This window comes from Schistocerca gregaria, chromosome 1 (genome assembly GCF_023897955.1).
Source record: "Schistocerca gregaria isolate iqSchGreg1 chromosome 1, iqSchGreg1.2, whole genome shotgun sequence".
Lineage (NCBI taxonomy): Eukaryota > Metazoa > Arthropoda > Insecta > Orthoptera > Acrididae > Schistocerca > Schistocerca gregaria.
Window position 1 is genome coordinate 621,931,096 of NC_064920.1, and position 253,708 is coordinate 622,184,803.

The following is a 253,708-nucleotide window of genomic DNA, read 5'->3' on the forward strand; positions in this document are numbered from 1 at the left end:
TGACAACACAAATACTCGGTCTTCGATCGAAGAAAATCTCTATCCCTTCCGGGAATTGAAACCGGAAACTTACAATCTGCAAGCAATGCTTCAAGTAATAATACGTTTGAGGGTGTAGACCGCTTTCCTCCGATACATATCCTCTGACAACGATATTGAAAACTATCAAGTTGCTAGAGACAGCGGCCAGAGATCACAAAATCACCGATGTTATTACATTAATTTCCAATGATTGTAAACTGGGAAAGTGACAATCGCTAGTTTATGTCAATAGCATCTTTGCTTGTAGTGTCAGTGCTGTGTGATTCTAGTCGGGAAATAGGATGTGGTTTGGTGTGTTTTTACAGTTAGTAAACGATTTAGTGAAGGATTGTTGTGCACAGTGAAAGTAAAAGGAATAGGGACGTTTGGCATCGTTATTCTTCGTCTGCTGCCAACGTCACGTAATTAAATTTTTACAGTGTGAGTAATCCAAAAAGTTACATTGTCACGCAAGATTGCTATACGAATGATTGGCGCGACCATCAGCTGTACATAAAGGTTTGACAGCGTTACTGACAACTGTTTTGGATCAGTATCCAGTTCACTCTCACTGTGACAGTCTAGACTTGCTGTGTTATCATTTTGATGTGAAGGTCCAGAAGTTGTAGCTCAGTGTCGCAGGTTCAACAAACGATAACGTCTAAATAATTATTTGTCTTGTTTAGTCACGTTTATATACATGAGGAAGAGATGTTAGCGGTGTTTTATATTTCATGCTGTATTACACTGTCATTGTACAGATATATATCACTCTTTTCCATCTTTTAAATTCTACAGATCTTTAGTACCACCAGTCCAATAATGTATAGTTTTGAAGGCGAATTTCGACGAAGACCACAACAGAATCTCTCCGGTGCCAGCAGGAAACATGAGAGAAATGAACTGCTGCAGAAAGCGCAGATTGAACGAAGTAAACGTGAGGTAGAGAGTAGGCCTGTACTACATAAAAAAGTAGTAATGTAATGGTATACTTAATTTTATTTCCATATCTTCCAATATTTTTTTTTTTTTTTTGTTCAGGAGCTACGACGCCGGCAGAATAGTGCAATAATGATCCAAGCATCTGTACGGAGTTACTTGACCAGACTGAGACACAAAAAACTGCAGCGTGACGAATTTGATAAGATGTTGGAAGCTTATAAAGCTAAAATAACACCAGAAAAAACACTAGCATTACTTCTTCAGAAATTATTGTTTTTTTATAATGAAGCTGTGGATGTACAAAGACTGGTAAGTGATAAGCAGGACTGTTAACTGCTTTACTTCTTTGGTAGGTATGAAGCACAGTTCCATTCAAAAATCACATTTTGTTTGCACCTTCAGTTGCTCTTTCAAGTGTTGGTTGATAGTATATAGTATAAGTATACATGATAACTTAGAGGATATATGTAGCTATTAATAAATGTTCTTTGTGTATGGAAGGTGGTGAGGGAAAGTAGTTTCTTTCACTTTATTATCACACTGAACAAGGAAACACATTATACATCAGCTGTTGATAGACATGTAGCACTGCTTTCTCGTAATGAATTGCATCTATATTGTACATGCTGTACACAATGATTTGGTAATTCAACGAAAAATTACTGATGTATCTTGAGATGTTGTGTGTTGGTATTAAGAAACTGAAACAAAGTGCAAGTCCCATAATAGTGTACAAACAAGATTATAGTACTGTCTTAGGTAAGTAATTTAAATTTACAAAATGGACATGTCAGTCCCACAAGTACCTAGTTCTTGAATTCAGAAGTGTGATTACTATCGCTATCAGTTTGACAATAGGAAAGGAATGCCATTCTTTTTATAAGTCTGTCAGTATGGCAAGGCTTTCAAGAGGAGGAGAATAATGCTTAAAAACATTAGTAGCATACCTCGCAAAATAATCTCGTGCACTCTGTATTATTTATGTTTCAGGATTAAATTGGCCAGACCACTCTGTTATTTGTCATGTGCTAAATATATTTGAGTAGGAAATTTCTTCTTTTCATTCTCTGAAATGAAGTAATTGCACATTACATCATCATATGAATGCCTCTAAGCTTTAAAGCCATAAGTGTCTGTAAAACACCACAATCGCAGTTTACTTTTTGAAGACATGGAGGTGTTGCAGTATATATCCAGATACTGCTTTTTTCTGATGATTTTATTAATAATGGGCCCCAGTTTAAAGTTACATATCACCCCCTCCTCCTCCCCCATCCCCACTCTGTCACACCGGCCCACCTTTTCAATATGGTGCAAACATAAACATTATACTTCACCACTGGTCAGTTTCTTACCACAACCAGATTTTCCTCACAGCCAAATTGTCACATTTGAACCTAACTCAGGCATTGGGTTGTACTACAGATCACTCTTGTCACCACAACCAAGATTAAGCAGCAGGGGGTGATCCAATACCACCCTTAGCCAACTCCTCACTCAACCAAATCATACTTATTGGTATTTTGAAAGGTATGTCAATACTCGCTGATCGTCCATTGGTCAGATGAATTTATGTGTGTGATACTACTTTGCTAAATCACAAAAATACTATCATCTTTCAACCTAGCAGAGACTTTGGTTTATTCTATCAATCATTGTCACAAGATCGAAGCTTTCATTTTCACATTTGTGCCTTTGCCAACTCACAGACCAACATTTTAGCTTTCTACCTAACCTAGATGTTAGGTGACCCTATAGATCAGTGTGTTACCAAATACTGCATTTCACAAACAAATTGGATCCAAAAGAAATATCATAAGTGCATTGTTCTCTTTCTATTTACACAGATATGGCGTCACACACCCTGTCGTCATTATGCCACAGGACAAAGCAGACATCTTGTATCAGTGGGTTTAGTTGCACCCTTGATTGGCAGTGGAGTTTACATTACCACAGAAAATGCATACTCTTGAGGCAAGTGGTACAAATGTGGCTGTGTGTCTTGCACACACGACCATATTGAAGTCTTTTGTACACAGTACTTGAATAAATCAGTCTCCTGATCGTTGACCTTGATTTGAATGTTGTTGCTGGTGTCTTCATTCTGATGTATTATAGCAGATACTCATTACATGTACATCTCATAGCTCTTCACCTCTCGCTGACCTTCATGGATGCCAGACTTGCGGTTGGAAATTCACAGTCTGTGAATGAATGCTTAATCATATGGACACCAGTATAGGAATTTCATTGCCCTGGTAGCCACTCTCTTCTTGCTCTGAATAGACCTCGGAAGGCCCAGGAGTACCAACTGATAATTGAGTCATCCTCTGTTAATATGCATCACTGAATGCAGATATCATCTTTCAACCTAGCAGAGACTTTGGTTTGCTCTATCAATCATTGTCACAACATCGAAGCTTTCATATTCATATTTGTGCCTTTGCCAACTCAGAGACCAACCTTTTAGCATTCAACCTAACCTAGATGAGTGGCCACTCTAACAGTTCTTTTATTAAATGGTGCCTTCATATCATTCAACCAAGTCAGCTGCTGTAAAACACATGCACGCTCTCTCTCTCTCTCTCTCTCTCTCTCTCTCTCTCTCTCTCTCTCTCTAAGAACAGATGCGCCGGGCCAGACAGCCAATCAGCCAATGATGATGAATACAAATATAATATTAAAACCATGACAAAAGAACAAAGAAATTGATGTTGAGGACTTCACTTCATCTGTAAAACGCAATATAATTGTCCAATATCAGCACAGCATACAGAAATTATAATAAATGAAATATGGTATTGAAAACTTTGGTTAATCTGCCAATCTCAGTTGAACTCGTGGATACCATTACATCAACTGCATAAACTTTCTGAAAAGAAAAGAGTTATACTGACAAATAATGTACAGAATGACTTTTAAGGTTAATTGCCAAAAACTAAAATACCGAGCGAGGTGGTGCAGTGGTTAGACACTGGACTCGCATTTGGGATGACGACGGTTCAATCCCGCGTCCGGCCATACTGATTTAGGTTTTCCGTGATTTCCCTAAATCGCTCCAGGCAAACGCCGGGATGGTTCCTTTGAAAGGGCACGACTGACTTCTTTCCCTGTCCTTCCCAAATCCAATGAGACTGATGACCTCGCTGTCTGGTCTTCTTCTCCAAAACAAACCAACCTAACTCCAAAAACGAAATATCAACAGAAGACGGGATTTTATTGTTGAAACTGTGCGGATTCAATGGGAGAAGTTGAGGCTGGGGGAGAAAAAACAACAGTAATAAGGAACTTTTGGGTAAGAGCATGCTGATAAGAAATAAATGAGCATTTCTACTTACAGTCAACTTTTATGGTAATCTATTTATTTATATATCAAATTGTCATTTTGGATCCTACATATTGATAATAGCAAAAATGAATGTATTTTTCCTCTTAAGGGAGACCCAGTAAGAGCGAGAGGACAGAAGTGTGAACTGTGTAGCCTACTCTTACTTGCACAGATGCATAAGAGTATTCAGTTGGGCAAGAGTTTGCACATGAGATTTTTCAGCAGTAGTCACAGTGACGACTTACATCTTTGTAACCCAGTCAGTCATCATCACAGTATTATTTATATTTACAACATTGTGTTGAGTCTTCACCAAAACTACATCTACATACTGCGCAATTTTTTTACTGACTCAGTTCTCAGACAAGCTATGAATAATTTATTTTTGGCACAATAAGATTTTTCCATTCTGAAAAGTCCTGTTTTCGGTTTCTCCCTTCTCTGGTTTTCCTTCTCCTAATCCTGATTTTTCTGTTTGAGAGCATTCTTCATCCCTGACCAGGACAGGATTTCCAATTTTTAGGCTTCTGTTAACTGGCAGCAATTTTGGCAGAGATCAGGTGTCAGAAAAGTGCATATATACTTGTAACCTTGTGGCAATGGCTGCTAGCACTCCCATAGAGGCAGAATAATCCATAGCGGTAGACTATCCTGTAGAGATACAATACTCGGATATGGCTGACATACTGGGCTGCAAAAGGCTAGTATGGCAGTCATATTCAACACACCTGTCATGTACTGTGTGAATGGTCTGATCAATGTAGGCTTTGCCACACTAGTGTGGTACTCTGTAGACTCCAGACTTCTGCAGTGTTTCCCTAGGATTAAGCCTAATTTCAATTAAATATTGCTGACTTATGGGAGAAACGCCCAGGACTTTAACAGCCCCTCTTGCTCTTGCGAGTGGTTATGTTTCTTCTTTCATAGAGCTGTGCTTATCTCATTTGGAGAATATCTGTAATCTTTGGACACGAACTGTAGGTGTTCCATTTCCTTAGAAAGGCTGTTTCTGTCAGCAATCCCAGAAATTCGTGGAACTCATTAACCCAGGAAAACTTAAAGAATCACATTCAGTATATCTTTGGGAAGGAGATACCACCCAACCAAATTGTGGACAATTTATGTTATAAATGTGTGACATTATTGAGTTCTTTGTGGTTTTTACTGAAGTGCCAGGAAAATGGCACTTATCCTGAAGTTTGCCTAAGTGATAACGTTTTATCATGATTGGCATTGAAAAGTGCATTACAAGTAAGGGAAGCCTAACACCCATGAAGGAAAGGATTCATTTTATTCACTGTGAACTGACACCACATCAGAACTGCTGTTTTATCTGCACATAAAGATTGCATCCAGTCTCCCACCCCTGTCTTGAGAATGGGTTAATGATGTGACCTGGACAAAGTTGGACTTGGTCCATAAGGAGTCTGCTTCAAGATAATTCTAGAAGTTAGCCAGCCTTTCACTACAAGATGCCATTTGACACTTCATGGTCAATTTCATGGGTAAGGTTGTTGATGCTGTCAGTGCTCTGGAAAGGTTTGAACTTTGTGCCCACATTAAAATGTTGCCTTTAACTGATTTTATTAGTATTATTGAAGAAGCTGTTAGACCTCTTCTGAGTGATGTGTAAGAAGTAAGGAATGAAACATGTTGCCTGCTTATGAGAGTTCTGCATTACAAAAACAATATTTCCTCTACAGAAAGGACCACACTACACAAGCTTTGGAAAGGTCCTCATGTTATTGTTCTTGCAGTGCATAAGAGAAATTACAATGTTTGCCACATGAGATCTATGGGTAGAAGATTTACAGCTTGTTTACTGAACCAACATACTGGAAGATTGATAAATACCTCCCAGGTAAAGTGGAAAGAAAAAGTCAACATTGTTGAATTCTTCTTCTCTTCTGCAAGAAGTTTCAAAAAGCTTAAGGCCTCACAGCTCTATTCGACCAAGCTTATATGGTCTCAGAATTCACAAAGAAGGGATGCCTTTATATGCTGTTATGAATAATATCGGTGCTCCAACATATGACTTAGCTAGATATCATCCTTTGTTACTGAAACCTGTCATGGGAAAGTGCTTACATTTTACTCACATCTCTAGTGACTTCATTAATGTACTGAGTTTGCCATGACTCAATGTATCAAATTTATTAGTAAGTTTAGATGTTGTCTCACTCCTCACTATGAGTCCTTCTCATGGATCTGTTCTCTCTCATTGGCAGTAGGTTCAAAGCCAGTATAGCAGCACTCTTTCGTTGTCATTTGTCAACCTACTTTTTATTCTACAGTGTATATTTCGAGCCATTGACAATGTTGCCACGAGTCTCTCCTCCCTTCTGGTAACAAAAGTTTTTATGGAAGGCTTTGAGGGGGGGGGGGGGGGGGGCATTCAATTACAGAGAACTTAAACCAAAGGAGTTGGTGATATGTAAATGATACTGTTGTAGTGCTCCCCTCCCCCTTTTTTTCACTGTTTCTGCAATATCTGAATTCAATCCAAAAGAATATCGAATTCAAGCTAGAAGTGGAGAAGTGTGGCTGTTTCTGGATGTCTTAGTCAGTTGGAAAGAGAATGAGTCATTGGGGCATTCTGTTTCCATAAGCCCACAAACATGGATCTGTGTTTGCATGTGTCTAGCTGGCACCACCCTTCACAAACTGTGGGCTTATGTAGAACATTGGTGCCCCAGGCACATGCCATGTCTGACTGAGATGGCCTTGCTAAGGAGCTGGAACCACCTACAGTCTGGGTTCAGATACAATAGATGTTCTCCACACCTCTTCAATTTGGCCCATTTATCCGAACTCGGTAACTGGGTCTATAGTCACGACCAAGTTCGCAAATATAGCCAAGGACTCGTGTCACTGCCACTACATACAGGACTGTTGGGCTTGATGATTGTTATTTACCGGTAAATTGACTGATCAGTTAGCAATGAGTATTATTCCATTTATTTGTGTATGTAAAAGTTATTGTGTATATGCACATATCTAAGTATGTAATATACTTATGTAGGTATATTGTGTGTGTGTGTGTGTGTGTGTGTGTGTGTGTGTGTGTGTGTGTGTGTGTGTGTGTGTGTGTGTAAAACGCATATGTATATGAATGAAAGATTTTTGAAGACTGCTGTAAATTTATAAAACAGTAATACATCATTTTGTGTGTTCTGTAATGGATAATTTGGGATAGCAGATGTCGGGAGTCTACAGAACTCTATGCCCATGTGGAAACCCTACATTGGTCACACATGCACAGTATGTGACTGGTGCATTGAACACACAGTTAACAGACTTGCCATTTGCAGACCATAAGTCAATCATAGCATTGCATCCCCACAGGATATTTTGTGAACTATTCTGCTGCAGAAATCTTGCCCTAACAACATCTTTCTGGGATTACATCTTTAAGGAATATGTAAAACTAACGTTTGGTGATATATTTTATTAATCAGTTGGGGGTTTTCAACTGTATTAAGGCATGGGACTTGAGAATTTATTTAGAGTCTTCAGAAAGAAACCATTTTACATCTAATGACTTGATTTTTCTAGTTCCCGTTCCACATCCAGACTTTCACCCTTTTATTGATTATTCAGCTTTTTTTCTCATGCTGATCTTGCCCCTGGCAGTACCATCCAGAATATACGTATTTGAAACTAATCCAGAACCTTTGCCAATGAAATTTTTTCAACTAAAAGCTACATTTTCACAGAGGAGTTAAATGAGAGGAAATAAACTTGAAGACAGTATTATATACAGAGAAGAGGAAGTAAATGAAGATGAGATGGAAAGTATTTTACTGCTTGTCCATTACGGATGCTTAAGAACCCGTGACTGTATATTCAATATAAATACAGAAAACTGAAACGAGTCATTTTTTTTAAATGTCATTTATTCCACAAACTGTTTTTAGAACCATATCATGCTCATCTTCAGATGGTGAACAGGAGGCTACACAACTATTTTACAGTGTAATCTTGAGTGCTGGCACTGTGAAAAGATGGAACTAGCTTTAGTGTATCACCATGAGTATCGTTTATACATTGACTTGGATCAGAAAATTAATTCCTTACTTACTGTGAGTGTGGATCCAAATTGCCATATAAAAATACTCATAGTGATACATTAAAGCAAATTCCATATTGTCACAGAGACCACACCCAGCATTATGCTATGAAATAGTTGTTACCTCCTGCGCACCTCATGAAGATGAGCTTGAAAAGGTTCAAGGATTGGTTTATGGAATAAACAGCATTTAAAAAAAGTGACTGAGTGCAATTTTCTGTATTTATATTGAAATTGACAGAGCTCTGAAATACCTAAGTCGGTACCTGTATCCTGGATTAGATGACATTCCCTCAGGATTGTAGCGACAGCCAATACTAAACTGTTTCACCATTTATGCAGAACATATCAGACAGACAAAATATCCTCAGACTTCAAGAAAAATTTAATAATTTCTATTCCAAATAAGGCTGCTGCAAACAGGTGTGAATGTTACTAAAGCACGAGTCCAAAATACTGTACAGTTAGCTTTTAATAATGCTAATGGGGACAAATACAGTGAAATTTTGAAGGTAGTAGTGGTAAAATACAGGGAGCAAAGGTTATCTACAACTTATACACAAATCAGACTGCAGTTAGAAAATTCAATGGACACGAAAGTGAAGCAGTAGTGAAGGGAGTCAGACATGGTTTAACCTCTCTCTGAAGTTGTTCAATTAGTACACTGAGCAAACAGGAAAGGAAACCAAGAAGATATTTGCGAAGAGAATTAAAGTTCAGAGAGAAGAAATAAAAAATTTTAATGTTTCCAATTGACACTGCAATTCTCTCAGTGACAGCAAAAGACTTGAGTGGAATCAATGGCGTCTTGAAAAGATGTTATATGTTAAATATCAAAATAAGAAAAATATAGGTAATGAAATGTAGTCGAATTAAATCAGGTGACCTTTACAGAATTCAGTTGGGAAATGAGATACTATAGCTAGTAGATGAGTTTTGCTCCTTTGGCAGAAAAATAATTGCCAAAGGTCAAAACAGAGAGGACATAAAAAGCAGATTTGTAATTTTGAGAAAAGCATTTCTGACAAAGAGAAATTCATAAGATTAAATTTAAATGTAAGTATTTATAATTTATTATGATTTCCTTGTCATTGGAATTATATTACAATCAAATCACATTTGTTATAATGTTGCAATGTATGCACAAAATCTTTCAAATGTTCAAATGAAATTGTGTAAATCTAACATCAGAGATGCAGGCAATAGTTTGGAAATGAATGCAAGTGTTCAAAACTAGTACCACTGAAAACAATTATATGCAACTGTGGCAAAAACCTTAGTAAATTATAAATAAACGGAGTCACTACTCTTTATACCAATGGAATGTTGGAATTGCTTAAATTTAGGTGTCTGGACATCTTTTCCGAAGATATTTATCTGGAATGTATCCTTGTATGGAAGTGAAACATGGATGATAAACGTTAACTAGTGGGGTCAGTGAAGTGAAATGGAAAGAAGATAAGGATTTCCGTCAGATGAGTAATTTCAACAGCAGCAAATAACAATACAACTGGAGTAGGAATTGTCATGATTAGGAAGACAGGGCAGAGTGTTACTGTGGTCAGTTCAGTGATAAGATTATTCTCACCAAGCTGAAAGCAAATGGACACCAGTAATAGTAGTTAAAATATGCATGCTGATGTCACAAGCAGAAGATGAATATATACAGAAAATAAATGAGGATATTGAATATGAAATTCAGTGTGAGAATGTGGTAAAAATCAGATAATTGTGGATGACTGGAATGCTGCTCTAGGGGAAGGAATGGAAGAAAGGGTTACAGGAGAACACAGGTCCACTAATAGGAATGAGAGAGAGAAAGACTAATATTGAGTTCTGCAGTAAATTTCAGCTATTAATAGCAAATACACTGTTCCAAAATCATAAACAAGCAGGTATACTTGGGAAAGGCTTCGAGACATGAGAAGATACCAGCCAGATAACGTCATGTCCAGAAAGAGATTCCAAAATCAGATATTGGAATGTAAAGTGTACCCAGAAGCAGATGAAGACTTCGAGCAGAATTTAGCAATGCTGAAGAGTGGACTAAAGTTCAGGCAAATCTTCTGAGAGAACCCATGTGGAAAGACATGGGGTGTGAAGTATTGAGGAAAGATGAAGTGCCTTTGATGTTCTCTAATGTTGTAGATATTGTGATAATGAATTTCTTTGTAGGCAGGTCAGTTGAAGAGGAATGAACATCTCTGAAAAGACGATCACGGCAGTTGGATGGACAAATATAGATACAAGGAAAGTAACTGTGAAGATATCCTGGGCAACAGAAGTAATACAAGATGAGTCAAAAAGGACTTTACAATTTTGGAATATATATAGAAATTTAGTGAGGTAGCGTACAGAATCTGTAGATGTCTTTTTGTAGCAAATTACCTCAAGTTTGAGTCACATAGTGCATCAGTACCCTACTCTGCCAGCATAGTGTGCAGTTAAAATGGCTAATTTCACTGTTGCAGTGCATGCTTGCTGTGTGTTTTGGCTTTTTCATGAAACAAATTCTGTAACAACTGCTCAGCATAAATTTCGACCAAATACACCAAAGAACCTCCAAGCAGGCTTACAATTTACTCTTCGCACAAGAAGTTTGTTGTGATGGGTTGTTCCCTGTGACATGATAAATCACCAAGTCACCTGTATGTTGATGATTATGTCAAACAGATTAGGGAGAGCTTTGCCCACATTCCACAAAAATCAATGCAATGTACATCTCACGAAACTGGCATTCCACAGAAGACTGTTTGGTGAGTGCTGCAGAGATGTTTACACTTGAAACCACACAGATGCACAGTGACACAGCGTATTAGCGATGCAGATAACGTTGCTTGAGGGTAATTCTCTGTGGAAATATTGCTTCAGTAGAGGATGGTGAGACATACGTGAACACAGTAATCTTCAGTCATGAGTCAACATTTCATGTCAGTGGACCCACAGCTGCAAAATACTGGGCAGCAAAAATCCACATGCAACCTGGAACAAATTTCCGACAGCCCCATAGTTAAAGTGTGCCATTTTTTCTTCACGTAAAACCATCACTGGTATTTTGTATCTGAATGTGCTTGAAATTGTTTTAATTCCACAGATTGATTTAGAAGAAAGAGTTGAGATGGTTCACTACCAGCAAGACAGTGCACCATTTTATTTCCTCGCGGAAGCTCAAGGTTTCCTTGATAACTGCTTCCCAGGTTGGTGGATTGGCCATGAAGGGCCAAATGCCCACTGTCCAGGCTTGACACCGCTGGATTTCATTTTATGGGGTTTCATTAACGGCCACGTGTATTTTCCTCCCATACCAAACAATTTAGCTGATCTGAAAAATCAAATCTACACTGCTGTTGCACAAGTTACGCCCAATTTGTTGCAACAAGTGTGTGAAGAAATTGATTACCAGTGAGATGTTTGATGCATCACAAATAGCAGTCACATCAAACCAAAATGACACCTTCATGTGAAACTTGTGATTGTTTGCTACAAAATGCAACATCTACCGATTGTGTAAGTTATCTCAATAAATTTCTATATCATTCCAAAGTTGTAAAGTCCTTTTTACATAATCCTGTACTTCCAATTGAACGTTGAAAAGGAAAGAACAAAAAGTTCATAAAAAGACAGGAATAAAACCATATGAAATAGAAATTGCAGTGAAACAGAAGCTAATAAATGCAAGGAAATATTTTTCAAGTGAACTGACTCGGAATATAGAAAAGACAAAACAGCCTTCAACGTTAAGAACTTAATGGGAAGTCCACTGTTAATCGCAGAGGAGAGAGTGGATACGTGAAAGGAGCACATTTAATGCCTCTACACAGGGGAAGACCTAACTGGTGGTGTGATAGTACAAGAAATGGCAGTCAATATGGGAGATATAGGAATACAATAGTAGAGTCAGAATTTAATGGAACTGTGGAAGACGCGTGATCAAATAAGATTCAAGGCATAGATACATTAACTTCAGAATTTCTGAAATCTCTGGGGAAGTGACAACCAAATGACTATTCAAGTTTGTGTGTACAATCTATGAGACTGGAAACATATCATCAGACTTTCAGAAAAATATCATTAACACAATCCTGCAGGTAGCAAACGCAGATACGTGTGAGAACTACAACACGAGCAGTGTCAGGCTCATGCATTGAAGTTGCTGACAATAATAATATACAGAAGGATGGCAAAGAAGATGGGAATCTGTGCACTTGATAATGGAAGGAAGACTGAAGAAACATCAGAAGAGGTTCATTGGACTTGTCCATAAGGAAAAGCGTTGGATACTGTAAAGTTATGCAAGATATAAGAAAAATAGGAATGGGCTATGGGGAAAGATGGTTTATGTACAAGATCTACCAGAACCAAGAGGAAAAAAATACGAAGAATTTGGATTAGAAAAAGTATAACATGAGAGTATAATCTTTTGCACCTATTGTTCAGTCTATAGGTTGCAGAAGCAATAATGGAAATGAAAGAAATTTTCAGCAGTGATGTTCAAGTTCAGTGTGCAAAGATATCAATGACCAGATTTGCAGATGAAATTCTTTGTTATCTTTAGTGAAAGTATGGAAGAATTGTAGGACTTGCTACATGGGATAAACAGTCTAATGAGCACACTCTGACTGAGAGTAAACCGAAAGAAGACAAAAGTAATGAGGAATGGCGAATTAGTGATAAGCTTAAAATTGAGAACTGGGAGGTAGATGGAGTGTAAGAATTCTGCTACCTTGAAAGCAAAATAGCATGCTGGATGAAGCAGGGAAGGTGTAAAAAGTAGACTAGTCCATGTGAAGAGATCATTCCTGACCAAAAGAAGCTATCAAACATGGGCCTTAATTTGAGGAGGAATTTTCTGAGAAAGTGCATTTGAAGCAAAGCATTTTAAGGAGGTTAAATTTTGCAACTTGTATAAAGAAGTGAACTGAAGCGTATGAGATGCCGTGCTACAGAAGGCTTTTGAAAATTAGGTGGACTGATGAGAACTGAGGAGAATCTTTGCAGAATTGAGGAGAGGAGAGAAACAAATGGAAAACATTGATAAGAAGGGAGAGAATGATAGTGCATGTTTTAAAACATCAGGGAGTAACTTCTGTGGTACTTGTGGGAATTGAGAATATTGGATGCAAGTGCTACTCCTGAAATTGATCTCTCTGCGGTTCCAGGGGGAGTCTCTCACTTTTGGCCCTATGAGTTCAGGTCCCATTCTATGGTTTGACCTGCCACTATCAAAATTCTACAGAAGTGCAGGCCATATGGGTAAGGATGCCTTACGTGGTGCATGAGTTATCCACAGAGCCCCTAGATTCGATCTCCTGAATCTGTTGTCATAGCGTTGCATCTCCACTTGCGATTCAACTGTTTGGGCAAGAGTGCTTTCCAGGGTATGTCATCTTCTTCCATTGTCTCGTGTACTCTTATGCCCCATGACAGTATTGGATTTCTCTGCATCCAATATCCAGCATGGTAGCCAGTCCGTTGTGGTGGGGCCATCATATACCCATTTGGTGGTAGCCCCCTGACAACACACCATGGAAGGAACATAGGGCTACAGGACAGACAGAGCCATATTCGCCTCGGACTGATGGGGACTCCTTTCTACTTATGAAGCCTCAGTTTTTCATTGAACCAGTTTGGAGAAGTGACAGCAGTGTCCAAGATGCGAAACGGCCCAGTCTTGATTCAGACAGCATCCTCAGCCCAATCCCCAGCGTTACTCGCCTGTGACAAACTGCATGATATTCCTGTTTCCGTCACTCCCCATAAAAGCCTCAGTATGGTCCAGGGGATCATGTTTCATCGCGATCTCCTCTTGCAGTGTGACTACGAGCTCTGTGCCAGTATAGAACGTCGGGGTGTTCATTTCATCAACCACCTTTACAGGGGATCCAAAGACAACAGGGTTGCTACTGGTGCCTTCATCTTGGCATAAGGGTGATTCATTGCCTGAAAAGGTCAAGGTGATGGTTTACCACTGTGACATTAAACCATACGTCCCTCCCCCTATGCTGTGCTTTAAGTGCTGGAAGTTCAGCTTGCACTTCCAGCGCCACATGTCGAGACTGTAGACGTCCTCGGTTGCCAGATACTCCATGTGCTTCTCCTCCCAGTTGCATCAACTGTGGAGAGCACCACTCCCCCTGCTTGCCAGACTGCCCATTACTCAAAATGGAGCATAAAATCATGGAGTAAAAGATCCTGGACCAGTTGTCTTACACAGAGGCTAAACGTAAATTTGAAAGATTACATCCCATTTGGTTGACGTTGACATATGCTGCAGCTACGTCACCATCGCTGTCCCAAGTGCCAGTGGTTCCTAACCCTGTGCCACGAACAGTGGGCCCTCTGGGGAACCAGAATACAATACATCTGCTCCCTTGGTGGTAGGGGGCAAATCTTCCTCTGTTGCTCCCAAAGCACCTACTTCTGGTGCAAGCCCCCCCCCCCCCCACCTCCAACACAGGGGACATCGGTCCCCCCCCCCCCCCCTGCCGGAGAAGCAACAGTCACCTGCAGCTCATCTCATGCAGAAGGGGTCCCTTGGGGCCCTCTCTCCCAAGGTCTCCACTAATGCCACGGCAGACACTGAAAGTGGCTCATGGAGCCAAAAGTTGCTGGATGAAGAACTTCAGTCTTCCTCCGTGCCTGAAGCTACTTCAGAGAAGTCCTCCCAGCAAGCCCCTAAAGAGAAGTGACAGGGTAAGCAAACAAAGAAATCTGCTAAGAAAATGGGCTCTCTGGTTGCCCCAACACCACCACTTCCTACCAATTCTGCATCTGAGGATGTGGTGGAGATCTTAGCGTTCCCTGTGGACCTGGGTCTCACTGATGCCTCATCCACCATAGAAATGGCTACAAATACTCAATCAGTGGCAGCAGGTGACCCTGAGGCATAACCTGCCTTCATGCCTTCCCAGCCACACAATAACGTCATCCTCCAGTGGAATTACGGCAGTTTTTTTCCACCATCTGGCTGAGCTACGGCAACTCTTAAGCTTTACACCTGCATTCTGCATTGCCCTCCAGGAAACCTGGTTCCCGGCAATGCGGACTCCTGCCCTCCACGGCTATAGGGGATATTACAAGAACTATAATGACTATTATAGAGTGTCAGGTGGAGCTCGTATCTGTGTCCTGAACTCAGTATGCAGTGAACCTGTGCCCCTTCAAACCTCTCTTGAAGTTGTGGCTGTCAGGATAAGGACAACACTGGAAATAACTCTCTGCATAGTATATCTTCCTCCAGATGGTGCAGTACCCCTGAATGCATTGGTTACACTGATTGATCAACTCCCTAAACCTTTGCTACTTATGGGAAATTTTGTGCTCATAACCCCTTGTGGGGTGGCATCATGCTCACTGGCCAAGGCAGAGATGTCGAAAGTTTAGTGTGACAACTTGACCTCTGCCTCTTAAATACAGGTGCTCCTACTCCTTTCTGTGTGGCACATGGCACATATTCGGCCATTGATCTCTCAGTTTGCAACTGGAGAGCACATGACGACCTGTGTGGCAGTGGCCACTTCACCATCTTACTGTCACTGCCCCAGCGTCAGGCCCACAGACACCTGCCCAAATGGGCTTTAAACAAGGTAGATTGGGATGCTTTCACCTCTGCTGTCACCATTGAATCCTCCCCCACGTGGTAACCTTGATGTGGTGGTTGAGCATGTAATTACAACAATCATTTCTGTGGCGGAAAACGCACTTCCTTGTTCTTCAGGGTGCCCCGGCTAAAGACCGTCCCTTGGTGGTCGCCGGAAGTCACTGAGACAATTAATTAGCATCAGCAATCTCTACAGCAGCATAAGGGGCACCATTCCCTGGAGCACCTCATAGCCTTTAAACGGCTCCCTGCCCGTGTTTTTGCCAGCTTATAAAAAGGCGGAAACAGGAGTGTTGAGAGAGGTATGTCTTGACCATCGGGTGCCATACGTCACCTTCCCGAGTCTGGCCAAAGATCAAATGAGTTTTTGGGTACTGGACCCCAACAGGTGCTCCCGGTGTTAACATAGATGGTGTGTTAACTACCAATGCAAATGTGATTGGCAAGAATTTTGCTGAGCACTGTGCTCGCGCCTCTGCGTTGGAGAATTAACCCCCAGCCTTTCACACTCTCATGCGGCAGATGGAAGGGAAACTGAACTGGAGTCCTTGCTTTTATCACCTATACGCGAGGTCCATTAGTGTACATCTCTATGGCAGCCAGCCATGGTAATCTGTTTTGTCATTTTAATCTCTTCTGCCTGTTTCTTGCATTTCTGTGCTTTTCTTGTCCTCTTTTGTCCACTTAAATGTTTCTTGCCCTTCCGTCGTTCTTGTGGCTTTCCTTTCTTTCTGTTTTGTGTTGTCACCCTTGTAACATTGTTTTATTGAGAACAAGGGACCAATGACCTAGTAGTTTGGTCCCTTCCCCTCCTCTTTTAAGCCAACCAACCAACAACCGACCAATCTAAGATCGAGGGGTTGGCACAGGAGAGGAATTGATGGTGAGTCATACCAAGCAAGTCTGAATACTGATGAACTGGTGAGCAGGCAAAAAGATATTCCTTTCAGCCTTCCCTTCTGTGCTTAATACGGGTTTCCCATCTGAACTCTTATATTCATACAGGTCTTTTCTTTTCTCCTAAGGTGTGTCTAATTTTCCATGTTCTGCTGTGATTGCTGCATTCAGATGCAAGCTGAGTCAGTGACTCGCATACAGCTTCAGGAGGTGTCAACTTTGGTCACAAAGCTTGAGGATGTTGCCGGTGGCTGTCACCATGGGGGTCCGCATTATAGGTCCAGGTGATTGATCAGTCCACTACTGAAGCTGCCCCAGGTACTGCCCATACTAAAGTTGATCTGTCATCAATTTGTGGGGTGGAAGTCATTCCAAGGAGAGGCAGGCAGCAAAAGACTTTTGAGGAGGCTGATCAGAGGGTCATGCCAGTTGTCTGATGAACAGTTTTTGGGTGCTGTCTGTGGCTGACGAAGTCCCTCAGCCAAATGATGTCACTTGCCCTGGTCCAGAGGAAGTGTCTCAGGCTGCAAGATCTGGGCGTTCAGAGAGTGTGGGCTCACTGATTGTTGGAAATCCCAAGATTAGATGTGTAATGGAGCGTTTTAGGGATATGGCTGCCACTAAGGGAAAGAGTTCAGTTTGCACTCTGTGTATACAGCATGAGGAGTCATTCCAGATGTGGAAAGGTTGCTTCCGGATTCACTGAAGAGCACAGTATGCAGGTAACTGCTTATGGTGGCTCATGTTGGTACTTGGACTGGAAGAGAGACACTCTGGTTTCAGGCAGCTAGTTTAAGTAGTAAAGATTGCCAGCCCGGCTTGTGAGGTGAAGGCGGAGCTCAGCATCTTAGCATCATTCACAGAACTGACCGTGGTACAGAACCTAGTGGAGGGTCTGAATTAGAGTCTCAGACAGTTTTACAACCATGTAGGGTGCAGATTCCTAGACTTTCACCATAGGATGTTGTGTTTCTGGGTTCTGCATAGTAGGTCAGGTGCCCACTACACGCAGACAGCTGCTACACGGGTAGCAGAGACTGTGTGGAGGGGACTGGGTGTTTTTGGTTAGATGGTCTCAGCAAACTACAGAAATGGTGTCAATCTGAAAGGGTGCAGTACAAACACTAGAAAGTAGGCTTAGAAACAATCGCTAGTGTAATTGTAAATTGTTGTAGCTGTGTTGAAAAAAAACCAGTGTTCCAAGTGCTAATAGAAAGCACTGAAGCTCAAATTGTTATAGGCAAAGAAAGCTGGCCAAAGCTGGAAATGAGTTCATCAGAAATTTTTACAAAGAACCACACACATATAGGATGGATTGAATACAGTAGGTGGTGGAGTGTTTATTGCTGGCAGTAGTAGTGTACCTTCTAGTGAAGTCAAAGTAGATAGTTTTTGTGAGTTGGTATGGGTAGAGGTTATCCTCAACAGCGGGTAGAGGTTATACTTGACAGCTGAAATAAATTAATAATTGGTTCCTTTTACTGACCACCAATTCAGATTATAAAGTTGCTGAACAGTCCAAAGAAAACTTGAGTCTCATTTGAAATAGGTACCCCACTTGCACAGTTATATTTACTGATGACTTCAATCTACTCTCAATATATTAGTGAAAATACACGTTTAAAGTCAGAGAAGGCATAAAATGTTGTCTGAAATTGTCATGAATGTGTTCTCAGAAAATTATTTTGAAGAAGTAGTTCAGGAGCCCACTGAAAGTGTAAATGGTTGTGAGAACCTGCTAGACCTCATATCGACAAATAATCCAGAGCAAATAGCATCTTGACGGGTACAGGGATTAGTGAACACAAGGTTTTTGTAGTGAGACTCAATACTGTTACATTCAATCCCACCAAAAATAAACACAAAACCTGTCTCTTTTAAAAAGCAAATAAAAATTCACTTGAGGCAATCCTAAGAGACAGTCCCCACTCCTTCCAATCTGAATATGTAAGTATAGACCAAATGTTGTTTAAATTCAAAGAAATAGTATCAACAGCTATTAAGAGCCATATACCAAATAAATTAATAAGAGGTGGTATGGTAAAGAGCTCAGAACACTGTTGTGTAAGCATGGAAAAAAGCATGCCATATTTAAAATAGTGCAAGATCATCAAGATTGCTGAAACTTTACAAAAGCTCGAAATGTAGTGTGAACTTCAGTGCAAGATGTTTTTAATACTTTCAGCATCGTAATTCTTGTCTCGAAATCTGGCAGAAAATCCAGAGAGATTCTATTCATATGTAAAGTACACCAGCAGAAATACAATCAATACTTTGTGTGCCATAACAATGGTGATGTTATCTATGATAGTGCCACTAAAGCAGAGTTATTAAGAACAACTACCAACATGAGTAACTTTGAGAAGTAGATATTCTTGGTGTAACAAAGCAGCTTAAATCACTAATAAATGCAAGGCATTCAGTCCTGATTGTGTACCAGTTAGGTTCCTCTCAGATTAAGCTGATATAGTAGCTCCATAGTTAGCAGTCAAATACAATCAATTGCCTGTTGAAAGATCTGTACCTAAAAGTTGGAAAGTTGCACAAGTCACGCCAATAAGCAAGAAAAGAAATAGGAGTAATCCTCTAAATTACAGACACATACTGCTAACTTAGATTTGCAATAGTATTTTGAAACACATACTATGTTTGAACACTGTAAGTCATCTCGAAGAAAATGATTTATTGACAAAGAGCCAATACAGATTGAGAAAGTATTGTTCTTTTGGAACACACTGAGCTTTTGTCACAAAATAATGAGTGCTATTGACAGGGATGTGGAATTGATTACATATTTTTATATTTACAGAAGACTTTTGGCACCTTACATCCCAAGTGATTTCTAATCAAATTTTGTGCCTATGGACTTACCTTCTCAGTTGTGTGACTGGATTTGTGGTTTCTTATCAGAAACATCACAGTTCGCAGTAATTGATAAAAAGTCATTGAGTAAAAGAGAAGTAATATCTGGCATTCCTCAAGGAAGTGTTATAGATCCTCTGTGGTTTCTGATCTATATAAATGGTTTAGGAGAGAATCTGAGTAGCACTTTTAAAGTGTTAGCACATGTTGCTGCCATTTACTGTCTTATAAAGTCATCAGATGACCAAAACGATTTAGACAATATATATGTGTTGTGTGAAAAGTGTCAGTTAACTTTTAAATAATGAAAAGTGTGAAGCCATCCACATGAGTAACAAAAAGAATCCACTAAATTTCGGTTACATGATAAATCATTCAATTCTAAAGGCTGTAAATTCAACTAAGTATTAGTTGGGTTCAAATTAATGATGATGTAAATAAAATAGAAAGAAACTTCCACATGGGAAAAATATATTAAAAACAAAGATTCCAAGACTTACCAAGCGGGAAAGCGCCAGCAGACAGGCACATGAACAAAACACACAAACACACACACAGAATTACTAGCTTTCGCAACCGATGGTTGCTTCTTCAGGAAGAAGAGGGAAAGACGAAAGGATGTGGGTTTTAAGGGAGAGGGTAAGGAGTCATTCCAATCCCGGGAGCGGAAATATGTCTGCTTGTGTCTGTGTATGTGCGGATGGATATGTGTGTGTGTGCGAGTGTACACCTGTCCTTTTTCTCCCCTAAGGGAAGTCTTTCCGCTCCCGGGATTGGAATGACTCCTTACCCTCTCCCTTAAAACCCACATCCTTTCGTCTTTCCCTCTCCTTCCTGAAGAAGCAACCATCGGTTGCGAAAGCTAGTAATTCTGTGTGTGTGTTTGTGTGTTTTGTTCATGTGCCTGTCTGCCGGCGCTTTCCCGCTTGGTAAGTCTTGGAATCTTTGTTTTCAACTAAGTATTAGGGATTACAGTTACTAATAATTTAAGTTGATATGATCACATGGTTAATGTCATGAGTAAAGCAAATCAAAGACTACGATTTATTGAAAGAACACTTAGAAAATGCAACAGATCAACTAGAGATACTGCCTACACTACATATGTGCTTTCTCTTCTGGAGTGTTGGTGTCTGGAGTGGGATCTGCATCATATAGGACTGACAGAGGACATTGAAAAGGTTCAAAGAAGGGCAGATCACTTTGTGCTATCATGAAATAGGGGAGGGAGCTCCATGGATGTGCTACATGAATTGGGGTGGTAATCATTAAAACAAAGGCTTTTTCATTGTGCAGGATCTTCTCATGAAATTTCAGTAACCAGCTTTCTCTTCGGAGCTTGAAAATTTGTTGTTGGCGCCTGCCTACATAGGGGGGAATGATCATCAAAATGAAATAAGAAAACTTAGAGCTCACATGGAAAGACTTGTGTGTTCATTATTCATGCATGCTGTTCAAGAGTGGAGTGATAGAGAAATGGCTTAAAGATGGTTTGGTGAACCGTCTGCCATGAACTTAACTCTGAATTGCAGAATAATTATGTATAACAAGGAAAATAATCACTTTTTGTCAATATAATGTAATTGCATAGAAAAAAAAATACACAAGAAAGGTTTTACAAAAGCAAGCTTTTGGAGCCAGTGGCTTTTTCTTATGGCAGAAGGATTGAGAGGAAGGAAGAGGGGTGAAGGAAAAGGACTGAAGAGGTATAGGAAAAGGGGTAGAGATCAGAATAAATAGACACCCAGAACCCTGGCTCCAAAAGCTGGCATACATAAAACTTTTTTTTGGTTTGTGTTTTCTCCTGCCACCATTTGGTGAGTAGATTTTTAATCTATCCAGTTACAGAATAATCATGTAAATGTACATTTCTCATAATCGTGCATGATTCTGCAGCCTTGCATTTCTCATCAAGCCATTCCTGCTTTAATGCTCATGTTCTATGAGTTTCACTGTTACTAGCACTCATTGCCTGGACTCCTGCCACAATGAACTCTTGCTGGTCTGAGACTGTTATTTGGAGCAGAATTTGATTTCTGGTGACCACTATGCCCTTTGATGTTTTTATTTTAGAGTGCAACTGATATTCCTCAGAAATGCAAATTGTCTCAGCATTTTCCAGCTGTGGAAGATACAGGGTCCAACAAGATCTTAATTAATTCAGCACCTGTCGCCAAACCTTGTTTATATTGATGTCCATATCTGTGTACTATATTATTTGACATCTTTATTTTGATGGACTCCTTAATTATGATGGCCCAGGAACTTGACATTTGCCCTACTATATACTGGTCTCATCAAATTTCATTTCATGATAGTATTCTGCTGACAGCTGATTTGCATATTTTATAAGTTGGGTATGTTGCTGACATTACTTGCAGCCTCTCCTATACTGTTTTGATGGTCTGTCCCATGTAAGACACCCGGACAAGATGACCCAGTAGTTAGTATGCTAGATTCCCATTCAGGACAATGATGGTTCACATCCCTGTCTGTAGATTTAAGTTTTCTGTGGTTTCTCTAAATTGCTCCTGGCAAATTCCAGGATGTTTCCCCTGAAAAAGGCAAGGCCAATTTCCTTCCCCATCTTTCAGTATTGAGAGCATGTGCTCTGTTTCTAATGATTGTGCTGTCAATGGGATGTTAAACTCTAATCCTTTTTTCATCCACGTAAGATGCGCCACATTTGTGTGGAATGTATTATACACCCTGGTTTCTGGAGACAAAGGAGGAGGAGTCTGCTGATCTTTCTGGGTTTTGGGTTACCGAGGTAGGCGAGTGATTTTTAGCTTCTCTGTCTCAGTCTGAGACTCAATCTTTTTTCTCATTTCATCTTGATTTTGAATGTACCATCATTTCAATTTAACACTCTGATTACACATTATTTCAGAATGTTATTTGTAGGTGGTGTAATTCTTTGGTGAATGTTTCCTTGTCTGAAAGTGTTAAAGCTATATGGAACAGAATCCTTAGCACTGAATTTGTTTGTGACAGATGATAATGGCTCAGAGTGTGGAGATGACCAGTTTGCAGAAGTTTTCTATATTCACTGTGACCCATGGATCTGTCCTTTCTTCTCTTAATTAGCATGTCGAGGAAAGGTAGCTGTCCCTCTTTTTCATGTTCCATCATGAATTTTATATTACAGTTGATTGAGTTTCAGTGTTCCAGGAAATCTTCGTTTTTCCTCACTACAAAGATGTCTCCATGTACCAATAGAAAAACATCGGATTCAACTAGGTGGATCCTAGTGCCTCTGCTTCAAGGTGCTCCATGTATAGGTTCACCATGGCAAGCAATAACGGTGTACCCATTGCCATGGCATGGGTTTGTTATATTTTCTGTCAAGCAGGAAATAAGTTGACTTCAGGAAGTGCCTAAAAAGTTATGTGAAACAATCATCTAACTTTTCTGCAATTGTTTCCAAGAAATGAGAAAGTGGAATTCACGTAATGAGGGAGTCTGCATCAAAACTGACTTTAATGTCCTTATTCTAGAGCTGCAATTGACTTAGGTGCTCTATGGAGTCATCGGAGTTGTGAAAGTGATGATCATATTTCCCATATTTCACTATGTATTTACTGAGAATGCTTTCAGGTATTTTGTTATCTGGTATGTAGGTGCAAGACTTTTGTTAACACTGGGCATCAGAGGAATTTCGTTCTTGTGTACCTTAAAGGGCCATATAGTTGTTGTGACACTGGCGCTTGTGTTCAACACCCTCACTGATGTTACATGTCAAACCTTACACACTGAGAAGAGTCACTATCTTCCTCATGATTTTATTTGTGGGATTGACATCCACTTGTCTGTATCAAACTTCACTTGAAAGATCAAAAATCTTCTTGTTACAGTCCATGTGTGACACTGAGATCAGAGGGTTGCCCTTGCTGGCAATCAGTGCACACTGAAGCACACCACTAATCAGTTAGGCCAAGAAAACTGGACAGGTCACATTCCTGCTTTGTCTTTTTGTACGTCCTGTCAATCTCAGTTTTTAGGCTTCTGTATTATTCTCTTTTAATTGCTTCATTTGCTGCATATGTATATTTTTTCTTTTCATGAATTAGATTCATTATCTCATGCGTTATTTCATCTCTCAAGGGTACCTATATGTCTTCTGGTGAATTACTTTCTCCTGTTTAAGTCAATCGATGCCTGAGGCACCCATAATAACTCTCAACAACCTCTGATGCTTTCAATTTATCCAGGTGTCGTTTACCTGTCTGCAGTTCCTTAAGTTTTAATCTGCAGTTAATAACCAGTAATTTATGGCCAGATTACACATTTGCTTCTAGAACTTTTTGCAGTTAAAAATCTGGTTTTGTAATCTATGTCTTACTGTTATATAATCTGTGTGAAATCTTCCATTGCTTCCACGTCTCTTCCACGTGCACAACCTGCTTTCATGATTTTTAAACCAAGTATTAGCAATGATTAATTGTGCTGTGGTCAAAATTCTTCCCGGTGTCTTCCCCTCTTTCATTTCTCATCCCCAGTTCATGTTGTACTATTTTTCCTTCTCAATTCCCTGCTATCAAAGTCCAGACCTCCATGACAATAAAATTTTGATCTCCCTTAACTATTTGAATGATTACTTTTATCTCATCATACATTCTTTCTGTCTCTTTGTCCTTTTCAAAGCTAGTGTGCATATAAGCTACTATGGTTGGTGTTGGCTTTGTGTCTATTTTGCTTACTATAAGGCGTTCACTATGCTATACTTTAACCTCATTAATGGATCAAACATGCCAGGCTGTAAAGCCTACAAATGTTTCTCCTGATGACATCTTCCTGGGTACTACCTCCCCACAGATCTGACTGAACTACTGCTTTACCTCTAAAGTATTTTACCCAGTAGGATGCCATCATCATTAAGCCATACTGTAGAGCCACATGACCTCGGAAAATATAACAGGTGTAGTGTCCCCTTGCTTCGAGCCCTTTACAATGCCGACAGGACGACACCATGTTGGTCAATGTTACAAGACCAGGTATCAGTCAGTCATCCAGACTGGTGCTCTTGCACCTATTGATAAGACTGCTGTCCCTGTTCAGAAACATGTTTGTCTGGTCTCTCTACAGATACCCCTCCCATGGGGTTTCACTTGCCTGCCACAGCTACCTGTATCATAGAGGCATACAGGCTACCCTGCCTCAGCTACGTCCATGGTTTGTGGGGTGCACTCTCCTCTAACTCAAACTAACAGTACAAGAGCCCCCATACAGAAGGAACTAAACTTCCAAATGCAGTGCTTAAGCATGACACCACCCTCACAATACCATTACATAAATCTCTATATGCCAACCAATGATACCAAAGGCCTCCATTGACTCGTTGTCACATGTGTTTGTAAAGGTATTTATTAAGGTTTTCTGTCAACAGTTTTGGAAGTGTTTGCAGAGTAAACAGATGTAACCTAGGAAAAGATAACTGTTATGTTGTATAAGGCACTGGAAATGCATGAAGAAATTATTTAAGCTGAAATAAATAAGGCTCTTCAGCTGTAATGAGTACGAAAACTATAAAAGTGTAGAGAGAAACTGAGTAAGATGAAAAATTACTAAGCTTAAGAATACTCACAGTGAATATATTTCTTTGACTGTAATTTGTAAATGATTCAGCAGCTGTGAAATTGTGTGTGTCACGTCTTTGTTTATTAAATTACCCCACAAATTTTCCAGCTCTTATCAGTCTAACCATATTTATCTCTTTGCACTTACATGTTCCTCAACAAAATTAATGTTCAGTTTTTGTTTTTTCTTTTGCTAACAGGTCTCTGTTTCACAATTGTTACTTAAACAACATGAAAGTGTGTTAAAAACTGCTGATGAAAGTTGGCTGTGGCGAATACAGAGACTGTTGCACCTAAACTTACAACAGATGGAACGAGCTGGTAGCCGTGACTCGCTCGCTGTTGGGTTACGCATAGTAAGTATATTCTAAAGAATTGTTTCAGTCATTACTGTGCTTGTTAACTCTTTATGTGTCTCAGTGTGAACTAGCCATCATTTAAAATTTGTAATTCTCTTTACTAACAATGTGTATGTGATACTTCAGAGCCATTTGTGTTTATTCTTTTAAAATAACTGTGTCTCATGATTTTCCTTCAAAAAGAGTACTGATGGTATTCTAATGATATAAAACAAAATTGTGCAACTATATGCTTCGCAGCAGTAGCAGTACTAGATGACGGCCTTCTCTAGACTGTTGCATATATTAAGATTTTGGTCTGTATCCATACTATTTATTTTTGTGTGTTTACTAAAATAGTCTACCCACATTCTGTTATGTCATCATCTCGCTTTTTTCTTATCTGCAGGAATCAAGCAAAGAACTTCAATCTACTATTCATTCATTTGGGTCCATTTGTTTGTTGCTCCTATTAATTCCCAACATAATAATATTTTTGCATTTATCACTGAGCAACCCTTAGATTTTGAGTGGTTTTCACATTCAAAGTCAATGTCCCAGTGCTGTAAGCAAAACTATTAACACATGCTTGATTGTTAACATCCCTTTACAGACCTATTAGGAAACAGTTTTTAAAACTTCTTAGTCCACCAGAATTACTCGAGGTCGTTTTTACTCTTGAGTTTATTTCATTTTGTTATTGACGAACTGCTTCTTCATCTGCCCAAAATACAAAAACTCAATATGTTCTATACTTTCATTGCTAATTTGTTCTTGTTTCTTTTTGTTTTACCTTGTTATCATTGTTTTTTGGCCTGCTTTAACCTTGTATTAATCTCTTCCATGCGTTGTTGATATTTATTTACACTAGAGGCAAACAGTACAGTGTCATCTGCAGAACCAAGGTGCTTTGCATATAGTGACTGGTTAAGTTATGTTATTCACCTGTATATTGAGCAAGCACTAAAGGAAACAAAAGAAAAATTCGGAGTAGGAATTAAAATCCATGGAGAGGAAATGAAAACTTTGAGGTTCACCGATGACATTGTAATTCTGTCAGAGGCAGCAAAGGACCTGGAAGATTAGCTGAACGGAATGGACAGTGTCTTGAAAGGAGAATTTAAGATGAACATCAACAAAAGCAAAATGAGGATAATGGAATGTAGTTGAATTGAGTCAGATGATCCTGAGTGAGGGAAATAGATTAGGAAATGAGACCCGTAAAGCAGTAAATGAGTTGTGCTATTTGGGAGCAAAATAACTGATGATGGTCAAAGTAGATTGGATATAAAATGTAGACTAGCAATGGTAAGGAAAGAGTTTGTGAAGAAGAGAAATTTCTGAACATCGAGTATAGATTTAAATGCCAGGAAGTCGTTTCTGAAAGTATTTGTATGGAGTGTAGTCATGTATGGAAGTGAAACATGGACAATAAATAGTTTAGACAAGAAGAGAATAGAAGCTTCCGAAATGTGGTGCTACAGAAGAATGCTGAAGATTAGATGGACAGAGCATGTAACTAATGAGGAGGTACTGTATAGAATTGATGAGAAGAGAAATTTGTGGCACAACTTGACTAGGAGGAGGATCGGTTGGTTGAACATATTCTGAGGCATCAAGGGATCACCAATTTTGTACTGGAGGGCAGCGTGGAGGGTAAATATTGTAGACGGAGACCAAGAGATCAATACACTAAACAGATTCAGAAGGATGTAGGTTGCAGTAGGTACTGGGAGATGAAGCAGCTTGCACAGGGTAGAGTAGCATAGAGAGCTGCATCCAACCAGTCTCTAGACTGAAGACCACAACAACAAGAAGTTATGTTTGTTCTTGTTTTTTCCCATTTCAACACTTTGGCTACTACACCCGAGCATAGCTTGGGCCACAAAGCTGTGTTCAGAAGACCGCACCCAAGTACAGATTGGGCCATGATTTTTTTCAGTGTGTGTGTCACTTATTGCTCAAAAACTGGATTAAATTCATATGAGAACAATATACAGATATCTTGCTGTGTGTCCCTTGACAAGCGCTGCCTTCTGTTGCCAATTTCTAGATTATTTCAAAGAAACATTAGCAAGTGTAACAGATGCTATCACATGCTGAGCCAGTGTGTGATTGTGTTTACATAATGTCATGCACGTTCTCATTAGGTTTTGCAGTTCACTGTAATTTGGCTACAGACACATCACATTTGCTGAGTGAGCAAGAAATTTTGGAAGCTCAAGAGGAAGAAATTGCTCAGTAACTCACCTCACACTTTTTATGGAAAGATAATTGTACTTTGTCACCTTTATTTTAAAATTTGTAGTCTGTCAAAGAACTAAGGTAAATATGGAAAATTGGAGCTTGGTACTTTTTTGTGTTGATTACTCTTTAAGATATATCGTTTATATATGTGCCAATAATTCTTTAAAAAATTGCATGCAGGGCTGGTTTTGTAGGCCCAAAATTCTTCTAAGTGTCTGGTTGTCAAAGTGTTGATGGCAAGATGACTTGCTGTATGGCTGCTGAAATATTTTTTGTTTTGCTGTTTGTATCCCGGTGCCTCTTCTTTCAATTCTCAATTAAGTGTTAGTATAAGGAAGTCTTAATAGAAGGTGCAGCATTGAAGTATGTTTCCTTCCGTATATGAAAATAGGAGAAATAAAGAGCAGAGATCTAGCATCACAAGCAACTTAATACTCACAAAAGTCTCTATCAAAGAATTGAAGCAAAAATTAAAAATAGGTTCCTAGTGAATCTGTTTGGTTTTGGGAGACATAGTTGCATTTGAGAAGCAATTACGTCATTATGACTAATACAAGAGGGCAAATTAAGAAAGAAAAAGAAACTTATGGTGCAGTAATATACAGGGTGTACCAAAAGGAATCATCTGATTTGGCACATCTGTATTTCTAAAAATAATAAAATATACAGTGACTTTTGTTTTTTGATGAATGGGAAACTCAAAAAGAGGTTTTTTTTTCCCCCATACCTTTTCATAGTTGCTAAATATGCCCCCCTTGAGGTGCACGCCATATGTCAATGTGGTAATCAAATTGTTCCCCCACTGCAGCGAGCGTGTATTGAGTTACAGCTTCCATAGCTGCTGTTATGGGATGTCTCAGTTCGTTCATTGTTCTTGGTAATGGAGGCACATAAACAGAGCCTTTTATAAACCCTCACAAGAAATAATCACATACAGTCAGGTTCGTTGATCTTGGAGGCCAATAATGTAAGGCTGAATCATTTGGTCCAATGCGACCAATCCATCATTCAGTAATCCTTTCCATTAAAAACTCCAGCACTTCCAGAAGCCAATGTGGCTGTGCCCCATCCTGTTGGTAAATGAAGTCATTTGAATTGGTCTCCAGCTGTGAGAAAAGAAAATTCTAAATCATATTGAGATATGTGCTTCCTGTAACAGTGTTCTCGGCAAAGAAAAACGGACCATACACCTTTTCACATGAAATAAATTTTGGAGGGTCCCTCTCATGTTGTACAGCTTCATGTGGTTATTCCATACCCCAAATACCCCATATTCTCACATTATGATGGTTCACCTTTCTTTAAATGGAGTTTTGCCTCGTCAGTAAACACTAAGCATAGAAGAAAACGGTCATCCTACATCTTGCCAAGAACGAAAGTACAGAACTCCATGTGTTGTTGTTTGTTACCCTCACGAAGAGCTTTCAGTACCTGAATTGTGTATGGTTCCATGTGTAAACATTGATGTAACACATGGAGATGGATGTCAGGGCATGTTGAGCCGTCCAGCTACACAGCAAATGGATTTCTGCGGAGTCCTTATGAAACTATGGTAGAAGCATTTGTGACGGACACTTGGGGATGGCCTGGCAATTTGCCTTCACGCAAACAACTTGTTTCTTGGAATTGTTTATGCTGTCATGTAATGCTCTGTGCTGTAGGAGAATCCACATCATACCTAGCACGAAAGTTACACTGAACAGTTATTACTGATCAACACTATGCAAAGAGTAGAACATAAAATGCTTTCTGTTCTCCCAACACAATTTTTACTAGAACTGAAGTGGGCGCACACTGCTGCTACATAGCAAGAACCATGTAAGAGAGTTTGCTCTTTCCAACAGTAGGTTGTTCATGCACATGTTTCAAATATCATAATAGTTAAGATTTTTTTTAATTGGGTGATTATTTTTGATACCCCCTGTATCTGTAGAAGACTTCTGGTAATGTGGCATAGAATTTTTTCAATTCTTTGACAGTGATCGTAAACTATAGCGATAGAAGGGCAACATTTTCTGGAATGGTACAAAAGCCCAAAATCAGTATAGGTTCTTGGAATAAATAGGTTTGCTCAACATAACTGCTGATATTTAATTTTAAATGAAGACACATCGAGAGAAGTTAAATGCATATCAAAATGTGTAAATTAACCAATGGAAAATCCAGACTGGAGTAATGACAATATTATGAAAGGATAGATTGCTACTCACTGTATAATGGAAATGGTGAGTTATCGACAGACACAACAAAAAGACTGCTCACAAGTTAATATTTCAGCCAAAAGATCTTTTCCTGCACACACACACACACACACACACACACACACACACACACACACACACACACATTCATGCTTATACAACTCACACTGACATGACCACTATCTCTGGCAGCCAAGGCCAGACTGCGAGCAGCAGTGCATCATGGGAGAAGGAATCTGAGCGATGCAGGTGAGGAAAAACCTGCTGTGGGGAGGAAGATGGATAGCAGGGTAGGTGTGGGAGATGGTAAAGTGCTGCTTGTGGGAGTGTACAGGGACTAGATGGGGAGAGGATAGGAGATCTAGGTGCAGTCATAAGCAAGAGGGTGGGAGAGGGGGAGGTTGAGCGGAAAAGGAGAGATGTAAAAAGACTGTAGCTGCATTGGTGGAATAGAAGGTTCTGTAGTGCTGGAGGGGGAACTGGGAAGGGAGGGAGCAGGTGGGCGAAGGACAGTGACTAACGAAAGTTGAGGGCAGGAGGGTTACAGGATATAGGGTATATTACAGGGAGAGGTCCCACCTGCACAATTCAGAAAAGTTGGTGTCAGTAGGAAGCATCCAGATGACACAGGTTGTGAAACAGTCTTTGGAATGAAAAATGTTGTGTTGGGCAGCATGCTCATCAACTGAGTGCTCCTCCTGTTTCTTGGCCACAGTTAATCGGTGGCCATTCATGCTGACAGACTTGTTGGCTGTCAACCCAACATAGAATGCAGCTCATTGGTTGCAGCTTAGCTTGTAGATCATATGACTGGTTTCACAGGTAGGCCTACCTTTGATGGAATAGGTAATACTTGTGACAAGACTGGAGTAGGTGGTGGTGGGAGAATGTATGGGATAGATCTCAAATCTAGCTGTACTACAGGAATACGAGCCATGATGCAAGGGGTTGGGTGCAGGGGTTGAGTTGGGATGGAGGAGGATACTGTGTAGGTTCAATGGGTAGTGGAATACCACTGTGGGCCACTAGTGACGTTGGGAAAGGTAGTTTTCAATAGTGACAGGGCTCCTTGTACACAGGCATCCCTAATGCCCATGGCCTTGCCCCTATTAAACACTACCTATCCCAATCCACGATTGACTCCAAACCTATAACATCCTTCTTGGTCACCATGACCATCTATATGCTCACTCTCCTTCGAAGATATCACCTACAGACAAATCTGGGGTACACAATGCGCACCCACATATTACCATCCTATGCCAACCTATTTGTGTACCGAGCGAGGTGGCACAGTGGCTAGCACACTGGACTCACATTCGGGAGGATGACGGTTCAATCCCACATCTGGCCATCCTGATTTAGGTTTTCTGTGATTTCCCTAAATCGCTCCAGGCAAATGCCAGGATGGTTCCTTTGAAAGGGCATGGGCGACTTCCTTCCCCGTCCCTCCCTAACCCAATGAGACCAATGACCTTACTGTTTGGTCTCTTCCCCCAAACAACCCAACCTATTTGTGGGACATCTAGAGGAATTTTTCCTAACCATACAGAATCCCAAAGCTCTCACCTGGTCCAGATTCACTGATGACATCTTCATGATCTTGGTAGAGGGTGAGGACACCCCATCTGCACTCCTCTAGAACCTCAATACCTTCTTCTTCATTCTCTTCACCAGGTTCTCCCCAACCCAACAAGGAACCTTCCTTGTTGATCTCCACCTCAGAGATGGCTACATGAGTACCTCCATCCATATCATCCTACCAACCAACAATACCTCCTTTTCAACAGCTGCTACCCATTCCATACCAAGAAATCCTTCACATACAGCCTAGTCACATGCGGCTGTCACATCTGTAGTGACGAGTATTCCCTCTCAAAATATACCAAGGGCTCAAGAGAGCCTTCACAGACCATAGTCACCCTATCAGTCTTGTACAGAAACAGATCTCCATGCCTTACTTCTCCCCACCACCTCGAAAAGTCCCACCGTCCAAATGCAGAGAGCATTCAGCTCATAACTCCGTACCACCTAGGACAGGAGCAATTGAATCACATTCTCCACCAGGGTTTTGAATACCTCATGTCGTGCCGTGAAATGAGGAATGTCCTACCCACTGTCCTTCTCATCTCACCTCTCCCTCTCTGCTGCTCACAGAACCCGCACAATATCCTTGTCCATCCCTACTCAACCTCTTCTCTCAACCTCTTCCTTGTGGCTCTTATCCCTGTAATAGGCCTACCTGCAAGACATGTCCCATACGTCCTCCCACCACAACCTACTCCAGTCCTCTCATAAGCATTACTTATCTCATTAAAGCTGATCTATAAGCTAAGCTGCAACTGCTGTGCTGCATTCTGTGTGGGAATGACAACCACCAGGTTGTGTTTCGGCATGAATGGCCACCCATAAACTATGACCAAGGAACAGGTGGACCACCAATTGCTGAGCATGCTGCCCAGCGCAATGTTCTTAATTTCAGTGACTGTTTCACAGCCTGTGCCGTCTTCATTCTTTCTACCAACACCACCTTTTCGGCATTGGCCAGATAGGAACTCTCCTGCAGTATATCCTAAGTCCTGTGACCCTCCTAAGCTCAACTTCTACTAGTCATGTCTTTTGTCCATATATCGCCTTCCTGGTTCCCACTCCAGCACTACATAGCCTTCTATTCCACCAACACAGCCACGGTCTCTTTGACTTCTCTCCTCCTCCTCCTCCTCCTCCTCCTCTTCCCTTGCCCTCTGTCTAACCTCCTGACTGTACCTAGCTGCCCAACCCTCTCCCGACCCCATCCCTCTATGCTCCCACAAGCCACACTGCTATCCGTCCCCCCTCTTCGCACCACCCCCTCCTTACCCCCATTGTCCAGATTGCCTCTCCCATCATGCGCTGCTTCTTGCAGTCTGGCCTCGGCTGTTGGAGACAGTGGTCATGTGAGTGTGAGATGCATTTATGTGAATGTGATTGTGTATGTTGTCTAGTGCAGGAGGAGGCCTTGTGGCCAAAAACATAATTTGTGAGCAGTCTTTTTGTTGTGCCTGTCTGCAACTCAGCATTTCCTCCATACTGTGAATAGCAATCTGTCCTTTTCATAATATTGCTTAATGCGGAAATTGTTCGTCACGAATAGGAAGTCAACATGATATATTTGCTCCACAGCCAAAGAAGCCTGCAGGAGTTAATGGACCTAGACTGCTGTTAGAAGGCACAGTCTTACTATAGAATTGCGTTCGCAGTGTGAGCACACCACTCAGTTCACTATGTGAATACACTGGCCCGTGGTGTTCCTTGTAGCTGGTAAAGACATGCACATCCAGCAGATAGTCAGTCAGTTCTCTGTTCATGTCTGACGTTATTCACTGCCATTGCTGCACTATGGACTACTGAATAACTACCTTATTTGGCCATTGGGCTTGCCTCTGGTTGTCATTCGGGTTGTCCCTCTCTTTGCTCTTGGATTCTTGACACCATTGTGGTGGAGGTTTCTGCTTTGCATTTCATTATTTACACAGGTTGTTGTGATTTTGTCCATGTCTGTTTTCTGTTTCTGTCCACCGTCAGTCAGCTGTGTTAGCTCAGCCGTTCTCTTCTACAGGCAGCCCTTTTGCCCTGCGGCCTCAGGTGTTTTTCATGGGCTCTGGCATTTGTGTTGATATCAGGTTACTCGAGCATATACATTGACAGCAAGAAAAAAGGAAGCCATTCAGTAGCACTGATGCTAAATTGGTTTTTCTGCTGGAGCAACAGCAGCAGCTATTGCAAAGCAGCAGCTTCAGTTCACTTGTTGCAAAAGTGATTTCGGCATCAGATGGAGAAACCCGATGTGCACGAGCCTACATTTCTCCATGCTTTAGTGCCCATGCAGTCAATGCCCCCATTCTTCTTCCTTCGTTTTCATCTTCCAGTAAAGCTACAGAGGGCTGAGACACGTCTGTATGGACTGAAGCAACAATTCACTGAATTTCAAGTAGATTTATTGCAGTGATTGATATTTCTGTCTTTGGCATAGCTGAACACTTTTTTCTGCTCCACAAAATAGTGCCTCTGTCTGACCCATCATGTTCTGCTTCCAGGAGTTCTGCACTTTGTTGAGTAATTATTATTCACAGAAATATTTTGTGATTGCCTACAGGCTCAAGTTTCACCAATGCCATAAACAGTCTTGGAGAAGCATACCATTCCTGGATGTCTGACTTGCGAGGTGCAAAGGTCTCGGCCACAAATGCGATTTCACTTGTGCCAATCAAGGCTGGAAGACCATGTGTACATGCTCCTTCATTTATAATGTGGTGGTTCAGCTCACACCTGATCCTGAGATCCACACAGCAGCATTGAAATTCGCTAACTCATTGTTGGAGGACATATTGCGCATTGCACACTTGTTCAAGAATGAGCAGACTGCTAACGAACGACTTGTGGTGAGGCCACAAGTTGGAGCAGTTATCCCACCACCATATGTGTCACCCCCATGTCGCATGTGTAGGGCGAATCCCCGGTTGCAGTTACGTTGCGATTCATCATCGTCAGACATCTCTGTGGTGACAGAGCCTCCGGTTGCCCCTTGTCAGTGGTCATGGACAACACTCCTTAAATGCACTCAGTGTTTTTCTGCTTACTCCCAAGCAGGCTTTCCAAATAGTTTGTGGTCCTGCCTGTGCTGTGACAAAGAGAGGCATCTCCACGCAGTGTGTTGAAACCGTGCAACACACTCCTTTCCTCCCCACAAGTGCTTCAGGGCTCCGTACATGGAGAAATTGTTTCTTATTATTCACATTTCTCACCAGGACTTATGTTTCAGGTGGACACAGAAGCCACTGTTTCTTTGAACAATCAGGTGGTGTTGACATTACTGGGCTCAACAGAGTTGTTCCTGCTCTTGCTACATTTTGTGACCTATGGGGACAGTTCTATTCCTCTTTGCAAGCAGTTCAAAGTTATTGCAGCCTGCAAAAGTGTTACGTACTCATAAAATTCTTTGTGGTTGAACACCCATCTGCTATCAACATTTCTGGCCTCGGTGCATTTAGATCATTTGGGCTTTCTACTCCTGATAATGAAGTCAGGGTTGTATCAAACTTAGTCCTTTCCAGGAACTAAACAGTCTCTGCACTGCATTTGCATCTCTGTTTCAGCCATATTTAAGGTGTGCTTCACACTTTCAGACACACATCACTCTTCAGCTTGATGCCATGCCTCATTTTTACATCAGGCCAACTTTGGTTACAGTATATGCTGATGTGAAGCAGGAGTGAGGGCATCTCCAGGTTGCGGGGGTTATGGAGCTGGTGAAGTCTAGTGCATGGGCCACACCCCATCTTCATCATAAAGCCCAATAGTTCCTTCAGATTGTGTAGATTTCAAGTCTGTAATCACTGCTTAATTGAAGGTGAAAACTTATCCCCAGCCAGAAAACTATCTCGCCATACTTGTTGGAGGGGAATACTACTCAAAGATAGACTTCACCTATGGTTACCTCCAGCTACCCTTAGATGAGAAATTGCAGAACATCACTGTTATTAATATGCCTTTTGATTTCTACAAGTATAAGCGGCTCCCATTTGACATTGACTTTGCCCCCCCCCCCCCCCCCCCTCCAAATTTTCCTAAACAGCTGACACAGCATGTTCCTGACTTTGCCCCCCCCTTCCCCCCTCCAAATTTTCCTAAACAGCTGACACAGCGTGTTCCTGTTTGCATGAATTACTTGGTTGATCTCCCACCCACCAAGCATTTACTAAAATCTCTGTATCCTTTTAATGACCCTGCAGGACACAGACCTGCACTGACATTTAGAGAAGTGCCAGTTTTTTCGGCCAGAAGTGGAATGTTTGGGACACTGGCTCACTGAAGACCATTTGGTGGAATGTCTCCGTGATATACTCCTTACCTTACCTGACAGACTTACCAGAATTCCACGAGTTTTTGGTCAACCCCCCCCCCCCCCCACCCACCCATCCCACATTGCACAATTCCTTATTCCCTAAAATGGGTGCGTCCTACAACTGGATCCTCACCTAGGACTGAACTTTTACCCAATTGAAAACCATGTTGAACTCCTTCCCATGCCTCTCACCAATCTCTCCTGGTTGTCCATTGTTTGAAGCATCTGTCAACATCTGCATTTCGCATTTGTTCAATCTTGGCGCACAGGCATGGGGTGGCTCCGAACAGCCAATAGCACACTCATCAAAGACATTGGCGCTGGCATGGTGGAACTATTAGCAGACCATAAAGGAGGCATTGGCGACAGTATTTGTCATTGAAAAGTTTCATGTCTATCTTTTTGGGACATAGTTCTCCCCAATTACCTACCACAATCCATTGGTTGGATTATTCAGGCTGCACTACAGCCTCCCAGAGCGAGCAGTCCAATGCCTCCAGAGCTGGGCATAGTCCCTGAGTGCATACAGTTATACCATCCATTGCAAACCCACAGCTCAGCAGTTCAATGCAGACCTGTAGTACATCTACCTGCTGACCTGAATCCTGATTTCAGTCAACAGGAGGTGCTCTGCTTTCACACTGATACTGAACAGCAAGTATGTTGGACTGTTCCCCATTATGGCTATTCATGTATTTCTAGATTTCCGGAATGTTTTGACACCGTTCCTCACAAGTGACTTCTAATCAAGCTGCGGACCTATGGGGTATCGTCTCAGTTGTGCGACTGGATTCGTGATTTCCTGTCAGGAAGGTCGCAGTTCATAGTAATAGGCGGCAAATCATCGAGTAAAACTGAAGTGATATCAGGTGTTCCCCAGGGAAGCGTCCTGGGACCTCTGCTGTTCCTGATCTATATAAATGACCTGGGTGACAATCTGAGCAGTTCTCTTAGATTGTTCGCAGGTGATGCTGTAAGTCTAGTAAGGTCATCCGAAGACCAGTATCAGTTACAAAGCGATTTAGAAAGGATTGCTGTATGGTGTGGCAGGTGGCAGTTGACGCTAAATAACGGAAAGTGTGAGATGATCCACATGAGTTCCAAAAGAAATCCGTTGGAATTCGATTACTCGATAAATAGTACAATTCTCAAGGCTGTCAATTCAACTAAGTACCTGGGTGTTAAAATTACGAACAATTTCAGTTGGAAGGACCACATAGATAATATTGTGGGGAAGGCGAGCCAAAGGTTGCGTTTCATTGGCAGGACACTTAGAAGATGCAACAAGTCCACCAAAGAGACAGCTTACACTACACTCGTTCGTCCTCTGTTAGAATATTGCTGCGCGGTGTGGGATCCTTACCAGGTGGGATTGACGGAGGACATCGAACGGGTGCAAAAAAGGGCAGCTCGTTTTGTATTATCACGCTATAGGGAAGAGAGTGTGGCAGATATGATACGCGAGTTGGGATGGAAGTCATTACAGCAAAGATGTTTTTCGTCGCAGCGAGACCTTTTTACGAAATTTCAGTCACCAACTTTCTCTTCCGAATGCGAAAATATTTTGTTGAGCCCAACCTACATAGGTAGGAATGATCATCAAAATAAAATAAAAGAAATCAGATCTCGAACAGAAAGGTTTAGGTGTTCGTTTTTCCCACGCGCTGTTCGGGAGTGGAATAGTAGAGAGATAGTATGATTGTGGTTCGATGAACCCTCTGCCAAGCACTTAAATGTGAATTGCAGAGTAGTCATGTAGATGTAGATGTAGATGCTGTCAGGTGTCAGTACTCTACCTTGCAGGAGGTCCTATGTGACCCATGGCTGGCCCAGTTCCTACCCCGCTGGTTGACAAATGAGTTCAGCTCCTGAACACCATTTGCCTTCAAAGATTTCTTCAAGACAAATGACATAAAACATATTTGCAGCCCTCTGTTTCGTCTTTCCTCAAATGGTGAAGTGGAAGTTCGGTACTTAAAGCAGCACATGAAAAAAGTTGTTGAAATCTCTGCCATCAAGTCAGGTCTCACCCTGTTTCTGAGCACTTATCAAACCATGACAATTAGTTATCATAGCTCCATTGAGCTCCTCCACGTGGGGCAATTGCGAACCCCCCTCCAGAGCCCCACCCCTGTCCCAGTATTAAACACCTGGCACAGGTGTGTGGGCCCGATCCTATTGGAGTACTGAGGCTTGAACACTGGTGATAGTTGTGAATATGCATGGGCAGTGGGTTAAATTGGTCCAAACACAGAAGGGACTCGAGTGCCGCCATAACGAACTCTGGCTTTGAGTGCAGATGGTGCATCTGCTGCCAGTTCCCTGCTGCCTTCCAGTCACAATGTGGCCCCATGGGTCATTGCATTCTGTGGCAACCTACAATTCCGCCCTGTCGGACTTTCCATCCCTTCTGCATACATATGGATTGGTGGAACCCCTTGATATGCCCTTTGCAGCAATGTTGTGTTGAATGCTGTCAGACACCCACCCTTGGTACAGCTGGTGGTCGAAGGGACAGGACCTTCACTTGTGCCTCTATTCCACATTCCACTGCACTGTCGGGTATGTTTTCATCCATATGCAACAGTTTCAGGGGGAAGGTTCAGGTACTTGGCTCTGTGGATGGCTCTGAGCACTATGCGACGTAACTTCTGAGGTCATCAGTCGCCTAGAACTTAGAACTAATTAAACCTACTAACCTAAGGACAATGCCCGAAGCAGGATTCGAACCTGCAACCGTAGCGGTCGTTCGGCTCCAGACTGTAGCGCCTAGAACCGCACGGCCACTACGGCCGGCGGCTCTTGCGGAAGTTGAATGCCCACTGCACGTAATGAACCTAGATGGCCATTATAGGATACAGCATTCCCCTGGAGTGTGAGTGTGCCATTCTTCTCACTACATTAGTATTGGCCAATAGTATTCCTGGTAGCCAATATAAATACAGCTGCCCAGTGAACAGTCAGTCAGTTCTGTACTCATGTGCAGTATTGTCAGTTGCTATCATCAGTGTACTATGGAACTACTGGGTAACAACCTCCTTTGGCACTTGGTATTTGTCTCTGGTCACAATTAGGATTGTCTTGCAGCATAAGAAAATTGTACCGAAATGCAGGAAGATCTGCAGCGGATAGGCACTTTTTGCAGGGAGTGGCAACTGACCCTTAACATAGACAAATGTAATGTATTGCGAATACATAGAAAGAAGGATCGTTTATCGTATGATTATATGATAGTGGAACAAACACTGGTAGCAGTTACTACTGTAAAATATCTGGGAGTATGCGTGCAGAACGATTTGAAGTGGAACGATCATATAAAATGAATTGTTGGTAAGGTGGTACCAGGTTGAGATTCATTGGGGAGTCCTTAGAAAATGTAGTCCATCAACAAAGGAGGTGGCTTACAAAACACTCGTTCGACCTATACTTGAGTATTGCTCATCAGTGTGGGATCCGTACCAGATCGGGTTGACGGAGGAGATAGAGAAGATCCAAAGAAGAGAGGCGCGTTTCGTCACAGAGTTATTTGGTAAGCTTGATAATGTTACGGAGATGTTTAACAAACTCAAGTGGCAAACTCTGCAAGAGAGGCGCTCTGCATCGCGGTGTAGCTTGCTCTCCAGGTTTCGAGAGGGTGCTTTTCTGGATGAGGTATCAAATGTATTGCTTCCCCCTACTTATACCTCCCGAGGAGATCACGAATGTAAAATTAGAGAGATCAGAGCGCGCACGGAGGCTTTCAGACAGTCGTTCTTCCATACGAGACTGGAACAGGAAAGAGAGGTAATGACAGTGGCACGTAAAGAGCCCTGCGCCACACACCGTTGGGTGGCTTGCGGAGTATAGATGTAGATGTAGATGTAGGTGTAGATGTAGATGTCTCTTTCTTTGCTCTTGGCCTGTTAGCATCTATTTTGCCTTCAGTGTTTATGTAGGTTGCTTAGGTCTTGTGTGTGTGTGTGTGTGTGTGTGTGTGTGTGTGTGTGTGTGTGCGTGCGTGCGTGCTGTCCGTCAGCCTTGTTTAGCTCAGCTTCCACTTGGTGTCATGTTCTCTTCCGCAAACTGCCCTTCCGCCTTGCTGTTTAAGTTGTTTCTTGGGTTCTGATGTGTGTGATGTTGTCCAACTACTTGAGGATATAGCAAGATGATTGACTGATTACATTGTAGTGGTCCCCATAAGTGAAAGGAAGTGCTTAGTAATCCAGAACATGTGATAGCCGCAAGCTGTAATATGGACATAAACAAAAAGAAAACTAATTGTGTGCACTGGTGGCATATGCCACATGGCTACTTCTCACCACCACCCCTTTCTTTTTAAAGGGAAAAAATTGTAGTAGCTGCTAACATAAAAAAATATAAACCTTGAGACCATAAACAGATTCATCAGATGCTGTATTTAGAGCACAGCTTCATACGAATGAAGCCCAGATCTATGTGAAATGAGCTACCACTAAAAACTTATTGAAGGTATGGTGGAAGGAAAGAACTACTGAAGGAAGCCCAGATATGAGTGTATAATGCAAATTGTTGGCAATGTAGAGTACCAGTTTCACACCATTAGTTTACAGGTGACTGGATCTGTAAACAATGTCAGACTAACCTTAGAATTGATGGTCAAAAAAACTAAAGCAAATTGAATCAGTGCCTTGTTTTCCAAGTGTTAGTGGTGATTTAGTTATCATTGCGTCAAAAACTTTCTCAGAATTTATGAATCTCATACAAAACAGTAATTCATATGTTTGCTTCGTCTCATACTTTCATCCATGAATTCCAAGTGGTCCATAGTGCAATATCCATTCGTTTCATGATAATTTTAGTGAATGTCATGTATACTGTAGAAAGGAAATTGTCTTCTTCTTTCGGGAGGATGATATTTTCAACATTGTTCCATTCTTGAGGAATTACTGTCCTCTGCAGTCACTCTGTAATTAATTTTGCAAACTGTCTAAACATTACATATTTACTGAAACATATACATGTATTGAAAATGACACATGAAATAGGTTGGTTGAAATATAACAGCCATTGTGCCATTTAATCAGCTGGAACTGTGTAGCGTCATCCGAAAGCCAGCAACATTTTCAGTCTTGCTTATGTGCCTCTCGAGAACTCGGCAACTAGATTATTTGCTTACATTTACCCTTGAAATTATTTTTAATTTTCAGATGTATATGCATAAACTAAGTTTTGAAGAATTAGTGTGCTGAAAACAGGTGATTGATCTGTTGCTAGTTATTTCTTGTTGTGTTTAGCATTTATCACTTTTTTTTCTTCATTTCTTGTGGCCTGAATTTCAGCTAATGTGCACACTACTAATCTGTTTCAACTTCCAACAACTGCAGTTCAGTCTGTTGTTCATTACATTCATAATACAGAAATACATATGTACGTATAGCATTCAAAGTGGGCTAGCATCATATTCCATCCATTTCGACAATGAAAATCCAGCTGGAGAGTATATCAATGCTACTAATTCGCATGTAAACGTGAAAGCAGGCCCATGAGTACACTATTTTTTTTTTCTTTCTTTTTCTTTTTTGTAACTTTGTTAACTGACGGGATAGTTTCATGGAATTAAAATAATAAAAAATGTTCTTTAACTATCCCAGGGGCTTCTAATTGCTGCACTTAAGGGAAGTAATAAGATGGTAGAAAGCAGAAAAATTTTTTGGGTCCATAATTATAATAAGTGCTTATAATGATGGAGGTCAGAATGCAGATATTTCCGAGCATAGCCTATAACAACAACTACTACTACTACTACTACTACTACTACTACTACTACTTGAGCAACATAACTAAATTTTGAGTGGATGCAGGCAGCTTTGATGTCCTCCAAAAATGTGGCCAATGGGTTTGGCTTACTGCAGGATGGCAGAATCAATCACAAGTAAATTCTGTGGGGTATCAAGTATGGGTGGGCTCGAGCAGAAAATCAGTTGTGTCTCTTCTACCTGTCAAGTGCGCTGGAAACTTCTGATTGGGATAAACTGGAGGGAGAGTTTGCCTGCTTATTCTTGTTTCCATAGAGATGGTCAAAATGTCTAAAGCATGACCAGATAAAGTATCTAGTAAGATTGTTTTCAGAAAACTGGGATCTACCTAGTTTCCCATAGTTTCGATCCATACCAACAGTGATCACCATACATTGACAGCCTCTCCCACTGATCTATTGTTTTCTTCAAGCCATTATGTGCAGTTCAGTCTTCAGCCTTCCATTAAGCTCGTGTTGTACTTCTCTTGACCAGACCTCATCTCTCACAAATTGAAGATAATTTTGCACCCTGTTTTGAAAAGATGCTTATTATAATTTGAGAATATACACTTTTCATTTACTTTTCTCAGAAGTGGAATCACTTCTAGCATTGTGTTGTCTCTGTTCATGCTGAACATTCAAAACTTTCTAAAATGAATCTTTCACTGTGCAGCAGGATGTGTACTGGTATGAACTTTCTGAGAGATTAAAGATAGTTGCTGAATCAGGATTAGAACTTGGAACTTTGCCTTTTGGGAAAAGTGCCCTTTACCAACTAAGCTATCTAGGCATGCCAGATTTGAATTGCCATGTAAACAATATCTTCACCTTCCACAGAGTCCGTTGTAATTACACCACATGATGTTGATCAGTGACACAAATCATGCAAGCACCATACTACTCACAGGTGTTAAATTTCAATCCACCTTTTTCATTATATGTTTCATAGAAACAACTCTGAATACACTATGTGATCAAAAGTATCTGGACACCTTCAAAAATGTAGGTGCATTGTGCTGCCACCTGCTGTCAGGTACTCCATATCAGTGACCTCAGTAGTCATTAGACATCATGAGAGAGCAGAACGGTTGCTCTGTGGAACTCACAGACTTTGAACTTGGTCAGGTTTATTGGATGTCACTTGTCATACATCTGTACGCGACATTTACGTACTCCTAAACATCCCTAAGTCCACTGTTTCTTATGTGATAGTGAAGTGGAAGAGTGAAGGGACACGTACAGCACAAAAGTGTACGGACTGACCTCATCTGTTGACTGACAGAGACCGCCGACAGTTGAAGAGGGTTGTAATGTGTAATATGCACACATCTATCCAGACCATCACATAGGAATTCCAAACTGCATCAGGATCCACTGAAAGTACTATGACACTTAGGTGAGAGGTTAGAGAACTTGGATTTCATGGTTGCGGAGTTGCTCATAAACCACTGCATCACACCGATAAATACCAAATGATGCCTCACTTGGTGTAAAGAGTGTAAATATTGGATGATTGAACAGTGGAAAAACCTGGTGTGGAGTGACGAATCATGATACACAATGTGGCAATCTGATGGAAGGGTGTGAGTATGGCGAATGCCCGGTGAGTCATCTGCCAGCATATGTAGTGCCAATAGTAAAATAAGGAGGTGGTGGTGTTATGGTGTGGTCGTGTTTTTCATGGAGAGGGCTTGCACCCCTTGTTGTTTTGCGTGCCACTAACACAGCACAGGCCTACATTGATGTTTTAAGCACCTTCTTGCTTTCCACTGTTGAAGAGCAAGTCTGGAATGGCGATTGCATTTTTCAACACGATCAAGCATCTGTTCATAATGCACGGCCTGTGGCAGAATAGTTAAATGACAATAAAATCCTTGTAATGGACTGGCCTGCACTTAGTCTTGCCCTGAATACTGTTGAACACCTTTGGAATGTTTGGAAAGCTGACTCCTTGCCAGGCCTCACCAACAGACATCAATACCTCTCCTCAGTGCAGCACTGCGTGAAGAATGGGCTGCCATTCCCCATGAAACCTTCCAGCATCTGACTGAACATATGCCTGCAAGAGTCATCAAGGCTAAGGGTGGGCCAACACTGTATTGAATTCCAACATTACCGATGGAGGGCGCCACAAACTTGTAAGCCATTTTCACCCAGGTGTGCGGATACTTTGATCAAAGTAAGATGGCATCAAAGTAAGATGAAAAATGAGTAATATCCGATTGACTTGACTCATTTTGAAACTGTAGCATCATTTCTTGCAACTGAACTTTGTTTTAGGGCAAATTCAAAATGCTGAAGAGAAATTAAAAGAAAATTACATGTTATTGGTTTATAAGTTTCTCTGATTTTGTTTTCAGCAGCTGACACTTAGTTTTCTCCTTGATCATGTACCTCTTGGTACGTTTATTTGTAGATGAAAGTAATGCACAGCTAAATAATTACCTTTTGCTGGTCCTGGTAAATATTTCATAGAGCTAAATATGTCTTAACATGACTACATAGAACCATTTGTACACTCGTTAAATAATTGCCAAGAAAGTATTCATTTTCATTTGTCACAGAACTAGAAGTTGAATCTGGATTTTTCATGAGCATTTGACAAATCTTTAGGCCTTTTTCCCAACCTATTTTCTGTAGCCACTTGACCTGCCACGGAAGTAACATAACTGAGATTGAAACCTGGACTTCTGACTTTTAAGTCTTGCTGCTGGCAGAAATTTTAAGGAGCAGTTTCAGATGCTTATTGGCATGGATTGTATATAAAGTATATATTAATTGCTTTTACCAGACAGTTGATCATTCAGATTCCGCAGCACAGGAGAGTGCATTTGGATGTCAGTGTGCTTGTGCGTATGAGTGTGCGTACTTCACTAGAAAAAGAGCAAGTTCGCCAAAGCTAGTGTTGTGAATAATGTTTTTGTTGTGTGTTTCCATGTTCCACACATTCCAATATAGGCGAGCAGTTGCCTTTCTCTTATTTTACGTGTTGTTCCATCCAGGAATTTCAATTATTTTTGTCCATTCCTGAGTTTGCTTGATGCAGTTCTATGTGTTGGGTATGCATTGAGCAGCATTGTGTTGCTCATTAATTCCAATGTTGAACAGAAATGGACCACGGACTGAAGCTTGTGACACACCATTCATTCTTTGTAGAGCATCTGTTTTTAAGTGAAACAAACTGACTCCTATTTCTTAAACAGGTCTTGATTATAACTATAGATGTGGTGTATATGTCATAAAATTTCAGTTTTGCAAGTAACTCACTGAAGGGTATATAGTCAAAGGCTTTACTGAAATCACAAAGTGCAGTTTGTGGTACAATTGCCTTTGTTTTACTTACATTGAGGAAACAGGTACTGTCCTCTTCTCGTGCCTTCACCACGAATTGTATGTTGTCCTGTTTGTCATGAGATTCAAGAGTTACGTTTTGAATTCTGTCCCATTATGAATGAGAATTCCTTATTATTTTTAACCTGTTAACACTATATTCTGTTTACAGTTATTAATATTTAATAAGTGCTTAAAAGCTGAAGTTTAACATCTGTTGTCTTTCCTTAGTTTATTGCTCAGCCACTCAGATGATGTGCATTGTGTTTCATTGTGACTTCCCATTCAGGATTCATCTCTGAATTGTCTCAAGAAATTTTAAATTCTCCAAGGAACACTCAGACACACAAGACTTTAGAGTGGCCAACACGAAAGTAGAGTCCTCAAGGTCACGGCCGGTTGCTGGTGCCAGCAGGGGCTGTGGGCTGTGATTCGCCTGCCTCTCGGCTTTGTTGCCATGTAGGTACCATTAGCGGTGCAATAGGTCAGAGCAGCTGAAAGCTCAGTGTTACCGTGCTATATCAAGTGTTCACGTCTGATCTCAGTGCATTACTGTCTTTAGAAAGGTGCTTCGATGTGTGTTCGGTGGTGAACAACAATGCAGGAGCAACGGCTTCCTTGTAGTACTCCTCCGGTCGGTGTGCTAAAGAGTGGAAAGACATCCGTAAACAATTGAAACTTATCATACTGAATGTATTCAAGTCTTTTATTGATGTAGCTGACAATGAAGAAGTGAGGAATAACTTAAATTTTGCGCAGATTCATAAATTTATTACTAAAGCGTGTGGTGTTTCCAAGTTGACTGTAGGCCTTATTAGCAATCTGTGTAATTGACAGAATCTCCAGACACGAATGAGTGTTTCATTTCTCCAAGAAAGGGATACAAACATGAACAGAAATCAACCAACTTTGACGATTTTAACAAAGAGCACATGCATAGAACTGTGCTTGGATATTACGACAGAGGGGAGTATCCAATGCCTAAAAAATACAGGCTGACCTCTGTGAAAAAATTAATTACTTGGGCCCAGAGACCTCTGTTTTTCACCTTCTCCATTCCCTTGGTGTCGGATTCAAGAAGTGTAATGATGGGCGGAAATTCTTAATGGAACACAGCAGCAAGAGCAGAATTTTTGCATACAATGTGCTTCTTGCTTGCTGGAGACACCAGGCCTGTAGTGCACTTGGATGAAACTTGGGTTTCACAGAATGACACCAATAAGTATATATGGCATGACTTCAAAGGAACATGCCAACTGGTAGAGGTGGAAGATTAATCATCGCCCATGTTGGTTCATTAACCACAGGCTTCATACCAGAAGCCAAACTTGTTTTTCGTGGTTGGAAAAGTTCTTGCCAATCTGATTACCTTTCAGAAATGAATGGAGAAGGTTTTAAGAATTGGTTTATTTGACTATTTTCTGCACTGGAAGAAGGGTCAATTATCATGATGGATAACAGCAGCTACCACTCCATTCTGATAGAAAAGCTGCCACGTTCAAATTGGCACAAGTCAGATATTATGGAGTTGTTAAAGAGAAAGAATGTTTAATTTTCAGTCAATCAAATGAAGGCTCTCCTGTGTAAGGAAGAAATCATAGGTACCAAGAAGACTTAAGCATTAGATCAACTGGCAAACAAAATGGGACACCAAGTGGTATGTCTACCATCGCATAACTGCCAGTATAATCCCATTGAATTGATATGGGCCCAAGTAAAGCGAGAAGTAGTGAAAAGAGATACTACTTTCAAACTTGCTGATGTCAAGAAGCTAACACACGAAGCTCTTTACAATGTTACTCAGCAGGACTTGGAGAGCTGCATAAAACTCGCAGAAGCATTGGAAAAAACTGATTTCTTGAACCAGGGTTTAAGAGACACCACAGTGGAATCCGTGATGATACACCTGGCTGAAACAAGTGACAATGAATCTGAAGAAAGGGGCCAGAAGATCCTCGATTTAAATGTTTGTCTATTCATTTCAGTTATAGAGGACGTACAAAATAACTACACTTACTTTTACATAGCATATATTGGTGTTTTGAGTGATGGGTGCTATGATGGATATGTAATAGCAGCCACTAAAATATTTTCGGGAAGTAAGTAATATTCTCGGTCATATTAAAGTAAGCTGTCCAAACAAAATTCTTGGCGACAGCCTACGACGACTTGTGCACTGCTGCGCATGGAATATCATGAAGTAATTTGCCTCTGTACGTGATATGACACAATAATGGTGTCTGAAATGTTACCAAAAATAATTTTGTATTTTTCTTAACAACTTTCTCGTGGGAAGTCCTACAGAATGAAAATTCATCAGCGACTACATTTTCCACTGTGCAGTTGGCATAGTTTCACACCTCTTGTAATATTTAATATTTTGTCTCAGAATATGTTTATGTTTCTGAAATAAAAGATGCAGCATATGCTTCTGTAAACTTTGAGGACTTTTTTCCCCAATTACATTACTAATTCTGATACTGCCACAGGTTGACGTAAAAAAAATATTTTCCTCCAGAATTTCTTGTAATGTTAGTTTTCATTTTTTTTTTCCTTGCAGCTAACGAGAATTTTCTTTTGGAAAGTACTCCATCGTATTCTAGACTAAAAATAGTTGCCCAATGCTTTTTTTCTCGAACATTGGAACCTATCACTATATAATAATAATAATAATAATAATAATAACGCATCCAACACATGGCTAAGAAAAGGCAATATATACAATGAGACGGAAGGATTCATGATTGCAATACAGGATCAAACAATAAACACCAGATATTACAACAAGCATATTATTAAAGATCCCAATACCACAACAGATAAATGCAGACTTTGCAAACAACAAATAGAAACAGTAGATCACATCACAAGCAGATGTACAATACTAGCAAATACAGAATACCCCAGAATATAATAATAATAATAATAATAATAATAATAATAATAATAATAATAATAATAATAATAATAATAATAATTCCCGTGGAGGTCCAGGAAAAGAATAGGCCTCTGGTATGTTCTGCCAGTCGTAAAAGGCGACGAAAAGAACAAACCACTAATAGGGCTAACCCCCCTTTTAGTGTGATTAGTTGGTTCAGGACACAACTAAAGAAGCCTCGGACATGTGCCGTCATGGTCGGGGACGACGCTTGAACCCTATGCCCGCCCACAATGGTAACGACACTGCTAGCCAACTGGAAAATGATTTAAATCCAAATAGAGGCGTTTTGCAGGATATGCTTCCTGCAACCACCCTAGAAGGAAAACAAAGACAGAGGATGAGATCGTCAGATGAAGTTAATCGACACCTCATGTTCTGTTATTACCAAGCAACAAACCTAGGAACCAACACAACTGGATACAGATCACAAGTATACACAACATTTATTACCAGATACCCAGAATTAAAATTTTTTAACAGAACAACGACTAGCTGATCAGATCCGTGTAATAATCAAAAATAACAGGATACCCCAGTCAGAATTAGAAAACATCAAACAACAAGTACAACAAATACTGGAACAAAATAATGTGCAATCAGAAGAAGAAGAAGAAGAAGAAGAAGGAAATACAGTAATGGACTCACACAGCCCAGAGCAAGCAAACAAAGAACAACACACATCAATTAAACAATCAGAGGAAAACGAAATCTTAAGACTGCCACCAGAACAAGTACAAATAGAGCACGAAGTGACACACATGTTAGGTATAGAAGAAAAATTTCAGCTGACATATATAGGATACAAAGACACAAATACGGATCATTTGACCATTCTTGCATAGACCGCCAAATAACCCTCAAGTCGAAACAACAATAAAAACTATCAACACAATCATACACAACAAAATAAATGAAAACACAACTATGGAAGAGTTACAACTACTGGTTTATATAGGAGCACTCACTACACTAAATATACACACTAGGCAGAGATCAGAACCAACCAACACACAGAAGAAACCCACAAAACCAGCATGGCAACACAGGCTACAGATCAGAATAGAAAAACTGAGAAGACATTGGACAGCTAACACAATTTGTAAGACATCAAAAGAAGCAGAAATTACAAGCATTGGACAAACGACTTAGAAGATACAAAAAGAGTGAAAATAGAAGGAAACAAAACCAAACATTCAACACAAACCAAAAGAAATTTTACCAGACAATAGATAACACACACATTAAAATAGACAATCCACCAAACATAACAGACATGGAACACTTCTGGAGCAACATATGGTCAAACCCGGTACAACATAACAGACATGCACGGTGGATAGAAGCAGAAACAGACACATACAAGATGATACCACAAATGCCTGAAGTGATAATTTTGCAACATGAAGTCACCAAAGCAATTAATTCTACTCACAATTGGTAAGCCCCTGGAAAAGATAAAATAGCAAATTTCTGGCTAAAGAAGTTCACCTCAACACATTCACATCTAACTAAATTATTTAACAGTTACATTGCAGACCCATACACATTCCCTGATACACTTACACATGGAATAACTTATATGAAACCTAAAGATCAAGCAGCACAGCAAACCCAGCTAAATACCGCCCCATAACATGCCTACCAACAATATACAAAATATTAACTTCAGTCATCACACAGAAATTAATGACACATACAACACAGAACAAAATTATAAATGAAGAACAAAAAGGCTGTTGCAAAGGAGCATGAGGATGTAAAGAGCAACTGATAATAGATGCAGAGGTGACATATCAAGCTAAAACTAAACGAAGGTCACTACACTATGCATACATCGATTACCGAAAAGGTTTTGATAGTTTACCCCACTCATGGTTACTACAAATATTGGAAATATACAAAGTAGATCCTAAATTGATTGAGTTCCTAAACATAGTAATGACAAATTGGAAAACCACACTTAATATCCAAACAAATTCAAATAATATCACATCACAGCCAATACAGATTAAGCGTGAAATATACCAAGGAGACTCATTAAGTCCTTTCTGGTTCTGCCTTGCTCTGAATCCACTATCCAACATGCTAAATAATACAAATTATGGATACAATATTACTGGAACATACCCACACAAAATCACACATTTGCTATACATGGATGATCTAAAACTACTGGCAGCAACAACTCAACCAATTACTAAAGATAACAGAAGTATTCAGCAATTATATAAATATGGCTTTTGGAACAGACAAATGTAAGAAAAATAGCATAGTCAAGGGAAATAAGAAAAATAGCATAGTCAAGGGAAAACACACTAAACAAGAAGATTACATATTGGATAACCACAGCGACTGCATAGAAGCGATGGAAAAAAACAGATGCCTATAAATATCTAGGATACAGACAAAAAATAAGAATAGGTAATACAAATATTAAAGAAGAACTAAAAGAAAAATATAGACAAAGACTAACAAAAATACTGAAAACAGAATTGACAGCAAGAAACAAAACAAAAGCTATAAATACTTATACTATACCAATATTGACCAATTCATTTGGAGTAGTGAAATGGAGTAACACAGACCTAGAAGCACTCAATACACTTACACAATCACAATGCCACAAATATAGAATACATCACATACATTCAGCAACAGAAAGATTCACATTAAGCAGAAAGGAAGGAGGAAGGGGATTTATAGACATAAAAAACCTACATTATGGACAGGTAGACAATTTAAGAAAATTCTTTCTAGAACGAGCAGAAACTAGCAAAATACACAAAGCAATCACTCATATAAATACATTGGCTACACCACTGCAATTACATAACCACTTCTACAACCCTTTAGATCACATAACATCAACAGATACGAAGAAAGTAAATTGGAAAAAGAAAACACTACATGGCAAGCGCCTGTATCATCTAACACAGCCACACATCGATCAAGACGCATCCAACACATGGCTAAGAAAAGGCAATATATACAGTGAGACGGAAGGATTCACGATTGCAATACAGGATCAAATAATAAACACCAGATATTACTGCAAGCATATTATTAAAGATCCCAACACCACAACAGATAAATGCAGACTTTGCAAACAACAAACAGAAACAGTAGATCACATCACAAGCAGATGTACAATACTAGCAAATACAGAATACCCCAGAAGACATGACAATGTAGCAAAAATAATACATCAACAGCTTGCCTTACAACATAAACTTATAAAACAACACGTTTCCACATACCAGTATGCACCACAAAATGTACTGGAGAATGATGAATACAAATTATACTGAAACAGAACCATTATAACAGATAAAACAACACCACATAACAAATCTGACATCATACTCACCAATAAAAAGAAGAAATTAACACAACTAATCGAAATATCCATACCCAATACAACAAATATACAAAAGAAAACAGGAGAAAAAATTGAAAAATACTTCTAACTGGCTGAGGAAGTCAAGGATATGTGGCATCAGGATAAAGTTGACATTATACCAATTATACTATCAACTACAGGAGTCATCCACCAGTACATCAATGCAATACAGCTACATCCAAACTTATATATACAACTACAGAAATCCGTAATTATTGATACATGTTCAATTACCCGAAAGTTCCTAAATGCAATATAACTTATACTGTACAGTTAAAAGGAAGTCACGCTTGATCAAGGTCCGTGTCACTTTCCACTTTTGACCAGACATAACGTCTGAGATAAGAAAGAAATAATAATAACTGGCAATGCTGTAAGATGGTGAGATGACCTTGAAGCCCTATTTTCGTGCTGGCCACTATAGCAAATTAATTGCTTCATTTGTATACCACAAATGTAAATCTCATTCCTTCCTTGTCATTTTCTCATACTGTAATTGTATAACAATATAATTCTTTAAGCAGTGAAAACATTTTTATTTTCAACACGACAGACATACTAATTTGTTACTCTGAGTGGGTAGTTGTACTAGACACAATGTTAACAATTTTCCTGTTCTGTGCAACGTCTTAATGTCATTTTCGTTTTTGTTATTCAACTAAATTATTTTTTCCGTTCTTTTTTTTGTCAGGTGGAGGTGTTTACATCATGGGAGAACAGTATCCGTATACTTGGAACAAATGGCGCTACATCATATTTGGTAAAACTGTTCTCTCATCTAATAGCACATGGATACTTCAGGCAAGTGCGTCGATTAGTTGACAGCCGTACACCACCGATGATGGGACCCAGTTCTAATCCACCTACTCAGCTGGCAGCCTGCCTTTTCGAACTGATTGCACGGCCACTTAATGTTGTCACAAGAGTTCCAGATAACCGTTTCAGGTAGGAAACTTTGTCATCTTTCATCTGAATCGTTGTGCAAAAATATTGTATTATATGAACCAAAAGTGAAATGTACTTTGGTTTTGAATAGTGGCAGTGAAAAGTAAGCAGAACTTTACATAGCTGAGTTTGTTGTGTTGTTGACTGCTGTATAGGTATTGGCACTGACCTTACAAATCTACTGTATCATTTATGTTCATATGAAATCAGATGTGCATAACTGCTCAATTAGTTCATTTTCTGCCCAGCGAAATAATTGTAAGAAAGACAAACAACCCTGTTGGAAGAACATTCACATCTGAGCATTATACCAGAGGTTGAAAACACCACTTCAGTTGTAAAGTTGTTTTATTATAACAAGATTGGTTCTGGGCTCTTATACACCCATCTTCAGGTGTTGGTTTTAGTCTGACATTAATGTATTTGAACTATTGCCCTTACAGATTTATTCTGGCAGTTGCTTCTTCACATATTGACATCAGTCTCACCATATTTATTGATTGTCTTACAAATTTCTATGAAATACTGGGAAATTTTGATAAGTAACACAACTACTGGTAAACGTAATTCTTATGACAGTTTTGTTCAAGTACTCAGATAACAAATACAGTTCTTTATTGGCTGCTTTGTTAGTTTATACAGAAGTTCATCAGACTCTGCATGAATGTTCAATTACCTGACAGACTGATTTAAATTTGGTCATATTGGCATGTCAAAACCACAATCAAATCCAAATTTGAAGACTGGGTCATCAATGAAGTACAACAATTGGAAGTGAAAGCATGTTTATTATTGACACTAACATACATTCAGAACAGAATTGAACTCTTGGACACAGATTGAATATTCCAGAATGATAGTATATACACAAACATAGAATATTCTAAAATAGACAAACATTACGGAGTTAAGCTGTATCAAGAACTTTCCACAAATGATAAATAACAAATAACTGTTGGTGTTTCGGTTTGAACTGGCAACTTGCAGCATGGCTGCCAATGACGCTGACTACTATGCCACACACTTAAAGGCTCACAGCTCTTGGCAATATAATTTATTGTGTGTCAGATGCCTAATTGAGGTTTCGTCTATAGGATTCTTCCGTAGAAATGAATTGTAAAATTCATGGAATCTTAAGAACATCTCATTTTTGATCTTGTTGACATGTTAGATGTCACACATGTGGTAGTACCTTACAAGGCCCCAGTTGAATGTTTGCTATTGAAGAAGCTATATGTGTGTGGCGAATGCAGTTGTTGGGGAAAAATGCTCAAAAGAGAATGTTTTGAAATCAGATCAGAAAATCCAAAGCATTATACAAAAAAGTTCTGTCATTGCTATAAAACTGTACACAAAACATGGATCGATCATTGCATCCTAGAGACAGAATTAGTCAAAATAGTGGATTGAGGGGGAGGGGGGGGGGGGGGGTAGAGAGAGAGAGAGAGAGAGAGAGAGCGTTTCATTCAATTTCATAAGGCATTATCATCATGAAAGACTATTTGAAACATGATTTTATACTTAGCCCCGGATCCTGTTAAGTAAATTATGCCATTAAATAATTAATATATTTAAATTCTCTCTTTCAAATGCTTCTGCAAATTATTATACAATTTTAATCTTAGTTAGAAAATGCTGTTTAGGTTTCTTTTACGTAGTAAATTTGTGTCCAAACTGGTCCTTGTTCCATGAGAATGTAGGGAAATATTTGTCATATATTAATGTTCTTGTTGAAGTGCACAAAATATTGAAAAGATGAATTCAAGTGACACAGTAAGGATACTCAGTTTTTTAAATTGTTTCTTACAAAAATGACTGCTTACAGTTATGATCCATTACTGCAGTTTGAAAATTTTGTCCATGTTTTGTGCATTTGATCTACAGAAGATAATCCCTTAGCTAAAAAGTGAGTGCACACAGGAAGAGTTTAGTGTAGTGGTCTAAGGGTGACATCTTTGACTAGTAATCATAACACTATGGGTCCCAGGTTCAAACCCAGCTGCTGCTTATGTATTGAGTACAAAGTGTAAGGAGTCACCCTCCTTTCGCCTTCGGTCTTGTAATAGATGGAAGAATCAGCAGTGATAAACAGAATGAGGCTGTACAAGGCAATGGAAATCACAGCATTCAATACACACAATGTGTATTCACAGGGCTTTTGCTAGTAACTGAAAAAGTGTTATAATGATCACTCTGTCTGCAAAAGATTCTGGATTAGTCCCCATTATGATCTCCAAGAGAGGCCAGCCAAGAAGGAGGTAACTGTGAGAAGAAGATTGAATAGCCAATGAAAGAGTGATGTCCTATGGGTTGGAGTATGGAATTTCAAGAATTTGAACTTGGTAGGGATGGCAGAAAATCTACGAAAGGAAGTGCAAAGGTCCAATCTAGACACTTATGCTGAGCAAGTGTTTAAAGAGACCAAACAGCTACGGTCATCGGTTTCTATTCACGCCCCAGGACATAAGCAGTTCATCCAATGTCTGTGTATGGAGTAAATTCTGCGTGCGAGTGTGAGAAAGTGTTCCAAATGTTTATGTAGCATGTATCTGAGGTGGAACTTGGGAACCAGCCTGGCATACACCTACTGGAATGTGGAAAACTGTCTAAAAACCACATCTAGGCTGGCCAACAGACCAACGCCTCACCATTAATCTGCCGGGCAGATTCGATACGGGTCTAGCAAATCTCCTTGTACCAGAAGTGGTAGTGTCAACGCACACAGCTATCCAGATGGGTTTCAGTCTAGGTATAGTGAGGATCAGTGAATAGAAAATGGAAAGAGAATAAACATTTAGAGAATAATGATTTATGACCAGACAGATGTAAGGTAATAAGTAACAGTGCACAGAAAATTGTATAATGGGAGTGGGATTACTTACACAGTGCAAAGTAAGGAGAAAGTGAATCACTGTGCATATTTCAGTTCTAGAGTCAATCTCGTCAGAATTAGCAGCAAACCAATGTCAATAGTACCTTGGATTGCAGTATTCCATCCCAGCCGGGAAGCAACGAAGTTGAACAGAGAAAACAAAATAAGTGCATTTTGGGTATAAATGCTCACCATTCTTGCACTACTTAATTAACACTTTGAAGAAATTATTACAAATTGAATATGTGTTGCTTATATTTCTCTCTTGCTTCCTGCTCATCGTACAAGTCCTAGTTTCTTACCCGATGACTGAAACACATTTTGTAGACATTTTCGTTGTTTATTATTGTCTGATCAACTGTTCAGAATACCATTTCTACACACGATTGAAACAAATGTACAAACTCTTGAAGAAAGGGAATTTATTATGTTTACGGAATGAAGAAAAAACAGACTGAGGCAGAGGTACACAATGCCCATATTCATGAGCTTGTATTGCCCATAAGCACTTTTGAGAAACAAAGTTTTTAATTGTAATAATTTTATAATTAGGACATTAGTTTTGACAAAAGTTCACATTTTTAGAAAGTAGCAGATCAGAGTTATGAGAATATTGCATTGGTTATACAAATCATTTACTGTTTGACTATACAATGGTCCGAATAAGGAATTTTTCATCATCAATAATATTTCAAACAAAATATTTTTGAAAAAGCAATTGTTGTCTCAAAAATGGCAAGATTTTAGATGAGGTCATGTCAATACTAATATAAATAATTTTCATCTGTGTACACATTTTATGCAATACATACTTTATAGACAGTGTAAGTTCATATTTCTTTAAATAAAATATTTTTAATAAAAATAAGTGCTCTGTTACAATCAGGAGACTGATAACTAAATAAAGTTTAGTTTGAAAAATCTTTAATTGAAGTCTGATATTTTCTGGAACATGCTGATTGTTAGGTTCAGCTGGATAGTTATAACACTCGTTCTACAAATGTCAATTCTTATTATATGAGTAGATAAAAATGATACTGGTTACAAAATCCGGTGTTAAGGTAACATTTCTCGTATGATAACTCCTTAAATAGTGGTGTTCTGTGTACAAAAATTCAGATATGTGTCATTAAAGAACTGATTACCAGGTTATTGGTACTCAAAGAAACGTGAAGCAAAATGACCATATTGACTAATTATTAATCACACTTTAAAACTATATATAACATGCAAAATAATCCTGTCAACATTATGAGTGATAGAAAGACTTAAAAATAACTTCACAGCAATCAAGGATTTTTCTTCAAAAGTATGTTACTAACAGAAATATATTCACTAAAGTGTGATCGCTTTGTCTAAATAATAGCAGTAAAATCTTTTGACATTTCTCCAGTAACAATCACCCCCATATACTTTTACTTATAAATCAGTTTCTAACATAGTTCCTGTTATAATGCCCCTCCTCCTTCTGCATTTCCTTTTGTACATGTTTCTATTTTGTTAATTGAATATGTCCAGCATTTGTTTCTGCTGATCAGTATACTATTGTCAGCAACATAACTTTACTAAACATTTTTCACAGTTAACTGTTATTGCTTTATCATCCTGTCAACATGTTATCATTGCAAAGTTATTATATTTGGAGTCCCAAATGATGGTGGCAGAGTTTAGGCTTGTTCTGCACACCTACGTGGCGCATTCACAGGGTGTATATGATCTGGGACAACCGGGAAAAACCCGGGATTTTTTTCATCCAGGAGAAAACTGGGAGAAACCCGGGAATTTTTCATTGTTTCAGTTTTTGGTTAAATTTTTGTAATTTTGACTGGTAAGAAGCGCTACTCTAACAGAGGAAATTACTGTATCCCGCTACTGCAGCATAATACTTCAACAATAAAACATAAACGAGAGGGAAAAAAAACGAAAATAACTCAAATTGCAAAGGAAATGCACCATATACGACGACACACAGTGCTCATGCAGTGGTCTGCCAACAGCAAAAAGTCAAAGGCTTTAGGAAGACTATGCAATGCTTCATAACAACAAATTATCTCCGATGAGTGTGAAGTCACAACTGTTCACATTAGATTCGTTTTAGCAGTTCGGAGCGGGTGCATGTGCATGTGCATGCGCATGCGCAGTTGAGTTGCGTTTGAGCTGTAGATTCTCCTGCTTCTGGCTACCGGAATGTGGCTATTGGCCGTGCAAGAAGATGCAGCAAGAAGCTAGATGCTACAAGGAAAAGGGGGCGCCAAATTCATATTCTGGACGGGAAAAAAAAAAAAAAAGACTTTTCACAAATTGCCTAGCATCCAGCGCACGTTTTTCTATCGATTATTTTGAAACGCTTCCCTGTTGGTTTTTGAACACATTTTAAGTTGGTTTCTGAATGAATCATAAGTTGATTTTTGAATGCATGCATGGTGTGCGACTGTACGTGATGTCTCTGTCAGGAGAATCCTCGTCACATCTAGAAATAAACTTACGAGCTGAGCGAAGTAAAGATGAACATATGAATGCCAATCGCTGTCTGATTGTGTGGTTTGGGTTTGTGAATGATCAGCGTTGTTATAATTACTAGCGAAATCCATAGATTCAGAATACCAGAGTGGAAATAAAAAACTGACAGGAATATCAAGTGAGAAAGATTACGTATTATCTTCTCGGTGTACCCAAGAAAATGAAATTTGGACAGAAAATTTTTGGCCAGGTCGCTACACTAGTAAGGACCAGTTGTAAAGCCCCAGCTAACAGCCGCTTAAGTTCAATTCTAGAAGTAACGCGGAAAACGTGTTGTACGAACACGTAATAACGCCTAACCGGAAAACAATCGCAGGATAACTAAACCTGTGATTCCGGCAGGGTTAGTGAAATTAATCGGTAAACAAATTTTGACAATGGCAGGAATAGCTACAGAATTGGTGATGACAAGATTGTTTGTTAGAACGAGGAAGGGGAAGAAATGGCGACATCACACAAATTGTGGAAGAATAAGACGATTCCAAATTTATATAAAAATTTCGTTATTACTTTTCGATCTAATGCTTAAGAAGCTGGAGTGTATGAATGAAATGTGAAACTATTTCCTAACATAAAGCATTTTGCTTGTAGTAGCCCTAATACGCAGTTGATATTGGCACTTCGCGTATTATATTCTGTTGTGTTATAAAAATGGCCGTTTGTGCCAAAACAGTCATGTTTATTTGATGTGTCTTACAAAATTGCTCCTATATTAGAAAGGCCTCTTTTTATCTAGCAGACAGTGACAAAATAGACGTAATCAGATCGAGAAATCACACTAGTCTTGGGTACCGTAATTGCGTTAACAGCTTTTTCAGTATTAGATAACGACATTTCAATTTTTCATGTAGTGAATCGTTTCAGGAGCTTTGATGAAGTAATAGATTCTTTCCCAGAAAGGAAAGCATGCCGTGTAAAGCTGTAGCAAGAATAGAGAGAGAAAAATGCTAGGGGCTAAGGATTGAAGAAACGTGTTTCTTTTATTTATTGGTTTTATGTATCCTATATTTAATTTTGTCACACATAACAGCAAGTTATTAGCTAATAGGCAATAAAGAGGGCAAATTTTCTGAAGAGTTCTGGTTCTCCCGATTACAAATAATCCCATCCGCTATTAATTGCGAGAATTTTTTCGACTGGGAGCAGGAGAGGCACCACAGATCATTTCAACTTCCACTGTCCTGAATATAGTTTGATGGCATTCAGTAAAAAATATACACGTTTTATTTCCACGGAGCGAAATATGGTGATGTGTGATAGGAGAATGCTTTATGAAGAGGCGTGGCACTGCACTTTGGCACACTTAACACCAAATAACATGTCTTACATTTCCTCGAACATATATATATATATATTATGTTACAGACTTTTTTGAAAGATGTGCGCTACAAGATGAACATATTTATGAAAATTCGATTTTTTAGTATTGACCCGACCCGGTTTGCAAATATCATAGATCCAAGGCTGATGTGCAGAGGAAGCTGAGTTATAGTGGATAGTTTTCACTTGATCTGTGTTCACATTTAGCGAGTTTGCTGTTTCTACTTCTTTTACTCTTACGTCAAATGAAAACAAAACAGATATCTATGGTCGGGAACTATCAAGTGCATTAAAGTACATTCACATAATTATGGAAGACTAAAATATGTCATTAGTTTCAGATTTTATTTTATTTCCTTCTTTCTGACTGTCCAGCATTAATCGCCTTGCAGAACAATGAAGTTATTTTTGTCTGTTTGCTAAAGAAATATGACTTTTATTAACCTTTTCCGCAGAGACAGTCAATGTATTTGAAACGAAATGTTTAATTCTACAGTACTGGCTAGTTTCAACTGTTCACTGCATTTCAAGTGCATGTTTTCATCTTCTAGCACGTATGGCGTTATGCCATAATAAAGAACCAAACATGATATAATACTGTACTGGTGCTCCAAGAAAATTTACATCCAGAAAACCACACTGAAAAGCTTAATATCAGGTCGAGGTCTACTTGATTGGGAATCTGGACATATGAATGTGTGCTTTAAATGTGCACATTTTAGTTATGGTTCACGAAATTCCGATGCTCTTGGAGTATCCTCTGATGTCTTGTTTCTTTAATGACGTAGTGTATAATCTTTCAATGTTTTACACGTATATACACACGGTCTTCCTGCGTCATGGTAGCTGCGCAAGCGCGGTGACGCCTGTTGTCTGCGCTCTCTGGCAACTGCTGAAACGAACCTGTTTCTAACAGGTCGCGGGAAAATATTGTGAATGGTGGTTTGAAAAGCGTTACTTCCAAAGTAAATATCCTTTTACATAAGTTGAACTATGTGCGAGAATTTACCATGAATTTCTTAAATCACTGAGCTTTTGACTCTCATTTAAAAAAATTGGCTCTTTGATGATGAGCCGTTTAAAATAACTTCGAACCCTGAAGGTCAGACATTTGTCATTATTAAAAATTTTACTGGCACATTTGTGTGATATATCTTAAGTGTAACACGCGGAAAAAAGATAAACATTAAATGCGAAATCGTAGCTTCTCTTGCAGCTTATTAACCTAAAGAGACCAATATTATATGTCAAAGCTTTCCTTCTCTTGTAGCAACATTATGTATATTAATTTAAACTATTAACTTCACATGTTTGTGTGATCATGCTACGTAACAGTGATGTTGCTGTTGGCTGACTACATCACGTGTCTATGCTCTGAATATCCACTGTCATCGGCTGCCAAGGTCACATGACATGAGCTATGACTGGCTCACAGAAACGCATCGCAATCTCTATTTCAATGATTCAGAAAGTAACATGCGGTGTTTGGTGGAATTCCAATGGATACTTTCGTAATATGAAAATACGCAACGTAGATGTTGCTGCACACTCTGTCTTTCGTTTTCTGAAGTGCCTGGAAATTCTGCACCCGTGTATAAAAACTTAACCACTCAAAGGATTGATATGCGAAAATATACTGTCACTTAACACGGAAAAGCGTGTTTTCACCCGGGAGAAAATGTGTTTTTAACCGGGAAATCGGGGAATTTTTCTTCCTTGTCCACGTATACACCCTGATTCACCGACAGCCAGTGAGTGATTAGTAGTGTTCGGGGCGCTCTGCTGTGAATGTTTTATGCGATGCAAGCATTAAATGTGATCATAGTGAGTTATTTAATGCATTTTTATTCCATTTGTTGCAAGCTGATAGGGCTGATGGTGGTGGCGAGTGACAAATTTTATACACGCAAGCAAGAGACATAATTTGCGGGATACTCGCTTACTTCAACCATACAGCCTCTCTGTGGGCACACCCCAACTGTTGCTTGTAACTAGCAACGATGCAGTCCCGATCCTTGTTCTGACCTGCACAAACTGCTATCCTTCATGGATCAGGCTATAGCTGTAATCCATATTTGTATTAGAATCATAAGACCCTATGTCGGCACAACATTAAATTATCTATCACTTTGCTGCAAATACATACCACAAGACACAGTGAAAATGAACTTCCACAGTTCAATAATAAAAATCCTTAACACCATTGTCATTATCAGTAGCATCATCAGTGTCCTCATAATAGATTAATACATCACACATCACCTCAACCTTCACTGTATCGTCATAATTTGCAGGGAACCTCTGCTCATCATCGTAATCTACATAAATGTCTACGTCTGAATGGATACTCTGCAAATCACACTTAAGTGCCTGGTGGAGAGTTCATCGAATCACTTTCACAATAATTTTCTATTATTCCATTCTTGAACGGAAAAAACAAACATCTATATCTTTCTGTGTGAGGTCTCATTTCTCTTACAGTGATGATCGTTTCTCCCTGTGTAGGTCACATCAACAAAATATTTTCGCATTTGGAGGAGAAAGTTGATGATCAAAATTTTGTGATATGGTCCCACCGCTACGAGAAACACCTTTGTTTCAGTTATGTCCACCCCAAATCCTGTATCATGTCACTGACACACTCTTCCCTGTTTCTCAATAAATGATCTGCCCTTCTTTGAACTTTCTCAATGTACTCTGTTAATCCTACCTGGTAAGGATCCCACACCATGCAGTAGTACTGCAAAATATGATGGACAGCCATAGTGTATGCAGTCTCTTTAGTAGGTCTCCTAAGTTTATTGCCAATAAAACACAGGCTTTGGTTTACCTTCCCCACAACATATTCTGTCTGTTATTTCCAATTTAAGTTGTCCATAATTGTAATTCCTAGGTATGTACTTCATTTTATGGCCTTTAGATTTGATTGATTTTGTTGTGTAGCCGAATCACGTGTAGTGAATCACAAATCCAGCCACATAAATGAGATGATACTCCATAAGCATGCAATTTGATTACAAGCCATTTTTGAGGTCCAGTGTCCAAAGCTTTCTGGAAATCCAGAAATACAGAATCAATTTGAAATCACTTCTCAGTACCAATCAACTTCACGTGAGTGAAGAGCTAGCTGTATTTCACAAGAATGTTGTTTCCTACATCTGTGTTGAATGTGTCAATAGATCATTCACTTCAACATAATTCATAATGTTCAAACAGAATATATGTTCCAAAATCCTGTTGCATATCAACATTAATTATACGGGCCTTAATTTAGTGGATTACTCCTAGTACCTCTCTGGCATATTGGTGCCATCCATTCAACTTTCCAGTCTTTAAATATGGATCATTCTTTAAGCGAGCAGTTGTATATTATTGTTAAGTATGGGGCCATTGCATCAGCATAATTTGAAAGGAACCTAATTGGTATGCAGCCTTGACCAGAAGACATACTTTTATTAAGTGATTTAAATTGCTTAATTACACTGAGGACATCTAATTCTGAGTTACTCATGTTGGCAGATGTCCTTGATTTGAATTCTGTAATATTTACTCCATCTTCTTTGATGAAGGAATTTTGGAAGGCTGTGTTTAGTAAGTCTGCTTTAGCAGCATTGTTATCAATTGTATTTCCATTGCTATCATGCAGAGAAGGCACTAATTGTGTCTTGCTACAAGGATACTTTACATACGACCAGACTCCCTTTGGATTTTCTGCCAGGTTTCAAGAAACAGTTTTGTTGTGGCAACCATTATAAACATCTCGTGTTGAAGCCTACACTAAACTTCAAGCTTCTGTAAAATATTGCTAATTTTGGAGATTTTGCATTTGTTGAAATTTGGAATGCTCCCCCTCCCCCCACAGCTGACAATTTTCTGACCTGTTTTGTGTGCTGTGGGGTATCATATCTGTCACATGTTATTTATTTGGTTGTAAATCACTCAGTTGGTATCAATACTATTTCTTCGAATTCAAGCCACATCTGGTCTACACTTACATTGTTTGTCTGGAAGGAGTTGAGATTGTCTCCCTTGGAGACGTCAAGCAAATTTTTATCTTCTGTTTTGAATAGATATATCTTTCATTTATTTTTTGAGGATTTGGGAGTTAGGTTTTCAGTCTTGCTACAACAACACTGTGTTCACTAACTCTGTATACATTTTTATTCTCGTTATTAGCACAGGATTATTCATTGCTGAGAGATCAAGTGTCTTCACAGCCATTGCTATTTGAGTGGGCTCATGAACTAATTGATCGAAATAGTTTTCAGGGAGTGCATTTGGGGTAATTTCTGATGCCATTTTATTTGTCCCTCTGGATTTAAACATGTATTGTGCCTACATATTCAGTTGAAACAACCTTAGGTGACATTAAAAGGAAGGGTGGTAACATTGAGTGTAACGGGAATTCCACTGTTAAATTCCGAGGAGAGAGCGGATAGGTGGAAAGAGTACATTGAAAGCCTATGTGAAGGGGTAGGTCTGTTTGATGCGATAGTAGAAGAAACAGGAGTTGATTTAGAAGAGATAGGGGATCCAGCATTAAAATCAGAATTTAGAAGAGTTTTTGAGGACTCAAGATCAAATAAGGCCGAAGGGATAGATAACATTCCATCAGAATTTCTAAAATCATTGGGGGAAGTGGCAACAAAATGATTATTCATGTTGGTATGTAGAATGTATGAGTCTGGCGACATACCATCTGACTTTCGGAAAAGCGTCATGCACACAATTCTGAAGAGTGCAAGAACTGACAAGTGCAAGAACTATCACACAATCGGCTTAACAGCTTATCCATCCAAGTTGCTTACTAGAATAATATACAGAAGAATGGAAAAGAAAATGATCAGTTTGGCTTTAGGAAAGGTAAAGGCACCAGAGAGGCAATTCTGTCGTTGTGGTTAATAATCGAAGCAAGACTAAGAAAAATCAAGACACGTTCATAGGATTTGTTGACCTGGAAAAAGTGTTTGACAATGTAAAATGGTGCAAATGTTCGAAATTCTGAAAAAAGTAGCGCTAAACTATAAGGAGAGACGGGTCACATACAATATGTACAACAGCCAAGAGGGAATAATAACAGTGGATGACCAAGAATGAAATGCTCTTATTAAAAAGGACGTAAGACAAGGATGTAGCCTTTCACCCCTCCTATTCAATCTGTAGATCGAGGCAGCAATGATGGAAATGAAAGAAAGGTTCAGGAGTGGAATTAAAATACAAGGTGAAAGGATTCAATGATATGATTCACTGATGACATTGCTATCCTGAGTGAAAGTAAAGAAGAATTATTTGATGTGCTGAACAGAATGAACAGCCTAATGAGTACCCAGTATGGACTGAGAGTAAATCGAAGAAAGACAAAGGTAATGAGAAGTAGTAGAAATGAGAACAGCAAGAAACTTAACATCAGGATTGATGGTCATGAAATGGATGAAGTTAAGGCATTCTGCTACCTATGCAATAAAATAACTAATTACGAACGGAGCAAGGAGCGCATCAAAAGCAGACTAGCGATGGCAAAAATGGCATTACTGGCCAAGAGAAGTCTACTAATATCAGATATCGGCCTTAATTTGAGGAAGGAATTTCTGAGGATGTATGTCTGGAGTACAGCATTGTATGGTAGTGAAACATGGACTGTGGGAAACCCAGAACAGAAGAGATTCGAAGCGTTTGAGATGTGGTGCTACAGGCGAATGTTGAAAATTAGGTAAACTGATAAGGCAAGGAATGAGGTGGTTCTGTGCAGAATCTGAGAGGAAAGGAACATATGGGAAACACTGATAAGGAGAAAGGATAGGATGGTAGGACATCTGTTAAGACATGAGGTAATGACTTCCAAGGTACTAGTGGGAGCTGTAGAAGGCGAAAACTGTAGAGGAAGACAGAGATTGGAATACATTCAGCAAATAATAGAGGATGTAGGTTGCAAGTGCTACTCTGAGATGAAGAGATCAGCACAGGAGAGGAATTGGCATGGCAGGCTGCATCAAACCAGTCAGGAGACTGATGACAAAAGAAAGAGGGTTAATTGAAGTACCACCAACTATAATTCATGAGTCGGGTATGTGTTTGAAATGAGACTCTAGTTTCTTTGAAACTTTCAGCAGTTGTATCATGTGAGTTGGGAGATCGGTAAAAGGATCCAGTTATTTAATTCCGGTTGCCAAGAATGATCTCTACCCATACTAATTCTCAGGAACTATCTAATTCAATTTCACTACAAGGTAAACTACTACTAACAGCATCAAAAAGGCCACTCCCAACTGCATTTGGTCTGTCTTTTCTGAACATCATTAATTCCTTCACAAAAATTTCAGTGGCCTTACCTCCAGCTTCAGCCAGCTTTCAGTTGCCTATAACAATTTGTGTTTCAGTGCTTTCTGTTAGCAGTTGGAGCTGTGGTGCCTTCCCAACACAGATACAACAATTAACAACTGTAATACTGATGGTAGAGAGAACTACTTCTGATCCAAAGCGACACAAATAATTGGTACCAACATGAGCCACCATCTGGCTGCACCCTGTGCTCTTAAAGGCATCTGAAAGGAACCGTTCTGCATCTGGAATGACTGTACCTGGTATGCAGACAGAGTGCACACTGGCTTTCTTTCCCTCCACAGGCTTTCTTCCCCTCCTTGGTAGCCATGTCCCTAAGGGGCCCCATAATGCTCCCAACATAGGAGCTCCCAACTACCAATAATCCCGCTCCCCGTGACTTTCCGGATCTTGCAGGCTGAGAGGTTTCGTCTTAAACAGACAAGTGACTGCATCCAGCTGAGGGACAGTGTCAGCCACAGAACAGCACTTTGAACCTATTTGTCAGACTATCTGGGGAGGTCTTACATTTGGCCCTCTTGGAAAGTTGTTCATAATCTGTCATGCCCCAGGATGCCCTCTCACTTGACCATGAGTGAAGGGTCAGCCTCAGTGCTAGCATTAAGGGGACTGGCCACTGGTGCAGACTGATCAGTGGACTCAAGGGTCATGCTGGATGTCCATTTGATCCCCATGGCCATCCCATAGATGCAATCTCAGGCTGTGTAACTGAAGCCAACATAGCTGGAGCTGAGAGTAAACAGGCTGTGTAACTGAAGCCATCACAGTGGGAGCTGAGAGTGAAGTGTGGCCAACGTGGTTCTCATCTGCACGCAGCAGCCACAGTTCCTGTCTGTACTAAAGACTATGGAAAATTACACTACTCAGACAAACAAAGGACTATCGACATGTGCGGCGGAACTCTACTGTAGACACTAACGAAAACTCAAAAAGGTTGTCTGATAAATTAGTTTAACATGCAGAGTTTCAAAACCTAAACTACCAAAGCACACCAATCAGACTAAATAATTCGCATACTATTAAGAACTTATAATGTGTCACAAAGTCTGTTTATTTTCTAACACAAACGAAAATGCGAGATGTGTCTATTAAATATTAAATTAACATGAAAAAGTTCAAAAACTAAACTACAAAACCACACAGGTGAAACTATATAATTTGCTCCTGGTTAAGAATTCGTAAAATGTCACAAAATCGATTAGTTCCCTGTTGCTGCTCTGGCTTGGTGAGCTGCTACGGCCTGACTAACATGAAGAAAACCCCCAAATTTCATCACAGTCCTCAAGTCACCAAAAAATTAAAAAAAAAAACCATTCTGCATACAGTATATTCATAATTGCTTCATCACCATGTATTATGTATTCACAGCTACCAACCTCTTAACCAATTTACTATCAGCATTTCTTCAAGTTGACCTCAACAAGTACTTACACAACACAAAGCTGTCATAATTTCAGTAGTTGTGTAGTGTGATAAACAATCTCTATTTTAGTGTTACTGGAATAATAAATAAAATTTATGGAATTCCAGCATAACATGTTCGTGCCAACATGTCACCAGTGACTCATGTTAAGATATTCCCATTGGGCTTGTGGCTCATGCTCAACTCCTCTAATTATAGTATGAGAAACACACTGATGTTTGATGTAATATCAGCCAGGCCCAACGAACAGCAGTGAATGCAATTTTGTGTGACCCTTCAACAATAGAGCTTTCTGAACAAATGAGATCAGGTAATTCATGATTAATTTAGGATAAAATTATCTTATGTGAACCCTCATTGTTTAAAATAATGGACTTTCAAAATAGATCAGTATATCAAAATAGAAGCCTTTGGTGTTTTAATCAACTGGTGAGAAACAGGAAAAGCAGTGCCAACAGATGCAAGAAAGCACGATTACGTGCACCATCACACTAGGAGAAATAAAATTCCCATTGCTGTGTTGTGAAAGTGCTAAAAGATCTTGACTCACCACAAAAATTTTAATAATTTGTGTGCTTTTCCATAATAATTGTATCCAGTTGCTGACTAAAATAATATAATAGTGCAGTAGAAAGTACAACAGGTCTGACTGTGTCTGTTTTTCTACAACAATTATATCCAGTTGCTGATGAAAATAATATATTATTACAAAAACAACAGGTCTAACTTTCTGCATTACATTAAATAATTTAGCACACAAAATTCTTGCAAATAAAGCTTGATAATTTCCCAAATATAGGCAGAATTAATGAACATATATTTCAGTGGGTCCCAACAAAACAGAAACACAAACCACATAAAATGCTATTTCATTCAGAATTATTTTCTATCAGAAACAATGAGAAGTAGAGAAAAATAAATAAAATAAACAAAATTGCTTCTTGGGCATTTCTGCATACCAGAAAGAGGATAGAATGACAGAAAAAGATAACACGATAAACAGAAAAATTGAGGAAATTATGTAGCACAGAAGGAAGAAAAACAGAAAAAACAGTGCTGTGTTTGCCAGACGTACGTGAAGAGGGTTCATGACCCCCTGAGGACACAGATTTTCACTTAAATCACCATTGTTTTCTAAATCGCCTGTTTCTCTTGAAGTTTTCTGTCTGTTTCTTGACACATCCTTGGACAAATTCGTAACAAAAGATAACATTGGCATAAAAATTAGTTTTGTACAGATTTTGTTGTAATTTTACCTGTAAACATATCACTTACAACTTAAGTTTCACACAGTTTTCTCCACACTGAAGTTTCCAACATTATCAGATACTTACCAAAACAATGATTTTTCAATATCATCCAAGTTAGTTACAAGTATGTTATTACGGGTTTGAGTCAACATCTTGAAATTTTCACTATCTTCATTGCAGATACTTTACAGACAAATCTGACAGTTCTTCATATTTGTTTGCAAAGTACTCTTTCTTTGTCACTGTTTTGTGATGTTCCCTTAACATTTTGTTGCTTTGAATGACATTTAAATCTAAACTTTTTTCAACATCGCATTTGATATCAGTATTCTCAACTTTATTTTGAATACTGCCAGGGAATACTGTGCCTTCACAGCAAGAAAATTAATAACCTTCTCATTTGTGTCCTTCCCTTGTACAGAAACATCCTCAATTCCAGTAAAAATGTTGTCTTTCCGAAAAGATTTTCTACATTTATCATGTTTAGATATTAATCTCCCCAGTTTAGTTCCTAAATTATTGAATCCAGTTTTGACCCAAGTTTTAAACACTGAAACCTTTTTTGAAGTAACATTCAGTTTTTGAAAGCCTCTTTGTATTTTATTCTAATTTTTGTCAGTAGTTGTTTACTGTTTGCCTGCATTATTGATATTATTTCAGATTCCTTTGTAACTCTAATTTTAGCTGTTTACTGTGTTCTGCTGTGAACTTCAAAAATTCCTGATTTAATTGAACTGAAAACAGTTTTTGCAATTTCTGTCAAATCTAGTCTTGCTTACCTCCCCTACATCATTAACAGTCTTGTCCAACTTTGGTGTTTCCCGTGCTATTTCACTGATCTCTTTTATCTTTCCCCCAGTGATGTCATTTTAAAAGAGTTCACTGATAGTTATAACAAAAATCCAAAAATTAAGTACAATTTTCCTCAACAGTCCACAGTATTCTTACTTTAGTGTGCCACTTTTTTCATCTGAGTATGTATTTTGTCACCACCATTTATTTGTTTCAGTTTTTGTATGTAGTTCTATTTGCTACATTGCAAAATACAAAATGCCGTAGTGTTTCAATATACTTTCTCAGATACCAAACGAGAAATTTCAATTGTAATGTTCCTTTTTGTCAGTAGGCAGCAATGTTAAACATCAAAGTAAGTGCGTTTTAAGCATAAGTGTCCTCCATTTTACACTATTTAATTAACATTGGGAAGAAATGATTACAACAAAAACATGTTTTGCTTATCTTTCTCTTGTGCTTCCTCCTTGTTGTCTGAGGTCGGGTTTGTTCCTAATGATACATTTCTTTGTCATTTTTGTGATTTATTATCATCAGATCAGTCGTTCATAATACCATTCCTATACATATGTGAAATAAAGTGCAAACATTTTCAGATGAAAGAGAAGTGACAGTGTGTTTAAATGACAAAAACAGAACACAGAGTGAGACTGAGTTGTAATTGGCACACGATGCCCATGTCTATAATCACATTGCCAACAAGAATGTGAGAAACAGGATCTTTTTAAGTACAAGAACTCCACAATCAGGACATTAATATTGACAGAAGTTTAATTTTCATAAACCAGGAAATTAGTATTTCAAGAATACAGCATTGATCATTGAATCTTTCTCAATTTGACAATAAAATATTCTGGAATAAGGAATATTCTGTCATCAGTAATTTTTCGAACAAAATGTTTTTGCAAAAAAAAAAAAAAAAACAAATTCTTCTTCCAAAACAGGAGAATAGGTTTCAGTTGAGATGCACTGATGTAAATAACTTTATGTGTATAGAAATTTTATGCTTTGTAGGCTTTTTAATTTCATCATTTCAACTAGCTGCACTTTTACAATCAGGAGACCGATAACTAAATACTAGATAATGAAGTTCAATTTGAAGTGTCTTTATAATAAAATTTTCACAGTTTCCTGAACATACTGTAACATTTTTAATATACAGTATAAGAGAAAACTAAAGTGCTACTTGAATCATTATTTTGCACTTTTATTGATTTACATTATATGTCTGCATTGTACTAATGTCAACACCGAAAAAAGGCTTGTATTTGTTGCAATCCATACTGCTCAAAATAACTACTTATATATGTTAAAAACAAAGATTCCAAGACTTACCAAGCGGGAAAGCGCCGGCAGACAGGCACATGAACAAAACACACAAACACACACACAGAATTACTAGCTTTCGCAACCGATGGTTGCTTCTTCAGGAAGGAGAGGGAAAGACGAAAGGATGTGGGTTTTAAGGGAGAGGGCAAGGAGTTATTCCAATCCCGGGAGCGGAAAGACTTCCCTTAGGGGAAAAAAAGGACAGGTGTACACACACACACACACACACACACACACACACACGCCCCCCCCCCCCCCCCCCCCCCCCCCACACACACACAAAAGCAGACATATATGGAAATGAGTGTTTAGAGTCATTGGCTGGCAGGCCCCTTATTGGACACTACTTATATATGATCACGTCTATCCCATAACTCATATACAAGTTCATATCAAGCGCTTTAGTAAATTTTGGTATCAACTACTATAAAAACTAAACTACTACTGAACAGGCCATGAAGGCTCAACAGTACTGACCGGCCGCTGTGTCATCCTCAGCTCATAGGTGTCACTGGATGCTGATACGGAGGGGCATGTGGTCAGCACACGCTCTCCCGGCTGTATGTCAGTTTCCGAGACTGGAGCTGCTACTTTTCAATCAAGTAGCTCTTCAGTTTGTCTTATGAGGGCTGAGTGCACCCCACTTGCCAGCAGCACTCAGCAGACTGGATGGTCAACCATCCAAAAGCTAGCCCAGCCCCGACAATGCTTAACTTCAGTCATCTGACGGGAACCGGTGTTATCACTGCAGCAAGGCTGTTGGCATTAACTACTATAGTAATGGAAATTAATCTCTGGAGCCAATACATTCCAAGGTTGTTGTTGTGGTCTTCAGTCATGAGACTGGTTTGATGCAGCTCTCCATGCTACTCCATCGTATGCAAGCCTCTTCATCTCCCAGTACCTACTGCAACCTACATCCTTCTGAATCTGCTTAGTGTATTCATCTCTTGATCTCCATCTACGATTTTTACCCCCCACGCTGCCCTACAATACTAAATCGGTGATCCCTTGATGCCTCAGAACATGTCCTACCAACCGATCCCTTCTTCTCGTCAAGTTGTGCCATAAACTTCTCTTCTCCCCAATCCTATACAATACCTCCTCGTTAGTTATGTGATCTACCCATCTAATCTTCAGCATTCTTCTGTAGCACCACATTTCGAAAGCTTCTATTCTCTTCTTGTCCAAACTATTTATTGTCCATGTTTCACTTCCATACATGGCTACATTCCATACAAATACTTTCAGAAACGACTTCCTGACACTTAAATCTATACTCGATGTTAACAAATTTCTCTTCTTCAGAAACGCTTTCCTTGCCATTGCCAGTCTACATTTTATATCCTCTCTACTTCGACCATCATCAGTTATTTTGGTCCCCAAATAGCAAAACTCATTTACTACTTTAAGTGTCTCATTTCCTAATCTAATTCCCTCAGCATCACCCGTCTTAATTTGACTGCATTCCATTATCCTCGTTTTTGCTTTTGTTGATGTTCATCTTATATCCTCCTTTCAAGACACTGTCTATTCCATTCAACTGCTCTTCCAAGTCCTTTGCTGTCTCTGACAGAATTACAATGTCATCGGCGAACCTCAAAGTTTTTATTTCTTCTCCATGGATTTTAATACCTATTCCGAATTTTTCTTTTGTTTCCTTTACCACTTGCTCAATCTACAGATTGAACAACATCGGAGAGAGGCTACAACCCTCTCTCACTCCCTTCCCAACCATTGCTTCCCTTTCGTGTCCCTCGACTCTTATAACTGGTTTCTGTACAAATTTTAAATAGCCTTTCACTCTCTGTATTTTACCCCTGCCACCTTCAGAATTTGAAAGAGAGTATTCCACTCAACATTGTCAAAAGCTTTCTCTAAGTCTACAAATGCTAGAAATGTAAGTTTGCCTTTCCTTAATCCTTCTTCTAAGATAAGTCGTAGGGTCAGTATTTCCTCACGTGTTCCAACATTTCTACGGAATCCAAACTAATCTTCCCCGAGGTCGGCTTCTACCAGTTTTTTCCATTCGTCTGTAAAGAATTCGTGTTAGTATTTTGCAGCTGTGGCTTATTAGACTGGTTGTTCGGTAATTTTCGCATCTGTCAACACCTGCTTTCTTTGGGATTGGAATTATTATATTCTTCTTGAAGTCTGAGGGTATTTCACCTGTCTCATACACCTTGCTCACCAGACGGTAGAGTTTTGTCAGGACTGGCTCTCCCAAGGCCGTCAGTAGTTTTGATGGAATGTTGTCTACTCCGGGGGCCTTGTTTCAACTCAGGTCTTCCAGTGCTCTGTCAAACTCTTCACGCAGTATGTACATGCCAATATCTCAAGCAAAGATGAAGAGATAGGGAAAAAATATGAGGATACTGACCAGGTAGTTATGGGAGAATATAACAGCAGAAATGAGAAAAGAGAAAGAACAATTAAGCTTCGTTAAGCTAGTGATAGTGAATACGCTGTCCAAAAACCACAAGAGGAATTGGTGTACATAGACTGGTGTGAGTTTATCGTTTGACCCAGGGATGGGAAAATTGAAGTTGGCTTATGTTGTGGGCAGATAAAGATCCTGAAATTAGGATATTGGCTTTTAAGGAGTACCTAGAACATATATAGACCTGGAGCACAGTTTTGTGATGATGAAAAGTACACTGAAGTTTAGGAGAATTTGGAAGAATCAGTATGGAAAGAAGTGGGATATTGAAGTACTGAGGAATGATCAGAAGCATTTGAAATTATTTAATGCTGTAGATATTGTGACAATGAATAATCCAGGTGATAGTTCAGAATTACATGAGTTTGAAATAAATAGGAATTTTAGGGAAGTCAACACGAATTGCTGCAGGAAAAATGGAAGGAAACGAAGAAGAAAGGGTTGCCGGAAGGACTGATTCAGCATATGGAAAAAACAAAACAACCTTCATCACAATTAAAAACTAAAGTATCAATATTAAGAGTGGTTCACTCCACAAGGCACTAACTGTTCCACACTAATGATAGTTCCCTGATGACTTATACTGATGACATTCTGTTTGGGTTGGGCATGGTATGCTTGTGACCTGTGCATTTAGTCTGCTCATATAATTGTGTTGCAAAACATATAAAGATAAAAGTACCTTTGTTGGTCTCTACCTGTGTTATTTTGTTTGAAATTTCATTGATATACATATATGATGAACAGAATTGGTCCCAGTATATTCTCCTGAGGAACACAAATGTTGTTATGTTCGAAGTCTAATAAATTTTTTCAAAAATAGTTTAGCATAATCTGAAGTGTGGTTTGTCTCTACCTTTTTCACCCCCAGTCCCCAAGTTCATTGGGTAGTATTTCATTATCAGCAGTTTCAAAAGCTTTCCACAAGCCTAAAAATATACCTGGAACATAGTCATCCCTATCCAGTCATCAAGAGCTTTCATAAATTTTGTTTTATCATTGAAGCCAAAGTATGCTTCGTTAAAGAGGTTGTAATTACTCAGCTAACTCATTAGTCAATCTTTCGTTATTGATTTATCTATTTTTGCTCATGGTGAGAGTAGGGAAACTGGCTTGTAATTTTCAAAACTTACCACATTATCTTTTTTATTAGAGGTACACCTAGTGCGTGCTTTAGATTCTAAACACGTGAATTGAAAGACTAATTTTTTGTTAAAGGAGGTTTTATGCTATCCATGCATGACTTTAGAACAAAAACTGACACCTCATCTAGACCTGCTGACTCCTTATTTTATAATGTTATGGCTTGTTTTGCTGATTATGTTGTGATCTCTGTGTGCAGGTAGATAATATCTTATTAGTGCATCTGATGTTTTTATATCTTTCCCATTTTCGCATGACGCATTAACTTTTATTCCTTTGTAGACTTATCATTGTTAATTGAATTTGCTCTGTGTTTTGTGTTTGATTTGCCTTTCTTTTACTCAAGTAACAAAACTTACCAGCAGAGAAATGCTCCTGTTGCTGCATAGAAAAGGTGAATATGTTCCTCTTGAAAAGACTCTAACAGAAAAACATGGAACCAGCTGTCTCAATCCTATTTTAGTGTGTGACGATAATCATACAAAAAGCCACACAACATTCTAAATCCTTTTACCTAGTCTCTCTTTGTGGTTAAGCCTGTGTAATAACTATCTCCTTCTTACTGCCACTGTCTGTACATGTTTGTCTCCACTGCCTCCTTCCTCTCCCATTGATTTACAGTATATCCCACTGCCACTGTTGTCTCTCTCACTGTCCCCTTTTGTCTTTTTTTTTCCCTACTGCATTGTCTGCTCAGAAAGTGTGAGGGGTCTGTCTAATTTCCCCCTCCCTATTACCACATGTTCAAAATTTTGATCCGGAATGTGTGTACTCGTATAGCTGGGTGTGTTAAAGTTCACTGATTTGGGAAGATCCAGATGCCTCCCTCACCCCCCCCCCCCCCCCCCCTCCGAAGCCAATGTGTGGTCTCCACTCATTTATATTTTTCATTTTGAATGTCTCTCCTGTCTCTTGCTTCCACTCCTTCTATAACCATCCATCCGTCTTTCTCTTTTACTGTCTATCACTGATCATCAATATCTCCTCTCTCTTTGGCTCCTACTGCTGTACTGCTGTTGTCTTCATCCATCTCACTTTTTCTTCCTGTGCCACTGTTTCCCTCCCTTCATCACCCCCCCCCCCCCTCTCTCTCTCTCTCTCTCTCTCTCTCTCTCTCTCTCTCTCTCTCTCTCTCCCCCCCCTCCCCCCCCTCCCTCCCCCCCTCCCCCCTCCCCCCCCCTCTTTCTTCCTTTGTCACTGTCTCTCTGCTGATATCTTTTGACATAAAAAGGCACAGATATGTTCACACACCAAAATGTTTGATGAGGAAGGTGGGATTTGGATTGAGAAAGCTGGTTCCCCACTTTTCTGTCAGTGTCTGTTAAAGAGGAACATATTCGCCTCTTTTGAACTGCAACAGGAACATTTTGCCACTGACTCTCTTCTTTTTTCTGCTGCAACAGGGTGTGCTGCTTATATAGAACAAACTGTATAGGTCAGTAAGGTTTTGACAGATTATTTTTATTCTTTGATACATTTATATACTTTGACACATACAAACAACAAATAAGTATGCATAATATAAGGTTAACACAAAATTGTTTATATTTTTTTATGGAACTCATCAGTTGCAATTCATCAAAAATGCTGAGCTAATGACTGTCTCTTAAAAGAGAAAAGACTTCCAGACACTTAAATCTATACCCAATGTTAACAAATTTCTCTTCTTCAGAAGAGCCAACTATTTTGCTGTTTTTAAAGATGAAGTTCAACAAACTGTGGAAGATAGAAATGTAGTCATGCAACATCAAGGTCCGTGTGCTGCTGAGAATGTTACTCAGGTGGAATGAATCCTAGAAACTGCAGTGAACTTCGTTTTCAAAATTATGGGAATTGCATAGCAGTCATTGATGAACCACAAACTCTCAGCAAAGTGGTGGCATCCAGAGAGTCTGAGAAATGGTATGAAACAATGAAGGCTGAAATGTCCTCATTGGCAATATATAACACCTCAGACTGTGGCTCTACTGGCAGATTGTCAGTCTACCAGTTATAAATGGGTTTACAAATTTAAACATAAACCAGATGGTACTTCAGTGAAGTATAAGACTGTATTATGTGCAAAAGGATATTCCCAGGATTCTGGACTTGAATATGGAGAAACTTTTTCACTTATTAGGTATGAATTGATTGGCATTCTTTTGGCTTAATTGGACACTACAATATGGACATGAAATAGTTTGATGTGAAAAATGCTTTTCCCAGATGGTTATTTGCGAGAAGATGTTTTCATGTAATAGCCTGTAGGTTTCATTAATGGTAATGCAGCCTTTGTCTGCAAATTAAAGGAAAGCTTTTATGGACTGAAGCAGCCTCCAAGATATGTTTGAATAAAAATTTGTTCATGTTATGAAAATTTTTTTGATTTGAAACAGCTTTATTCTTACATCTGTGTGTTCAGTGCTCAAGTTGATGGGCAAAAAATGCTTTAGCCATTTTTGTTGATGATAGACTAGTTCAGAGTATATCAGCCGCAGCTGTAAACAAAATATTTGAATTCAGGTTTCATTTTGGAATGATGATCCTAGTTATTTTGTAGGTTTGGAAATAAGGTAAGACAGTGAAACCAAAGAAATGTTTGTCTGTCAAGAGGGTTATATTAATTGCCTCGAAGAAAAACACGAATGACTAAGACTCGTGCAATATCCACTGATTACAGTTTACAGTTGTACTTGGGTACATTGGCCAGCTAATGAAGACAGAAAAGTCCATGGAACAGGTTCTCTTTTATGAGGCTGTAGGTGGGTTGATGTGTGCTGCCACAATGATAACACGTGACATAATCTTTTCTGTAAGTCAAGTTAATGCTTTGTCAATAGTGCTGGACGTGAGTATTAAACTGGTGTTAAACGTATCCTAAAAACCTTCAAGGTACGAGAGACAAAGGTATTAAATACAGTGTAGCAGTCTTAGACCTCTTGTATTGTGAGATTCTGATTTTGCTGGAGATACTGATACTTATTATTAAACAGTCCGTTATTTCAGTATATTAGCCAGTGGGCCTATTACTTGGACATGTCACAGGCAAATATGCATTACCAGAACTGTAATGGAAGCATGCATTGCAGCATCCAACACAGCTCCTGAAAACACACTACTTTGCATGTTCTTTCAAAAGCTTGGTGTCAACATGGAGCTACCAACTCAAAACTTTGTGGCCAATGAGAGTGCATTACAGTTATTGAAAAATAATGAACATTACAAAACACACAAACTTAAAGTTTCATTACTTCATGAGAAAATTAATGTTTCCAGTCTTGTGTCTTGTGTCTTATGTTAGGTCAGAAGATAGTTGGCAGACATGTTCACAAAAGCCGTTTCAAAAGAAAAGTTTCAAACTAACAACACTTACAAAATTTTCTGGTTCTGTGGATTTTCTATCAATCTACTTTCATCTTTAATTTGTGCGTTAATGTACTTGTCTGCCACTTCCAGTTTCTTGTTTTATGTCACTTCATTCTATTTTACTTTTATTATTTTGACGCTGTACATCATTTTGTCATTGAATGACTGTTTGCACCAAGCACTTCCCTCCTGTATTTTTGTACATGTGAAAATAATTTGGGACTTTGGACTGGTGCAGTGTTTTTCATAGAGAACTGAGGTATTTGAGTCACAAAGGACCTCCTAATAGCCACAGTTATCCATTCATTTTCCTTAACTGCTGTTGCTGAAGTCGAACTACCCTTTCTTAAATGTTTTCTCAAGTATTAATTTGAATGATGGTTGAATTTACAGAACTTCACATCTACCATTTTTTGAATATACATTAAATCATGTGTTTAGTGTGCCAATATCCTCTAAAAAGTTTGTTTCCAGAGAAGATTCTTTTGTAGGCCCGCAGTTTCGTAAGATTTTCCAAGCCTTCTTTAGCTTTATTATGTGAGTGAAATAATGTGAGATGCTCTGCACGTGAAATGTGCTAAGCTCCATACTTGTGGCCGCATTTGTGGAGCTGTCTCATCAGAAAGGATTTCTGCTCCTATTCTTGCTTCCTCGGCCTACCCCTCCCTGGTCACCTCCTGAGAGGAGGGCTTGGGGTGAAATACTTGCCCCATTACTTGTTTTGTTCCAGGACACATGGGGAGACTTTAGCCGCTACCAAACCACTTTTTTTGTTCAACGCGTAGAAGATAAGATTGATGAAGTAGAATGTCAGTAAGATATGATCTGGTTCTATATTGGTTGAAACCTCTTCTCCCAGTCAGTCAACCTATCTTTGTGTGTGTGAGCACATCCTGGTGATAAGCACTCCCCACCAGTCCTTAAATATGACCCAGGGCATTATCTTCCATTCAGTGTGCCAAGGACGGAGGACTAATCTGGCACAGCCTGACATTTATTTTGTGTGGTATTCACTTCATCTGGCATTGATAACATTGATACCACTCTAGCTTTTGAGGGGGGGGGGATACTCTCCCTGAAAAAATCATGGTTATGGTTTAATGTTGTGAAGTGAAGCCTATATCTGACCTCCCATATAGTTTTTCCATTGGCTCTGTTTTGGTCACACAAGTGTGGCTACCCCCTCCATGTGGTGAGTCCTTGCACCCAACTACCCAAGTACATGAACTGTTCCGGCTCACACACACTCGCTTGTTGGGTTGACCAACCTATTAAAAAGGCAAATAAGATTCAGGAATTTAAAACTCTTGACAGTCTATCCTTCTCTGAGACTCAAAAGAAACTCATCTATCATCAACCTTTGCTTCTGTTGCACTCTTTCTTCCTCTTGCCGCCCCCCCCCCCTTTCCCGGTCTCCTCCTCCTCCTCCTCCTTCTCCATCTCCATCCTATCCCCCTTCCCTTTCTTCCTCCTGGGTGGTTCCTGTTTACTCCCCTCATGGGGCTGTTTCTTCTCCTCGGCCAGAGAGAAAACCTTCTTCTTTGGCACCTGCTGGGGATGAGGCTCCCTTGATAACCCCCCACCTCTGCATCTCGAGGACAAGAAGCATACTAGTTCAAGTAGGACACTGGACCCACACACTGTAGGCCTCTAAGCTGCTTGTTCACTCTCATGTCCACATATTGCTGTGACTTGCTCTCTTCCCCAATCACATCTCCTTTCGCCCTGCAAAGAAGAAGAAGAAGAAGAAGAAGAAGAAGAAGAAGATGTGTAAGTTGCTGGACGAGGTCTCCCCAGCATCCCAGGGGGCATTGCCCACTCCCTTTGAATCAGGACTTGCTGACAGGTTGGCCACATTGGCTGCTGGCAAGCTACATCTTCAGATCAGTATTCTGGCACCGGACCTTCGATCAGTATTATGCTATTAATTTCAAAGTATTTAGAATAAGGAGTGGCATACTCTGACTTCACGAAACAAACTGTGGGCGATGGAGACCACAAATTTGTGGATGTCTTCCATGTGGACCTCTTACAAGGACTCCATCACCCTTTGCCGGCTCCGCATCCCTTGTACTAGACTGATGGTCATCTCCTCAGTGCAAAGATCTGCCCCACTGTCAGTGTATTGCTTGTTTGATGGTTGTCCACCTCGCCATCCTAAGATGGAACATCAATCTTCCCGACTCTCGCATTCAGGAGGATGACGGTTCAATCCCGCGTCCGGCCATCCTGATTTAGGTTTTCCGTAATTTCCCTAAATCGCTACAGGCAAATGCTGTGATGGTTCCTTTGAAAGGGCATAGCCGACTTCCTTCCCCATCCTTCCCTAACCCAATGAGACCAATTACCTCGCTGTTTGGTCTCTTCCACCAAATCAACCCAACTCTTCCTGACTCACTACCCCTGATGTTAGCATACAATGCCTTGGCGACTGACCTGGTGTTAAGGTTATTCATGAAGGGGGCCTTGGCTTATGTAGGGGATGGCAAGATGCACTGTTGCCTCCTCTGCCCCTACCAGGTAATGGCTATCTGGGCTTGGTGGTCTGCCCCAGTCCTCACCTTACCCATTCTTTTGCTCCTCTTCTGATTATTGTGTTTTCTGCCTCACTTATCTTCTTAATCTGTTTTCCTGTGCTGCACCTGCCACGGCCTTGTCACTAGTCTTTACTGTGTGTTGTTGGTTGGGGTGCCTCTAGTAAGTGGTGGGGGAGTGGGGATGGTGGTGAGAGTTCCCATCACAGTTTCTGCCTTTGAGGGCCTCCGGCTGCTTCCTGGATGGGGCACCTTGCCGGAATTTCTTCCTTTTCCCTATTTTTCTTCTTTGTTTCTTTACCTAGGCTTTGTTGACCTTCAGTAGACCTTGAGGTTTTCTTTCCTTGGACTTCACATAGTAGGCTCTTCTTTCGTGTGTAGTTTTGTTGCCTTGCCTAAAGTTGCTACGCACCAAATGGCGGAGATGCAGAGTTGCAAATAGGCACAACAAGAAGACTGTCATGATATAAGCTTTTGGCCAACAACAAAATAGACAACAGACACGCTCACGCAGCTGAAGTGTGGCTAAGTGTGGCTTCAGCTGCCAGAGGCTGCAGTAGTGTGTGTGTGTGTGTGTGTGTGTGTGTGTGTGTCATCTATTTTCAACAAAGGCCTCATCAGTCACATTATATTGTGACAGTCTTTTTGTTGTGCCTATCTGTGACTCAACTTTATCTATTTGGTTGTTTCATTTTGTATTCCCATGTATTTTTAACTCCAGGTATTTGTGCGTCTGAAGCCCCATTGTGAGATTCATCATTTAGTCAAAAAGTGTCACAGTTTTGTACTTTATGAAGTGCACAGTGTTACATTTCTCAAAAAATTAAATGCTTTTCAAAATTAAGTCCCTGATGTGGTACCAGGGGTGAGCAAATGTTAGTGTAAAATGATGGGCAGTACGATCCAGTATTTACAGTAATTATACAATCAAAAACTAGTGTAAAGTATTGACAGTACATTTTTAAGGCTGCTTTTTATCTAATAAATAAATAAATTGGATCCTTATTTTATGAACTTGTTATTTCATTGTACTGGCAAATCTACTACTTTTCTTATTAATCTTGTTTGCAGTTATGATAATCATTTGATGTTTCTGCTGTTTTTCAGTGCACTGGTTCTCCAAGCTTTATGCCAACACATCCTGGCATCTCCCATGACTGAAGCAGTTGAGATGTTCATATTACCAGCCCTGGTTGATTTACCTCTGTTCCCATTCCGTGAGCTTCTTGATGCACTGAGAGATTGTGAAGGATTTGCTGAAGGAGAAGGCAGTGTACAAAGATCTACATGGCTTCTTTTTTCTGTCTTATTACTTGAGAAGAAACATTTCAGTAAGATTTATATTTATAACAAAGCTTAGAAAATATTGCGATCTAAAATGTAATTAACAGACATTATTTATACCAAATAGCAAATCAAATTGTTTAATTTTGATGCTGCCTTTGTTAAGCATTTAGATGATTGACAGCTTAATGTCTCTTTGAGAATATAGATGGACCAAAGTAGTATGCATGATAAAAATTGTAGTGAAATATAGCATTCCAACATCGAGATTGGAAGTAGATTACCTTTAAATGCGAACATTTTTAGGTTAGGCTCTACCGTGACTGTTATTGACATTAAATGAAACAACAAGTTTACTGCTACCAGTCACCATTTTATTTATTTCCACAGCGCGTTTCAAAGGTTTAAACCTCCATTATTGGGTGGATTTACATTAGTTAGTATGAAATTTGTGTGTGTGTTGTGTTATGATTTTGGAGGAACTTGTGGCACTGCCTAGTGGAGAAACAAAACACTATTTCAGATCGTGGTTTAGGATTACTTTTGACAAAAAATTGAACTGATATCTAATGGTAAACATAAAATAAGTAAACTAGATTACCTTCAGTGGTCACAGGTTCTTTTTGCTGTCGTAACACATCACATGTATACTGTCACATATGTAAACAAATATGGCACCTGGAACCTGCTGGGTGCAAGGTATGCATAGCAGAAGGGAAGACATAATCACAAAGTGCAAAGAATATACATTGTAACAACATTATTACAGAATAATTGTTTAAAGCATTTGAAGGTATTTGTTTTGATGTGTCGAATATATACGTGTGTACTTCAGGCGGTATATAAATCCAATTTTGACAAGTTAAAACATCTAAACATTTGTACTCGTTTATCCCTTAACTACTATCGACCGTCTCTCAGACCGCTACAGATTTTTGTGTCGAGATATTTCTCACACCCCTGCAAAGCCAAATGGACTCTTCCGGGTACCTTCCTACTGGCTGTCAAGCTACACGTGCCAGCATTCTTGTATTGTTGGTGCTCTTTGTTTCATAGTTATTAGCCTTGAGAGGTCTCACAGACATATCATAGTGTTTGCGTGCCGCGTTTTTGTGCATGCTACTGTTTCTCCGTGGCGGGGTAATCTGGGCCTTCTATGCAACGTGTGTTATGTGAGGCAGATGTGGACGTTCAAGATCGCCCCATTGAATCTTTGGATGTGAAAACTTGGGACCAGTTGAACAAGGCAAGTAATTCCATGTCGAGTCAATACAGTGATTTCACTCCCCATCTCAGGTTTTGATTAAACTTGGCACAGAGCTAGCCTATGTATAGATTAAGAAAAATACCTAATTGTATTAAAATATGTGAACCCCAGTTTGGAAGCTATCAAAAATCATCAAAAAAATGCCCATCTGCCTTGATTTAAAACTACTTAGCAACTCTCCTAATTAGCTAAATTGATAGGGGAGATGTCATGTAGCATTTTCACAAGCTTTCCTATGATGTACAATACAATATGGGTTTTGAGATGTTTTTCAAATTTATAGGGAGGCGGTGGCAGAAATAATGAAAAATTTATAAATTATTTTTATTTGCTTATTTGATAGTAAATATAATTGAGATTATTATCCCAAATTTTTTCCTTGAAATTCGAACTACAAATGGCATACAAAAATTAAAACCCTAAGCAGTGTAATGCGCCAAGCCCGCTTTTCAGTGTACCAAATGGAGGAAAAATTTTATTGCAGAATTTGGCCTGTGAACCTAGAAAATATAGCTTTAGAAGGATGTGATTTTTTGTATACATAACAGCAGTGTTGGAAAGAAGGCTGTAGAGCCATTCCCTGGTACAATCAGTGTGGTATAGAAGGTTGTGGTGTGTTGTAATCAAGTTTTTTGCTGTTGAGTGGAATTAGAGTGACGCTTGATGTATTGTACCGTTCTTTGTGCAAGGTTGAATCTGTTGATCCCTTTTTACAGTGCCTAGGCACATCATTGACGGTTGCTTGGAAAGCCCACCAGGATGGAGTTCCCACACGTTTCGGAGCCAGTCAAGCATCAAAGTTTCACTCACCCATCCCTTCTCTTGATTCTGAACAATGACATCATCAGGGACTAGCTTTTCATTTTTTTGAGTCTTGGGTCTTGTTATTCACTTGAAGATTAAAAAAGGGGGAAGTTTGGTCCCATCTGCTGTGATTGCCAAGATTACTGTTATGCACTGTTTTTCACAGCCAAACATTTTGATGGTAACTACATTTGTACCCTTCTCATCAGTCATGTAATTATGTGGCATATCAAACCGCAGTGCAGTCTTGTCAGCATTGCCTGTTTGGCCCATTGAAAAATTCTTTTCTTTCTGAAGTGTGGTAACATCTGCTGAAGTTTTTGAAGTTTCTTGTGGAAATCCTGTGGAAGTTTTTAGCATGTTGTTGTACGGTGTTGCAGAGATAAGCCCGCTCATTTCACAAAGCAATCAACCCATCCCCGGCTAGCCTTAAACTCTTGCTTCAGTATATTAAGAGCTGCAGCCACCGCTTTCGCTTTTTTTTGTTAAAGTGTCACTGGTCATAGGTTGCCCATTCTTCCTCATTTCTCGGGTGAATTCCAAAACATTAACATCAACGTTACGATGTCTTCCTTCGCGAGGTCCAGTGAATTTCTTTCTAGTAGCAGTAGTTGCAAATAATCTCAATTTCTGTTTTTCCATAAGTGAACGTTGTTCTCAGATACATTGAACTCTCTTCCTACAATTCTATTACAATATTTTTCAGCATAAAGAATTACTTTACACTTGAAAGTAGGTTCATACTATATTCTTCTCTGCTTGCCTTTCATTTCATGATTACCTAATGCAAACACAATGTGAAGTACTGTAGTAGGCCAGTAATAATGAAACGAGATTGAGTAGTACAACAGTGTGTTGTAATGTACGGGACAGCACCTAAATTTCAACAAGCAAATAAAAAACAACCAAAAAAAAGAAGACTCGTATTTGAACCAACGACTAAACAAAATTTCCTTTCGTGGCAGTAAGGAATTTTGTTGTGACACCTGAGAACAGAATTCAGAACTGGAAATATATACCAGCTCTTTTAACTCAATAATCTCTTATTTGATTTACAGCATCCTTTCTTTAATCCACAGATACCGTACCTGTATTTTCTTGCTAGGGTTCAATAAATGTCTTGCCACTTCAGATAACATAGGGTAAGAAATATAGGTGAGCGATTCAAGTTTTTACTTGAATCTAATGTGCCATCGAATATTATGCGCACTCCAATTTTGAGTACTTGTACGTGCGCTCTAGATTTGTGTCAGTACAGTATTTATGTGACCTGAGGCTGAAAAATGTAAGATGATGGTTTCATTATAAGATGATCTCTTTGCTCAAATGGCTCTGAGCACTATGGGACTCAACTTCTGAGGTCATTAGTCCCCTAGAACTTAGAACTAGTTAAACCTAACTAACCTAAGGACATCACACACATCCATGCCCGAGGCAGGATTCGAACCTGTGACCGTAGCGGTCTCGCGGTTCCAGACTGCAGCGCCTAGAACCACACAGCCACTTCGGCCGGCGATCTCTTTGCTCCCTGCAGGCAGTGTCTGTGAATTTTTTTGGAGCATTTTATAAATCTTTCATGTGAAGTCTTAAAAATATGAACAAAGAGTAACAGTGAATTCACAATTTTACATAAAGTGAACATTCCAAGCATTTCATACTCCTACAGATGAAAGATTTATATTTTGAGAATGTTACAGCATGTGCTAACAGAGCACCTCATGTGCACAGTGAGAAGCACACTTGAAATAAGGTGGAACCACTTTAACTTTGTATGCCATGAAAGAACATTTAGCAGGTACAAGAGTATTGCCATTGAAGGAAAAAATACTCAAAGTCAGAGGAAGATGTTGGTGAGATATTAAAACAGGTTCATTAGCTTAAGAAATGTGTAAAAGTTTGTAAAGGTGTTTAAAGTGGATTACATCAGTTATTGCAGATCTGTACTCATGTCATCTGTCCAAAGATGTATTTGATGATGATGATGATGATGATGATGATGATGATGTGACACACACTAACAACATAATTCATTAAAGCTAGTGCATTTCTTTAAAAGTTTTGCCTTTTGGTATAGAATGTCAGTTGTGGATCTTCTCTTGTGTTATACAGGTTCTCAAGAACTGTGAAGTGTATACACAGTGGATGATTAGGATACTCAGCAATGAAACAAGATGACACGTGCACAAATTAAGTCTTCACAATGCGTGGAATTCATCATAAGTTCAGAAAAGCACAGAAATTTTCTGTGCCAAGTACATTGGAGCTACCTGCTTGCACACATTTCCCAAAGAGTGTGTGTGATGGACAACAAACATTATTTATGTTTACTAAGACACTTCTGTTGGCAGTTAGTTTTTGTATGTACCATGCATATAATTGCAAAAGAAAACTGCAAGAAGTGCATTTGAACCCTTATGAATGGAAATTGATGGTGATCCGAACACAGGTTCTACCCCATTTTGCCACCTTCAAGTTCGGTCACTCCTAAAGTAATGTTCCACTTACTTTCTTCAACAGTTATTTATTCAACACAGAAAATTCTACATGCAAGAAAGAATGCTATTTCTTCTACATTTCTTATTTTTCTATGTAATCTTCTTCCTGTTGTATAGCCTTCCTCCAGCAAGATATAAGGGTGTGTATTCCCTGTTGGTAGTAGTCCTTGTTCTGGTCACAAAGCATGAATCACTTCCTCATCATCCTCAAAATGTATCTTCAAATACTGTCCTTTAATGGCCCATACAGGCAGAAGTCCGAGAAAGTGAGGTCAGCACTCGAGAGTGGATGAGGTAACACTGTCGAACGCTGTTTCGTGATGTGTTCGCAAGTTATTAAACTTATGTGAGGCCAGGCATCCCCTAAGTTGACAGCAGCAGTGCCAACTGCCGGGTGGTAATGCGGCAATCTACACTAATGAGAACATTAGTGTGCTGCAACATGGCAGCTGTGGGTGGCCACTCCAAACACTGTAAATCTTGGAGCTCTACGAACTGCCTTCCCATAAAAGCTTCATCCTATTTGCTCAGTGACTAACTGTACAACTGTCAACTGGAAATGCTCCATAAATAGCACACCGATGTTTGATTGTTCCCATCCATTTCTTTTTCTGACAGAGAGAAACTCAATGATGAAACACTGATTGTAACATACATCACTTGCAGACACCATTTGGAAACATTGCTACAGCTGAACTTTGTCATAGGAAAGGGAAAATTGTGGACCCTCTTTGGAAACTACACATAATGCATGCTTAAAGTTTTACATTCACACTATTGTTGTCGGCTGAAGAGAGATGAGAGGTTTGGGAGGGAGAGGGGGGTGGGGGTGGGTTGGTGCATTACTTTCTGGGAGACCTTCATATGTCTGCAACTGATAGAAATCACTAGTCCTTTGATTTCTTGAAAACTTCTAGGTTGGGTTTGTTTTATGTATTAATAAATGGATAAATGGATCCATCAAAGTGTCCTTTTACTGCAGTTTCTTAGACATTGGACATGTGGTGACCTAAATCTTATAACATAGTTTCTTCTGATTGGTCTCTGACTCTAACCTCAGTAACATAGTTACTTTTGAGTAGCACACCATTAGTATGCTGAAACTCTTTGAAATCTGAGATATGTACTGCCTGATATTTATAAGTACTGCCACTGCAAAAAGATAGCCATCTGAATCCTCTAATAACTACTTATTATTCATTTTTGTATTACTTCTTCCTAGCCTTAAGGAGTGTTGTTCATTTTTGCAAATCTGGAATCTTGCATTACACAGTATACCATTTCTTAAATTCTATTCTGTACCTGTATCATTCCAGGATGACTTTTTCCTATTATAACTCGATGCTTTGTACCAGTTTCATTTTACTTTTTGTAACTTACTTTTTCCTGTTTTTGTTATTCTGAGCCCTGCACAATCTGTATATTATGTACCATAGTTAATAAAATTTTATTACAAGATAAAAACATTATGTATCTTAGTTGCAGGGAGAGATGATGAGGAACACCTCCTGTTGCTTGGATACTTGCAAATTTTGGCTGCTCTTACAAAGAACTTCACTGCATTAACTCGGAATCAAGGAGTATTGGATGACAGTGCCTCTGATGATTCTGCAGAAGAGATGGACCATGAAGGTGCAGATGCACAGGAAATGCGGGTCTGTAATCATTGCTGAATGTGAGAAACATTATGATTTTGCAGCTATTGCTATGACTAAAATTTAATAGTTAACCACCTTGCCTTGTTTCCCTCATATTGCAAATAAAGATACAGCCCCTCTGTTGTCCACTATCAGCATCATGTCCCGCATTTTCTGTAGTTTTAGTGTACTTGGTCACGGTACTAGTATTACCAGAAATAAAAATAAAAAGTGAAAATTTAACTGCAGTATATATTGATTATGTACATAGGAGTAATTCATGTATGGCATTGTTAAAAGTTACTGATAATTTTTCTTGAATAATGTTGCTGTACCATTCTATGCAAGAAAGAGCTGTATGAAATTTGGGCTTAGTAGGATGTGGGGAAAGAGTACCCTTGGGCCTTCAAAAACAGAAAATCCAGAAAGAGAGAGCTTCACAAAGTATTACATCTACATGATTAATTGATTGATTGTCTAATTAGGCCAATTGTTTACTTACTTTTTTCTTAAATGAATGAATTCACATTTCACAGATCACATGAGCTGGTTAGCATGGCAGGTCAGTGGCTCAGTCACCCCCAAGACAAGTAGAGGGAGAGTGGAGCAAACCAAGCTCAACCTTTTCTCTGCACGTCCCAACCCAACTATCTTTTACTTTCAAGGAAAGGCAACATTTGTAGCATGAACAGTGTTTGCGTTTTCAGTTCACTTGCAGGAGGTAATATATTTACTTGGTTTTACATGTATGAAATAATTGGGAGTAAATGCCCATTTATCAAACAAACATTGATTTCTTCTTGCAATTTGTGGTATGTAAATTAATTGTGCCTCAAGCCACCAGATGAACTGTGTGGGGTTCGAAGGTTAGAAAAAGCTCATGTTCTAGAACAAGAGTTGATAAACTGCATGTTGTTGTTGTTGTTGTTGTTGTTGTCTTCAGTCCTGAGACTGGTTTGATGCAGCTCTCCATGCTACTCTATCCTGTGCAAGCTGCTTCATCTCCCAGTACCTACTGCAACCTACATCCTTCTGAATCTGCTTGGTGTACTCATCTCTCGGTCTCCCTCTACGATTTTTACCCTCCACGCTGCCCTCCAATGCTAAATTTGTGATCCCTTGATGCCTCAAAACATGTCCTACCAACCGATCCCTTCTTCTAGTCAAGTTGTGCCACAAACTTCTCTTCTCCCCAATCCTATTCAATACCTCCTCATTAGTTACGTGATCTATCCACCTTATCTTCAGTATTCTTCTGTAGCACCACATTTCGAAAGCTTCTATTCTCTTCTTGTCCAAACTAGTTATCGTCCATGTTTCACTTCCATACATGGCTACACTCCAAACAAATACTTTCAGAAAGGACTTCCTGATACATAAATCTATATTCGATGTTAACAAATTTCTCTTCTTCAGAAACGCTTTCCTTGCCATTGCCAGTCTACATTTTATATCCTCTCTACTTCGACCATCATCAGTTATTTTACTTCCTAAATAGCAAAACTCCTTTACTACTTTAAGTGCCTCATTTTCTAATCTAATTCCCTCAGCATCACCCGATTTAATTTGACTACATTCCATTATCCTCGTTTTGCTTTTGTTAATGTTCATCTTATATCCTCCTTTCAAGACACTGTCCATTCCGTTCAACTGCTCTTCCAAGTCCTTTGCCGTCTCTGACAGAATTACAATGTCATCGGCGAACCTCAAAGTTTTTACTTCGTCTCCATGAATTTTAATACCTACTCCAAATTTTTCTTTTGTTTCCTTTACTGCTTGCTCAATATACAGATTGAATAACATCGGGGAGAGGCTACAACCCTGTCTCACTCCTTTCCCAACCACTGCTTCCCTTTCATGCCCCTCGACTCTTATTACTGCCATCTGGTTTCTGTACAAATTATAAATAGCCTTTCGCTCCCTGTATTTTACCCCTGCCACCTTTAGAATTTGAAAAAGAGTATTCCAGTCAACATTGTCAAAAGCTTTCTCTAAGTCTACAAATGCTAGAAACGTAGGTTTGCCTTTTCTTAATCTTTCTTCTAAGATAAGTCGTAAGGTCAGTATTGCCTCACGTGTTCCAACATTTCTACGGAATCCAAACTGATCTTCCCCGAGGTCTGCATCTATCAGTTTTTCCATTCGTCTGTAAAGAATTCGCGTTAGTATTTTGCAGCCGTGGCTTATTAAACTGATAGTTCGGTAATTTTCACATCTGTCAGCACCTGCTTTCTTTGGGATTGGAATTATTATATTCTTCTTGAAGTCTGAGGGTATTTCGCCTGTCTCATACATCTTGCTCACCAGCTGGTAGAGTTTTGTCATTACTGGCTCTCCCAAGGCCGTCAGTAGTTCTAATGGAATGTTGTCTACTCCGGGGGCCTTCTTTCGACTCAGGTCTTTCAGTGCTCTGTCAAACTCTTCACGCAGTATCGTATCTCCCATTTCGTCTTCATCTACATCCTCTTCTATTTCCATAATATTGTCCTCAAGTACATCGCTCTTGTATAAACCTTCTATATACTCCTTCCACCTTTCTGCCTTCCCTTCTTTGCTTAGAACTGGGCTGCCATCTGAGCTCTTGATATTCATACACGTGGTTCTCTTCTCTCCAAAGGTCTCTTTAATTTTCCTGTAGGCAATATCTATCTTACCCCTAGTGAGATAAGCTTCTACATCCTTACATTTGTCCTCTAGCCATCCCTGTTTAGCCATTTTGCACTTCCTGTCGATCTCATTTTTGAGACGTTTGTATTCCTTTTTGCCTGCTTCATTTACTGCATTTTTATATTTTCTCCTTTCATCAATTAAATTCAATATTTCTTCTGTTACCCAAGGATTTCTAGCAGCCCTCGTCTTTGTACCTACTTTATCCTCTGCTGCCTTCACTACTACATCCCTCAGAGCTACCCATTCTTCTTCTACTGTATTTCTTTCCCCTATTCCTGTCAATTGTTCCCTTATGCTCTCTCTGAAACTCTGTACAACCTCTGGTTCTTTCAGTTTATCCAGGTCCCATCTCCTTAATTTCCCACATTTTTGCAGTTTCTTCAGTTTTAATCTACAGGTCATAACCAATAGATTGTGGTCAGAGTCCACATCTGCCCCTGGAAATGTCTTACAACTTAAAACCTGGTTCCTAAATCTCTGTCTTACCATTATATAATCTATCTGATACCTTTAGAACAAGAGTTGATAAACTGCATACCATCATTAAAAGTTTTGAATCAACACAGAGGCAATTACAAAGATATACTGGCTTTCATGGCCATTGTCACTGAAGGTGTTCAGATAACTTAGAAAACCAGAAGATATTGAATAATACCCCAGAAGAGGCCTTGCAAGTCAGTCATGTAGAAGAAATTGATGTCTAACTTGGCGTGAGCTAACGTCATAGAAAATTTTATCTTCAATGCCGGAAGCACAACAGGAATTCACAAGAAAAGAATCAGATTTCTTTCAGTGATTTGGAGCACATGCTAATGCTTTTAAGACCATTGCTGTTGAAGTAGGCAGTCAGAATATGATCATTCAGTGGCTTAAAGGAGTTGACACGGGAAATCAGTCAACAGTTGCTTGACTAAGAGAGCTTCAGAGTGAATAGTGGTAGTTGTGAAGAGGCGAAATTAAAGCAAATATAAAACTGAGTAATCCAATAAATTATGTTCTTACCGGGTGATCAAAAAGTCAGTATAAATTTGAAAACTTAATAAACCACAGAATAATGTAGATAGAGAGGTAAAAATTGACCCACATGCTTGGAATGACATGGGGTTTTATTAGAAGGTCACAGAATGTCCGACAGATGGCGCAGGACAGCAAAATGTCAGTGGCTGCGCACGACAATCATGTATAAAAGGAGCTGTAATGAGAGAGGGAATTAGATGTGCCAGCAGTTGCAGCATGTTGATGTTTCCTGAATAGGCGCTTTTAGTGAAGCTGTATTATAAGAATGGGGAATGTGCTAGTTCAGTGTTACGATCCTATTGCCATAGGAAGGGGATTTGAAAAGGTAAAGGTTCGTTGACAAATGCAGCTGTGGGGAGAATGATTTCGAAGTTTGAAGCCACGGGTTGTTTAGATGATAGACCGAGCACAAGGCGTAATGCTGCTGAGACAGTTCAGGAAGAAATGGAGACTGTAGCGGGTTTGTCTATGCACAGGGAAGTCAGTGTTTGTGCAGTTGCATGTCGCACCGGCATGCCATACACTACTGTTTGGTTGGCGCTTAGGTGTATCCTCTGATGCTATCCATACAAAATCCATCGGCATCATGAACTGTTACCTGGCAATTTAGTGAAGCGGAGGGAATTTGTGGTCTGGCCTTTCAAAAGATGGCGGAAGTGACAATTGGTTGAGTAACGTGTTGTGGACCAACAAAGCTCATTTCATGCTCCGAGGGTCTGTCAACCCTCACAACTGCAGAATTTGGGCTACTGAAAATCCTAGAACTGTCTTGTAAACTCCATTGCACGATGAGAAAGTCACGGTATGGGTTGGATTTACCACATATACCATTATCAGGCCTTTTTTCTTCGAGGTAATGCGTGATTCTGGTTTTGTAACTGCTACCGTGACGGGTGAGAGGTACACCGATATCTTACAGAATCGCATCATCCCCAGCCTGGCTGATAAACACCTGCTGGAATGTACGATGTTTATGCAGGATGGCACTCCAACCCATATTGCTAGACGCGTGAAAGATCTCTTGCGCAGGCGGCCGAATTTAACGATGAAGGAATTTCCAAGCTCGTCCATCGCTATGATAAGTGCCTTAATTTAAATGGCAACTATGTAGAAAAGTAGTATTTAAGTGTGGCTTTCACCTGTATATAACTAAAAAAATTCCAATATTTTATTTATTTTTAATTCCAAAACGTAACATACTTTGTGGATAGCCCTCGTACTAAACACCTTTTTCCAAAGCTGTTTCACAGAGGAAGACCGCACTGCAGTTCCTTTTCTAAATCCTCGCACGAACAAAGAAATGGCTGACACCGAAATAAGTGTCCCAGGAATAGAAAAGCAATTGAAACCACTCAACAGAGGAAAGTCCACTGGACCTGACAGGATACCAGTTCGATTCTACACAGAGTACGCGAAAGAACTTGCCTTCTTCGAACAGCCAGGCACCGCAAGTCTCTAGAGGAATGGAAGGTTTCAAATGATTGGAAAAGAGCATTTCAAATGATTGGAAAAGAGCACAACAGGTAGTTCCAGTTCTCAAGAAGGGTTGTCGAGCAGATGCACAAAACTATAGGCCTCTATCTCTGACATCGATCTGTTGTAGAATTTTAGAACATGTTTCTTGCTCGCGTATCATGTCATTTCTGAAAACCCAGAATCTACTCTGTAGGAATCAACATGGATTCCGGAAACAGCAATTGTGAGAGACCCAACTCGCTTTATTTGTTCATGAGACCCAGAAAATATTAGATACAGGCTCTGCAGGCTTTGTCAAGTGGCAGGCTCTGCAAGAGAGACACTCTGCATCGCGGTGTAGCTTGCTGTCCAGATTTCGAGGGGGTGCGTTTCTGGATGAGGTATCGAATATATTGATTCCCCCCTACTTATACCTCCCGAGGAGATCACGAATGTAAAATCAGATAGAATCGAAGTGCACACAGAAACTTTCCGGCCGTCGTTCTTCCCGTGAACCATACACAACTGGAACAGGAAAGGGAGGTATTGACAGTGGCATGTAAAGTGCCCTTCGCCACACACCATTGGGTGGCTTGCTGAGTATAAATGTAGATGTAGATGTAGAAGCACACAATTTGATTAGAAGCTGATTGTGAGGAAACAGTGTCAAAAGTCTTGTAGAAATCTAGAAATATGGAATCATTTTGAGATTCTGTGTCAGTAACACTCATTATTACGTCAGACAAAAGAGCTTCTTGTGTTTCACAGGAACGATATTTTCTGAATGTGTGCTGGCTATGTGTCAACAGATCATTTTATTTGAGTGAATGCAATATATGTTCCAGACTCCTATTTCAAATCAACATTAGTAATATGGGTGGTAATTCAGCACATTACTCCTATTTCTTTTTTTGAGTATTTGTTCAGCCTGTGCAACTCTCCATTCTTTATGTATGCGTCTTTTGTGAAGTGAGTGGCTGTGTTCAGTAGCTAAGTTTGGAACCATTATATTAGCTAAGTTTGGTACCATTATATCAGAAAATTCTGAAAGAAACGTAATTGATATAAAATCTGGATTGGAAGACTAGTCTTTATTATGTGGTTTAAGTGGCTTCATTATCCAAATATATGTACTTCTAACTTACTCATGTTGGCAGAGTTCTTGATTTGAATTCCAGAATACTTACTTTGTTGTCTTTGGTGAAGGACTTTCGTAAGGCTGTATTTAGTATATCTGCTTTAGCAGTGCTGTCATCAATAGTATTTCCATTTCTGTTGCACAGAGAAGGCATTGATTGTGTCTTGCTACTAGCATACTTTACATACAACCAAAATCTCTTTGTATTTTCTGCCAGATTTGAAGAGGAAGTTTCGTTGTGGAAACTATTATAAGCATCTCACATTGAAGTCCGTGCTAAACTTCACACTTCTGTAAAAGATCTCGTATCTTGGGGATTTTGCTTCTATTTGAATCTGGCTTGCTTTTTACATTGTTTCTGCAACAGTGTTCTGACCTGTTTTTTGTACTATGAGGAATCAGTTCCTTCTCTTACTGGTTTATTTGGTATAAATCTCTCAATTGCTATCAATATTATTTCTTTGAAGTTAAACACTATCTGTGTTTACTCTCCCACTCTACCTCATGCACACATAAAATACTTTTCTTAACAAAACAACTTGCTGGATCCAGTGTATTGTTTTCCTCCAAACACTACAAAACACAACATATCAACATATCTGCGGGTAGAGCTAGCTCTACATTAACCCAAAGTGACTTTCCAGTGCCACCTGCCACACATTCATGCAAATAGAGCCTTGGTGGAATAGTACACTATTTAACTGGTGTGTCCAATATTCTAGAGCCCCTCACGACAGTTCTATGCTGGCAGCAGTTTTCCCTAGCTGAAATATAATTCCACTATGTTCTACTGTGCGTTGCAAAAAGTCTTAACACCAAAAACGTTCTGTAGCCCTCTCACACATGTGGTACTACCTTTACACACTGCTAAAATCAGACAGTCTCTATATGAAAATTGACATGCGCTGAAGTCAACAGTCCAACATCATTATCTCTGACCCCATTGTAACCTATAGTGTGACAGTTTCCACTGCCATTGTCCCACTAAGTCTCTGCTGACAACTGAAATATGCATCCCTGTGCCCGAAAAAAACTTACTCTCTTTACGTCTTACATCTTTTAATGCCTGCTCCACATCTGCTAATGTATTTGTTGCATCCATTTTTAACAGGGAACACTGTTAGGTGGACTTCGTGTTGCCTCTTGCATTTAACAGTTGCTTACCAACATCTCGTCCACCCCTATGTACATTGGCCAAATTCTCCTCCGATACTTTTCCTCTACATTCCTGGTGCTGGCAACATTGCCATGGAAATGCCCTTTCTTTCTGTACCTGTAATACTTAATGTTTACAAAAGATACTCCATTGCTAACTTAATAGCAGACTACAGATCCTTTGGTGCACCTTATGCATCCTCCTTGATATGCCCAATGTTAATCCCCTTGGAAAATCACCAAGCACCTTTTGCTCAACTTTTTGCAACAAAACTGCATTTGCTGCGTCACTCTGCCCTAACTTGTATTTGGTTTCATTACATTTCCTTATCTGATCTGCAAAATTTTCTACAGTTTCCCCATACCTCTTCTCAGTAGAAATCAACTGTTCCTGAAAATATCTTGTACTGTTCTGTTTCTTATACCTTTGCAAAAATCCTTTCCCTAACTGTCCAAAGCTTGCTGCATCCTTTAACTGTTCCATACACCTCATAGTATGTTTTTGTTTCCCCCACTAGCCACAATTTTGGTACACACAACTGACTATCCATCCAACCACTCATCTCTGCCGATGTTTTAAGGTCCTCTAAGAATGATCGTACATCCTCTGATGATTGCCCAGGACAGAGGACAAAGAGTTCTGTGGCAGCTGGATCCACCTCATGCTGCAGTACCTGAAGCACTGCTAACTGTCCATCTCCCAACTGCCCATTTAGATGCGTATTATTTGCCATCAGCCGCATTCTAACAATATCTGTACTGCTTCTGGCTCCAAGACACTTTTTGTGTCTGACTCTGCCACTGTGACACTCTTACTGTGTATTACCCACAGTAATACAACAAAACAAGATTAATTACAATTCCAAAAGATCACTGCAAATTAGTCTTACTTTCATATCATGTGCCACCTAGATTATCTCACTGCCTTGCAATATGACCTTATTGCTGACCTGTGTGATGGGTTAAAGGCACTGACTCTATGCATCATGACCAAGTAAGTTACAGTGCATGCATCTTACAGGCACCAAATATTGTTCACTACCATTACCTTTAAACTCCACTAAGTCAGCCAGCTCCTTCAGCCTAAATGAAGTAACCTTAAAGTTACAATGACAATTAAACCGCACTTCCTTGTCTATTACACTCTCAACAACGTAACCAAATAGTTCATCAGTCTCCACACCAAGCTGACACAGTAGGTCTTGGTCCATATGCTCTGCTATGTGAAGACAATTCTTCAAATTCTTACACCAAACTATAGTGCCCCTCTGGTCCAAGGTGGGGTGGCTATGAGTCAGGATGGTGTGGTGTGATGGTAAGGGCAAGGTTGGATTCCAGCTGGCTCCAGAGAAAGGCAGCTCCAAATGTATCAGGTCATTTTATTGACACTCACTTGATACACTGGGTTTGTGATCGGCTGGGCTGATTGCTTGCACACCCTTTGTTGCCGACGTGGTACTACACCATGGTGGAGTCCTTGGTACATAAGTTGGCTGTGTGAACCCCATGCCTGCAGTGTGTGAATGGTATTCTTTGACATCATGGTGGAGGGTGACCACTGCACTGAGACCCTGTCCGGCGTTGGCAGATGGTGGCTGATGTGCATACGAAGTGACTCGCTGCCCCTTCAGCAGGAATCGACTGTGCTGCTGGAGGTGACCTGGTGTGGCCAGCTCCGCCATGGCACTAGGCTATGCTGCTGTAGATGAGGTGAGTGACCAATCATGCCGTGGCACTAAGTCCAGGGAGGGTTTGGCTGTGAGACTTACAATAAATCTATTAAAAGATGACCACTATTTATAATCAGCTGTGGGATCCTTATGTATATGTTTCCCTACGAGTCACATATCTTAAAACACCACTGCCACTGTCAGTGTGAAAGTCTGCTTTATGCCTTGCTGCACTACTAGTCGGTGCAATACCACTGAGTACAGCAAGCTAACCTGCCTCACAACATTGCACTGGCCTTGTTGAATTATTGCAGTAACAACATCCACACTTGCCCACCATCAGTGATGCTGCAGTACACTGCTCAGGATCACACTAATATGGCCATATATGGTCATTGCACAATTTACCAATTGTTCCTAATCTACCCTTATTCTGAATTTGAGCTGCACCCTTTGAGGTTAATGCCTGTTTCGTACTTTTTGAGACTTTCTAATCTAAAAAGCTGCCCAGTCTGCTGCACACTGTTCCCGCTTCCTATGTGGCCACATCCTGTGTGCAATGGACCTTTGACCTATTAAGAGGAACCTGATAGCCTACCACCATATTGTGCAAGTCAAGGGATCTGAAGCTTACACAGTTGCAGAGCTATCTGAGCCTCTCGTTCCAAAACTCCACTCGACTGTGTACCATAGGTCAGCAATCAGTCCTGTTGATGATGCTACAGATGGTGAGCTCTGCCTTCATCTCACAAACTAGACACAGTCTTTAGTGCTTAAAATAACTGCCAAGAACATGAATCTCTTGAAATCCAAAGTGCCACACATCACTGGCACTGACATGAGGCACCACCTGCAGTTGGCTGCACCCTGTGCTCTTTATGGTATCTGGGAGGACCTGTTCCAGATCTGGGATGACTACCTCCAGTATGCAGAATGCATCTAGGACTTCTTCCCCTTCTTGCCAGCCATATGACCCTAAGGGATATGTTATACATTTAACATTATACCTCCAAACATCAGAATTCCATGATCTGTAAATGCCCTTGTCTTATAGGCCGAGAGATTTCCTGTGAAACCGGGTAGCGACTGGATTTGTTTCAGCATCTTTATCAGTCACAGATAGTGCCTGAAAGCTGTTTGTCAGGCAAACCAGGCAGACCTTTTGATCAGTGTTCTGGGAAGTCTTTTGCTGCCTGACACACTTCAAAATGACTCACCAATCGACCGGGAGTGAGGGTCAACCTCGGTGCAGGCAATAACTGGGCCCCCTTTGGTCACACATTTTGCCCCGTGCAGTGATACCCATTGGCAACAGCCTCAGTCTGTGCGATTGAAGTTAGCACCACCTAGAGTTATGAGAGAGAGGTCACAAAAGCAGCTTCAACAAAATGCAGCAATTACAGTCCCTAATGGTACTAAAGACAGCAGAACTCATAAACTAAATGATGTTTATTAATTAAACTGCTGCTGCTGGCTGCTCCTCCTGTGACTGTAGCTGGATGTAGACTGACTAATCACTTACTGTTCACAACAGTCACAAATTCAAAGTGAATTATGTAACAGTAGCAGTAAATCGCAATGTGATACTACACTACAGACTCAGGTCAATTAAATTATGCAGGAAATAAATATGGGGACTTTAAACGAAAACAGTCACTATTCAGTTAGGTAAACACGCAGACAATACTCACTTTTTGACAGAAGGTTGTAAGAAAAGCAAAAATGTGAACCAAACAGTGTGTGCTAATACCAATGACAGTGGAGGTTGCTGCTGCTGCTGCTGCTGCTTGCCACTTGTATTACATGGATGGCTGGACCAGAGCTGCATCAAATATCTTTTAGAGGTGCATGTGCTTTGGTTTAAAATGTTCTGGCAAAGAAACTGTTGTACTTACCTTTCTTCAATCAGATACATTAAATCATTTTCAGGTGTGTCTTTGAGGAAAATATGAGCTGTAGAGAAACATGTCTGATCATACTGGAAATATTAATGGATTTCAAACTTAAATTCCGTGCTGATGTCTCAGTGAACACATGGCAGAGGCTAATACATGTTAAATCCTCAATTTGGTATAAGGTAAACTGAGAGAACAACATTCTAGGGAGAATTATGTTGAAAGATTAGAACAACCTCTAATTACCCATGTTGAAGCAGCATCTCGTGGAGTATCTTTCCATGTTCCAGGTACTGTCTGTTACGCAAGATGGTTGGCGAAAGCTACTTATTGTTTGGGAATGGTTACATACTATGATAAACTTAAATGTGACCACAAGAAGATAAATAAGTTTGTGATATTTATATTTTACATGAATCAGGATTTGAAGGCACAATTCTGTACCCCATTTGTAAAGCCATATCATTGTGTTTGAATGATATTATTTCAAAACCTTATAAATACCAGCTTGTCAATCATCATATCTTGTGTGTGGCCTTAAAAAAATGGAAAAAAAATAATTTATAGTACCTTTCACCTTTTTCAGTATGCTGCTATGGCCATCTTCATTTGTAATTTCTCTTTTGAAAAAAAAGTAAGAAAGAAAATGCTGATTACAGTGATTCATGAGGTAGAATTATCAGATGAAAACATTAGAGAGATACAAGTATGAATCAGTAAGTTTATATGAATCAACAAGCTTGTAATAAAGTGAGAGTCTTTCTTTCCAGGTTTGATTTTAGTGACAAGTTTCATAAAACAGATCCGCCTTAGTAACAAGAAAATTAAATTTTGACCAATTTAAATCATTAATCTGAAATTTTTTGATGACTCACTGAGTGAGCTGTCAAGCTCTTGATTTATAGAAATCAGCAACAGAAGCAGTATGTGATTCAGGTTGCGTTTGTAAGTTTTCAGAGCATGAAAAAGAGATATTAACAAAGAAAATTTTGTCAAGAGATTTTCTAATCATATTTGTTTCACAAAATTGAACACAGTAGCATTATTTAGTCTATTATTGAAAGTAATACAACAGTATTAATTATTATGGTGTTACTAATAAATCTCCTGGTTAATCAGCTACTTCTCAACAATACTACTTGGTATAAAATATAAACAAGATTTTTATGTGATTTCTTGTTTTCTGCCCCAAGGTTTAGGCCAAGGGTTAAACACTTACCCTTTTTTCCACTGAGCCTAAATTACATAAAACTCAGCTTTTTGTGCAATAAAACCAAACTGTAGGGTAGCACACACAAGAAAAAAAAGAAATTCAATCTTGAATATGAACCACTCTGTTGTACAGATACTATTGTGTAAAACTCAAATCGTCTTGATATAGACGAGAAACTCTGTCGGTAGAAACAATCACATTGAACGTATTAAGCATTTGTATGTGCTGTGTTCATATATCCCAGACTGTTGGAGAAACATGGCAGTGTGTATTTAACAATTAGCAGCATATTTCACACAAAGCAGTTATGATAATGACCCTAAATACCATGTTGACCATCGCTTTCTAAAGTATGGTGTGCTTGTATGAAGGCAAGAAGAGGGGAGTTATGCAGTAACAAGAGACAGTGTACCACTTCACTCAGCATTGCCATTCTGTTCCCTGGCTTTTGTGTGGATTTATTTAGTGGTGAATTATATGTTAGTGCACATTTAATGACAGCTATTTGGGTATCAGGGTATTCACTAAGTTGGTGACAGAAAGGAAATGCACCGATTGTTACAGAAAGTGAAACTTACAGTATTATACGTATATCAGTCTTGCTAGAGTTGCTTAAGTCACTCAGTAGTAATGAGGTCCACATGCAGAGCTTGGTCCACCATTGTTAGTAGCTAGGAGAGCGCCAGCAAAGCATTTCATGTTTGACTGAAAGGGGGGTGGGGTTGTATAAGATTGTAGTCTGGGACATGTAAAGACATTGGTGAGATTGTGGAATTTTTTTTCTTTTTCTTTTTTGAATTTCAGAGAAATAATTGGTGGCTCCATCTTTCAATCTACCCCAGATTCACTTTCAGTTCCCCTTTTTTCATCCCTCTGTTCTTCATTGTAGCTTTTCTTTTGCTTCAGACGTTTTTAGTTGTCATCATTTTCTTTGTGTCCTTTTCATCATCCTATTTATTTAGATTAGAAGGCACCCAAGTGCTCATTTGAAAATAATACAGGGTATTTCAAAATGAATGTACGGGTTCTAAGGCTTTGTAGCATTTACTATGTTCAACTTAAAGTTATAAATAATACATCAAATGAAAGAGCTGCTGAAACAGTTTTTCCTAGAAGTGTTCACTTAGGCGAACTGTCATCACCGAAGACGACACTATTCAGATTATCTTCATCCTCGTGCAGCAGCGTTTCATTTGGAAAGTGGACATACAAACTGTATGCTGTAAACTTTTTACAGCTAGTAACAATGACAGACAATAAGGACATAGTTGTAAGCATCTCCTTAAAGGTCTCCACAGAGACATCACTGGAAATGATGAATCATGACTGGCCATCCAAACTGATTTCTTGGTGCTAGGTGTGGAAGGCTCTCAGTTGTTCAGCTTGTTCTTCAGTCACTCTTGGTCGTTCCAGTCTCTTCCCTTTGCGTACAGGTATACAAACAAAACTGTTTGAGTTGCTCTTTCATTTGATGTATTATTTATATTTGCAAGGTGAATGTACGAGGCTCGCTCCAAAAGAAATGCACACTATTTTTGTAAAAATACTGTTTTCATTCTGTATGTGTGAAAGTTTTACAGTGTGTAGATACATCCTTCCTGCTTGTTTTCAAACTTAGTTCAACCTGTTCCTGTGAGTGGTGCTGCCGTGGCATGTCTTCAAGATGGCTGCTACACTTCACGTTCATCAGAAGCAATGTGCTGTCATATAATTCCTGTGCTGTGAAAACGACAGTGGGAAACATCCACAAGAGGTTGAAAAAGGTGTACGGAGATGCCGCTGTCGATCGCAGTACAGTTAGTTGATGAGCAAGCAGGTTACGTGATGAAAGCGGGCACGGCAATATTGAGGATTGTCGTCGCAGGCCTCGTACTTCACACACTCCAGACAATGTGCAGAGAATTAACGAATTGGTGACTGCTGACAGACGCATCACAGTGAACAAATTGTCACTTTACATGGAACAAGGTTTGAAGATGATGACTCACTTGTGGACGCTGCCAAACAGTGGCTCCAACAGGTTGGTCCAGAATTTTACCGTGCGGGTATACAGGCGCTGGTTCCAAGATGTCGTAAGGCAGTTGAGAGGGATGGAAATTATGTGGAGAAATGAAAATATTGTTCCTAAAGGATGTATTTACACACTGGAAAACTTCTAAACATATAGAATAAAAGATGGATTTAAAAAAAAAATAGTTGTGTGCATTTCTTTTTGAGTGACCCTCGTAATAAATGCTACAAAGTCTTAAAACCTGTATATTAATTTTGAAACACCCTGTATGTATTTATTTTCTAAAAGTACAGTGAGCAGTTGTGTTAGAAAACATATTCTCTTTGGACATGCATATAAATAAATAGGTGCTTTAAAACCTTAGAAAGAACTCCTAGTGATGAGCATTATTCTGTTGTTTACCAAGTGTTGCTGGAAATCAGTGACATTATCAAAACATGGTTATTAATTCTTACTGAAATCTTTTGTCAAGTAAATCAGTTTAAACATAGGCTTCCATTTTCTAATTTCTCTTTTAGATACTGGAATACTGTGTCGAGATGTTGAATGATACAGCAAGAGTGCAGTACTTACTGTCTGCAATAGATCAGTCTGAAGATCCTCAGGTGCTACAAGCTCTTTGTCAAGTGTGCCACAACCTGCTGATATCAAACAAATTTGCTATTCATAAGTATAAGTAAGTAGAGCTTTTTCTTTCTTTCTTATTATATATGTTGAATATTTATGCACAACAAACTAGGTTTAGTTATAAAGAACAAGTAGAAATTTGTCTCTGGATGCTTCCATCCCCCCCCCCCCTTTCTTTTCCCTCCCTCTTACATCTTCAGATCTCTATTTCAGTAAGGTTAGCCAAAATGTTGCCTCTGGCTCTTGCTCTTTGTTGCACCTTGTTTCTTATGGAATACAGTTTCCATTGGATTTTTCTCTTAGGCAGCCTCTCATCTGCCATCTACCTACAGATGCCCTAACCAACATATTCTCTGTGATTTCATAAATTTAACTATAAATCTCCCTTTCATAATTTCCTGTAATTTATGATTAAGCTTTATTCCCACACCTCTGCCACTTTTAATGGTCCACAAGCTTTTCATGAATTTTATGAAATAGGATTATAGGATTAACAAGATACTCTGAATACTGTTTAAAGTCAGGATGTCAGATGTTTGAAAAAGTCAGGGTTTTTTATTATTGTGAGTGTTACTGTAATTTTATGAACATTCACATGATTTTGAGAACTATGAAAACATTGATAGTGTTTGCCCATGGTGCACTTGTTATAAATCATACATAAAGTGTAGTACAGAAGTCCACATCATATGCAGGTTGTAAAAATGACCTTCAAGGAGCTTTAAAGTGGTAAACATTCATTGTTACAGTATCTAACTGCATCAAAAGGTGAATCGTGTACAAAATATAAAGCGTACTCCCTAGAGAGTAATAAGTACAAAAGAAATTGGTACTTTTCAGCTCAGAGATCCAATACATTTACGAAGAGTGAACTAGTGAAGAGGAAAAACAGTGCTCAATATCACTACGAAAGGTGTGTTTTTGACATCAGAGCTTCAGAATATATAAAGTAGTTGTATTATGAAAATGTTTTATTTCTAAATCTAATTGTTTCAGGGGCAGAAAATGTGAAAACTGTGTTAATCCTAATTTGAATGAGTTCATTTTGCCCCAAAGGGTGCCATAATAAGTTTGAGAAGATAATCAGTTTTTACTTTGTATGAAGAATGTCTATTTTTGCTTCATCGGTATATCTGGGCACAGCATATTGATGACCTCACATGGATACTACAGTGAACTCTCAATAATTTGAAATTCAAGGGATCAGAAAAAGCTCACATTAACAAGTGTTCAAAATAATATGAATTATTCAAATAATTTAGAGGAATTGATGGGAAAAGAGTCAAGTAAATGATATACCTGTTACCCACATTGTACATTCATATTTATTTTAATAATGACCAAAATAATACATACATATAGACATATGGTACAATATGAAAAGCATATCAATGAAAATGTTACACATCATTTAAAAAAAATAGTCATTGATTTTATTTTGAGAGAGTGGCTTCCATATAGCACTGTCCAGTGAATTTTCAGGGGTGGTGAGAGCGAAGGAGAAATCATCACTAGCTTCCATCTGAGGGCATAGCAGCATTGAGTATGGTCAGATGACTGCCTCATTAAGTGTGACTGGAGTTGGCAGTTATTCTTTGTTATCTTCCACTTCCTCATCCTGACAGGCCAACAGTTCAGCATCAGTTAGAACACCATGGACACCAGTGTCATTGTCCACATGAATGAAATCATCAAAGGTTAATTCACCACAGCTGGATAGAAGTTCCCTCTCTGGATTTGTTAATTCTTGTGAGTCTGATGACTATTTTACATTTGGAACCTGCACTTTCTGAAGCAGTTATAAAGTGTGTTAGGATCATCATTTTTTCCAGGCCGTATCATAGTCAAAACTATTATGTTTGCCTTCTCACCTTTTTCAGTACTATCCAGCACAAGTAAAACAATTTTTCTCGGACAGAGAATTTTTAAAATTGTGTAGTCTACCTTGGTCCAGTGGTTGAAATCTTGATGTTGGTTGGCTGGAGGGGGGAGAAATCAGTTTTACATGATCTAATGGTGGTGGGTCATTATGTTCAGTGCAGTTGTCCAAAAATAGTAAAATTTTGTGTTTCTGTTGTTTCATATGACAACTTACATCAGCCATTCACTAAACAATTCTGTCATCATCCACGACTTTTTTTAGCGCTAAGTTGTGGGAAATGATTTTATTCCCTTGAAATGGCGTGGTTTCACAGGTTTCCTTATTGTGAGTGGTTTCAACTTTTGAGATCCATGTATGTTACAGGCCAGAAGGACAGTTATTCTGCCCTTGTGCAGATTCCTTCTATGACACTTTTCATCTTTGATGAATATTGGGTGCAATAGGGAAGACATTTGTATACTTAAAAAAGGGCAGTTTTGCCTATGTTGAATATGTTGCGTAAGTCTTAGCCATTCAAAAGTTGTTTTAGTTCATCAAACTGTTCAATACAGAGAGAATTTTCCATGCTGGCTCTCTCTCCAAAGAATTTTTGTTCACATGATGGAATGACTTCAAATGGGAGTCACCCCTCAGTTGCCACAAATCCTTCAATCCCGAGGGACTCAGCAAAGGACTTTGTTTTTCCTTCAACATGAAACCACTTAAGGGAATGTTTTGTCCTCTAAACTGACTTATTAACTTGAGCAAGCACTCTTCAAAGCAGGGCAATTTACCCTAATGTGATATTTTTTTCCAGTGGCTGAGACACTTCCATTGACACGATCTTCATTTTTTAAAACCAGCGACAATGTAGAGGGTAAAATAGTGAACTGTTTTGGAACATTTTTTTTCAAAATTCCACTGTTAAAAGTTTCAGTAACAAGCTTTACTCATTAATTTAAAGACACTTGCACCTGTTAACGCTTGTGGTGTTCCACAGTGTCAAGAAACACAGACCGACTGCAACACAATATGAAAGCAGACTGTAGACTGAGTAAGATATAGATCGGAGAAGCAAATAACAGGTGGTCTGCACCTGTACTGGGAATCACAGAAGTGGGGGACTTTAAACTACAATGTTTTGGCAAGGCATACCATTGCAACTTCAAATTACTGAGTGAAACTGGTCCTTGATATCCTAGATACCTGCACTGGGAATATTATCTTGCTGACCACAGGAGTCCTCATCATCACATGGGCAGCTCTCTCTCTCTCTCTCTCTCTCTCTCTCTCTCTCTCTCTCTCTCTCTCTCACACACACACACACACACACACACACACACACACACACACACTCACACACTCACTCTGCTGTGACCTGAAGTTGTACCTGATGGCTTCCCACATCATCATGCGTCTCCAAAACATTGGAAGAACAGTACCTCCCCCATGTCATGCCGTTCTTTCTGACAGTGGTCACCCATTGCTGAACCACGATTCATTGCTGAAGACAATGTGATGCCATTCATCAGCTGTTCGTGCTTTCTGGTCATGCCACCACTCCAAACACAGCCATCTGTGTTGCGTTGCATGGGACAGTGATATCTTAGACCAGCTGCTGCTTGTCTCCCACCAGTGGAGCAAGATGATGCTGAATGTTGCAGGGTGTCCATTACTTGCTTTTGGATGGTGGGCAAAGAAATTAAGGGAGTATTATATGTTTGGTGCACAATATGGTGATCCTTCTTTGTGGTGTTAATTAATCAAAACCCTCAGCTGCCACCAGGTGTTGTTGTTAACCCCAATGGGGACAGCTGAAAATGTGTGCCCCCAACCGGGACTCGAACCTGGGATCCCCTGCTTACATGGCAGACACTCTATCCATCTGAGCCACCGAGGGCACATAGGATAGCTTGACTGCGGGGACTTATCCCTTGCACGCCTTCCGTGAGACCCACTTTCCCAACTGTCCACAACCTACATTCGTAATGTTCCTAAAGGATATTTGCCCATTCACTAATTCCTCGCGCCAACTAAGTTGACGATTCCTGTAAGAGTTCAGGCAAAGTGTGTGCATTCGTACAGGAGGAGGTCAGTGGCTGGGTAGCCTTTAACTGTATGAAGATAGTAACTGTTCTGAAAGAAGATTCCAATGATGACCATGCAGCTTCAGTAGAAAAAAAAAATGATAATTAATCGAAACCCTCAGCTGCCAACAGGTGTTGTTTATATACCTCAATGGGGACAGCTGAAAATGTGTGTGTTCTTTCAGAACAGTTACTATCTTCATATAGTTAAGGCTACCCGGCCATTGACTTTATTCTGTGTGAATGCATACACTTTGCCCGAACTCTTACGGAAATCATCACCTTAGTTTGCGCAAGTAATAAGTGAGTGGGCAAATATCCTTTAGGAACGTTACGAATGTAGGTTGTGGATAGTTGGGAATGTGGGTCTCACGGGAGATGTGCAAGGGGTAAGTCCATGCAGTCACTCTTATCTTCTGTGCCCTAGGTGGCTCAGATGGATAGAGCATCTGCCATGTAAGCAGGAGATCCAGGGTTCGAGTCCTGGTCAGGGCACACATTTTCGTCTGTCCCCATTGAGGTATATCAACAACACCTGTTGGCAGCTGAGGGTTTTGATTAATTATCTGTTCTTTCGGAACAATTACTATCTTCATATCCTTCTTTGTGGTGGTCAGACAAGGCTGACTAGAACCTCTGTGACAAGTATGCCTCCACTTATGTTCTCATGCAGTTCAACATTAATTAGGCTCTGTGATATCCGTATGACCCATAATTCTTTATATTGCACAATTTGACCAGTCAGTCAAGTAAAGGCACACAGTGAGGTCAGTTTCAAACTGTCAGATGGTGATACCACGTACTAGTGTAGGTCAGCGTTGTATTTTTGTCCTTCACAGTGATCATTCAACATCTGATGACGTTGACTCCCCTTATATACTCTACCAGACCTGATAACAACTCAGGGGGTCGTTCTACCTGCTGTTGAGAATCACAGCTGTAATCAGTGATATACCTGCCGGTGGTGTATACAAGTACACTGTCGGCCGACTATGCCTTCTGGGTGCTTCACTGCTTTTGTCAGACAATTTAAATAGAAAGAGATTCTGGTGCAGGTGTTGTTGCTTCCAAAAAGGTTGCATTGTGAGCGTGTGTGTTGCCACAGGTATGTAGCATATCCAAAATTTGTCTTATTCGTAATGTGTGTGTAATATGCTGCATTCATCTCTAATGAATATCAATCCATATTATTCAAGTTTGTGGATCCCTTTTGGATGGAGCAGAATCTTGTATAGAGTCATATCTGTCAAATCAAATCCTTTGATGCAGAGGTGTTTGCAAGTTTTAATGATTGCATAAAATGTTGCATCATGTCAATTACATAAAAAATAATTACATATTGAAACCATTTTAGCAATGAGAATATGTGTAAAAATATAGATGACTATGACAACTGGAGAAATCCTACTTAAAACATTTTGTTTGGTTGTAAATCCTAGGACAAATGTCATATCTGTCTTGAGTGTGTTTTCATTTTAACAAATTGTAGCATGCCTTATTGAAAATGTCTTTTTTCTGTTGGTCCTTTCGTCATACACTCAGCCATTCATAATGACAATGGTAAATGTACGGCTTTCATTAGTCTCCTAGCATTCACATTTTTATTGTGATTTAGGAATTTGTGTTGGGGATGAATAAAATTGAACAAGCAAAATCAGAACTGTGGCATATACTTGGCAATACTGAACATTAAATTGGGGTGAGGGGGAAGCAGCATAAATAAAGTAATAAAATGTTGATCTTGTGCTCTTGAAATAGTGTTTTTCCTTTTGAAATGTGTATAGAAAAAGGGAGATAATTTTGATGTGTTTCATTAAAAGTTTCTTTGTAAGTATCGATTGGTGTTAGCATAATGCCAGTATCATTCTAAAGTGCAAATTTTCGAGTGAAGTTGTGGAGTTACAGTTTGAATACCTTCTAGTGCCTCTTAACTAAGACTCTGTGGAAAGACATCCCATGTTGTTAACGAAAGCATATATTCTCCTCTCTCTCATTTAATTACATGTACACAACACACAGGTTTATATTGCTTTGTCATTTGCCATATTTGCATAACTCAAAATAAAGTAGTAGTTTCCCCAATTACACATAATGAAATATTGTGTAGAGGCTTTAATTTCCTGAACATGTTTCAGGAGTAGGGAGACTGATCACAACACTCTCGTCTAACTTCGTTCAGAATTTTCACTCACGACAATTTTATTTATGAGCTGATTTACTAGTTTTTGAGTTTTCTGCCTAGTTGTTTTCACAACTTTTGATGATTCAGCACTAAACGCAAAACTTCTGAACCATCAATTTCATGAGTAAGTTTTCAGGATCACATTTATCAACTGTTTCAAAGGGCATCACAGTTAATACAGCTCATTGCAACATCCACTGTTGCAACAAAACCTTTTCACAAATTGTGATTCCCTACTGAACTATGACAGTTTTCTCAAGTTGTGCAGCAGTTAAGATGATAGACTAGCATTTAGAAAGACCGGGTTTCAAATCCCCATCTACTCATCCAGATTTATAATGCCCTGGAGTTTCCTTTCAAATTTATGGTAAGTTATGGGACAGTTGTCTGAGAAAAGGACATGGCTGATTTGCTTCCCCAGCCCTTCCTTAATCCTAGTGTGCTCTCTCTGTAAGGGCTTCATCTGTAATGAGATGTAAAATGCTAAACTACTTTCATTCTTTATAAAAGTGCACTGGTGTCAGTATCAGGTTTTAGCAGACCGTATTATTTTGGAACTTAATTAGAATAGTAAGTGTTTACATTGCAGTTGAATTGTGGTGGACAGTGTATGTATTCCTTCAGTGCACTAGTTCTGCCATGTGTACTGGGAGCATTTTCAAATCACATTGGTTTTTTTCTCAGTGCCACATATGCATTTATCGAGAGGGGGCCAGATGCTGTGAATATGAAGTCAGGATTAGGAAGAGAATGCAGTGACTTGCTTAGGTCTAAAATACTTTTATACATTTGTGTCAGTAAAATAAAACACCAAGAACAAAAAAGGCTTGTGTACACTTCATTCATAATGAAGTTCATAAATAATAAGGGCCATGAAATTCATTTTCTCTCTTCTTCTACTTCGTTTAATTCCAGTTTTCATTTACAGCTGACTTTGAAACCAAAATCTGTCTCAGCCATATGTACTTATTACTACCCATTACCAGTGCAGCAAATGTTACAATACATACATAGAAGAAATGTGGATGACATGAAATTTAGAAAACATGACAGTTGCCCTTCCAATCTCCTACCAAAGTACCCTCCCCTTTAGCCTTTTCTCGTGTTTTGAAGTGATTAAACTTTTAAAGATCACAATGTTGAAAAAACACAAAATTTCATTTGAAGGCTGTCATCATATTCCATAGGCTTTTTAATGTTATATTAAGTCACAAGTTTACATCCTTCCATACTTACTGTGGATGGTTGCCAAGGTACACTATTTTTGAATTCTGTTTGCTGCCTGTAAATCAAACCTGTCGCCCCTTTTCATTCATTTTACATTATTTCTTTAAAACTTTGAAACTGTGTTCAATAAGTGAGCGGATATAAGCAGAAAGTTTAAAAACTGTTTGCAGAACTTCACAGAAAGAAAGTGAAATATTGTTAGAAACATTTTAAAATGCTATGGCTTTACAGTGTATTTTAATTCATGTTTTATAGAGCACAAACATTAATGGATTCCTGACCACAAAAATAAACTTTTGTAATTTTGTTTAACTATTTCAGACTAATTCACATGCTAGCATTTCGACCAACTTTCCTGCGGCACTTGTGGAGTGCTATTCTGGCTGTAAGGCAGACATCGCTCTTTGGCAGTGCCACACCACTATTGCATATTGTATCAAGGGGACTGCCGCTGTCGAGTGATGATTCTGCACGCATAGTGCCACTGCTAGCAGTGTTCTGCTCTTTATTCAGTTTGCTTCTCATAACACTGCATGATGGAGAATTCTATGGTGATGATACCGTGATAGGTATGTATTGGAGAGAGAGATCAAATTAAAATATGTCACTGATTGGTAAACAAAACATTTCGCATACTGTTATCTCTGTTCACCCTCTGTGCCCTGTATCTTTTGCTTTTGCTTATTCTGTTCTGATTTCTTTCATTTGTTGCTATTTGAAAAAATAATATTGTCATATGAATGAAAGTTATAAACGTAATTTATCTCATAAAATGTTAGTTAGCTTAAATCAGCTGTGTAATGACTCTTACTTTGTCTTACTGTCTTTTAGAGGACAAGGTGTTCACTCTATGCTGTTTATGTCTGCATGTGAAAATTGCTTTTTTTTCCTGCTCAATATCATTAAAGCAGTGGTAAAACTTGGTAACTTTGAGGGGCATATTTAGAATGAGAACTGGAAAATAGGTTAGTTTAATTCTAGGTGTAACTCATTTGATTTGATTAAATCAGAGTGACCAAAAAACAATGGTCCTAGCTCCCTGTTGTTCTCACTGAAACTAAGTTTATTGTGCATTATCTCTTCCCATTGTTCTAGAAATACCATCCTGTACCTAGAAATAGTAGTAGTAGTAGTCCCTTTACCAGGTCTCCATTAGCTAAAATTTCTTCAGGAATTAATGACTGAAACATTTGTGTCTTTTGGCCTTGAATGCATTACATTTGAAGTTTACATGTGATGCAGTGTCACACACCTTGTCACGTGGGTTTTAGTCCAATGTTTTACGTGCTACCTCTTGATCCAGCTATGTAGTTCAGATTTTAGTATTTCCATAATAATGGAATGTACAGATTCTGGTCCAACAAATTGAGTTACTGGCTGCGTGTTCATTGCCACTAATTCATGAGTGACCACGGACCCACAGCAGGTTTACTTTGTTGTTCGTCTCAAGCCTCACAAGGATTTCGTAGTATTTTGCATTGATCTCATTTCCAGGACAGTTGACCTTTCAGAGCTGCCTAGCTGGCTGAGTGAATTTAGGTGCTACAATCCTTGTAAACCCTATATAGAGTCTCCTCCACACCTACTTTTATAGCAAATATCTCTGCCTGAAACACCATGGCTAGCTTGCTTAGAGAGATTGCATCTCCAGTATAGACGGTGTTCTGTGTACCGCTGTCTCAGCATCTCCACCTGTTCTTGTCCCATTAGTGTACCAAACTATGCCATCTTCCGATTTGTTGAAGCAACTGGAAGTTGTCTTATAAAAAGCCAGCACATTCCTGACTATTCCTACATTTACAACATTCATTGTATTAGTGTGGATTCTGGATATCCTGAAGATTACCATTTTTAATGCCCCTACAGCTGTTGTAAAACAAATATGTAATGGGGCCAATCGAGTGTGGTTTGCAACCCAGCAGTGGATTGTTGCTAATTCCAGCCATTATGGTTAAGCAGGCTGATCTCTGCACCTTACCAAGCTCCTTAGCAGTGACTTCTGTTCTACTTTGTTCCATCATACTGTACTCCCATAAAAGGTACTATGACAGAGGTTATCCACCTCTTGGAATAAACCTTAGATCGTATTTCTTACGCCAGTTGTGCTATTGTTCTAACAGTATTGTCAAAATTACCAGATATTATTATTACTAAATCTTCTGTGTATCCTTAGTAAAATTAATCTTTGGCATTTAGCTCCTTAATGAGCTCACTTATGACTAGGTTCCACAGTAGCTGGGACAAGAACCCATCCTTTGGACACCCTCTAGTGGTGTTAATAATCCATCATGGTGGCTTCTAACTCCTCTCTGCTCAGCATGGTCTCAATCCACATGCATGCCTGGAAAATGTGGAAAATTCTGAAGAAATAGATGTTCTGTGCCTCTCTGAGCATCAAGTAACTATGGGAATGGAGAAGTTAAACATTAAGGGTAGAGTAACATCATTTTCACATGGAGTTAACATGGAAAAAGTGAGCAGTTGCAACATACGTAAAAGTTGGACACAAAGTCAAAAATATTGAATCAAGTAGTTTTTATGTTCATCTTGTAGAATTGGTTGTACTGCCTGATGAAGACACCAAGTTACAACACCGAAATATTGCCTGGAGAAGATGCAGACTGCTGACAGTATAGCCGATTCTATGAGATGACAACAAATTGCTAAAGTCTAAGAAATCATAGTTTCTGTGTTGATCATAACCTAGAAGTGAGCACTTGTGAGTTGTTACTGCAGAATACTTCTCTGATAATAGTAATAGGCTATAGATCTACTCTGGGAAACTGTCAGCTATTTATGAGAATCTAAATATATTATTGAGCTATGTGCCAGACAATAAGAAACAGTCTGTGGAATTTTGAATGTAGATTTCTTAAATTATAGGGACAAGAAAAATGAACTAGAAGAATTATTTAGGTGTGTCAGTCTAATTTCAGTAGTCAAATTTCCAATACATACACTGTAAGATAGTAGAACACTGATTGGTAATGTATTTACATTACATTAATACTTGCTCCATAGATCATCAATTCGACATTTTCATAATGATGTGATGATCGGTCTATAGCAATTAATGTGTACCAACTTGTTAATGGACTACATGATAATGAAGCACAGTTAATGGAAATAAACAACATAGCACCTTGTAATTCTTCAAGCTTTCCCGGCGATCTGTTGACATCTTGGATATTCGGGAATCCAGCTGGATGTTCGTGTCATTCTCGCACGATACTTCAACAGCGTGCTTCGGTGTCTACTTCAGGTGCTATCTGAGACTGGTCCTTGGGTTGATAGAGTCCAGTATTTATGCCTGCAAGGAGCTGGGCGTTCCCTAATTGATCCGCACCGAGTCGAGTGTTCCATCTGTGGTCTGTGTCTACCAGATACGGCTTCAATGGACCCCTCCAATCGCGGATGTTCAGACTGCTGTTCGCGTCCATTTTGGTTGTCCTCAGCGGCTGTGGTCGTCATCTGAGGTGTGTTAGGCCTGATCTGAGATGTTGATTACTCTGTCTCATGACTGTTACTATGATTTCCACTTCTGTTTCGTGCTGGGTGCTCCATAATCGGTCCTTGCCATGTCATGTGTTCCGTCTGCGGTCTGCACCTGCCAGACATGGCTACATTGGCCCTCTCTGGTCGCTGGTGTTCTATCCGGCCATCTTCTGAAGTTGAGTTCATAATCTGGGGTGTGTCAAATCTGGTCTCTTAATGTCCGATACCTTGTCTCACGGCTGTTCTCTCGGTCTCCACTTCTATTTCTTGTAGAATCCTGGAGAGTCCTGTGTTGAGTTTCCACAAGCTTCAAGTGCTGGATTCCAGGCAGTGCTGATTTGGTATCCTGAGTCACACTTGATTAGATTGTTTATGACCCCAATCTCAATGGCTTCTTTAATGATACTGTCCCAAAATCTTGAGGTCTGTGTCACAATCTTGGTGTTATTATTGTAATTCATTGAATGACCATGTTCCAGACAGTGCTCTGCTATGGCTGATTTAGTTGCCTGTCTTGAGTCTGGTATGTCGTTGGTGTTCTTTACACCTGATGTCCACAGTTCTGGTGGTCTGGCCAATGTGTGACGTCCCACACAGGCATGGTATGTTGTAAATACCTGACTTGCCTAACCCCAGGTCATATTTTACATTCGCCAGCATAGCCCCAATTTTGGTGGGTGGGCAAAATCTGCTCTTGATGTCATATTTCTGGAGAATCCTGCTGATTTTGGCAGAGATAGGTCTGGCGTATGGCAGGTATGCCATCTTCTTTCCTCTTCCGGTTCTTCTTCTGGATCCTTTGGCTGATTGGCAGGTTAAAGTGCCTTCTGGATCTCTCTAGAGGAGTACCCATTCCTGCTGAACACTGATCGTAAGTGTTCAGTTTCTGTGGCCAAACTATCAGGATCTGACAGAGTTTGTGTTCTGTGGACCAGTGTTTCGAGCACTCCATTCTTCTGTGCCAGATGGTGGCAACTGCTTGGCTTGTAGGTATAAGTCAGTGTGCGTAGGTTTGCGGTACACACTGTGTCCAAGTGTGCCATCTACCTTTCTCTTCACTAGAACGTCCAAGAATGGAAGTAGTCCATCCTTTTTCATTTCCATTTTGAACTGAATGTTCAGATGGCAAGAGTTCAAATCTAGCAGGAATTCATCTAACTTCTCACTACCATGGGGACAAATGACAAAGGTATCATCTGCATACCTAAAAAAGCACTTGGGTTGATATGTGGCTGAAGAGAGTGCCTCCTCTTCAAAACTTTCCATAAATGTGTTGGCCACCACTGGTGATAGAGAGCTGCCCATCCCCACCCCTTCTGTTTGTTCGTAGATTTGACCCCCATATAGGAAGTATGTCGAGGTCAGTACACGCCTGAATAGGTCAAGAAGAACCCCAACGAGCTTCTCTCCAATAAGCTCAAGTGACTCCTTCTGTGGTACCTGTGTGAAGAGAGAGACCACATTGAAACTAACCATAATGTTTATGTCTGTGATGTGTTGCTGGTTCAGCCGGCTGGTCGGTGTGGCCGAGTGGTGCTAGGCGCTTCAGCCTGGAACCACGCAACCGCTACGGTTGCAGGTTCGAATCCTGCCTCTGGCATGGATACGTGTGATGTCCTTAGGTTAGTTAGGTTTAAGTAGTTCTAAATTCTAGGGGACTGATGACCTCAGGTGTTATGTCCCATAGTGATCAGAGCCATTTGAACCATTTTTGGCTCAGCCGTTGCAGGAAATCCTCTGAGTTCCGGATGTGATGTGCACATTTACCCACATGTGGTGTCAACATCTTCTTCAGGTATTTCGCAATAGGGCAAGTTACTGCACCAATGTAATAGATCGCAGAGGAACCCCATCCCTGTGAACCTTGGGGGGGTCCATGCAGTCTCGGAGGTGCTGGCGCTTTGAGACGCAGCTTCTTGACAATTTGTTCAGGTAGGCTCGTCTCCTTCAACAGAGTCCTGGTCTTTTTTTCCACTTTCTCCGTAGGATCGCTTCGTATTGACCTGTATGCAGGATCCTCCAGAAGTTGTTGCCCCTTTCTGTCATATTCTATTTTCTTTAGGATGGCTGCGGGCATCATCACAATGCTGTCATCCTCCCGGAGTCGCCCAATCAGCACTGCCTGGAATCTAGCACTTGAGCTTGTGAAAACTCAATGCAGGACACTCCGGAATTCTACAAGAAATTGAAGTGGAGACAAAGAGAACAGCCGTGAAACAAGGTGTTGGACATTAGAGACCAGATTTGACACACCCCATATCATGAACTCGACTTCAGAAGTTGACCGGCGACCAGAGAGGGCGAATGTAGCTGCATCTGGCGGGCACGGACTGCAGACGGAACACACGACGTGGCGTGGACCAATTATGGAGCGCCCAGCATGAAACAGAAGTGGAAATCATAGTAAAAGTTATGAGACAGAGTACTCAACATCTCAAATCGGGTCTGACACACCTGAGATGACGACCACAAACGTTGAGGATGGCCAAAACGTACGTGGACGGCAGTCGGAACATCCGTGACTGGAACGGTCATTGAAGTAGAGTCTGGCAGGCGTGGACCAAAGACAGAACACTCAACTCGGCGTGGACCGATTAGGGAATGCCCAGCTCCTTGCAGGCATAAATACTGGACTCGATCAACCCAAGGACCAGTCTCAGGTAGCACCTGAAGAAGACACTGAGGCACGCTGTTGAAATATCGTGCGAGAATGATGCGAATATCTGGCTGGATTCCCGAATATCCAAAATGTCAACATAGCACCTTAGTTCCCTGAGGCAGGTTCATACAAAGCAGTGAGGCCTATTGATGAGAACAGAGTACAGTATTTTAAGAGTAAGTAAAAGAGGTGGTATGGGACGATAGGAAGAGATGCTAATTTCATATTCAATTTATTCCATAATAAATTTGTGTCAATATTTTAAAGTTGCTTTCGTAAAAAGGTATCAAGAATATTCATTTAGAAAGATAAGGCATGGGTAACTAAGGTGATCAAAATCTCGTGTAAGAGGAAGAGGAAAATTTATATAAAGGCTAGAAGAAGTCAATTATGTGCACAGCACAAAAAATACTGTAATGTTTTAAGGAAAGTCATTAAAATGTCAAGAAGTATTTATGTACTGATAGAAATTAATAATGTGAATAGTAACCTAGAACTATAAGGGATATTATCAGAGGACAGGACAGTCAGTCAGTATACAAGACACCATAACAATTAAACTAAAAGACAAATGTTGTTGTGACTAATAATTCACAAGTTGAGAGTACTTTTGACAGTCACTTTCTAAATGAAGTAGCAAAAATAGAGTAAATTGTTCAGTTGAAGAAGTAAGAGACTATATTGAAAATGTCATCACATGCAACTTTAAGCAACTAGAAGTAGCACAAACCTTCTTCACTCCAATAGCAGAATCCTGAGAGAGAGAGAGAGAGAGAGAGAGAGAGAGAGAGAGAGAGAGAGAGAGACGTATGTAGGGTTGATGGAATTTCAAACACAATTCTGAAAAATTCTTCCAAATTAATAAGTAACGTCCTTGGTGATACATGTAATGCACCACTAGCAGAGAGAATTTTTTTTCAGGTGGATTAAAATGTGCAATTTTAAACCTCTTCATTATAAAGGTGACAAGAAAGAGTTAAACAATTAATGTCCCATTTCCTTACTGATATCTTTTTCCAAAATATTAGAAAAAGGAATGTACTCAAGAGTAACCTCACACTTCAGTAGAAACAATTTAGTTTGCATATCACAGTTTGGATTCCAGGGGAGTTTCTTATCTGGGAATGCTGCTTATATATTCACTCATCAAATAGCAAAAGCTTTAAATAATAAAATGTTTCTATTTGGCATTTTTATCTTTTGAAGGCATTTGATTGTGTAGATCATATTACTCTTGCAGAAAAACCTCATGTTTTGTGGAACTGATGGCTTTACACACAGCGGGTATGAATCATACGTAGCAAACAGACTGCAAGAAGTTGTGCTGAATAATTCAAACAATGTTGGAAGGGTAGAATATTTTAGTGGCTATAGAGTAATCACAAAGGGAGTCCCCACAGGGTTCAGTTTGGGGTCCATTCCTATTCATTATACTACACTGACCAGGCAGAACAATATGACCACTGACCTAATATTGGTATAAAGCCACTGTAATAGCAGTGTCACCTGGTGAGGAATGACTGCTAGTCAGGCACATGTATGGTGCATGCAGTATCAGTGATCCCCCTGCGGGTCCGGGATCCCTCCCTTCCAAATCCTCCTCCCTTGCGGCCCCTTCCCCATCAGCCCCAGGGGCCATCCTTCCTCCTCCTCCCCTCCGCCGCCTGAGAAGCGATCTTCTTCTGAGGCGCCTGTCGGGGAAACATTCCGGACCCCGGCTTCAGAGGTCCGGTGTTCCAAAACGGACCCTGCGCGTGAGGACCTTCTTCGAGTCCAGCCCACCATCCCCGTGCCTCATCGGGCTTCCAAGAAGGCCTCCAAGAAGAAGTCTTTATCCCCCTCTCCACCCTGGCACGTTTCGTCTGACGCTCCATCTGCGAGTCGCTGCTCCCGGCTGTCCTCAGTTTCGCCGGGACGCTCTGCTGCCAGGTGCTCAGCTGGCCTGTCGTCGGCGAATGATGCTGCCCCTCCTACGCAACCCAGGAATGCGGCTGCAGCTGGCGACGACTCGATGGAACAGGATCCGCTTCCCGCCGGTTGTAGTGTTATTCCCTCAAAACCTGGCCCTCCGCGGCTGTCGAGGTGACCAGCTCTTCACCTGTTCCGTTCCCCCTTATTTTCTGACTAGCGATGGCTTTGTTACATTGGAACTTAAGAGGTATTCGATCTAATTGGGAGGAATTACAACTGCTCCTTCACCTGCACTGTCCGCTCGTCCTTGGTCTCCAGGAAACCAAGTTGCGCCCAACTGACCGTATTGGTTTTACCCACTATACCTCGGAGTGGTCTGACCTCACCCCTGTGGACGGTATTCCAGCTCATGGTGGGGTCATGTTGCTCATTCGGGACGATGTCTATTATCATCCCATCCCATTGATGTCTGTATTACTCTTTCTGCCTTTACTTTTTCTGTTTGTACTGTCTACACTCTATCGTCATCTGCAGTTAGTCGGGCTGACATGATGCACCTAATTGTTCAGCTTCCTCTGCCGTTTTTATTGTTTGGCGACTTCAACGCCCATCATCCCCTTTGGGGCTCTCCTGCATCCTGTCAGAGAGGCTCCCTCTTGGCGGATGTCTTCAACCATCTCAATCTTGTCTGCCTCAATACTGCGCCCCGACTTTCCTCTCGCACTCTACTCATACCTACTCCCACTTGGACCTCTCGATCTGTTCTACCACTCTTGCCCATCGGTTCGAGTGGTATGTCCTTTCTGACACCTATTCGAACGACCATTTCCCCTGCGTCATTCATCTCCTGTACCACACCCCATCCCCACGTCCTTCGAGCTGGAACATACCGAAAGCTGACTGGGAACTTCTACTCCTCCCTGGCGACCTTTCCGGACCACGATTTTCTCAGTTATGACAGTCAGGTCGAATACCTCATGGCTGTTATCATCAATGTTGCTGAACGTTCCATTCCTCGTACTACCTCTTCTTCACATTGCATTTCCATCCCCTGGTGGAATGAGGCTTGTAGAGACGCTATCCGTGCTCGACGACGTGCTTTACGCACCTTTCGCCGCCATCCTACGTTGGCGAATTGTATTGGATACAAACGACTCTGAGCGTAATGCCGTAGAGTCATCAAAGACAGCAAAAAAAACTTGCTGGGCCTCTTTCACCAGCTCCTTTAAGAGTTTTACTCCCGCTTCTGTCGTCTGGGGTGGCCTGCGCCGGCTGTCGGGCATTAAGGCCCACTCCTCGGTACCTGGCCTGACTTCAGGTAATGAGGTACCTGTTGATACTGTGGATGTCTCCAACGCCTTCGGCCACTTTTTCGCGGAGGTTTCAAGCTCTGCCCATTACCACCTTGCCTTCCTTCCCAGGAAAGAGGCAGAAGAGGCTCGGCGACCTTCCTTCCCTTTACTATGCAGGAACTCGAACGTGCACCTGCACTGTCCCGGTCCTCTGCTCCGGGGCCAGATGCCATTCACGTTCAGATGCTGACACACCTTTCTCCGGCAGGCAAAAGCTTTCTTCTTCGTACCTACAATTGCGTCTGGACCGAAGGTCAAGTCCCCATGCATTGGCGTGACGTCGTCGTCGTTCCTATATCCAAACCTGGGAAGGATAGACACCTTCCTTCTAGTTACCGCCCCATTTCTCTTACAAGCTGTGTCTGGAAGGTGATGGAGCGCATGGTTAACGCTCGGTTAGTTTGGATTCTTGAATCTCGACGGCTACTTACCAATGTTCAATGCGGCTTTATTCGCCGCCGCTCCGCTGTTGACCACCTTGTGACCTTGTCGACAATCATCATGACCAACTTTTTGCGAAAGCGCCAAATGGTAGCCGTGTTCTTCGATTTGGAGAAGGCTTATGATACCTGGTGGAGAGGAGGTATCCTCCACACTATGCACAGGTGGGGCCTACTTGGTCGCCTGTCCCTTTTTATTGACTCCTTTTTAACAGATCGAAAGTTTAGGGTACGTGTGGGTTCCGTATTGTCCGATGTCTTCCTCCCCGTCTTGCGCGTAGCCCTTTTTGCCATAGCGATCAATTCAATTATGGATTGCATTCCACCTAATGTATCAGGCTCTCTTTTTGTCGATGACTTTGCGATCTACTGCAGTGCCCAGAAAACATGCCTGCTGGAGCGCTGCCTTCAGCGTTGTCTTGACAGCCTATACTCATGGAGTGTGGCTAATGGCTTCTGGTTCTCTGAAGAGAAGACGGTTTGCATCAACTTTTGGCGATATAAAGCATTCCTTCCGCCATCCTTACATCTCGGTCCCGTTGTTCTCCCATTCGTGGAAACAACTCGATTTCTAGGGCTCACACTGGACAGGAAACTTTGTTGGTCTCCGCACGTCTCTTATTTGGCTGCCCGTTGTACACGTTCCCTTAATGTCCTCGGAGTTCTTAGTGGTTCAACTTGGGGAGCGGATCGCACTGTCCTGCTTCGCTTGTATCAGTCCATAGTCCGATCAAAGCTGGATTATGGGAGCCTCGTCTACTCATCTGCTTGGCCATCCCTCTTACGCCGTCTCAACTCCATCCACCATCGGGGGTTACGTCTTGCGACCGGAGCATTCTACACTAGTCCCGTCGAGAGTCCTTATGCTGAAGCTGCCGAATTACCATTGACCTACCGGCGCGGCGTAGTGCTTTGTCGGTATGCCTGCCGGCTGTTGTCAATGCCTGACCACCCCTCTTATCAGTCCTTCTTCGCTGATTCTCTCGACTGTCAGTATGGGTTGTACGCGTCTGCCCTGCTGCCCCCTGGAGTCCGCTTTCGTCGCCTGCTTCGACAATTGGATTTTGCCCTCCCTACCACCTTCAGAGAGGGTGAGAGCCCGACACCACCTTAGCTCCAGGCTCCGGTTCATATTCATCTCGAGCTCAGCTCGCTCCCGAAGGAGGGTTTTCCGACTGCAGTGTATTGCTCACGGTTTGTCGAACTTCGTGCGCGACTTGCCAGTCACACCTTTATTTACACTGATGGCTCCAAAACTGATGTTGGTGTCGGCTGTGCCTTTGTCGTCGGGACCGTCACCTTTAAATACCAGCTCCTCGACCAGTGTTCCAGCTTTACGGCCGAGCTTTTTGTTCTCCATCAGGCCGTTCAGTATGCCCGCCGCCACCACCATTCATCGTATGTACTCTGCTCTGAATCACTCAGTGCTCTTCAGAGCCTTGGAGCTCCATATCCGGTCCATCTCTTGTTTCAACAGATCCAGCAGTCCCTCCATTCTTTTGCTGATGATGGCTCTCCTGTCAGCTTTCTGTGGGTTCCTGGCCATATAGGAGTGCCTGGGAATGAGACTGCTGATGCTGCAGCCAAGGCTGCAGTCCTCCTGCCTCGGCCAGTCTCCCATTGTGTCCCGTCATCTGACATTAGTGGGGTTGTTTGTAAGAGGCTTGTGGCATTGTGGTCGGATACTTGGTCATCACTTCAAGGAAACAAGCTCCAGGCCGTAAAACCGTTCCCAACTGCTTGGACAACCTCCTCCCGACCATCTCGTCTAGAAGAGGTCCTTCCGACCAGGATTGGGCATTGCCGGTTTAGCCACCGCTACCTGCTCTCCGGTGACCCAGCCCCGCAGTGTCCTTGTGGTCATGCATTGACAGTACACCATGTTTTATTGTCGTGTCCCCGTTTTAGTCAATCTCGTGTTGTCCTGTCTCTGCCATCTACTTCACAGGATATTTTAGCTGATGACGCTCGAGCAGCTGCTCGTGTTCTTCGTTTTATTACTTTAACTGGCTTGTCCAAAGACATCTAACTCTTTCACTTATTTTATCTGCATCTTTGTAAGAACTTTCTGGTGTTCTCCGCCCCCCCCCCCCCCCTTGCCCCTCCCTCCCTTTTGAGTTTTACTAAATTCTATGTGCTCTTACAATTGTGACTGGACACTAATGACCTCAGTAGCTAAGCGCCCTTTAAAAAAATAAAAAAAAAGTATCAGTGAGCATGCTGTCTATGTAAAGAATGGGAAATGTGCCCAATCTACCTGATTTTGACAGAGGGCAGAATGTGATGGCCCAGAGACTCAGCTTCAGCATTTCAGAAACCGCATGACTTGTCCAGTGCATTTCCTTCAGTGTATTAACTTGTCCAGTGTCTTCAACACATGATGAAACCAAGGTGAGACCAAATTCTCACATCGTGGGGTTGGGCAACCACCCTTCCTTACATATGTCAGATGTTGTAGCATGGGCAGGCTAGTAAAACAGGACAGGCAGTGAACTATGGCGATACTAACATCAGACTTTCATGTTGGGCTGAGCACAAGTGTGTCTGAACTCACAGTGCTCTGAATACTCCTAATGATGTGTTTTTGCAGCCGACGACCAAGCATGTGCAAGTGTTAATAATACAGCTGAAATGGGCATGTGACCATCGGCACTGGGACATTGGCACCATGGCAGATCATTGCATGGTCTAATGAATCCTGATACCTTCTTCATCATGTTGTGGGAGGGTACAAATTCATCATCTTACAGGGGAACAGCTCCGTGACACTTTTAATGCGGGATGAAGACAAGCTGGCAGTGGTCAATTACACCCTGGGGAACATTCAAGTGGGCATCCATGGATCCAGTGGAGTTTGTGCAAGGCAGCATGGCAAGGTGTATTGTACACCAGTTACAGGCCATGTACACTCCTTGATGACAATCATGTTCCTTGACAGCAGTGTCATTTTTCAACAATATAATGCACGGCGTCACAAGGCCAGGAGTGTGATGGAGTGATCTGAGGAACACAGTTGCAAGTTCCAATTGATGTGCTGGTCTCCCAGTTCACCATGTCTGAACCCAGTTGAACACATCTGGGATGTGATTGAACATGGCATCAGAGCTCTTCGGCCTCCTCCCCCGCATTTATGGGAATTACGTGTCTTTTGTGTGTGTGTGTGTGTGTGTGTGTGTGTGTGTGTGTGTGTGTGTGCGCGCGCGTGCAGATGTGGTGCCAATTCCCTCCAGCAAACTATTAAAGCCTCATTGCTTCCATTCCATAATGTCACCACTGTCATCCATACCAAAGGTTGGCATACCAGCTATTACGGCTTCCATGCCTTAATGTTCTGGCTGATCAGTGTACATGTGAATCATCGTCCACTTAACAATCAGCTGTTTTTAGGTGACACTAGAGTTATAATAAATCTCATTAGAGAGAAAACAACAGAATGAACTGTAAATGATGTTTTCTAAAGAATTATTAAATGGTTCTCAGGAAACGGACTCTCCCTAATTTTGGGAAGGAAAAAAAAACCACAATTTTTAGTTCTGTACAACAAATAGTCACACCAACAATTGATGTAGCACATGAGCAGAAGTCTGTCAGTAGGCTACAATGTTCCAAATTTTTGGGTGTACATGTTAATGAAAACTTGTAAACTGGAAGTAACATATTACCGAGATTCTCAGACAGTAAGTTCTGCTACTTTTCCTCCTCGTATAATTGCTAATCTAGGAAACAAGCGAATTAACCTCCTGACATATTTTGCATGTTTCCACTCAGTAATGTCATTTGGGATAATTTTGTGGGATAACACACTGCTGAGAAAGAAAGTATTAATAGCAGAATAGTGATCAGTAGGAATATTATGTAATGTTCACTCACAGATGCCATGTAGGTTCCTCTTTAAGGAGCTAGAAATTTTAACTGTGCTGTTGCCAATGAAATTCATCATAAATAATCCATCACGATTTGAGAAGAACGGTGATGTCCACACCTATAACACTAGAAGGAAAAAAATGGGCTTTATTACCCATTATTAAAGTTGACAGTGTCTCAGAAAGGAGTTCAGTACACTGCATCAAAAAATCTTTGATCATTTGCCCAATTACATAAAAATCTGATCGGTACCAAGTAAATTTTTAATCAAATTGAAAATCTTTTCTCCTGGACAACTTGTTTCCATGGACCAATTTATATTTAGAGACTGGTAACCGAATTGTTTTCAAGAGTAGTTGCATATGGAGGGGGAAAAAAAAAAAAAAAAAAAAAAAAAAAAAAAAAAAAAAAAAAACAGTGTATTAACTTGCCCCATCATTTTAATAAAAGAATCATTCAAATGATCTATGGAACATGTGAGTAACTAACTAAATACTCTTCTGTGGCTCTAACCATGGATTCGAAGATTGTGTTGCTGAAAGCCCCCTCGATACCCATGAAGAGAGCAGAATGTTACTTCCTGAAAGTGTAGTGCCATTTCTAGCTTCCCAACAAATTGGTGAAGTGCTGTTTCACATGATTTGCCTGGTTGATGTATGCAAGTTTTCATGTAGAGAAACCTCACTTAACCTCCTTTCCCCAACAAACACATTAACCAGTTTCCTAATGTCTTTAGAAGAAAGGAGGACAGACTGATCAGTTTCATGACCTGAGCCATGGTATGATGAATCCTCCCTGGGTTCAGAATGAAAACAACCTTCTCTGTCCTTCAGGCATTTGGAATGGCTCGTGCGCCTAAGCTCCTTCACTGTTTTTCAAGCATCAGGAATGGCTACTGCAGCTAGGCTGACCCAAAAACAGGCCACATATGGGGCTGATTATTCCATCTCCTGTTTGTTGCAACAAAGCTAGAAAGATAACAACTGGGACCAATAACTTAAAAGTTTGAAACATTCTCACAAACTGCTGGAGTGTCTTGGAATCTATACATTCCTTGTCAGATTCCCATTTCTCCCACTGGTTACTTGTAAACCAGTGCCTCACATTTGTCATTTCCTCTAACTCAACTGGATTTCTTCATATTTTAACTTTATATAGGTCTGAGTTTAAGTCTGCTTTCTTAGGATTCTTACAGGCAGTGGTCTGTCTAACACCTGTTTCCATCTTAAACTCAATGTCCATGTGGTCAGATTAGGATAATTTGAGATTTCTAGGTTACGCTTCAAAAGGTATTCAAGTAGGAACTCACTTCTCCTGTTGATATCACTGCTTCCCCAAACCAGGTTGTGGCCATTGGCATCACAAGCAACCAGTAGTTGATGTTCACCTGCAAGCAGCTGTCTGAGTTTCCTCATTTCCTTGGGTGGAGGAACACTGTCCTCATAAGGAAAGTATGCTGAGGCCAGTACCACGTTCTTTGTGTTCACTTACTCACAATGCTTCATTATGACTGAAATTCCATTTTAAACATAAATTCAGGTCCTGGATGTTGTCAGATTCCTGTCATAAACTAACTTATCTCTAGTTCCTCCAAGGCCTTATATGCCCACTAAATGCAACTTAGGTTACAGGATCAGGGCCATGTCCATCTTCTGTCTTCTCAGGAGGCAAATCAAGGCAGCAGTTACCCACTTACTGTGCTGCAGGTTTATCTGCACTGCTTCCAGCCACCACTGTCAGCTTTGATGCCCTTGATGACTCAGAATAATATTTTAGAGCTTGCTTCTGCATTTCCCTCAGGCATTTTTCTGTGGCTTCTCGCAGCTTTGGCCAACAGTTCCAACATTCTGACCAAGCCAGGTGGCACAATGGTTAACACACTGGACTTGCATTTGGGAGGACGACAATTCAAAGCCGCGTCCGGCCACCCTGATTTAGATTTTCCGTGATTTCCCAAAATCATTTCAGGTAAATACCAGGATGGTTCCTGTGATAGGGTACAGCCGCCTTCCTTCCCCATCCTTCTCTAATCCTCCCCCAAACAAACCAACCAACCGACTTCCGGTTCAGCAGCATGTCTGGTTCTGAAATCGTACTGTCTCTAACAGTCTCTATACAGGAACATCCTAAAGTAGTTTTGGCACATAGACTGATAACTTGGCAGCCTTGAATAGTTGCATTGCTGTCTTGACTGACAGCTTCCCACATCCTGTGGAGACATCTTGAACAGCCAATCCCCTGTTCCTGTCCCCTCACAAAGATTGGACCACCCTTGTCCAGATAAACCTTCCTGAATTTGGGGCCCTGACTTGAGCTCTCCCCAATTTATTTCAGAGATAGCCATCTGGATTTGCAACTTTTTTTTTTGGGGGGGGGGGGGGGGGGTAGTCTTGTTGGATTACTGCCATACTAAAAATAAAAGACTGCATTACTGTAGGCCCAATTCCTTGTTTCCTGACTTGGCTTGCTCTGGATTTGTTTCTCCTCTGAACTAGGAGCATCAGGTGCTTCCCTCATTCACTAATTACCTGTACTAATCATAGGAGAGGTCTCTTAACTCCATTCTTTTCTTGGGAGTCTTAGGTTCATAACCTTTTAGTTCCTTCCATTTGTTCTTAGGGAACCATTCTTTATCTTTGTTCTCCCCCAGAGGGATCACCACTCTTTGGTGAGAACATGCTTGGCAACCAAGGGGCCCCAGCCCTTGCAGCTTCTCTTTCAGTGCTGCTTGTCTCCTCTTCTTCTGTCCTTTTCCCCCCTCTTGGGGAGATGTATAATGCCTCCATGGGCTCTTGAAGCTCATTTGCATTGGTTTATTTGTAGGTATCTCCTCTCTTGTACTGCTCTCCTCTATACTTTTCTTTCCCTGTGTCGCTCTTTCCCTGTGTCGCTCTTTCCCCGTTGTCGCTCTTTCCCCGTTGTCGCTCTTTCCCCGTTGTCGCTCTTTCCCCGTTGTCGCTCTTTCCCCGTTGTCGCTCTTTCCCCGTTGTCGCTCTTTCCCCGTTGTCGCTCTTTCCCCGTTGTCGCTCTTTCCCCGTTGTCGCTCTTTCCCCGTTGTCGCTCTTTCCCCGTTGTCGCTCTTTCCCCGTTGTCGCTCTTTCCCCGTTGTCGCTCTTTCCCCGTTGTCGCTCTTTCCCCGTTGTCGCTCTTTCCCCGTTGTCGCTCTTTCCCCGTTGTCGCTCTTTCCCCGTTGTCGCTCTTTCCCCGTTGTCGCTCTTTCCCCGTTGTCGCTCTTTCCCCGTTGTCGCTCTTTCCCCGTTGTCGCTCTTTCCCCGTTGTCGCTCTTTCCCTGCATGGCCCTTTCACAGCAGTCCACTCATTGGAAATTCTACTTTGCTGACTGGAGGCTATATTCCTCCTTGGTAGTCTTTGACGAATGGCAGTTTCCCAGCTGTGATGATCAGATCGAGCACCTCGTGGAAGACATTCTCTCAGCTGCTGAATCCTCTATCCTTCGTTCTATTGCTTCTCCCCGTCGGGTCCTGGTCCCTCTGTGGACTGTGGAGTGCGGAAATACAATTGGTGCCCAGCAACGTGCACTTCGCATCTTTCACCGTCATCCTGTGTTAATGAACTGCATCTTTACAAGCAACTATGTGTGCAGTGCCATCACACTATTAAGGAAAGCAAGACAGCATGCTGGGTTTCCTTGACCAGTTCGTTCAGCAGTTTTACTCTGTCCTCTCTCGTTTGGGGTGGCCTATGCTGGCTTTCTGGGTCTACCACCCACTCCCCAATCCCTGGTCTGACTGTGGCGGGAAATGTCATAGTCAACCCTGTGGATGTTTCCAACACTTTGGGCCAGTACTTTGCGGAGGTTTCAAGCTCCACCCACTACCATCCTGCCTGCCTTCCTGCCTTCCTGCCTTCCTGCCTTCCTGCCTTCCTGCCTTCCTGCCTTCCTGCCTTCCTGCCTTCCTTCCTTCCTTCCTTCCTCCCTCTGAAACAGGTGGAGGAGGCTCGTGTAATCTATTTTCTCTCTTTGAATTGAGAATACTACAAACTCCTTTTACTATGAGGGAGCTCAAACGAGCTCTCTCCTCATCGAGGTCCTCTGCTCCTGGGTCTGATACAATCCACGTCCTCATGCTGCAGAATCTTCCTCCTGCAGGAAAACGCTTTCTCCTCAATACCTACAACCATATTTGGACTGATGGTGTATTTCCCATGCTTTGGCGTGAAGCTATTATTGTTCCCCTACCTAAGTCTAGTAAATATAAATCAATTCCTTCCAGCTATTGTCCAATTTTCCTTACCAGCAGCGTCTGTAAGGTGATGGAATGCATGATCAATGGTTGATTAGTGTGGTGGCTGGAGTCATACCATCTTCTCACTAATGCTCAGTGTGGGTTTCTAAAGTGCCACTCAGCGGTTGATCATCTCATCACCCTGTCGATGTTCATTGCAGAAGCGAGAAACAGTAGCTGTTTTCTTTGATTTGGAGAAAGCCTGTGATACCTATTAGCGGACAGATATTCTACGTACTATGCACACTTGGAGCCTTCGCAGTAGTCTTCCCACTTTCATTTGGGAATTTTTAGCAGACAGAGTTTTCCAGGTATGTGTGGGTTCCTCCTTATCCCACACTTTTTCACAGGAGAACAGGGTGCCTCAGGGCTCCATAGTGAGTGTCATCCTCTTCGCCATAGCCATCAACCCCATTATGGACTGCCTTCCAGCTAGCATTTCCACCTCTCTTTTCGTTAACGACTTTACTATTTATTGCAGCTCCCAGCAGCTGTGTCTTTTGCAACGCTGTCTTTAGCGTTGTCTGGACCGTCTCTCTTCATGGAGTGTCACAAATGGTTTCCGCTTTTCTGCTACCAAATCCGTTTGCGTCAACATCTGGCGGTACAAGGTATTTCTTCCACTGGCCTTGCGACTGGGCCAAAATGTTCTCCCGTTTGTGGATGCAACAAAGTTCTTAGGGCTTACGTTTGACAGGAAACTCAGTTGGTTTCCCCAACTGGCTGCACGCTGCACCCAGTCCCTAAATGTCCTTCGTGTATTGAGTGGTACCCCTTGGGGAACTGACAGGAATGCCCTCCTCCACCTCTATCGATATCTTGTCTGCTCCAAGTTGGATTATGTTTGCATTGTCTACTCCTCTGCACAGCCGTCTATCTTACGCTGCCTCAATACAATATATCATTTGGGGATCCGTCTCGCCACTGTGCCTTCCGTACTAGCCCTTTTGAGAATCTATGCAGAAGCTGGTGAACTACCACTGTCATACCATCATGACATCCTACTCATTAGGTATGCGTGTCGGCTTTCTTCCGTGCCAGGCCACCCAACCTGTGACCCTTCTTTTATTTTTGTATTAATGACGTTCTTGACAGCCAGTATGAGATGTACATTTCTCCTCTGCGACCCCCCGGCGTCCCCTTGTGTCACCTGCTTCAGCAGCTGCAGTTCACACTTTCTGCCACTTTCCAAATGAGGGAGAGCCCTTCACCACCTTGGCTTCAGACACAGGTTTGTGTTCATTTTGACCTCAGCTCGTTGCCGAAGGATTCGACTCCCGAGCTGACCTATCGCTGCAAATTTCTTGAACTTCGCTCACAACTTGCTGATAAAATATTTTTGTGCACTGATGGTTCCAAGTCAGCCCAAGGTGTTGGCTGTGCTTTTGTCATCGGGGCTGATAAGTTTCATAACTGGCTTCTCGACCAGTGTCTTCCACCATAGTGCTTTTAGAGTGGACGTTTTAATGTGTTGCAGAGTGGCTGGCTTATCCTTTTATTTTCATGACCAACCAGCCACAGTGTTCTTCTCTCCTCTTTTACTCTCTTTCACCTGTTTCTTGCACCTCTCTGTGTTTCTCTTGTCCTGTTTTGTTCCATGTTGTGTTCGTTGCTCTTCTGTCGTTCTTGGGTATTGTACTGTATGTCTAGTTAGTTTTATTCTTTCCCTTGTGGAATTGTTACAGTAGGAACAAGGGACCTATGACCAAGCAGTATGGTCTCCCCTTTCCCTATTTCAGATGAGATACACACGTTTAATATTTGTTCTTAATCCACTTCATTTTTAACGATAAACATCAGTTTCGTACCATGTAAACACTATTTTAATAATCTGTAATTTTTCTATACTGTGCAAAGCAGAAAGCTTTAGTCAAAGAGAAAAAATAAATTGGATCGATGTTTTTAGGATTTTTTTTAAGTTGTGCTATTTTCTTAAAGTGATGTTTTGAGACTGTGGCTATGTACAAAATGTATGTGATGCTTTCATAGAAAAAGACAGCTGCCAGCCCTTATTAATAATGCTGTGTATTGAAGTAAATAGTGCCGTAATTGGCTTTGAACCGACAGGCTTCTCTTCAGGTGGATGTTCACAAAATGCACATGTGTTCGAAGTTTACATAACTTTTTTGTTCTTTATCCCCTTGTGGTGAAAGTTTCTTGAGATGGTGGTACCTTTGAAAATCAAATGTAATTTTGTTGGTATGTTGTCTTGTATTTACGAAATACTGTAGACTATATGCAGCACTAAATGTGCAAAAACCTAAGTTAATGTGGATCAATAGGAAAAACAAATTGTAACATTCAGATACAGCATTAATACTGTCCTGCTTGATATGGTCATGTCAAATAAATATCTGGGTGTTGTGTTGCAAAATGATATGAAATGAAATGAGCATGTGAGGATTTGGTAGGGAAGGTGAATGGTCAACTTAGGTTTATTGGGAGAATTTTAGGAAAATGTGGTTCATCTGTAAAGGGGATCTCATATAGGATGCTGGTGTGCCTGTTCTTGAATACTGCTCAAGTGTTTGGGATCTGTACCAGATCAGATTGAAGGAGGACATCAAAGCATTTAGATGCAGGCTGCTAGTTTTGTTACCAGTAAGTTTGAACAACACGCAACTGTTAAGAAATGCTTCGGGAACTCAAATGGGAATCCCTGGAATGAAGGCAACATTCTCTTTGAAGAATGTGATACAGAAAATTTAAATAACCATCATTCGAAGCTGACAGCTGAACGATTCTACCGCCACCAACATACTTTGCGCTTAAGGGCCATGGATAATATATCAGGAATTATGCATGGAGGCATATAGATGCTAATGGGAATGACCAGTAGTGGTACAGGGTACCTTCCACCACACACCGTATGGTGGCTTGTGGAGTATCTGTGTAGATGTAGATGTACATGTAGATTTGTGTGTGACCACATTGCACAAAGCACCAAATACACCAAAACATTTTTGCCCCATGGGAAATGTACACATGTAACATGTAATGTACTACCTCCATGAGGCTACTAAAAATTACTAATTTAGTAATTATATGGTTTTTTCGTTGGTGAAAATATAGAATTACAGGTACAACATTTGAGGCAATATGAGACCATGACATGCTATAGCAAAAAAATTGTAATTTAAATGCTCCTTTTCAAGATCACATTCGGATCATGAAACCCAAAAACTCTCGAACTTATGCTTTATTATACAATAAGAAAAACTGTGACATTGTCTGAATCCGGTATATTGGGCATATATACTTTTGCCATCACCAAACTGGAATGCAGGAAAGTCCCATGATGTGAGAATGCACACTCTAGCATCCAAAATAAGTACCTGGCATTTGGTAAAGAAAAATAAAAATACACTAAAATTGAAATTTTACTTACTGCTCTGAAAACAGACTGACATGGTTCATATAGTGTCCCCCCAGTAGTGAATTACTACTGGTAACAGAACAGGGGTAGTCATTTCAACAAAGTATTGGTATATTGTACATTTTGTTAGCCTAACCAAACTGTAGCATGATAACATACAGTTCATTGTCATATCTTCATAAAGATTTCAACAGTTGACTTTCTTTTGTCCTGATTTTAATATTGTATTGTGCGCCTTAGTTAATGTGTTCATTGCTTCTCTGTCAATTTCCAAACTCTAGATATAAAGCTTAACTGTAGGTTTTGACATTGTAGGAACCAGTAGAGGCTCCAATTCATCCTCGTCTACACTTTCCTCTTGCTTCTTTGTCATCTGTTCCTGTAGTACTACATCAGTTGTCATGGACTGACAGATGGAAACCTCTTGGTCACAATCAACATATTCATCAAAGCTAAGGTAGTCAGTGTTTTCTTCTAGCCCCATTGTTTTCTGCCGTTGTTCAGCTGCTTTACTTCATTTTCCAGTGTGATGTCTTCAGTAAGTATTGGCATCTGATGAAAGCTAGCTTTCTTGAAGCTATTTGAGATTGTGCATTTAGAATCCCAGACACATCTTAAAAAATAAATAGTGTCAAAGATTGTAACCTTTCTCATAGCAGAATGAAGGTAAGCCAGCTTCTTCTGTATAAGAATCTCCCTATCTTTTTGTTTGAGGCATTTTATAATGCCTTGGTTTAGTGGCTGAAGGTGGCGTGTACAGTTGTGAGAAAAAACACTTCATTTGTATTACATAGATATGATGTGTGTTGGGGACGCCCTGCACAATGCTCGATAAACAGAATGATTTTCCTATTTCTAAAACCCTATTGCGCATTCCAGGCACACAAGGATTGTTAGAATATAGTTATTGTTGCCCATGCACTGACAATAGATATATATTGTCTGCATATTTTTGAAGCGTTGTGGACTCTTAGCCTTTCCAATTATTAGTGGCACTAGTACTTCTGTTCCACTTTCGTTACAACATAATAAAAGAGTCTCTCTTTACTAAATTTCCCACCATGGCATTTTTCTTTTCTGAATTCAAGAGTCTTGTCATGCAGAAGGTTAAAAAATAAGCCCATTTCAACTGCATTAAAAAAATCATCGGGACTGTAGTTTTCTACAATTGATGGAAGAGTGTTTTTCTATGACCGTATAGTGTAAATGTTCACACTTCCAGCTTCACATCAAACATATTTTTGTAATAAATTATGTCTGTTCTGGAACCTTTTGATCCAGCCATTGGATGCCTCGAAATGTACAAGTCCCAAATTTTGTCCCAAGTATATTGCTTTGGCATGAACCATTATACTCCAGGTGAAATGTTCAAAGTACAAGCTTGCTTTAAACACTTTATTAGCACGTTTTCTATTTCTGGATCTGACCATTGCGCACTCTTTTTCATTTGCTGTTTTCTCCTTCCAAACATGCTACTTCAATTATTTTCATTTTCTCACTGTGGTATTTCATGTTGAGGGAGGAATGTCCAGTTCTCGTGCAATATCAGCACGCCGTATGTGTGACTTTGTGTTCACTTTTTTGTTTACTTTCTGAATAATGTTCCACTTTCTTTGTTAGTAAACTGTCTCACTGTCCTTTATCCATGACAAACAGGTACATATAAAAAAATCATGAGCTAAAAACAATCATGGACTGAAAGTCAGTCAAATGCTAAAGTGTCAACAAAGTGGACCATCAAGTGAATTACATGCTGTTCAGTTTATTTGGCCACTACAGAAGTCATTAGAGCTACCACCACCCTATATGAACTACTTCTGTGCATCATTTCTACCTTAGCAAATGATCTGTATGACTTGCAAAGTTGCCAGCACCTGAATAGCTCTGCCTCCCTGAATATTTCTGCACCACACGTGTGCGATTGTATTCTCCTGCCACTCTCACAACTCTCAATGGAAAAAAGTGCAGCAGCCAAACATTACACACCACCAAATTTAAATGCACCAAGTGGGGAGGTAAATGCACAATCTAGTCATTTTAACATGTGTTTAATTCAGTTGGTGCTGGAACTTCCAAAAATGGATGTACTGTGCGAGAAAATGCAGTAATGAGAGAGGTACTAATGAGATTCCACTGTATATATGCCCACTAGCGTTGCAGTCATTTGGGGGGGGGGGGGGGGGTGAGATAAAAGAAATTACTCAGTATGTTAAGGGTGACAAAAATTTAATTGATGATGGACTAGGACTGATAGAGCAGGAAAAGTTGGAAGAGAATAGACAGGAAAGGTAGGAAGAGAACATGGACTGAGGAAAAGGAATGCGAAGAGAACCCCCTGTTGGAAATTTTCCCATGGCACAGTTTAATCATTGCTAACACGTGGTGTAAGGTTCATGAAAGACTATTATATTTATAGAAGAGACCTGTAGACACCAGAAAAGACAAAGATTTAGAAACTGGAATTTAAATTGCTAAACATTTTCAAGAGTGAATGTGGATTCCGAGCATAATCTATTAGTTATTAAATTAAGATTAAAGCTGAAGAAATTGCAGAAAGGTAGGAAATTAACAAGATGGGACTGGGGAAATTAAAATGACCAGAAATTGCACAGAGAATTAATCAAGAACTAGCAGAAATACAATAGAATATGAATGGGTAGCTTCGAGAGATGAAATAGTCATGACAGCAGAACAACAATCAGCAAAATGATGAGTTTCAGTAGGCATATATAAAATTAAGTTGCTGAAAGAAAAAAAAAACTGGAAGTGAAGCAGGAAAAAGAGAATACAAGTTTCTAAATATTGAGATTGACAGGCAAGAAGAATTTGACAGAGCTTGAAGTAACCCAACTGGAAACACACACAGGATAAGTGGCACTCCCTCATAATTGTTCATATCCCAGGGAGACCCAACCATGCCAAAACTGTTCCACCTACACAAACAATATAAGACCATTACCAGAAAAAGAAGGTACTGATGAGTGTGAATACTATTGAAGCATCAGTTTGTTATGTCAACATATTAACACAAATTATCCACAGAAGAATGGTAAAACTGATAGAAGCCAACATGGTTGAAAATCAGTTCAGGTTCCAAAAAATGTAGGAACACACAAGGGAGATGGGCCCTATGACTTAGTGACTTTGTTGACTGAAATACTCTTTCAAATTATGAATTTACCAGGGATAAACACTGCAAGTGAAAGACTGTTTGGAACATGTACTGTAACCTTACCGCACTTAAGAGTTGAAGGCTGTGAAAAGGATGCAGTTGGGGAAAAGATAGTCAGACAAGAATTACGCTTTTTTCATGTTATTCAGTCTGTAGTTTAGTAAGCAGTAAAGTAAATCAAGGAGAACTTTTGATAAATAATTCAGCTGCAGCAGAATAGAATAATAAATAAATAAATAAATAAAAGGTCAGATAAGGTTTGCCAATGACATAGAAATTCTGTCAGACAAAACAAAAGACTTGAAATATGAATTGAATGAATGGACAGTGGTTTGAAAAAATGTTATAAGATGCACACCAAAAAGGTCAAATGAGGGAGTGTAGCCCATGTACAGTGGATGCTGAGAGAATTAGATTACTAAATGAGACACCAAAAGCAGTAGATGACTTTTGTTATTTTGGCAGCAAAATAACTGATGATGGTCAAATTAAAGAGGATATAAAATGCTAACTGGCACTAGCATAAAAAGTGTTTCTTTTCTGAAAAAGGCAATATAATTTTTTTGTTGTGGTTAGCCTTGTATGGAAATGAAATGTGTCCAATAAGCAGTGTAAACAAGTGATGAGTAGATGCTTTTGACTTTTGATATGGTGTGTTAGAGAAGAATGCTGAAATTTGATTGCTTAGGCCAAATAACTAATGAGTAGAATGTGAGAGAAAAGTGCTTTGACAACTAAACAAAAGGAAGGGATTTTTTAACAGGACACATTCTGGGGCATCGAGGAATAGTCCATTCTGTAATGAAAGGAAATGTGTGTAAAGCAAGTGGTGGTAGAGTATTAAAAACTGCAGAGGGAGGCAAAGGCTTGACTACTGTAAATAGGTTAAAGTGGATTTAGATTGCAGTAGTTATAAAGAAACTTACGCAGGCTTGACTAGCATGGATAGCTGCCCCAGACCAGACTTCAACTGAAGAAGACAACAATACTATAAAAGTCACTAACTAATGCTATGAAGTGACATAGCCTGAAGAGCAACAACATGGGTGAAATGTCTGGTCCAGGCTGGGCTAATAGCTACCACCAAGAGTGAGTTGCATCATTTGCTTATTTCAATAGTGAATCATCAGTCTCTGGCCTCTGTTGAAGCAACTTGGGATACCAGATTCAGGACCCGAACAATGAAACTTTTCTATATATAATATAATTTTTTCCAGTAATAAAACACATCCAAACAGAATTTTGAAAGAAGCACTGCTGGCTGTTTTTCTATGTTAGTACTTCCCTTCATCTCTGTGCTACAGGAAAGAATATTTTTCTGAAAGTGTTTGAACATGCTTTTGCTGTATGTGAGGCCTCATTTTATAATTAACTAGTGAAACTGGCAATGCTCTGCAACTACTAAATATATATAGGAATTTTATGTATGTCCTAATCTCCCAAAAAATCTCGCACCATGTCCTCATCTCTCTCTATTCCCTCCTTCCACCTCTCTCTGCCCATTTTCTCCCCTCCCCCCACTCTGCCCCCCCCCTCTCTCTCTCTCTCTCTCTCTCTCTCTCTCTCTCTCTCTCTCTTACTTTGAACCTTGTTTATTGTTACTGCAAACGAAATCTTGATCGAGAAATGAAGTCACTTAAAATTGTAAAGTTTCAGTTTATTCATATTCCATACTAGTATTCTAATCATAAATCAATAAGGCATAAATACTTCCCTCTTAAAGCTGATTGTGATAAAGGAAACAAAGTAGCACACAGTTTTGTATATAATACTTGTTTAAAATTGTGTACAAGGAGAAAGAATATATGTGGAAAAAATAATTTGTTTAATGGTTTAAATGCCCTGATATCTTAGATAAAACTCAGTGTGAGAAAGAAAACAAATCCACACATTTTCAAAGCAGAGCATTTTCTTTCTCACAGTGAGTTTTAACAGAAAATCTATACATTGTTATTTGAAAAGAGCCTGTGTCCATCTGAGTGTTATTAGGGTATCATATAACAGTTTGAAGTTACGGGCAAGAACTTTTTGAAATTGTTGCTAATGACAATTTCCCTAAAGTATTATATATATATATATATATATATATATATATATATATATATATATATATTAAAAATATGTAGCTTGTCTCTCATGGTTAGTAGAGCAACGTGAAAAATTTGAAGTAAACTGGGAAAGTCCTTTTCTAGATTTTCGCTAACAACTACAAACATTATCTTTGTACAGTGGGGTGACAAAAGTCATGGGATACCTCTTATTATCGTATTGAACTCCTTTTGCCTGGCACAGTGTGGCAAGACAGCATGGTATGGACTCCACAAGTTGTTGGAAGGCCCCTGTAGACGTATTGAGCCATGCTGTCACTATAACCATCAATAATTGTGCAAGTGTTTCCAGTTCAGAATTCTGTACATCAATGGACTTCTTGACTATGTCCCATGTTGTCAATCTGGGTGGCCAAATCATTCACTCGAATTGTTCAGAATGTTCTTCAAATCAGTTGTGAACAGTTGTGGCCCGGTGCCAAGGCGCATTGTCATCCATAAAATTTCCATCATTGTTTGGGAAATGAAGTCCATGAATGGCTGCAAATGGTCTTAAAGTAGTCAAAGATAACCATTCCTAGTCAATGATTGGTCTAATAGGACCAAATGACCCAGTCCATTCAACGTAAACACAGCCCACACTGTTATGGAGCCACCACCAGCTTGCTCAGTACCTTGTTGGAAACTTGGGTCCGTCGCTTCATGGGTTTGCTTCACACTTGAACCCTACCATCAGCTCTTCCAAAGTGAAATTGGAACTCATATGACCAGGCCTTGATTTTCCAGTTGTGTTGGATCCAACCAATATGGTCATAAGCCCAGGAGAGGCACTGCAGCTGATGTTGTGTTGTTGGCAAAGGCACTTGGATTGGTCATCTGCTGCCATAGCCCAATGATGCCAAATTTCACCCCAATGTCCTAACAGATACATTTGTTGTATGTCCCACAGTTATTTCACACAGTGTTGCTTGTCTGTTAGCACTGGCATCTCTACGCAAATGCCATTGCTCTCGATTGTTAAGTGAAGGCAGATGGTCACTGCATTGTCCATCATGATAGTTAAGTCTGAAATCATGAGCCTAGCTCCAACAACCATTCCGCATTCAAAGTCTGTTGTGGCCATAATCACATCAGATACCTTTAAACATGAATCACCTGAGTAGAAGTAACAGCTCTGCCACTGCAGATACTAATGGCATCTGTATATGTGCTTATCACTGTCACATGACTTGTCACCTCTGTGTACAGTAACAGAGATTTACATACTGTGTGTGTGTGTGTGTGTGTGTGTGTGTGTGTGTGTGTGTGTGTGTGTGTGTGTGGTAACACACACTATGTGATCAAAAGTACCAGACCTCACCAAGAACACATTTTTCATATAAGGTGCATTTTGATGCCACCTACTGCCAGGTACTACATATCAGCGACCTCAGTACTCATTAGACATCATGAGAGAACAGAATGGGGCACTCAGCAGAACTCCCAGAATTCGAATGTGGTCAGGTGAGTGGGTGTCACTTGTGTCATACATCTGTATGCAAGATTTCCACACTCCTAAACAGCTCTAGGTCCACTGTTTCTGATGTGATAGTGAAGTGGAAACATGAAGGGACACGTACCGCACAAAAGCGAACAGGCCGATCTCTTCTGTCGACTGACACACTGCCGACAATTGAAGAGGATCGTAATGTGTAATTGGCAGACATCTATCCAGACCATTACACAGGCATTTCAAACTGCATCAGAATCCACTGCAAGTACTATGACAGTTAGGCGGGAGGTGAGAAAACTTGGATTTCATGGTCGAGCGACTGCTCATAAGCATCACATTACGCCGGTACATGTCAAACGACACCTCGCTTGGTGTAAGGAACCTAAACTTTTGATGATTGAACAGTGGGAAAATGTTGTGTGGAATGATGAATTGCAGTACACAGTGTGGCGATCCGATGGCAGGGTTTGGATATGGCGAATGCCCAGTGAACGTTATCTGTCAGTGTGTGTAGTGCCAACAGTAAAACTTGGAGGTAGTGGTGTTATAGTGTGCTCGTGGCTTTCATTCAGATGACTTGCTCACCTTGTCATTTTGTGTGGCACTACCACAGCATAGGCCTAGATTAATGTTTCAAGCACCTTCTTGCTTCCCACTGTTGAAGAGCAATTCAGGGAATGGTGACTGCATCTTTAAACACAATCGAGCACCTCTTCATAATGCATGGTCTGTGGTGGACTGGTTACACGACAATAATATCCCTGTAATGGACTGGCCTGCACAGAGTCCTGACCTGAATCCTATAGAACACCTTTGGGATGTTTTGGGATGCGGACGTTTTGCCAGGCCTCACTGACAGATATCAATACCTCTCCTCAGTCCAGCACTCCATGAAGAGTGGGCTGCCATTCCCCTAGAAACCTTCAATCACCTGATTGAACATATGCCTGCGAGAGTGGAAGCTGTCATCAAGGCTAATGTTGGACCAACACCATACTGATTTCCAGCATTACTAATGGAGGGCACAACAAACTTGTAAGTCATTTTCAGCCAGTTGTCCGGATACTTTTGATCACATAGTGTACCTGTATTTACAAGTGTCATTCAATAATTAGAGAGACAAATTGGTATGGGGAAAAATTGTTAGTAAGCATCACTGGGATGAGCCCTAATCAGCTGATGTATCAACATTGTTTTGTTTATAATATAAAAAATTCATTTCAAGACGGCAAGTCCGCTTGAAACGTCCACATTAGTTGAAAAACATATTGTTATTCGTTTACTTGCAGAAGGCGAGAAACCAGTGAATATATATATTGTAGAAGGTATAAAGTTTATGGTGAATGTTGTATGAATCGTGCAAATTTTTACAAGCGGGTAGAGTAATTCAAAAATGTTCGTGACTCAATGACTGACAAACACTGTTCTGGCCAAGTGACAGTTTCAAGTCCCTCATTTTAAAGTCAAATTGCTGACATTATTCGTACCAACTGCCATGTGACTGTGGGAAATGAAGTTGATAAGGTTGAAGTTTGTACTGATATAGTTCATAACAGTATCTGTAACAAGCTGAAGTACAAGAAGACATGTGCAAGATGGGTCCCAAAGCAGTTGACACGGCTTCACAAGGAGTCAGGGTTGAGAGTGTGCACAGAGCTAAAGGATAGTTACAAAAGAGACGGTGGGCACTTCTTCAACAAAATTTTAACTTGTGATGAAACTTGGGTTCACTATTATGAGCCAGAATCAAAAAGACAAAGCATGAAGTGGAAGCACACCAACTCACTGGTCAAGAAAAAATTCAAAACCCAAGCATCAGGAAGAAAATTCATGTTGAAGGTCCAGTTTTTTGTGATTATCTCATAAAGAGGAGCATGCAATGAACAGCCACTACTACTCAGATTTGCTTTTAAACAAGGTGAAGCCAGCCATGAGAGAGAGAGAGAGAGAGAGAGAGAGAGAGAGAGAGAAAGAGAGAGAGAGAGAGACGTCATGAATCTCGGAGAGGTGTGATTCTCCAGCAAGACAATGCCTGTCCTCATATTGCTCAACTAATCTATGAAACTATCGACAAAAAGGGATGGAAGGTACTGCCTCATCTCCTTTACAGGCCTGATTTAGCACCTAGCGATTTCCATGTGTTTGGTGCCCAGAAGGAGGCATTACATGGGAAGAGGTTCCAGGGTAACAAGGACATGAAAAAGTTTGTGAGAAATTGGTTCAAAGCATCAAGATAGAGTTTTTTGTAACTGGAATAAAAAAGCTTGTAGGTCATTGGAACAAGTACATAAATGTTCAAGGGGATTATGTTGAAAAGTAGAAAAAGTATTGTTTTGTCAAAATAAATGCTTTTTTCTCCAGACCAATTTCTCTCTTTAATTATTGAATGACCCATGCATATAGTCAGTGTCCATTTGATGTTTATTTAGGCAACATGGAAAAATTTGAAGTAAATCAGTCAAGAACTATTAAAGATTTTAGGTAACAACATTAAACAACTTATTTTTGTACAGGTGTGTAGGTATAGGGTTTTTATATACTATGTATGTTGTTTGAAAAATGGTTACTCTATTTCTTTCCAGAAATGTTCATTTGAGTTGCATCTAAAAATTTGAACTAAATTGGTCAGGAACATTTCAAGATTTTTGTTAACTGCATTTCGTCTCTATGTAGTGTATGTTTCTACACAATGTACTGGGTGATCAAAAAGTCAGTATACATTTGAAAACTTAATAAACTACAGAATAATGTAGAATAACGTAGATAGAGAGGTAAAAACTGACACACATGCTTGGAATGAAGTGTGGTTTTATTAGAACAAAAAAAAAAAAAACTAAAACACACACACACACACACACACACACACACACACACACACACACACACACACACACAGAGTTCACAAAATGTCCGACAGATGGTGCTGGACAGCAAAACATCAGTGACTGCGCATGACAATCGTATATAAAAGGAGCTGTAATGAGTGAGAGAATCAGATGCGCCAGCAGTCACAGCATGTTGACGTTACCTGAAAAGGCGCTTTTAGTGAAGTTGTATTATCAGAATGGGGAATGTGCTAGTTCAGCGTTATGATCCTATCGTAGGAAGGGGATTCGAACAGGTAAAGGACCGTTGACAAATGCAGCTATGGGGAGAATGATTTCGAAGTTCGAAGCCATGGGTTGATAGGTGATAGACCCCGTGGTGGCCGACCGAGCACAAGGCGTGATGCTGCTGAGACAGTTCAGGAAGAAATGGAGACTGTAGCGTGTTCGTCTAAGCACAGGGAAGTCAGAGCTCGTGCAGTCGCATGTCGCACCGGTATTCCATACACTACTGTTTTGTTGGCACTTAGGCGTACCCTCTGATGCTATCCATACAAAATTCATCGGCATCATGAACTGTTACCTGGCGATTTAGTAAAGTGGAGGGCATTTGCGGTGTGGGCTTTTCAAAAGATGGCAGAAGATGACAATTGGTTGAGTAACGTGTTGTGGACCGACAAAGCTCACTTCACGCTCAGAGGGTCTGTCAACGCTCACAACTGCAGAATTTGGGCTACCGAAAATCCTAGAACTGTCGTGGAAACTCCATTGCATGAAGAGAAAGTCACGGAATGGGTTGGATTTACCACATCTACCGTTATCGGGCCTTTTTTCTTCGGAGAAATGCATGATTCTGGTTTTGTAAGTGCTACCATGACGGGTGAGAGGTACACTGATATGTTACAGAATCGCATCGTGCCCAGCCTGGCTGATAAACATCTGCTGGAACATACACTGTTTATGCAGGATGGCGCTCCACCTCATATTGTTAGGTGCATGAAAGATATCTTGCACATATCTTTTGGTGGTGATCGTGTGCTCAGCCACAACTTTCGTCATGCTTGGCCTCCCAGGTCCTCAGACCTCAGTCCGTGCGATTATTGGCTTTGGGGCTACCTGTAGTCGAAAGTGTATTGTGATCGACCGACATCTCTAGGGGTGCTGAAAGACAACATCTGACGCCAATGCCTCACCATAACTCCGGATATCCTTTACAGTGCTGTTCACAACATTATTCCTCAACTACAGCTATTGTTGAGGAATGATGGTGGACAAATTGAGCATTTTCTGTAAAGAACATCATCTTTGCTTTGTCTTACTTTTATATGCTAATTATTGCTATTCTGACGAGATGGAGCGCCATCTGTCAGACATTTTTTGAACTTTTGTATTTTTTTGGTTCTAATAAAACCCCATGTCATTCCAAGCATGTGTTTGTACCTCTCTATCCACATTATTCCATGATTTACTCAGTTTTCAAATTTATACTGACTTTTTGATCACCTGGTATATTAAAAATATGTAGCCTATGCCGGTCTGAAAGTTATTAGAGTATTGTGTAAAAATAGGAAGTAAATTGGTCAAGAACCTCATGAGATTTTTGGTAACAATATTAAACTACAATCTGTATTTGTATAGTAATATAGATAGAGGGTTCAGAGGTCCATGAGGTTGTCAAACACTTTCCTCAATGTCAAATGATATATTATGGTGGTGTGAAAGTGAAATATGCAAAACATACATATCCTGGTGCATATTGCTTCAGCAATTTATCATCTATTCTAAACAGATTACAAGAAATAGCGTAAAATTGTTTTAGGTACCACTAAGGCGGTTATAGTGAGCTGCGTGCGCCCATATTGGGGTGCAACAGGGTGTGTGAATCGTGTGTCGCCCCCCCCCCCCCCTCCCCTCGCCTCTAATTTGTCAGGGAAAGGAATAAATATAGTGTAGTCAGGTACCCCCCCCCCCCCCTGAGAAAATGATTTAAAAGATGGTATTACACACTTTCTTTAGCAGTCGCCATTCACCTTCCAAAATATTACAAATACTTCATAAACCCCCTTCCCTCTGGTTTACACCAACCCCCTCCCTCCATTCCTACTACTCACTCTTGTAAGGGTGGTGTTGTGAGATGTGGTACTTGTTGACTTAAAGTAAATTTTTGTGATTTTTAAGAAAATGAGTGAAACCTTCTTGAATAATTATTTTCTTTGATTTTTAGGTGGTAGCCCTCCAACAATGCCTTTCACATTGTCAAGCCTTGTACAGCTGTCGCTAACACTCAAAGAAGTCTCCCTTGGTTTGGTAGAGTTGGCATTTCCAGACTCGAGGCCTTCTGTACGTGATGATTATAAGGCAGCAGTACGGGGCAGAGAGCAGCCAGCTCCAGCATGTCCACAGGACACACAGATGTGGGCACATTTGTTTAAGGTCTGTTAACTGGAAATAACTTCCAAAGTTTTATATTTTTATTTGTTACAGGATACCTTCTGCTAAAGAAGTTACAGAAGTGTGAGGCTTGTTACTGTACCAGGGTGTATATGACCCGGGAGATCCGGGAGAAACCCGGGAATTTTTCATTGTTTTAGTTACCAGTTACATATTTGTGATTTTGACTGGTAAGAACCAATACTCTCATGAAGGATATTACTGTACCCCGCTTCTGCAGAATAATACTGCAGCGACAAAACATGAACGAGAGAAAAAATAAAACTGAAGTCGCCAAGGATATGCACGATAAACAACAACAAAATACAGTGCTCTTACAAGCGTCTGCCAACCAAAGTGTGTCAAAGGCTTTAGGAATACTATGCAATGTTTATAACAAATTGCCTCCGATGAGCATCACGTGACAACTGTTAAAATTAGATTCTTTTGAGCAGTTGCGGGCGGGCTCTTGCGAATGCGCAGTTGAGCAGCGTATGAGTAGTACCTTCTCCCGCTTCTGGTTACAGAAGTATGGCTGGGTGCCACTACTTAATATTTCCCCAGTTAGGAAATATCGTAGATCCGGGGCTGATGCACAGAGCAGGCTGAGTTGAGGTGGGGAGTCTCCACGTGACATGTGTTTACGTTTAGTGATTTTGCTGTCTGCTCTTCGTTTATTGCTCTCACTTTAAATGAAAACAAAATGGATTTCTGTGGCCGGGAGCTACCAAATGAATTAAAATACACTCGCATAATTACGGAAGGCTAAAATATGTTGTTAGTTTCAGGTTTTATTTCCACCTTTCTGACAGTCAAGCATTAATTGCCTTGCAGAAGAATGAAGTTATTTTTGTTGCTTTGCTAAAGAGATTTGGCTTTTATTAATCTTTTGCTTTGAGGCAGTCAATTTATTTGAAACAAAGTGTTTAATTTCATACTGTTGGCTAGTTTCAACTGTTCGCTGCATCTGAAGTGCACGTTTCCATCTTCTAGCTCGTATGGCATTATGCCATAATAATGAACCAAACATGAGATAATATGGTACTGGCACTCCAAGGAAATTTACATCCGGATCTGGACATACGGTTGTGCACTTTAAGCCGAATTATGCATTTTAGTATGGTTCACGAATTTTATGACATAATGCAAGATTTTTTAATGTTTTACATGTGCGAACATGGGGGCTTCCTGCGTTATCGTAGCTGCGCAAGCGCGGCGACGCCTGTTATCTGGTGCTGTCTGGCGACTGCTGAAATGAACCTAATTTCTAACAGGTCACGGGAAAATATTGCGAATGGTGGTTTGAAAAGTGTTACTTTGAAAGTAAATTTTCTTTTACGCAAGATGAACTATGTGCAAGAATGTACAATAAATTTCTTAAATCACAGAGTGTTTGATTCCCATTTAAAAATCAACTCTTTGAGGACGATCATCTTCAAGGATTTTGAGCCTAGATCAGACATTTACGTCGTTATTTAAAATTTTACTGGCACATTTGTGTGATGTATCTTTAAGTGTAACACTCGCGAACAGATCAGCATTTTATATGTGGAAGCTTAGCTTCTCCTGCAGCTTATTAATCTTAGAGACCAATATAATTTGTGAAAGCTTTGTTTTTTTGTAGCAACACTATGTATATTAATTTAAACCATTAACTTCTCTTTTTTGTGTGTTTGCATTATTTAAGAGTGATTTTGCTATTGGTTGACTACATCGCGTGTCCTATGCTGTCATGAGGTGGCGAGATCACGTGACATGAGCTATGAATGGCTCACGAAAGCATATCGCAATCTCAGTTTCATTGCTTCGGAAAATAACAAGCAGTGTTTGGCGGAATTTGAATTTATACCTACGTAAAAAATGCAGATTCTACGTCTGTGTAGAAAACCATAATCATTCAAAAGAGTGATAAGTTTTAGAGTGCCGAGTAAAAGTATACTGTCACTTAACATGGATGAAGTGTATTTTCACCTGGGAGAAAGTGTATTTTCAACCGGGAAATCTGGGAAAAATTCGGGAATTTCTTTCCTTGTCCATGTATACACCCTGTGTACCCAACACATTTTCTTAAAAAAAATCATGCATTTTCTTTTGTATTTTGCACACGTTGGTAATGGTGAAAGATTATATACTACATAATGTGCATTATGAGTCTCTCATGGAATGGAGGCTGCCAGGTAGTGATGCAAGTTGACATAATGGCTTTACTAATGCTATTAAAATGTGTGGCTAATGCTTATGTAATTCGCCTTTTTAATTTTCCTTTGCCCATGACACACCTGTGTTCCACACAATGTGTTGAGAAATTATTTGAGGCCCTGTTTTTCATGTCATGACTAGGAATGCTGTGAGCTGTTAACTGTCATTTGCCGATCAATATACACAACCAGTAGATTTTCAGCAGTACCTATCAGTCTGGTAAACCAGGTTTTGGTATTCAAGGCTGTGTCAGACAATAACTGATCATCAGCATTAAAGATGTAAGAATTCTGATGACCCACAGACTCACTTAATTCATTGTATGAAATTAATGTGTTTCTTACAAATTGTAGAGTCGACATGCACTTTTGTCAGCCAAATTTTGACCTTTCAAAAGACTTTAAAACCAAGCATAAATATGAATAAAATGTTCCCAGTTTTCGAGCCACGTCAATTCAAATAAAATGCTCAAGCATTTTATTTGAATTGACGCGGCTGAAAAACCGAGAACATTTTATTCATTCATGCCGTCGCGAAAGACTCAGAGGACACAAGCATAAATATATCTATTAGCATTATGAAAACTGTAGGGTGTTAGTAAGGATTTCAGTGTTCTAATGTACCTATTAATTATATGTTGCTCTATATATTACCCATCAGTGACATGCATCAGCAGTTACAGGGTAATAATTAAGAATTATGGTGTAGCTTTGCAGTTGTGTGTGTGTGTGTGTGTGTGTGTGTGTGTGTGTGTGTGTGTGTTTCTTTAAATTACCATTAGCGACAAGTTTATTGTTTTCATCCCCATTATGTCTCTCCCCCCACCCCACTGCTGGCCCTTCACTTCCTCAGCTCAGACATGCTCATTTTGTGAATAGAAAACCTAGAATGCAATCACAATAATTTGGAAAGGCTAGATCGCTACTCACCATTTAGAGCTACTGTTGAATCTCATAGGCACAGTGAAAAAGACTGCTTGATATATTCAGCTATCAGACTAATTCCTTCATCATTCATAGAAAACTGTCACACAAGCACAACTCACTCACACATGGCCACTTTTTATTTCTGGGCACTAAGGCCCAATTGTGATTGTAGATGGAAGAACAACAATGTTTGGTGGGGTGGGTAGTGGGGGTACAGAAGAGGCATGAGGTGCAACCATGCAAGGATGTGGTGGGGACAAAGTAAAGCTGCTGGGGGTAGCATCAGAAATTTGTAGGGGAAGGGGGAGAGAAGAAGTAGAGAAGACGAAAAGGACTATCTAAGTGCATTGGTGGGATAGATGGCATTTATAGTACTGGAGTTGGAGGAGGGTATGCGATAGGCAGGTGAAAGAGAGGGACTAGTGAAGATTTGAGTCCAGGGCTGTTAAGAAATGAAGGATTAGTTGCAGGGAGAGTTCCCACCTGCACAGTTCAGAAAATCTTATGTTGGTGGGAAGAATCCACTTGGCGCTGACAGCGAAGCAGTGGATGAAATGAATCAAATTATGTTCGGCAGCACGCTCAGCAAGCTGTCCCTCAGCCACAGTTTGGGAGTGGGTATTCATGCAAACAGACAACTTGTTGGTTGTCATTCATGTCCATGAAGATAGTGGCACAGTGATTGCAACTAAGTTGGTAGATCACATGTCTGCTTGCACGATTGACCCTTCCCTATGTAGTGTAGGAGATGCCTCTGACAGGACTGGGGTAGTTGAAGTGTGGGTGTATGGGACAGGTTTTGCATCTAGGTCAATTGCAGGGATATGGACCATGAGGCATAGGTTTGGGAGCAGGGGTAGAGTAGGAACAGTCAATGATATTTTGTAGGTTGGGTGGGCAGTCGAGGGTTGGGGAGAACATTTTCCATTTAAGGACATGGTGAGATTGGGGGGAGGGGGGGGGGATTTGAGAGAGTGTTTCTGGGATGGAACTGATGGAGAATGTGGTTAAAATGCTCTAGTCCCAGATGATACTGTGTACCAAGAGGGGTGCTGCTTTGTGGCCAGACAGTGGGTATCTGGGGGACGGTAGGTGACCAGGGAGACAAGGCACACCAGATCTGCTTTTGGAGAAGATGAGAGGATAATTTTGGTTGTTGAAGATCTCTCTGACTTTGGAGAGGGTTGCTCCTCACTACAGATCTGTCGTACAGTGGTGGAGAGGCTGTACGACCTGGTTCAGCAAAGAGGGGAGAAAGTGTTGAGGTTCTGGAGGAATGTTTGTGGTGCTTCCTCTTCTGTGGTCCAGATCATGATGATGATATCAGTGAATCTGAACCAAGTTGAGGTGTTTGGAATTCAGGATGGTTAGGCAGGATTCCTCTAGATGGCCCATGAATAGGTTAGCATAGGGCAGTGCTAAGTGGGTGCCCACTGCTATACAAGGGATGTGCTTTTAGATGATGCCTTCAAAGGAGAAGCAATATTGGGTTGGGTATAGTTGGCCGTCATGACCATAAAGGACGCTGTGGCTTGGATTCAGTAGAGCAATGGGGAAGGTAGTGTTCAACAGTGACAGCCCATGCGCATAGGGGATGTTAGTGTAGAGTGAGAGGGCATTGACAGTGATGAGCAGGGTACCAGTTGCTAAAGGAACAAGAACTGTTGAAAGTCAGTAGAGGACGTAGTTTATAACTGTTATAGATACGGTAGGTTAGGGGTAAGGGGGTGAAGGTGTTGGTCCACAAGGGCAGAGATTGCCTCTGGGGGGGAAGCGGTAACCAGCCACAATGGAGCATCTTGGGTGTTTGGGTATATGTACTTCAGGAAGTTGGGAACCTGGGATAAGGGAAGGGGGGAGGAGGGGAGTTGAGAGAGTATTTCTGGGACAGAACCAGCTTATACCCTATTGAATTTCGTACCCAACAGTCTATATCCTCCACCTTAACCCCCCCCCCCTCCCACTCCTCTTACTCAAGCATACATAGCTGTCAGTAATCACCGAATTTGCTACAGTATTTAGGTCTACTTTTACAGTAATCACGTTTTTGTTGTATTTCCCGAATTTGCTACAGTATTTAGGCCTACTTTTACAGTTATCACTTTTCTGTTGTGATATTTTTAACTTTCAATTTTTTTCACTTTCATTCTTACTACAGTCGACATGGTAAGTAAATACATAGCTACTGGTCTTTGGAACAACTGCAGATGCTTCTGCCTTATCATTTTTTCACTTTCACTTCAGATATCATTTGCACTGTGTAATTTCATGTAATAATTTGTGTCAGGCATGTCACTATGGAAACTGGTAACAAAAAAAGTCTAATTCCCTGCTTTTTTGACAAAACACTGCAAAGGAGTTTTTTAGTTAACACTGTTTTTGAATTCTAAAAATATGAATGGAAACACTGAACATTAACAGTGTCACAAAATTACCGAAAATATCATGAGTCTCTAATAATTTACTCCCAGCACAATTTCGAAATAGTTAAAGGAGACTGCCATTACTATAATAACACCAGCATGGGGAAGGATAAATAGGTGAATTGAGTATCTTATGATGCCACCTGTTAAGAAAAACCTACCTCTATGGAAAAATCACAACAGCCTACAGACAAATACCTTGAACCTTATGATCTCACTTAATTCAATAGCAGTTTTACTCCTATTCATTAAGCTGACACACAGAGAGTAAAAAATTAGTCATTACTCAGGATAACCTGTCGTGGTAAGCTGAGGTGATGAAATCATTCATAGACAAGTTTGCTATGTACTCAGGAAGGAAATCATCACAATCTATAATAATTTAGTACCATATAATTAGCAAAATACAACCAGTACCTTTTCCATTTTTTAAAAAAACATCAAATTATAAAATTTCTATTTCTATAATTTTTAGCAACTTCCCATAATGCCATAATTAAGGTGAAAGTTCCGTAACTGGACAATACGTAATAATTGGCAGCCATGTACAGGCATCTTACTAACATCACCTATTCCAGTTATATCTGCTGTCCCTCCTGTTCACACATATCTACCCATTAACCTGTGCCCCAATCTATTATTGTTTTGTTATTTATTTTTATTCGTATTTTCACTTTGATCTCATCTTGATTCCACATCTGTATTATTTCATTTTTCACTATAGACCCTAATTACTCAGGTTTTATCTTTTTTTACCCTATCCACTACAGAACCTTGTTCCTTCCATCTGTACCAATGCCCAATACAGAAAAGTTTCCCTATTCCTAGCCAGAACTCAGTTTCACATATTGTTCCTGCATTATTACCTAGTTTATGGATACTCTCAAATGGCTTGACCGTCAATTTACCCATCTCCAGCTGCAACTTCTCCTTCCATAATTAAATTTCCTCAGTCTGTGCCTCTCACAAACCTAGTCCTGCAAAACCTTATTAATTGGAACCAAACCCTCTTCCACTACCTCCGTTCCATTCTTGAAATCCTCAACCTCTGAAATCCCAAGTTTCTAAAGCCAATCTCCCAAGCTGAAACACTTATCCTCCAGGAACTAGAGCAGTATGCACACCACCATCTCAGAAAAATTGTCCAATCTATTCACCTCATACTCCTGCCTAGGATTACCATCATCCACCGTCACCACAAAAGCCTACAAAGCATGGCTTGCAGATATTCTATGTTAAGCCATCCCCAGAAATTCCCTTTCTGCACGCTACAGAATCGAGAGCATAAATAAACCTGCAGCACATTCCCACCTCTCTTTCAAAAGCCTCAGTCCGGAGAAGTACAGCCTTTTTCAATGGCATTACCTTATCCCCCACTCCCAAATTCATCATGCTAGGCTTGTTAAAGACCCTCTCTCCTTCTCATGGGTCAGTCAGTGGAAACACTTTTTCCCCGCTAACTCCAACAACAAGACTCAGTCCAAAACCAATTCTGAATGCTGCATGACTCCATTTATTCTTCCAACCATGATCCACACCAGCTGCATCCAAATCATCCGCTGTTAATTTTCCAGAATATCCTAACCTTGAACCATACCTCACAATCATTCCCCAAATCCCTAAACATGGAGACCAACCTCACATCTGCAGAAAGAACCACAATCAACTGCCTAAAACCTTATACTGACCGTATTATTCTACCTGCTGTCCAATGCTCCACCAATTCGGTTATGAACCACAGGGATTACCTGTAGATGATCTCCATCAGTTGTAAGATAACATCTACCTACAAGCGATGCTGCAGTGACCTTATTACAGAAGTACAGCAGGATCTCTAGTCCATCTTCAAAACCCTAGGCCCTTCATCAATGCTAACCATAAGGCTACATCAGTACCTCAGCTCACATCAAATCTACAAACCACCTATAATACCTCCATTTCAACAATTGTCATCCATTCTACACCAAGAAGACCCTTCCATACAGCCTACACAGCCATAGTTGACACACCTGTCATACTAATGCCAAGAGTTTGAGAGAGGCATTCACTGAGCAGAATTTCTCTCCCACCTTGCTCAAAAATAGATCTGTAGTGCTGTTACTCCCCAGTCACCTACCATCCCACACATATCCACTGTCTGGCCACAAAGTGGTACCCCTCTTATCACACAGTACCATCCAGGAATGGAGCATCTGAACACATTCTTCACCATGTATGACTATCTCTCATCATGCCTGAAATGGGAAATATCCTACCCAATGCTCTGACACCCACCCAACCTACAAAATATTCCTGGCTGTTCCTACTCGACCCCTGCTCCCAGCCCTGTGCTTCAGGGCTAATACTCCAACTACCCCAGTCCTGCCACAGGCATCTCATACACTACAAAGGATAGGGCCAACTGTACAAGCAGCAATGAGATCTACTGACGTAGCTGTAACCACTGTGCCATGATCTTTGTAAGCAGGACAACTAACAAGTTTTCTGTGCGCATAAATAGTCGCTGCCAAGCTGTGGCCGAATGACAGCAGGACTACCGTGTTGCTGAGCATGCTGCCCAAAACACTTGTGATGAGCTCAACCCACAGGAAAAATAATTATCAAAATCTGAACTGTGAAGTCATCCAAAATTCTTGTTGGAAAACCACACTCTTAGTTATACTTCTCAATTGGTCACGATCCCACTTTGTTTATGAACTGAAAACTCTAATATTCACAAGAAACTGCTCTTAAATTAACGTGAACTGACAAAATTGTGTATATATTCTCTGAAACTTCAAAGGAATTAGAAAAAGTGACAAAATTTCGTGAATCACACACAATACTGTTAACAATCGTATGAACACTGGAGGGTTTCACCATTCATCTACCCACTTTTGAGTATAACCAGTGTCTCTTAATACTAAGACTCGTAGCAATACAATATCAAAAAACTTTTCTTACTGGGTAAACAGTCACTACATGATTTGATAGCTGACATTTATAATTCCCGCTCGCTTCAGGAAAAGCACCAATACGGAAATAGCAGCTTTTACATCATTGGTCAGAACGCAAGCAATTATGGCAGTCGCTGTAATTTTCGCGCGAAGCCACATTTCGCGACAAAATACTCTTATTAGTTACTGTCATATATCTAGTCTCATAAAAATACATAAAACTACATAAAATAACTACAATAATTTTGATGTGCAAGGAGAATTAGTCCTAATTAGAGGAAGAAGTTTATATTTACTGGTGTTTCAACAATGACTACCAGGCAACTTTTAATTCACTGATTGTAATTTTATTTTCGTTAGCAAAAAGCAAACAAACTAAACAAAGAATTTAATCAAACAGAGTCTGTAATTCTTATACTTTTAATAGAGAAAGAAAGTTTCTAGGTCAGGGGATAACGTTTAGCAATATTCCTTAACTTTTTGTTGCATACGAAGTGTTGCGTTAGGCAGCACGATGTCGGTGGGTTATGATGATGAGAGCAGGATACAGACAGTTCCGCTGGTTAATCTTCTCCGGCGAAACGCAAATAAAGTTCTGGCACAGCTGTATCATTAACCCCGTGGTGATTAACAAACCACAAGATGCCAGTATACGAACGTTGTTGACATGTCCTCTCTTTCAAAGTACATGACGTAGACATCACTCGTTTTTACACTTTATGCATTGTCGGTGACGCTATCGTCCATAATTACACGGTTTGTCATATTCATATAATCTTAGCCACAAATACACAGTTCATAGAATTGTTCATGTATGTGAAGAAACAGTCCACTCTGTTCTCGCATTTCAAACTTCGACAACGTCACTGAAAGCCATTTATATTGGACAGTTAATTAGTCTTCACTTTCATGGCTTGATAGAATGTGATATACAACAGTTCCACCACCCGAAACCAATACCAGCAAAGTTCATTCGAATAAAGGCACAGTTCGTGTCGGCCACAACAAAGTAATGTTAGCGGCACTTTCACAGTCCGGTTTATTTGCTCTTAAAGTTTGCTGGCGATGGCATTACATACCGCAGAGGTAAAGAGAATTAACAATCTGATAGTTCGGTATCACTGTCCATACAATTACTTATGCTTTTCATGGAACACAGTACTATTTTTTCCCTTCCCTTTTCCCTCGCTAATATACTTGCATAATCCTTTCCTTTCTCTACATTTCTTATTTACCCTTCCACCTCCCCTTTCCATCACCCCGCTGGCCAGAGTGGCTGAGTGGTTCTAGGCGCTACGGTCTGGAACTGCGCGACTGCTATGGTCACAGGTTCGAATCCTGCCTTGGGCATGGATGTGTGTGATGTCCTTAGGTTGGTTAGGTTTAAGTAGTTCTATGTTCTAGGGGACTGATGACTTCAGAAGTTAAGTCCCATAGTGCTCAGAGCCTTCCCTCACACCCCAGTATATAGCAGCCTTATCCATCCCCATCAGATCCCTGCACACCCCCACAGGCAGTACCGGCATGTCCCCCAACCTACCCCACTATTCCTCTGACTCACTCCCTCTGTGTCTTTTCTGTGTCCCCCACTACCCACTCCAGCAAAGATACCTGCTTAATCAGTGTTTCTCATCGCAAAGTATGGCAGACATGGTGTCCATTGTATTTACTGAATGCTCCAAAATGACCTGATATATCTGACAGAATTTATCATGATTTATGACCACAGTGGTCTTCAGTCTGTTGGCTGCATCTGTTGCACTAATCACACTGTTTGTTTATGGAAATGGATGCGTATAAAATAGCTGCATCCTCTTTTTTGACTGTTAAAGAAGAGCAGAGATAATCATGAAAAAGCTCCGGACTTGTTGATGGCTTGATACAAGTGACAAAACATTCCCAGATATCAGCTTAAAATATAGCATTTCATCAACTGTTGAATTCCATTATAAGCATCATATAATGCTAATTGGAACAGTAAACTTCAACCCATACCCTAGCACATTGCTCTTTAGATTGACCATATGAAGAGTCATTGACAGACTACCTACAGAATAATGCATTCGTTTTGATCACTTTATTGAATATAATTTGTGAGCACATCACTTCATTTTTTTCTAAGGAGATAATCTCAGGAAAGGAATTACATTAAAATACCAGTCCCACAATTCTTACACTGAGAAGCAGTTCACATTTCAAAATACAAGCATTCTCAATTTAAAATTTACAATATTTTCAAAAATTTCATATATGTATGAAAAGCATTCACGTGCTGGTGCTCTGAAACAACTTATATTCATAGCACATACCTTATAATACAAAAACCACCAAATACGGAGTTCAACTCCATATGACTGAATCCAATATGACTGTTTCTCTCTATGAGGCAAAAATCTGACTTGGCAGACTCTTTCTTTCATGCTTTGCATTGTAGTAGAATGTGTGTTTCCACACTGTGGTGTCATAAAACTTGACCAGGACATCCATTAATGCTTTCACATACCATGAGAAGTTGAATTTTAGTGTCCATAACTGACTTTGTTGGCACATTGGTTAGCACATTGGACTCACCTTTGGGAGCACAATGGCTCAAATCCCTGTTGCGCCATCCAGTTTTATGATTTCCGTATGTTGCTTAAGGCAAGTGCTGGTATGGTTCCTTTGAAAGGGCACAGCCAATTTCCTTTTCCATCTTTCCCCAGTGCGAACTTGTGCTCCAGATGTAATGGCCGTGTTGTCAACAGAACTTTAAATGTTAACATTTCTTCCTCTTCTGTTGGCTTTAGCACCTAGTAGAAAACACTGTCGTGTGTGTGTGTGTGTGTGTGTGTGTGTGTGTGTGTGTGTGAGCTCATTGCCTCGTCAGTGTGGTGAGTAGCAATCTGTCCTTTCCATATTGTCGTCATTTTTTGAACAGTGTTGACCTGGCATTCCTTCAAACCATATCCAGTATGACTAAGTTCACTTTTCCTTGTAATAAATGTATCCATCTTCGTTGATTATCTAGTCACCCTTCTCTTTAGTAAAATATGTTTTATGTAATTTATTCTACAATGAAATAAACTATGGTAATTATATAATTTTCACTATACCTCAATTGTCCTTGTACATATGTCCATCACCAAAGTTACTGCTTTGGAAATACTAAATATTTAGTGAAAAATTGTTACATCTACTTTCAGCAGTCAGATCAGACTGCCATTTTTTCTGAAATTGTGAAGTACAAATACAAAAAGATCAATGAGTGCATTTTATTATTATTATTATTATATTTTATATTAGAGGAGCTCAGAGTATTTACTCTTTTAACTTTGTTGATTATTTGATAGAAGTTAAGATTGATAATAGGGTATTTGACTGTTTTCTGGAAATTGTTTTAAATTATTAAGTATGTCATTTTATGATCCTAACATGCTTTCTCCCCCTTAGAAAGTTCAGTATTCTTCTACAAAAATGGATATGAAATTAAAGTAATTTGAAAGCCCGCTAAAACACTCCATTCGAATCATGAGGTGCCTGTGACATCACTGGCTAGCTCGCTGCTCTTACTTCATAATCCTAATTCATACTGATGTCCTGTTTTGAAATTTATGCTTTGCAAAATGGGTTATAAATGGTTTGTAATACCATACTGTACAAATACATCTATAGAAACTCCTGAAAAGAAGATGCATAAAATGTGGTAGCACTTCACTGGCAAATTGCCACAATGTTGACACACAAATTCACTAACTTAATTAAAATTAACTGTCAATATCAGTGAAATCCTCCAACAGCTGTGCAGCTGCCATTATGTCGTCTTCAGGTCCCATATGCATCTCTCCAAATAAACGGTGATTTCATATAGTGCCATAAATCCGTGGATGTCATGAATTAAGTCGTTTCACTAGTGCTTCATTTGATAACATGATAGCAACTCAAGTTACAACTTATCTCCGAGATACGCTCTCCCACTGTTACAAAAAAGATAGCATCATTCAACAAAATTAAACTCCTAGTGAAAATTGTTGTTCTACCAACTACACTTCAGTTGTTCAGTAGCTCTGTTGTCAGAGCGGTAGACTGTCAAATTTTACAATTTGCTGTCGATAGACCACTGGTTCAAATCTAATGTGAAAGAACATTTTAACTTAGTTGTAAAACGACTTGACAGCCCTCTCGTATGACAACTAAATCACAAAAGCAAAACTTCACCACACTGATCAGAAACAGAATATTATTGTGTTTTCCTTGCTGTTTACAAGCACTTACATTTGCAGCCGCTGTTCACACACTTTATGTTCAAAAAATATTTTCTAGTTAATGTGACCATACAGTTTTTACTTTATTAAAAACAATGTTTTTATCTTTTCACTGTCCAGATAGGATCCTTATTGTTTAAAATTTTGCAATTTAATCATCTTAAATAAAGATGAAGTCAGTCTGCTTAGGACGCCAACGTTAGTTTACACTCACAAACTTCACAGCCCTTACATTTGTGTCACCTGCATGTTGTACACACGTTATATTTCTCCATGTAACCTCATTGTCCTACACCTCATGTACTGTAGGTGTATGGTGATACTTTCACCAGTAGCAATGCTTCCCAGAAAAGTGAATTGTGTGTTTGCAAAGTAAATGCTTTTTTTCTCCATTGTCCATATCTCAGACTAAGATTACTGTGAAGCTATATATAACACATCCCACAATTGAAACAACTGCTACAATAAGTTCTTGCAAATGCTAGTTTCGTATTTTGTGTAAAACTTGTGTGTGACCCTTCCCGGATTCGAACGTGTGACCCCATTATCTTCAGTTAGAGACGTCATTGTTGTGCCACTGAACACCTGTTAGAAACAGATTCTCTGCTGAGTGTCTTCTACAGAGGAAATAAGCATTAAATTTTATCAAGAATAATTTTCTTGTGCTTTGGGTCGTAGGTCATGACTGGTGGTCGACAATCTAGTTATTATATAAGGACCCATTTGCAAAAGTTCTACATTTCCTCAGTTCTGAGTGAATTTAATGATGTTACAAGGGAGCAGGGTAAAGAATGTCTGTTGTTGCACGTATCACCACTCTAAGGGGTGGAGCATAAATACATCAACTTTTGTAAGGCTTACACTATCAACAGTCACAAAATTCCTTTCTGCCGTTACTTAAAAGTTGTAATTGCATTTTCCATTACTAAATAGCTAAACAATTTGCAGAAAAAGTAATTAAAAACCTCATAACCTTAGCTAATGCTCCTCCAACACACTTACATCTTCATCTTACTCTTAGCCTGTGACATCACCAGTGTATCATCCAATAACAGAGTGTTTTTGATCATGTGATCATGATATTAAAGGATTTTTAAGCTTTAATTACATAAAAATAAGAGATTTTTTCCACCAATTCTTGTTGAAAAAAATGCAGAATTTGTTGTGGAACATCGTAGTAGAATATTTGTGCTTCAGCCCCTATAGTATGTTGAAGTTCCTATAGGTGGCAGCCCTATACATATTCTTCAAAATTGCATCTGTAATAGAGGTGCATTCCAGGTGGAGAGCCATAATTGAGTTTCTTTTGGTGGAAAACCTAAGCATTGCAGATATTCAGAGGAGTTTGCAGAATGTCTTTGGAGACCGAACAGTGAACAAAAGCATGATGAGTCATTGGGAGAGGTGTCTGTTGTCATCATAACGAGGTCTCACAAATCTGTCTAATCTCCAGCATGACAGCTGTGCACACACAGGTGTGACTTGTGCAGTGGTGGAATGTGTGAACATTCTAATTCCAAGCAATTGATGAATCACTTTCAAACACCTTGCTGCACAACTGGACGTCTCTGTTGGTAATGCTGACACTCATCCAGCTGTTGGGGTACTGAAGGATGTGTGCCAACTGGGTTCCTCACTACCTAACAGAAGACCATAAATAGCAATAAATGACCGTCTGTGTGGAATAGCTTCTGCATTACAAAGCTGATTGTGACAATTTTTTGTCAAACCTCTTCACACACAACGAAACATGGTTTCATCACTTCAAAATGGAAACAAAATAGCAATTCATGGAGTGGCCACCACATCACCGCTCCTCGAAAAACCTCGGCTGGTAACATCATGATGAGTCCCGTGGGACTCTGAAGGGGTTATTCAGTTTGATGTTCTCCCTTATAATGCAACAGTCACCTATGAAGCCTATTGTACTATCCTTAGGAAATTGAAGAAACAACATTCCCATTGCTACAAAAATTCTAATAAAGTTCTCTGGCTCATGACAACACAAGGCCTCACACAAGTCTGTGCACCCAAAAAGAGCTTACAGAATTTCATTGGACTGTTCTTCCTCATCCACCCTACAGCCCAGGTCTCTCACCTTGCAACTTCCATCTGTTTGGCCCCATGAAGGTTACACTCTATGGGAAGCAGTATGTGGATAATGGTGCAACAAGACGTTGGCTTCGACATTGACCAGGGCGCGATACCATGCAGGCATAAGGCCATTGTATTGATTGGAGATAATGTTGAAAAATAACACTTTGTAACCAAAAGAGTGGACAATAATATGGTGTATTGGGATCCTGAATAAAACCAATCTGCCTTCAGAAAAAAATGTTGTGTTACTTATTGAATGCCCCTTGCAGTGATAATAATTAGAATAACCATTTTAATTTTTTGGGTCACCTGTCTTCTGACCTGTTTTGTTCTGCCTGCCACAATTTCATTTCTGAGTAGCACCTTCACCCAACTTCGTCACTTATTTGTTTGATATGTTCTAACCTCACCTTCCCAATAATTGTGGTCTCCCATGGCACACTTTGAAACCATGAAAATTATTCACTGATGTCTAAATAAAAGTTCTACTATCCTGTCCTTTCTGCTAGTTTGAATATTCCATATATTCTCTTCCTTATGGATTCCGCAGAGAAACACATAATGAGCATGAAGCTCATAAAATCTGACTAGTTTTGAGGTATTTCTCTTTTCCATATGTAATCAAACAATCCAAAATCATCATGGAGGTAAGGAAACTTGGTGCACAGGGTAGAGCTTGGGGCAATGTCTTGAGCTGATACTTGTCTCCAAGTGCTGTAGATCAACCATATACTCTCAATGGTTGCCTTCATTTTTGTTTGTCAGAATATCCTTAGTTTTTTAGGTATATCAGCATAATATAAATAAAAATTGGACACTCGTGTGTCTTGAAGATGATACTGAGTCACCACCTTTTGACGTTTCAGGTTACTGTAGGTTTGGTGCGACAGCTTCACTCTCGTGACATCAGGAGACCATTCTGTCCTGAAAACCACTGGATTTCAAAACAAATTACCATACCAGTTGATAAACCATCAGATTTCACATTAAGGCGACGTCGACTGAGAGTTTACAGGCCATTTCAAGGACTGAGAGCATTCACAAAGGAAGAACTAGGTAATGCAAATAATTCTGAGCATAAATAAATTTTTGAAGATACTTCTGTGTTGATTGGAAGTAGAAATTTGAGTAATATTGATGTTTACATGTGAAGAGAATAATTTAGTGTTAATTTCTTTGTGTTCTGTCTTTGAGTGCATGTGCATGCGTGCGTGCATGAATGTGTTTGTTTTTGTTTTTTCCAGTATAATACATAAAAGTCAGTCTTCACTATTTTTGAGTATTTGAACAGAAGAAACTTTGGGTACTCAATATGGAAGTGTTACTACACTTGAGTAATGATTGACCGCAGCCACATAACATAATGTGATTCTGCTTCTAGTACCAACTGTCTTCAAATTCACTGTATATGTAGTGACATCTTCTAATTCCAAAATGCATGACTTGTGATTGTACCTGTTAGCTTGCTATCTTTAAGTACATTTAAAACTGTTTTGTCACAATCCCCGTTTGCTGATAGTTTGAAATGCAGGTTTGAATGGTGGGTGCACAGTCATATCTATCTGATTTATGTATCAAATTTGAGATTCTCTCTGACTTCTCAGTACATGCACATCATATTTTGCAAATTTCTGAGTCTAACTTTACAATACAGAGTTAACTGTCTGTTTGAATTTATGCATATACTGCAATCTACTAATATAGTTGTAGGACAGAGACCTGTCAGTAGTTTTTTGTACAGCAATTTTGTTCTTCTTCTCCCCTTATTTTTTTTATTTTTATTTTCTTCTTCAAGATATACTGTAACACCTGTGGTGTGTGGATGAGAAGGTATATAAGGCATTTGTAAATGTGTAAATATAGCTATTACATTTAAACACATTTAGAATTTTCTCAGACAAATTCATTACATATTTAAAGCTCCTCCGCCTCCAGTACAACCAATTGCAGTCTCTAAGGAGCTGTACACATCAACATGAAAGTGTCCTTGATTTTACCATGACCAAATGCTATTATTTTACTTTGGCAGGTGTTTTCATTGTATTGTATTGCACCAAATAGCCTGTTTGTCTAACGTATAACTTCTCACGTGTACCATGTTTGAGTTTGTACATCCAGATTCTGTGTTTTTATTATATTTGTTCTGTCACTTATTAAATCTTGCACTTATTAAATCTAAATGCTGCCATTCTCTCTCTCTCTCTCTCTCTCTCTCTCTCTCTCCATGGCACACAGCCATACATCGATGTTCACATTTCTGAAGTATTTTACCTCTGATCCTCTCAGGCAAACCATTTGCTATGGTTACATTCTTAAACATTTCAGTCTATATTTCGCAAGCTTGTTGAGGTGCACTAATTAATTTTGAACATTAAACTTTTGCCATGGGACGTACAAAAAATATGCTGATATGAACCTGGTTGCGCATGCTTGGGACTAGCTGAAACTTACAGTCTGTCATTGTAGGAAATGGCCACACAATGCTGGATGCCCTCAAGGGGGCTGCCATTGTAGAGGGGGTCAGGCTTGAGGAACAGAGACTATATCACCTCGTGTACAGCATACTGAGCATGATCCAGCATGTTATAATGGATGAGGTGGCACTATACAGTATCAAGTTTTACTCAGAATCATATTTTCATTTTCTCAAAACTAGCGTAACACCTTTTTATCACTCCCATCTAATATCCTACATTCAGTGCTAAGGTGCTCCCATTTTTGCGTTAACATACTTATAATTTTCCTGTGATTCACTCTTTATGAAGCAACAGTGGAGAAAAAAACTGATGTTGTTTACATAAAATATTGCTGGCATGGTGTGGCCTTCAACAAATGTTTACAAATGTTAAACAGTTAACTTTCTTGAGTCTTGGGTGCTCTACTCAGTGGATCTGGACCAGCAGACTTTGGAATAATCAGTGGTGCTTGCACTTTATCTCCTGCCATTGCCAGGCTCTACTCAACGTAATCGTGACAGGAGCAGCTGTTTTGACAGAAGTCTGAAGAAGGTGTTACTTCAGACAAACATTAACTTTTTCTTGTCATTCCCAACCTTAGCTTTCAGTAGTAATCTGATGTTATTGTAGCCTTATTGTTTGAATTTACAGCTGCTTGTGATTATGATGATATGCAGAGGACATCTACTTCCCAGAATTTTTAACTAATAGTATAGTTTTGTTTGTTGATAGTGTGTGCACTGAACACAGTGTCATTTTCTCATTAAGGCTTGACCACATTGCCTGCGCCATAAAGCTGTTGTTACAGACAGAGGGCGAGTAAGTTTCAGTTTACACAGCTACTGCTGTCAACAACCATGCTAAGAGTTAGTTGCATGTACCACGTAGCATCATTCGTAACTCTTGTGTAGGTGATCAAGACGTGTTGTTAGTGGTTTCTTTCAAGTGAAAGCTTAATGTTTTCTGTTGCAGTTTTAAAATGGAAAATATTATGAATAGAGTAAAAGTTCTCAAAAGATTTTAAGTTCATTGTGGAACCCACATTGCATTAGCACAGGCCTTGGGGTACGTGTGTTATGATGAACTCCATTGTCAGAAATGGTTTTGGAAAGTGGCAGATTAAAAAAAGATGACATATGCCAGTTAATCTATATATACAGTGCTGGAAGAATTATAAAGTACTGGTTTTAGACAGCATGTGCTTTCAGTATTCTCATAAATGGTGCAATGTTGTGTGAAAAGGTGTTGAAGGTGGCCAATATGCTTGAGAACTTCTCTACATCTAACATGCCATTTAGGTATCCCACGATATGAATTGCCCAGCTGTTTTGCTAGAATAGTAACTACTCACTCATCATTCATTTTGATAATCACAGGCATGTGTTTTTGAATGCAGATAAGGTGCTTACTCACTCAGAGGTGGAACATCATCTGATGGGCTCCTGCACAGTCTAATAAAATCTACACTCTCAATGAGACTGTGCCTGTATGAAATTCTTCCTTCCATTGCTCCCAGAAGAAACCCACCATCACATTGTTTTTCATCAGTCATACCATGTTAACCCATAGTTTTAGCTTATGTTATGAGCCATCCCAACATTGTAGTTTTGGAAGTTTACAGGCAGTAGCTCACATGCCAAGTGGGGTCTTCCAAGAAAGGGATTTTTATTCTCAGATCTAATGTTTCAAATTGTTTTTGGGGCAATGATTGGGGTTCAGGTACATCTTACCAGATGTTGTATCGATGGGCATCTCAACCATACCTCCTCCGCCAGCCACTCTTGTCATCTCCCTTTCACTCTATGTTAAATAGATTCAGATGTAGTTATTCCTGTCTCTGCTGCACCCTTTTGTCCATTTTTAGGTTGTCTCCTTCATATAGTGCTCTGATGAATGAAACACCTTGCAAGGTTTGTTATCCTTGATACTAGCCAATAACAAAAGAAGAATTGAAAAGGTTGTTATATTTCCTCTGAGAGAGTGGGTTCTCTTCTTGTTGTTAATGTTTTGACTATATCAGACCGAGTGCAGGGACTGAGCAAGATGGCACAGTGGTTAGCACACTGGATTCGCATTGGGATGACGGCAATTCAAATCCATGTCCAGCAATCCAGATTAGATTTACCATGATTTCTCCTTATTGCTTGATGTAAATGCTGGGGTGGTTACTTTGAAAGGCATGGCTGATTTCCTTCGCTATGCATTTCTAATCCAAACTTGTGTTCCGTCTTTAATGATTTCATTCTCAGTGGGACATTCAACTGTGATCTTATTTTCTTCGGGTCTGAAATGGTTGTGGTGGGGAACATCTTCTGCTGCAAGCTGAGCCCTGTGCCACTCTCGACTGCACCTTCCTACTCTAACAACCCTACCACAACAAAGGTCAAAAATTAATTATGATTGTGGTGTCGCTCACACTGCTAAATACTATATTTTCGGGTGAAAACAAAGTTATATTATGTGGCAGGTGTCATTAGAGCTCAGTTAATAAAGTCATTTCATGAAATAATGGACAAACTAGGCACTCATCTTTTTGTGTTTCCCACACTGGTCTCGTTGTGAATTCATGGCTCAGTCATCGAAAATCTAGGTAGTGATGATGCCAAGCTTGGATGCAAAGAGGCCTAGGTGTTATATTGCGATATTCAAAAGTTTTATAGATGTGTTTCATAAACCATTCTTGAAGATTAAACTTTTGCAAGTTAGCACAATGGTGATGTAAAAAAAGTAATCAGCACTCCGAATTTAAGTTACACTTCTTTTTTATTACTTTTGTTGCAATATCAAGTAACACACAAAACATCACTTCACAATATAAAACATACTTGAAAATATCTTCCTCACTGTTAAAGTTCACGTTTTATAAACTGACTACAATTTGCGTCTTTTCAACATGACGACCAAGACTTGACTCTCTAATAACCGCTTACGTACTCAAAAATCAGAGTTACAAATACGTCAGAGATCATAGTGACAAAAGAAAGAATACACACAAGAATAATATCACTGAAATATAAACATATTGATGTATCAAAGTACCTCTACATTAATGAAATCAAATCTGAATGTTGTCTCAGAAATATGTTAACTACTTTACAGAAACACAGTAGAATATTGCTGGTATCGAGAGGTTGAGGTGAGGTGCCGTAATGGTTACGTAATTCAAGTACCATTACACTAACTACCTGATTATTTCTGTTGCCATGTTTTTACTGTTGTCTGTCCTATTGTTTATTACACTTTTATGTAGCTACCAACCTTGAGAAGAGGCTATCAGTACCACATGGCAAATTTGGAGGGGAGTCTGGGGCCCTCGGCTGGAAAATTTTAAAAGTTAGAAGCCTGATTTAGGCTTTTAAATGCTATATTTCAGATACTCTCCAACCCTGAATAAAGATGATTTTCCAGAGAAAAAAAAAATGGTAAATAACAAATTAGGTTAAGTTGAAAAGGCTAGAAATTAGTTTAGTAAAACATCAAGTGTGCTTTACAAACATTTCTGTAATTTTTCAAATATTGCAATATCAATACAAATGTATCTCACATATCGTTAATGAAAATAAAAGTGGAACATGGAAATAAAATCCGCTTGCATTATTAAATGTGAGGCCCACCTTCAATATTTTATACAGAAATATTCACTACCCTTCTCCTCACCCACTGCTTCTTTTTCTTCCTGGGTATGCCTGTACTTGTATAACACAGAATTTGGATTTTCTTTGGTGACTGAAGATACTTTTTTCTTGAACTGTAATCTTGTTGCGCTCTTTGCAGCCCAAATATGATCCTTTGCAAAATTATTTTGGTAACAAACTCCCCCGTAAAGACAAATGGTTCATTTTACTAATCATTAAATGATTTGGGGTTTCTGCATTCATACTAGATCAACATCCAGTATTGTACTTCATGGCAACAACCTTTATGTGTGTTTTCTATAGAATAAATGAAGAACAACAGTTGAGCGAGGTTTTGTGAGTTCCTTTTGGGTCTGCTAACTTGTGTGAGGTCTTGTGTTATTATTGAGAAGTAGAAGTTTGTTTGCAGTTTTGTGGCAATAAACACACTGGAGCCATTTCATCAGTTTCCTGCTAGTAGCCTAGTATGCTTCAGAGTTTATTATTGAATCGTGAGCCAGTACAGCTGACAAGTCGCCATTTCAGAGTCCCAGACTATCATCACTATGGCTTTACTGGCTGACTGTGCGGCTTTGAACTTTTTCTTCAGAAGAGAAGCGGCATGGTGACAATCCGTGGATTCCTGTTCCAGTTCTTAGTGATGAACCCATGTTTCATTGCTTGTGACGATGTTGTAGAAAACTTGCAAGCAATTCTGTACATATGGTCCTTTGTTGCTCCTTACGGTCTTCTGTTAAGTGGTGAGGAACCCAGTGGGCACGCACGTTTGAATACCCCAACTGGAGGACTTGCTCAGCGAGGTGTTTGATTGTGATCTGTTGATCGCCTCAGATGAGAATGTCTGCACAGTGCAACATTGCGGGAGTCGCAACTGTGTGTGGCTAGCTGGCACACAAGAGATCAGACAGGTTTGTCAAATGCCTTGCCCCTGACTCACCATGTTTTTGTTCTCTGCCAAGTCTCTGTAGACATTGTGCAAGTGCCTATGAATATAAATGATACCCTAGTTTTCCATCAAAAGAAACTCAAGACAGTTCTTTGCTTGGAATGCCATTTGAAGGCTATGTATAGCACACCACCTGTTGGGAACTTTGCGAAACTGTAGGGGTTGAAGCAGGAATGTCCCACAGTATCTCACAACAAATTCCACATTTTTTTCAACCGATCCTGGCTGAGAAAAAAAATTGTTGCGTTATTTATTGAAAGCCCATTATAAGTTGTTTGTTCCAATGATATACATAAATACATACTTATTTATAAGTTCTAGACAATAAGAAATCAAATTCAGACTTAGATCGAAGAGTGCCACTGAGAATTCTAGTGTCTTCTTCAGTTTCCACAAAAAGTGGTCTATGTTAACAATTTTTTGTAGTTTTGTATTGTGATGTTCACTCTTTAGGTGTGTAGTGAAGTACTTTGTCATGTCACTTTAAGGTACACCTTTCATCATATTTTATGCATCCTAATATTAAATATGTTAAGAAACCATTGGTGTTGATATCATCATATGTAATATTGATTACATACTGATAGAATAGATTTGATGCAAATTCAGATGTGTAAATTAAATATAATTATTGGTTTTAGAGGAAGGCCCACCGCTATCCACAAAGGAAATCCGCACAATAACCATTCTCAGAGAACTGCCATTTGTAGTGCCATTTCAAGAGCGTGTTTTAGTTTTCCAGAGTTTAATAATAAGAGATAAAATGGAACATCAAGGAGAACAGAGTCATTTTCTTCAAGGACCAAGTATACAAGTTGCAATAAGGAGAAATTATTTGTATGAAGATGCTTTTGATAAACTATCGCTTGAGAATGGTAAGTAATTTTTTTCCAGTCAGCAGTTGCTTATTATATGTTTTTAAATCATAACTGAATTTATTTAGTGTAGAAAAACTGGAAGCGTAATGTTTTCAATTTTTTAGCTTATACCATTTATTTGAAACTTTCCATGTAAATTATTTTATTGTTGGGTAAAGTCATTTTATTTTAACACTTGTTGTATTAGTACTAATTTTTTTTTTCTTGTATAGAACCGGAACTACGCCTGAAAATGAGAGTTCAACTGGTTAATGAGGTTGGAATGGATGAAGCAGGTGTTGATGGTGGTGGTATCTTCAGAGAATTCCTTTCTGAACTTCTCAAAACAGCCTTTGACCCTAACAGAGGCTTTTTCCGTCTCACGAAAGATAATTTTCTGTACCCTAATCCTAGTGTTCATCTGCTTTTTGATGACTTCCCAAAGCATTACTTCTTCATTGGGCGAATGTTGGGAAAAGTAAGTATAGTGACATCATGCATTGGGTATTTAATTGTGAATAATTTCATTATAATAATGAACTTTGTAAGAAAAGAAAAACATATAACTCTCTTCTTATTCCAGGCATTGTATGAAAACTTACTAGTAGAGCTTCCATTTGCTGAATTTTTTCTGTCAAAGTTGGTTGGACGGCATTCAGATGTTGATGTACATCATCTAGCATCTCTAGATCCTCTTATGTATCGTAATCTTTTATATCTCAAGAATTATGATGGTGATGTTGCCGATTTGGGACTAGATTTTACTGTTCTGAATGAAGAACTTGGAAAAACAAGAGTAAGTGCATCATTACTCTCCAAATATAGGAAAAAAGTCGTAATAGAGTACACTGTTTTGCAATAACATAAACTGAGTCATCTATTTTGCAATAGGTGGATGAATTAAAGGAAGGTGGTGCAAACATTCAAGTAACTGCTTTAAACAGGATAGAATACATTCATCTAGTTGCAGATTACAGACTGAACAGGCAGATGAGGGCTCAATGCAATGCTTTCAAACAGGTGAGTTCTGTGTCTCTTCATTGTAAGTTACCAATTTACTTTTAATATTATTTCTATGTAGAAGATCCCACAGTTCATTATTAATTTTATTATTATTCAAATTTTGTCAGACAAATGTGCTGATTATCAATCTCGTAGCTTATGTCCTGGACTTATTTAGCAGAAATCTGTATTGTCTTGGGCAGACAGAAATATGACAAATATTGTAATCTGCAGGAATTTGTTGATGTCTTAGTGGGTTCAGTGTCAATTCCTGGTTGATCTTAGGATTTGTTGTGGCTATTACCTAACTTTCATCTATGTCAGCCATTCGTATATGTAAAAACAGACATTTACACTGAGGTCTGAAATTCACGTTAAACTGTAGGCCCACTGTAACTGATTAAAGGGAAACAGTGATGAACCACCGCTTGTAGGCTCGACACTAATGCCTCATAAAGCACTGTGGTGATCAAAATAACCTTCATATTTATGACATATTTACTTTTTATTAGTAGGTCATGCTAGCAACCACCGAACTAGTGCAAGTGCTGCTCAAATTATACTAGGGTGACCAGACATCCCATAGTTTACCGGATCATCCTTTAGCTTAACTGTCCCTTTGTCCCAACAAAATAAATATGGGTCCAATATGGTCCTGTTTTTTTCTGACCCTCCTCTATATTTTGAAGTAGTGTGTTTTTAATAATGTGTAGTATAACCAAATGGAGAACAAATATGGTCATAACCAAATAATAAAGTAAATAGTATGATTAAATCAAGTTCTTTGGTTGGTGTCATAGAGTAAAAAAAAAAAAAAAAACTCTATGGTTGGTACTAAAAAGTGCTTTCACCTGGTAGCTTTTCCATGGCATGCAGGAGTTGGTAATGGCATGTGGATCATGGGAAATCCAGACGACCAACCCCTATTTCATTTTTCATTTGTTTCGATGCCGGCACCGCGCATTAAACCACGAGCAGTTTATCACTTTGTGTTTCATTTTTAATTGTCTGTTGCCTGAGGTTGCTGTGATTAGAAGTGTGATTTAACTGATTTTAGATTGTTAGAGTTGTGGATTATGTTGCCTGGTGCATTATATTGCATACGTTTAAATTTCTCAGAAATGCCAAAAATAAATGAGTATTTACTGTTGAAATGAAAGCTGAATTTCCATGTTTGAAATTAGAACTGCAAACCAAGAAATTATTTTGCACATTGTGTTAAAGTACTTTTACAGTCGATCATGGAGGTTGATCTGATGTTTTGCAACACATTAATGTGAAGAAACACAAGTTAGCTGTTTCAAGCAAAACTTCATCATAAAGTATGATGTCTTTAATTACAAACTGTGAGAAGAGTTCTGTGAATGATGAAGAAAAGTATCTCGCTGCTGAGGAAGTTTTGCTAGCTTTTCATGTAATGACACACAACCGTTCCTTTAAATCAATTACTGCACTGCTGCAGTCATCAGGAAGCTGTTTGAGAAGTAGTTTGCTTGTTTAGGAACAAAGTGTGAATCCATAATAGTGAAAGTGTTGGCTCCATATGCATCTCATCAAATATGCACGGAACTGAAAGAGGCGAAATATATTTAAGGTGGACACATCCAATCACAAAAGTGTAATATTGGTACCAGTGATTGTTAGATATTTTGTGCCAAGTAAGGGTATTAAAGTAATTGTGATTGACTTCCAGAATATAACAGGTGAAATGGCTGACATTATAACAAGTCTTATCATGGAAGTTCTGATAAGTACCATCTCAGGGGTAAAATTGTTGCATGTTGTGGAGAGAGTTGCAACACAAATTTTGGAAGTGCAGGAAGAAAGGGACAAAACAATGCCTTTGCAAGAGTTAAACCTTTTGCTGAAGAGCAAAATTCATGGTGTAGGTTATGTAGTTCACATAGTGCATAATGCAATACAAACCAGCACTGATATTCCCCCAGTGGACATAAAAACAATTATAAAGAAAATTTTTTGGTATTTCCACATTTACAGCATTTGTGTCAAAGAATTACAAGAAATTTGCAAGTTTTCTGAAGTGGAATACAAACAGGTGGTCAGTAATTTTAAAAGCAGATGGATGTCCTTGGAACTGGCTGTCAACAGAATTATCAGTATTTACGACAAACTAAAAGATTATTTTTTGTCTCAAGAAAAATGTCGTGCAATCTTGAAATCTTTCTTCAGTGATCCTCAATCTCTGCTTTGGCTCTGTTTCATTCAGGTCCAGTTGAAAATGCTTTCATCAACAGTAACAACTATTGAGGCAGCAGATATGCCAGCAAATGAGGCTTTGGAGGAGTTACAGACGTTGAAAAGCAAAGTTAAATCAAGGAAGGAGGAAAACTTTCAAACTATGAAAATTCAGTCATTGATAAGTAGACTGCCAATGATTGCTTACAGAAAGAGTCTGATTTCTTTGACCTTTCAGGTTTATTTTGTGAGACATTAATTGATTATATTGAGAAGCGGGCTTACCCATTTCATGTATTGAAACAATTTAATTGGGCTCACCTCAAATATCCTCTTCTTTGGAAGTCTGTTTAGCAAAGTCTTAAAACTTTATCAGAGTTTGATGAAAATATTCTGAAAGAAATATGTGAAGATCAGCTTTGTGAGGAAGTGAACCACATGAAAAAAATATGCGAAGTAAAAATTGATGAATTGAAAACTGTGAAATGTGTTGGTGAAAAATGGTCTGTTATTTTCAGCTTGCTTGCAGCTGCAAATATCTGCTGCAAAAATATGCAGCTCATTATTTCATTTGTGTTAGTTCTACCTGGCACCACTGCTGCTGCAGAAAGAGTGTTCTCTGTCACAGATAGTTTATGGACTGATTAAAAGAACAGATTTAGTATGCAAACTGTGGGGCAAGTAATTATAGCAAAAACTCATTTTCAGGATACTTTGTGTGTTGATTTTTGTGAAATTCTATCTGCAAATACCAAACTCTTGAATGACGTACATGCTCTCCAAAATATAATTGAGAGAGAAATAAGTAATCTCCATAAGTAACAATCATTGTCTCTCCCAATTATTTGATTGTGACAACAATAAAATATTTATTCGATTAGTAATGCAAGTTATTTTGACTTTTTTAGTGTGAGTACGTCAGATTAATTTTTGCACTAGCGATTGCTTTGGTACGTCTCCATTATTGGAATTGCCATATATTTAGTTTGCCCCCACCCAACACCCATTAATTTCTGCACTTCTCCTGTAGATTTCATGTTCTTTCTGCAACTAACTATTTTTGGTGTTGTGATCGTTTTATACTCGAAAGCTCCATTTTTCTACCCACAACAGACCATACTAAAAATGAAGTGTTTTCGAAAGAAGCAAGTGTAAGTACAAGAAGCACTAGTAAATACAATATGTTAGCTTTGGAAAGCAAAAACGTAGCTTTGTGTCTTCCTATACTAGGTGTATTAATTCCTGTGTTTGTGTCTGTGACGTCAAGGTCTGCCAAATTGTATAAGTTTTAAGGGTTGACCGCCATTTTGATGAAGTCACGGATCAAAGTCAAGGTTTGGTGTCATAATCTTCGGTACCCCTATGTGTCCTTTATTTTGATTTTGGAAATCTGGTCAGCCTAAATTATTCTGCATAGATATTTTGAACTGGAGTCAACATCTGTAGCACAATGAGAATGCACAGCACAAAATAATGGAAGTACAAGGGGGGAGGGAATCATTGCCACAAGTAATTATTTGTGGATGAATTTTGTTTCCAGTGAATCGAATAATTTAATGGAAGAAAAGAAATGCTTCTGCTCATGATTACCGCATTTACTCGAATCTAAGCCACACTTTTTTCCGGTTTTTGTAACCCAAAAAACCGCCTGCGGCTTAGAATCGAGTGCAAAGCAAGCAGAAGTTCTGAAAATTGTTGGTGGGTGCCGCCACAACTTACTTGTGCCGTCGAATATGTGTAGTGCTACACAGGCATGCTTTGTAGATAAATACTGCCGCCAAAACCTCTGCGTCAGTAAATAATTTTTTTTTTAAAAAGGTGGAAGACGAGCGTTTTTCTCTGCCCCGAGTTTCGACCACTGCATTTTCGTACATTATCCAACGAAGTAAATACAAATTCCGTATTGTTTATCTTCAAATGTAGCGGCATTTCAATGTACTACGAAAACCCGACTGGCAAGACTGTTTGGGATGTTTGTCAATATGGCCACGTTCTGAATTTTTTCCTATCTGTGCGAAGAGATGGTTGCTAATAGGAACTTTTATAAATTGTGAATCACATCTCGTCACCATAAGAATAATATGAATATCGATATTTCTCCATGTATTGTTACGTGTTCGCTGCTATCTCATTTAAATCCCGTCTGCCTAATAAACCATCAAACTAGAGTGAGACAACAGCAAACGCGGAAGAATATACATAATATGTCATGTTTATATTCGTATTATTCTTATGCTTAACAGTGATACAGTCAGAAATGAAGCATGGCAATTGACTAGATTTTTAAATCTAAGATGACTAATTTCTGTGCAGAATGTAATTTACTAAAGAGGCGTCTGCAAAGATTTTGGAATAGAGAAAAATATTCGCTAAACTCTCGTTCAGAACATCTATCATACGCAGTCTATTATATGGTTCTTGTTGATCATTATCAAAGAAAGCAGCAGTGTAAGTAACAACAAATAGCAGTCTCTTGCCATTGTTTCGTTAATGAGACAATTCCTCTCTCTTTTTTTTTTTAATTGTAAGTGGCAGTAGCGCGCACAAAAGCAAGCCATGCCGCGAGCGGCGACTGGCCGTAAACACACACTATCAGAATGCGACAAACAATGCACGACACAGTACAGTAATGCATTTTCAGCTTATGGTGACGTAAACACCTATAACAAAGAAAACTGCGTTTATCATATCAAAGGAAAATAAGCAATCGATTCAAACCAGACGAAGCACGTGAAAAAGGAAGGGTAACCGTATAAATACGGACGGAGCGCCTGACGCATAGCAATGGCTACCTGGTAAAGCTTAACTGCTAAGCTTACGACTCGAACCAAACTACTGTAGCTGTATTGTCATTCAGTCGACCTAAATTGTGTCTCATATTACCATGGACCAACTTTGTTTCGAATTGAAGATGTGGCCTAAAACTTTTCTCTCCCCTTGAATTTCGAGTCTCAAATTTCAGTTAGGTGCGGCTTAGATTCGAGTGTGGCTTAGATTCAAGTAAATACGGTGCATAAAGGCTGTGATACTTAAAGCACTGTAGGACAAGATTATGCTTTAATTGGCAGGGCTATATAGTGAATGAATGTTAATTTTAAAGATAATACCACAAGTTTTCAAACTGTAGAAAAGTGATTCTCAGAATCCCGCATTAATGTAGTCATAATGTCTCGTATGAGTTATAATTTAGCAGATCAAGAGAGGTTGCTTTCCAAGAGGCTTGCAGAACTAAGAGAACTTAAGTGTCTCAGTGGTAGTCAGTATGGGTTTCAGATCGTGGAACCAAATGAAGACGCTATCAGTTGAACACAAGTCTTGTAAAAGATACAACAGACACTTACAGTGTGGGAATGATGGTTGACTTTGCAGGATCATGTGATAACCGGTAGTGGCTTGCCTTGTTTCCACAGTTGAGTGAGATTTCCAGCAGTTTTGTATAAAAGGTTAAGGGACTTCTGGTGGATTTACTGTCTAAGTGAAGCTATGCTAAAAGCAACAGCAAGAGGTTGTCAGCAGGACTTGATTTTGAGGCCCATATTATAGCCTCTAAGGCTGAACTCTTGTAACTTAACATGCTGTGCTTTAATTTGGGAGATCTGAAAATGATTCAGACACACTTTGGATATGTGCAGCAGAGTAATGACTGTTGGTGTGATACTGTGGCTAGCCCAAGTGTGGTTTCTCAGTGGTTACCTGTCATTGTCAATGGAAACACCAGGATGATTCCCAATCCTTTTCTCAAAAGACATAGCCCACAAGAAGAAGAAGAAGAAGAAGAAGAAGAATTTTAGGACCTGGGGATAGAGCTCCTGTGACAAAAGTGACAGCTGCAGAGTAAGTGGCTGGTTGTGTGGTTTACTCATATGACCTGCTTCTAATCATAGCTAGAGGACCCAGAAGACAGGCAGAAGATTAGAGTGAAAACCTACACAAATGGTACCTCTGTAATTAATTAAAAGATACTGTTCATAAAACAGTGTACATAGTTTAACTGGACATCACAGCCTCAGTCATAGTGCAAATAATGTTGCGAACTACGATAGCTCAAAAATAATAATAATAATAATAATAATAATAATAATAATAATACTGACTGTATTCCAAATAGTTTTGAACTGCTATTGCAGCTAACCAAAAAATACCCCAGTACTTTCTTACTAATGTTATTGCGTATGAATCTATTGTATGAACTCAGTCAGAGGAGCAACATGGGAGATGATGTGCTACACACAAAATGGAGTAATGAGGAGCCACACAGCAACTGGATACACCTCTGTGATCATTTTAATAATGTGGCCAATTAAGTATATCATAAGATGTAAATGTGTGTGTACTGGCTTTGGAGAATGCACAAAGATAAGGTGCTTGTTATTGTGAGTGATTATGATAGGAAATTAGAAATAAGAAATAAATTAATGAGACAGTGGCAGGGAACAAGAGTGAGATAGTAGCAATACAAGAGACATGTTTAAGAAATATTTACCATCATCAAGGAAAGATTACTGATGGAGATATCTATCCATCTCAGAGGTTTAGCCTCTTTAAGTTTGATCATGAACCATATCAAATGCCCCTGAAGAAGATTAAGGAATAAAATAGTGTTGTATGTGACTACATGCTACTTGGACCACCAGAGCATATTATTAAGGGGTGTGCACTACAGTTACATGTGACAGGGTAAGAGCAGACATATTGACACATAAAAATGTATATGATGCAGTTGAGGGTGGAATATTCTGTGATGTAGTGCATGAGATTTATAACAATATGAAAGATGGAACCCAGAGGACATATAACTGAAAAGTGAGAAGATGGAAGTGCATCTGAAAATCAAAGAAATGAGGAGGGATCACATGAGATGGCAGAATAACACCAAAATGAGGACACTGATAAGGACTGAATGTTTTTGTGGTATGTCAATAGACTGCAAGAACAGAATAAGAAATAGAGCACATAGTGATAGTCAAACTGACAAGCAAAGAGAACATGCAGTATTAAAAAATATCCAGTAGCATTAAAACATTTCTTTTGCAAATAATTTTCAATGTAAGTAGGGAGCTATTTAGACACATCACGAATGCGAATAAATGCCATTTTTCTCCGATTTGACACTCCTTGCATGTCTTGTGAAACTTTCCTTCTCGTCCTGTTCGGTAAGAATCTGCTGGCCCAGGGTTCGGGGTGACTTTTCCATAACTCTCCCCATTTCCTAAACCTCATCAGCCCTTTTCCTTCATCCCTCTTCTCCTTTCCCTTAAACTCTTTTGCCAGGAGGAGGAGCCACTGGCTCAAAAAGATTGCACTTTTCCATAACTTTCATATATATTTTCTCCTGCTACCGTTTGCTGAGTAATTTTTTTATCTATCAAATTATATTTAAAAAAACTGATTATTTGCAAAATATGGTAACAGACATTATGTGCTGTAAATTTATTACTATTTTTTTAAAGGGAATTTTAGGTAGACTCCAAGCGTCACATTGATAAAAAGCAAATAGGTGATGCGGAGAACAGACTCCCCATGTTTTAATTGCTCAGGTTTACATTTCTCCATGTGCTGATAACAGAACTTAGTTTGATTAGAAAACTGTGTGTTATGATAATCAGAATATGTAGTGATAAGGTATTCAGTTTTATAAATAGGATTTGAGAAATGAGGTTGGAGAATAACTTATTGATGGAACATGTTTAAATAGTTATTAAACTAACACAGTTCATTAATATTTGTACATCAAGAAACAAGTGACAGATATTCGAGAACAGTTCAGATTTGTTGCTCTGAACATAACATGTCTGAGTCATCTGATAAAATAATGTATTAGAGACAGAAAGTCTAATAATTGTTTTGGTTATTAGGTGTGACATTAATGGAGTTTTAATTCAGTGAATACAGGGTGTACTTAAAGTCTGGGAACACTTTCAGTTGTTTATTGCACTAGAACCAAGCATTGTACATATATCATACATACGCCATTTTGAAGAGAAACCCTGAAAGGCCCCCCTCCCCCCCCCCCCGCATGTATATCGCCACAGTGTAATATGGTAATTTGCTGATAGTCAGCGCTAATCGCAAACAGGCGAGTTCAGGTGTGGAGTTCGACAAAAATAAGTGTGCTACAGCTGTTCAATGGATGTTTAGAACGAAGGATGGTAAGAAGCCACCAACAAGGTAGGCCATTTACCACTGACACAAGAAGTTCGTTAAGACGGGTTGCTTGTGCCTGGCAAAGAGAAGCGGATGTTCCAGTGTGAGTGAAATGAATGTGTACGAGAGACATTCATTCATAAGAAGTCCAAAGAAATTGGTGTGTCATGCATCCCATGAACTCGAAATGGCTCCAGTAACAATGTGGAAAGTCCTGCGACAGAAGCTGTCTATGAAACTATTCAGATTGGAGCAAGTGCAGAAGCTCAGTGATTGACGAAAAAGATAAGCATTTTGAGTTTGTTCGCAGTTGCAACAGTTGAATGAGGATGGGTATGGTATTGTTGATCACTTAATTTTTAACGATGAAGCTACTTTTCACACCAATGGGAAAGTGAACAGGCGTAACTGTCGAGTCTGGGGTACAAAGCATCCACAGAAATGCGTTGAATTTGAGCATGATTCCTCAAAGGTAAATATTTTTTGTGCCTTGTCACATCGAAAACTGTATTGGGCAATCTTCTTCACCGAGAGCACTGTCACTAGATATTCGTACTTGGAAATGTTGCAGCAGTGGCTGATGCCTCAAATACAGTCGGTCTCTCCATTCGTCTTTCAGCAGGATGGGGCTCCACCTCATTTTCATTGTGAAGTTTGTGGGTACCTGAACACGGAGCTGTCGCATTGATGGAGTGGCCATGCTATTGAAGGGGACAGCTGTTTCATAAAATGGCCTCCCTGATCACCAGATCTCACTCCGTGTGACTTTCTTATGTGGGAACACATTAAAGATCTGGTGCATGTACCGCCTCTACCACGTGACTTAGCAGAGTTCCGGGCGAGAATACGGGAAGCGACTTTCACAATCAGCAATGCCATACTGGAATGGGTATGGCAAGAATTTGATTACCATATTGACATCTGCCGGGTCATTCATGGTCTGCGCATCGAATGTTTGTAAAAGAAACTTTAAGAGTTTCTCTTCAAAATGCTATATGAATGACATCTGTGCAGTGTTTAGTTCTTGTGCAATAAACAATTGAAAGTGTTTTTGGACTTTCTGTACACCCTGTCTACTGAAGTAGATGAACAATACATTATGCTGGAATTTAAGTAACAACAGAAACTATTTAATAAGTTTGTTATGCTTATCCATTTCTGTAGTAGTTCACGTGGTTTGCAGGCCCATTAGACAGCAGGCCTCATGTATGATGGTAAATAAACAATTAATAAATATTCGTATGTAAGATGTATGGGAAGATTGTCAGCATATTCAAGTAACTCCCATTTCCCACTCCAATATTAGCAACCCAGGTTTAGAATGGATGGCAGCTGTCAAAGTGGGGGTATTCTTTGTGGTTGGTGAGTTTGACAGTGACAGGTTTTTATGAAACTATCACAGAACTACACATAAACATCCATGTTGGTAGCTTATTGAGCTGAGAATGAACAGCTGAAGAAGACTAGGAATAGTTGTTCCAGTTCTGGAGGAAACAGCAGAATGTATCCTTGCCATCAATCCAGATAGTGGAAAAATGTCGTGAATGAATTTGAAAGAAATAGTTACTTACTTAATCAGGTGTTTAAGCTCAGTTTTGTTAGAAAATATACGTATGAGGGGAACAATTTTTAATTGCATTTCGACATAATGATCATGCAACTTTGAGGTGTATTTTTACTAATATGTACACTTGTCTCCATATACAGGGTCTTGCAAATGTTATACCTCCAGAATGGCTGCAGATGTTTAACAACAAAGAACTGCAGGTGTTAATCTCAGGAGCCCAAGTACCTGTTGATGTAGAAGATCTTAAACAACACACCGTATATGCTGGTGGTTACACACAAGAACACCCAACAATACTTGCATTTTGGCAAGTAGTTGAAGGCTTTTCGGATATACAGAAACGGCAGTTATTAAAGTTTGTCACTAGCTGTTCCAGACCACCTTTACTTGGCTTCAAGGTAAGTTCTATACTGCAGTGTCTTCATATACATACACTATGTGATAAAAAGTATCCGGACACTCCCAAAAACATACGTTTTTCATATTAGTTGCCTTATGCTGCCACAGACTACCAGGTACTCCTTATCAGCGACCTCAGTAGTCATTAGACATCGTGAGAGAAAAGAATGAGGCACTCTGTGGAACTCCTGGACTTTGAATGTGCTCATGTGATTGGGTGTCACTTGTGTCATACATCTGTATGTGAGATTTCCACACTCCTAAACATCCCTAGGTCCACTGTTTCCAGTGTAAGGAACGTAAACATTGGATGATTGAACAGTGGAAAAACATCAAGTGAGGTGACGAATCACAGTACACAATGTGGCAATTCGATGGCAGGGTGTGGGTATGGCGAATACCCAATGAACATCACCTGCCAGTGCGTGTAATGCCAACAGTAAAATTCGGAGGCGGTGGTGTTATGGTGTGGTCGTGTCTTTCATGGAGAAGGCTTGGACCCCTTGTTTTGCATGGCATTATAAGAGCAAAGTCCTACATTGATGTTTTAAGCACCTTCTTGCTTCCCACTGTTGAAGAGCTATTCGGAAATAATGATTGGATCTTTCAACACGATTGAACATGTGTTCACAATGCACGGCCTGTGGTGGAGTGGTTACACAACAATAGCGTTGGACTAGCATGCACATAGTCCTGACCTGAATCCTATAGAACACCTTTGGGATGTTTTGGAACACCGACTTCATGCAAGGCCTCACCGGCCAACATTGATACCTCTCCTCAGTGCAGCAATCCATGAAGAAGGGCTTCCAGTCCCCAAGAAACCTTCCAGTACCTGATTGAACGTATGCCTGCGAGAATGGATGCTGTCATCAAGGCTAAGGGTGGGCCAACACCATATAGAATTCTAGCATTGCTGATGGAGGGTGCCATGTACTTGTAAGTCATTTTCATCCAAGTGTCTAGATACTTTTAATCACAAGGTGTCGTTAGCTCATGGCTAAGATTATTTTCCATATTTAGGTGAGAAGGATAAGATTTTGCTCTAATAACAAAATGTTCTGAAAAAGTGGCAAATATATGCTACAGAAATATGTCCCCCCCCCCCCCTCCCCCATTAACAATTGGTGGAGTGACTTAGGGTTGGAGATAAGGTTAAGACTAGGAACTATCGGGAAAGAAAATAAAGTACATTGGTAGGAGGAGGAACAGGAAACCTTTCTAAACTAGAATAAAATGGAATAAAGGCTTAGTAAAACTCAGAAGTGTACAAGAAGAGTTGAATGACACATCTATTGATTGGTTATTGAAAGGAGTGGGGGGGGGGGGGGGGGGGCTCTGCAATTAGAATTAGACCCTGACGGCTACGTAATAGTCAGCTGACCACAGTTTCATCTTCAGTCATTCATCATTAGATGCAGTGTGGAGGGGCATGGGGTGAGCACACTGCAGTCATGGCCATTGTCAATGTTTTGACCTTGGAGCCACTGCCCCTGAATCAGGTAGTTCCTCAGATGGCATCATGAGGCTGATTTTACCCAAGTCCAGTGCCCCCAGCAAGTAAAAATCCTTAGCAGTAGCGGGCATTGGACACAGGTCCCCTGAATGAGTGTGTATCAAGTTGGTCACTCAGCCATGGAGATGGGCAGTTGGAAGCTAGAGCTTCACATAAATAATCATGACTTTGCATTCTGCCACTACTTTGATTAAATGCCGATTTTCACTTTAGTGTATACCTTACACTATCGCTTCTCCCCGCCCCCTCCCCCCTCCCCTCCCACCACCAATAGCACTCATTTCATAATCTCATTTGTAAAAAAAATATTTCTCACCATTTTTAATATAAAATCTACCATACTTTTTCCTCTGATAAACCTATGGTGTCAGCTAATTTGTACAGATTGCTGGTCATCTAATATACTGTTCTGGTTTTGATTTTTTAATTTGCGGTTGTACGAGGGTTGTTCAGTAAGTAACGCCCTACACAATGTGGCAATTCGATGGCAGGGTGTGGGTATGGCGAATACCCAATGAACATCACCTGCCAGCGCGTGTAATGCCAACAGTAAAATTCGGAGGCGGTGGTCTTATGGTGTGGTCATCTTTTTCATGGAGAAGCCTTGAACCTCTTGTTTTGCATGGCATTATAAGAGCAAATGGCAAATGGCAGAGTTGTGGTACAGCATCAAAATGGCATCTACATAAACACACGTTACAAGCAGTGTGCTGTTATTGAATTCCTGTGTGCAGAAAAAGAAACCGTGATGAACATCCATGACCATTTGTGTGCATTGTATAGCGATCCTGCAGTTGATAGGGGTACACTTGGGCAGAGCTTCATAATCAGCTATGCCTCTGACATCCAGTCACAACCACTGCTCCTCATCAACCCTACAGTCCAGACCTGGCACCCTCGGACTTCCATCTCTTGGGACGCTTAAAGATTCTCTATGGGGGAACACACTTTTAAGATGACGAGTGTGTTGGTCATGCCATGAAAACATGGCTAGGCCTACAGGACAAGAGCTTTCACCAGCAGGGAGTACATGCTCTTCCACAATGTTGGCGTACAGCCATAGAACGTGATAGAGACTACGTAGAAAAATAGGACGTGGACAAGACATGTTGATGTATATTGTCACCAAATTCTAACTCTGTAATGTGGGGCATTACTTATTGAACAGCCCTTGTAGTTTATGGACATTCTTCGTAAATAATCAAGTGAAGTACAACCCTACTTGAACGCACCTCCTCTTTCTTGACTGTCAAAAATTAAGGAGTATATCCCTTGGCAAACATTGTATGATTTGCTGTTAGCAATAAACTTTTTGATACGAATGTTTTATGATGGCACATTACTCTGCGCGCGCACACACACACACACACACACACACACACACACACACACACACACACACACACACCAGCTCGGAGTAGTGTGTGAACTCCTGACTTGTTAAATATTCTTCTCATATATAAAATAAAGTAGTTTTTACTAAAAACCAGGTACTGGCAATTCTGTTTTTAAGGCTTTTATTGCTCCTTTGAATATAACACATATTGGATGATAAGTATATTGTTACAGGAGACCTTCCGGGTAACAAATAACAGGCTTGCTTCTCTCTCTCCCCCCCCCCCCCCCCCCCTCTCTCTCTCTCTCTCTCTCTCTCTCTCTCTCTCTCTCTCTCTCTCTCTCTCTCTCTCCCCCTCCCCCTCCCCCTCCCCCTCCCCCTCCCCCCCTCCCTTTTTTTCTTTTCCAGTACGTACATATATACGTTATTGATATAAACTTCTAGTTATTGGTATTCCTTGACAGTGTGTCTGGCGCACAAGACTCGTTGCCACCTCTGACTTCTTTTCACATCAGGACTCTTAAGTATGTCTTCAGCTCTCATGTAAAGGCATGGAGACCAGACAGAATACCTCATGTAAAAAGCAAAATACACAAAACATGACTTGTTGCCTATTAAACCTTCTTATATAATTAAAATTTTATATTCTGAATGATCATCCTGGGTAACAAAAACGCATACAATTCTACTAGTAAAGATTGTTCATTTATGTTAAGAATTAGTATGAGATGTCAATTCCACTTAACGAAATTATTTATTTCTTAACTTTGGCTACAAAATATCTAGAAAATCAAGTACCCTCACAAGGCCTGGCTGTAAATCTTCGCTCATTTTTGTTTGAAAATCAGCAAGAAACATAATGAGTAAATATTACTAATTCAATATAAGCAGAAACTTTATAACTGCTTTAAATCTGAAATAATAATACTTTGTAAAATTAATAACACATATAACACTAAGGAAAAACAAACTGAACACACTTTTGAAATCATATAGAAATTCCATTGGTTTAACAAGCATTAACTGTATTGCAACATTTGGAATGACAGTTTGTTAAAGTTATATATATATGCTGCAAATGCTTTAAATAATGACTTTGTAACTTCCATTCTCAGTTCGGGTTTTTAAACAAGAGCAGTTACACGACATCAAATGCAGTTAACAAGAAATGCACCAGAGTAGAAGGATTTGACTTCAGTCTTAAAACCATTACAGTCCAATATATGTGGATTTAGGCATCATGTCCAGTAGATTCATTCATTCATTATGTTCCATAAATGAAGGTGAGCATTCAAGGATATGAAATGATTCAAGTTGTGTATTAAACAGACAGAAATTGGCTATTTCTGTAAGGTATACTACTAACAACAAATTACAATTAGTGCTTATCTACACACACTGACAATTATGTGAATTACTTCTAGATTATTTTACATATTAATATTTGCATTGAGAGAGAAACATATTGTGAAGAAAGCTACTGTACTCCTTCGTTACTACTCAGCTGCTGTTATTATTTAATGCATCAGACAAAACATTTATGTAAATTTCCACTGACCATTATCAGCTGTCTATATTCAACAAGGTCAAGATGTGTGTAATACAAATTATTAGTGTTACCATAGGATTTACATCTCTCCTGAGTCCAAATATTAAGATACTCTTTCATGTTTGATTTCTTTTTTTCTTCAGTTTTCTTTCTGATGTCCTTTGACATTTTTGCATCAGGGTATAAAACCATAGAGAGGGATGCATACCCTATATGAAAGTAGAAAAAAATAAATATCAGAAATAGATTCCTTCCATAACACTTATATTCAGATCAAATTCTGTTTCTTATCTACTACAGTAAAACTATATAGTATCAGACAAACCTAACTTTAAATCCTACCATGTCAGTAGGACTATTGTGTTCACAGATCTGGGTAGACATGTATATTGTTAAAAGTGTAGCACTAATTACTCAAGTAAATAATTAGTGAAGACTCCTCAAAGTTGCTGCAACAATACAGAAAGATGAGTCGTCCTTTTAACTGACAATATGTTTTCCATAGAAGGAAAATTAGATAGATTGTGGTCTTCAGTTTAACTGAAACGTTTTATGTAAGTTCTTAAATATGTAATCCTTTAAGAGCGGTTTTAAATCATGTTCTCTACATGTAAATACATTGGCTTTGGTTAAAACATTTCTCTAGTAATGTGTTGTGCTTGGAACACATAGAACAAGGCACAAAAAATGGGGATTGACATTATTGTGTGGAAATAATATCAGCCAGTGTCACTTTGCCAGCGTTGATTCACTGTATATACACTATTTGATCAAAAGTATCTGAACACCTGGCTGAAAATAACTTAAAAGTGCATGGCGCCGTCCATTGGTAATGCTGGAATTCAGTACGGTTTGGCCTGCCCTTAGTCTTGATAAGAGCTTCCACTCTCGGAGGCATATGTACAATCAGGTGCTGGAAGGTATCATGAGGAATGGGAGCCCTTGCTTCATGGAGTGCTGCACTGAGGAGAGGTATCGATGTCGGCCAGTGAGGCCTGACACAAAGTTGGCTTTCCAAAACATCCCAAAGGTGTTCTGTAGGGTTCAGGTCAGAACTCTGTGCAGACCAGTCCATTACAGGGATATTATTGCCATGTAACGATTCTGCCACAGGCCATGCATTATGAACAGGTGCTCGATTGTGTTGAAAGATGCAATCGCCACCCCAGAATTGCTCTTCAACAGTGGGAACAAAGAAGGTGCTTGAAACATTAATATAAGTTTGTGCTGTGGTGGTTGTTGTTGTTTTCAGTCCTGAGACTGGTTTGATGCAGCTATCCATGCTACTCTGCCCTGTGCAAGCTTCATCATCTCCCAGTACTTACTGTAACCTACATCCTTCTGAATCTGCATAGTGTATTCATCCCTTGGTCTCCCTCTACGATTTTTACCTTCCACACTGCCCTCCAATGCTAAATTTGTGATCCCTTGATGCCTCAGAATATGTCCTACCAATCTGTCCCTTCTTCTTGTCAAGTTATGCCACAAACTCCTCTTCTCCCCAATTCTATTCAATACCTTCTCATTAGTTATGTGATCTACCCATCTAATCTTCAGCATTCTTCTGTAGCACCACATTTCGAAAACTTCTATTCTCTTCTTGTCCAAACTATTTATCGTCCATGTTTATCTTCAACACATGGCTACACTCCATACAAATACTTTCAGAAACGACTTCCTGACACTTAAAACTATACTCGATGTTAACAAATTTCACTTCTTCAGAAACGATTTCCTTGCCATTACCAGTATACATTTTATATCCTCTCTACTTCGACCATCATCAGTTATTTTGCTCCCCAAATAGCAAAACTCCTTTACTACTTTAAGCATCTCATTTCCAAATCTAATTCCCTCAGCATCACCTGACTTAATTCGACTACATTCCATTACCCTCGTTTTACTTATGTTCATGTTCATCTTATATCCTCCTTTCAAGACATTGTCCATTTCATTCAACTGCTCTTTCAAGTCCTTTGCTGTCTCTGACAGAATTACAATGTCATCGGTGACCTTCAAAGTTTTTATTTCTTCTCCATGGATTTTAATACCTACTCCGTATTTCTCTTTTGTTTCCTTTACTGCTTGCTCAGTATACAGTTTGGATTCCGCAGAAATTTTGGAACACGTGAGGCAATACTGACCCTACGACTAATCTTAGAAAATAGATTAAGGAAAGACAAACCTACATTTCTAGCATTTGTAGACTTAGAGAAAGCTTCACACAGTATTGTATCCCCCATTTCATCTACATCCTCTTCCATTTCCATAATATTGTCCTCAAGAACATTGCCCTTGTATAGACCCTCTATATACTCCTTCCACCTTTCGGCTTTCCCTTCTTTGCTTAGAACTGGTTTTCCATCTGAGCTCTTGATATTCATACAAGTGGTTCTCTTCTCTCCAAAGCTCTCTTTAATTTTCCTGTAGGCAGTATCTATCTTAACCCTAGTGAGATAAGCCTCTACATCCTTACATTTGTCCTCTAGACATGCCTGCTTAGCCATTTTGCACTTCCTGTTGATCTCATTTTCGAGATGTTTGTATTCCTTTTTGCCCGCTTCATTTATTGCATTTATATATTTTCTCCTTTCATCAATTAAATTCAATATTTCTTCTGTAACCCAAGGATTTCTACTAGCCCTCGTGTTTCACCTACTTGATCCTCTGCTGCCTTCACTACTTCATCCCTCAGAGCTACCCATTCTTCATCTACTGTATTTCTTTCCCCCATTCCTGTCAATTGTTCCCTTATGCTCTTCCTGAAACTCTGTACAACCTATGGTTTAGTCAGTTTATCCAGGTCCCATCTCCTTAAATTCCCACCTTTTTGCAGTTTCTTCAGTTTTAATCTACAGTTCATAACCAACTGATTGTGGTCAGAGTCCACATCTGCCCCTGAAATGTCTTACAATTTAAAACCTGATTCCTAAATCTCTGTCTTACCATTATATAATCTATCTGATACCTTCTAGTATCTCCAGGATTCTTCCAAGTATACAACCTTCTTTTACGATTCTTGAATCAAGTGTTAGCTATGATTAAGTTATGCTCTGTGCAAAATTCTACCAGACGGCTTCCTCTTTCATTTCTTAGCCCCAATCCATATTCACCTACTATGTTTCCTTCTCTCTCTTTTCTTGCTGTCGAATTCCAGTCACCCATGACTATTAAATTTTCGTCTCCCTTCACTACCTGAATAATTTCTTTTATCTCATCATACATTTCTTCAATTTCTTCGTCATCTGCAGAGCTAGTTGGCATATAAACTTGTACTACTGTATTAAGCACGGGCTTCATGTCTATCTTGGCCACAGTAATGCATTCACTATGCCGTTTGTAGTAGCTTACCCGCACTCCAATTTTTTTATTCATTATTAAACCTACTCCTGCATTACCCCTACTTGATTTTGTATTTATAACCCTGTCTTCACCTGACCAAAAGTCTTGTCCCTCCTGCCAATGAACTTCACAAATTCCCACTATATCTAACTTTAACCTATCCATTTCCCTTTTTAAATTTTCTAACCTACCTGCCCCATTAAGGGATCTGACATTCCACGCTCCGATCCGTAGAACGCCAGTTTTCTTTCTCCTGATAATAACATCCTCTTGAGTAGTCCCCGCCCGGAGATCCGAATGGGGGACTATTTTACCTCCGGAATGTTTTACCCAAGAGGATACCACCATCATTTAACCACACAGTAAAGCTGCATGCAGTGCTGTGTTAGTGCCATGCAAAACAACAAGGGGTGCAAGCCCCCTCCGTGAAAAGCACGACCACACCATAAAAACACCGCCTCCGAAATTTACTGTTGGCTCTACGCATGCTGGCAGATGACGTTCACCAGGCATTCACCATACCCACACCCTGCCATCAAATCACCACATTGTGTACCATGATTTGTGACTGCACACAAAATCTTTCCACTGTTCAGTCGTCCAATGTCTATGACCTTACACCAAGTGAGGCATAATTTTGCATTTACCAGTGTGATGTGTGGCTTATGAGCAGCTGCTCGACCATGAAATCCAAGTTTTCTCACCTGCCACCTAACTGTCATAGTATTTGCAGTGCATCTTGATGCAGTTTGAAATTCCTGCGTGATGATCGGAATAGAGGTCTGCCTATTACACACTACGACCCTCTTCAACTGTCGGCAGTCTCTGTCAGTTTATAGATGAGGTCAGTCTGTACACTTTTGTACTGTACACGTCCCTTCATGTTTCCACTTCACTCTCACATCGGAAGCAGTGGACCTAGGTATGGTTAGTAGTGTGAAAATTTGGCGTACAGACATATGGCACAAATGACACCCAATCACATGACCATGTTCGAAGTCTGTGAGTTCCACGGAGCGCCCCATTCTGCTCTCTCATGATGTCTAATGACTAATGAGGTCGCTGATATGGAGTACCTGGCAGTAGATGGTAGCACATTGCATCTAATATGGAAAACGTATGTTTTTGTGGGTGTCCTGATACTTTTGAGTACATAGTGTGTGTGTGTGTGTGTGTGTGTGTGTGTGTGTGTGTGTGTGTGTGTGTGTGTATTGGTTGGTACATGTTTCATTAAGCTAATGACTATTTGAACAATGCTGCTTCATTTTTCCCCATAAAAATGCAGTTTTGCAATTACCAGACAGCTATAGTTAACTGACGGTGCTTGGAGTGCTGCAATGCAGACACTATACATCACAGTGCGCCGAAACATCATAGGTATATTCAGTAATATGTTCGCTCACAGAATATGCTGAAAAATTATAGTTCTACTTTCTGCCACCAGCCGAAAATATAGCGTTGTGAGCAGTCATAAAGTGAAATTTTTCCTGTTTTGACATCAGTATGCTGTTCATTGCTTGATGATGCATGTTGATTTCTTTTGTTAAGTGACTGGTGATGTAAAGGTTAAGGAGGTTGAAGTTTTCCATAAGAAACTTAACAGATACTGAGAAGAAAGACTATTCACTGCTGGTAAAGTTGTTTTATCAGAATGGCAGTAATAGCAGAGCTGCACTGCGGGAATATCAATAACAGAAACAGCTTCAAAGAGACCCCATGTCATTAAATGGGCTAGAGAATATGATCAAGAAATTTGAAGAAACAGGAGAATTCGGTAGTTTATCTTGAAGAGGCAGCCCATTCCAATGGCAGTTGTTGGTGAAGTTGCAGTAGCTATAGCCGATCATGCAACATGCGCCTGAAAGTCTGTAGCCAGTCCTCAAGCTTTGTGTTGATAATTGTCTCTCTCCTGGTCAATATTTCAAAAAAAGGTTTTGGCACATTTTACACTGGTATCCTCACAAGATTCAGAATGTGCACCAAATTAAGCCCCAAGATAAACTAGAGCACTATGACTTTGCCCTTAGTTTTTTGGCAAGGATAGAAATGAATGACATGTGACCAGGGAATATTCTTTGAATGGTTGAGTTACATTTCACTCTGCACAGTGCCATAAATGCACAGAACTGGCATATACCTTTTTTCCTCAGGAACTTCCTCTGAACTCTGCTTATGTGACTGTGTGATGTGGTTTCACGAGCTCCTTCATTCTCTGTCCATTTTTCTTCAAGATGATGATGCCTCGTGGCTTATTAGATGTACAGTGACTTGCACGTTGAAAGGACCTAATTGCCCAACACATGATTCCAGCGTTGCAAGAATGCAACTGTGTCCACACAACTATTTTTATGCAAGATGGTGTGATAGCACGTGCCGCTTCCCAGGTGAAAGATATGCTCCAAGAAACCTTTGATAATTATTGCATCACCTTTAGGCAATTTTGAGGTGGGTTGCTGCCCAAATCCACCGACCTAAATCTATGTGTTTTTGGCTGTGGGGATATCTGAAAGATTGTGTGTATCAGGAATGTATGTGAACTCTTCCTGATCTGAAGGATAGTATGCGACGACGTATCGCTCTACTTACACCGGATTTGTTGCAAGCAACTGTCGACCATGCCATTTTACAGATGCGCGTGTTGTTGATTTGGGAGACCATATTGGTCACATTGTGACCCTGTCCTAATAAATGTGCTGGAACCACCATTATTATGTGTTTTATTGTTTCTCCCCTGTTTCTACAGCCACACCACATTCTGACTGCTTACAGTGCCATATTTTGACCTAGTGGCAGGAAATGTAATTATGACTTTTGTTAGCATACACTGTGAGTGCCCCAATTAATGGAACATATGTCTGATGTTTCAGCATCTTGCGGCTTATGTAGCCTTCACTGCAGCACTCAGAACACAATCGGTTTAATTAGAACAATCCCCGTATATTGCTGAAAACACATCATTACAATGAAATGATAATTAAATCAAGACCCTAAGCTGTCGGCAGGCAATGGGGACAGTTGAAAATGTGTGCCCTGACTGGGACTCGAGCCCAGGATCTCCTGCTTACATGGCAGACACACTATCCATCTGAGCCACCAAGGGCACAGAGGGATAGTGCGACTGCAGAGATTTATCCCTTGCATGCTCCCTGTGAAACCCACACTCCCAACTTAATGTCCTTACACTACATTCGTAGTGCCCCGCCCATTACACTCATTACTCACGGCAGACAATCTTAACGAGTCCCGTAAAGAGTTCGGACAATGTGTGTGTACCCAGCACAGGAGGTGGTCAATGGCCAATTAGCTTGAACTATATTTAGATGGCATCTGTTCGTTCGGACATGTCTGAAAGAGCAGATACCATCTTCATACATCATTACAAGTCTGTTCAGGCATATTATGAAAACAAGATTTTACGGGCAATGTAGTGGTTCTGATTACTCCTTTGCTGTCCTTAAAGTGTAGATCTGTACACTAAAACTGTAAAGTTTTCACTGATTTGGTATTACATGTACTGTCAGAATATTTAAGAAATTGCTTCTTCATAGCACATTCATGCAGATCATCAAGGGAATACTTAAACATTGTTTAGTCCCCCTTAAACATCCCAATAACAACAACAACAACTTAAACATTATTCTTCTTGTACTCTGAAAAAACTGTAGTTTCTGCAATTGCTTTCTATGCTTTCCGTGCAACATAATGCAACTGAACTCGGACTCATTTACTACCTATTTTTCATGTGGCTCATCTGCAAAGGGGGTTGGCAGGAAACGGTTGCATTTGCGCCCTATTATTGAGTCAGATATTGGCTAACTTTTGAACAGCAGTGAAATGAACTATACATGTTCAGACTGAAACTTATTTATTCAAAAGAAACACTTTTTACGTTCACAAATAAATTCGATCTGTACAAATAATAATCGGTGCGATTAGTAGACTGTTTGTCTCACACCCACACACTTTCACGTTGTTGCTTCGCATACACTGGCGTCCATGCTTGCCCTCGCAGCACTTTGCCGCTCCCAACTCGCCACAAACAACGGCCAACCACAAAAAGACCCCATTTTCCCCGCTCATATCCACAGTCCTGAGTTGGGTCACATGACACCACACTAGTCAAAATAATCCCTTAACATGGCCACAATTCGTTTACAGTATTTTATAGTATTTAAATGCTTAAATCTAAATACATTATATAATTTTACACATTTATCACCACACTTTTATAGTTTGTTGCAATTAATGGAAAACCAAAACACCATGCAACAAAAATACAATGCCCATCAAAACACGAAACAAGTATTTTCCAGTCTATTTTGCCCAGCATATTATCTCTGTTGCTTTACAGTAACTAGGAAACAAGTCCTTCTAAGTGATGGTTCCTGTTGTAAAGTATATGATGACTATGATTGATTTTTTTGTTTCCATTCCAATCTTGCTCTCGACTGACCAACGCTAAATTATTGTGTGTATCATAGGCCTTTATTTTGTCCATTGATCTTTTCAGATTATGAGAAATCTTTGAAATCCATATGATAACATCAGTCACTGTTTGGATGAACAGGCCACACTGTCTCCCCTAAACTTTTTTCAATGGTGAATTACAAATTAGAATGAACTACCTCTGATTTTCAGATATTATTTGTCTTTTATCATCATCATCATGGAACATAAGCCATGCCATCTAGTGCTGTTTTCTCACCATCCTTTCTGCATTCACTCTGGTCCAGTCCTCTGGCAAACTACTCTACACCTTTCACCCATATATTCCTTGCTCTTCCTCTTGGTCATTTCCTTTGCCTCTCCATTTCATGTATCTTTTTGGGAATCCTCTCGTTTTCCATTCTCTTTATGTGCCCATTCTGTATTAGCCTTAATGTTTGTATCCCACTCCACAAAGCCTCTCTTTCACTGCTTCCCTTACTGCTTCATTCCTCACCCTCTCTTTCCTTGTTTCTCCCATCCCACTTTCAGGAAACTTCATTTTACTTACCTATAATCTGCTTACAGATCTTTTCATCGCCACCCACATTTCAGAACATAGGTCAGCACTGGGATGAAGAAACTGCCATATAATTCTACTTTGCTTCTTTGTGAGATCTTTGCTCCAAGCCAGGCTCCTAACACCTTGCAGGAATGATTCTGCCTGTCTGCCATGTTCACTGATCTCTTTCTCATTTGTTCCAATTTCCTGTATCACACTTTCCAAGTACCTGACACTTACCATCTTCTTCAATTGTTCACCTTCAATCCTTATTCCTATAGTTGGTCCTATCTTTCTTTCTAGTTGTAACCACAATCTCATATTTGTTTACATTAAATTTCATACTCTGCCGTCTTAACCATTTTTTCTCAAGCATCCAGTTGTTCCTGAATCTCCTCCACCCTGTTTTCCCAGACAGTCAAGTCGACCACAAACACCATTGCTTTCATCTTGTCTTCTCCAGTTTTTTCTGTCATCTTAGTCATTATCTCATCCAAGACCGCAGTGAAGAGGTAAGGTGACAATGTCCTGCTCCGTTTCATACCCTTTATTTGCTGGAACAATCCAGCCTTTCATTTCCCATTTTCACACAACTCAGACTTCCACAGTACATCTTCCCCAACTCTTCTTGTCTCCCCACTCCCCCCCCCCCCCCCCCCTCTTCTACTCTAGTGCTTCCCCAGCCTTTTTTCAACAGATGTATCAGATGCTTTTTCTATTCTGAGGAAGACCATCACAAGGTCTTCCCCAAATTCATAGTGGTGTGCCTGGTGCGGTGTCAATCAGATATGAGCTCCCAGGTCTGAAGCCATGCTGTTCCTCTCTCAATTTGTTGCACCCTTTGTTTGGTTTCTGCTCTCCAGGACCTTTTCATATACCTTGGCACAGTGTGACTCCCCTGTAGTTTCTACGAACCTTTCTACTCTCTTGAATACAGGCCAATTTTTCTGAAGACCAACAAACATCTCCTGCTGCCGTCACCATTTCAACACTTGCTTTGTCCGTACCTGGTATCTTTCCCCCTTTCATCTTGCCCTGTGCTATTCCCATGTCAGATACCCCTCCCCAGAGTTTTTTTACCTCCTTTAGTCTGTTATCCTTATCTCCAAGCCCATTCGGATTTTGCAAGTGCTCAAAGTATACCTTCCACACTACCTTCAGTGTCTCTGTTATTAATCTCTTAACCATTTCTTGATATCGTTGTTGAACCCTCTCTCAAACCTCTCACATTTGACCATTTCATATAGTACTTTCTTCTCTCCTTTCCACTGTCTTATTTGCCTCTTTCTTATTTCTTTTTATACTTCTCCCTCGTTAATTCGGTCCTTTCTCAGAACCACTATCTGAAGGCTTTGTTCTTTCTTCCTACAACCTCGACTCTTTCATTCCACCATGTCTCCTTCCATCATTTTCTGCCACTTTTCCTTCCACATACAGCTACTGCAGTTTCTACCATATCACTTTTAAATTGTCCTCATTGTTTTTGTCCTGTTCTTTTTTCCCCCTTATAATGTTGTCTTGTGTACTGTTTTTCATATGCACACCAAAGCAGTTGTTTTAGTTAGAATTTTTACATAATTTTTACTTTGTTTTCTGATAATATACTGTGTATTATTTCTCAAGTCAACATCCCTTTCCTAAACACGTAGTAATCATACTGGGATGAATGAGGTATCATCAGAAAGCCTTTCAGCCGACTTCTTCCCCCTGCGGGTCCGGGGGTTAGAATAGGCCCGAGGTATTCCTGCCTGTCGTAAGAGGCGACTAAAAGGAGTCCCTCCCCCTGAAGGGGGTAGTTAGCGCCTGCGTCCGGAGACGGACGGTTTCACGACCTATATTTGTGTTCATTTTGGTTTTTCCCTTCTTCTGGTTTCTTCCTTCCTTTGGTTGGTTCCTTTCTTTGTTCTTCTCCATCTCGCTGTCTTCCTTACTAGTTCTCCTTGCCTTCTTCTCCTTGCCTTCTTCTCCTTGCCTTCTTCTCCTTGCCTTTTTCTCCTTGCCTTTTTCTCTTTGCCTTTTTCTCCTTGCCTTTTTCTCCTTGCCTTCCTCCCTGTGCGTGCCTGAAGGCCGACCCACGCGTTCGCACGTGTAGCCGGTGACGGGGTAACGCGTAATTCACCGCCCTGGGTAGACAAGTAAGGCACGCACGTACCCCCTGGTAAAGGCCAGGCCCAGGGAGGGGTGATTGCTTGAGCTAACACCTTCCGACTGTGCCGATTGGTCCCTCCGTCCGTTTCTCGGGAGGTGTGACCTGAGGCATGAACAATCACCTAAGGCAGGAGTGCCCTCAGAGAGGGTCCCCACAAGGAAGGAGCGCGCCATCGGAGACGCTGGCAATCATGGGGGATTCCTCCGCAATGGATTTCTCTTCTTCTTCTCTCTCGACTTCTGCCCACAAACGGAAACTTGACCAGCCACCAGTGACAAAAGTACTACTGCCTGCCCCACAGTTCCTCGTAGTTTCTCGATCTCAGCACGGAAAGGATTTTTCCTCTGTCAACCCTTTTGTTATCCAGAAGGGCGTAGATGCCATAGCCGGATCTGTCAAGTCTTGTACCAGGTTGCGTAATGGTACCTTGTTACTAGAAACTGAGAGCACCTTTCAGGCACAAAAACTGCTTCGGGCCACACTCCTGTACACGTTCCCTGTCTGGGTGGAGGCTCACCACACCTTGAACTCGTGGAGTGGAGTGGACTATACTAGATCAATCAACGGATTGACTGACGAGGAGATTCAGTCTTTCCTCGCTGAGCAGGGCGTGACGGCTGTCCGTAGGGTCATGAAAAAGGTCAACAATGACCTTGTTCCGACCCGGACACTTTTCTTTACCTTTGACAGTGTTCAGCTGTCGTCACGCATCAAGGCGGGCTACGAGGTTATCTCTGTTCGCCACTATGTCCCGACACCTACGCGCTGCTACCAGTGTCAGCGTTTCAATCACACTCGCCATTCTTGTTCCAATGCGGCTACATGTGTGACTTGTGGTAGGGATGCCCATGAGGGTGACTGTCCACCTCCGTCTCCTCGTTGTGTGAATTGTCGCGGTGACCATGCAGCGTCCTCCCGCGATTGTCCCGTCTACAAAGAAGAACGCTGTATCCAAGAAATTCGGGTCAAAGAGAAAGTCTCCACCTCAGCTGCTCGCAAGCTATTCGCTAGCAGGAAGCCCACGTTGCTCCCAGCGGGGAAGTACTGTACTGTCCTCGCCTCTCATCGTACTATCAGGGAGGTGGCGACGCAGACATGCGATCTGACCTTCAGCACTACGGTCGTCCGTTCGGCCAGTGCTAAGATCGCCCGGTCGATGTCTCCTCTTCCTCCCGTCGCCCCTCCGACACAAGCACTTTTATCAGCTTCAGCCAGGACGAAGACCCAGAAGTCAGAAGCACGGGCCTTCAAGAAAGAACCGTCTCGTGCAGACCTTCTACGTACCTCGAACCCTCAGCCATCGACCACTCCTTCCACAAAACGGCCTTCCAAGAAGGCTCATAGGAAGCACAGTTCTCCTTCCCCGCCACGGCGCATTTCTCCTCCTGCGCCCCCCAGCGGTTGCCGTCCCAGGCCGTCATCCGTTTCGCCTGGCCGCACCGCTGGTAGCCGAACATCTGGCCGTTCACCAGCGGAGGAAGCTCCCCATTCTGGCCATCTTCACAAGATGGCCGATGAACCTCTAGAACAAATGGACGATGACTGTCCGCCTCCTGCTAGCGGCGGTAGTGCTCGATCGAAGCCGGGCCCTCAGCGGCCTTCTCGATGACCCCTTCTTGCACCTTCTTCTCACGATGGCACTTATTCACTGGAATATTCGCAGCATTCGTTCCAACCGAGAGGACTTGAAATTGCTGCTCCGCTCGCACCATCCTCTCGTCGTAGCCCTCCAGGAAACGAAGCTACGCCCATGCGATCAAATTGCCTTTGCACACTACACCTCGGAGCGTTTTGACTTACCCCCTGTGGCAGGTATTCCGGCTCATGGAGGGGTTATGTTGCTGGTCCGGGATGATATCTACTATGATCCCATCATATTGCACACCGGCCTGCAGGCAGTTGCCGTCCGCATTACTCTCCCCAATTTTACATTTACCATCTGTACCATTTACACTCCATCGTCGTCTGCCGTTACCAGGGCAGACATGCTGCAAATTATTGCTCAGCTCCCTACACCATTTTTGTTAACTGGGGACTTCAATGCTCACCATCCTCTTTGGGTCTCTCCAGCATCCTGTCCGAGGGGCTCCCTGTTAGCAGACGTTTTCAACCAGCTCAATCTAGTCTGCCTTAATACTGGCGCCCCTACTTTCCTTTCAGATACCTCTCACACCTATTCCCATTTGGACCTCTCTGTCTGTACTACCCAACTTGCACGCCGGTTTGAGTGGTATGCGCTTTCTGATACATATTGGAGCGACCACTTCCCGTGTGTTATCCATCTCCTGCATCATACCCCCTCTCCGTGCTCAACTAGTTGGAACATCTCCAAAGCAGACTGGGGGCTCTTCACTTCCAGGGCGACCTTTCAGGATCAAACCTTCACAAGCTGCGATAGTCAGGCCGCACACCTCACGGAAGTCATTCTCACTGCTGTTGAATATTCCATCCCTCACACTACTTCTTCTCCACGCTGCGTACCGGTCCCCTGGTGGACAGCAGCATGTAGAGACGCCTTACGTGCTCGTCGACGTGCTTTACGCACTTTTAAACGCCACCCTACAGTGGCGAATTGTATCACTTACAAACAATTACGTGCGCAGTTTCGTCGTATTTTTAAAGAAAGCAAGAAAGCCAGCTGGGCTGCTTTCACAAGCACCTTCAACAGTTTTACTCCTTCTTCTGTTGTATGGGGTAGCCTGCGCCGGCTATCCAGAACTAAGGTCCACTCACCAGTTTCTGGCTTGACGGTCGCGAATGACTTCCTTGTGGCCCCTGAGGATGTCTCCAATGCCTTTGGCCGCTTTTTCGCAGAGGTTTCGAGCTCCACTCATTACCCCCCTGCCTTCCTCCCCCCGAAAGCAGGCAGAAGAGGCTCGGCCACCTAATTACCACTCCTCGAATTGTGAAAACTACAATACCCCATTCACCATGCGGGAACTCGAAAATGCACTTGCCCGGTCACGGTCCTCCATTCCGGGACCTGATTCTATTCATATTCAGATGTTGAAGAACCTTTCTCCTGCGGGTAAAGGTTTCCTTCTTCGTACTTATAATCGCATCTGGATTGAGGGACATGTTCCCGCATGCTGGTGCGAGTCTATTGTTGAACCGATTCCTAAGCCGGGGAAGGACAAGCACTTGCCTTCCAGTTATCGACCCATCTCGCTTACCAGCTGTGTCTGTAAGGTGATGGAGCGAATGGTTAACTCTCGGTTGGTTTGGCTGCTCGAATCTCGACGCCTACTTACCAATGTACAGTGTGGATTTCGTAGGCGCCGCTCTGCTGTTGACTATCTGGTTACCCTGTCGACCTTCATTATGAATAACTTCTTGCGGAAGCGCCCGACCGCGGCTGTGTTCTTTGATTTGGAGAAGGCTTACGACACCTGTTGGAGGGCCGGCATTCTCCGCACCATGCATACATGGGGCTTTCGCGGTCGTCTCCCTCTTTTTATTCGTTCCTTTTTAATGGATCGACAGTTCAGGGTATGTGTGGGTTCTGTCCTGTCAGACACCTTTTGCCAGGAAAATGGGGTGCCACAGGGCTCAGTTTTGAGCGTCGCTCTCTTCGCCATAGCGATCAATCCAATAATGAATTGTCTCCCAGCTGATGTATCAGGCTCCTTTTTTGTGGATGATTTTCCATCTATTGCGGCGCGCAGCGTACATGTTTCCTGGAGCGCTCTCTTCAGTGTTCTCTTGACCATCTTTACTCCTGGAGTGTCGCCAATGGTGTTCATTTTTCTGCCAAGAAAACGGTCTGTATTAACTTCTGGCGCTACAAAGAGTTTCTCCCACCGTCCTTACGACTCGGCCCCGTTGCTCTCCCATTCGTGGAGACAACAAAATTTTTAGGTCTTACATTTGACAGGAAACTTAGTTGGTCTCCACATGTGTCATATTTGGCTGCCCGTTGTACCCGTTCTCTAAATGTCCTCAGTGTTCTCAGTGGCACGTCGTGGGGAGCGGATTGAACCGTCCTACTTCGCCTATATCGGTCGATCGTCCGCTCCAAGCTGGATTATGGGTGCTTTGTATACTCTTCTGCACGGCCGTCCATCTTACGCCGCCTCAACTCCATACAACATCGGGGTTTACAGCTTGCGATCGGAGCGTTTTATACTAGTCCCGTCCAGAGTCTTCATGCTGAAGCCGGTGAATTGCCACTCACCTACCGGCGCGATATGCTGCTTTGTCGTTACGCCTGTCGGCTACTGTCAATGCCCGACCACCCATCGTATCGTTCCTTTTTTGACGACACTCTTGACCATCAATATGGGTTGTATGTCTCTGCCCTGCTACCCCCTGGAGTTCGCTTTCGTCGTCTCCTTCAACACCTTGATTTTTCACTCCCTGCAACCTTTAGAGTGGGCGAGAGCCACACGCCACCTTGGCTCCAGGCTCAGGTTCGCGTTCACCTTGACCTCAGCTCGCTCCCAAAAGAGGTTACCCCCGGTTCAGTATACCACTCCCGTTTTGTCGAACTTCGTTCGAAGTTCATTAATATGACCTTCATTTATACGGATGGTTCTAAGACCAATGACGGGGTCGGGTGTTCTTTTATTGTCGGTGCACAAAGTTTCAAATACCGGCTACATGGCCATTGTTCGGTCTTCACAGCTGAGCTCTTGGCCCTCTATCAGGCTGTTCTTTACGTCTGCCGCCACCAACATTCTGCTTATGTCATCTGCTCCGATTCTCTGAGCGCCATCCAGAGCCTCAGTGATCCGTATGCAGTTCACCCTTTCGTGCACTGGATCCAACGCTCTCTTCAGCAGCTGGTGGACAACGGGTCTCCAGTTAGCTTTATGTGGGTTCCAGGCCATTTCGGTATCCCTGGGAACGAAGCTGCTGATGCCACGGCCAAGGCTGCGGTCCTCCAGCCTCGGACGGCTTCTTGTTGTGTCCCTTCATCAGATTGTAGTACGATCATTTGTCAGCGCATTTTATCGCTGTGGCATGCCGATTGGGCTGCACTTAGGGACAACAAGCTTCGGGCCTTGAAACCTCTTCCCATAGCTTGGACGTCCTCCTCACGTCCTTCTCGGTGGGAGGAGGTCGTTTTGGCCCGGCTACAAATTGGACACTGCCAGTTCAGCCATCGCCATCTGCTGACGGCAGCGACGGCGCTGTTCTGTCCATGTGGGCAATTGCTGACGGTCCGCCACATTTTAACGTCCTGTCCGGATTTTACTACGCTGCGTCTTGATCTTGGCCTGCCATGTACTCTGGATGCCATTTTAGCGGATGACCCAGGAGCTGCTGCTCGTTTTATCAACTTGACACTCCTGTCTAAGAACATTTGATTATGCTGTACTTTTTTAATCCTATGTCTGTTAATACGTCTTTTATAGTGTTGTCCCTTTTAGTTGCTGTTTTAACCTTGTGCCTCGCGGTACATTCCTAAATTAGTCAGGGCGCTAATGACCATTGTAGTTGTGCGCCCTAAAACCACAACAAAAAAAAAAGGGGGGGGGGCTGGCTTTTGACACTGCATATCAGTGATCAATTTTGCCCTGAAACTTATTATTTATTGAAAATTTTAATTATCATACACAAAAGTGCATCACAGGCACCCAACTTGATACTGATATTTTGCGGAACTAACTTATTAATCACAAGTAAGAGACCCCCTTTTTGTATTATGTTATTTCAAATACCATTTTATTTGTTTTAAAGTACTTATTAACTGGTTGATTTGTGTACAGACTTGTCATAAATAATAACTGTGATCACTGCAGTAGTCCATTCTCTCTGCCAGTATGACAAGTTGAATTTTCTAAATGAATATACTTCCCAAAACAACAAACATAATTACCAAAGATAAATTGCCAAACATTCATATGTTTTGAAAACATATGGGTGTTTGGCAATGTTCCTTTGGTAAATATTTGACTGGCTGCTGTCTCATATCCATGGTGGACAACAGGGAACAAACATATTTGACACTGTTGCGATTTATCTATTGCTACTACAGCTTTACGTGCTTCCATAAAATACACTCTTCTGTCAAATATCATTTACATTGAGATAGTGTAATGCTTTGTAAAGAACTTTGTTCAAAATTACATGCACAAAAATGTATTTACAAAGATTTCATAAATTCATAATTATTATTGCACATCATTTGGTCCATTTTTTAAAGATGGTTTCTGTTAATTCACACAATTATCCTTATTCCAACGACTACACTCATTCGAAGTAGGGTCATTATTTAAAACTATGGAAGTGCAAACGTTTTGCAAGGGTCACGTGGTTGTCTCTAAATTTTAGCAATCTAAAACCAAAAATTGCATTGCTTACTTGTTAGTTTTCCCAGGCCTTGATCAGTGCAAAACTATTATGTTTACTTACAGGAGCTGGAGCCTCCTTTCTGTGTGCAGCATGCAGGAAGTTCAGATCGCCTTCCAACAGCAAGTACTTGTATGAATTTACTTAAGCTGCCAGAGTTTCCAGATGTCAACACATTACGTGATAAACTTTTGTACGCAATTCAAGCAGGTGCTGGGTTTGAGCTTAGTTAAATTGTCCTTTATTTTGTAAGTTACATGTGCAAGAAAATGAATAATGTATTTGTGTACAACATTAAAGATTGTGTAGCAGACAATAAGTTGTTCCTCATTAAGAAATCCAGTGTACTTATTGCTGGGCCATTACATATCACATTGGTGTGAAATTTTAGTCACAGGACAAAAGTGGTCTCTCCACAGAATTGGAAGATGGTCCATATTTAAGTGCACAATGTATTTGTGACATTGAGATCATACGATTGCTTGCAGAAATTTTTTTCTGACTAATAAAATTTTAATACTTATCCACAATGGAAGCAACTATGTTAAGTCTTCACGGTATGTCATAAAGATTAAATGGTGGCTGGTCCTGCCTATATGTTAATGTCGCGTTTTCTGGTGTAAGTGGGGAGTTTGATGACTGTTCTGTTACAATGTATGTGACATACACCACTGTAGAAACTTTTTTTATGAGTGCATTTAAGTTATCAACCCAGTGTTTGTATTAAATGTTAATGTTCTACACGTTTATGGTCAATATTGTGAACATCATTTGCTTTTCTCATTGCTATAAATTATAACAAAAATGTATCTATTTAAATTAGTCACATTTTTGTTTCTTTTGCAATTTTACCTGTTTGTTATAGCAAGTTATAACCCTTTGTAATTTTATGAACTACTGTACTCACAGACAGAGTGTTTACAAATGAACTTTATTTTGATACTGCTTGTGTATGAGAATTGAGTGTGCTGTAGGAAAGTTTTCCTAGCCATTTTAACAGTAGTTGCACTTTTTACTATACGGAGAAAACTGGAATCTATTTTCTATTAAATTAATACCAAAATTATAGTAGGTGTGTAGTAAAACTGGAAGTCTGCTCCACATTCTTGATTAAATGTTACTCGCTTACATAAAAATTAATACACATCTTTCCTGTTAATCAAAGACTGAATGTCACAAGGAGACATACATAGATGAAAATCATATTATGTTTCTTTCACTGGAGTATGAAACTTTTTTAAAAAAGAAAGATGCAGTCTTTGACAAAAAAGGGTCAATCCTGTATGTTTATGAAGCATTTGGCACTTGTTTGACTTTATTTCATGCGCTTTCTATGTTTGATGAAAACAGTAGTCATATATGGCATGTACCATATATAATTTATATGTGTGTAGAACAAGTAGTGTATTTGAGTACATTAATACTCTACCATATTTGTTGTGTCAAAATGTAAAGAAGGTGTTGTACAAAATTGTATGGACAGCAGCAGTGCTATGTACCAGGGTATGCTCAACAAGAAGTGTCTGATTTTAATACGGATACCTTTTTAAAACTAGCAGGTTGTATATGTTTGTATATTGTTAATGTCTTTTTGAAATGTCATGTGATTATGTATGAATGTAAGCATGTTTGTATCTGATGATGTAAAGCTTGCGTTTGATTTGGAAACTTATTTAATGTAATATATAAAATATAATATTTTCACATATCTACAGTTTGCCAGACTGTGGTCTGTGCAGTTAGTACTTCTTCAGATGTTTCTGCTGTGAATTAGACAATTTTACTAATAAAATACTGTTTTGTTACCTTGGTTTTGGCATTAAAGAATCTTTTCATGCTGTCTACAATTATTAAGAAGGGGACAGACACAAAACAGAAAGCACTTGCAGGTGGAACTCAGTGTTATTACTTTCTTTGTTACAAATTTCAAGTTGCATAAGCTGTTGTTTTTTGTCCTTAGTGTCCATTCAACAGTGAGAGGTGCCCTTGCTTTCATTTGAGCCTTCTAGTGGAGAGAGGAGATCTTTGATAATATAGACTTTAAATAGTTCCTCTTATTTCCCAGTACTGGTATGTGATGCCTTTGAGAAGGCATTTACATTTTAACTTTCATTATTGGCACCTATTATGAAATTAAATTTGTCAGTAATTATAGCTTAAGTATCCATTTTTCAGTATGCTGTTTCTACTAATTGACATGCACATCTAAAAGTGGTCAATGACATCATAATACATTTGCACATAATACTTCATAGATACTGTAGGTTCCAGTAGAATGCATTTCAAGAAACTGGAATGTATTCTGATGCCTCAGTAACTACTGAGATATCTCCAGTACAGGGAGACTGAGGTTAGGTGGAATCACAATAAGTGGAACCTATATGGTCTAGACTTACTTATGGATGGGTATACATCTGGAAGTTTCAAAACCTACTGATTGAAGAAGGTACACTTGCTAATCTTTGATTCATGGTAAACACACACACACACACACACACACACACACACACACACACACTCACACTCTCACTCACTCACTTTGTTGACATTGGAATTCGTACTTACAAGAACAATGTCAGCTTCCAACCCCTGGATTTTATTTCCCTCCATATAAAACATGTAATCACACCACTTGTAGCAATTTTCTTGGGGTTACCACTTTCAAGAACGGCAATTAAGCCACCAACATGATTTTCTGTAGCCTCCATTGCCTTCTCGATAACACATTAGTCTGTTATCTGGAAGCTGAAAAATCTTATTGTTTGCTTTAAAAAAAATGTACACTAAACAGTTTTGGTTTTCACTTTTTCACACATTTTGTTATCCTCAAGGACATTATTGTTAGGAAGATGACCAGTTTTTCAACTTCAGCAAATTTTTAGCACTTACTATCAGGTCAGTGCTCAAAAATACCATGATTTCATTGGCAAAATTACTCAGAGAAATTGTAAAATTAATGAAGCACAAGTTAATGAAACATTGTCCGATAATCGGTACTAGCCTCAACACATCACTAACAAAATATTTAAGTTGGCAGGAAACTCAGTTCATATTTACACTAAATGTCACAGTTCACATACAGTACTGTCTTGTAGTTAATACATTAGGTAAAAGTACACTGCAATAATTTACTGAACTCGGTCACTAATGAAAATCACCATTCTCAACAACAGCTCTTTCCAATGAAAATGACAGTCCAAGTCTCTTACCAACCACAAACACAATTGAGACAAACTACTCATTAATTTGAGTTACAGGAATCAAACAAAAGTTTTTAGGCGGCAGAATTGAGTTTTTGCAGATACTGATACACATATTTATGTGAACATCTTGTTTGTTAGCTTGGCCAGGACTGGGTGCATACTGCTGATTTTGAGTGACATCTGACCAATCGAAGAATGGTGTATGAACAATTTCTTATTTCAGAAACTCCGCAATTATTTAAAAAATGGTTAGGTTAAATTGTGCTATTCAGAATGGACGAATAAGTATGGATAAAAATTAGGTTTACAAAAAATTTGTGATGTAGGAATTTAGAAAAGTTCATGAAAACATTTTATGCATCTGCTTTGGGAACACCTTACTTAAGAGTACAAGTATTGTATTGAAAATTACACAAAAATCATAATTAATGACCTAATCAGTTAATAAAGTATGTCTACTGCTGCATAAAAATCATGATTAGATTAGATTAGATTAGATTAATACTTGTTCCATAGATCATGAATACGACACTTCGTAATGATGTGGAACGTGTCAGGTTAATGAAAGATGTCTGTACAAGATATTACATTACACAAAATATTACATGACACTAATGCTTAAGTTACTTTTTTTCCCTCCCTTAATTTATATCTAAAAATTCAGCTAATGAGTAGAAGGAGTTGTCATCTAGAAATTCTTTTAATTTATTTTGAAATGTTGGTTGACTATTGTGATGTCCGGAATTTAAAAAAAAAAAAAAAAGGGAGGGTGGTAATTTTTTTGTTTTTGTTTTGTTTTGTTGAAAGGAAAGAAAGAAAAAAGGGTGAATAAAGGTGAAGGGAAGTGGTTCTATTTTTACTGGAATGAACTTACTGATGGACATCACAAAAATTTATTTTACCTATATTTTTTTTTTACTCATCGAAGAAGACAACACAACACATATAAAAGAAATCATCACACTAATATTATCCACAGAATGATCGTTTCACAAGACACTTTCTAGCTCGACTGACTCTTGTGACTGAACAAGACTCGACTTGACTCTACTCTCTGGACCACAGCCTCTTCACGTCCCTCTGGACCAGAGATTTCAACTGTGATTAGCACGCCGATTATTTAATTAATCGTACAGCCGCTGGGGGCGCGCTTGGCGCGTCATTTAAATGGGGTTAAACGCACACCGCGAGAGGCGTGGGCTAGCGGTGTCTTACAGGTATCGCCACTCTATCTGTCAGGCTTTTGATGCTGTTTGGTAGTGTTAACAAAAGTACAGCAGCAAAGGTTGGAATTTAACAAGCACTGAGGCAAAATTCCCAATGGAAAATGTAGCTATTTCTGAAACTGAATATTAATTATCTCATAAATTAGTTAGTTTCAAAGTATTTGGAATATGGTATGCTATTTGAAATTGAACTACCGGCCTTTATAAATAGTGTCGGTATGCTCTGAAATATATATATCAGTCCACTTTTTTTCCTTTTTATGTTACCTTAGGATTTCCAATTAGGTGTGATTTCTAATTAACTGATTTCCCAGTAAAACTAAGTGCTGCATTAGAACCAGCACCTTAAAAACATTACCTTGAATAATGAATTTACGTGGAAAACAGTTTAGTTAATATTTTTAAATATTCAAACATTCCCACATGTACTTTATTTAGAAACTGTAAGATATCTGAGAAATAATCAGATTGTATGCAAACATATTATGACTTTTCTGGAGACTGAAAATCTCTGCAAAAAGCATAAATGTGCTGCACTAATCTGCTGTATTAGAATCTAGAAATTAGTGGTTATTCTTAGTAACTGTATTCCACTGGTGGATTATTTGATAGTCATTCAGTTGATTTACTTAACGTTATCTCTAGCAGAACGTGGTAAGATATTAGTAATGGAGAGAAATCCTTGGATTTGAATGTGCTCCAAGGGAGAATTAAAGGATGATTACTGGTCGTAGTATATATTATAATGACCTATGGATAAGGTTGGAAGCTTCATAAGGTTACTCACAGATATGCTGGTGCATATAGACAAGTCACAATCATAGAAAATTTAAGGAAAATACTGAAAGATTTGTAGAGTATCATTCCATGGTGCAAAGACTGGCAGTTGATGTTCAACCCTGATAAATGTAAGTTTTGCACATAAACTGACGGAAGAAATGCATATTGTAGAGCTACAGGATTTCTGAACAATTACTGGAAATAGTCACACAAGTTAAACATCTGTCAGTAAGCATACGGTCACATAAGTTATTCATAGTAAGGCAATGCTAGTCTAAGAATTATTGGAAGAATTCCGTGTAGTACACTCATGAAAAAGGTAGCTTGACAGACTCGTACTGAATATGATTGATAGAGGAAACAGAGAATAGCTGTGCGTTTTGTCACAAGTTCAATTAGTTAGTGTAAAAGCTTCCTCAAGATGCTGATCCATCACGGGAAGAGGTGTTATGCATCATGGTGTTGTTTACTGTTAAAATTCTGAGAGCATATGATGCTAGAAGAGTCACTCAATGTATTGCTTCCTTCTAAATATACCACATGAAAACTGCATGAAGATAAAATTAGATTGATTCAAACTTGTAGAAAGATTTGTTAAGTTGTTCTTACTGCATACCATTTGTGACAGAGCTAGAAAAAGGGGAAGTGACAGTGGCACCTTTCATCACATGCCACAAGGCGGCTTGCTGAAAATATATGTACATTTGAATCACTCCATTCAGCCATGGTCGCAAATGCATTAGAGTATTCATCAAACCATCAGTGTGCAACGAAATAGCGGTCCTATTGAATCATAAATCTCCATAAGGGCATTGTAATGCCATAGAGGGGTGCAGATAATTTGCAAGTGTTTCCACGTGGTATGCACTTTTTACTGCAGCTATACAAAAGGCTTAATTGTGACCATGAGAATACAGCTGAGATCATAATTGAACAACAGCTTGCTTCAGCTGAGCATTGTTTGCCATGCAAGACCCATAGCTTTATGAGTTATGCATCTCACTCATAAGCACCCATCACTTGATTCAGCTGAAACCAGAGTTCATTGGACCACACTAATGCCATCAATGTTCATAGGCCGATGCGCCAGTTGTTAAACTGTGTGTCAAGTGTCAGCTAAGGGAAACGAGTTGGGTTTCAGTTGCTGAATCGTATGCAGTGCATTTGTCTCTGTACAGTTGTAGAAATATAGGGATTGAATAAAAATATAGAAACACAATGAGAAATGCATACTTGAACATAATTGCAGATGGTAGCCAAGACTGCAGATTGTATTGTTGCATTTAACTATGAATGGCACTTCTGCCATGTCCTCAATTCGTTGCAGGTGTTAGTCATTGTTTGATCATGTTGGGTGTAGTTTCGAGTGCATTATGTCAGAGCTAAGTGACTTTGAATGTGGCCAAATTGTTTGTGCTCATATAATGGTTGCTTCTGTAAGTGAGGTAGCTGAAGTTTTTGATGTTTCAAGAGGCACTGTGTTGAAAATTTATACTACATACAGGTGAAGTGGAAGAACATTATCTGTTAAGTCAGTGCAGATGAAAGTGTGTGTTGAGTGGTGGTGATGGACTGTCACACAAGAGGGCTGTGAAGACATATAAGAGGACAACAGCTGCAAAAGCCGCAACAGAACTGAATGTCACACACCAAAACAACGTTAACTGAGCTTCATAAGCTGGGAGTTGCAAGGTGAGCTGGAATTCCAAAGTCACTAATCAGTGATGCAAATGTCCATAACAGGAAAAAGTGGTACCAAAGCCTTAAAACCTGGACTGTGGAGCAGTGGAACAAACTCATTTGGTTGCACACTGTTTCTAACTTCTGGCTGAGTTTGTCTTAAGGGTGAAACATGGTGGGGATTCAGTGGTAATTTGGGCAGACATATTGTAGTATTCCATGGGCCCCATAGTTACTATACAAGGTCTCATTACTGCCAATGATTATGTGGCCATTTAGGCTGCTCAAGTGTATCCCATGATACAATCTTTGTTCCTCAAATGTGAAGAGCACAATCTTTGTTCCTCAAATGTGAAGAGTGTTTCAAGATGACTGGGTCAGTGTTCACACAGCTCACATCATCCAGGACTGGTTTCATCGCACTTATGCACCGTCCTAATAATTCACGCAGTGAATGATATGTAAAACTGAGTTAATGTTTTTTGAAAGTTATGTATGATAATTGTAAACCTTGCAATATATTTGTAACACTTGCCGATAGCGATATAACTTTGCTGAAACTAGTAATCACGATATGAGACATCTACAGTCTGGGCAATAAAACTTCCTAATTTGCAAGTTTTTTTTTATGTTAATGTAAAAAATGTTGCGAGACTATAACCAGATGTGTTGTTGATGACAGAATAGCTTTTGATGAACTGACATGGGAGAGTAATGTGAAGTACTGTTAGATTAAAGAGATGTGGAAAGTCATTACTGAAGTTACAAATTGGCTCTAAAATATCAAAGGGAAATAAAAACTTGTGATTATTATAGTATACCACTGATATAACTTAGTGTATTGAACAGTCAGGTCTCAAAAAAGTCACATCAGTCAGAAGACTGCTTTGATGAAAAAGTTCAGCATGATATTTAGTGAGTCATTGGTGTTCCACTCAGATTAAAATCTAAGTTTACAGTAGTGCGTGAGTGAATTTTTAAGTAAGGAAGTGTTTGACTACAGTATGAAGAATTGTGTGGGATTAGAGGGTGAGATGGATGAAATAGGCAAATTCCTTCTTCAGCCATTACAACTGGTGACCAACATACCCTAAATGCGAACATACATCAGGTGACGTTATCACATAATGCTCTGAAACTTACCGGTACATAGCCAACAATACCAAACATTTTTCTTTGTATCATTGCTTGTCTTGCCTAGTCATTAGTTTGAACTCAAAGCATTCTAACACATTTAACAAGTTTTGTTGGCACATACTGAAATACCAATGAAGATTCCACTCCCAATTCTTTAGCACGGAGTGTTGAATGCATATATTTCTCATCTCGATCACTGATGAGTCATTGTGGATCTTTTATGTTGTTACAGTTGATTGAAGATATGGACTGAAGGGAGTTGAGGATAGTTTGTGCTGACAAACAGGTATTTTTCAAATAAGCCACCAATGAAGGTACTGAGATTAAAATTCTCTTGCAGTTGCTGCATCAATTGCACCATCTGTCATCATTTCATTAGAGAATATGGGTCTAACACTAGTAGAATGTGAATCAACTATCACTAGGATGAACATGTTACAACAGTGACCTGAGCTATAGAAATCACTTGCTCTAAGTATTTCTAAACTATGTTGAATTAATTGGTACTTGAATTGTAATTGTGTGTGAAAAATAGCCCTTGCTCAAAGAGAAGCATGTTCAGAAGCACATGGCAGCATCAAACTTGCCGAAGTAAAATAGTTTTGCCTGCTGAAGCCAGTAAATATGTGAATGTGAAGACTTTTCCCAAAGTAATTGAACAAAGCATAAACATCAAGTTTTACTACAAATTACAAAATAACTACAGTGATGACACCCATTTGTAGCATGAACACAAACTACAGAAACCAAGAGCAGGAAATGTGTTCAGGATTAGCTCAAATGCTTTTTGGATGAAAAGGAAATGGATGATGAAGCACCAGTTTTAGGCTGGCTCTCAAAAGTAAAACAATTGACAAAGTTTAGAATGTGTGAGAGATCCTGGCAGAAAACTGATGACAGTCTCTTGTTAGCAGGAGAAACTTGTCTAGGTAAGGACAGTACAAACACTATCATTCACACTGATTGATGAGCAAAAGAACTGCACCAAATTTCATGACACGTATAACAGATGAACAAACAGAAGGCTATCAGATGAAAAGTGCTTGAGATTTTGAATATTTTGCTGACATGTTTCACAAAGAGTAACCTTTTTTTTTCAGATTATCTGACTAGGAGATGAGACCTGGTACTACCAGTACCACCTGAGTGCAAGTGGTAAACACTGAAGTGGTGTTGGCAAAATTGTTGTTGCTGTGTCTGGGCCATTTAGCCAGAGTTCCACAGAACTGGAAAATGGAGTCTACCAGCATGGCAAAGTCCACCCACAACCAGGAATCTGTATGTGTAACTTCTTGGATAAGCACCCTGCAGCTGCTCCAGAATATCCAGAATACTTCTAAGCTTTGGCCAATGCACGATAACTTGAAAGGGCCAAAATTTGCAAAGATACTGAATACCTAAAGATATGTGACATCAATTACTCTCTCAGTCACTAACGAGTCTTTCAGCGACTTTATGAACACTGCCAAAAGCGTACATTGGTGTACTGAGATTACAATATTGGTAATTGAGGAAGGATAGTTTGCATGAGATTTGTACACACTATTTTTGATATCAGGCAATGTGAATGTAAATTCTTGCTATGTTCACATTTTAGTAGTTTTTGTAATTTGTTAATTAAATGAGAAAAAACTTTGTGAATGGAAGGTACTACATTTCCAGAAGTTTTTAGAACCTAAAGACACTATACATTTTCTGTTGTAAGGACAATAGCAGTGAATGGCAAAATAGTTTTGAATTTTACAACACATGGGAAATAGCAGCCAGGGATTGTAAGGAACATCATCAGATGCACTCAGTGTGTGTGCATCAGGGCATCATTGAAGATAATTCTACAGGCTTTCCCAGCGAGGCATTTAATGTTGATTAATTAGGTTTCTGCTTGTCATTTGCATCTTTCCTTAACGATATTTCAACTGTGTGACTCACAGTCTTCTTCAGGTGCTGTCTGATACTGATTCCAGTGTGGAACGAGTCCAGTATTTATGCCTGTGTTGTGCTAGGCGTTCCCTCAGCAGTCTGTGTTGCTTACGGCACTGTTTGAACTCTGTTCGTGGTGAGCGCCGACCAATAGCAGCAGCTGTAGCGTTCTCTTCTAGCCGCTGCACTCCCGAATGCTGTGCGTGTTTTTTGTGGATATTACATTTATGTCCTCCTGTGTATTAGGACATACTATTACCATAGTGTGCCATGTTAGGCATTCCGTCCTAAGTCTTTGCCCACCCCCTCCCGGAATGTCTGCAGTGTTATTTTCAATGGTGTTCACGTTGCTGCTTGAGACTTGGAAGAACATCCTCAGATATTGTGTCTTTTGTCTGAGGTACCATTTCACGTGAGTCCTTTGCTACAGGTACTAGGCTGTTATCTCTAATTTCATCTTCATACTTGTGTCCCTTAGGGTCTTGATGTTGCCTCCACTGTGTCTTCAGAAGATAAGAGTGCCAGGTTCCAAGCAGAGCTCAGCATGAAACCGGTGTCCCAGCTAATGAGATTATCTGTGACCTTAATCTCAATAGATTTGCTGTCCCAGTATCTCGATGTTTGTGTTAAAATCTTGACATCGTTATAGTTGATAGAATGAATGAGTTCTAAACAATGCTTGGCAATCACTCTCGCTCTCATCTAATACTTTCCCCTATTTGGGGAAGTGTGTGGTGGAGTTTGTAGCATTATAGTTCATAGAATGAATGAGTTCTAAACAATGCTTGGCAATCACTCTCACTCTCATCTAATACTTTCCCCTATTTGGGGAAGTGTGTGGTGGAGTTTCTAGCATTTTGGCTTTTACTCCACATGTTTACTTCTGTGTATGGTTATTTCTGTAATTTTTGGGTGTCAGCGTAATGTGATGAATGTTCTGTGTGTCCGTTACTTGCCTGTGGTTGGCGAGACGATTGATAAGGGGGAGGGAGGAGGATTAGGGATTGGGTATAGGGATTTTCTCTTCGACTTAGTCATCAAAGATAGTAATTGGGTGTTTGTGCATGTCGCGGGACATATCATACTGACCTAGGGAGTGGAAGAGGACGTTTTCTGATCTGGAAGAGCTCACATAGAAGTCCGTTGCCAGATCTTGGTAATGCTCTTTCAGGAATGGGATTTCAGCACTGGCGTGCAGATCATTGGTAGGGAATCCAAGGGATAGATGCAGTGCCCTCCTGAGGGTGCGGTTCTGCAGCCTCTGGAGTTTGTCCAGATGCTGCTTTGCTGCGTATCCCCAGACAGGGCTTGCATATTCCATTACTGGCTGTATCAGGGCTTGATATACATTAACACCTACAGAGTGGGAAAGGGAGCTGGTTGAGTTGAGAACTGGGTTTAGGATGGACATTCTGGCACAGACCCTGTGGACCTCGTCTATGTCGGGTTTCCACGTAAGAAGAGAGTCCAAGGTTACAACATGGTACTTGGTAGTTCTGCACCAGGGGAGTTGGGTTCCGTTTAGGCGAAGGTGGAGGGGGGGGGGGGGGGGGGTGCGCTGAGGAGGTCCAAACCTCCAGCTGATCAGCATAGCCTGTGTCTTTTCAGAGTTGATGATAATGCGCCAGCGACGGGTCCGAATTTCTGTGTCATCTGAAACCCTTTGTAGCCAATGTATGGCCAGGTCCTTGTTCGCATTTCGTGTGTAGAAGGCTGTGTCATCTGTGCAGTGTGCACCAGAGGGGCTGTTGATGTGTCCGCAGTGTACAGACTACAAAACGGGCCCCAGGACCAATCCCTGTGGCACCCCGGCAGGAATATGCCTTTTGGTGGAGGCTTCTACTTTGATAGAGAAAGTCCTATCCATGAGATAGCTTTTGATCTGCTTAACTATGCTCCCGGGGAACCCTTGTGTGTACAACTTACATCTAGTAGCACTATGCCTCAGTAGCCTCTATGTTTGAAGCCCTCTGTGGCTTCTTCAAGCACCCTCATGATCTGTTGTGGGGCAGAGTGGTTCAGCTGGAATCCGAATTGGAAATCCGGCAGAAGTTGCTCTCTGGTAATATGTTCCTGTATGGGTATTACCATGAGTCGCTCGTAGATCTTGCTGAGAGTTGGCAAGAGGCTAATCGGCCTATAGTGCTGCGGGAATAGAGGGTCTTTCCTTGGTTTGTGTATCGCAACCACTTCCACATGTTTCCAGCACACTGGGAATGAGCAGTCTCATTGAAGACGTTCGCAAGGTGTGTGATCGCCAAGGGTGCTTTCAACTAACTGATTGGTGACATTGTCATGTCCTGGCGCCTTTTTTGTGGGGAAGGTCCAAATTACTTTTGCCGCGTCTTCAGGGGCGAAAAGTGTGGGTTCGTCCTCTGGGTCATCCTCAGCATTGAGGAAGACAGTCAGTTGACGACAGACTACATCTTCATGTTCTTCATCCTGGGGCTCTGCTGCTTGGTTGCCTGTCTGTCACCAAAGGTACACCAGACTGCAGATCTGAAACGAAACTCATGTTTAAATATCAAATCTGCTGAAACTGATTGGAACTCAGGCAAGTAAAGTAAAATAATTTCTTGTAACAAACTGACATATAAATGCTCTTGATTCTTCATTAACATTTCTATAGACCATATGAAACGTTAAATTTCTTCATTTAAAACAATCTTTGCTTGTCTGAACTAAATACAGTGTCACTACAGCGCCGTCTGCTGAGTCCGTTTTGGATCAATAAATATCTGGGTGACATGATGGGGAAAACTGCACGGGTGCGCCTATAGGTACAATTCTAAATGCACGCGTGTGGCACGTGGAAATATTCGGATCTTTTCTTTTCCAGTGATGTCTATTACTGAATGATTAAACCAAGGCACGGTGACAGTTGCAGGTTCTATTCAGTAAGAGCTATAATCTTACGCTACAGGTTTAACAATTTGCTACACTTATGAGGCTGCGTAACTCATGGCGTGCACATTACCCAAACTTAATTCATTCAGAATTTGGGAATGAGACCACTTACTGACCTCCAACAAACTTTACACATAATTTCAGATCTTTACGAAAGTTTTTCTCGCTGATTCCCTCCACAAAATAATGAAAGAAAAGAAAGTAACCGCCTACTACATTTTCGCTGTTCACGGAGCAAAGCTTAAGCATCAGGCATGACGTTTTAAGTTATTACTTCTTTGCTGCTAACACTATTTGCAACATATTTTACTGGCAGTATCCGCAGATATCACAGAATGTACGTGCAAAATTATACCGATGTATGGCGCGTAGTTGAGGAGATCTGCACCATAGACATTGAGATACATGTAAAAGCAGCTTTTGCTTAAAACGGAGTGCTGCTTATCTGGGCTTTTACGCATTCAGTGTTTGACATTGAGAACACTTAGCAACCTTGAACAGACTTCAGATGTAATTTCAAACTTTTGCCAAACTTATCGCGCGCTCGATGTATACTGGTTGCAAGTGATCTGGTAAGTTACCCTAATACTTAACGCATTACCTTATTTGTTACGTAATGAGACGTTTGTAGTTCGATTCTTTAACAAATCCGGGGTTTGCTGAATGCCTCCAGTCGACAAGATGGGAAACAGTACACAGCTTTTTCATAAATAAATATGGGTATGGTGTTATGTACTTACGTGAGATAGCCTACTTCGAGATAGAGTATTAAGGTTTACTTTTGAACTGACCTTGATTTAGCCCATTCTGCACTTGAGATATGTAGTGCAGGACTAACTTTTATCGCTGAGGTAGCTGCGACCCCTTTTCTAACGAAAATATTACTCTCAGATCGCGCCATAAATACTCTTTGACAACCAAAGACGTTCTTTACAGTAGAACTATGTAGAACTGTTATCAATGCCTTGTGACTTCTTCTGCAAAACAGATGCCACTGATAATGTATGGATGATATTTACTTGTTGATTCGCATATGATTTTAAGTCCGAAGCAGGACTGCATTCCAGCATGGGAACTGCTGCTAGTTTGTGGAGCATCTATGTTTCTGGTAAGCTTGTTACACAGAAATGACATTTATCTTACTTTCCCTCTTGTCTCGTAGCCCTGTAGCAAAACCATATTTGGAAATAACATAATATATTTTTGGCATTAGTTGCTATAAAATTATAAATCCAAGTCGTTTGGAACATGATTTTCGGCATTCTGAGTGGGTAAACTGACGCTAAAGTGTTCAGCTTTGGCACACTATACAGAAGGTGTCATAATTTCACTTAAGGAAAAAATCTTTGCATTTCGCACATTTCTTTAAGTATATAAATCGAATTTTGGATTTTCATTTGTGAGAGACAACATGTGGCAGAGAGGTCCATTTCGAAATTCTACATTGTGATGATTTACTGTTCATCTCGTTTTCCCGTTATTTTTTTATTAAGTGTGTTGAGGCTTCTTTGTTTCATGATATGTTGTGCATTTTCGAACGTTTCGTAGTGCTACACAAAATTCGCAGCGTACCATATCGACAATTGTAAACAACATTGCGCTTCTTAGAAGTTTTTACAACAGTAGCCCTATCCACGTCATTGCCTCCCAGTTCCAGTAAAGAATGATAAAATGTATGTTTTTGAGTATTTTCAGAATGTTATGAGTGTTGTGTGCAACATGTTTCGTAGTAAATCTACAGTTATGAAGCAACATTGATTCGTGCAACATTTTTCGCTTTACCCGAGAGGTTGACCTGTTTCTACCAAGTCTGCACCAGAAATTTTAAGGCCACGATGTAAACTTAGTTCTTACAAAATCGACTGCTTTGGTCTAATATAGTGTTTTGCGAATATTATAACCGTCATGTCGTGTTCCAGTGTTTCCCCCTTCAACAGTAGTGTACATACCCCATTGTCCACTTTTGTCGCACATTAATCCTCATTTAGACATGTTAACGCCAGTCCGTTACGGAGCATAGTCTAGACAAAAGTACAAGACACCGAATTTGCTTCAAAGAATCGGTAATTTTGACCTAGGATCCTCTCTTGTTCCAATAGAAACTACTGCCTTGAATGTATTAGCAAATCTTAAAAAAGAACTTGCAATGCTTGTTGCGTAACTGATCCTCAGTTTAACAGAGAATTAGTGTGGTTAATTAAAAATACTCTGTTAAGTTTACAGGGGGTATGAGGTGAATCAATTGTTTTAACGGAGACGGACGTTAACATCTCAATGTTGCCTAGAGAATTATTTCACAGCTGGAAGATGCTCGAACTGAGCGAGTTGGACGAAGTACCTCGATTCATGTATCAGAGATACCAAAGGTATCCTATCCTGTCCCATGGACACTGTCTTGTCGTCAGAACGGCGGGTCCTACAAATCTGGTGTAAGAGGTGGTTCTGTCAGGCTGCTTTATGCCAGAATAAGTTGTTGTCCTACAAGTTGGGCGCCAGAGATGCTGACTTCAGTTATTTATTAAACTACTAGACTGTGAGTGACGAGTCAATGGTAGGTCTAGAGCACCTGTATGGGAGAAGCAGAGACCAGTTCTACACATGTCTCTCTTATCAACATTTTTGGGATACTGTCTGAACTGAAAATGAGCAACACAACTCACATCGTCTATAGTTCTCTAATTTATGCCACAGAAAATTTAAAGAAACTTAGACTAAGAAATAATGTTCGTTAACACAATAAAAGAAATAGCTACATGACAGATTTACCATATTCACCACTTTCTCACTCAAACAATTGCCAGAAACAAATCGTCAGAAACAACCCACTTGACTCATTTAACAAGTTTAAAAAGGTTTTAGAAGACTTGACTAAAATGCGTGAATTTACCCAGTCGACGAATTTACAGAGAGCAGTTAAGAATTGTACTTTTGAGTAGCAGTTCTTATCAGTGAAACGGTATCTGATTATCGTACAAATAGAATTATACATTTATATACATGTTAGTATGTATACTACTATCCTATGTTGCTTTCAAGTAGCTACAAGTAACGGTAAACTGTAAATGTATGTAATTTATATGTAAATTATGTAATTAATATACTATTGCAGTTAAGCATTTACATATGTGTAAACAAGTGCTCCAGTAACCCACATTTAAGTGTTAATAAGTGTAGTAATAACCTTTATTGAACTTTGCTTGTACAAACTTTTTTTACTCATTAATTACTTCTTAGCAATTTATCTCGACTGTTACTGTTACACTTCTGGAAAGAAATTATGCCACCTTGAAAGATGCTATCGATTTTGATCCAATCACACAATATCCTACCTGGAGGTGGTAGATGTAGAGGTAATGGTTTCAACGTCATATGCCAGCAGATGACATGCCGCATAGCTACCAGAGCGCCATCTATATCTACCCTTTAAAATGGAATTCCTATGGCCATAAGCCTCAGTGTGACGCAGACGTGTAGAGCAAGCCGGTACCATGATAAGAAGACGCAATCGCCAACTAAGCGAGTTTTAGAGGTGTGAAACTAACTTGGCACACAAATTGGATGTGTCATGTCAGTGATGCAGGTAGCAGCAGAAACCTGAACGTTCTCAGTCTCATAGAAGAGGTTCTGGACGTCCAAAGAACATAGATGCTCACCAAGAAAGTCGTATTGTGTGGGCTGCAGTGGTAGATCGTACCGTCTCCACAGGAAGGATAAGAGCTAATGGACACCTCAAGTGTCATCACGAGCTGTTGCGAAGCGGTTACTAGCAGTGGGACTAGGGTTACACACAACTGAAGCCAGTCGTCCAATCACGCCACAGTATCGATCTGCACGGCTCGACTGTTGCCATCAGAGGGTCACCTGGAGGATGGATTGACACGCCGTGGTCTTCAGCAATGAAAACAGATACTGCCTGCATGCAAATCACGATCGTTGCCACATATGGCATAGACCTAGTGAGTGCTGTCTCAAGCAGTGCGTTCATCCGAGACACACTGGTGCCTCCCTAGGCCTGATGATGTGGGGATGCGATAAGCTGTAACTGTCCTTCACCTTTGGTGTTTTTAGTGGGAACTCTGACGTGCTCGATATGTGCAGAATGTTGTTTGACCAGTTCTTCTGTCGTTCTTGCAGCAGAAAGGTTGATGTGCTGTTCCAACAGGGGAACGTTCGCCTAAACACAATCATTGTAACGCAACGTGCTCTGCAAGATTTGCAGCAGCTTTCTCGGCCAGCACCATCACCAGACTTGCCTCTAGTGGAGCACTTAATGGGACAAATCCACTCACAGCTCTTGCAGACCTACATGAATAGATCGAACAGGTTAGGCTGGTTGGTTTAAAGAGGGGGGGAAGGGACCAAAGTGCTAGGTCATTGGTCCCAAATAGGTCAGGTATAACGTATCCCAAGATAGTATTCATTACCTTTACGATTGAATGCATGCCAGAGTCAGTGCCTACATTGCCATTCTTGGATGCTACACTGCATGTTAGTATTGAAGTTTCAACATTAATTCGTACCTCATACCTCAGAAATGCTTGAGCTATTAATTTATAAACATAACTATTCCAGGTACTACATCTGCATTGTTTCTACAATATTTTGAATGAACTGGAAAACTCTCAATGGAGACTTTTAATTTTTTCCCAGCAATATAGGAGAGAACATTGTGCGTGAAGGGTAGTGAACCGAGGAACACGTCATGTTTTGTAGTCAGTGTTTTCGTCTAGAGACCAATTTTAAAATCATATGAAGGAATGCACACATATACTGCGATATGTACTTTCTGGCATTTTCAACTGTCTTTGTTGTTGTGGGACATGAGGATGTCTTTTATGTCTCATTTGTAAACATTGAAAGCTCTACATATTTAAGCACTTTATAATGTACTAGCGAATCCGGCAGTACTTCGTAATTGCTAAATATAAACAGGAATGGTATTTACATACTAATCTCCTTTCTCCCCTCTCCCCCCCCCCATTTGATTTCTATCCATTTCCTCCTCTCCACCATCTTTGTCCTCTCCTCCTGTTCTCACCTCTCTCTGCTCATCACTTCCATCCTCCCCTCTCTCCCTCCATATCCTCCTTCCTTTCTCTGTCCAAGTCCTCCTTCCCCCCCTCCCTATGTCCATTTCCTCCCCTCCCATCCCCTCTCCAAGCCTCCGTCTACATGCTCTTTCCGATTTTCTCTGACCCTGAGCGTACTTTATGGGTGTTGATGTTGCAAAGATTGAGAATTGGAGGTGTTTAAAAAGAATGTGCACATTGGTAGAGATCAGTGGTAAATGAGGTATGAGAGAGACATTTCCAGCTTCAATGACAGTATTTCATGTAGTCTTATCTATGACTGCGTAGCATTACAAAGTTTTGGATGATTCATATTCCATAGTAGCAGTCTAATCATAAGCCAAAAAGCCATAAATACAACTTCCCTGTTATCTTTTAAAACCAACTGCGAGGAGGAAAACAAAACAGCAAATTACTGTGTATACAACTACCTGTACAAAGTTAATCATGTGTATAGATAGTTCATCCAACCACACAATCGCGAATGTCTGCGATTTTTGCCTGTTGCTGATATTGATAAGGACAAGATATCAAAATATGTGACACAAATGACACTATTTTTTGATTACATTAATGTAGAAGCTGAAATGTTTTACACCGCCAAGGGACCATAAGCTTTACACTGAGGTGACAAAAGTCATGGGATACCTCCCAATATCGTGTCGGACATCCTGTCCTTGCAGAAATATTGAGCCATACTGCCTCTATAGCCGTCCATAATTGATAATTGCGGAAGTTCTGCTGAAATCGGAACTGATCTGACCAGGCCAGGGTTTTCCAGTCGTCTAGGGTCCAACAGATAACGGTCATTATGAGCCCAGGAAAGGCGCTGCAGGCGATATCGTTGCATTTAGCACAGGCATTCGGTTCTGTCGTCTGCTGCCATAGCCCATTAACGTCAAATTTCGCTGCAGTGTCCTAACGGGTATGTTCGTCGTACGCCTCACATTGATTTCTGTGGTTATTTCACGCAGTGTTGCGTGTGCGTTAGTACTGACAACTCTACGCAATCGCCGCTGCTCTCGGTCGTTAAGTGAAGGTCGTCGGCCACCGCATTGTCCACGGTGATAGGTAAGCCTGTAATTTGGTATTCTCGGCACACTCTTGACACTGTGGATCTCGGCATATTGAATTCCCTAACGAGTTCCGAAATGGAATGTCCCATGCGACCTCAGATGTTAAGCCCCTTAGTGCTCAGAGCCATTTGAACAGCTCCGCCAATGCAGTGCTCTTTTATACCTTGAGTTCGCGATACTACCGCATCGCTACCCCAGGACATTTGTCACCTCTGTACAGTATCTGGTATAAATTTCAACCTGATAAGTCTACCCGTTCCTGAGAAAAAAAAAGGGTCTTATTATAGGAACATACAGACAATCGGATAAAAAATTGAAAAAAAAGTAATTCTTTCGTGTGTGTAAGTAGATTAACAATTTTCGGATTTTTCCCTTTTGTTATGCTGTGGAACCTTGCTTCCTGCCAAATTTCAAGTTGTAGGTCCACGGGAGGTAACCTATAGGTTTTTACGAGTGAGTTTGCGAGTATCAAAATATGAGACTTAAATTACCATATCCTTTGACTGAATTCACGTAGAAGCGTATTTTTTTACATGGCCAGCGGACCATAGATATTAGCATGTCAGATAATTTTCAGCTTGATTCGTCCACCCATTCCTGAGAAAAACTTTACGAGATTTTTGCGAACAACGTTTGCCTATTACATATATATTATACAGCCTATGTGCATCCAAATGTCAAATGTTTACAAGAGTTTCGTGCAAAAATTTGAAGTCAGGCGGTCAAGAAGTTTTCGAGATTTTTGGAAACAATGTTAAACGTTTCTGTTTTATATATTATTGCAGATATAAATAATAATTTACTTCTTCATGAATACCGCAGGCCACATGACTGTGTTTGGCAGAGTGTATATCTGGTACCGCTAACTGATGTCTTCTTTCTTTTCCACTTCTGAATTGCCCGTGGGAAGAATGATTGTCCGTAAGGATCTGTAGTAGCTCCTGTTCCTCGAATTTTGTTATCTTGGTTATTTCGCGAGATGTATGTGGGAGGAAGTAATATGCTGTCCGACGTTTTCCTGGAAAGCACTCTATCGAAATTTCAACAGTAAACCTCTAAAGATGCCCAACGCCTCTCTTGTAATGTCTGCGACTAGAGTCCGTTGAGGATCCCTGCAACCCTCTCGCGCCCGCTAAACCATCCCCTTCGCTGGATTTCTCCATCCCTTCTACCAGTCGTACCTGGTGGGGGTCCCAGATCTGTCAAACAAGCGTTTTATAAGCCACTTCTTTCGTGGATGAGTTATATTTCCTTAAAATTCTTCCTATGAATCTCAGTCAAGCATCTGCTTTTTCTACAATATGATTTACGTGATCATTCCACTTGAAGTCGCTCTAGATTGTTACTGCTAGATCTTTTACGATGGATACAATTTCTAGCAAATTTACCTTCAATAATGTAGATTTACTGTAGTGGATTTCTTTTTGTATGTTTGCTCAATACGTTACATTTATTTACGTTAAGGGTCAACTGCAGGGCCCGCACCATTCATAAATTCTCTTCAGATAATTTTGCAAAACGGTATTGTCTTCTGGACAACGGCGTCGTCTCGAACCGTCTTAAAGAGCTTCCGACGCTCTCTATTAGATTATTTGTTTATATTGTAAACAGAAACGGTCATATCACACTTCATTGAGGTACTCCGGAAATTACCTATACAACTGTCGATTTTGTTCCGTCAAGGGGAAAGTGTTGAGTTCTGTCTGCAGGGAAGTCTTGAATCTAGTTGCAAATTTGCTCCGATACTCGGTAAGCGGCATCAACCTGAGCGCCATTGTCTACAGCGCTATGGATCTCACGCAGGAACAGATCTCTGCAGAATCGAGTGTTTGATTTTTATAGAGGAGATTTTTAGTTCTCCAAAAACAACTTGATGTCATCAATGGATATCTGTAATTATGTGCATCTTTCCTAGATCTTCTTGTAAACGGGAATGATTTGTGCATTTTCCGGTCGCTAGAAGGGAGCAAGTTCTGCCGAATAATCTTTGTAGAATTTTACAGATATCTCATCTGGTCCTGATGGCTTTCCATTATTAAACGATTGTAGTTGCTTTTCTATTCCGCTACCGTTTATCTCAATACCTGCCATTTCGACTGAAAGGGGTTATCGATTACGATCTTCTGCAATGAAAGAATTTCGGAAGACTAAATTCAGTTTTTCGGGCTTCTCTCTGTTATCTTCCTTTTCTGTGCCAGTATGGTCACGGAGTGACTGAATAGATGATTTCGAACCGCTCACTGATTTTATATAAGATTTTACATAAGTTATGATCGACATTCCGCAAGTAAGGATTTTCAGTCAAATTAGTTGACAAAAATTTACTGTCAAACTCATTGAACGTTTCTCTCATTGCTGTCCTTCACTTCGTTGAGCTTTTATCTGTCTGCTAGGATCTGATTCTGTTGAATCTGTAATGAAACACTCCTTGTTTACGCAACAGTTTTCTAACACGGCTATTAAACGACGGTGGGTCTTTCCCATCTCTTAAGACCTATCTTGGAACATACTTGTCTAACGCGTATTGAACGATGCTTTTGAATTTTTTCCGTTTGTACTCCACAGCTTCGTCACTGGTACTAAATATTTGATGTTGATTAATCAAATTCTCAGCAATTTGTGCCCTGTCTCTCTCGCTAAATAAAGATTTTTGTTACCGCTCTTACCATTCTTTGTAATACCTTTAGTCATAGTTGTTATCACTGCCTTATGATCGTCGATACCTTTATCTACATTAACTGATTCGATAAGGTCAGTCTCTTTGTTGCTAGGAGGACTAAGACGTTAGCTTCTGGAATTGGTTCTCTGATTGTTTGCACAAACTGATTTTCAGACAACACATGCAGAATAATGTCAAATGAATGGCACCAGTTTTGATAGCATGACTCTCCCAATCTGTACGTTGGACGTCACCCCATATTACAACGGCGTGATAAGAAAGTTATGAATATTCTGCAAGTTCTCTATGAAGCGCTCTACCACTTCAGCTCCAGACCCAGCGGACATTTTTGACCGACCTTTGATGCGCAACTTCACTCAGATTAATGCACATTCGGAATCCGCGGTAATCTCGCTAGATATATTCGAATTCTTTACTGCAATAAATGCGCCGCCATCATTGGTGACGACTAACCTATTCCTACGAAAATGTTCCAATCTGAACTTTGGATTTTGTTGCTGTTCATTTCCAGTTTCAAGAAACTTTGTGTTCCTAGCACTATCTGTGCATTATAACCTTCAAAATGCGATACTAATACTGGGACCTTTCCTTGGATGCCCCCACAGTTTCCTGATATCCTATCAATCTTTTATATATCGAATCAGCGAGGACGAGCAATCTCTGAGAATACTGTGGCTGTGTATTATCAATTTATGCAGAGAATCCGTCTCTGATCCCAAGGGAAGTGGAAGGGGTTTCTTCTAACCTAAAAATCCTACATGTGCACGCCTTACACACTCCACTGCACTAATAACTGCTTCCTGTATGTAGCGTATGCGTGCCCGATTAAAGGGATTACTACAACTATTCATGCGATAGCGGAGGTTGAGAAATTCGCATCCGATAACTGCCATAGAATCGTCTGAACCTCTGGTTTAGATGTTCCACTCTCCTCGAAACCAGAGGACCACGACTGGTTTCCTCAAACCGAACAAACTTAGCTTTTGCTCACCTAGCTTAAATTGATTACTTCCGAAAAGGGCACATTTCAACTGGTAATGAGTGTTTCAAGTGGTAACTCACGGATCACAGATGTCTGTACATTACCGCATTTTAGCGCGTGGAAGTGCTTGAATTTGCGCGCGCAGTGACGTGATAGGCTACCTTCAGTACAAAGGGACAGATGGCCTTTGTAGTCTGGTCCCTTCAACCCCCACAAACCAACCAAACTACCTCCAGTACTAAATAACTCGGAATCGGCGCAACGTATCGAATTTTTTCTTAACTGTTACTTCTCAGCACAACCTACCGTGCAACACCCTGACGAGCTTTGCAGACTTTTTCTGAGCAATCTTAATAATACAGTATATACACTAAAAATATAATGCAATGTATAAAAAGTTTGAAGTAAATTGGTCGAGAACTTTTTGGGATTTATGCTGCCAACGTTTCCCTACTACATAGTAGTACATATTTATCGTTTACATACCTTAAAAATATGTAGCGTATGTGCATCCAGATGATTACTAGAGTGTCTTGTAATTTGAAGTAAATCGGCCAAGGACTTTCGAAATGTTGCTAACCATAAGGAAAACAAAAAACAAATTTTCCATCACTAAGTAATTACCCGGATGAGACGGAAATCGGTAGATGTGATGTACATGTACAGACATACAAATTACTGCAATTTCTGAAAAATTGAATGATTTATTCCAGAGAAAGAGGTCGACAAACTGACCAATTCAATAATGCGCGTTCCACCTCTGGCTCTTACGTGAACATCTGTACGGCTCGGCATTGATTGATGGAGTTGTTGAATATCGTCCTGAGGGATATCCAATTGGCGCGTTAGATCGTCAAACCTCGAGATGGTTGGAGGACTCCGCTCATAGTGCTTCAGACGTTCTCAATTGGGAGGAGATCCGGCGGGCGACCTTGTTGACCAAGGGAGAGTTTGGCAAGCACAAAGACGAGCAGTAGAAACCCTCGCCGTGTGCGGGCGTGCTTTATATTGCTGCAATGTAAGCCCAGGATGGCTTGTCATGAAGAGCAACAGAACGGACATATAATATCGTCGATTTGCCGCAGTGCTGTAAAGATATTGCAGATGACAATCAAAGAGGTCCTGCCGTGAAATGACGTAACAACCCAGACCATTACTCCTGGTGGTCGGGTTGCAGACATGTGTGTAGATGTGACATCATGCAGCGAAACAGAAGTACGTATATAGTCAATGACATGTATCGAGTCGTCATACACTTACTCGTACAAGCTAAATTCTTTTGTTCGTATGTTTTCGTCGTGGCATTATTGTAGATTTGTTATGCTCTTTTCGCTTCATTGTGGACTATTTCCTCTGAGAGAAGAAAAATCAACATTGATGAGATAATAATAAGAGTTGTTTTTCTCAGTGTATGTTTCGAGGCTTGATGTAATGTGTATTTTATTTTGGCTGCGTCCTCATAGAGGCCTTGCAGAGCCCTACGGCTCCGCGGAGCACACTGGTTTAACGAAGTACAAGCACCCATCGAGATCAATCTCGATACCGTAGGCCCGAGCTTACTGGCTCTGTCTACAGGGTGCTACAAAAAGGTACGGCCAAACTTTCAGGAAACACTCTTCACACACAAAGAAAGAAAATATGGTATGTGGATATGTGTCCGGAAACGCATACTTTCCATGTTAGAGCTCATTTTATTACTTCTCTTCAAATCACATTAATCATGGAAAGGAAACACACAGCAACAGAACGTACCAGCGTGACTTCAAACACTTTGTTACAGGAAATGATCAAAATGTTTTCCGTTAGCGAGGATACATGCATCCACCCTCCGTCGCATGGAATCCCCGATGCGCTGAGGCAGCCCTGGAGAATGGCTCATTGTATCACAGCCGTCCACAGTACGAGCACGAAGAGTCTCTACATTTGGTACCGGGGTTGCGTAGACAAGAGCTTTCAAATGCCCCCATAAATGAAAGTCAAGAGGGTTGAGGTCAGGAGAGCGAGGAGGCCGTGGAATTGGTCCGCCGCTACCAATCCATCGGTCACCGAGTCTGTTGTTCAGAAGCGTACGAACACTTCGATTGAAATGTGCTGAAGCTCCATCGTGCATGAACTACATGTTGTGTCGTACTTGTAGAGACACGTGTTCTAGCAGCATTCTAGCAGCACAGGTAGAGTATCCCGTATGAAATAATGATAACGTGCTCCATTGAGCGTAGGTGGAAGAAGTAATAAAATGAGCTCTAACATGGAAAGTAAGCGTTTACGGACACATGTCCACATAACATCTTTTCTTTATTTGTGTGCGAGGAATGTTTCCTGAAAGTCTGGCCTACCTTTTTGTAACACCCTGTATACGAAAGCGCACGTGGCACGTGAAGTTAGACACACACGAAACAAAACACAGCGAAGACAACACAGGCTGAGACAAAATTGCCAGGGCAAGCTGCATTGTGTGTTGAACTAGAGTTAGTAGCAACCCGATACAACTGAATATTGGTCCAAAGTCGTACATAATCTTGTTTCTGCTACGCCCATCAGCTACTATTATGAGCGTCGTCTTCACCTTCAATTACTAGAAAAGATAGCCCGGCTCTAGGTACTCAGTTCTCCTTTTGTCGTGTAGCACACGTTGTCCGAAGTATAGAAACCTACAGAAGCGCCTTTACTTCAGATAGGAACGTCTTTCCACAAATTTCTCCGCAGCCGTCGAAAACACTAGGAGATTTTTAATCATCACTATTATTGCGCCCACGCAAGCGCGCGCGCGCGTGTAAAAGCAGCACTTTTCATGCGCCATTTCTTTCAGAGAGTTTCATCGCATTGAAATAAGGAACAAAATTTTGTCGCCCTTAATGAATTGGGAAAAGTCGTCTGGCCTCAAAGTTTTTGCGCATAGAACCATGCTCCACTGTGAGTCAGGTGCAATAGAATTGTTACTATGTAGCTTTCTCTAAATGTTGTAGAACTATGTCGTAATCGGTGTTTAGTTCCTTACAGATGGCATTGCTGCTACTACGTCAGTGTTGCTCGGAGTTCCTCGTAATTTCCTCTATTGTTCCAATTCTCTGATGTGAACTTAAGGCGCACTTTTTACATCAAAATTTACGGACAGGAAAGTCTAAATTAATCTTGTGCCTGATTTGCTGATGGCACACACTGTTCAGAAAACATCACAATCGCTTTAGACAGCGCAAATCGCGATTTGTAAACAAATTTAGAAATGTAGATTTTCTTTCAGTGTTTTCGTTCAGATTCAATATGCGTAATCTTTTCTTGAGTACACTGTGTTTAGAAATGCCAAATTTCCAGATTCATGTAATAAAAAAGCCATCTACTGCTGAATATGGACAAAATTTCTCTCCATCCTTGTGTGTTGCGTTCAGTTTTTTTTTTTCCTTGAATTGTATGAACAATGTAAGTTAACTCTTGTGCAAGTCTATGTATACTGTTCTTAATTTTTCTTCTTAAATATAATTGCACTTTAAAAACATTCAATAATCTTGTTTCCCTAAATTGCTAAACATGTGTCTTTGTAAGTTGATTCCTAGTAAAAAAATATGTTGAAATGTAAATCTTTCTTTCTTGAACATTTTTAAAATATTAAGGTGCAAGCATGTATGATCCTCGAGACACTCCGGTGTCTTGACAGTGCGTCCCACAGATACATCTACATCGTACTCCGCAAACCACCTAACGGTGTGTGGCAGAGTGTACCTTTGTACCACTAACTGAAGTCCCCAACCCTGTTCCACTCGCGAATAGTGCGTGTGAAGAACGTATTGGCCCAAAGTCTCGAATTTTCTCCTCGTGTTCATTACGCGAGACATATTTAGGAAAAAGTAATATGTTATACGACTCTTCCCGGGAAGTGCTCTCTCGAAATGTCAATAGTAAATCTACTGCACGAGATAAGTATGCAAACTAGAATTCACTGATTTAAACTTATAAACTGTGTACCATACGTGATTTACACATAGTAGCGTGACGTGGAGCCTCTGGCGGTATGAAAATTATGGTAAGAAGCGGCCTTACACAAAGATATGCACCAAGATTCACGCTAAAACAAAAATTTAGAGTAATTTGCTAACCAGTAGTGGACATAGTAAAATACAGAGATATAGTTCACTTCTTTGCGAAGATCGTGAAAAAAGGGGACAAACTAAACTAAATTACTGTGTATCAGACAACTGCTGCAGCAGGTACCGATGTTGGCGCGTCTGCTCGGTTCGACGTCCGAGAGATTGCCGTCTCCTAGTTCTTACTGTTTGTGATTTTGCTTGATTTAAAAAGTTTAGGGTGATGTGGTAGCATAACTCAACTGAACGAAATACTATTCAAAGTAGCAAAGGAGCACACTAGTCGCTTTGGAGCGCTGTGTGTATGTAGGACACTTACCAGACGGTCATGTGATGCTCTCTCGCTAACAGATAGAATGTCAATGAAGTGCTGTATGTGTCAGCAGTTGTGTAGACTTTGCGCAGTAAGATGGGGTGACGTGATAAAATGGCCAGGGACACACAGTGAATGAAGTTGCTCGATTTGTTAACGTGTCGATGCGGATTGTTCAATATATCTCCAAGGATAGCCTACCACTCACAGCCTTGTATCATGGCGTAAGAACACTGGTCGTAAAAAAGATACGAACCTACAGCGACGTGAGGCGAGTGTCATAATCTCTGCGTGGTACACGACAGGAATTTCTGCTGCCAGTGAATGAAGATCCCTCTCAACCAGTTTTCGAGTGAACATTGTTTTGGGACTGTTTTTCGTACCATGATTTGGATCTACTCATTCTGGTTATTAAAACGTAAACCAGGAGGTTTATTTCAACATTTTTGGTGTTCAAGCGTTGGCCTTTCTTTCACATTTTCATGATGAGTATGCTGTGGACACTCCTGTCTTCCAAGGTAACAACCACAGAACTGCGCACATACGTTCCTGTTATAATGGACAATCAGAAACCCTATCGCACCTCGACTTGTTTTGTGAATCACCCGATATTAACCGCGCAGAAAATCTTTAGGAATACCTACACTCATGCTCATACATTAAGGATAATTGCAGAAAGTGGTGCCACGCAACGTGGCACTACAAAAAACTGGCGCTAATAGCATAGGCACATAGGGAACACACACGACACAGATCTGTAAGTTGAGAAAACCGTCCCGAAACACATGTTTTACAAAACGCTACTATTTCCTGCGCATGTACCCCGACATCAATATGGGATATGATCACCATACACTCGAACACAGGCCGCACAACGGGTTGGCATACTCCAGATCAGGTGGTCGATCAGCTGCTGGGGTATAGCCTCCCATTCTTGCACCAGTGCCTGTCGGAGCTCCTGAAGTGTCGTAGGGGTTTGAAGACGTGTAGCGGTAAGTCGACCGAGAGCTTACCAGACGTGCTCTTTGGGATTTAGGTCTGGAGAATAGGCATGCCACTCCATTCACCAGATATCTTCTGTTTCAAGGTACTCCTCCACGGTGACAGCTCAGTGGAGTCGTGCGCTATCATCCATCAGGAAGAAGGTGGGACCAACTGCACCCCTGAAAAGGCGGACATACTGGTGCAAAATGACGTCCCGATACACCTGACCTGTTACAGTTCAAAGACATGCAGGGGTGTACGTGCACCAGTCATAATCCCACCCCACACCATCAAACCACGACCTCCATACAGGTCCCTTTCAAGGACATTAAGGGGCTGGTATCTGGTTCCTGGTTCACGCCAAATGAAAACCCGACGAGAATCACTGTTTAGACTATACCTGGACTCGTCCGTGAACATAACCTGGGAACACTGTTCCAATGACCATGTACTGTGTTATTGACACCAGGCTTTACGGGCTCTCCTGTGACCAGGGCTCAGTGGAATGCACCTTTCAGGTCTCTGTGCGAGTAAACCATGTCTGTTCAGTCGTCTGTAGACTGTGTCTAGATACAACTTTTCCAGTGTCTGCGGTAATGTCTCGAGCAAGGCTACCTGCAGCACTCCGTGGCCGTCTGCGGGCACTGATGGTGAAATATCGGTCTTCTTGTGGTGTTATACACTGTCGACGTCCCGTACTGTAGCGCCTGGACACGTTTCCTGTCTGCTGGGATTGTTGCCATAATCTTGAGATCACACTTTATGACACTCGGAGGGCCCGTGCTACGACCTGCTGTATTTGACCAACCTCCAGTCACCCCAGTATTCAAACCCTCATAACGCCGCCAATATGTGTTCTTTGAGCCATTTTCAACACACAGTCACCATTAGCACGTCTGAAAACGCCTGCTCACTTACTCGCTGCACTGTACTCTGACATGCACCAACACACCTCTACATATGTGGACTGCTACCAGTGCCACCGTGCGACAGCCGCAGGTCAAATGCACCGCATGGTCATACCCCGAGGTGATTTAAACCTGCAAACCACCCACTAGAGCTTTGTTTCACCATGTATCAACATTATCCTTAATGTATGAGCATGAGCGCAGAATAGCAATTGGCAATCGACTTTCCTACAGCTTGGTAGTCTTACTGAATCTAATTATCAATGAATGGCATCAGATTGATAGGCCATATCTGAAGATACTTTGGATTCTCTTCCTCGTCGAAATGTGTTCATTATCAAGGATAGCGGCGATACTTCACGGTATTACCGTCATATCTTGTTGGGGTGACTTATTTTTTTTTTTTTTTAAATTCAGTATGCGTAGCTAAAGGTTAGCACAGTGTTAGGTTGATTCACGCTTGACAGAATGGAACTGAATGGAAAGGAACGTCAAAAAGTCCCACAACGCATTTCAAATGGCGGCACTCATACAGACCACCAACGGAATGGACGTCAACGTCAGGGTTTGTCGAGAAGAAAATTTTGGCTATGACATTGGTGGGGGATAACTCTGCCGTCATTTCCTAGAACTGGAATTTGATCTGTTCTCGCCTCTCTTACTCATAGTACTGGATTTCGTTCTTTTATGTTGTCTTAGTGTTTATATTTTTGGGACAAGGTGCAAATTTTCCAAGGCGACATTAATATTTTTTTCTGTTGCGTGTTGTTCACAAGAGAGGCGAGATATGTGAAAGCGGAAATGAGTTAAGGTCTACAATAACTGGACAGAGAAAAAGTCTACTCCGTTTACGAATATGTGAAAAGGTCAGGTTTACTGAGCGAGAAGAAATACTGTTTGTTTGACTTCATATGCTACTTAAAGAAAGAAAATACAATCGCTAAGAAGAAGAGGTTTTATGTATTGCCTTAAAAATATCGTTTGCTGTGTTTTTATGTAAATACAGGGTGAGTCACTAACTATTACCACCAAGAATAACTCCGAAAGTTTGATAGGAGCTGAAAAGTTTGTGGGACAAAAGTTGCATGGGACAACGGGGGCCATAATGTGATGGTGGATTTTTGTTGCTAAGTTGGGTCACTTCAGAGATATGAAGGTCAACTTTTTTTAATGGAATGCTATAGTTAGGTACTCATTCTCTGATAGCGGCTATCGAGACGAATCCAATGATATGTAACAGTAAGGTCTTTGAAGGTCAACGAAGGTCAAAAAGGTGGCATGAACGTCCATTTACAAAGGTGTTCTAAGTGGTGGCCATTGATATCAATGCAGTGGTGCAATCTTCTTATCTTGAATTGAGTGGTATTCCTTATCACGCCGGTACTTATCTATGCACGTGCTCTGGCAGTTATGCCTCGCATATCTTCAGGTGTAGTTGGAAAGTCTTTGTAAACAATGTCTTTTACGAATCCCCACAAGAAAAAATCCAGAGGCGTCAAGTCTGGCGAGCGAGCGGGCCACGACGCAACTCCGCGTCCAATCCAACGATTTGGGAATTGTCTCTGCAACTCATTTCTAGCCATCAGCGAAAAATGTGCCGGACACCCATCGTGTTGATGTGTTTATAATACATTTTGTTCTTTGTTCCTAAAGGTATTTCTTCCAATGACAGACCTTATGTTTCTTGCAGGAATGTGGTGTACTTCCTACCACTAAGATTTCTTTCGATGAAATGGGGGCCTATAATTCTGTCCTCCAGAATCCCACACCATACATTTACCGACCACGGTTTTTCGTGTGCAACTTGGCGCAGCCAACATGGGTTTTCATTTGCCCAATAATGCGTATTATGCAAATTAATGTTTCCATGTTTCGTGAATGTAGCCTCGTCAGTAAGTACAATCAAATTAATAAATGTGTCATTCCTCTCAATCTGAAGTTGAGCCCATCGGCAGAATTCAGTTCAACGCACACGATCTGCACCAGTTAATTCTTGGTGAGACTGGTATGGTAAGGATGGTATTTGTGGCGATGTAGAACACGAATAACACTACTCTGGCTCATGCCAGATTCCCTTGCGATTTGACGTGAACTAACACAACGATCTAGAACCACAGTGGCAAGAGTACCAATTTCCGTTTCCTCGTTAGTAACTTTCCTTTGCCAGTATGTTTCCGATGCGTTAAAGATCCAGTTGTTCTCAATTTATCGTACACATATTTAAATGTACGACATGTGGGGAGAGTACGTTGAAGATATCTTTCAGCGTGTAAGTCTCTAGCTCTCACTGAATTTCGTTGTCATTCTCCGTAAATGGGAAGCATATCGACTTGTTCTTCGAAGGAATACATCATTCACATTCGTTTGATTCGACGATACTAGTCTTACCGTTTCTATTAGTGTTGTATTACGAAACGTCGAATGATGTTTAAATGTCAATGACACGTTAGATGGATACGCCGTATTCGACGAATATTTACTATTTGCACGATATACGAGAGAGAACTATCAGAGCATGTGCTTCGATAAGTGCCGAAGTGATAAGGAATACCACTGAATCCATGATAAGAAGATTGCACCACTGCACTGATACTAATGGTCATCACTTCGAACACGTTCTGTAAATGGACGTTCATGCCACCTTTTTGACCTTCATTGACCATCCTGTTGCACAGGGATTCGTCTCGATAGCCGCTATCAGAAAGTAAGTATCAAACTACAACATCCCATTAAAAAAATAAAGTTGACCTTCATATCTCCGAAGCAGCCCCACCTAGCAACAAAAAACGAACGCCAAATTATGGCCCCCGTTATCCCATGCAACATTTGTCCAACAAACATTTTAGCTATTATCATACTTTCGGAGTTATTCTAGGTTGCAATAGTTAGTGACTCACCCTGTATACTGTCTGTCCAAGAATAACATTTTCTTAAAATTGGATTTCGGGACCTAAACCGGCGAGCCATCTCGACAGTGGAATGTCACTTATCGCGACACGAACGTAACGACAACACAACAGACAGTCCCCGAGCGGAGATAAATCTCCGACCGGGACGGGAATGGAACGCAGGCCCTTTCGGGTAGCAATCCACCGCGCTGTCCCCGCAACTACCGAGGCTGACGTCCAGAACGTTCCGAGACTGATTTTATTCCCGCCACATAAGCGACGTCAGTGCTGGAACTGGGGGAACAACTTGAAGTAACGACTATACGCACCACACATGCATTCTGATCTGGCAGTGTTAAGTAGTAGACGTGCGGCTGTAGGGTGTCAGCGTTGTGTTACAATCGCAGTGGAGTAACCAGTCTAAATCAAGTGTTCAAGACATTCTGCAGAATTTTTTTAAGGGAGAGAAAAGTGTGTGCAAAATTTGTCTCGCGTAGCTAGACCGCCCGTACAAAAACATCTACGCGTGGTCTCCTGCTGCGACTTGACTGAAACGCAAAATATGGACAATTGTTTTCTCGAAAAAAAAACGAGACTTGCTGTTGTCAATGCGAACCCGCTGCACAACGATAAAATGCAGAAATTCACTGTGTCAACGCACTGACTACATAGCCGACATTCAAGTGGAAGTGGCGCCCGAGTTGAACATCTCAAAGAAGGATTTCTCTAACAGTTTCGTACTGTTATTTTAACGTTCTATGCGTTGAACTCAAAGAGGGTGAGAACACCTAAAGCATTAAAACCAACGTCATAACATTTGTCTATTTTTTTATTAATCCAGTCTAGAGCCTTTTTGCACTAACCGAGTATTTTCTCTAGAAAATAAAAAGTCGATGATTTGAAATGTTTAGACGACACTTGTTTAGTTGTTTCACTTCTCAGCAGTGTACCATACAAAGTTCCTCAAAAAAAAAAAAAAAAAAAAAAAAAAAGGGTTCAAATGCCTCTGAGCACTATGGGACTTAACTTCTAAGGTCATCAGTCCCATAGAACTTAGAACAACTTAAACCTAACTAATCTAAGGACAGCACACACATCCTTGCCCGAGGCTGGATTCGGACCTGCGCCCGTAGCGGTCGCACGGTTCCAGACTGTAGCGAATAGAACCGCTCGGCCACTCTGGCCCGCAAAAGTTTCTCAAGAACACCAGTTACGATGTTCGCTTTGGACATTAATAAACTTTATCATTGCTATTTGTTTAAATCTGGTACTCTGTTCCGACCTTTTTGTACACTACTGGCCATTAAAATTGCTACACCAAGAAGAAATGCAGATGATAAACGGATATTCATTGGACAAATATAATATGCTAGAACTGACATGTGAATACATTTTCACGCAATTTGGGTGCATAGATCCTGAGAAATCAGTACCCAGAACAACCACCTCTGGCCGTAATAACGGCCTTGATACGGCCGGGCATTGAGTCAAATAGAGCTTGGATGGCGTGTACAGGTACAGCTGCCCATGCAGCTTCAACACGATACCACAGTTCATCAAGAGTAGTGACTGGCGTATTGTGACGAGCCAGTAGCTCGGCCACCATTGACCAGACATTTTCAATTGGTGAGAGATCTGGAGAATGTGCTGGCCAGGGGAGCAGTCAAACATTTTCTGTATCCAGAAAGGTCCGTACAGGACCTGCAACATGCGGTCGTGCATTATCCTGCTGAAATGTAGGGTTTCGTAGGAATCGAATGAAGGGTAGAGCCACGGATCGTAACACATCTGAAATGTAACGTCCACTGTTCAAAGTGCCGTCAATGCGAACAAGAGGTGACTGAGACGTGTAACAAATGGCACCCTTTACCATCACGCCAGGTGATACGCCAGTATGGCAATGACGAATAATCGCTTCCAATGTGCGTTCACCGCGATGTCACCAGACATGGATGCGACCATCATCATGCTGTAAACAGAATCTGGATTCATCCGAAAAAATGACGTTTTGCCATTCCTGCACCCAGGTTCGTCGTTGAGTACACCATCGCAGGCGCTCCTGTTTGTGATGCAGCGTCAAGGGTAACCGCAGCCACGGTCTCCGAGCTGATAGTCCATGCTGCTGCAAACGTCGTCGAATTGTTCGTGCAGATGGTCGTTGTATTGCAGACGTCCCCATCTGTTGACTCAGGGAACGTGGCTGAACGATCCGTTACAGCCATGTGGATAAGATGCCTGTCATTTCGACTGCTAGTGATACGAGACCGATTGGATCCAGCACGGCGTTCCGTATTACCCTCCTGAACGCACCGATTCCATATTCTGCTAACAGTTATTTGATCTCAACCAACGCGAGCAGCAATGTCGCGATACGATAAACCTGAATCCCGATAAGCTACAATCCGACCTTTATCAAAGTCGGAAACGTGATGGTACGCATCTGTCCTCCTTACACATCACAACAACATTTCACCAGGCAACGCCAGTCAACTGCTGTTTGTGTATGACAAATCGGTTGGAAACTTTCCTCATGCCAGCACGTTGTAGGTGTCGCCACCGGCGCCAACTTTGTGTGAATGCTCTGAAAAGCTAATCATTTGCATATGACAGCATCTTCTTCCTGCCGGTTAAATTTTGCGTCTGTTGCACTTTATCTTCGTGCTGTAGCAATTTTAATGGCCAATAGTGTATCACAGATGGTATCTCACGACCCGACTTCACCTTGCGGTACAGGCATAAGCGAAGGACGCCGCGTTGACGTTCCGGCTAGTGTGAAGACACTACGATTTGACGGCAGCGGCGCCTGCCACCTCGTTTCGTTCCGTTGGCGTCCAATGTGAATCGAGCTTTAAGCATAGAATGAAGCAGAGTGTAACTGCGGTAATGGCTGTAGTGGAGGCGGCGTGGACAGGTGGCCGGCGGCGGCGGCGGCCTGGAGGAGTTCCTGCGCAAGCTGGAGGCGGCGCAGCGCGAGCTGCAGCTGCCGGCGCTGGGCGAGGACGTGGGCGCGCCGCAGCGCCAGCGCCGCAATGTCGTCAAGCGGCCCGGGGTCTCCTACGAGCGCGTCGACGACGACGCCGTCGGCCTGAGGGGGCCCGGCGCCGGCAGCGACGACGCCGACCAGGAGAGGTCAGCCCAGCCCGCAACCGACAAGTAGGCCGATGCCACGCCGAGGTCTTACATCCATCTCTAACCTCCCTAACCGTTCACAGCTCCACACACACCTAGACGCTTCAAATCTTAAGCTGTTCCTACATATTCCTCCCACTGTGAAGGAATATGGTGATCTGCAATACAATAAGCTCAGAAGAAAAACGCCAAGATCACTAGTAAAGCATTTATTTCGATAACTGGTTTCCGCAAGTCTGCGATACCATCTTCTTGTTTGCAATGGGTCAAGTACAACAATCTATAAAAATTAACTGTCCTTAACTTGGAGAAGTAACATAGCTTCTGCTCTACATGTGACGAAATTAATTACACTGAAGCGCCAAAGAAACTGCTATAGGCATACGTATTCAAATGCAGAGATACGTAAACAGGTAGAATATGGTGCTGCGCTCGGCAATGCCTATATAACACAAGTGTGTGGGGCAGGTGTTAGATCGGTTACTATTGCTATATTGGCAGGTTATCAAGATTTAAGAGAGTCTGAACGTTGTGTTATACTCGGCGCACGAGCGATGGGACACAGCATATCCGAGGTAGCGATGAAGTGGGGATTTTCCCCTACGGCCATTTCACAGTGTACCGTGAATATCAGGAATCCGGTAAAACGTCAAATCTCCGACGTCGCTGCGTCCGGAAAAGGATCGTGCAAGAGCGGGACCAACGACGACTGAAGACAATCGTTCAACGTGACGGAAGTCGAACCCTTATGCAAATTGCTGCAGATTTCAATGCTGGGTCATCAACAAGTATCAGCGTGCGAACCGCTCAACGAAACGTCATCGACATGGGCTTTCGAGGGCGAAAGCTCATTCGTATATCCTCGACGACTGCTCGACACGAAGCTTTACGCCTTGCCTGGGTCCGTCAATTCGACACTGGGGTGTTGATGACTGGAAACATGTTGCTTGGTCGGACGAATCTCGTTTCAAATTATATTGAGTGGATGTCCGTGTACGTCTTTGGAGACAACCTCATGAATCCATGGACCATGCATGTCAGCAGGGGACTGCTCAAGCTGGTAGAGGCTCTGTATTGGTGTGGGTAGTATGCATTTGGAGTGATATGGGACCTCTGCTTCGTCTAGGTACGACTCTCACAGTTGACACGTACGTAAGCATGCTGTCTTATCACCTGCATCCATTCACGTCCATTGTGCATTCTGACGGACGTGGGAAATTCCAGCAGGACAATGCGACGCCCCATACGACCAGAATTGCTACAGAATGGCTACAGGAGCAGTTTTCTGAGTTTAAACACTTCCGCTAGTCACCATACTCCTCACACATGGACATTATTGAGGATATCTGGAATGCGTTGCAACGTGCTGTTCAGAAGAGATTTCCATTCCCTCGTACACTTACGGCTTTATGGACAGCCCTACAGGATTCATGGAGTTAGTTTCCTGTAGCACTACTTCAGACATTTAAGTCCATCTACGTCTTGCTACGGCACTTCTGCGTGGTCGCGAGGGCCCTACACAATATTAGGCAGGTGTACCAGTTTCTTTGGCTTTTCGGTGTATATAGTGCAGGTTATTTTACTTAAGTGGTCTTATTCACACGCTATGAACTTACACTGTATCTATGACGTAAATTAAAATGGTTAACGCCACCCTCCGATAATTAGCCATAACATAAATTCTCCTAGACATCGACTGACACAAGATATCATACTTTATTGATAGTCGTGTAACATATAAGATGCCATAATAAGTATTTACAGAATGCTGAGAAATTTCCGTTACAAACTTCTAAGACTTATTTCTTGGTATGGAATATGAATACATTGTAATTTCGTTTCTCAGTGTGTTGTTCTAAACACAAACTCGACAATTTTGAGCCTGTTTTATTGATGCATGTTATAGAGCATGAAGAGTGTTGGCTTGATAACTTACTACATTGCAATATAAACTGACCATATAAACCAAGTCTTACATGTTAATGGAATGGAGTCTTTAAAGAATACGCTAAAACATTTTATATAAAAAATGTTGTTTTAAAATCACTATGATTTCTGATTTGGATGATGCATTGTACATAAATAATGGTTTATTGAAAGCACATTTTTTTAGTAAGCATAGAGTTACTCGGTATTGTGTAATCAAGCCTTGGCTTTACACAAGATGATTCCAAATTGTCCTACCACAGTGCCACGTGGGCTAATGGAATGCTTGTTGTGAGTACTCTGCATCTCAGTCTGCTCGTATTCGGCGCACTGTCCTTGTCTTTATACATATTATTTGCTTTAAATTTGACATGCAGATATCCAGTGATGCTGATGATCTTCACATGGATATTCATGATGTGACACGATACATAGGACACAGGGAAGTCATTGTGTGAATTTATAGAGCATAAGGTATGTCACTTTTCCAAGTGTATACACAATTAATTTTGTGTATAGTTATACCACAATTGTTTACCCTTCCAACTTGGTTCTATCCGTTGCAGATCCGAAGATGGTAATGCAGTCGTATCGAAACCAGATGTCGAAACAAATGCTCTACATGCGATCTTTGCTTTTTGAAGTTTTTCTTCTACATTTATTAGATTATTCCACCTACCCACTCATTCATTTGCCTCGTGGGTGCTTAACTGTTAACCAGCTGATTACTTCGGCATAGCCCATTTACTTTGGCTGAAAATTCTCCACACATCATGCAATAATACTGTAATTGCCCTCTCCCGCGCCTTCCCATCATCAGTCCCACATCTAGTCAGTTAGCTAGTTACTTGTGTCTTCCATCGGTCATAACAGCGGCCTCCCCCTATGATGAGAAACGAGTCAGTTTTACAATTATAGTACATTTGTTCAAGGGAAAATATGACAACACGCTAACCATTTACATTTCATGATTTACTTCTTTTTCTTACATTCATACTGTGATTCATTCTTAACTATGTCAAATCTCTCTCCCTCAACCTCTTAATTATTTTTCTTTTTTTTATAGGTAAATACTGATGCTGGTAGAATTAGAGTCCGAAATGAGACGTTAAAAGTTGGAGATAAGTTTTCTTACTTGGGCAATAGCCGAACTAGAGAGAATATAAAATGGAGACTAACAATATCAAAAAAAGCGATTCTGAAAAAGAGAAATTTGTGGATTTCCAACACGCTGGGTTGCTGATGGGACAGCAACTTGTGTAAACAATTCTGATGAAGAAACAGCCAAAGTTGCAAGATTCAGCTTTTTATTAATTGATCACTACCTTCGGGTTACCTAGACACATTTTCAAATCGTCCAATCGGACAGACCAGTGTTTTCCGTAATAGCATTCAAATAATGTTAAGAGTGTATATAAACGTATATCAGAGTCCAGTTTTTCTACGAACCTTGCTATTCTTGCCGAAGTTCATAGAAAAAAAATGATTTTTATATGTGCTTTTGTACAGTCTTGGTTTGGTTTGCATGCTATTACAGAAAATACTGTTTTGTTTGGTGGGATGATTTGAAAATGGATTCATGTAGCCCAAAACTAGTCAACAATTAAATAAAGAAATTGAATCTTGCAACTTTGACAGTTTATGCATCAAAAAGAGAAATTTCTTAACTTTGAATGTAAATGTAAGTGTTAGGAAATATTTTCTGGATGTATTTGTGGGGATTCTAGCCCTGCACGGAGGTGAAACGTGGCCGATTAGCGGTTCAAACAAGAGGAAAATAGAAACTTTTGAAGTGTTGAAAATCAGATAGGTACGTCGAATAACGAATGAAGAGGAATTGAGAAAGAATCAGTTGATAGGACACATTCTGTGGCCTCAAGGAATGTTAACGGAGCGATGTAGTGGGGAAAGGGGAGGGGGGGGGGGGGAGGGGACTAAAAATTGCAGAGGGAGACCAAGGCTTGAGTACAGTAAGCAGGTTCGAATAGATGTAGACTGCAGTAGCTATCCAGAGATGAAGAGGCTTGCACAGGACAGATTAAATTAGCGTGGATAGCTACATCAAACAGTTCTTCAGATCTAAGATCACAACAACAACTTCTCTCTTCTTCTTCTTCTTCTTCTTCTTCTTCTTCTTTATCGTTGCCTTGTCCCACGTCACGTAGGGTCGGCGTTACTCTTCTGGATCCTTCTCCTCTATAGTACTTTATCCACTGCCTTTTCCTTCTTCCATCCTTTCTCCCATAGGTCCCCGGAAACCTTATCCTTCCACCTCATCTTCAGTCTTCCTCTCCTTCTCGCTCCTTCAATCTTTATATCTTCGACTCTGTTTCCGATATACTCTTCCCCTTTTCTGTGTAAGTGTCCGTATCACCTTAGTCTGCTCTCTTGTATCTTTTTCCCTATGGGTTCCACTTTCATAGCTCCTTTAACAAATTCATTTCTAATCCTGTCCTTTCTTGTTACCCCACACATCCACCTCAGCATCCTCATTTCCGCCACTTTCATCTTCCTTTCCTGCGCTACTGTGTTTGGTCACGTCTCTGCCCCGTATATAATAGCAGGCCTTACCACCGACTTGTACACTTTCCCTTTCAACCCAATGCTCACCTTCTTGTCACAACACTCCACTCATTTTCCTCCAGTTGTTCCAACCGCAATTTATTCGGTGTTCTATCTCGCTTTCCAGTCCTCCGTCCCTCTGTATGTACGACCCCAGGTATTTAAATATGCAGACCGATTTCAGCTCATCATCCTGGATCTTGCAAGACCTCATGTGCATATCCTTCAGTGCTAAAACCTCTGACTCTGTCCTGCTAATTTTCATCCCTGTTTCCTCCAGCTTTTCCTCAAGTCTGTCGATGCTCATCTCGCAAAGAACCACATCTTATTCCACGGCGCTTCCTTCTTCACATCTTTCACCAGCACATCCATAATCAAGTCAAAGAGGTAGGGACTAAGCGCAGACCCTTGATGTAACCCTACTTTTTCTGGTAACTCCTTTGTCATGCCCACACTACTTCTCACCAGTGTCATTGCTTTCTATACATTTCCTTCACTAACCTCACATACTTCTCTGGCACGCACTGCTCTTTCATAATTCTCCATATTTCGTCCCTTGGGACTCTGTCACATGCTTTCTCCAAATCAATGAAAGCCATATTTAGTCGGCTTGTAGCTCCCCGTATCTGTCCACTATCCGCCTTAAAGCATGTATTGCATCAGTCGTTCCTCTTCCAGGCATGAACCCAAACTGTTCTTCACATACCACAGCCTCCTTGCGTAATCTTGCCTCTATAACTCTTTCCCAAATTTTCATTGTGTGTGCCATCGGTTTAATACCTCTATAGTTACTGCAGTCCTGCACATCACCTTTTCCCTTGAATATTGGGATCAGTACACTAGTTATCCACTCGGCTGGCATCTCCTCCTGTCGCCAAATCTTCTTCATTAAATCCCAAAGGAGCTTAATTCCCTTTTTACCGAGACACTTCCATACCTCAACTTGGATCTGGTCTGGGCCAACGGCCTTCCCATTTTTCATCTTTTCAACTGTCCGTTCGACTTCATCTCTACTTATATCCATCGTTAATCCTTCGTTTGCCCCTCCTTCCTCAGTTTTCACTCTTATTTTTTCTTCATTCAGCAATTTCTCAAAATAATTCAACCACCTTTGGATTATTTTTCTATGGTCATGCAGAATTATTCTTGTCTCTTTTTTCATTTGTTTTATTGCTGTTAGATCCTTAGAAGCTTTATCTCTTGATTTGCCTATCCGTATCAGTTGTCTCATATCCTGATTTTTCTGTAATTGTTCGTATGCCTACCTTACTGATTCAGCTTTAGCTTTAGCCACGGATTGTTTTGCCCCCTTCTTTGCACTTTTGTTTGCTTGCCCATCGCACAGCAACGATATTGATTTATTCTTAACTACGTTCAATATCTTTCTTTTTCCTTTGACCGTTCGGTGTTATATTTATTAGTGTTACTGTTACTGTCTAATTATTCTTCGATACTGGAAACAATCTTCATAAGAGAGTAAATATACTGTGAAACTATTGCCAATGTATGTGCGTGTGCTTAAAGTGTTGTCTACTAAAGGCTCTAGAGGTAACGCCACTTCCAAGATTCGTCTGAAAAGTCCGGTGAATTGTCTCAGAAAATAAACGAAACAGCAGCTAAGCGGTGCTTGCGGTAGTGTGAAGAACGACACTACTGGCCACTGGATGACTGGAAACGAGTGATTCAGAGTGATGAATTGCGGTATATCTTGTGGCAATCCGTTGGAATGGTTTGGGTTTGGCGAATGCCTGGAGAATGTTACCTGCCATCAAGTGTAGTGCCAACAGTGAAGTACATGGAAGGTAATACGGACAAGTTTTTCATGGTTAGTATATAGTCTTCTTATCGCATTTGACAGAACGCTAAAGCATGACAATACATCTGCTATAAAGCTACATTATTGAGGCAATGATTTGTGGACAATAACATTACTGTAAGGGAATAGCCTGCCCAGAATCCAATGGAAAGCTTTTGGGATGAGTTCGAACGTCGATTTTGATCCAGAGCCCAGCGTCCAACATCACTGCCTTCTCTGGCTTCGACTCTTGAGGAAGAATGGACTGCCACTCCTCCACAGACGTTCAGACACCCCATCGAAAGTGTCTCTAGCAGAGTAACGCTTACATGTCACCACTTTCTCACGGCACTTACACAAATTGGGGCGCTAGATGTGATTTATCTCAACGATAATTATCTCGTGGTAATAAGTCATATGTGTACCATGTTTGGTCGAAATTTCTCGAAGTGTTTCAGAGCTACGCTGGAACATACTCTCACGGGCGGAACGAGTGACAGCAGTCAGTTATCATCGCTCATCAGCCTCGATCACGGAAGTATTCTAGAACACAATTTAAATTCAGGAAGTTTGTGACGGTACGAATTATATGAAATAAAATGGAAGAAAATGCTCATATATGTTACGTTTGGAGAAGTGGAAAGCTGCAAGTTTAACAGGTTGTCGATGCTGTTTGGGCAATTTCTACAGCCACGCACAGGATTCGCCATAGACAAACAAATTAAAATAAGTGAATCCGTGTACTACTTAGTTGAGACATACAGGCCGCAAAATTAACCCTTTACCTACCACCGTGCCTCAGAGACCCGTCCGTGATGTCTAATGTCTTCTCTATTAGTAACTATACATTTTATGATAATCAAGTTTTATGAATTTTCCTAATTTGTCAAGTTAATCCCAATTTTGGAATAAATTATAAAAATTTACCCATGGCTGTATGTTAACGTATTGGTGCAAGTTTCCTCCCGTACGGGCCTCAACTGCAATTTTTCAGCCACCAGATGTCTGTCTGCGCTGCTGTGTTACGTCATTTGCCCTTGTTGACTCGCGCTATTATTCAGTGTTCACCAGTCCTGTGATAAGCACATGTTTAGTTTTGTGCATTTTTTCATAACAATTGCCAGTTCTACAAACTGCAAATGTTACGGGGATCAGATGAGAAGATTAGAGAATTGTTGGAGCAGTCTTCTGACTCTGAAATCCAGCCTAGTGAATGTGAATCTTCCAATGATGATGATAATGAGATGCAAGTCGCCGAAAACTCAAACCTACACGAAGATGATGATGATGAAGAATGCCTGTACGAAGACAGAGAAGAACAATTCAGTGCAATTTCTGTTGAGTGTGACTGATTGTTTTCTCGTAATGGGAATGAAATACTTGATACAGCTCCTCAAGATGGAATTTCTGGAAGGCGGAGCAAAAAGGACGTATTGAAAGAAGACCAGAGCCCCACAAGTAATCGATTAGAAACTGTGATAATGCAGAATCTTGTTTTATGTTGTTATTTCGTGTGCCCCTCATTGGCAAAGTATGTATGTGGACCAACAAAGAAGGTCGAATCGTTTATGAAAACTGGGTGGACATAGATATGAAATGAAAAAGTTTCTTGGTGTTCTAATCCTGACTGGAGTTTACAATTCAAGGAAAGAAGGTACGAGTATCAGTCAGCTTTGGAATGTTGAGAATGGCTGAACACTTTCAGTGAAATTATGTCTCGCAACCGCTTCCATAGTATTCTGAGGGTGTTGCGCTTTAACAATGCAGCAGCCCGACTTGAACGTAGGTCACGTGACAAATTGGAACAAATCAGAGAAGTTTTTGAGACGTAGGAAATTGCCCTTAGAGATGCCTGCATTCCAGGATGGTGCATGACTATGAATGAACAGCTGCTCACATTTCGAAGTCGCTGTCCATTTCTCCAATACATCCCATCAGAACTTGGTAGATACGGAATGAAGTTCTTGGCAATTTGTGACAGTTTAACAACGTACTACTGCGCCATGTAACTGTATTTGGGGAATGAGGAGGAAATCAGAGCTGTGCAATTTGGAGAGAATGTTGCGAAAACCCTGGTGATGGAACTTGAAAAGTCTGGACATAATATAGCTTGTGATATTTTTTTACATCTCTCGATTTATCTAATTATTTGTTGTCAAAAGATTTAACAATGGTCGGTACTACTAAAAAAAAGCAAAGTTGAACTGCCTGCCGATTTTATTGTACCTAAAGGACGTGAACTATAGTCTACATCACCTGGTTTTCAACCAGATGTGATGATAGCCTTTTACGTTCCTAACAAAAACAAAACTGTTACCGGTTTTCCTTTCTTTATGATCAACCAACGGTGTTATCATCAAAAGTAGAGAAGCCTTGCCCGTTTGTGGTTTTCTTCAAAATAATCGATGTTAGTGTAATGAATGTAGACATAATTTGGATGATGATGGCTAGGAATAAAAAATGCCACTTCGGACTTTCATCATCAATTTGGGAAAGCAGCTAGCAGGGGTAAGGAAGTCAGTGGATTCATTAGTAGCACCCGATCTGGGAAGGGCAGTGAAATTACCAGCTAAGTAAAGGGGAAGATATGTATACTGTATAGAGAAGAAAGATAGAAAAGTCACATTACATGTTATAAGTGCACCAAACCTGTGTGCTCGGAACAGTCAGTTGTTGTCTGTATATTCTGCGCAAATTTTCACTAAGAATAAAAGCCACCTGTAAAAGCATAAAAAATGTGTTTTTGAAATGTAAACTTTAAATAAATAAAATTAATTTATGAGTATTTATACCTCAACAGTCGTTCACTTCGTAAGTAGCCAAAAAAAGTGTCATTTTATGCTTCTCCGGCCCGACAGGTAGGCAACGCTGTACAGATTTTCCGGTAAGCAGAGGTTTAAGAGACAAGAAGTGTTCACTTTTAAAACAGTAATTGTTTAGAATGAGATTTTGTTATCAGTGAACACTGTAACATTGCGTATTCGCCGAAAAGAATTAGCAGTATAAAATGATTGACACCACTAATCAAGCAGCACTTGACTAAAAACTTCGTACAGAATCGAGCCATTGCGCAACATCATCTGAGGTTCCCCGCATCACTAGTATATTCCAAGGGGGGTCCTCCGAGCATCTACAGCGCAAATTCGAGTAACTATTGCAGTAAACGTGGCGCCATAAACAATGAATAACCATATGTATGCAGCCATCTGAGAACCTCCATTATGATTTTGGATTTTAATGGTTCAAATGCAACAGCTAACCAACAGGAAACTGTTCCTGCAGTAAGTGCTCCACTGACCCGCAGTGACGTGGTGTCGGAAAAGGCCACGCATGGCGGGGACATGGCATAACTCCATCTTCAGTGATGGATCGTGCCTGTAACTTGCCTCCAGTGCTTGTCACAGCCGTGTCCGAATAGTCGACTTTACTGCAGAGCGGCATTAGTCTCTGGGGAAACTACGACTGTCGCTCAACAGATAACACCCCATAATTTTTTCTCATAACATATTTATTCTTAGGGGTCAGAATTTGGTGACGACGCCAGAAAACTCTTTTTCACGGGTACTGGTTTTCTACAACGTATACTTTACGTGCTATGATCTTATGCTACTGTTGTGTTTGAGCATGTATTCTCTGTTGGTAGAAGTTGTTGACCTGTGCTCGTAGCTATGTTTTCTCATTATCTTCCAGATGTGTACCACGTACACACTCCTTAAATGGCTCAAACAAATAGAAGTTCGAGGCACTAGGCCTAGGCTATACGGTAGATGAGGCAGCGGTGTGCAAAGCTATTTGGCGATGTATTAACGGGTCCTGAGATTTGTGTATGGGCGTGCATTTTAGTGCGGGAGCAAGATTTCCTTTGATTTCTTGTCATACCGAACAAGTCAGTAACGATTCTTCAGCTTGTTCAGAGGCTTCATAAATGCCTCTGAATTAGCAACATATCTTCGATAATGACAGCACCACTGCCCCCAAAGACTGTTATCTTGACTTTGAATTTATTCATTTTTGGTGATCTGCTCCCAAAGACTGTTATCTTGACTTTGAATTTATTCATTTTTGGTGATTGCGGGTAATGCCACCCGAGTGACACAATGGCCTTGTCTATTGGTCTGAAACTAGTTCAGATGAAACGGTTTTTCTTTGAATCTTATTGTCTTTTGTGAACATTCTTGAAATACATCTTCAGCACACCTGTGAACATCCAAGAGTTTCATTCATTGCACACACACTTCCAGTAGTCGCCGATTTCTGTAGAGCCAATCGTGGAGTTGTGGTGCGTCGGTCTGCACGAATAATGACATCCACACTATTCACCAGGTCGAGAGCAGTGGCTGTGGCAGGATGTCCCGAACGTGAGCGATCATGGCGCTCGGTTTGTGCACTCCCTGACTCTTTAACTACCTTTATCTATCGTCCTGCACACTAACGTTTATGACTGTTCATGACGATATCTTTTTCCGCAGTCAAGAATTCAATTACAGAACGCTGATTTTAAAGAATGTCTCTTGCACAGACTACATGTTAATGCTTCACTACAGCTATACCATCTGTCTAAAGGGTTCGAAACTTAAAACACGTGCAGAAGAAACATTAAATTTGAAGTTTTCTTACACACACGGATGCCAAGAAACTCACAACACCAAAAAACAGTTAATGTAGAGTAATGGAATTTTGGGAATACATTTCTCTAGGTAACATATTGAAGTGTTTCATATTGCAAGATCACGGGTTAATGCAAGCACGGGATAAGCCATCGAAAATGTGAAATTTTGGTACATTAATAGCAGGTGTAACTGCCAGGATGTTTAATGGAAGCGTGAAAACGTGCATTCATTGTGTAGTGCAGCTGCCGGATGTCGGTTTGTGGTATGGAGTTCCATGCTTGTTGCACTTGGACGGTAAATACAGCGACGTATAATGCTGTTTATGGATGACGCTCGGGGTTTCGTCCGATGATGCCCCGTATGTGCTCAAATGGAGATCGATATGGTGATCGAGCAGGCCAAGGCAACATGTCGACAGTCTGTAGAGCTCACTGGGTCACAACAGTGGTATGCGGGCGAGTGTTATTCTGTATGAAAACACCCCCTGGAGTGCTGTTCATGAATGGCAGCACAACAAATCGAATGAAGAGTTTTGCAGCATGGATGGGTGGGACAGCCGCGAGAGTGCTCCTGCTGTCGTACGATTCGCACCCCAGACAATAACTGCAGATGTAGGTCCCGTGTGTGTAGCACGCAGACAGGTTTGTTGCAGGCCCTCAACTGGACTCCCTCACACAAGGCCATCACTAGCACCGATGAAGAATCAGCTTTCGTCAGAAAACACAACAGACCTCCACCCTGCCCTCCAATGAGCTCTCGTTGACACTACTGAAGTGGCAAATGGCGGTAGTTTGTTACCAGTGGAATGAACGCTAAAGGGCGTCGGCTCGAGCTGCCCTCGAAGTAACCGATTTGTAACAGTTCGTTGTGTCACTGTGGTGCCAACTGCTGTTCATACTGCTGCTGCAGATGCAGTACCATGCGCCAGAGCCATAAGTAGAATACGATGCTCTTCCCTCTCGGCAGTGCCACGAGGCCGTCCGGAACCCAGACTTCTTACGACCGTACATTCTCGTGACAAACCGCTGCCAGCAATCACGTACAGTGGCTACGTTCCTGCTAAGCCTTTCTGCAGTATCGCATAAGGATCATCCAGCCTCTCGTAGCCCTATTACATGACCTCGTTCAAACTGAGTGAGGTGTTGATAATGGGGTCTTTGTCGTCTTAAAGGCATTCTTGACTAACATCAACTCATCACGTCCAGTCTCGAAGGTAACTGACGCTCACAGCCTGTACAGCATGTATTTAAAGCAAAACTGATTGGTATCCTCCTAGTGGCGCTACTAGTTCCGATGTTATGCGGGCGCGAAATTCGCATAGACAAGATCTTTCAGATGTAGAAACATGCCTAACAACTTTCGTTACGTCGCACAACTCCTTCTTGATGTTGTGACTTTTTTCCTCCAGTATTCATTAACTACTGTAAATAAATTTGAGGCGTTACGTATTAAACAAACATCGTATTAACTTCAATATCAACTCACCGTCATTGCTCGTTTAGGACGAAATTACAGATCCACTGTGCTAGCACATTACACTTGTACAGTTGTAGGAAAGTTTCTCAAGTCTCATTGAATATGTGATGGAAGTAATGGATATACCTCTCTCATCACCCAACATGAACTTTGAAAATAAGCTCCTTCTCAATGTGAAAAGTACAATCTGTGTTGTTGCAGGTACTTCTTCAGTATGTCGGATATTTCAGCAATGCTTTTTGACACTAAATGGTCACACCCTCTGTCGAAGAAAAATATTAGAGTTTATCATCTGGTTCGTAAACGATGGTGACTAAATTAGGAAAGGGTAACCATAGCGAAGGAAAACAGTAACGATGTTGTTGAAGGAACGAGCCTGGAATTCGCCTGATGTGATTTAGGGAAACCACAGAGAATATAGATTTGGATTACCGATCGGGAATTTGAACCCCATTCTTCCCAAACACTAGCCCAGTTCTTACAGCCACTCTCCACCTCGTATGGGAATGATAGTATCGGGCCGCATTTTGTTGTTTGTTAAAGAGAAACTATTAAAATTATAACTTGGGAGGATACAGGGAATATGAATTTGGAGGGAAGCCGAGATGTGCTGGCGCATTCACGGTAGCAATCTAGCTTCATGAGAAGGCCATAAGCAATAACATGTTAACTAGTGAGTTTGCAGAAGGTACATATATTCATTGTATTGTTGAAGAGATGGGAACGTCATTGACTGGTATGTGATATGTGTCGGGGAGTTTCGGTCGATACGGGAAGCCAGGGGCAGCGATTATCTTTGACATGGAGGGAATGATAGATTGTGGGACGGGAAAGTACTCCGTCCGTCCAAACAATTCAGAGAATTATTTATCCTGGCGTACAAGCAAATCAGAGCAGTAGCTACGGTGGCAGCTTGAACTAACAACTATAAACAGGAGATGTGCGTTCGACCAATCAGCTGTGAGGAGGCAGTGTTAAGTAGTGGACGTGCGACCGAAGTGTGTAAACGTTGTCGTGTTGCAAATCACAGTAGAGCAACATCTCTAAATCGAATGTTCAAGACGTCTTCCAGAACGTTTTCAGTAAGAGAAAAGTATGTGCGGAGTTTGTGCCGCACATTTTGACTCTCGGACAAAACAATTGCAAAACTCGGGCAGTTAATTTCTCGCATCATCATGGGTGACGAGACTTAATGTAATAAAAACAAACCTACGGGCAAAGCTCTCACGATAAAACAAAGACTGAAGCTATTGTCCGCAGCTTGTGGTCTATTGGCTAGCGTTGCTGCCTCTGGATCACAGAGTCGCATGTTCGATTCTCTCCCCGGTCGAGGATTTTCTCCGCGTGGGGACTGGATGTTTGTGTTGTACTCATCATCATTCGGGAAGTGCCGAGACTGGAACTGGAAATATTTGAAACTTATACGGCCACTGATGACCACGATGTTGAACGCCCACAAACGATCATCATCATCATTGAAGCTATTGTTACACACTAGGGGAGCAACGTCCCTAAGAAGAACTTTTCTGAGAGTTTCACGTGGCTGTATAAACGTTCTGCGCCATGTGATCAAGTGGCGCGAGACTATGTAAAGCACCTGAAGCGTTAAAACGATCATATTAACTTTTCTCTATTTTTATTTAATCCAGTCTCGAAAGTTTTGGACTTATGGGACCATCCAGGCTATTTGAAGAAAGTTGAGTATAGGTGAGACAGGAGTCCCGTTAAGTGTAGGGGGTTGTGTAAATGTGTAAGAACTATATTTAACCGGTTAATAGGCTGGGGTGCAAAAGTTAAGGACGAAAGTAACATTCCCATAATGTGTCACTGCCAGATGATAGGCCGATGAAAGTTTGTCAATAAGTAGAAAGAACTGCTGTAGTGTAGTACAGAAGGTATCTGAAAGAAATACGCAACGAGACGAACAGAAATGGCACTTCTACTCAAAGATAATTATTACACTGGAGATGCCTCTATTCATTATTGTCCCCTAGACGTTACAAACGGCGGGACGTGGTTCTTAATAATGTATGTGATTACGACGGACAGCAATGCCTGCTCTGCAACGTGCCCTCATGCTCGCCACAAGATTAGCAAAGGGGTTTGTGGTAGGGCGTTGCGTTCCTCCACTGGCGCGGTTGACGATTGCCGAGTGGTTGTTGGTACCTGTGGACGTGCTGCAGTATATCTTTCCAAAGCATCCCACAAGTGCCTGAAGGGCGCCTCCACTTGCGCTGTTCAACGCAGTCGCGCATTTTCAGCCATAAAAATGAAGTCAGGGCCGAATGCACCTCTGAAAAGACGCACATGGGAAAAGAGTACAGTGTCACAATAACATTCTCGGCGAGTGTTCCGTGTTCGAAGGTTTGGAGGCCAATACGCCCCTACAACATTATGCCTTGCCCACCTGGTCCACCAAAACCATCACATTTGACAATGTTCTTGGATGTATTACGTGTTCCCACCTCTCGTCATATGAGGATACGTCCGGCCATGAATAACACTCATTCACAGCTCAAATTAGCAGTTCCTTTTGCATGCATTTTTTTAAGTTACTAAACGGAAAAAGTGACATGAGGTCTAATTTGATATTGCGATGGATAAGGATATATTTCCACGTTCAGATCGTACACTTCCGCCTCCACCATAGCCATTGTGCGGGAAAGCACGTTCTCCTGCTAAAACAACACTTTTCCTGTGTGGTGTTATTTGGTTTCAACGGTCTAATTAAGTTGCATAATAGAAAAGGAAGAGTAAAAGACATTGTTGACTTATGAATGGGCAGTTTCAGTTATCGTAATGGAAATTTTTTGTTTCTTCGTGCACAGTTGCACTTATCCTTCGTAAAGTGTGTGTATCATGTTTTAAGTGTAACTATCACTTTTGGGTGTTGGGCAGAGTATAATGCCATGTTTGTGTTGGGCAAAATGTTCTCTATTTCTAATCCGCTTCAGTTGATATAGAATTTTTGAGCTTCCGGTGGCTGTCAACTCCCTCGTAGTCAAGTCTTAAAAGTTCTGACTACTGAGATACGCAAAGTGTCCGCCTTATGTGAGGCATGTTCCACAGGGGGGCGGGTGGGGGGGGGGGGGGGGGCAAATCAACGCGTTTGCGGTAAAGTGAGTTAAGCCACGTTTCCACATGCTCCCCCCACGCCCACCCCCACCCATTGCCCTCTGAGGCCAGTAAATCTTTCCACACGTGCAGTCTGGTTTTCTTCTTACACTGTATTCAAGATGTCTTCATCTCAAACAAATAGTGCAGGAGTAAGTGCAAATGTGTAATATTTTTGGCTCAACAGCTCACGTTAATGAAAGGACACAATCCCACAAATATTTGGTATGAAAATGGATTCCTTGTAGAATTCTACTGTGGCTGATATTTGACCGAATGTTGAGATCATTTCGAGAGAAACCAAATGAGGCTGGACTGATCGGCCTGGAGGCGTCAACAGCGGATCGCCGGGTGGGAACGGAAAAGACAAGTACAGGGAAATGAACCTGTGGAGACGGCACTACAGATAAACAAAGTCGAGCAGTTAACATGGAGTGACCGCCTAAGGCATAGCAATGATGCAGACCAAGAACCACCGGTACATAACGACAACGAGACGATAGCGAAGTGAATAAGCTACTCAATCCCATGTCGTTGTACAGCGGAACTTGTAGGTCTCCATCTCTGTGTCTCTGTCCAATGAAATTGCCATTGGTTTTCAAGGGTGCAAGTTAAATCTGTGAGGTGGTGGCACTGACGATGGTGGGCTTTCTAATTCGGTGTGTACCACTGATGGTGGTGCAGTTGGTAGATGTGGGCAGAGTTGGTTTGTATGACAGCATTCCTCACTCTTTGGTGTGTCGGCGGACATGATGTGCCACCCATACATGTTAACAACTGTGTCTTTTGCTCCTTATGAGCATCCCCACAGTGCTGTCCCCAGTGGGTGCCTGCTTCGTGGTTAATGGGGCTGTGTGGCCAGGAACCAGAAGAACATTCACAGTGAGGTCTCACGGAGGAGCTCCACCATGACTTCAGATGTTCAGTCCCATAGTGCTTAGAGCCATTTGAACCATTTGAAAGTCCAAATGGATGTGGTCCCAAGGTTGGTATGGGGTGGGCCATGTTGTGAAAGATTGTGATGGTTTTGCCTGATGCTGGGTGCAAGTTGAACGACTTCACTCCATGGCTTTCATGTCCCTGGTCAATAAGCATGTCATCTCACTAGAGTTTTCTCCCTTTACACTAGAGTTTTCACCCTTTACGCTCCCCATGCCCATTATTAAGTACTTGTAAAGCCTGTGGCTGGAGGGCAGCCAGGATGACGACACAGTACATATCTGTCTCAGCATATATTTTGAGGACGTAGTTGACGACTAATAGATGGTTGTAGATGCAAGACCAGGGATGGAAATCTTTACTTTTGTTTTTTGAAATGTATGTGAGCCATCCATGGAGCATACAGATCATAACTTGTCATAAGATAGGGCCAGGGCGCGTGTCTGCAGCGATTCATGCTGCCATTATGGGAAATCATTCCAAGACCTGTCTACTTTTTGCATCTGTGTGAAAATATAAGATTTCCTGCTGGTCAAAGGCCGAGTCTGGTTCCGTGGGACAAAACGTCTGTATTTACATGTTGCATTGTTGATTTGTCCTTAAACGCATAATTGTAGAAGCTCAGGAAAAGTGTCCAACGTTGGAGGCATTAAGCTATTCATTCTGAAAGACTGGAGTGTTGACTGAATACCGTTACTAGTGGATTATGGTCCGTGATTATAGTAAACTTACTTCCAAATAGGTAAACATGGAAGTAATTGATTGGAAATACAATAGCTAATAATTCCTTTCCTACCCTCTGAGAGTAGTTCTTTTGTGTTAGTGTCAGCATCATTGATGTACCTATGTGCCAGCGCTGCACCAGTGTCATATGGAAATGCACCTGTGGCCAGGACCAGTCAACACATTGGTGAAAATAGGGTAAGAACGGTTGATGCGCAGTATACGCTTCAACTTTTTGAAGGAGCGCTGAAACGCGGCTGGCCTCCTGTACTGGACATCTCTCTTCTTCATCTGGTTTAGTGCTTGCATGATATAGACGCTTGTGGGAGGAACTTTGTATAATAATTCACCTTCCCCACAAAAGCTTGCAGCTCATGTAAGTTTTGGGGATTGAGAAGGGAGTCTTTAGCTACCAGGTTATGATCTGCGATGTGGATCTCCTCTTTGTTAAGCAAGTGCCCAAGGCATTCCACTTCCTCCTACAAAAACTGGCATTTGTTTAAGTGGCTCTTTAACCCTGCATCACGTACTGTAGTAAATACTGTCCGAAGCGTCCATGACAGCTAAGATGTCTACAGTCAGCAAGAAGAGACAGGCATTGTTTACCGTTCCAAGTGTCTCGGGAAGATTATTTCAGCAGAAGAGATCCTAAAAGGAAAGCACCTCTATTTGTTCAAACGGTCGTAAGTGTTGATAACTGAGATGTTCTGCGACTGCTCATCCAGCGGTATTTGCAAATATGAGTCAACAAGGTCGAACCTAGAAAAATATTCTCCTCCAGCAAGGTTTGTGAGGAGGTCTTCTTGATGCTGTGTAGGGTATGTTTTTACTTGTGTCTGAACATTGAGTGTTGATTTAAAGATACTGTAGAGACAGAGGCAGCTTTTGGTTTTCTTTACTAGCAGCAGCGACATGACTCAGGCGTTTTTAGTTCAACGTCCCAAGCCTTCTTGAGTCGCTCGAGTTACGGGCTATACTCGGTACAAACGAAGCACCTCGTCTAGTCGCAAGGAGGTATGAGCATACAAACCTTTGGTACACTCCACATGCGGATATTGGTGTGAATGCTACACACAGATCGTCGCGTTCTTGGTAGGGAGCCTTGCCAAAGAAGGCCTGAACATCATTGATGGAGAATCCAAACAACTAGAAGACGTCCAGACAAAATATGTTTCTAGCTGAGTTACTATCAGCAGCATATAGCATTATCAGCCATGCGACCATCTTGTAGGCTGGGGAACCAAGATGAGCATTGAGCATACCTTTGGGGATTCACCAAGGAAATTGTAGCCGCTGTGTCCACCTGTAAATGGACATCATTGTTCGTAGTTTTGGGATTTATAAATAGAGTGTTAGCTAGAGAATCACCTGGGAAAATATTGTCGGTAGTTCATGCTCCGTCCTGTGCCTTTACAGGGAAATGGAAATGTCCACACCGACAGGGTACAACTGGCTGTTGAGAGGCCATTCATGCATCTGATACTGACGAACCATGGCGCCGCCTGAACATGATGGAAGTCCCACTGCCCACACTTACAGGATATGACTGGCTGTTGAAAGGCTTTTGATGCATCTGATCCTGTAAATCACGGCTCCACCTGGATATGAGGGAAGTCCCCACTGCCCATGCCCACAGGGTACGACTGGTTGTAGGGAGGCCATTTATGAATCTGATACTGACAAATCACAACTCCATCTTGACATGGCGGAAGTCCCAACTTTCCCGGGCCGACATGGTATGACTGGCTGTTGAGAGGCCCTTGATGCATCTGACGCTGACGAAACATGACGCCGCCGTCTTGGAAATGGTGTACGGGCATTTCGTGTTAGTGGGACACGATATGCCCTCTGGACGATTGCTACTTGCAATCTGACCACGACTTGCTCATTTGCCGCCTGCGCAATTTCGAAAGAGTGCGTGACTGTCAAAATATCTTGTAATGATGGGTTATCTATCGTCTGTCTCGAGGGATGACGTGCGTACTTCGTCATAGGGAGCCAACTGGACAATTATATCTCTTATTAAGTAATGTGCATAAGAGGTTTTGCATGCTGGGCTTGCGCAAGTGAAATCGCGTCTACCTTTTAAACCAGTCACCCAGGAGCGATACAGCTGACTAGGTTGTCTGAGGTATTGATGAAATTCGAGTCGTGATGTAGCCAAATGGAATCGTTGTGAATAATAAATCGACAGTAACGCTCACATTGCCTTTAAACCAAGGGCCACTGGATCCCAGAGAGGACACAACTTCTTAAGAAAGGAAAATGTATCCGAGGAAGCTCTAGACAAGAAGAGCGACTATTGGCGACTGTCATCACTGATCTGCAAGGCGGTGTGCGTTGTTTTAGCCACTGTAATCCTCTTTGGTATCGTTAAATGGCGGAAACGCAGATTGGCGGCTTTCCACCTGGGGAGTGACCACTGCACTTGTATTGGGTGCGTACCCTATGTCTGCAGGGAGTGTTACGATGATGAGACGATAGAGCAACACATACACCGCCGAGTCCCTTGTCGCTGCTCGGCAGTAGTTATACGATGGCAGCGAGCTCTAATAGGCCTGCAGATTAATGTGTTGTGTCGTGCAAATTGTTGATAGCACTCACAGTTGAAACAGTGTCACCTAGCGGTTGAGATCCAGTTCTATGTTCTCTGGCGGCCTTTCAGAATCGCCGAGCCAAAATACCAGAAATTCATTATTAGGGTGTCAAACACACTCTTAATAATAGTGTTGTTGAAAGAGGATAAACTGACATGCCAAACATAAACGAAAACCTTTTGAGCTATTTTGCTTGCCCTTTGCATAGATCAACCATATGAAAGCAAGATCACCTCATCTCATCTCCTCTCCTCTGTCTCATCTGCTGCTCTCTCCTCTCATTCCCTCTCCTCTTATCTTCTCCCCTGCATACTGTGGTAGTTTACTATGCCATCTCTTGTAAGATAATCTAAAACACCAAGTACTATATATTATTCGCCACAGGTAAAGCAGCCCAAATCTCAGCGGGTATTGGTTTCAGAACATATGATTATAGGAACTTTTCTTTTAGTTTTGACCAATATTACCTTCTGTAGGAACACGTGACTGTTTAGCAACACGCAGTAAATACTGTGAACACTAACGCTCCCATATCACTTTCTTGGTGTACTTGCAAATCTACATTTACACCTGATAGTTTCTCTGAGTTAAGGATGACGTGTTGCGTTATATCTGCTAAGAAGTCTTGAGATATGTGAGAAAGCTGTAGCGCTATGGAACAGTGTTGAATGCCTACCAAAAGTCGAGGTACATAGCATCCGTCAACCTAGGCACCATCTGGGTCTCTTGGGCGAGCTGAAGTTCACAAATCCTGTTTGCGGGATGCATGTCTATTTCTGTAGAGGAAATTTCCGTTCTTTCCCTTAGATCAGTTTATCTAAGGCCATTGCTACGTTTTTAAATAAAAAGGTTTTCCCAGTGCACGGTAGTCTTGTTCATAAACTGATCACTTAAATAACAACCAGCAAACAAACTCCATTTGTATCTACTTAGTATTTTGAATGAAACTATTACAAATTTAGCACTTAACAAGAGCCATGTCATCAAACATTTCCCCTTAATCGTAAGAAACCACTATACTTACCAGTCCAACCTAGTACGTTGTTGTGAAATAGCTTATAATAATATTTCGATTCTTTCAGTAATGGGAGCTAAATAGGAATAAGGTATTTTTCTCAGAATTTTTTCTTAACGCATTTCCTATTGTATTTCGAAGCAT

General features: G+C 40.5%; 1 protein-coding gene across 1 annotated transcript; it reads left to right on the forward strand.

The window, feature by feature from the left end:
* The first annotated feature begins 243 nt into the window (after window positions 1-243).
* Window positions 244-199,657, forward strand: LOC126359502 (ubiquitin-protein ligase E3C). The gene is made up of 17 exons (XM_050007636.1): window positions 244-462; window positions 820-963; window positions 1,063-1,272; window positions 25,496-25,651; window positions 52,083-52,336; window positions 80,751-80,974; window positions 86,973-87,148; window positions 101,873-102,030; window positions 109,660-109,907; window positions 142,444-142,652; window positions 158,338-158,527; window positions 165,150-165,383; window positions 165,599-165,843; window positions 165,949-166,161; window positions 166,257-166,385; window positions 176,415-176,672; window positions 197,912-199,657. Exons 2-17 carry the CDS (start codon window positions 844-846, stop codon window positions 198,077-198,079), a joined length of 3,192 nt encoding a protein of 1,063 aa, XP_049863593.1. The 5' UTR covers window positions 244-462; window positions 820-843; the 3' UTR covers window positions 198,080-199,657.
* Window positions 199,658-253,708: the final 54,051 nt, after the last annotated feature.

Coding starts and splice junctions, on each gene's coding strand:
- LOC126359502 (XM_050007636.1), top strand. CDS start 844: ATGTATAGTTTTGAAGGCGAATTTCGACGAAGACCACAACAGAATCTC. Junction 158,528..165,149: donor ATTCACAAAGGAAGAACTAG/GTAATGCAAATA, acceptor TATTGGTTTTAG/AGGAAGGCCCACCGCTATCC. Junction 165,844..165,948: donor TTGGGCGAATGTTGGGAAAA/GTAAGTATAGTG, acceptor TTCTTATTCCAG/GCATTGTATGAAAACTTACT.